The 271,664-nt window shown below is 38.9% G+C and overlaps 3 protein-coding genes and 1 long non-coding RNA gene across 11 annotated transcripts; 2 read left to right on the top strand and 2 right to left on the bottom strand.

Moving 5' to 3' along the window:
* Positions 1-56,868: 56,868 nt before the first annotated feature.
* LOC122829805 lies at positions 56,869-58,918 on the top strand. Its single transcript, XR_006370432.1, has 3 exons — positions 56,869-56,915; positions 57,064-57,167; positions 58,163-58,918. It is a non-coding gene; the product is annotated as an uncharacterized LOC122829805 (long non-coding RNA).
* Positions 58,919-89,357: 30,439 nt separating this feature from the next.
* Positions 89,358-144,887, bottom strand: mtnr1aa (melatonin receptor 1A a). Its single transcript, XM_044115069.1, has 2 exons — positions 144,320-144,887; positions 89,358-91,556 (listed from the first exon to the last, which is right to left on the bottom strand). The coding sequence occupies exons 1-2, from the start codon at positions 144,501-144,503 to the stop codon at positions 90,688-90,690; spliced, it is 1,053 nt and encodes a 350-aa protein (XP_043971004.1). The 5' UTR covers positions 144,504-144,887; the 3' UTR covers positions 89,358-90,687.
* On the top strand, positions 135,928-142,921 carry LOC122830036. 2 transcript variants are annotated; one of them, XM_044115066.1, is made up of 7 exons: positions 135,928-136,093; positions 137,241-137,341; positions 139,488-139,719; positions 139,952-140,835; positions 140,988-141,048; positions 141,601-141,754; positions 142,158-142,921. In XM_044115066.1, the coding sequence occupies exons 3-7, from the start codon at positions 139,527-139,529 to the stop codon at positions 142,288-142,290; spliced, it is 1,425 nt and encodes a 474-aa protein (XP_043971001.1). In that variant the 5' UTR covers positions 135,928-136,093; positions 137,241-137,341; positions 139,488-139,526; the 3' UTR covers positions 142,291-142,921. The 2 variants fall into 2 exon arrangements, with proteins under 2 accessions (XP_043971001.1, XP_043971002.1); XM_044115067.1 differs by lacking the exons at positions 135,928-136,093; positions 137,241-137,341 and having other exon boundaries at positions 138,524-139,719.
* A 12,806-nt stretch (positions 144,888-157,693) lies between the features above and the next one.
* Positions 157,694-253,419, bottom strand: fat1a (FAT atypical cadherin 1a). 7 transcript variants are annotated; one of them, XM_044112914.1, is made up of 30 exons: positions 253,310-253,419; positions 244,846-248,135; positions 227,219-227,533; positions 214,375-214,436; positions 207,660-207,989; positions 206,683-206,899; positions 205,186-205,254; positions 204,650-204,789; positions 195,200-195,475; positions 194,736-194,946; positions 189,753-193,826; positions 188,755-188,951; positions 188,497-188,650; positions 185,417-185,650; positions 179,372-179,758; positions 178,928-179,142; positions 175,991-176,128; positions 175,656-175,799; positions 173,619-173,816; positions 171,917-172,510; positions 170,342-170,564; positions 170,129-170,260; positions 168,655-168,812; positions 167,574-168,042; positions 167,146-167,299; positions 166,496-166,606; positions 165,763-166,406; positions 164,722-164,859; positions 161,854-161,889; positions 157,694-160,461 (listed from the first exon to the last, which is right to left on the bottom strand). In XM_044112914.1, the coding sequence occupies exons 2-30, from the start codon at positions 248,108-248,110 to the stop codon at positions 159,791-159,793; spliced, it is 13,956 nt and encodes a 4,651-aa protein (XP_043968849.1). In that variant the 5' UTR covers positions 248,111-248,135; positions 253,310-253,419; the 3' UTR covers positions 157,694-159,790. The 7 variants fall into 7 exon arrangements, with proteins under 7 accessions (XP_043968849.1, XP_043968848.1, XP_043968850.1 ...); XM_044112913.1 differs by lacking the exon at positions 253,310-253,419 and adding an exon at positions 250,233-250,386; XM_044112919.1 differs by lacking the exons at positions 157,694-160,461; positions 253,310-253,419 and adding exons at positions 164,416-164,478; positions 250,233-250,387 and having other exon boundaries at positions 161,853-161,889.
* Between the last annotated feature and the right edge of the window lie 18,245 nt (positions 253,420-271,664).

Below are 271,664 nucleotides of genomic sequence, written 5' to 3'. Positions count from 1 at the left end.
AAGTTTGCATGTGTTCATGTGTGACTCTGTTTCCCTGGACCAGTGACCTGTCCAGCTTGGACCCCACCTCCCACAGAGTGACTTCTGATGCTGGGTAATACACAGCATGATCACCAAATCAAAAAAGGTGCCAAGATTTTCTTAAGGAATTGCTTAAATAAAAGATTTCACAGTTTATAAAAGTAAGACAAAACAAAGACAAACCATGATCATGAGGCAAAATAAAAATTACAATTTCTGCCCAAACCTTGACTATTAAAAGGAACAGAGGCCAAAGTTTCTTTTAATGAGGTTACTTTAACAGATTGATGAAGCCATTGTAGCTAGATCTCACATGTAAACAGGACTTTTTTATGTTCCATAACTTAACTGCTATAACTTAGTTGGACTTCGTAGGAGTAGAATTAAGTTTTTCCTCTACAATATTAATATTATATTGTGATTTTATGCCACTATAAAATGCTGCATCTGAAAGTGGAGCAACCCTTTGAACTGAGATCCTTTCACAGAGCTTAAGATAATGTCACTGATTCAGAGTTTAAATGAACTAAAGAGGGAATTTGAGCCTTTATTTTGTTAAAACAACCACCAGATGGCATTAGTGGGTTCAAAGGAGGAAACAGTTACTATGTGGAAAGGTTTTGGGTTTTACTGTAGACACAATTGTGTGTAAAACTGTGAGAATTGTGGAAGAACCCAAATAGAAAAAGAGCTGTGTTTATGCTTCAAGAAGTAAAACTTACACATCTTAATCATTGCTAGACACAGGATTGTTTTTTTAAGAGTCAAAACAATAACCTTCTAAAACATTTAAAACTTTGTGAAGGTTTTAAAATATCTCTTATTTAAAATTGATTTCCTAATCAATATTTAAGTGGAAAGAGTGTGTCCATCCCCTTACCTATACTTTTCAATAATCCTTTCTCTGACTTGCTCAGAGTGTTTTTTAGTCTTCATACTGTCATGGAAACCAGGAATACTGGATCTTCCAGACTCAGGTGTCTTAATTCTACCATCACTTGAGACACACTAATCTCCTTTCTGCTCATTGTGCAACTACTGACACCATCTGACTGGACCTCTATTGAATCAGGTCAGTAACATTAAACTTTAAATTTATATACAGTCACTTATTTTATGTTAGATGTTTTTATTTAAATGTTCTTTTTTGTTTGCCATAAGGCCAGGAATTGTTGATCCTGATAAAATAAATAATAAGGTAAATCATCCAAGGAGAGTTAGGGAATACGTTTTATTGCCGCGGTACGTTTCTTTTTTTCTTTGAAAAAATGCCCAGCCAATCATGAGCATGCCAAGCTTTTTTTCTAATTTCCTACAGTTTTAAGTCATCCTCTATTCTGTGTTGGTCTATAGCTCTTAAATTACTGTAAGACCCATTGAGGTTTGTAGTGGTAATGTGACAAAATGTGGAAAAGCTCAGGAGTTTATGAATATGTTTGAAAGATACACCGCTAATCTGACTCTCCTCAGAAAGGTGATGACACTTAAACCTGAACCAGACAATTACTGTAGTGAGAATTTCTAACTTTGTTATCTAGTGTTTCATGGTCAGTTCTTGAACTACGTTCTAGGTAAAAAGGGACACACATGTCAGCTCTGAGCTGTCATCAAGACAGAGTTCACTAAGACGCCAAGGCTCCTGAAAACTGTCATCATGAGAGGCTTTTGGTGAACTTTAACTCTCAAACAAGTCCATGTTTGGCCTCCAGCTATCAACACTGCATAGGACGTCCAAAAATGATTTCAACAAATCAGTTTCAATTCAAATCAATACACCTCAGTTTGTTTATACTGTGACAATTCATAGCAAATGTCGTTTCAAGGCCCTTTGACAGACAAACTGATCATAATCAGACATATACCATCAAATCAGGGAAACTTTTTGAAGCAACATTGAGGTTTATCATGAGAAACTGAATCACAATGAGGTCAGACGGCCCTACTGTGAGGAAGTGTAATCATAGCATGACACACTTACAAATGACCCCATTCATTATGTCACAGGATGATTTAAAGGGCGTGTCTGGAAGGGTCATTGCCTAACACTGAAATGACTTGACTGATGATGGATTGTGGGATATTTTCCAATGCTATTATTTGAATTATTGAACACATTTCTAATCAATGACCAGAGAGAAGGGAGGTGCTTCATCTCTGAATTAAGCAGAAAGAGCTCATTCCTCTGAGGCTCTCTAAAAAAAGCTTCATATCTCTTTAGTGAATGGTGCGAGTCAGTTTTAAATTGTTTCTAAATGTTTATCCAGCTCCCAAACTTATTAAAGAGAAAAGTTATAAATCAAAGTTTGTAGTAGCAACATCAGATAAATAGGTTCATACAAGTATAACAAAAATGTACATACAAAAAACCATTCATTATAATAATTACAAGATTATAACATGAAAAATACTGTGAGGTTACTGGGATAGAAATACAGTACTCACAATCTGAGGGTTTTGTAGTTTATTTAAAAATGAACTTTAAAAATGAACAAAATACCAATGTGAGCATTAAAAGGCAGACTAAAATATTTACAATAAGTGAAAATAAAAAACTGTGTGACATCAGAGATTCAGCACACTAATTTTTATATCGTTAAAATATGTGTAATAAATGGTAAATAACAAGTATGACATAAAGTAACAAGACAAACATACCAGATGTCAAAAGTTATTACAGGCTGCTATGAAAGCAAGAACATCCTGACTGTTTACAATATTCCAAATTAAGATAATGAAACTGCAGATCTCCTCCCACTGGCTCTGTGGAGCTCAGAGAATAAACTTTAACAAACTGTTAGGTTATTATTCACTAAATGGGTTAGCAGCACAATGCATTAAAGATCTGCTGTTGTTGTATCAACATTCCAGAAATGTTGCTCATTTAAAATTAAATATTTCAGTTTAGCTTTATTTAAATATAGATATAAATAATTTGCATCAGTAATGGCTTAACCAATTTTTGTCCAAGAGTTTTTGGGCAATTTTCTGAGATGCTAATACTAAATATATTCTGACCTTAATTTGCTGCATTCATACCAATAAACCCCTTACATGTTGTGCCAAAAAATGCAAGTGAAGAATGAGAAAAGCAGGAAAAAACACATTTTCATGCATACTGCTGGACACATGACAACTCTGAAATAAGAATTAACAGCATGAAAATGAAGTAAATTTCAAGTGAGACACCAGTGTGGCCTCTGGAGCTCTTGAATTAAATAGAATGAAGCCTTTTTGAAAAGAAATATGGTGATTGATTTTCTCATTTTCTTTGAAATTGAAATTGAGCTTGCTCTATTAAAAGACATATAACTTTCTGCTCGAAGGACACAGCAAGGTCTTCTAATTTAGGAATTAGGAGGGATAACTTTCAGAAATGAGAATCATTTAACTCCTCTCTAACTTTTCAAATGTAGATAAACTGCAGATGAAACAGACGACCTGAGAGAGGCAGTAGAGTATCTCTAGCTGAACACAGCAGAGACAAGCTGCCTGGTTGCTGACTGCATGTTTCTAATGCATGTATATCGAAAACAGCAGAGGAGGAGAAAACAACAAAGACAGCAGAATGCCTCTTGCACGTTTTTTATTTCAACTTGCTCATACAGTGATAGGCATTTTTTTTTTTTGAGGTGTTTAGACTAAAACAAGCAAATGACAGACGGCACAAAAAACTTCCTCTAAAAAGTGGTAGAGAATTTACAATAGTTAAATTGTTGGCAGTGTAAAGTAAAGTCAGAACGATATCTTTTCTTGCCTCTTAAGAGCTGCAGCAGCAGACTGGTGACTGAAACATACGACGTAACTAAAAAAAAACTCAACTGAATTAGCAGCAAAAAAAACAAACAAAAAACAACTCAGTTTTTACTGAAAACTAATAACAAAAGTAGTGAATGAAGAAAGATCAAACATTTTTGCACTCCTGCAATGGAAGCGTGACCTGTCCAGTGTGACGGCGCCTTTCGCCTGTTGACCTCTGGAGATAGACACCAGCACCCATAATGACCCCACTGGATGAGTATGTAAGATGACAGATGGATGGATGGATGGATGGATTTTTGAACTCTTCCTGTTTTCATACATGCTAGAGGAGCACACCTAGTTACTGCAGGAGTTTAGGCTGCAGAAGCCCAAACCTCTTCACTTTAGCCTCTCATGTCAGATAAACTGCAGACTAGATGTGAGAGTGTTTGCATGACAGTGGGTGAAATGTCCAACCTCTCCTAGCATGACCGCCGAACACGGAGCCTGTTACCCTGTAAGGATTTAGTAGCTACCGTCAAAGGATGAGTGGGTGGGCTTTGCTCTGATCTCTCAATGTTCCAGCAGCAGCTCAGAATAAAAATTAAAAAAAGATGAGTGTAAATGGAAACAATGGATAAACTTTTGTAATAGTTGGAACATGTTTCAAGGGAATTTGGAGACATGGAACCTGAATGGGACATCCACATGATTTTCTAGATTTGGTCAAATCTTAAGAGTGATTTTGTGGGGGTGCTGCAATAGTTTGTGGTTTTTTCAGGGTGGTTTTTGTGGCAGCCAGTTTCTTCTCCAATGTCAGATGACACCAGGGCTTTTCCTTGACAATGATATTGTTTGTGGCGTTCTTGGACAGAATCTCAAGGTGGTAAGAGGAGCAAATCTGATATAACTTCAGTCTTACCATTTTGCAGATAATGTGGTTCCGTTGTTGTCTTCAGGCCGTAGAAAACATTTGATTGCTACCTTTGACAACAGGAGAGTTCTCTGCCTTAAGTAGAAGAACTTAAGGATTATTTTGTCTCACTCACGACTGATGGTTGGAGAAAAGTTTCTGTTTTTCTGCGTAAAAAGAAGAGTCAGCAGCTCGATAAAAACTTTATCGAGAAAACATTTTATGGAGTTGGATTGAACCAGTGAATTCATGTTGTATCTGTTATCTGATCCTCATATGCAGAATAGAACTGAAAAATAGCAGAATTGAGACCTTTACTTTTTCCCACGGCAGAAATAGTGCATTACTGTGACAGCAAAACGGTCTAATAAATATAGTAGGTTGTATACAAGAAACAGAGTCAAAGATGAAGACCAAAAGTTTCTTGTATTTTTTTTTCTAAACTCCATGCAAAAACCTTGTTTTATGATTCCTTAAGATCAATAAGGTACAGTACAAACTCAAGCCGCAGTTGCCTCAGGACACAAGTAGAAGGTGTAGCGAGGACGGTGCAGTATTTATATCTACATCTTGTAGACCTTGCTGGCCCGCAGAGCAGAGATTGCTGTTGAGGAGGATAGGATGTGACAGTATCCCTAGATCTGACCGAGCACCATGCTGGAGCTTCATGACACACTGCTATGTCTATTGGTTGCTTCTATTCACTCTCCCACACACGTGTGCAGGCACAAACACACACCACTGCTAAACACCGCTGCAGCACTCAGACTTAAACCACCCACTCTTTTCTAAGCCCTCTCTCCTCTCAGTCAGCCTCCATCCTATTTTCACATTAAATTAATGCCTTCACCCCTCAAGAAACCCAACTCAAAATCACGACTGTGCCGTCCAGCGAGGATCAAGGCAGGGAGACGAGGATGGAGAGAATACACCGAGGGAAGAGGGGGCAATGAGGTCGGTCGGGAAAAGATGGAGGAAGCCTGATAAAACTCTGGTTAGACTGCGCTAGCTGAAATTTGACTGAAGGAGAAATTAAAAATGCAAATCAACCAGGAGCAATATTTCCACAAAAACAGATCATAAACTAAAAGTTATAACAAACTCCATGCCGAGTTTCTCTCTGTTCCCATAGTAACCGGCGAGACTGCTAGCATCCAACTTTGAGGCCAACTGACTTGCATTGCTTAAGGCCCTATCGCGATGCACTCTTCACTTTCTTTGAAGTGCATGAAAACCTAATCTCACAGCCAAATTGTTTGAAATGTAGGTCATGGCTCCAATTTATTAGAGTCAGGTATTACTTAAAAATCCAACTGCAGCTCAATATATCAGTCGTTAGCTGCTTTTGTACTTTGACTCTGTAGTACTCCAAGGTTCATTTTTCATTAACCAAAAAGAGAGAGCAACAATTAGGTGAGAGCAGCTGTGAGGTCGTAAAGAAAGGCCGGCGTCAACTGAATATCTGCTTCATTGTTTTCTTCTGAAAGAGTGTCTACCTGATACAGCAGGAACATGTTGCTTAATCAGACACAGTTCCAATGGGCTATGGAATTATAGCCAGTGTTGTGCAGCAGTATATTTGCCTTGGCCTAAGGCAATTATTAATAAAATTAGTAGTTAGGAGTTAAAAATGAACAAGTATGCTTTTAGTGCATATTGGTTGTTTTTATTTCCTCACCTATGACCTTCAAAAGGTTTCAAATTCTGAAGGCTGCATTAAAAAAATCCAATCATGACAGGACAGGTTAAAGCAAAGAGCTCTCTAAAGATTTCTGTATCCTTATTCTTGCAGAACATACTAATGACACTAGTCCCAGGCATATTTTTAAACTTCTGAATGTTTTATTAAGTACCGCTGGGGTTGTAGAGTAGAAGTTAAAAGAATGTGATCAGCAAAATTTGTACACACACAAGAGTAAAAAGGAAAAAAATAACAAAAACAACAGAAAACTTTTTAAAGAGCCAAAGACTACTCAGTGGAAGATTCAGAAACAAAAACATGGAATTAGCTTTTTAATGAGAAGAGTAAGAACTCACAGCCATTCATGTCCACTGTACGAGACGTCATTGTTAAAGAAAATACAAAAATGTAAGAACATTTGGACAAGACAACATTGGAAGGATATAGTCCTGCAAGATGGCATCAAAATTAAACTGTTTGATGTAATTGCACAAATTCATCTCTCTGTAAAACAGACATGGCGCTGCAAAGGATCACAGAAACACAAAGCCAACAGGAACACTTAGAGATGGGAAAGGTACAGCCTCTCCCTCAGAAGGAAGGGGGATTGAAGAATTTTAATGAGATATTCTTGATAAGAATCTAAAGATGAAATAAAGGACAATCTTTCATTAAGTCTGTCACCCCAAAAATGGAGACGAGAAAAATCTGAATTAGTTTTAGAGAAAAAAAGATAGAATATGCAAGTAAATCACCTAACATAAATCCAATTAAAAATCTACAGGCAGAACTAAATATCACTTTACAGCACAATCCTGAGCCTGAACAATCCTGAACAATCCTGGATCAGGATTGTTCAGGGGGACTGCAGAAGGGTTGGTGCCTGTCTCCAGGAGCCAATAAGCACACTCTGGGTAGATTAGGGAAAGGTCACCAGTCTATCACAGTGCCAGCACACAGACATGCAAGACTGGCACCAATATACACTTGTACACCTAAAGACTTCTGAGGTAGAAAAAATATTTCGAATGAGGTCCCAGAGGCCTGTAGAGGGATAAAAATACATTTCTAAAATGCCAATTTAAAAAGAACAGATTTATGTGAAAAATCAGCTGTGGGCCAGTGCTTTAGATAAAGACTGCCAGCAACAAGATGGAAATAAATATTGGTTAGTGTTGGTCCAGTTTTATCGCACTGATACCAATATATTAAAAAAGTGCTGAAATATCATTACAACAAGGGTTAAATGTACTATCAGTGCATATAAATTAAAAACACTTGCCAGTTATATCATTGTGATTCGATGTAATGAATCAGTGATGTATCTATTTAGTGCATTAAGTAACTAAGTAGTTGAAGCAGCAGTTTAATCTTGTTTGAAGAGGCTCTTCAGACATTTTCCTTCCCAGCCGGCACCACCTGCCTGGATTCTTTGAAGCAAAAGTGCAGACAGGAACCAGCCAACTCACCTCTCCTTAATTAAAACAAATGCACAAAGTTTTTAAGACTTAACAGGGCAATCTAGCTTAGTCAAATAACCTAAAGTGTGTGTCTGGAAAATGTAATGTAGAGAAGAGAAAAGCCCTGGCTGGGACTTTCAGTGCTGACTGCATGGTGACAGCTAAATGTGGGAATTCTTAGAAGGAATTCTACTGTAAATTGCTCCATGAGTTTATGACGGGTCAATCTGAACAGATGTCGTTCTGCAACCTTTCAGCGTCACACCCATACTCCTATACGACTCAAAAAATAGCATTGCAATCCTTCAGTAGAACCAGCTCCCTCTTTTTCATAACTCCATCTAGATTCTTCCTCCAAAAGCAGCGGAGAAATCACTGAACTCTTTGCTGAAATTGCTCACAACTTTTTTCTCTTCTGAGTATTCAGCCTTAGTTGTTTACAGTTTGACTTACCCTGATTAGGTCACACATGGCTTTTGAGCCATTTACTATATAGAAAAACTGCAACACTCTGCAACACCGTGGAATTTATTGTAGCCTGTGGGAAATATCTATTATTAAAAGCTTTGGTGTACACAAAATGAAACCACAGTAAGTGGTTTTATCATGCTAGCGACACTTTAACTTGCATGTTTTGTCATTCCAGAATATCTTTCTGCATGCAAAGGGTTTCCTTAGACCGTCCACGCTTCAACGTTTTTGCCCCTGCACCATTAAAAAAACAAACAACTAAAAACATCTTTATACTCCTGTACTCTGAACTAGCAGCCAGTTCCTACAGTGCAATAGCCACTCTTTTCTTTAATGGCACACATTCCTTCATCATATCCCTCCAAACCTACACATAGTTTGATGCACAGAAAGGTAACCATTTCTTTACTTTCTTACAGAATGTTCCTTTAAACATTCTGAAGTTCTCACCACATCTCACCACAGGGATTCTTTGGTCAAAGAGCTGTCTTTCTTTCTTTGGCTTTCTTTGGCATCTGATGATTTCAATCTGGAGAGACTCACAAAGAGAAGAAAATAGCAGTTAAAAAGATTTAATGATACAATTCTTTGGCGCTCGGCCCCGGCAGAAGACCGTGAGCCGAGGATCGCCGTGAGCAGGCAGTCTGCTCGGCGAACTCGGGATAGTCTTCCCCCTGGGACCGAAACTGGTGGTGGAGCAGCCTGGAGAGGGAGACGACAGGGGATCCTGGAGGACTTCCCTCATGGTGGAGGTGGCAATGGGGAGGAGGTGGGTCGAAGCACGGCTGACGAGCAGGAAGTCCCCAGGGTAGCTTGAACTCTTGAAGGTGTCCTTGGATGACGATTGGCTGGAGCGGCGTGGAGCTCCATTCCGGATTGGCTGAGGCCAGGCGTGGTGATTAGATGATGTGGTGAAGCTGGTCGAGTCTCCCAGTTTGAATTTTCGCCTAGGCTCCATAACATGGTGAAGGAGTGGAGGGACACCTGATCAGCGCTCTAACTCTGTTTCTGATCATAAAATGTACATATGCACAGACAGCTGTCAAATACAAAAAATGCGTACTACAAATAAGTTTTCCGCCTTCACTTTGCCCCCTCTATCTCAGCACCCAATGATTCCCTGTACGTCCACTTTTTGCTCCACTGCTTCCCTTCCATTCGATACCCCTTTATGGGTGGTTTTCCGCTTTGTGACGTTGCCCACAGACTTTTCTGGCTCTTTTGTTTTACTTCCAAAAATTCATTAAATGTAGGTTTGCTAACAATGGAAGGCAACATGTCCTCCACTGTTGCCTTGTGTTTGTGTTGCATTCAGATCACATCACATTACTCCCAGGGCTCCACCTTGCTATGACAGCCTCACACACTTTGAGATATTACTCAACTGTGACGGAAAATTACACAAACCATGTTGAGCCATGCTGAGTAGATGCTACTGAGAAGGGTGAAATGTATCATGGTGCAAGCATGTTATTAGGTAGGTGGTCCTCCTGAGACCCAGCAATACATTTTTGTCCTCTGTGGAGCACATAGGTTTATTGTTCATAACTCTGAAACCATACATGCCACTGTGTTAAATCCTGTTGGTCCTTAGAGAGGACATCCTGGGCTCTCCAATGATATGACATGTGTGGGGGTGGGGCTTTTCTAAAATTTTCTTCCTGATTCTTCAAAATGGCTGCCATCCCTGTGAGCACATTTTATCGAAAAAAGAAAGGTAAGTATATTATTTTCTAATTATGAGCTTTGTGAGTTTAATACTCAGATTGCTTCTAGTAAATGAACATCTAAGGAATAGTTAAGTGAATTTTCAGAGCAGTTTAATTATTTGTTGGGATAAAACATAACCTGTTTATGTGTGTCCTCCATAGAGGACATCAGGATGCTTTTTATTTTTTAACCTGTTTTAATAGAAGTCAGTTCACTGACTGAGGCAGAGAAAATCCTAAACAGGATTACCGATGGAGACTCAGACATAGATTTGTCAGATGAGGAGGACCAAGAGGGACAGATTGACGGTGATTTTGAGGTCGGGAGTTCAGAGGACGAGGCATCAAGTGAGGAAGAGGAGAGTGAAGTTGAGGATGCAAGGGCCCATCGCCCACTTTGGACCAAAACTAACACATAGGCTTCTGAGACAAGAGTAGATAAGCTTAGACAGATAAGAGTATTTTTTGGATTAACTATCACTTTTAGATTTATTTATTTAATAATTATTTAAATTAATTATTTCACCAACTCCTGGTTACAGTATAAGGAAGACAGCCAAGATTTGGCACGACCTATGAAGAAAACTCTCCAATACCATGACTTCAAACTGCTCTTAGGTGAGGAACTGATTGCCCAGGGGCAGTCAGGCCAACACAATCCAATTGAATCTGATGCGTCGAATGATGAGGAGTACGTTCCATCACAGAAGAGAAGGATGCCCCAGCCAGATAAGGAAGTGAGAAAGTATGGAAATGTCCATTTGCCACAGATGATGGACAATCCTAATACTTCCAGGTGCAGAGCAGAAGGGTGCACTGGAAAAACCTACATAAAGTGCATCAAATGTGTAATGAAGGTTTTCATTACTTGTATAAAAACACTTAAAAGGGGTTGAATGATGAGACAAATACAAATTGAAGTATTTTATTGTTTGTGTTTTGTCCAGTGGCACCTCAGCTGGAACTAATGGTGTCCTGTTAAAATAAAACAAACAAATGGATGGGTTTTTTAACTGTCTGAAATACACTGAAATGTTTGTAGAAATGGCTTACCTCTGTCTCTTCCTCTGCAGGGTGTTCAGGCTAAAAGATTCCCCAGGGGCCTGAACACCTTATAAAGGTTCCGGAAGAGACCAAAAGCAGATGGAAGAGGGGGAGCGATGAAACTATGTATTTTAGAAGTGTAATGATTGGATTTATATTTATAGAAAGGTATTTTAGAAATGAAATGGCAGCTTAAAAATGAAGAGTGTTGTTATGATTATGTTGAAGATTTAGTTGTTTTGTCAAGATTGTCTGTATATAGGTATTTTGTCCTACCCTGTTTCTTGGTGGGGTTGTTAATGGGAGCAGCCAGGGACTATAAAAACCTGTATGTTGGCCACATTGCAGGTTAGTAGGTGTGGCTGCTGCTGAGACCCATGGCCATTGTAAGCAGGATTGTTTCTATGTTAAATGTTGGAAAATAAACACCTGGTTGGTCTGCACTATTTCTCTGCCTCAAGACTCCTCTGTAAACCAGCCGCTAAGGGCCATCCTAACAAAATGCAACATGTACCTCTGCATCTCAAAGAAGAAGAACTGCTTTATGGACTACCACAAACCAAAACAGAACTAACACACCTGATTAAACTACACTAATCAGCTTGCTTTTGATAAGTTGAATGAGGTGCCTGGAAATCTGAACCACTGGCTTAAATGATGTAGCCATTTGAAATTTACAGCACTAAAGATTGTCAGAGTTCAGAGGTAAATGTATGCCTCAAAATGTGTTCATATTTGACACAAGAGAGTCCCGATGTCCTCTCCAAATACTCTAAAAAATAAATAAAAACATGTTTTTAAATTTTCTCAATTGTAGTGATGTTTTTTCACTCCAGAGAGACATGTAGTGTAAAAAAAAAAAGAAATTCAAAAACTTTTTTTTCTCTGGGTCTAATATACCTAATTGTATAAAACAAAGTACACCATAATAATAAAACTCCCCATTTTCACTTACAGCTCCATTTTAGTCCATGTTTTTTTGTTTTTTTCTCTAATAACTAGAGTTTCTCAGAGAAAAATGTTGAGAAGAAGTTACCGTGTGCCACAACCTCAACTGAATACCTGCCAGTCAAACACACTATTACAGTCAGTCTATGTGCCAAAAAGACCAAGTACAAATGGCAAGGACAAGTGACCTTTGTCCTTCTTCACAAAGCCATTATGGAGATGAGAACCAGGCATGAAGGGTGAAAGAGGAGTGTTTTGAACTCCTTTCAGTGCCTGCACCTTATCATGATGTGCCTTTTTCACAGGAATGACTGACTTCTTCAGAAGACCCTTGGGAACCCCACTTGCCGCAACGAGTAGAAAAATGAGATGAACTGCATATCGAACAGATGGGCCAGCATCAAAAATGGCCCTGAATTACAATTTTGAGTGATTATCATTTTGAGGGCAGAGGAGTGTGTTAAGAGAAGCGTAGTAGTGTAATAATCTGCTGCCCATGACATACAAATGAGGGCCAAGGCTAATGCTTTACCAAGGTTAAACACTGAGGGAATAGCACATCCAGTTCCATATGGGCTGAAGACTCAAAACACACTAGAGGAAATCTCTGCTTGCCTTGTGGTCAACACATTCCTGTTTGAATCAACTTCATTCAGAAGAGTGGTGAAGTGGAAGGGTCTTCAAGACATACCTATATACCTACATACCTTCTATTTGAGCATTTTAGAGTATTTATTTCCAGAAAGAAGATAAGCCAATCACAATGTCTTGTGGTGAGTCACAATCGAGAGCCTTTAATCTTAAGGAAATTCTTTATCTCCTTCAGAACACCATAATGTATTGAAGGCTTAATTTTTACATGCATAATTTCTTCCAGAATATGTAGCGAACGCAAGCAATTAGGTAATCACTTGGTCACGTGATGCTTTTCGATGTAGGACTTTAAGTTTCGTTTTCATTCAGTTGGTGTGCAAGCGGTAATAGGAAAGACAAAGATCTGAAATACGGAAGAAATGGACTTCTAGCAACTCCTAACCTTCTGGTTGGAGAGGCATACGGTATGGACAATTGAGTGAAATATTCTTGTGTTTGTATATGTGTAATAAGTTTCATTTGAACAATTCATGTAAGGTAACATGACGGTTTTACTGATGTATATTTGTCACCGTGTATTTTATTGCAGTGTTCACGGTGGTCTTGGGCATTTATGCGACAGAAAATTTATTTAATAAAGCCTTTGAAACCATCAGTCGGAGCGTTGCACCTTCATCAACCAGTGAGAAAAGTTGGGAGCAGCTATAGAATAGGTAATCTCTGTGAACCCAGCTGACCTGAACGATCCTTTTCTACTATAAGTAGTGAAAATGCATGTGAAAATGTCTCGACCAGTGAAAACGTCCTCCAAAGAAATTTGTTCCTGTCTAAAATTTTGTCATAATTTAGTATTTCAAATTATCCCCCGACCCCCTACCCAAAAACAAACAAACAAACAAAAAAAAAACAATCTCTTATTCAACAAAAGGTCCTTGAGTAAATTAACACACACTTCTCCAATGGAGATTTAAGGTATTTGTCAAGACGTGAGGAGAAAAGCAGCAGACCCAGTATCTGCTGAGTTCATAATATGCACTATTTCTCAGTGCAACGCTGGCAAAAACTTTAATAGAGGAGCTATGTGTTGTGACTTCAGGAGGACGGAGTTTCAGAAAGAGCGGGAGTTTCTTAAAGAGACAGAGAGCCAATTTCAGGGGGTTAAATAACAAAGTCAAAATTATTTTAGGTCAATGTCAAATTTATTTGTATAGGACATTTAAAACAATAGCCACTGAGCAAATCATGCCAAAAGGTAATCTAAGATTACTGGACTTCTGTGGGCTGACTTCAGACCAGTAGGTGGCAACAATGAGTCTTTAAGTTGGTTGGGAGACAGCAGCTGCCACCCAACTCAACAAACTATTTGGAAAGAAGAAGTAGAAGTAGCAGATTATAGAAGTAGAACAGCACTTGTGTGAATATGGATAATAATAATAATAATAATAATAATAATAATAATAATAATAATAATAATAATAATAATAATGTGCTTGAAAAGGTTAAAGGGGGGGAAAATGCCGCAAAAAATATGTACAGCAGCAAAGCCAGCAGCAGCACTACAGAACAAGTTTACATTAATATTATAAACATCCAAGAAACGAGTGAAGAGAGGAGTGTGGAGTGTAGCGTGTGGGTCAGGCAGATGTGCAGCCTAAGCATGGTAAGACCACCTGTGATGATGATGAGGAGAAAGATGAGCGTAAATCAATTACAAAGATTATAAAGTTATAAAGCAATTTTAAGTTTTCATGGAAGATATGATGTAACGTAATACAGTATAGTATTATAAAACATCAGTTGGATACATAAAATCCTATTTTAATCCCTTTCATCACTTGTTTATTCAGGTTCTGCTTAAGCACAGGGCAGAAGATGACACCCACTCCAGCTCAACCTAATATTATTTTATGCGCCAGTCAGATAGTTGCAGTCTGAGAGTTTTTTCTTAAAAAGTTTTTTTTTTTCTTGCTTGATAGATAGATGTCAATCTATCTGTACAGACAGAGACAGTTGTCTGTATCTTTTTCTTGGTCACCGTATCTGATCAAGTCATCATCATGGCGTCACCTCTTCACAATCTGTAGCAACCAGTAGATCAGCAGCTCAATTCGTGTGACATAAGTTTACCAGGTCCCTCCTGACCCGTCCCCTCCTCAGTGAAATTAAAGCTGCAGTATGTAACTTTAATTAACAAATAGTTCACATTTGTTGAAAGATTATCTGACAATAATTTAATTCCTCTGCCTTCTCCCAGTGCTCTCTAAAAACAACCAATCAGAGGCATGAGGTGGGGTTTAGCGCTGTCAATCACAATCCTTAGCCATCACTTGTAGGTCAGGGAGGAGGTCGAGGAGATTCATCTTTCGCAGAGTACCTGTCTCATAACAAACTGCCATGACAAGAAAGCAAGACAGTTGCATGCCTTTAAAATTGTGCCGCTTTTTATGGGTCAAATAGACTCGAGATTTTAATTAAATTCTTTGTCATGGGGCCCATGACAAAAATGTCTCTCATCACAAAGTGGGACATCCAGAAGCTTTGGCTGGACGGACAGTCTGTTGAACGAGCCTTCTGTAGTCACCATGACTGATATATGCAGTCATCAGTTCAATGTCAAATATTGGCATGAGTGTCAAAACCAAGTATGAAGGTTCTTTGACGTACTGTTCTTTCACAAGGGTCGATGTGAAAGAACAGTGCGTCTTGTGTATGATGAACTTGTGTTAATTTCAGAGTTAATACAAAAAGCTGCTTTCAAATTACCAAATTTATTTAGCAATCGTTCTCTATAGAATGTACTATAAGTCATGACCAAGTTCCAAGTGTTTTATAGAAGCCCAGGACTGTTTTTGTTGACTTCTCACACCTCCCTGTGTTGTTCTGCCCTTACAGCAATGAGAAGAACTTCTGTTCTGTCACCTTGCCTGTGCTGGTCTGGGATGGACTTTTGAAAGCCTTTTTAGAGCAAAGATGATCTGAGGTTAAGTTTGATATGCTTCGGAAAACAGAGGTCGGGTCATATTGTTTCCTCCACCACTTTTCCCAGTAGGCTAAAAGAGCTGGGGAATGCAATTATCTTATAAATGTCACACATGCCACTGGGATTTATAATACACACAGCAAGCCGTAGCTGGAGAGAGCACTGATTTTTTTTTTAAGGAAGTAATAAGGAGGGAGGATTAGTGCATGACGTTGAGTCTGATGGGCTTTTAGCGATTGAGAGAGGAGAACTCTTATCCTTGGACTCAGCTGTCATTAATTCCTCTCTCCTTTTGCAGTCATGATATGTGTGATAATTCCATGTTAATTTGCAGATTAATTTATTTCTCTTGGAGCCACAGGGGAATTAAAAAGTAAGGATCATTTTCATTCATAAATATTCTTAGATCTGTTTAAGAAAAGTCATTAAACAAAATCACTTATGATTGTTTTGAGATCGCTTTTATAGTTAAGAAAAAAAAATTATTTTCTTTTATGTTGTTTTTGTACTGGCTTCTTCCTCTGAGTGCTTCTTTCAGACAAGTTGCAGGATTTGGTTCACTGTAAATGAAAGTGCTCTTACTATTTTCAGCCAGTATCTTCAGGTCCTTTGCATTTGTTCAGCAGTTGATGCACATATTTTGCACCAAAAAAAACCATCCATTTTTGGGAAGAAGAAGTTGTGTGCTCACTGTGGTTGAATTTTCCCCTTCTATATTTGAAATGAATGACATCAGACTTATTTAGTGCTTTTCAAAACACTCAAATGCTTTACAATCTCCTCAAAATATTTTTGCAGATTTATAATTATCTGCTTTTTTGATATCAGTTTGTTTTACATCCACAGATGTTCCTCCAGTCAAACTATTGTGAATCCTGTCAATATTCTGACTTTTGAAAATAAGAATTTGCATTGTCCAAATAACTCAGCAGGCCTAAAATCTCTGCAGGTTTTTGAAAATGCTCAATAAGGTTTGGCAGGTTTTTGTGGGAAAACCATCACATGATTGCCGGCCAACAAATATAACAAAATATTATTTTTAAAATTAAAGTTTTATTTTTTTATTTAAAGTCAGTTCTTTGGGAGTTTCACCCTTTTGTGCAACAACTGTTTTGAAAAGTGGTGTTTTGTTTCGTTTGTTCCCCATCTTTAGCACACAATCTACACCTTATTATTCTTCTGGACTCGTAACATGATCATCACTTCCAAAGGTTATTGTGTTTAAAGGTTGTCGATCTCTCTGCTGCATTTACTGCAAAGTTTTGTCCTATGGCTTCATGTCGATGTGATGTGGCATCGTAAACATGCAGACCTTACATCAGAAACACACACAGAGCATTTGATAAAATAATCTCCTTTTTCAGTAGATTGCTTTGAAAGAAAATTTGATAGAACTTTTACATAAAGATTGCAGCACCCTTATGTTCAATGATGAGAGTGAGTGAGCAGCTTTTTGACACAAGTGCTAAAATGATAGAAGCTTTACAGACTTTCACCTAGAAGCGAGGGAGCAGCGTACCAACACATGACCTTCGTCGACGCAGGCATTTCTGTGACGCTGCTCGACTGAGTTGAGCTCTACGGAAAAACAGCCATCAGAGTGATGAGGAAGTGTCATTCTGGCATTATAATATCCTATCCTCTCATATTCTTAGCCGCCACCTTTTTCTATCAGCTGACGTTTCCCATTACCGTTTGACAAAGTGCTGAAACATCCGTTTGATCCGTTTGATGCTGCGCTTGAATTTCACGCGATCAATGGATGCTAATGGGGTTCAGTTTTCTCATATTTCACTCCTAAAATGTACGGCGATGAAACCGTTGATGCACAGACATAAAAACCCTGGGATTTATTCACATCTGATGTATGTAACCAAAGGGTTGATACTTGATCCCAGCACACAGAGTCTGCTTAATCTACTTGACCAAATTACAACTGAGACCTGATCACCCTCTCGAGATTTGGTTGGACACCTTTTCTTGTGTACAGTTATGAGTGCTGTAGCAAGATGAAAGTATTTAGAATCTTTTTTGAATTCATAAACTGTAAAGGACAAAGTATGTTAACTATGTTTCTTTACTCAGTGGGTAACTTTGGAAGTAGAGTTGACAACAATATTTATTTCCAAAATACTTTATTAATTCTACTGCCTGGAAAACAATTTTCTTTTTTCCCCTCTTTCCAGGCCCTTTGATATTTCAGCCATGTTTGGTTCTGGAATGAGTTCATTGTGATGCCCTGCAGCAAATCGTTTACCGTCAGAGTGTAGATCTGGATTCTAACACGCTGAGGCAATTTATCCTCCAGGATAAAAGTTTTTCATCATTTCCACTGGAAGCAAATTAGGACAAACTAAATAAATCACATTGCTTTCCTTCTTGGAATAACTTTTATTCATGTTGCTATAGCTTTCCACTGAGTAAAGCAGCTCCAGAAAACTTTTGTTCCTGATGATTTCAGGGTTACTAATAAAACAGCTTTTTTTTTTTTTTTAGATCTAACTCAGTTGCACTTTCCCTGGATCAGAGTGCACTACTTCTGTAGTGATATTATGATATATTGTTGTCCGCAGTGTATAGTATATTACACTTACTTTTGTTTTTTATACATTTATAATACATTTTTATTTTTGTGTGACCCTACATGCCTCAATGTGACTGTGAGACAATAAAGGATGTTTCTATTCTTTTCTCTGGATCGTTATTCATTATCAATCTTAAAACAATTAAAATCATAAAAATGTAAACAATTTTAAACACATAACTTTAATGTATATGTACCTACCCCTGGTATTGCTATCCACTCTGACAGGTTCCTTGCATGCAGCAGATTATGATTATGATTATGACTATGAGAAGGTGAGCAGCTTTCTACAAATGTCTAAAATAAATTGTCTTTTTCAGATCATACTTGGGATATTTGTGTTTTCTTGATAGTGACATCAGACTATTAAACTTTATGACACTGATATTTACTGTTATTTTATAGAAATAAAATATAAGGAGATAATTGACCAACAGTCAGGGCCAGCTTGTTAATGCCTCATGGTTGCAATTAAGTTATTTTTTATGTAAATAGGTTCAGAAAAAAAAGTGCAACTTTGTATTTCCTGATCCGCGTTTGGACTTTTTCCGAACAGAACTTCCTTTAAATGAGCTCCATCTCCTCTGAATAAGTTTCGACTTATCTGGCAAAAAAAATAATAATACAAATAAAAAACACCAGGAGCTTTGCAGCGTGCTGTGAGCTCAGAATCTGCTATTCATTTAGGAGACGCAGAAAATCAGTGAAGGAGGGCAGAATGGGCTTTCTACTGATAAGTATGACAGATGGAAAAGCCAAATTCATTGAACTATGAGATTTATGAATATTTCATCAGCAACACCTAAGAAAGGATTTGTTTTTATATGACTTCAGGCACCGATGTCTAAAGTCAGTCCCAAACAGCTGGCATGCTGCTAGTTTTAGTTCTTTTATTGGTTCAACAGATCGGAATGAGTTGAAGGTTTGTTAGCAGACTTCTTCAGAATGTTTAAAACATGCTGAACGTTTTTACTATGCATGTAGTTGAACAAAGCATCGGTTAACTTTTAAAGGTATTTTAACTCGGGGAACAGTATGATCACTATTTATTTTGTGGTTTTAAAATGCAAACTTTTTCAACCGTTGTGCAGGATTCACAATTACACCAAATATGTTTTTGTTTTTTCACACATCGAGCTGATTTAATTCTGACCCTTTCACATTTCTCTGACTCTGATATGAACCAAACCAACATCTTGTGACACACAGATGGCATCCAGTCATCAAAATATGATTATTATTTGTTCATGTTGTTATTTTAGAAACTTTTTAATCAATTAAAATTTTTAAGGTAAACTTTTCTTTTCATTGATAAGAAGAATTACCTATACAAGCTTTGAATGTGGAGCAACTTTAGCCTGAAGATAGTGATATTTTATTTGTTTTGAACTTTAGAAGGACTCTCAGATCAGTGCAGCTGTGTTTTTTGTTTGAATGCTCGGTCTCCTCAAACCCCCGGTGGGTCGTGGCAGATGGCCATTCATGCTGGGCCAGGTCCTGGTTCTGCCCGGCCCGTTCTGAAATAACCAACCAGGCTCACACACACCATCAGGAAGTCAATCTCCACTGACTCATTTCTCCTTTGAACTTCCTATTTCTTATTTGTAAAGTTGATTTTTTATTATTTGCATTCGTATGATCCATTGATGCATGAGTTCAGATTTTTTTTATGTTGGTTTTCTGATCTTTAGGATCTTGGCTTTTCAGTTAATTCCTTGTGTTGTCTCTCAGTTATTTCTTGTGTTCTCTTGCTGTTTTTTTGTTTTTGTTTTTTGATAAATAATATGTAATATGTACTTTTCTATTAATACATATTGATGAAGAAAAAAGAACATCTGACTTTTATCTCAGACTCTGACTAATATTCAAATTTTGACTTATTACAATATATTCTAAAATTTCAGACTTCATTGATTCCGTTGCTCCCATTAAGGTGAAGGTCGTGTCATAAGTGGGTCGAGAAATCAGCTGTTTGGACCCGAGTCAGTTCAGATGGATTTTCCACTCTCCATATCAAATTCAAAACTTTCATCATTTGTAGCTTTAAACTGAACCAGGTCTTGTAGAGTTTTATACTAAGTCTCCTTAATATCAGAACTTTTATTTCAAATTGTTCTGCAAAACAATGCTAGACATGAAACATATCCAGATCGTGACTTGTTTTTTAACAGACAGCCTTTAGGGAAAATAATGTCAAACTTGACGGAGTGTAAAAATGAAGATCTAATTTTAACACTCCAAATGTTTTTTCCCCCTTACTTTCCGGAAACCTGGATTGCTCTGGTAACTGTAGTGACGGTAATGGCTTCAAATAGCTCACAGAGCCAGACCCAGGTCATCAAAGTCACTTGTCACCATCATTTTAACACTCGTCCGTTCTACACGTGAGCCAGCAGCTTTGCAACACTCTGACTCCTGAACTGTTTCAAGTCTTTACCCAGGAGGCAGCTCTTTTATTCTGTCACATTGCATTATAAATTAATCCTCAGCTGTCTGACCCACAATTTTCTTCAAGCTGTTTCAGTGTGCACACTCATTTTTGACTGCTGTCATTTTACATGAGTGGCCATTATTAGCCCATATGGACTGTTCATGGATAAAGAAACTGGGAATCTGAGAATATATATATGTGTTTTGTTTATGGGTTCTCTCTCCGTCTGCAGAGCATTCATTAGGATTAGTGCAAGCATGAAACATTTGATACACTCTACTGTTGCCATGTCTTTACCAGAAACACCTTATCTGAGTTCAACAGGAATTCTGCTATCTGCCTTGCAACCTTTAACTCAAAGGTACTTGCTGTTTATTTCCTTATAATCTGACTTTATAGACAATAGGATTCTTTTAAAGGGGATGTGGGAGTTAAGATGTGTTTTATCAACTGCAGGCACATAAGGCCGTTTCATAGCATAGTCAAATAGCTACAGTATACGTCAACTTCAGTTGGTATGAAAATGTTGTATATATCAACAACAGGCCAAGAGAAATCTCCGTTCATGTAAGTTTGGGACACCTTGATTATTCGGTCTGCTTAAAAAAACAAAATCATCCAGCTGCAGCTGATCCAGGATGCTGCTTCTGGCATTCTGACTAAAACCAGGACGATAGAGCACATCACCCAGTTCTACAGTCCTTCTACTGAGAAAACAGACTTTAAAATACTGTTTAAAATACACACAGAATCAGCATTCAGCTTCTATGAACCACAAATCTGGAACAAACTTCTGGAAAACTGCAAAACAGCAGAAACACTGAGTGCCTTTAAACCTAGACTTAAAAACTCGCCTGCTCAGATTTGCCTTTGACTAGTAGAACATCAAACATTGATCAACATATTTGATGTGTATTTGCTTGATGATTTTGAGGATGGCATTTTACAAAATGTTTTGTTTATTGCTTCTTTACCTTTGCCTGACTCTCTTGGAAAGCTCTGGAAAACAATTTTTCCTTCAAATAGTTTCTTACAACTCTTATAGTTCTGACTTCATTTCAAGCACCTTAATAATAATAATAATAATAATAATAATAATAATAATAATAATAATAATAATAATAATAATAATAATAATATAAACATATGCTTTTATGGTAAGTTTTATTTCATTCTGAAAACCATATTTCTTCATCGCCATATTTGGACCGTTGTTTAAGCATATGTCAGTTTAGATGCAAAGACTTGAACACTGCTGTTTAATGTAGATGATCACTGAAGCAGGACATACAAGGGATTTTCCTGACGTCTTCATCAGTTTTGATTCAAAGACGTTTAGTGCTGCTTCACTAACAAATAACCATCTACAGGTAAAATGTGGCTCTGATAGGTTACTTTTTATTTATTTTTGTCCCTCTGAGCAGCTGCCTGGCTGCTCTGAGCGCCGCGCTGCAACAGAAGGAGGAGAGGTGGACAGAAGGGGGAGTGCAAGCGACACGTGAACATCATCCCGCTGTCTCTGTTCCCGCCTTCCTCCACAAGTCTTGATGCCATTTCAAGGTTATGTCTAAACACAGGTGTCTGCCAAACCCGAGATTGAGGCACAATCGAACAGACCACTGGAGGCGGAGGAGGGGAGCGGAGAGAGGAGCGTGCAGGAGATTCCTTTCTGGTTACTTTTGTGTTGCTTCAATATTTTACTGTGTGTTATATATTTTTATTTTAAATATGTTATGTCACAAGGTGTTTTGGGGGAGGATTTGGTAACTTGGTACTTTCAGGTTGTGAGGTATCCCATGCGAAACAGGCATCACTGATCATGAATAACGGACATAAATGCATACATTTAAACTCACTGTGTAATCTTTGAATTCATCTTTTTTTTTACTGATATACTGAAATTTATACATTTTTCAAATCCAACTGAATGACATGTATAATAAACCAATTAAATGCAACACTGTTATAATTCTGGATGATTGCGGGTGCAAATAACTTGTATGACACTTGTTTTATATTTCAGTTTTTTTTCTAATATTTTTTAAAGGTAAGTTCATACTGGAAGATTTCATGTTAAAGATAATGGAGAAGAAAATCATCAGATTTTATTCCCTGCAAAGTTAAAAATAAATTGGTTAAATTCACATTTTGTCCATTGATTTGGATTCCCACATTAAGAAACACCTGCACCTCAAGTTTGAAGAGGCTTCTCGGGGACGCCCCCTGTTGAAATTCTTAAAATAATTCATATGCACATATTCTTTGAAGTAGAACAATGTCACTTCCCTCAGGAGGCCTGATTTAGCATGAAAACACTGGCAAAGGAAGAGGTTCCCACGCCTCAGCCTCTCACTGCTAATCCTCATCAGATGGCTGGAGGTAGCAGGAGTGTATTATTTTAGTGTGTTTAGGTGAGAATGTGTGAACAAGAGGAATTTGGTCCTCAGGAACCCAACCTAGATTCTTATTACTCAACCGAGTGAGGAGGAGACTTTATTGATGTCTCTTCATTAAATTTAATCTCGAGCTTTTACAGAGCTTAAGTGTAAATAAATAAAGGCCTCTTCTTCAAAGGTGCGCGGAAGATAAAAAAAATGCTGCATGCAGTTGTTAGGCCTCCATTCTTGCTAAAGCGGACTGATGGACCTGCATCTCCCAGGTTTCATTACTGGACAAGTCTTCTGCTAAAGTTACTGAGGTGATAAAGGTATCTGACATCCTCGGCCCGTCGTCAGGGGACACCGACCCAAATATGAGGCACAGATTCACGAGGTGTTTTATTTTTCTTCTTGACCTGCTGGGCGGGAAGGAAGACGCTTAAAACTGCTTATGCACTGATTTGACTTCACTGCATCTGTAAAATAGATTTTCACAAACATCTTTATCTGAGACGCCGTAGACATATAAGTATATTATTACACTGAGAATAAAACTCGTTAGTCTGCTGTGAGCAGTTCTGTACATTCAGGACTGAAGGTTGTCTAGGCTCTCAGGGGTTTATAAAAAAAAAAAAAAAAAAAAACACAGAAAGAAAGAAAATAAAATCTAAATCCTCCCTGTATTTCAGCCTGGCTGATGGAGCATGACTGAGGCGCTGAGGACTGTCCCTAAACAGGCATGCAGTTGTTTCTCACGTGAACCTTGATTTTCCAAGCACATAGAAGGGGTTGGTAAAGAGATATAGATCTGGGAAAACTGTTATAGATTTTTGTAACTGTGCACCAGTCCATTAATGTGCTGGGCCACATGGATTTGTCACAATAAACCTACACCACAACTCGGACCTGTTAATTGGGTGCACACAGATGAAACCTGTATTGATTTTTTTAAAGTCATTTAGGAATTGTTGGGGAAACAAGTGTAGTCTCTCTGTGTCTCGCCTTTTAGCCGACTGAAATATCGCAGCCCAGTGAGGAAAATTTCCAAAGTGTGGATGTCCTCCTGCCTTTCATGCTGGATTCCTTCTTACTCTGGAGGATTTTAGACTTGTAAGGATTTTTTTTTTTTCCCTGAAACCATATCTGCCTTATCAAAACTGAACATACTGATGCCTAATTCACCTTAGCCACAGTGAAATAGTTGTCGGTTCTTTCTCACCTTTCAACATTTTCTGCTCAGTCCCTCAGACATCGCTCTTATTTCCAGAGTCCTCTGTTTAACAGTGGGATTAGTCTTCCTTTGTGCTTCCACTCTGCTATGCTGAACTTTTATCCTTCTGTACCTAATTACCCTTAACCCTTTGGCTCCCCTGGGCTGCTTACTGTCAATTTATACTGTGGGCTGGAGGTACATGGTATTTATGTAAATTAGTCAAGTCACTAATTTAAGAATTTAAGTTAATGTCATTGTCCTTACTGATGAATGTAGGGTTAGAGATAGGCCTGTAACTTTGCAGATTGTTCTGCTTTGATAATTGCTGTTTTTAAAGCAAAAAACATCATAAGAGCAACGAGTTTACCTTTTGAATCAGATCAGACATCTTGACAAACAAAAGGTTTTCAAAGAAGCTGTTTGCAGTGGGAGGAGCTTCATGTTAGTAACGATCACATTTATTATAACTGCAGTCTCCGTTTGTGTGTCTCTGAAGAATCTAGATCACATAGTTTTCAAGTTTCCTAAAGGATGCCTACACTTTTAAATCCAGGATGTTCAATAACAGTCAGGGTTTGAAAGCATGAAAGAATAAACTGTCATTATGGCGTTTTCATGTAAGATAAAATGTTATGTAACATGATTAACAGGAGATAATTACAAAAGTTACACGCAGACATGATGGAAAGAATAACCATACAGTAGTAAGATACAATGGGCAAAGAAACAGAGAAACAGAAGGGGAGGGAAGAGCGTGGCAGCAAGTGAAAAGCCTAAAGTGTGGCTACACCTCAAAGAAGCTCTTAAGATGTCTTACAATGCCATCCAGAACATAATTTTTAGTGTCCTTTCGTGTTGCCTTTATTCATCAGCGAATAGAAAAAAAATTAGGAGGAGAGAGAAGAGCAAGACATCCTGAGACCAGGAATAAAACCGAGGACAACCTCATTGAGGACTGCAGCCTCTGAACCTGAGGCTCCACCAACCGAACCTCCCAATCAGTCAACCGAGTTTATTTGTATGGCACATTTAAGCAATAAGGCAGTTCAAAGTCTTTTTTTAGGCAGACCCGTGAAGAAACACTGAAACAGTATTTTTAGTACATCTCATAATGCAGCATTAACTGGTAAAAGATTGAATTTTAAAGGTTCTGATTGGCCGGATTTTCAAATAAGACTGATAATCATCGGATTCTTGCCATTGGCCATTTTCTCATTCTATCTCCAATTGATGCCACAGAAGACTCTGGCCATTTTCAATCATTTTGTTTTATTTATTTTTTAGTGGTATTTCTATTTAATCCATCTGAACCATCGTCTTTCCATTCTTTAGCGATTCCTTTAAATGTGCATTTTATTTTTCATATATGAAATTAAATGGAGCTGTTGTAACAGAAATAATATCCCTTCCAATAAAGCATTCCATCTCTACTAACTTAAAGCCACCAACTCGGGTGACCGCCGTGTCAAAATTGTATGTGTGTGTGTGTGTGTGTGTGTAAGGAAGTGCTTGCATCACAGAGCATGCTGCTCTAACTAATGACTGTCATTCAGCTGCTTCACCAACAGAGCTCTGCTGTTTGCAAGCACATACAGCTGAGCTGCCTCTGCTTAGTCTGTTTGAATTACCAAATATGAACAGCTGCGGTTTAATGAGGACAACCTTTTCTTCACACAAGTTAGGCACAGTGACTGTGAGAAAAAAACCAGAAAGACAACTCGTGGTTCTCTCTGTCTGTTCTCTACTTCCTGCCAAAAGCACCAGCCCAATTTCGTGCAAATGCAAGCTGTCAAACAGCTTCCCACTCAAGTCTACTAAGGTGAATTTTGAACAAATTTCTTCACAAAGCTTTGTGAAAACATCACAACTTTCAAAAATCCTCAAATATTTATTTGCTTCAACCAGTTTTGATAACTCTTTTTCTGACAAGGTTTTTTCTCTTTGCTGTGCTTTCATATGAATCTGATAATAAAAAACATCAGTTTTAAAGGTTCAGGGAATGTAACTATAGGGTAAAGTAAAGTAAAGTAAAGTACAGCAAAACTACTTCAGCAAAGTAAGGCTTTCTATCAATGGCTGCCAAGGCAGTTGGTTGATTTAACTCTCAATTTTCTTTGGCTTAACATTGATTTTTTTATTTTCTCCAGCGCCTTCGTTCAATTCCTGCATCTTGTTTACCTTTGAAAAGTTATTTCAACAAAAAGCAGAAGCTCAAACAAAGAACAGCTTTAGGATAATGCCCCTAAGCTCCTCTTTCTGCTTTTATCACTTAGAAACAAGCTGAGAAAGGAAGAGTGAGAAACAGGAAGAAAGTAGAAACTGGGACAAAGACTGAAGAGGGAGAAGATCAAGACAGACACGCCACCTTGAAGAAACAAAAGTCTTGCCACAACCAGGCTTGGATGTTTTTTGAGTTTATCTTCTGCCAGTACCGACACGACAGCAGGGAGACGGGGAAAGCCTCTTCCAGATGTGACCCACTGATCGAGCTTTAAGGCAAGTCACTGGGCGGAGCTCAGACCACCAGCCTGGACAGAACAGGAGAACAAGACGAGGGAGAAGAAGGTCTGCCAGTGACAGGGACTGAAGTACTGGGGACGACATGACAACAGCTCCGACTTGTATTTAGGTGGAAACTACACAGACGAGTCGGAAGCCCTGATGGCTGCAGAGAAGGAAAATAAATGTGCATTCTACGTTTTTTTTTTTTTTTACAAGCAGGACTCACATTGACATTTACAAGATGTAACAATAAAGACAAACACATGAAACAGAGCTCTACTGTATGGAACTGAGAACATGTGGTTCTCGGTTTGCCTGCCAGTCGAATAGTAAATCTTTGTTCAACCTGTTTCAGTTACAACCAAAGCTTTCTAGTTGTGGCAGGGATTTGCATTTTTAAGCTCATTTGTCAAATATCTAATATTCCTCAAATGCTTGGATCTGATGTGGCGTCCCAGCTTTTATATTTCTTTGTGTTTACATTTGGGCTGGTATCACTTCACACTTTCCAGTTGCGTCCAGAAAATGCAAACGTGTTTGGTTCACTGAAACTGAATCATTGGGGAAGGCCAAAACCACATTTGGCCAAAAAGAATACAAAAGCCCTTAATTATATATACATTTAAAAAGGGACATACTGAAGTTAACGTTCTGCTCAACAATCCCAGAGACTTTTAGGGAAACAATATGTGGACAGGCGAAACTAAATTAGAACTTTTTAGAACGTCTGCATTCCGAGAGTTCAATTTAACACAAAAAGGAACAAAAAAGGGACAGGGATGGTTGTGTTTGCGTAATGGTGAGGGACCTTTTGGCTGTTTCAGGAACTGCAAGACTAGCTGTTATACAAGCAACACATTACAAAAAATATTATCAGTTCTTAACTGTTAAACCAAGAACGTTTGGGTTATTCAGAAAAAACAGATAACCCAAGCACCGCAGCATGTTTATGCCTGAATAGTAAAACAAACAAAAGAAAAAGGCAAAGCAAATTAAAGGCTCTAGGGTGGCCTATTCCAAGTCCACATTTATCTTTGACTGAGATTACTTATTCACAGTTTTAAAACTTGATGGCAATTATTGTCCCAAAGGTTGCCACAACCAGTTGACTTCAGTGAGCAACTACTATCCTCCTAAACAAAATCTTCACCTTTAACCTCTGTTTTGTATTTGCCCAGGTGATTATTGTCTGGCATTACAATTTGATTGATCTGAAACACTGAAAAAGAAAAAAAAAATTATGAAGCCATAAGGATGCAAGTGCTTCTTTACAACACTGTATCTCAACATTAAAAAAAACCAAAACAAAAAAAAAAAACTGAAGGTTATTGTTTTACAGACTCTCTTCAGCCACCTACAGAAACACATGAGAGTTTACGCTGACTCTTTGATGTCAGAAAACAGTGATATTTCACATGTTCCTTTCTATTCAAAAAGGCATATGTAGGATTCGTCAAATTCTATCTAAATATAAAAGAGCAAGATGGTATTGTGTGAACACACGTCTCTGACCGAATGGAAAACCTTGGCATTGACTTCAAAGTCCCACACAGAAGAGCAAAAAAATAAATAAAAAAATAACAAAGCCAAGTTTCTATCTGTTCCGCTTTTTGCATTGGCCCCTTATTTTTGCCACACACACACACACACACACAATCATTAAACAGGGAGTCCCGTCAGAAGTAGATCCATACCAAGTCCTCTGCCAGAGCCCTGGCATCATGAGATATGTTGTATATTTATTCAAATGCATTAGCAATTTAATAGGCTGAACTAAACATGAAAAAAGAGAAAATCATTAATTTGTTTGACTATGTCCAGTTTTATTTCAGAGAATAAACCGCAAAAAAAAAAAAAAAAGACAGAGAGAAAAGATTGCTTTGAGAAACTAGAGACCTGAATGCTTTAGGTCAGTTACTTGGAGAAGTCTTACATTGAACGCCCAAACACTTTGGCACATGAGATGCAGTTGCATGTTTTCACTGAAACACAGAGTAAAATTAAAAAAATAAAAAATAAAAACTTTAACTTGAGGACACGAGCACAAACATTCAGAAATTAATTTTAACAGAATTAGTGGTTCCATTTGCTCAGGAGCACCTGTAAAAGATGAGATATTATTATATTTTATGCTACGTTTAAGAGAGTGTCTAAGAATATTTAATAAGTAATGACTTATGACAAATGGTGAAGCTAGTTGGCTCCACCCTCCAGGCCTAGGTACCAGCCACACCTATCAGAAGTGGTCAGCTATCGGGTCCAGCATCCGGGCTGTCAGTCCACAGGATGTTTTCAGAAAAGTCTTGGGGATCATCAAGATGATGAGCCTTAATGTTCTTTTTGCTCAGCAGTAGTTTTAGTTCCTTTCTCATGGTGGATACATGACCTCTGACCTTAACTTAGAGAAGTGAGGCCTCCAGTTCTTTGGATGTTGCTTTTGGGTGTAATTTCTTGGCTGAGTTGTTGCTGTGCTCTTGAGGTAATTTTGATCAACCAGCCTCTTCCTCGTTTGACTCGCACCGTCTGTACCACGTGTGTCTCTACCATCAGCTCTGCTCCCTGCCTCTGGGATAAACCGCCACTGGATTTCTGTACCACTGCATCCCTGCAATTTCTAGCTTTACTTAGCCACCATCAACTATGCTTATTTTCCATTGAAATATGTTCAGTGAGTACATTTTTCCAATGTGTCAGACTGATGGTGGTCCTTGTTTCCAAAATAAAAAATGCATTGTCTTTTTGGCAATGGTTAAAGATATGAGTAATTGTTTAGGATTTGGGACATCATTAATAAATGTTGTGGTGTTTCCTAATAAACAAAGGCATGGTGATGATGGGATGAAGTATGTGGGGTATTTTCTGAACAATTCCTATTTGAATCCGACACATTATAGGCATTTTCTGAGTGGTGGAGTGAACTTGGTAGAACATTTTATATTGAATAAGCTGAATTTTTAAATTACACAAAAACACAAAAAATTTTCATCCAAAGCTATTACTGCCAGGTACCACACCTACCATGAACAGCGTAGTAGCCGATTGCAGCCTTGATGATCAAAAAGCAAGGTCTCCATCTCTGCCCGCAGGAAAGAGGGAGGCAGAAGAAACTGGGTTAGAAAAGCAAGTTGTTTTCTCCGATGCAGCATGTCCACAACTGAGACCGAAGGAACATCAATCTCATCTTTATATCAGCTTCCGTCACATCGTAGAGTTTCCGTCTGAAACTCCTCCTCTTCCTTCAGGAAGAAGAAGAGGGTTATTGCAGTGCATTGTGGGATTAGTAGTCCTTACATGACCGATTGAATTACAATCCAGTTTTTAGTAGTCCAGTACCTTGTGAAGTAGATTCTATAATCATCTTTTTCCCATAAACTTTGTGAATTATTTGATTGGTATTAAGTGATCACAAAAATAATGGATCCATGTTCACTTCTCAATGACAGTAGAGGCTGACACTCATGTAAGACTGATACTGACCCAGCTAGAGGTGCAGTTTAGTGCCCCAGGTTTATCACCCTGTGTACGGCTGTCCTGCGTTTGAAAGCAGCTAGCATGCTCTTGTTGTAGCCCATGTCACCTTGATTCTCAGTGGTTTGCTGACTCATAACATCTACGACTTTGGGACGGACAAATGGCCATTACGACTGTCATCGCATGAAGTGCATCATGAACAATGGATTGAGGTGAGGATTCAGGGGCAATGATAAGAATGAATGTCACACACCACTGTCTAAGACAGAAAGGATGAGCTGCTGTCATGTGAGACGCCTCTGAGTCAAGCTGACATAATACTAAACCTCATGGGCTGAGACTTAAGCTGAGACATTAATTCTACCACATGTTTATTTTTTAATAACTTAGTAATGTTATCCACCGTGGCTTAAAAGTGGCACATAAGACACAGTATAAGCAAAGCATGGCTTAGTACCTGGACCAAGGACACTGAGGATTGTCAACAGACACCTGAGATGTGGGGAAAAATGACGTCTCATCATCATTTTGTAACAAAAACACAGACAAACTGGTCAGTCCCTAATTGAACCTAACTGCACCAACCAAGGTGCTGATATTAATTGGTGGTGGTATTGGATTAAGCTTTTTAATAAGTTTCAACAAATTAATTGCATTTTTTTTTGTATTTCAGGCTTGAATTGCTCCACTGATAGGCTAACTCCTTTTAGCACAACTTGAACACAACAGCAGTCTTTTCCCACTATATGTTATAATGTCATTCCCTCATCAAAATCATACCTGGAGAGTTGTCTTGATTCTTTTTTATACGTGTTTAAGAAACTCTTGTATCTCCTGTGGCGACCATTCAGTGGAAATGGGAATGACTGATTTTATGTAAAGTGTCATTGAATGTGCTATAGAAGTCTAATTTCATTTCATTACCAAAATAAAACCGAAGGGATTCGGGTCTTTATGTGTTTAGTTTCTGTGTTCTGTGGAGTTTCTGTGTTGTCCCGTCTACCCTTGATTACACCTGTTCCTTGTTTCCCAATTGTCTCCCTGTGTATTTAAACCCTCCTGTGTTCCTTGTTCTTTGTCGGGTCCTCATCTAGCTGGTCACTGGTGTTTCATCCTGTTGTATCTGGATCTGCCAACTGGTTTTTGGACATCATTGATCATCTCAGCTTACCTTGGGTCTTACCATATGTATCCTCATCTCACCAGTCACTTCAACAACTTTTAACCTGGAAACAAGCAGATGGCATAAATATTACAAACCTGGTTTGAACCACTTATTTCCATATGTGGAAGCTCTGATTGGAGGAAGAGATTTTGGGAACAACGGATCCCAAAACAGATCCTTTGTTCCCAAACATAGGAACAAAAAGACTTGACTGTACAGCCTGTACTGGTCAGTATGTTAGATGAACCTACTGTCCAGTACATGTGGCTTTTTATATCAGGAAACCATTACTTTAAAATCCTTTTTTTCTGGCCAAAGATTCCATTTAGGACAAGCCTTCAAAACAAGCATGTTTTCCACTTTTGTCAGACATTCAATCTCAGATCTGTTGTAACCTTTTGAAAACATTTTTGCTTTTCCATCAATCCCTAGTTGTTGTAAAACAGCAAATCTAAACATTGTGTTTTGATGTTGATAAAGAAAAGTGCTCCCTTAATAAACTGAAATAATGTATGTAATAATATTTTTCTTCTGCTGCTCTGTCAGCAAAAGATGGGTTGATGTGAGTGGCCTTGAAATTGTAGGAAAAGCTATTTTGATTTTGGAACCGGAGCAACACAGTTTTGATTGGCATCCTTCAATAAAAACAGGGACAACTGAAACTGCTTTTGAGAGACAGATGCTGATTTCATATGTCACGATAAAGGTCTTGTTAGGTCTTCTGATCCCCACACAAGCTGAAATGTCTCTTCTTGCCCTTTTTCTGTTTCTTATCTCCTTTTTTTTGTGTTTTCCCCCCCAACAGCTCGCATTAGCGTCTGTGTGTTATTTTCCATCTCTGTTCAGGATGTGTCTAACTGATAATGTCATGGCCAGTGAACTGTGTTGTGAAGGTGACAGCCTCGCACTGTCAACACATTGCAATAATTGGCAGCTGTCAGTGTAAACATCCATCCCACCTGGGTTAAACATCGTACAACTGTGTGTATTTTTTAGCTCTGTGGTTTTGTTCCTACATTTTTTATGTGTCTTGCTTTCAGGACCAGGGAAACAATGTGATGTGATGAAACATGAAAGAAACTGGTAACTCTTTCCAAAGTACAGAGCCGTATTTGTAAGCAGAGCAGATTCAGTTTTAAAGAAATGTTAGGTATTTAATTTATTAAAACGGATTTTCTTTATATGAGTCAAGTACCCTGTAGCAGCAGTTAAAAATGTTTAAAGTAAGTAGCTTTCAGTAAAAAAAAAATCTGTTTTTTTTTACATATTTAAGTATGTCACTATTTCATGTCAATTTATGAGACAGATAATCTGTGAAAAGATCAATCTGATCCACCTTCTCCCAGTGCTACTATTGCCACCTGAAGAAATGGAAAAACAACCAATAAGAGCCAGGAGGAGGGTCTTAGTACTGTCAATCAAATTCATGTACTTGCTGCTAAATGTGGTAATAGTGGAGAAACAACTTATCATTCCAGGAAGGGTGTGCATGTGTGTGCATGGTTGTGTGTCCATGCACACACCGAGGGAGAATTTAGAGACCAATTAACCTAACAGTCATGTTTTTGGACTGTGGAAGGAAGTTGGGATACCCAGAGAGAACCCAGCATGCACAAGGAGAACATGCAAACCCAGGTCCTTCTTGCTGCAAGGCAACAGCTCTACCAACTGCGCCACTGTGCAGGGCTGGTTCAGAGATGGAGCTCTGAATCAGCTCCATTCAGAATTAAAGTACATCTAACGTTGTACTTTAATGCCCCTGAAAATTCAGGGTTCACAGATGACTCAACTACAAAGGGTCACAAAACAGCAGGAGATCACAACCTTATTGGAAAATGGAACAAAAGTTGGAAACTTCTAAAAATATATCTTTCTGACAAGATAAGCAAGACGAAAGTTCACATACTCCCAGTTGTACATGTTGATAGTCGATGCTGGAGGATGGCCTTATTACAAAGTAATGTAAATGAACTGTCTTTATAGCTTTATATGCTACAGTTGAAGAGAAAAATGTGTGCAGGGCTTTTTTCATACAAGATATTATTCTAACAGCTGGTATAATCTGCATAATCGTTGCAGCTGTTCCACTAAATAGGAACAAACATCTTTTTCAGTCTGGGTAAGCTGCTAGTGAGGATAAAGTGTTGAATTCATTTCTAGTTTTCATCCAGGTGTGAAACAAAATTTTAAAAGTTGGAAATAAAATAGGAAATTTCAAAGACTTCAAATTCATGTTCAGAAATGTATGTTTACAGACACTCAGCTGGAATAATATTCACTCTACATTCTCACTTTGTTGATAGTTCTGTTTTGTTTTTTTCCTTTAGGGCAGAATTACAGAATCTGACCCTTGGTCAAACCATTACAACTCTGAGCAACTTCCTGCTTTTAAATATTATTTACTGGAGTTATATAACTATGTTTCAATGGAGTGGACTTCAAGTAGATTATATTAAATTACTTTGAATTATTGGTTGTCTAAGTGGGTGCAATACACCCCAGAGACAAACTGAAATGGGAAAGTAAAAAACATGAAAAAGACAAAATCATCAGATGAGTACAAGCAGTTTAACCTGTTATTTAAGACATTGTCTCCACTGAAAGATTCTATAATTTGTGTATGTTTTTGCTTTCTGTTTTCCCATAACATGGTCATGATACTATATAAAATGGACGCCAAACAAGAATAGAGATCTTATGATTTGAATGCCATTTTGGACCCTCAAATCAAGGCTGCTGTGTGATATTTGCTTTAGTAAGTTTGAAATGACTTCCATCTACAAAGAGAGAACACAATACTAAGACCCAGCATCAATAAGTCTGTAGTGACTCAGCTCAGTAGGAAACCCACACCTATATATTACCGATACAGTTACTTTGTTTTTTTTGTTTTTTAAAAAAGATGTGTTTATAAGTGCACTAAATAGTTTCGTTTTAATTAACATTTGGCCAAAGGATGCTTTAACAAAGTATGGTAGTTTATAATACTGGCACTGCTGGCTTTTCCAAAAGATTTTATGGATGTGAAATAAATAGAATTTTTTTAAATGAAGAGTTTATTAAAAATCATGTCTTAAACTGAGTCAAACTGGGATCTAAGAATCCATTCAAAACTTTAAACATTTTAAATTATTTTGACAGCAGCAGATTTCAGGTTGAACATTTCCCATGGTGTTCAGTGATGACTCTTTGCCTTATTAATAATTACCGTAGATTTTTTTTAACATTATGTTGCAGTTTGTTAATTAGCATTTTTTTCTGCATGTTTCTTATTACTGTTGATAAAGTATTTTAACCAGTTCTCTTTTAAAGGAGCGCTGCCCTACAGCGCTAATAGAGTAAGAATCCGTGCTGTGCATGCACACTTCATGAGCAAACTGATTTTTATGGAAACTGAAATGGAGAATATTCAAATTTTAAATAGTTTTCTCATTTCTTCAAAGATTCTTTCAGTCATTTCATGGCCCGGACATCTCCCTAAAAGCTGATGAGCAGACAACTCAATTTCCTGAAATGGAGCAATTCGACTGTCTGGATGCTTTAAGGTAATGGGACTTCGATGCTGATCTAAATAGGACTTGGACACGCAGGCATTTAGATTAATTCAGATCAGTTGGACCGGCTGGACATGTGATATTGCCACAGTTCATCTTGTCTTTAAATAACACCGTGTTACATTAGCTGGTGACAATCATCTGAAATACATATTCTACTGGTGCATGCAATATCCTAACGTGGAAAATGAGTTCTGTCTTTCATTAATTCCTTCAGTAAGATATAATTACTTACATTAGATGAGTTGCCTCCATAGTAACAACTTTCAATCTAGCCAGTCTAGATTTCAATTAAAATAAAACTGCAAGTATGAACTGTGAGATATGATATTATGATAGTCTGACTGTGTTATAGCTGCTGCCTCTTATAGCTGCCGGTGCAAAATGGAAATGCAATTTAATGTCATACGTAGTTAACCCGTTAGGTTCAATTCGATTTATTTATTTATTTATTTATTAATATACAACACACTTTCTCATAAAAAAGGACATTTTGAAAACTCAACTAAAAACTCCTAAGTGTGAAGATGTGTTGCATTTCCCAGTTTCTGATTCGTGACTTTGAAGCGATTAGTTACTTTTTCAATTAAATTATAAAGTAAGCTTATTGGATGTTTTAAAGTGTGCACATATTCTACAGTTAACTGGGCGGGGGGGAGGATCTAGTTCTCCCTCAACAGTCCCTGTGGACTGTGGATAACAACAACAAAGTGTGGCAGCCTCTCCTGAAAAAAGACGGCAAGGAGAGAGCAGCTTATGGAAAGTAATTGAGAGTCTGCTGGGTCAGTTAGGAGCACAGTTGTGTTGTTTTGCTGACACGGGTCCTCATTAGAACACGTTGCTGATTAAAAACAAACCCATCTTGTCGTCTTCCTTATTCCACCTCCTCCCTGTGTTTCTCTTTTTCTCGGTCTGTCCGTCCCCGTGTTGCCGGTTCAACATCAAAGGGATCAATTTACATATTGAGAGAGGGGCGTACTGAGAGCCAAACTTGTTTAGCTAGCCAGTGTTCTGGTGTCGTTCTAATGCATCCTGACAGATGAAAGGGAAGCTGCTCCACTAACCCAACATACAGCCTGCTTTTTCTGAGCTAGCACAAATAGACGTAAACATTCTCACATCTATCTATCTATCTATCTGGTTCTAAAGTTCTTCCACTGGCTCCCTGTAGCTCGGAGAACAGACTATAAAATTGTTTATTCTAACGGCTTAGCACCACAATACTTTAAAGATTTGCTGTTGTTTATCTACCTACCAGAACCTTTCAGGTCTCCTGGTTCTGGTTCTGCTCTGCATCCCCAGAACCAAACAAGGAGAAGCAGCATTCAGCTTTTATGAACCACAAATCTGGAACAAACTTCCAGAAAACTGCAAAACAGCCGAAACATTGAGTGTCTTTACGTCAAGGCTAAAGAGTTGCGTTTGATTAGTAAATGGGACACTAGCTTCTTTTCGTTTACAAATCAATATCTCACTAATGTTGAAAAAACACTAAAATTACCTTTTGTTTCAAATAAATAACATAAAAATAACGTTACTGCGACTTCAAATCCTGTATTTTTGTTAGTGTTGGTTCCAAGTTTGAGATTTTAATATCATGCATCCTTTCTGCTTAAACCAAACAAAATAAGCTGCCTGAGGTTTTTGCTAGCTACTCTCCCACTTCACTCACCAACAGTCCAGTTTGTGCTTTGTTGCGACTTGCTTAGAGACGCATTAACTGTGGATCAGCCTCTATCCCCCATTCTGTGTTTTCACATGTACGACAAAGACGTAGTGGGCCCAGCCTGAGAGATGATGGGACATTCATGATTATTGTTTTTCATGATTCTGGTGTTCTGATCAGAGACAGGCTCGGCTCCAACGGATCAGGATGTTTAGCGGACCAAGCAGCAGCTTCCCAAACAGAGAATAGGATTCATTTTGAGAGCATTCCACAGTGGATCGAGCAGAACCTGGTTCCTGTGTTATGTGTATTCAAGTATGTTTACAGGACTGCTTTAAGTCAATACATTTACTAAGATTGTGACTTCGGCTTCATTCCAGTGGAAAGACTCATACGATTGTGTCAAACCAAGCCTTTTGGGTTTGCTTTCACATTTCTCTGACGTTGTGTAAGTTGTTTTGGGTTTTTTTTATGCTAAGAGTGCAAAGAAGCATAAATGACCACTGTCTTCAAGTTATGTTTTTTTGTGTGTTTATTTTCATACTTGTTTACTGGGGTTTACAGTCAAATCTGCAGCAGCACCATGACTCCTGTCAGGGTGAGAGAGAAAATGTCAGAGTGATTTCAGTGACTAGGAAAGGTTTCATCTGCATTTGTTTGACAGTAATAGTTAAAATCATACAAAGTAACTGACTGAAGTCTGTGTGAGATGATTGGTGTTAGAATTAGTATGTGTGGCACAATATTTGTGTAATATGTATCTAATAACAAAGAAGCATATCACAAAAGACATATAAAGACTAAAAACAGACAGAACATGTCTCATCTTCTGCTGTTTTTAAGAGTTGACTTTACTTATTTGACCATCTTCACTACATGCCCTACTTTACTGAGCATTGAGCCACAAGCTCAAGAAATTGAAGGATGAAAGGAAGAGATATGGATGTGTGCGGTGAGATGTACAGGAGACTTAGAAAAAAGTGCTTTAACAACAACATTTTTAATGAAAAGGTTTGACCATTTTTCTCATGCTTGGTTTTGTTACATTACTTGGTAATGATCATCTAATTCTTTTATCTTATTTTTTTTCCAAGAAGGGGAAATGTTAATAAGCAAACGGATCTACAAAGTCTCGTTGAGGCAGAAGCAATTTTCATTTTTTTTCCCTTGTAATCAGGTGTGCAAACGGATCTACAAAGTCTCGTTGAGGCAGAAGCAATTTTCATTTTTTTCCCCTTGTAATCAGGTGTGAATAATGAAAATGACCCTCAAAGATCATATTTCTGAAATATGCTCATTAGCCGACACAACAGAAAACATTTGACAAGTTAGACAGGCAGAATGAATCAACTTTAAAAAGAAAAGGAAACTTTATCTGTAAAGAGGAGTGAAAAGAAACCCTCAAATAAAACAATATTTACAAAAGTACGTTGACTGTCTGGAATACCACAGAACCCACTGACCCCCACAAAGGAGTTCAAAAATCCTGAAACTCCATTTTTTGTGATCCTACACTGAAACCTTTACATAAATGTTCTCAAATTAAAGGTTGGATATTTTTCTCTCTAAACAACAATGCCACAGAACGTTTCACTCTCAACAATCCAAGTAGATAGCATTCTTTGGTTAACATTAAAAAGCATACATCCAAAGTTTTAAATGTTCTTTTTGAAGGCAGTCCATTGAATTTTTGAATTGGAACAGTCTTATAGGACTCTACAGAAGAGTCTATAAGGCTCTTCCAGTTTTATAGGACTCTTCCAAAAGGGAAAAACAAGAGAACAATCCCATTAAATCAGGAAGACTTGTGCTGAACTTCAAAATTCAAGTAATTGCTGCCAGAAAAAAGACATTTAAACATTTAAATGTGTAAGATCTACAACATGACCATTATTAGAAGTCATTACAAACCCAAACACTGGGTTGTAATCATTTATTGAATAATGCTCCCAACATCATTTTTGACAAAGGGAAACCTCTGCATTTTGCCATAATCTGTGCAAAATGGAAGGTTGTCCAGCTGGTCAGGGGATTGCAGAAAGCCACATTAGATTTTCAGAAAACAGCAACTACATCTGCATCCAAAGACATGGGGAAGTCTCTTTATTCCCAACATGATCTCACAAATTGGAATACCACAACATTCTTGCTAATGCACTTGACTCCAGATCAGGGATGTGATCCAGAGCCACCCACTCAAACACAGAGGCAGTGACCCACCAGATTCATCTACTACCACTGATCATGAAATGAAAGAGTTGTGCTTAAATCCTGAACATGGACTTTATTGTTCCTGCTCCAGTACAAAGTTCTTAAAATTGTAAAACTCCAGTCTCTTTTTTTAGTGTCATGTGCAGTGAATAAATGAATAGATGAAGCTGGGCACACACAAACTCACTGCATCAACTTCACTGTGGTGCTGCTACTGGTCAAAGATGAATAACTGGGTTCTTATCATTCCAGTTCTGGGAGATTACAGACATGATATCCCTGACCTCCTGTTGGACTTTTAATGAGAAACACATTTTAATAGTTGAGGCAGGCTGGTGGAGACTCTGGCTGGACGGTATATGGGTGTAATGCGTTGGGGTGGTATAGATATGACCTCCATTGCTATATCCATTTGTAACCCTGCCTGCAACAGAGTCCAATTTCCATTCTGCAAATCCCCTCATTTGCTGACTATATCTATTACAATCTCAGGCTTTATTGACAAATTATCAGCTTTTAGTTTCTTTCCCATTTTGCTAAGATAACAAGCAATTATCGATTTTTTTCATTCATTTCCTTGACCCACTTTTACTTTATTTGGCTGAACTCTTATGAATATCAGTTTTCTAAATCTTATCCTTCACCAGGATCCTTGCTGGTGTATAGAATCACAGTATGTGTATTATTAAAAAAGGTCCATAATATGACAGAAACAAATTAAAATGATCTCTGAATAGAAAATGTAGTCTGTGATACTGTACATCAGTTACAGTGCTGTCACAAGTAATGTCTCAAATGCTCCTGAGTGCTGAGCAGCTTGACTCACTTTCACCGCAGTTTGTCTTTTGAGTCAGCAAAGCAAAAATATGTTATTGTTTATTAGTCTTTATCATCTTCTGTACTTTAGAGATCCTCACTCTTTTAAAAGTTTGATAACTCTTGGTCTCCTTAAGCAAGGTTTGTTGTTTGGGACCTTACCTTTTTTTAATTCATTCATATCTTAAATGTCTTCAATAGAGGCAGAGTGGAGCCAAAGTCTGCACCACGTCTGCTTGAGTGTCTTATTTCCACTACTGTGACATAAACAGAACTATTTGCTTTCTTAGCTTAGAAGCTAAAGATTTCCAGCACATTGTGGCATTGTGATATAAAGAGACAATACAAATCTGTGTTATGGTTTAATTGTCAATTACAAATAGCTGAGATTTTGGAATAGAATGGCCATCTGGCTGTACATGTCAGTGTTATCAATGCGATGGACTGGTGACTGGTCTCACCAGTCAATGAGTTGTGGGATGTGATCGATGCTCGCTCTGCTGCCCCTGAAAAATTTTAATTGGGTGAGAAATACTGTGCTCAACTCCTTAGCTTGACTTTACCAAGTCTGAGAATTTATTCCTTTAGTCCCAAAAAAAGTTCATGGACTTATTATTATAACTACAAACAGTGATATATTTAGTCAATTTAAATTCTTGCACATCATATTTTTTGAGGTCATAGCAATTTATCTAAGTCAACTTCTCCTGTTTAATAGACACGCTACATCAAACAACTAGGGCGCGTTCAGAATGAAATCTCACTTCCTGACCAACACAAGAAGATCAGCTCCTCTGTCTAGAAATTATGAACGTCCTTCGCAGTATATCTTTTCTTTATCTCATTGTCTGAGTGTAATGAGTTTGAGAAAAAATTAAAAAAAAACCAGGACTGTGAAAACTGATTGTGTTGTGCAACAAATGGGGTCAGCATCGAAAATTGCTATTGTCGCTTTTATCTAAGAGTGGATTAACTCTGTCCTGTTGTGTTTGGCTAATTCTCATGCAAATTAGTACATTTCTGGTCTGAGATATCAGTGTTGGCTGTATGCAGCAATGACACAGAGGAAGTTAAATGAATACAATATGAACATAACCTTCTAAATGGAAAATTATAAAGGTCATTTGACAGATTTTTTTTTTCATCAGTAATCCATGGTTTTGGGGATGTAAATAAATAAATCACCGTATTTTGCTGATTGTATTTTCTGCACACAGCACACTTCACAAGTAAACCAAGAAAGGTCATTTGACTTTCTTTTAATCTTTATGTTTCCCACTGTGAGACCACAACTGTGCTGAGTCAGGCAGATCTAAGGAATGAGACACATCCTGTTGTTTTGACTGATTTACCATTTTCCTTTGGTACTTTGGGTGATATTGCAAACAGTTTAGAACAGAAATATCCATTCCACTGACACAGCAATTCTTACCGTTACATTATTAAATCAGTGACTTTTACAAAATCTGTTTTGTGAGAAGTTTCCACCCCTTTTGGCTCAGACGGAGCACAAACAGAGAAAGAAAATAAAACATGCAGGATCCTGGCCCTCGAGGACCAACTTTGGACGCCAGTGTACTACAGTGAATATTCATCTTAGAGTTACACAGAGGTGAGTAGAGTACTCTTAAAACTATACGTTAGACAGAAACAAGGCAGGAGCTAAAGAATATAAGAAAATTCAGTTTGTGGCTTAGCTGTGGTTGTCCTGGCAACCGCCTATCAAGATGCTTGTCCGTTATAAATTGTGACATCATGTAAGAACTCTGTATTAGCATATGGTCTTTGAATGGCTGTTCACACATGTATTATTGTGGATTTCGGTCAACAAGCTGGGTAAATCATGGATACTTGTCTGTTGTTGAACAAAGATGGACCAAACTGAACCATGGCTTTTATAAGGTGTTACTGGTAACATATACATGAAGACTGTCTCAGTCGTGGCAGAGGCTTTGTAACAACATTTCAGAAGTTATCACCACCACAACATTTGAATAAGACAGCGAAATAAACAAAATCTGTAACTTTGATGGTAAATGCTACAGGAGAAGAAAACAGAGCTTGCCACTGGGGGCACTGTGGAGCAGCCGCAAACTTTCTCCAGAGTTCACTTACAAAATACAGAAGGATTATTTTGAAGCAGAAGCAGAGTGGCAGGACATGAAAATGATTGGACATCATGAAGACAACATGTGTTCAGACAGCAGTAGTAGCTTTGCATCCATCTTTGTATTGCTCCAAATTCAACCACCAACATGCAGAACTAAGAAAACAAATTTATTGAATTTCAATAATTTTCTTGAATGCATTTGATTGACAAATACTGTATATTCTTTGAACTGCATGCCCCCAGATGTTGCAATTATGATGACGCTGTTCAGAATAAATACAAATATTTAACCATTATTTTTGTATGTTTCTAACCATTTGTACTTAAAAGTGAAGGTTCTTAACATAGTTTCTGATAAATGGAAATATGCTCCCTACAGAGCTAACATTTCCCAAGTTTTTATTCCATTGTCTATTAAACAATGGAATAGGACACTGGCCATCTTTTTGAACTAAACTTTACTTTTAGTTGTAGAAAAATTACCAACCATGCAGTTTTTGTAAATGCATGGTTATAAAAATGACCAGGTAGTCACAGTAGTCACAACAGAAATAACACCAAGCATGCCAAAGTATTAAAAAATACTCTTTAAATTAAATTAAATTTTCCTTCCAAGCAAAATGTAAAGACTGTCCATTGTTTATAATATTGTTTCAATTATCTGAGCTGCTTCTATTATCCTTTTGAGACAGATTCTGTGGAACAGGATTTGAAACAATATTAACCAATTCTTAACAAAGAGCAAATGGAAACAGTGACATTTGTGTTTAAATTAGATGATTACTTTCTGGCCGTGTGGCAGAATAAATTTAGCAGCCAACTGTGTATTGCTGCGCTTGTATTCATGTGACACATGACTGCAACGGAGCGGATAGAGCGCACGCAAAGGGAGAGGAGAGGAGGGGGAGACAGGATTAGAGGCTGAGGAAAATAATTCTAAAACGTGCATGGGAAACACCTCTATTTTTAGCACATGTCCTCGGAGAGTGAAGCAACAGTAGAAGCTGAATGACTCTGGGTGAGGAGAGTGGGCGGAGGGCTGGGGGGGGAGGTAAATAAATAAATAAAACCTGTCATTATTTTTAGCTTTTCTGCATTCATACATTCATGAATCTGTTTAAATGTTGTTGTATCTTGCCTTCAGCAAATCCCATCCTTGCTTTTGTGGCTGCTTGTCATAATTGAGTATGTCACGGAAAACGCTGTGGTGTGGTAAACCTCTATCAGTTGTGGCAGGTTAAGGATTCACGTGTTGGAGCAAAAAAGAAAGAAAGTGTGTTTGGGTTTAGGCGATGTGTGTCTGTGTGCGGGCATGCGTGTGTGAGAGAGAGTTCCACACATCTATGAGAGTGATAGAGTTGGTGTGTTGCTTAGTGGTGAAACATCCTGAAATGGCTTGCCTTGAGGGGTTTGTCAAAGTATGAAGCAAAACGTGACTGTGTAGTCAGTGTTTCACAAATGAATGGAAGGAAGCACGGGAGACATTCACAGGGCAAGACGGCAGCAGACTTTGAATGAAAGGACAGGTGAAAGAAGAATGAGCGACTAAAATGAGTGATTCGTGATGCGAACGAAGAAAAAGCGAGGAAGAAAATCCTCAATTAGATGGTCTAGGGAAGATAGAGGTTGCACGAGAGTAGGTGGAAGCACTGAACTGTGGAGGCTAAGTCTGTCACGTGCGGAGCTTTTTGATTTGTCTGTTTCTGTGGCACCACTGAAGCTAAAAATAGAGTGAATATAAATAGAAACTGCTCTTGTTTTCTCTTTTTTCCCTGTCCAAGACAAAATGATCCCAATGTCTTGGATCATATATATTTATATCAAAATAAGTGATTTTAAAACTTGTTTACTTCAGCCTACCAACATCTGAAATTCTGTATGTTTGTGGCAAAATAAAGATGGATAATATTGTTTTTTGAAACATATGTGATACTCGTCATCAGGGAATTTTTCCATTGTTATCTATGCTGGTGATTGCACTTAGCATATTTTAAGCCTTGTGTTAATTAAGTGGATCGTAGGCATGAATGTCATTAACACTTTGAACAACTGTCCACAACCTACTGCGTCACTGATTTAAGAAACTCAGTGCAGAGCTGAACTGCATTTGTCAGGATTTGCATTTGTTAACCCTCCTGTTATGTTTGCTTCTGAGGTACAGCAATAATGTTCATGGGTCAGTTTGACTCAGGGAGTGTTTACTCATGCAATAGTGTCAGAAACCAAAAAATTCCTCCAAAACATTTTTGTATTTGATTATTAACTCCAATACTAACCATTTTAATCAATATTTGTGCAATGATATTTTATTATTTCTCAAAAATTAGGGATCAGTGACGACAACCTACTCATTTAACCATTTGGACATAAAAAATGGAATTTACATTTCTTTATGTCCAGTGAAAAAATCCTTGACACAAAAAACAATTTCCTTGAAATTGATCTTTGATAAAATTTTTATATTACATTAATTTGTCCTGTAATACATTTTCTTGTCCTGTGTTTTTGTGTCCCCAGTGTTTTATGATAGTCATCATAAAATGAGAAACTCTGAAGGAAGTCATGAATAAAATATGATGAATGGCTCGTTCTTCTGGTGTGGGCAGGACTTAATTGCAGTTGATTGGATTGCCTGCCTGAAGAAATAAAAAAAATAAAATTAAAAAAAAGACACTTGATGAGTTTGTAGTTGCACCGTCATTAATCTGCATTCTATCCTGGAGCAACAGGCCGGTTTTATGTGTGATGTTTTTCGTCAATGTGAACTCCTGAAGACTTCAGTGTTGATGTTGGTTATGTAGTCGTCCTTCCACGTATTTTTCAGGGACAATTTACCAGATGCTTCTGAGAAGTAAACCATCTGGCATGTCAAGGTAAGTTTTTCTTCCTCAGTTCCAAGTGACTCGTTTGTCTTTGCTTACCAAAATTACGAACGTTTTTTATTTGGCCAGTGGTGTATCCAAAAGTTTCTAAAGGCATCCAAAAACTTAGAAAACAAGATTTTAGCTCTTGTTACTTTGTCACTGGAATCAAATCATTACTTCTAGAATTTAACATGATGGATAGTTCTTATTTAAATGGAAGGTTTTAGTGCCCTTGTATTAGAAAATTTGGATCACCTCCATCTTGAGTTTGATATTTGAACCTTGTTTATTTTAAATGATCGCCATACAGTGAAATAAAAAGCGTGGTGCAATGACTCTTAGTCCAAAGCTCCAGAGTCGGCTTTAATCTTGAGATGTTTAACCCACTGACATATATAGATCAGCTTTAAAATGAGTGTCCAATATTGACCTGGACACTTCACAAGATGCTGTTTGCAGTGCAAAATCCACAGGTCAAGATGGTGGCTGCAATAAAGGCAGAAACTTGCTGTCAGTTTGGGAAGCTGCAAGTGAGGAACTTGCTGTGGGGATGAGGCTGCTCCACGCTTCCATGAGAAAAGTCTTTACATTAGAATTTTGGGAGAATTGGTGAGAATCAGAAAGCAGAATTCAAGCGAATAATAAGCAGGATTTGATAAAAAAAATCTTGACAATCATCCTCATAAACTTTATTTATAAAGCGCTTTAACATCAGCCACAGCTCAAAGTGCTGAACCTGTTGCTGGGAGGTAATGGGGAGCTGAAGCTGTTGTGATCTGTGTTTTTATTTTGAGTTTCTGTGTCTCTGAGTCTCAGTGTTGCCCTGTCTACCCCCTGATTATTCCCAGGTGTGTCTTGTTTCCGAGATTACCCTCGGTGTATTTAACCCCACCTGTGTTCTTTGTTCCTCGTTGGGTCCTGGTTGTATGTAGCGTCTGTTCTGTCTTGCAGTTTGTTCCTTCTCCAGTGTTCCCCCAGTTGCCACCGGCGTTGACCCTGGCTTCTGCTCAGCCATGCTGTGGACTATTTTTCATTGTTTGGACTGTTTATTGGACTATTTTCATCACTAAAATCATAATTTTTTCTCACACCTACCTGGGTCTACAGCCTCTGCCTCACCACCTCACGCACATTTCATGACAGAAGCTTGCTGATTTTGGTTGTTGTGTCCACATTCCATCTTCAAGGTGCTCCACCCTGTGTGAAACACTAGACTAATGGATAAGATAACGAAAGCATTAAAAATAAAAATGCAATTAGACAGATAATCTCAATAACAATAAAAAAAAGTTGGAATTGATATCAATAAAGCAGACTACTGAACTGGTGGAAAGAGTAATAGTTGTTGGGGCATTTCATACCTACAGCCTGTCATGCTTCCCTCGTGTTCCTGGTGATAAGTTCTATTTCATCCCTACCGACCGCCAGAGGGCGGTGCTGAAAGCACTGAATGTTCCCTTCGCGCATGCACTGTTTGAGTAATAATAACAGAGTCACACCTGTGACATATCAGATGATCAATCAGAGGCTATATAGTATGACATCATCCGAGGCTCTGTTCCTCTTTTCTTCTCGCATGCGGTTCGCTTTGTATGGCTTCGGCCTTTTGTATTTCTGGATCTTTTCACCATCGTTGTTGGCCGGAGTAGTGGTGTATCGCCCTCCTAGGACTGCGACGGATTCGCAGCTTCCTTACATCACCTTCCTACAGCTGCTGGTCAAACTAACATCGGTTACTCTGGCCATCTATGGCCCAGGGTCCTCCTATATGCCTTTCCGCCCCTTTCCTGATTGGCCGACTCCTCAGAGTTTTTGAGGAGGGCCACAGGATGTTGCTGGTAGCTCTGTATTGCCCGGCACGGCCATAGTTCCCACTTCTATAGAATCTGTGTCACAGGATCTCGTGGTGTCTTCTGGCCAGGAGGGATTTACTGTCTCAGATAGGGCATCCCGATCCTCAATGCCTCTGGCTGTGAATGTGGCCACTGGTAGGCTTGAACAGCGTCTGACTGGGTATTCAAGTCCGGTCAGACACACTATGTTGAGGGCCAGGACATTCTCCACTCGTCAGCAATATGAAAACAGATGGCGTCTGTTTTCCCAGTGGTGTTCTGCCCGTAATGACGATCCGGTCACCTGTTCAGCATCCACTATTTTGGAGTTTCTTCAGTCTCTTCTTGATAAGGGCCGCTCTCCTTCGACTCTTAAGGTATATGTAGTGGCTATATCATCTAGTCATGCTAACATTGATGGCTGTACAGTGGGGAACCATAATCTGGTTTCTCTTTTTTTTGGCATGGTGCTCGTAGACTGCACCTGCCAATGGTTCCGCGAGCACCAGGTTGGGACCTGTCCTTGGCCCTCAGTGCTCTATGCCACCCTCCATTTGACCCTTTGATTCAGATGGTTCAAATGGTTGTCATGCAAGACTGCTTTTTTGTTGGCTCTTGTCTCAGCTAAGAGGGTCAGTGAACTACATGTTCTTTCTGTCAGCCCATCATGTCTCAGATGGAGTTCAGATGGCTCTGGTGTTACCTTGAGGCCAAATCCAGCATTTGTTCCTAAAGTTTTTCTCATTCTCATTGTAACCAACCATTGAGATTGACGCATTTTCAGCCTACATCAAGGGAAGTTGGTGATCGTTCTGAGTTCCTGTGCCCAGTGAGGGCACTGGAGGCATATATTGCAACCACTGCTATTATAAGACGCTCAGACCAGCTGTTGTGTTATGGGGACCCTAGATTAGGTTATCCTCTGTCCAAACAGCGTCTGTCCCATTGGATTATGGGTGTCGTCAGCCATGCCTACACTGCAGGGTGCCGCCCCCAGCCAGTCGGCGTGAAGGCACCCTCTACCAGGAGCGTTTCCACTTCCTGGTCAGCCTTAAGAGGAGTTCCACTGGAAGCTATATGCTTCTGCATCATGGGCTTCTCTGACCACGTTCACTAGATTTTACAATGTGAATGTGGCCTCCTCTCATCCTCTGGACGAGGTTCTTTTACAAAGGGCCTCTGGGCCTTCTCAGTGAGGTTTGTGCTCAGGATTCCTTGTGACATTGCTGGCATTAGTCATTCAGTGCTTTCAGCAGAGATTCTCTGTCAGAATCCTTGCATTTCGCGAGAAGATTCTGTAGGAACAGAGCCTCGGATGACGTCATGCTATATAGCCTCTGATTGATCATCCGATATGTCTCAGGTGTGACTCTGTTGATATTATTACTCGAACATGCATGCGCAAAGGGAACATTCAGTGCTTTCAGCACCGCCCTCTGGCAGTCATCCGGGATTCATAGAACCATAGTTACATACGTAACTTTTGTTTTATTTTGCTAAATGTTTACTCAATAATCCTCCCAAGCTCCTTCTTGTATTTTGGTCCAGTTCAAGTTTTCTAGTCATGCTCAACACTTTGCACCGGAACAGCTTTTACCCAGTCACACTCAAAACAGTGCAAACATTCATGCACAGAGATTAAGAGGCAAATTTGGAGTAAGTGAACTGCCCAGGTCAACATCAACAGGTGGCAGGAAAGAAGCTCCAGTGGAAATCAATCTACTATCCCCTTGTAGCCACTAGTGCTTAGTCATAACATCTTCAGTTCAGAGTATTTTTGTAGCCACTTGTTTCTGTCAGCAGCTTCCTTCATTTGCCTCAGTTTTTGTCTCTTCCCAGCTGCTGTGCTTCAACATGATCACGCTGCTCAATATTTATGCCTCTGTTTGGTCACTCATCGTTAGATTCCCCTGCTCTTCTGCTTCTTGTTTCCTAGTTCTGTTTCCCTCTATGTTGCTCTCTACCTTGCAAGTTTGTGCTATCTAATTAACTCTTCAAAATGACCCTGCCTTCTGCCTGCGCCTGGTTCATAACACATCACAAATACAGGCTTTGTATTTAATTAAAGATTAGATATAAAAGGAGTTTCCATTTAGGTAAAATACCAAACTACTTTGTCCTGATTTAGAAATTTTTCCTATCATACAGAATTTAGGGAAAAATGTAATTGTATGAATTGCATTATCTTATGACCCTTCTCAGATGCCTGAAGGTTGTACAGCAAAACGACTTCCCGTCATAAATAAGGAGTAATATAAAGACATTTGGTGCAAAGGTTGCAAAAAGCCATTTGCAGAGTCTTTATTGTTTTCTTTGTAAAGTTATACATTGTTTAAAATACCTTCTAGAGCTGAGTTCTCTGCCACTCTACAAAAACTAGAGTAAATCTCCACCCACACACAAACCTGACTTGTTTGTATACAGAAGGGTAACACTTTTTTGTTCTGCTCTTTGTGCTTCCTAGCTGCTGTTACCTCTCCTAGTATGGATGTTTGCCCTTATTGTACAGTATGTTAATTCTTTATTCTATTTTTATATTTAGTATTGTATCTTGAGTGTGAGTCTGTTTGCTGTGATTGCGTGTTGTTTTGCTGCTGTAGTACAGAACTGTCGCCACTGTAGTGCAATAAAATATATTTCTATTCTATGTTTGACTCTTAAGTTAATTGAATGGATACAGCACTACACTCTTTTTTTTTACCCCCATACTGTATGAGGAGTCACAGGACCACAGCTTGAAGCAAATAAGATGTTTGTTTTGAAAAAGAGTGTGTCCCCCCCACCGCTGAAAAAACTTTAATGCCCCTATAATTTGTTTCTGCAGTTCTGGTATGCAAAGCACTGCCACAGCAGGGACTCAGTGGGCTTTGAAAGCTTGCATCCAGAACACCCCGTCAGGCTCAGACGGGGTGTTTGTGGTGGTTTACTCAGCAAGAGCAAGACATCTAGTCTATCCTGGTTGTCCCCCAACGGTGTTCCAACCATAAACGATGGCAGCTAGTGATCTGGCGGCGTTCCCATGTCCCGCCAGGCAGCGTCCAGGAAACCAAAGTCTTTATGTTCCCATGTTGAGTATGGTTGCAAAGCTGAAACTTGATAGGAATTGATGGAAGACCACCACCAGGAGTGAAGCCTGCAACGTAATTTGACACAATACGCAAAACCTCACCTGGCCCAGACATGGAAAAGATTTGCACACTGAGTGGATCGATGTGTGTTTAGCCTTTGCCGAGAGGTCTGGGTAACCCACTGACCCTCGCTTGTGAAGGGGATTGGGGATTGCAATTATTTCCCATGAACAGTGATGGGACGCAACCGTACTTAAGTTTTTATGTATCCTACTATAATAATAACTGGCAGTACTTTCTACTTGGCTACATTTCTATAAAGCATTGCATTACACGTTGCATCCAAGTCGCATTGCGCTTTTTTGATTTGTTCGTTAGTTTGAAAGTAATCAATGGCAAGAGACGAATTGGTCCACTAAACCACTGCCAGAGTGGGAAAGTAGTGTTAGACCCTCCCCCAAGAAGAGCAAGGTGAGTACGGATCACCTGCAGAATCACCAAGCAGCCAAAATGGAGTCTACGAAGGGTAGTCACCTGCTCCACCCATGGCCTTATTTAAAAGTTCTAAGCGTTCAAATAACTCTGAGAAGATTCCGGTCCCACTTTTGGTTCCCCTGAAAGCGTAAACTTCTAGCTTTCAGAAATTCAGTTGAATCTGGAAAAAAACAAAACATTGAGGTAAGTTAAGTTGATAAACGATACCTGACTTTCTGGGTATGAAATTGATTTATGTTAGTGAAGTTTTATGTAATCTTGCAATAAGTAAACACAAGTTGTTATAAGCTAGAGGGAACTGACCTGACCAGTAACACTGATTACTGCCATTTGGGGCACAGACCACCTCGTCTCCTCACATGAATCTCCCAGGTAACGTTAAACTCCACACCATGGTTATTGAATTAATCTCCATCTCATATTAACATTTGCAATCATATTCAATAAATTAGAATATGGGTTCCAATGAGGCTGATTTGTCAGATTTTGAAAACGACTTAGGCAGCATATCATCAGAGGCAGCAGCTGAGTTTGATGAAAAAGCATGAAAAAGGGTAAAGACACAAAAACAATCCAAAACGCTTTCAAACTCAAGAAAGCACAAGGGACTGAGAGGAGTAGATGTGAGGATCTGGTAAGTTGTGGTGAGACTGAGGAGCAAGTTTTCTTATGTTATTCCCAATATATAAATGTCACATTTATGGATTTATGGATTTCTGAACTATATGTATGACTTTTAATAAATGCATCAGAAAAGTCAGCAGACAAGAATTTAGCAATGACATATCCTGAATAGGTTTTGTATGTCTGTTAAGTGTAAAACTGCAATTAATGTCTCCCCATTTTTCATTTTCATCTTTGTGAAAGGCTCCCCAATCCCAGTGTGTATGCATCGATTTGTAGTGAAAAAAAATAAAATAAAATCTCCATGCTGGTGAATGTCTTGGACAGACTGAAAATCAGACACAAAGCTCCTTCCTCCTGCTGTGGAACAGAAGCAATCATCTCCCCAAAGACGGCACGCCTGTGGATATGAGAACCGGATATATGGACGTATGAATTTGGGAGCTCTGGCATCATAAGAAAAATAACTTCGATGAATTTTGTTTTAAGCTTTGCGAAGCCCATGCATGATTGTGTGTGAATATTTTATCCATTCTAGGAATCCGTTGCGATGTCGCCATATCTTCCCTGGAATCGAAGTGCATGTGACCTTAAGAGCATTAGTCCAGAGCAGAAAGCAAAGCTTTTACTGCATCTGCATCTGAAGAAGAGGTCTGCAGGAATGTTACCTGTTCCAATGCAGTTCCCTCTTTCTGAGCAACGAGCAGGGCTGTCAGTGTGTCCTGGTCTATGACCTGCCCTTTCATGTGGTTTTATCTCAGGGGCATTTGATGTTGTAAACTGGGTTATGCAATGTCACAGCCCCACCATCTTTCACTGTCAGGGCAGCCACTACCTTTCAGCAACACTAAAAGGATGGATCTGTTGTTCAGTGCTGGTCTGTCATTCCACCCTGGGCTTGCCTCGAGCCTGTTTCATTTAAAATGGTTTAGGTGGACTGTACTGTACATATGTGTGTGTCTTTTTTTTTTTTTTTTCTTCAGTTTACCGTGCCAGACACACAAGCAATTTTCACTGTCTGATAGGGTGCAGTGAGCCGTTTCTGCCTTGATTCTGGGGTTTATTGGTGGTAATAATTTAGAACCTGGCTGTTAGGATGATACAAGCTTCTTGTCATTTTGAGATTATGATGAAGGTTCTATTGCAGACAGTGTGTTCTCTCGCTATATGCAGTCAAATGTGGAACACAGTACACGTGTATTACTCATAACTCATTTCAGCATTCCTGAAAAAAAACAAAAAAAAAACATGTATAGTTGTGTGTATGTTTATTGAAGAAGGGAAGAATCCTTTAAAATTTGCTCCCTGTAGGACACCCAACGTTAATTTTATGACAACCATTTTAATGTTTGTTTTTTCTTTAGTTTTTAATGAGGCACAGGGGATTTTTAAATTGCAGCTGACTAGTTTTCAGTGAAGCATCTTCACAGGCCTGTAGGTGTAACGAACGGACAAAATGAGCCACTGCTGGCAGAGACATTCTCTGAAGCAGAAAAGATGAGATTCATGCTGCCAAAAAGACCGAAGGACTTTGTCCAATATTTGCAGTGTGTTTCAGGTGTTTGTAGAGTTAAACACGGCTGTGAATGCAAAAACAGAAAATGGGAAAATCACCAAAGTGTCTGCAGCACCGGTCTCCAAAAAAAAAAAAAAAAAAAAAAAAATCCTAATTGAAAATAACTCTTCTGGAAAATAAATTAACATACTTCTAAGAATTATTTGGATTATTTTTTTTAACTACTAAAAACATACTTGGATTGATGCTTTGATTGTTTCATGCATATTTGAGAAATTCTTGAATATTCCCTGGAAACCATTCAGGGAAGCCTAAGGACTTGCTTTCCAAAGCGCCACCTTTTTCCACAAAGCTACAGTTGTGGAAAACTGCAGCTCTTTGCTCCTTCAGACGAGAGGCAGCAGTCATTCACACCTGGTGGAATGACGACATACATCATATGAGCCACTGATATACGAACTCAGTCCGACGCTGATAAAGAGTCATTCACTGAGGCTGTGAGCAGTAAAACATTGTTGTGATGACGTGCTGAAGGTGGAGTGTCAAAAATGTCATGACCTGCGGAGCAGGTGGTGAGGATGGATGTGACTTGGACCCAGGTAATGGTGCAAAAATAAATAGTTTAATGCTGCACACAAAACTTTCACAAAGTCCAGGCAGCACAGGTGAGCAAGGAACTGAGACACTGGTAGCACTGCCAATGAACATAACAGCAAAGACTTAAACAATACATATGACAAGAACCCAACAGGGAAGAAGGGGATGTTGTAGTGATGTTACGTGATGAGCCGAGGCTTCGAGGCGTGTGTCGAGTAATGGAGGGGGCGTTTCCGTGAAGCGCGTATCGAGGCTTGCTTCATTTAGGGGAGGAGCCGAAAACGATGACGTCCGAAGCCTCGCTGCCCGGCTGTACCACGTGACTGCTTCGGGAAATGGCTCAGATTTTGTCGCGCGGTTTGACAGCTTTATAAACCCCACAGGCTCCATTCAAAATGTGGGTTGTTGTAGGCGAGTTGCGGTCAGTTGAGAGAGTGGATAGAGTTTTGATAGTTTGGATAGCAGAGTTTGGATAATGGTTATTTAGTTTGAGACAGTTAGTTTGGTGTTTGGAGAGTTTAGGAGAGAGATAGATAGATAAGAGATTTAGGAGCACAAAGACAGGATAGGAGTAGGATGGAGCCAGCGAGAGGTAAGGTGAACTGAACATTTGCAGATGCATTAGGTTTGCTTATGAGGAACTGTATTTTTCACTGTTTCTTATTTTCTGTAAAGGTGAGGTGTTTATTGTGCACCAAGGAGTTGGGGTACCTCATCCATGCTAAGACACTACCGTGCCTTGCATGAGAATAGGGAGAAACTGGAGCTTCACCCAGCCAAGGTATTTCATTACTATACTATATACTATACTATAATCATCGGTCACTGTACCCCAATCTGTACAAACTTGCACTTATTTATTTATGCACCCGCATTATCTGTGCCATGTGAGCGTGTCTTTTCTCAAAAGAGAAATCGTTTGAAACCTAAAACTGTGGAGAAATTGTTGTTTCTTAATAAAAATGAATGAAATCATCCAAGTTACACAAGCATTAGCCTATTCACTACCCCCTCCCTAGTTCCACAAGCACTTTCACTGTCCTCTGCCTGATTAAGCTCATGCCATTTTTCTAGAGTCACAGAAAAACATTATTACACAACATGCCATATCACATGACACTATTTTGGGAATAATTACACACAGAGAATACATTCAAACAATATTTTATTGTTCAAACAATATTTTATTGTACACATATGTGAAGTCATTCCCAAGACCCATAATAGAAAAAAATTCAATGCATCACATGTGTTAAGATACAGCGGGCTGTGATTGTACACCTGGCCAGTAGGTGGTGTCGTGTGCACATGAAGCCTCAAGAAATGAACCCTTTCTCGAACCAATTGGCTCAAGTGGTTCAATGCCTCATGAGGCTTCATCTCACCATCACTAGGATGTTGTGACACAGGTGGGGTTAAATACACACAAGGGAATAATCAGAGAAATGAGAGACAGCTGGAGACAATCAAGGGGAAGATGAGACGACCAGAAACTAAATTAACAAGAAAACAACAGAAACTTAAGTCCTTACAAGAAAGAGTAGGAGCTTAAAGACACAGAGGACAATTTCAAAGCATCAAACAACAAAGTCAAAGTCAATCAAAGCTATTTTTGATATAGGGAATATTTTTATGAGAACTCCTGATAATATAGTTTCACGGTTGGGTTCTGAAATGGAACCATGTGCTTGGAAAATATTTCCACATCAATGCTTCCTTCATCTGCTAAGTTAGTGACTGATAGTATGTGTCCTTTTTAGGACCAATTTGAATAATGTTTGAATAAGAGTAAGTGAACAGAGGGAACGTTTGCTTAATAAAACATATGCATTTCCCCTGTCCTCTTCTTAAAGGTCTTTTTTCTTTTTTTGACTAATAGAACTGGAAGGAAAGGAGCTCACAAAACCTTACATTTTTTATGTTCAGGTCAAGTCAATCCCAAACATGAAACCCAAACTGCTCACTTCACTCACCACATCTGACATCTTTTTTATTGAGGCAGGTTTCTTCCCCTCCATGGTCACCCTGCACCACCGATAGCACTATGTGAATACACCCATTCACATTGTTTTCAGACGTCTCTGCTCATTGCATGTTTAGTATATTTGTATCCCATGACTTAGGAGAAAATGGGTCACTTTGGGTTGAAATTCTCTTATTTTGAATTGATTGTCCATTTAATTGTTTCACAAAATAACAGTATTTTAAAAGTGAATGCAGATATCCTGAAACACTTTAAGCCTGGTGGTATTTATGCCTTCCTCTCAAGATCATCTGGAGACAGTCTGCATTAGACAGTGGATTAGCCTGCTGAGCCTCCATGATCGATCCTTCTGGAAGCAACATCCATCTTCCACGGAGAAATTTACACAGACAGGACAATGATGATGTCATCATCACATTAGTTTGCAAACACCTAAATGCTTAATTTAATTCAACACTCATTTCACCTTAAAAGTACAATATCCTCTAGAACATGTAGGTTTGTTTTTTTTTCTCTTCTTATTGCAGAATGAAACACTGAAATACAGAAAAGAAGTCCCTAATAGCTGACAGTGTAATCTGTTCTAATTTCTGGAGTGTCAACCAGTCATGTGTGATCCCTGGGTCTCATCAATGGATTTACAGCGGTGTGAAGAAGTGTTCACGCCACTCCCTGAGATGGTCAACTGAAAAGCAAACCCAGAAAAAATCTGGAACTAGAAGAACAATAATTCCTGTTTGCACCGCTAAACGCCTTAGGATCCCCCAAAATAAATTGAAGGATGTCGGCCGGGAGATGGATAAGATTTCCCTCCTGTGACCCAATCTTAGATAAGCAGAAAACAATTGATGGATGGATGAATGGATGGATGGTTTTATAAAATTACAAAATGGTTTGCAATTTTGTTGCCTCTTCAAAAAAATAGGAACCTAACACAATGTGGGATTTTTAGAATAAACCTGAATCACTTTATAAATGTACAAAAGCATTCAGTTATTTTGACAGTGGTTGCATGCGGGGGACATTGCTATCACTGTAAGTGAGTGTATTTTGATGATTTTTCTCTGTCCTTCAGAGAAGATCTTTGCAGGTTGCCTCTCTGTTGGGCTGCACATGGCCAGTTGGAAAAACAAAAGAGATTCAAATGTCCAGCTTCAACTGGACAGCAGCATTTATTACCCTGTGATTTGTGTCAGTGGTAGTTTGTGCTTTTAAGAAGAAATGAGCTATTTTATCTTATTCTTTTTTTTTTTGCAATTATGAAATGTCATTTTCTCTCTTTATTTTTTGCAGTAAAATAAAGAGTTTGTTTTTATTAACCTTTTACCACCAAACCAGATTTAATCTTCAAGCGGGAAAAACAGTTGTTCTCATTTATTCCAATGTATTAATGCTGCTAACGATATATTTACTACTCCATCGGTCATAAAATAAGTAGAAGGTTTGATTAAAAGCAAAACATGAATTTTATTGCAAGGGATTTCTGATTCCTATCATAAAGAATCATTGTCAAAGTTCACAGATGCAAACAGAAATGACCTTTTATAGACAGTCATTAATCCAGCTGCACTGAAGGAGCTCCTAAATAGGCTCTCTGTTATTTTATTGGGCTGCTCTGAGGAGGTTAGTGTGTACTTTGTTGAGCAGCTGGTGCAAAATTCTTTACACAACCTCCTCAAGGGGTTTAGTGGAAGTCATCCAAACAAAGCCGACAGTTTTTTAGTGGATATAGATTCTAAAAAATAGCCTAATGTTCAGAAACACAGTCACGTGTCGACCAAACACTAAATAACTAAAGCAGTACAATCAGAAGATGTTTTTGTGGAAGTTGGCACTGGAAAAAGCTCTTGTAAGACTTCTCTTCCTATAATCTGATGGGTTTCCTAGAAACTTTTTAAATCTAATTGAATATTTAAATGAGCTTACTGTACGATTTGACAACTAAAACCAACTGAAATATATCCATCCATTTTCCTACACCCTCGTCCCTAGTGGGGTCGGGAAGGCTGCTATATGTATGACTGAAATGAACTTTTTTTCGTAAAGTGCCTTTAAATTAGAAATGTCACCTAAAGGCGACAATATAATTAAGTTTATTATGCTGGTGTTCCATAAATAAACTTAATTGAACTGAATTACAATCTGTCACTGTCAGGATTCTGAGGTGTTTGTGTTTCCCTTTTGAGTGTTAAATCTCTTCCAGAGAAGATCTTTGTTGGCGACCGGTGGTGAAACTTGCACAGCTGATCTCATCAGTGTGCTGGGGATTTAAAAGGTACAGAACTTTCACTCTGCAGGATAATAACATTTTCTGATAATCTCTAGGCCTCTTTGCGATTCTACTTTTGCTTCCTAGTGATTTCTAGTGAGAGTTTATGTTGTCTTCTACTACTAAAGGCATCTTCTGTGTCCTGTTCTCCCAGGTTTTGCTCTGTTTGAGGAACAGATAACTCCTCAGTTGTTCTCTGCAGCTCCCATGTCCTCAGCCTCTCGCATACCTGCAACAAGGTCTTCACCACCAGACCCAGTATATCACTTCTTAGCACAATCAAGATTATTACAATCAACCTACAAGAATATAAAACAACTCACCTCTTCAACTCCAGACATAAAGCATTTAGGAAACCAGTAATTCTAGTTGAGGTAACAAGCAACAAGGCAGCTCAAAGTGCTTTATATGAATTAGAAGAAAATGCAAACAAAACAACAAAGACAAAAGGGTAAAATTATAAAATTACGCATTGGTTCCCCATTGGTTAAAGACTAAGTAGTCTTTAATAAGACTAAGTAGTCTTTAATAAGACTAAGTAGTCCGTAATTAATAAACTAGCAGAGGTTTCTCCAGATTCATGTTCTGATAAAACTAGATGTTGGTTCTCAGTGTTTGATTCTATAGATTTAATCTTCATTAAATCTATAGAATTTAATGATTCTATAAACTAGATGGTACTTTCTAAGTTTACTCTAGATTTGTAATCTAACAGGAGTTTTTCTGGGTCTTGCTCCAATAGTAAAAGGTTTAGTGCTAAATGTTGAGTAGTTTCTCTAGATAAACTAATAGAGAAACTCCTATTAGTTTATCTATAGGTTCATTCAACTAATTGAGTTGAATCCCTCAATCTATTAATTATGATACTGTGATCAACTACAGGAGCAGAGCAGTTCAATAAAACTAAAACTGACATGTGCCATCAGCATGTCTCTGAAGTCTTTTTGTGGACCCTGGGATATGATTTATAAAAACTAATTTTTATGTGGCACCTACAGGAAATCTCATACTGTAGGTAAGACCCTCTGTAGAGCAATTAGCCTAATTGCTCTGTCGAAAGCATTGTGCTAATTAATGCCACAAGTTTCGACAAACTGGAAATACATTCTCATGTTGGAGCTTTCAAAGTGTTGAGAAATATCTGGGTAAAAGCAACAAAAACAAAATGTATAACTGTGAATGCAAATTAATTTCTGAAAGAAATGACAAGTGGCATGTTATCTAGTTTACCTGGTGTGTTGGTTTGATTCCAGTTCACATAAGAAGATATGCAATCCACACGGCAGAACAGAGACAGCTGAGCATCAGCAGGAAGTGCTTCGCAAACGCAAGCTGTGCATACAGAACCGCTGAAACAAGCCATAGCTGAACATTGTTCTTGTCTCTACACGCTACCTTTGGCAGCAGGATCTGGACTTTGTGTCTGAGCAAAAAACAAAACAGAAACAAGATCCAAGGTTGAGGAAAGTACACTGGACTCTGTTTACTACTAGACCGAGTTCACCAGCTGATCCTGTGTAATCAAGTGGCTTTCCGGGGACAATTGTCCCCAGAAGATGAAGGGCAAGTGTTTCTCTTACAGTTTGTTTTATATATTTGTTAAAACTGTCACCATGTAGTAACAGTTTGTTATGAGACAGTTAATCTGTGGAAAGGTCGGTCTACTCAACCTCCTGAGCCACTGCAGCTGTCTGGCGGAGGACACCTGCCAACCAACAACAACCAATCAGAGCCAGGGGAGGGTCTTAGCCCCGTCAGTCAATCTCATGTACTGGCCAATAAATGTGCTGATGGTGGAGAAACAACTTACCTCTACAGGAAAACCATTTATACACCATCATCAGTGACTATGCTAACTAGCATGAACATCTATGACAAGATCAACTGAAGGTAAAAGGTTGCAGCAGCGACCAGGTGGGTGAAGGGGACGAGCAGCGCCACACGAGATTGTGAAGCACTAAGATCCGCCTTCGGGTTCTGATTAGCTGTTTCTAGTTAGCACTGATAGAGGAGAGAGGAGGGGGGTTTTTTGTTTTTTTTATGTCATATTACACAATCAATATTCAGTGACACTTTCAACAAGTGTTTGTTCTTGCATGTGAAAATGTTGATTTGGATGCAATTAATAGGTAGATAAATAAAATAATTGTAATGTTGCAAAACAGACAAAACAAGAATCTTCAGAATTTTTTAAAAATTAATTCCAGGGATTGTAATTAAATGTTGGGGTCATAGAGTAAATTTATTTATTTATTTATTTTAAGGAGCTATTTGCTTTAATCCTGTTGAGGATCTTACAATTTCTTCTGGCAGCAGCTCTTGTGAAGAAGTTATAATTTTATTTTGTTTTTTTATTTAAATCCAGAGATTATGAAAAATCCAGTAAAAATATTTGAACATTAATATTTGCTTTCCAATTTAAAATTTTTTTTTTGTTAAGACTTTTGTGTTGAAGACATGAATCAAAATTTTCTCTTTCAGAATGGTTATAACTGCTCTTTATTCTTTGTGTTCCAGGCGTTAATTTTTTCCCCACGTGCCTAAAATGCATCAAATTTGTATATTCTGTTGACTTTTTGAATGTATTTGTAAAAAGAAATGTCTGAATTTATTTATTTTAATAAGTCTATCTACAAATAACAATTTGTTCTAAGGTTTGTATTTTGGGATTATAGTAATTTTCAAAGTACTTGAAAATTTTGCCACCTAAATCTGTTTCAAAAATGATCCATTGGTCAACTTAAGAAATGCCTCCTTATGAATTTCAAACGTTTTGTCACGATGCCCTATTATTTTAAATCTTTTTTTATCATGATTCATGTTTTCAAAGACATTGCGCCACTGAGATGCATATTTGGAACAAAATTTTTCAGAGAACCACAAATGTAGATTCCTGGAGCGTGTCAGTATTAGCTCAGATTAATCCTCCTTTTATGTTCGTTTCTGAGGTACAACAATAATGTTCATTCTCAGAAATTAAGGATCAATGCCAACAACCTATTCATTTACTCATTTGGACATAAAAAATAAAATTTACATTTTTTATGTCCACTGAAAAAACCTACACACACAAAAAACAATTTCCTGGAATTTGAAGGTTGGTCATTTTTTTTATATTACACTTTTTTTATTTTTATTTTTTTTTATTTGTGATCTTTATAATTGAATTTGAGACACACATACTGTTCAGGGTCAAATTGACCCACTGATTAAGATCAAGATAAATGATTCATGCAGAGAGTATTTAAGTTTTCCTCCACTTCTGCTGAGTGTCACTCAGTGTGGGTGGAGTTTATCCACGGGAACAGAAAAGATTCCTGTCAAAAGTTCTCGGTGCTCAGCAGGCTTTTTGCTTTGATCAGTCATTTCAGAGAGAAAGTCCATGCTGTTAGTTCACACATAAGGTCTAGTTTGACAGGTCATTCATCCCAAACACCACTTCCATGTATTCCATCATCTATCTGTCCTATCTTGACTGTGCCTGATGACCCATTATACCTTTTCAAATTATAAATGAACTCCAGAAGGGAAACCTTTGTCCAGGATTTTACTAAAGTGTTTGTCCTTCAGCCGTTTAGAGATTTATTGCTTTGGCTTCTCCGAGACACACTGACACACAAACCACAGGAGTAAACTGAAAGAAAAAATAGTAAGACAATATAAGACTTAACACCTCGACACGTTCTTGACCGTCAAACTCGCCAAGAGCAACGCTACGACATATGCGGACGTGTTGCAAAACTGTTTCATTACAACAATGGAGACACCCTGACACACAGTGCTTTGAGACGTTGACAGGAAAACACAAACCAGTCCAGCAGTGTGAAGGATAAAACACTTCTGCTGACCAGACAGCTGATGCAGGCAGAACTGCAAGTGTTTAATTCAGTTCAGCTGGAATTGAGAAAAGACGGAATGATGTTTCTGATTTTGGATTGGAATCACCTCATCAATAGAGATGCATCAAAGATCTCCAAAGCCATTTGTTAAAGTCACAACACACATATCTCATGGTTAAGCATTCTGCTCACCAGCAGCACAGGGAAAAAAATGAATTAAATCTCTGTGATAACTTTCTCTTAGAGAAGCAAATGAAGAAAGTACTTCTGTTGACAATGAATTAATGTCACACAATTTGTTGAATGGTTGGGCTTGCAATGGCTAATGTTTACTCTCCGTTTTGATATGACTCATAGTCAGCTGGGCTCAAAACACATTTCTGATCTGTTCCAATTAATTTTATGCAGACGGAGCGCACAGAAGAATGTGTTCTCCAGATTTAATGAGTTGTGTTTTAACTATGCCCTGTTCGCCTGTCTCCCAGACAGATATCCAATCTCAGAGCACAATGGGAAGACAGGAAGTGAACGTAGCCAACAGTCCCTTTTTCACTGTGAACACAATTGTTAAGGTTAATAATTCTTAAGAGGCAGCCGCAAGAGCCCGCAGAGGCTCCAATATATCCAAAATGTTGCAGCTAGGGTTCTGATTAGCACATTACTGGCTTCCTGTCGCCACCAGGAGTGAGCATAAGATTTTTACATCACTGCATCTACGGCGATGCCCCGCCACCCGGCCTCCTCAAAGAACTCCTTAAGGCACAAAACACAACACTGTCCCACTGCTCCACAACCTAAACCTACACTATACCAGAAACCTTTACATGTAGATTATTCACCTGTAGATAGATACATGTGTTTTAAGAGAAACATTTGCTTTTTCTATAAAATGATGACCAAAGAACTGGCCATTATTGTAGTTGCTGAGTGCAATGATGATAGCAATGTGGTTTTCTGTCCAGGGTTTTCACAGATGATGTATAGATTGATCCAACTATCCAAAGTTGTCATGATAACAACTAAAAGTAATATCATGAAGGTGACACTTGCCAAGCTATAAGAGACACTGTAATGCCATGACATTCCTTTTCTTCTGTCCAGCCTTGTTCTTATAGCATTTTGGAGTGCAGCGTTGCGTTGTGTCATCCCTGCAGATGACTGTGTCACCTTTCAAACTGTGCAGTGCTGAGTCAGGTGTTTGTCTAACACCAGGGCTGCCAATGTTAGAGAAGGCACACACCCATGAAGGAACACAGGGGGATAAAGCATACACTCAACAAATGGAACATGGAGGAAAAAGTTAATTTCCCCCCCGGTCTCCCTTCTTCCCGCCATCATCCACCCATCAAATTACTCACTGACGGGTACAATGTGTCTCCAGCTGAGGAACGAGCTTAAGCAGACGTCTGTGATCATTGCAAAAGATTTATGCCCGCATTATGTACACCATTCCTTAGTGGAATACATTAGCGAGTGAGCAGAGGAATAAAGATGACTGGATTTAGGGTTCTGTTTGGGATCGGATTAGAGGCTAAACCCCGCAGTGACTGACAGCATAATAAGCTCCAAAGATTTTCAATACTGTACTAACTCTATCTGTAAGTCACTGCCATTGGCGCCTATGTCTGTTTTCAGGATATTGTTTAACAAGCTGCTCTTTTCCATGCCAATTATATTTTTAAATGCTAATATAGGTTTTTTTTTCTCCCCATTTTCAAAGTTATCCGCCATCATTTCTCGCCCTCTGTCAGTCTGATCACTGCTGTCAAGAGAACCCTTGATCATCCCGCTTCCCCATCCTGGAGGTTTTAGTTTAACAGTAACAATAAATAAAGTTACCTTTAAAATTAATCACACAAGTGACATCCAGGCCCAACAGTAGACTCAAACATCAATAAAATAAATCTGGTTGTGTGTGTGTGGTTTTTGTCTCCTGCAAACTTCTTTTTTCTATCTAATCATAAGAAATCATAGTCAGACAGAGAGAGTCATGAAACAGGAAGAGCAGGTTTCCTGAAAAAAAGAGGATCTTTTTTAAAACATACAAGTTTTAAAGAATGAAGTCTAAACATTTTGAGTAATTGGATAAGATTCAAAGTAAAATACTTATATTACTATTGGTTTACTTGTAAGAATACTTGCATTTACATTTGTGGGGATACTTACAAGTAAAATAAGTAATTGTGACTATGGTATCAAATAATTAGAATCACGGATTATTCTTGGTTTCTTTTCAGAAAACATCTGTAATAACTCAGATTAAGATTATAATAAGAGTAACTAATAAGTTATGGTTATCATAAAATTATGAATGAATGCCAAATCAGAGAAGCTAACAAAGTTATAAATGAAATTTTGACATTGAGCTTGAAATGGTGTAAAATGTGTAACAGCAATTAAAGATCATTGATATGTTGGAGGTAGATGGTCGGCGAAAGGTTGGGGGGGAACCGACAGGAGAGCAGAGATGATCAACGCCTTATTTGGAAGAAGATTGTTGGACAACTTGAACTTTTCAGAGAAAAGATTGTGCAGGCAATGGATGTAAGAGGAACTTTGAGCAACCCTGAGACATTAGCAGAGACATCAGGACATAATGTCTCTAAGACAGTGATGGACATGAGATCATCTGTCCAAGCAGACAGCCAATGAAACAGGGACAGCAACAGTGGTAGCCAATGCAAACACACCAAAAGGGTGGATAAACCCTCTAAAAGGTGGATGCAAAAGAGGAACCTTTGGTTGGATCCTCCAGGCAGCTTCGAGTCAAGATCAAGATGAACAAGAAACTCTGCAGCTGAAGAAGAAGAACCGGGGCCACAGAGCTGGTCAGCCCCACAACATATGGCTTGAAACCACACTTCTCTTATCAGCTGGGTTCAGACCCAAAAGATAAGAACAAAGACAAAGAAGAAGAACTGGTGCCTTCCTTCCATGAAGTCAGCGCGTCTACATCTCAACGGACCAGAAAGATTGTGAGACAAAATGAAGGGAGCTTCAGACCTGAGACCTGCTGCTCTAACTCTTGAGAACTCTTCCTGTCAGCACCCAAGTCCTGTGTGACCTCACCATCCACACAGAGACGAAAGATCGTCAGACCTACAGAGATCCCTGCCTTCATCGATCAACATCCTCCTCCTGCTGCAACACCTTCATCATCAGGCCAGTTCTGGGGTTCGAAACACCAAACTCCATCCGTCTCTCTTAAAGTTTCCCTTTTTAGTTTTTAGATGAAGTCTCAGCATTAGGGAAAGATAGACTAGATGATTGATTTTACTTATTTATTTCTGATGCAGAATTAAGCTGTACTGGCCCTTGCAAAAATGCCTTACTAATAAAATATTTAGCACAAAGAAAATCTAAAAGATGTTGTGGACATTCAATTGATGAGTCACCTTAAAGTTCTTTGATGGTTGTAAAATAGCTCTGATGTTTGATTCTGGAGAGGAAAAGGTGGGAAATGTTTTATTGGTTTCTGGTAGCCCATATTTAAAACATCATCCTTGGGACTCGCCGAGTCACTAAAACCAACCTGGTTCAGTAACAAGAGCAAGTTGTGATAAAGAGAACGAGCGACCGTTAACAGGTGAGCTCTGTGAAACTGGTTGACTGCAGGCTGCTCAGTCTGGCTGATTCACAGGGGGAAGAAGGTTGGGACTCCTGGGTGGAGGCCGTCAGGAACCAAGGGGATCTTTTCTCGTGACCAGCTTTAAACAGAGTTTACTTCAGTTCTGGACAGGGTAAATCCCAGCAGATTTAGGAAACTCATTTCACCCGGAGAGCTGGTAGCACATCTCCCCTCTCTGAAGAGGAAGTAGAGAGTAGAGCGAGAAGGCGGAGGGGGGTGTTGCGCAACAAAGACAGTGCCCTTTGGCTTTCAATTCTTTGGGGGTTTGATGGTTGCTGTGATGACTGAACGATTGACAGCCTGAGCTGGTTTTCCCACAACAGTCATGACATTACTGCTCACTTGATTTAATTTCACATCATATCATATCTTATCAAAGTAGTCTGAATGAAACGCATTAGAGACTATGAGGGGTTTGGAAAAATGTATTGTGCAAAAGAAAATCCTTGATTCTTTCTGGTTTACTTATTTATATTCCTCATAACACTCAGACCACTAAATAAATAAATATTGGTTCAAAGGAACCTTGTTGTTATTGTAATGTTGCAGAGAAATATTTTTTCACTGCATATTTTAAAAGTCACTAAATGGCTAGAAAGTATATGGACCAATCTAAGTTTGATATGTCAATTGTTATTCTGTTCCTCTTCTGCCATCATTCAGAACTTCTTATTTTTACATCTCATAATGTAACTACAACATTGTTACTATTTTTTAGCTATATTTCTGTTAAAATTATTCTAATTAATTCTAATTCTAAATCTCTGCATTATTTAATATCTGTGTATTATCAGCAGCATCAATATATATTGCAATAAGTGGTATAATCTAATAAGAACTTTGGTTTCTGTGCTAATTTCTTCTCTTCACTTGTACTTTGAACTCTTTTTGTTAGATTAGTGTTTCTTTCAGTTCACTGTTTATTTTAATGTCAGGTTTTTTTTCGGGTCATCTATAGTTTCTCTGTCTCAGCTCACCGGTATAATTCCCTCTGCCTGCTCCCTTCCCCAGCTGCTTCAACTTACCTTTGATTAGTTCCTCTGGGGGCTTTGTCACTCTCTTCTCTCCATCAGTGTATTTAAGCCTCTGGCTTCTGGTTCTCCACTGTTTCCTCCATCTGCTTTACACGACTCTGTTGTTCTCAGTTTATTTCTGTTGTTCCTCTTCATTGTTTGGCTGTTTTGTTCTTCCATTATTTATCTATCAGTTTCCCTGAGTCCCATAACCTCTGTTTAATCATCCAGAAGGTGATTTGTCCATCTACTTTACCAACTTGTACTCTTTTTGTTGTTGTTTTTTGTTCCAGGGAGTCTGGAGTTACATCCAGCACAGAGCCAACTTTCTTTATCAGTTTGTTCCAACTTTCTTTATCAGTTTGTTCAGTTTATATCCAGTGTGGGTCTGATGGTGCTTTTTCAGCAGGTAAATGCTGACAAAAACAACACTGCAGAGATGCACAAAGAAGATATGGGACATAATGGTGTAAACAATGGAGGATTCATGCTTTCTCACTATATATAAAGTCTGCTCATCCCCTTCTTGGAATGAGCATCGGTGTTACATTTCCACTCCACTCTGTTGTCCAGGTCAACAGCGAGATGTCTGTAGTCATTGAACAAATCCGCATCGAAATGATGTTTGGCGTTCTTCTAATCTTCTCTAAACCCACGGTCATCTTCATTGTTTTGACCGAACTCAGAATGAGGGAATTGTTCACACAATAACAAGCTGTCGGCTTTTTGTCCTCCTCATCCAAACACCTGAGGGTCATATGAGTTTCACTGAAACTCTGAGTTCAAAGCGATGGGAAGCAGTAAATAATGCAGTGTTTATACATTGCCTGATATTATGAACATCTTTGCACATGTACTTTTACAGCTCAGCTAATGACTCGGTGAAGGTCAATGACACTCTCAGTGACACTCCAACATCCCATAATCCTGTTGGTTTGATTGTAAGTTCAAATGGTGGGAGCAGGATAGTCTCTCAACCTACTGGTACAGCATACAATGTACTTGTGGTACATTTTAGAAAGTATCCTACTGTACAAAAACATTATTTGATATCATGGTATGTTATGCAGGCGCTCGCTCTGCACAGATAAATGTTCATTCAGATTAGCATCCCTTTGGTTTGGAGTGACTGACCTGCGGAGGAACCTGCTCTTTTCTTCTGAGTAATCCATACATTCCCTTCCACTTTTTCAAAGTCCAGTAACAGAAATAAGTCGAGAAAGAAAATGCCAGATATCCCAACCTCCACTAACACCTCAAAGCGTCTCTGTGCCAGAAGGGATACTGTCTATTCAATGAGTTCTGGATCTTTACTGATTTCTCCTCTCATCCCTAAAAATCCTCCAATGGAAGGTGTATACAGAGTCCTGGTCGTAGGCCCAACTGGCTTCCTTTGACTCCTTGTGTTGTAGAGAGGCAGTTTTGAGTTCCTCACTCAGTAAATGTCACATTAAAATATTCACATTTCAAGCAAATATAATGGAGGCCTTCTACCTTCGGAAACTCTAAGACTTGAGCTTTCTCAAGTTGTTGAGAATCCTCACACACTGTAGATTAAACTTTGCCAGGTAGAGTCAGGTAGGTGGAAATGACCTTGTCCTTTAACTAAGGAAGACAAACCAAAAACTGAATTTGCAAATCCAAAGCTAAGTCCTAGTCCTTCATGCAAGGTGTGTACAACAGGCATACAAGGCTGCACTTAGGTACTTGAGAAAGTTAATGTCAATCTCTGCTGCAGTTGAAATACCTAAAAAATCTAAGGCCAGTGACAGATCAGTCCCTTCTGAACTACAACCTCTACTTTTGTTGCAGAAGCCCCACCACTTGGGCTAAGAAAACCTTAAAAGTACTTCCTTTGATTGTCGACTGTAGTGGAAAATCAAAGAGGTAAAAAGCAACTTTTTTTTTTTTCCAGAAACAAAATCTCAAGAAGGGCTGACCTACATAGATACAGCGATAAAATGCAGTTTGATCCTTTCCTTGCAGAAAGAAAAAATCTTAGGATCAAACCAGGAGGGCAAGCAATCAATAAAACATTGGCAGAGATCAGAAGCCAACAACAGGCTAAAAGGTCACGAGCAGGAAGCAAAGATGGCTGGCACAACAAAAGCTGAAAATGGATAGCCAAGACCAACGCGCAATCTGGTGAGAACTGAGGGAGATAATGAGATGAGAAGGAAGCCAGGAGTGGGCCGGGTCAGGAAGATCAGATGATCATATTGGCTGGGGAGCTGGACGGGCAGGAGAACCTGGCACTGCAAAATTCAGGTTAGAATATGGACAGAATGTGTATCTGCATGGAAACAAGTTAGATGTGAAAAGTATCAATCATGTGGTCCTGAGTTGTACATTTTTCAGAAATCGCATGCTTATAAAGAACTATAAAATATGTGGACAGAAGGCAACTGAGTCTCTCTCTGTCAGTATGAGATGAAATAAAGGAGATATAAGGATGAGACAGAAATGTTGACTTTTTCTCAAATATATATTGCAAGAAAACAAATATCATTCCAATCAGCAGATATCTGGTCATTAGCTTTAGTTTCTTTGCATTCTTGCTTTCTGTCTCTCTTTTATCTTTGTGGCTTCACACATGACTATACTGTCCTAAAAATAGCATTCCTCCAAATCATCTCACGCAGGGTGGGAATAAGGAGAGTTAAACCTAAATAACCAAGCCTGTGCCTGACAGGCAAAAGGCCAGTATTTCACCTCTAAGCCTGATGCTAATCAAGGTGACAATATTTACAAAAAAAAAAAAAAATCCACCCAGATACTTACAGCAGCTCTGTCATCTCTGACATTTCCCATTTTCCATCTTGTTATCTGCTGCCTTTTGTTGACATTCCCAAAGCCTCACGTGCCGAGCCAGAAACAGTGGAGGGAGGCTCTAAATATAGCATCAGCACACAGCTGAGCGTGCCCAATATGAGTGAGCACGTTTTTAATATATCCTCATTAAATATGCATGAGATTAAGTGCTCTAGACGCTGCTGATTTGTTGAATGACAGGGATTGTTTTGAAATTTATCCGTTCTGTGGATTCATACCCAAAATGTATTGTTCATCCCAGACAATAGCAACTTCCTGAATGACACATGAGCTATTGGAGCAGATAAACACAATATGTTAGCTGCAGCAATATTTTTGTCTTATAAATAATACTGTACATCCTCTGCTTGGATCCATTTTTTCTTTCCTTTATTGAAATAGTAGAAAACAATCCCTCCAGTTATAGCATGTTTGAAAATCAAATGGATTACATAAGACTTGTGAAAATGTAAACTTCCATCTCTGCAACAATTTAACATCGCATTCTCTCATTTTTTATTTACCAAGATCCTGAGATGCATAGTTACCCGTGCATAATGTCTCGGTGCAAACCTGTTTGTTGTAAAGTTTGGTGGTGGATGTTGGGTGAATGGGATGCTCAGCTGTTTTCCCCTCATTTAAGCTCTAATGATCTGTGCAGGTGCCATGAATTCAAATATGGGTCAACAGTTCTGACCGCACAAACCGGCCACCATATGCCACAGTTTTCTGCTGACAGACCTGACTGGAAATTATGCATGGATTTCATGGAGAGCGTCTATTGGTTTATTGTTTTTCCGAGAAGGATTCTCCAGGAAAGGTCTTATCTGTAAAAAAATAAATAAGTAAGTAAATAAAAAAATAAATAGTCACAGCTGCCATAAGTCAGCTAAAACCTATTTTTTCTGAATTAGGTCCCGTGACATTATCTGTAATCTGAGGGGACAGGTGTTGCCATGACAACAGCTTGCCCTGAGCTGAGCTGGGGAGGTTTCCAAACAAATGGCTGCAGGAGGAAAATACATACAGTGCAAAGCATTCACAGCACTTCCCTTTTTCCACATGGGTTACATTACGACTTCTTTTGAATTCTATTAAATTAATCTGTTTTCTCAGAATTCCACACATAACTGTCCAATTATGATGAATTGTTTGTGAGTTTTGCAATTTAGAAAAAATAAAGGGCATCCTGGAATGCAGTCTTGGACAGCTTAGGATTCATGTATGGGCTATACAGAACCTGTTCATCAGAATTTTTCATCAAAATCATTTACAGATGTTGATATTTGACCTGCTCAGTTCTGCTGCCTGTTAAAGTTAGCCTTTAAATAGGTTAACTTTACCTTTAGTAATTCATATGATTACACTATATGAAGATAATCGTGTAATTATCTTCATATTATTATTTTTTTTCAGTTTAATTCCAACAAATGACATATGAATACTTTCATGCACTGTAAATAAAGTGTATATTGTAAAAGGTTGAGTATCAGAGTTAAAAATATGGAGCACACACAAGTTGTTGGCATCCATTTCTCCACACAGTCAGAAACTTAAAAATATTTAAGCAGGTGGACAAAGAGAATTTAAGGTCTTCACCATGTACTGTACAAGAGGTTCAAAGAGCCCAGATACATCTCTGTGTGCCAAAGACGAGGCTGAAAAAACCCCGACTGAACGGCCTTATCGAGCCCTCAGGCAGCACTGTGTTTAAAAGCAGATCTAATTATAAGGTAGAAATCCTTGCGTGGGTTCAGGAATGCTCTGAGAACCAATGTCGGTAAATACAGTTTGATACTGTATTCACAAATAGAGATTAAGACGGTACCGTGCGAAGAACAAACATGTCATTGCAATTTCCAGTTTCCATTTACTGTGCAAGTGGTACAGAAGATGAAAGGAAAAAAAACACCATCTCCTGCTGCATGCTGTTCTTCTAAAAGCACTGTCTTTACAAAACATTTACATGTACAGCATTCTGGCTGCCCTAGATAAAATATGAAATGTTTTCCAACAAAAGATGATAAAGAGAAACACGACAACCAGTAGATCTGTTGGTGATGCATCCAGGCATCTCAGAAATTACTCCTTATTCTAAACAGGTTCAAGAGCATCATGTAAACATCATGGAGTGGTGCGTTCAGTGACTCACAAAATCAGGACTTCAGTTATATTTCTCTACAGCAACAGCAATTAAAAACAATAAAACACTGAAACACAGAACTCAGTTATTTTTTGCTCTTGGAACATTTTTGTGAGATGTCCTTGGAATAAGAGATCTGAAAGCTGATTCAGTTTGCTCCATTGTTGTCTGACTGCTGCACATTTTACTCCAGAACAGCTTAGAGAAAACAGAACTTGACACACCACATGACAACTAATTGCTTTAGACTGTGGGCTGTAGATTTAAAAATGTAGGCTTCTCCTTTATGGTGTGACTTAAGATAGCTTGGTCAATTTCTCATTTTTCTCTATCATAGAAGAAATCAATGGTGGCAAGGTAGAACTCGTATAACCATCCTTTGGATAGGACACTAACGGTGTTTTAAAGGTAGTATCCTAAATGCTTCAGTACAATTTAGGCCCAAATTTGCAACATTTGTTACATTTTCAGCTGGTGCGGTTTGCTTCCACACTGCATGGTGTCAAATGATCCAAACTAATTGAAAGACCTGTTCACCCTGTTGCCTGTGGTGGCGCTACACCAAGAACTTCCAAAGCAGACGCTGAGCTCAACTTCAAACTTCACAAAATGTAAACAAAAATGAAGTAGCATCAGATTATAGTGGCAGTAGGATTCCTCTTTTGTCTCTGATAAAAGACCATGAGCCATTTATTCCCTGTGGTCCTAGACTCACACGCTTGTTTTGGTTGTATTTACCCAGAATGCCCTGGACTGTAGTCCACTCACAGCTTGTGGAGTCGTCTCTGGTTCACACATGCATTCGAACCACACCAGAGTTTGCTTTACTTTAATCAAACTGAGACCGCAGTTTGCTTTTTTTTGGGTCTGCATTATAGTTTGACTGTGCATTCACACCTCCGCAAACAAAACAGACTTTCTAGACAAACAAACTAGAGTTTGATAAAAGCAGACTGGATGGTGTGAATGCACCCTAAAGACCTTGGTCCATACATATTTTTTTTGGACTGATTTTGAAAGCAATGCCATAATCTGTGCTGAGTTTGCTGTTATAGTGCCACACAGTGACACACCAGGCCAGCTAACCATATATGTGCCCACAATAATTAATATCTTGATATAATCAACAGGTTACCAGAAAAAGAAATTAAAGATGATTAGATTATTGTTCACAGTGTAAAAAAATGCCATGATTATTTTTGAAACAAATTATTTTACTCTAGAGTAATCTTTTATTTTTTCCTCAGTGACAACACTGATTTGTGTCAACAGCAAATTGATAGGCAAATGGAAGCACACAGACACACTGAGATGAGTAATTATAATAAGATGGAATAATTGCAGCACTCAATCAAAGGCCCACGCGCCCATAAAAGATGTTAACATTTATGCCAAGTGTTGTCTTGTGACACTTTTAAATTAGAAATTTCTAAAAAGGTGGGCTGAATCATATTTTTATGAACTTGTGAGAAACAAATAATCTTGCCACAATATTGGAAATTGTATCAAGTATCTAAAACAGAATTTGAAGTCTCCCGTTTATCTATCCAACATATTCTGGATCATAGAAGAGAAAACAAACTGAAAGGTGCCAAGGATCTTCCTGCCTTAGTGGAGACGCCAATATCCTTTAACTCAAAGCGATGACCTATTCTAGGCTCTTTACCTTCAGTTGATCAAAGGGTTAACAAAGTCCCTTTCAGCGAGACAGTTGTGTGAATCGCAACTATTGCTTTTGCCAGATAGACAAGTTTTTCTATTATAGATATTGTTTATCTCACTTCCAGCTCCAGCCTGGATAGTCATTAAAAATTTACATCGCCAAATCTGTTGTGAAGTTATTTTTGGGAGACCAAAGCCTATAAAAAGCTTCTGCTCCCCAGGTAACACAGGATGCCAGGCTAATTTAAGTGTCTAAAACAAGCTCTCACACGTGCTTACCATGGAGGCACATTACAGCATGGAGGCAAGGCTTTTTCTGTGGATGGATAGTTTCAATTCTCGCAGCGCTGTCTCATCCAGAAACTGTTCAAATTAGCATCTCTGCCCACGGGGCTTTAGCAGGGGAACAACAGTCAACTGCGTGTAACGTGGGAGCCAGTAACTGGCTGACAAAGCCCAGAGGGCCTCAGCAGCCATCGCTGCCTTTGGTGAGAGATTTTAGCTAACGAGTAAGAGACACAGCGCGGGGCTGCCAGTTCCATTGCACCAAACAGAGGACTGGAGCAGGACAGTCTGCTAAACAGTTCTGCAGGGTTGCAGTAGTAATTAAAACAAACAGAGCCAGCTGAGTCAATCGCTTAATGTGAGGAAAAGCTCACCTAAACCGTCCATCAGGCATCCAGACCCGCACATTCACTCCCGGCCATTTGAGAGACGGTTAATTCAGCAGAAAAACGAGTTCGCTTTAGTCTATTTAGGATCCACATTTAGGTGCAGCAACACCACCGCTCCTCTTATGGAGGGACTCACATCACATGATTTAATTCACTAAAACGGGTTTTAGAAATTAAATAGAAACAACAAAAAGAATGCATTTTTAACACTAAAGTGTGATATATCCACACTTTAGTGTAGCTATAACACACTAAAGTGGATTTTTCAAAGTAACTATGCCATAGGCTTACTATTGCTTACTAATCATTGCAGGAAATCTGGGTGTTGGGTTTCCATCTTAAATGTTAAATGTTGTAATCGGATTACTGAAAAAGTAACTTCTTTAGTTACTTTCAGCAGCTGCTAACATTTGTGAAAATTACATTAATCTTTGCCAAAACTTAACTAATTGCAAGTTATTTTATAATGGTAACATCAACAATGTGTCTCCACTTATATTGGTGAACTGAAAGGGAGATTGCTTAATGGTTACAACACTACAGAAAAAAACGTCAGTAATTTCTGCGTGTTTTTGCGTGTTCCAGTATTGTCTGGAAAACTATAAATAGCATTTTATAGTCTTCCTCCCTCCCAGTGTCCAGGTTCTGTGTTACGGCCCTTGTTGTTTTTTAATGGTCGTTTTCTTACAGCCATAGAAGACAGAACTACACAAAACCAGAAGACATCTGATTTGTGTTTTTTCTAATTGTCTTCTAAAATGTAGAAGACAGTTAACACGTTAAAAGTGTTGTTATTCAGACATGAGCGTTCTAACTGTTCGTTTGTATATATTTGTCTGTCCTCTTTGTGGCCCTTCTATACTAAAAAGGTCCTGGTTCAGGATGATATATCAATTTATTATTTTTTTTAAAGATTTTTGTTGGCTCTAGTGGTCTTTATTTGAAAGTAGTTTGACAGGAAACAGGGTAATCAGAGAGGGGGAAGACATGCGGCAAATGTTGCCAGGCTGGGAATCGAACCTGCGACCTGCAACCACCACCACGAGGACTAAGGCCTCAACACGTGGGTCGTGCCCTGCCCCTGCGCCACCACAGCACCCCATAACAATTTGTTTTGGGATAAAATCTATTCTTACTTTTTCTAAGATTTTATTTGGTGATAGAAAAATCATTCTATTTTTATCTATTTATGTATTTGTTTGTATGCTTTTATTATTCTATTATTTATCATGTAAGAAGAGTGAAGATAACACCGTGACACAGAAGGTAATCTTTGTGAGGCTGTAGAAGACAGCTACACAAAACCAAAAGACATCTGATTTGTGATTTTTCTTCATTATTTTCTACAGATTAAATAATTACAGAACAAACCATGGCTTGTTGTTTGTCACTCCTCGAGTTTCTTGTGATCCTGTAACCAGGTCTGTTTCACTATCGTTAAATATTACATTAGTCGGCATTAAATTCCAGAGTTGCACACCAAGAAAGACAATAGTTTTTTTTTTTTCAGTTCCTCTGAAGTATGTATAATAAAGCCTAGGCATAAATTCAAGCTGGAAGACTCTTTAGCCTCATCCGCATCATCCAATCAGTGTGTCCCGCTCATCATCGACAACCTATCAATGCTGGACTAAGCCACCTCACAATAGTGTCAACCCACCTCCACTTCTTCTCCACCTCCAATCTTCAGGCTCGCATCCTTCACCGACCTCCACCACCAGTGTCGGGTCCCGGGAGGGATGACATTCCTAATCAGCATCGGGAAAGCTCATCCGGGCTTTTGCATATCACAGCTCGATGTCCTCAGCCGGGGCCCGAGCGCCAAAGAGCTTTAATTCATGCATGCCAATAAACTTTTCTAATAGCTTTCTTTCTCCGTCTGAGTCTCTCCAGATTGAATTTCCAATATGTATAGAACAATACACTTTGGAATAAAATCAGTGCTCCTGGTTTCCCCCAGTGTACTACCAGCCCGACGGGCCGTCAGGCTTATTAACAAGACTTGGAAACACAGCAAATTCTAAAAATGGTGTAGATGTAAACTCTGGGTGTGTTTTCTTTACCATTTGTTAAAAATTACATTTAGTTGCATGGCGTTTGATCTTTATTCAGTGGGATTATGTTTACATTTTTAAAAACGGCTTTTGCAAAATGCAAATGTTATTGAAAATGCAATAACATTTATTTTCACATTTTACTTTTAAACCCAGAGTGCCTGGACCACCCACCCCTCCCTTTCCCCACTCTTTACTACCCATTTCTATTTTAGGATCCGTTCAGCTAGCCTTTCCATTCAGAAGCTTGTTACTTTGAGCTGGTGGGAACCGGGCACATGTGTCTCTGTTTGTTTCCCATGTATTTTCAGATGGGTTAATGTGTGCTGACATCACATAAATGTCCGCTCATCCAACTGAGAATATGCCAACCATGCAGGAAGCAAGCCAACTGAACACACACACACCTACACACACACACACCACTCTGTACTCACCTCCCATCTGTGTTGATCTTTTTTTTTTTCACTACACTTTAATCGTGATTCAGACACAGCTAGGTCTACTTGGTTACTCTAAGAGTAGCAGAGTTGTCAAATAACGAATGGATTAAAGCTGTCAAAATAATATAGCTCCAGAGAATATCTGTGTGAATTCTGATAAGATTAGTTGGCACATGATATGTAGAAAAAAAATAAACAAAGAGATAAGAAAGAATCTGAGTTAGTATGAAGTGAGATGAGGAGGTTGCTAAAAGGTTATGCATGAGTCTAAAATGTACACTTTGCTCAGCCCCTTCAATTATTCTGACTTTTAGATGTAAGAGATATTGTTAGTAGTTATTATAGGATTGATAGAGTGACAAAACATTTTTGAGGATCACAGCTCTCTCACTGATTGGAGAATGAAACTCAGAAAATAATGCAGAGAGCAACAAATCCAAGCCACTTGTATGCTTGTTTTTTCAGTCGCGCCGCAGCAACTGACTGATAACAAGTCTAGAGTCAATCAGAATTCAACAGCAAAAAAATACGCCAACATTTTCCCACAAAGAACAGAACATTCAGTACAATCCAGTTTTGTGTTTCCAGGTTTGATGTTTATTTTGCAGTTATTAATAAGTGATCCTATGAATGTAACGCAGGTTGATTAGCTACATTAAACACCTGCTCTACTGATCTGTCAGAGAGTGGTTGTGTGTGTCGCCGTCTTTTTTTAACTGAACCGAAGCACACTCAGTTCCCCAGCACATCTACATGTTAAGGTTATCAGAGACATTCTAACAGAACTGAGCTACTTTCCTCTCCCTCTCTGTTTTTATTTTAATGAAAACCTTTTCCTGACCTTGGAATTGTGATATCCTTGGACCTTGTTATTTAGTTGTCGTAGTTTTAACAATTAGTAGCAAAGCACTGCTGTCAGGAGTCTGGGTTCTTTGGTTGAGTTTTGTTTATTTCTGTATTTCCTTGTTCTTTTTTGGTTAGATCAGCCCAGTTCTTGTTTTTCTATAATTCAGCTCCTCATGGTGTTTATAGTTATGTTTATTTCTTAGTTAGTTTTTTTTTTTTTGTTACTCTAGTTTCATTAGGTTTCATTTCATTAGGTATACTTATTTTTTAGTGTTTGTGTTTTTGTGTTATCTCCCTCGGCCCCTTCTCTCTCTCTAACCTCAGTCTGGCTCCTGCTCACTCCACTCACACCTGCAATCACTTAACTCATCAACCCAGGTCTTTATTTCCAACACTCAACCTCCCAGTACTTAAGCAGCTCATGATGAGTTATTGCTCTACAGTTCTTGTCAACTCCAGTCTCTTCCTTATGATGTCCTCGTGTCTCCTGCTTAACCTTTTTTTGGATTACTTTGGAGTTTCTATAGATTTTTGTATTTTGTATTTTTGCAAGTTGGCTTCTTTTTTTCACTAAATTTCCACATTTTCACTACGTCTCTTGCCTCCTGCATTTGGGTCCAAACATGTCATGACAACCGCATCCCTTTTTCTTTCAGTCATACATTTAAGATTTAGCGTGTTATGTTCACTACTTAACTAAAACTAATGGCAGTCTTTTCCGCAAGCAGCTTTTTGTCACAAGGGATTAATTTACCAATCGGAAGTGAAAATGTCAACAATGATTTGTGCAGAAAGACCCCAGGCCGGGATTCAAACCCAGGACCTTCTAGCCGCAAGGCAATAGTGTCACTGTGCAGACACTTATCTTTACAAGTAATGGAAACATAAACCAATTTGGAATTAGATGTTATAATTAAGGTGAATGATTGTCAGAAGTCTGTCCTGAGTGTCCTTCACTTATCAGGCTGAAGGAGAACTTGGAAATTAAAATGTTAATATGGTGGAGATGAAAGTAGAAAAGTGATTATTGCTTTTTTATGCTTAGAGTTTGTTTCATGTTCAGGTCTAATCAGAGAATTAAAAATACATTTCACTTGTCATATGATTATTAAAGGCATTTAGCCTTTTCAGTTTCACATGGAGCTGCTGCACTTCTAGCCTTTATGTTTAGGGACTTTTCAGCTGCAGTTACAAATACACTGACTATTTCTAAGAAGACTAGTTTTATTTAAAGTCACACGGATTAGAGCACTAGATTAAAAATAGCAAGTAAACCTCATTTAAAATAACTACTGTGAGAATTAGAGAACACTTTAAGGGCAGGGTCAAAATGACTGCACTGATTTTTGTCATGTGACCGAGGGGAGTCCCCTCATGTCAACCAAGAGAGAAACGGCTCTTTGAACATGACCAACAATCTGATTACTGTTGGAAAAGTCACTGCTAATATTTGAAATAGTTCATCCAGAAAACATTGCATCACTGCATTTTTAACAATGTTATTGCAGATTTAGCGGCTTCATCTGCCAAAAGAAGCGCTGAGTGTGTCATGTGGACCTGAACTCTTAAGCCATTGTTTCTTGGTGGACTGTTGTCAAGTGATTTATTTTGGTCTATCTTGCCTGATTGGGTTTGCAAATTGCTTAACTTGTAGATCCAAATGTCATGTGTTCCTCTGGGAGATGGAATGGATACAGTACATACACAGGTACAGCTGCTCTAAATAGCCTACACACTCTTGTTACAATGCAATGTTTTGTGAAAAGAAAAGAAAAACTCAACATTAATATAAATGATTTCAAAACCTTTTCCACATTTGTGGGAATCTCCTGCACTAAACCTAATAAATCTGTTCCAGCTTCATTGAAGCTCCATTTGATTCAATCACAGCACTGAGCTTCCTATGGGATGAGTCTGTCAGCTTCCCACCCCAACAGCTGGCAGAAATTGTTTACCTACAAATTTCCTTTAAGTCTACTCAGTTGTGTGGACAGCTCTTGGTGAATCCTCAGATTTAGTTCAGGATTCTGACTAAATCCATTTTCTGCATACCCTTGTTGCTTTACTTTCACTGTTGGGCTTTGTTTAATAAAACCCTGAGTTAAAAATCAATATCCTCATGTATTTTGTCAAATACTGGTTGGCCTTCAGAATCCATTTATCTGTGAGTACAAGAGTGTATTTTTGCATGCAAAACAACCTTCCCTCAAACTGCTAAAGCTCTAATAGTCTCTGTTGCGAGGTTCAGACGCTAGAGTTTTTGGTCCTATTAGGTGAAAATTTTCACCTACCAGATTCATCTTTTTTTTTTTTCTTTTATCAACAAAAGAATGGAGGGCTCACTCAGATTTAAGTTTAACACTAATGGAAAAAGATGACAAATGTTGACAACTAAAAGTCAAAATAAATTCAGGAAAAACTTTTAAAACCACCAGTGTTTGCAGTATCTAATAATTACTGGTTTGCTGTCTCCATCAGATGTTTGGGATATAATTATGCTCCGGCAACGAGTCACACAGTCAACAATATATTGTGTCATGAGGAGTGCAGTGTGATGAGGGAAAGTACAGATTTTAAAATGCACCGTGTAAAATGTAAGACCACAAAAATTCATTTTGTCATCAAGGTATTCTACAGAGAGAAATATAAGATTTTTAAGGTGCATTACATATTAATATGTGGACGTCTGTAAATGTTTCAAGAAGAGACATGCTTAGTCATAGCGAATCCATTTTCCTCCAGCAAGCTAAGTAAGAACTAATAATAGCTTCTCACCATGTCCGACAGCCGTCTTGCTCCCTCATTAGGAGGAAGTTTATCTGCCTGGACCTTCGCTGAAAGGCCCCCGAATGGAACGGAGAGCCGACCGCGTCCGTTAGCAGGGGCTTCCTGTGAGCTTGTCCGTCTTTCTGGATTCCCTCTCTTTCTTTGTCTCAAAGCCTATCCATCATCTCTTTCCCCATTTTATCCCAGAGCTGAGGAAGAGTTGTTAATTAGCACAGTCATTAAAAGTAAAAAAAAAAAAAAAAGAAAAGCCCAACAAGCCATAGTTGAGGCTCCGACTAATTTCACATTCAGACACCATCATCTGTCTGTCGAAAGGATGGATTGGATGGTCTGAATGTGTCACTGAAGGCCTAAAAATAACTATCCACTTATTTTCATTATATGGTCCTCTTCTTTAATTTTCTCTGATCTGTCAATACAGAAGCCAAGCATGTCTCTATTCACAAAGGTGAGAGCAGTTTCCTTATTGCTCTCTAATGTACACCACCTTCATAGCCCCAGAACCTTTTTTTTTTCTTCTTTTTTTACATTCTGTAAAGGTACCAACAAACTTTGCTATATCTTCTTGGTGTTTGTATGGCACAGACTGGTGGTGCTCAACTCCAGGCCTCCAGGTTCGATGTCATTCCAGTTCTAGATGTGTCTCCGCTTCACCACATCTGAGTCAAAGAAGAATTTAGCAGTCAACATGACAGCTAAATGACCACAGGCGTGTTGGACCAGGGACACTTCTAGCAGACCTTTAGGCCTGGAAGACCTCTGTCATAAACCAGCACAAAGTGGTGCATAACAGCGAGAAGAAAAATAGAAAGTGATTGCAGTGGTTTTCAGTTGTCTATCATTTTGACACCAGCAATTAAAATCCAGAGCAACTAATTATCAGAACTAGTCAGGTTGCTTCCAGGATTTGTCTTAAAGGGCCGGTGTTGCATGAAATCGACTTTTCTAAGCTTCACATCATGTTATCATGTTTTTCCTCATCAAAACATACTTGCAGTGTTGCCTTGACTCTTTAATGCATGTTTGAGAAATCCTTTAATCCCCATGACAACCATTCAGCTATCCAAAACACCTGGTGGAACTCAGCGCCACCTTCAAGGACACAGTTCCTCCACAGAGCTGCAACTTCCAAGTTTCTGAGCTTCCGCCTCAGGTCCTATAGACTAGCCAGCAGCAATTAGCAAACCCCTGGTGGAACTGTGCATCGACTGAGCTCATTGTATGAGCTACTTCTCAGTGCAACCCTGGCAAAAATCCTGTTAAAGGATTAAGAGGAGGGATGTTGTGATGACTTCCTGGAGGTGAAATGTTGGAAAGGATTTTCTTAAAGCAACAGAAACCCTATTTCAAGGTGTATAATTTATGAAGTCAAATTTTTAATTTGTCAAGTCATATTTGATATACACATTTTTTTTAACAACTGGAGGTAAAATGGTTGCTTGATTGTGTTATAAATTGATGTTATGTGGCTGGAAAACCCATAATGCTGCCCCTTTACGAGAATGTGCTTTTTCTCATATTATTTTCAGCCAGTTCTTTCTGGCTTTGTCTCCTTCTTATGCAGCTTGTAGTGTTCCTGTGACATTTCTTGATTTGTGTTTGGGGCACAGGTTTTGTAATGTCCTCCTGAGGACAATAGTTTCCTTTCTTTGGCTGGTAGGTCATCAGCGATGTGTTTTGGGTAAACAGAAATCTAAGAGTGAATGGTCCTGTTCTCTGTAGTCAACAGCTGAAGGGAAACTCGGATATTATACAAGTACAACAAATATAATAAAATGAAATTGTGTTGTTCTTGTTGGGATAACACAATTGAAATGTCTCATTTATTGATATGGAGATGTGACACCACATGTCACACCCATTAGTACTCAAGCAGTAAGGTCCCTTATTCTAAGAAATCAGAGTCAACTGTTGGGTCAGCAAAGTCAGTCTATCAGATAACAGTATCCAGTGATTTCATTACGGTGTCAGCTTTTAACTGAGATATACACCACAGCATCAGGACGTTAGCTAAATCCTGATGACTTAGTGACATGGAGGTAGTAAAAAAAGAACAAATTCTCAGGAAGCTCTTCTATCATAACAATGTTACATCTGTTTGGTATAAAGACATTTGAGCAGTGGTGCTGCTTTAACGGTCAGCATTCACAGCAACTCGGCCAAGCATGTGGGGTCATGAGTGACCAAACAGTGCTGCCATCAAGCTTTTTCTTCTTTTTCTTTTCAGTCCAAATCTAAGTTTAAAACTAATTAATTAAGGAAGCTTCTAAAGACAATTTGGTACACAAGATTTTATTCTGAGGTTGTGGGGAAGAAAAAGGGACTGGCATACAAATGCATAGCACACTTACAGTATTACAAAATACAACATATATATGAAGACAAAGGGTTTCCCACCAAGCTTTATATTGCAGTGGAAGTGTCCCAATAGATAAAAACACTGAGCCAAAATAAATCAAAATTTCCTCTTCATCATTGTAAAGTTTCACTTTTTGGGTTGGAAAGCTGAAAATATGCAAATCAGAGGTTTAAAACAAACCTTTCCCCCAAAATAAAATCTCAGCTAATATCACTCATCCTGCTGTTCTGTGTGTGTACAGTATTTGTTTTAGCTTTTATATGTATCAGTAAACCTGCCAGTGGATTATCCTTGACCTGATTGATCAGAACCACTGGATGATCTGAGTCACTGATGTCCACAGCGGTGAGACGGCGTCCGCTCCAAACACCCGGCAGAGAAAAATACTCCTGGATTCACCCGACCGGTAAAAACCCACCCAGACAGTGAGGCCCGCTTCAAACCAGCTCTATCTGATCTGCCACCAAACAAAAGTGAAAAAGAGCAGTGCTTTTTTTTTTTTTTTTTTTACCGTTAACATTAACAAAGAGCTGAATTCTGAATATGTTTTATGTTGAGTGATGATATTACAATGTAACACCCTGTATCTCCACAGTAGGAGCATGTGTTATGTGGATTATGTAACACTAAGGTCTGCATAAGATTCGCTGCGTCTGCTGAATGTACAATTTTTGACATCAGAAGAGCCTTCGGAATGCGACCAGCTCTGTTTGCTCCTGATGATCTAATCGGCCTGCAAACGGGCTTAAAGAACTGCAATGCATAAAGAACCGCGCTGCTTCTAACAAGATTCTAACACGACAAAAGAACCTTGTTTTTTTTTTTTTCTTTATTATTACAGCAGCAGGTTTCTGAACTTCCAGGCATCTACAGATTTAAACCCCTACATCAAAACTGTCCATAGCCTTAGCCTACACACACACACACACACATGCCCACCCGCACACAGAGACTTATGGGTGACCCAAATACCCTAATGTACCTGGAATATGAGTGCACTTCAATGTAAACAATGCAGTGAGCAACTAAAGATGAAGTCACTTTTACACATATTATTCTTGTCGTAGGAGCAGAGCTGGCCCTGTAACAATGGTTTCCCTTGATTTTAATAACTACTTTAACCTGAAAGAAAAACAAAACAAAAAAAATCTGCTCTCTCTCCTCTGTTCACTAAACATTGTTAATTTTTTGGAGCGGTAAACAGCTGGTAATTTTACAGCTGCTTGCCACTGATGGCAGAGGGAAGGAAGGGGTAAAAATAAAAAGCCCTCATTTTGTCAAAGAAACGGAGCAGCAGTTGGCTTTTCTTCTGTTCTTGTGCTCTAATCACAATGGATGCTGAATACAGTTAATTGCACTAAGAGTTACAACAGAGTTAATTTAAAAGTGAAAGCTTACCATTGTAATCCATAATTATGGCTGGGGGTGAGGGGGTTTTCTAAATGTATATATGAACCTTACTTACTCCACTCTGCTGGATTAGAGAGCTGCTGTTTAATTGGTGATATCATTTCCAGATTGTCTGCACACCTTGTTCATGTTTATGGACAAAAGTCACAGATAGACCAGACAGTCAGGCCAAAAATAAAAATCAACAAAATATATAAGTGTGCTAGAATGCTTCCAATAGAAATGCAGTAATCTATTGTGTATTGATGTCCACAGCGATGAGACGGCGTCCGCTCCAAACACCCGGCAGAGAAACATACTCCTGGATTCACCCGACCGGTAAAAACCCACCCGGACAGCGAGGCCCGCTTCAAACCAGCTCTATCTGATCTGCCACAAAACAAAAGTGAAAAAGAGCAGTGCTTTTTTTATTTTCCCGTTAACATTAACAAAGAGCTGAATTCTGAATATCTCCAGTCTCCTGACTTGTACGTTTTATGTTGCGTGATGACGACCTAAAGATATTACAATGTAACACCCTGTATCTCCACAGTTAACAAATGGTTAACCAGTTGTTAGCCATAACAACTGGTTAACAACCATAACCAGTTGCTATGGTTTTATAACAACTGAAGTTACCATAGTTACTTGATAGTGCCATTTGTATGGCACAGTGTGTCTGGAAAACACCATAATTCTTCCCCTTTAAAATATTTTTGCTGTAAATTTGCCAAAGTTCTAATTTAAAAATTCAACTTATATTAGATGATATTCTACACCTCTATATAAACCTTCAACTACATCCTCAAGCACTTTTTCATGAGTTCATCCGGCCCAGTAGAAGTTGCACGGATTAAACCAGGGTGTCCAAACTTTTTGGCACGAGGTTCAAAAACATCAAGTTGAAAGAACTCAGAGGGCCACAAAATTTTAATGGCACAAACATTTTTCATTTTTTTAACCTGCTAAATAAATAAACTAGACACAATATATTTATGTAACAAGAAAAGCAATCGGATTTCTATAAATTGCAACTTTAAAACAAAAATTGGTTTGCCAGGTTAAAAAAAAAAACACATACAACAAACCGTACAGTAAGTAAAAGCCTGGATGAAGACTTTGTGTGTCAACTGCATAAACTGTTGTCAAGGGCTGTTCAGAATTGTTCCGAGGGCCGGAAATGGCTCCCGGGCCGCACTTTGGACACTACTGGATTAAACCATTTAGATTTCTAGGGCAGAAAAACGGTCTGGCAAAACTGATCTTTGGATTAGTTTATTTGACATTAGTTTTAACCTTATTGCAAACATCTGGACTTTTAGCTTCTAAGTGCTCTTTCAGACTTCACTTTTTTATCTGCCTCTCAGCACTCTGAAGAGCACCGTATCATTTTTGTGTGGTCAGTCAGAAACCAGAGCTGACATGTCCTTCTGGGAAATGTGTTAAAAGGTATGTGTAAGCTCAGAAAGAAAAAAAAAAAAAAAAAAAGTGACAGAAAACGAGTAAAAGCGGCAGGAAAAAAAGAGTGCAGGAATTTGTTCCTTCTACTAATCCAAGGTAAGGAACTCTTCTAATGTGGCTCATTGACACGCAGCTCAACATTTCTACAAGAAAATGCCCAAGTCAGAAAGCACTTAGGAATTTGTCGAGTAAAGTGTAAAAAGATAGCTGCCATTTTTCCCATGTGTCACACTCGTCTGTTCTGTCGTTACAACAGGAGAACCCCAAGGCTGCTAATGGTCTCTGTCTCTTTCAGGACATACCATTACCATGTCAGTTTATGTAACTCGACTGCTGGTGAGATCATTATAATCTCTTCTGTGCCATGCAGTTCCCAGACAGCCGAGTGCAGTGTTGTTGCAGCTCTAGGGAACATTCGAAGCCCGGGTGATTCACCTGCGGATTAATTCTCTGGAAGAGAAAAGTGGGAACATAAAGCGACACTGTCCTCTATCATTGTCAGTTCCTGTCATTTTTTTCAGCGATACATAAAGCAAACAAGAACAGATAATGTACATCAAGTAATAAATACTTAATAAAAAAAAAAAAGAATAGTATAAATTTTACTACATTCAGTTTGTACCTGAAATATTTTACATTCATCAACATTTGGTGTACAAATAAAACATTAAAAATGTTCCAAGGAGTAATAGGAAAACTGTCAGGCTACAAACATCAATTTCAATGTGCAGCTGAAACCAGAGGTGTACGCAGGACCGTACCTTCAGCTGGGATTAGTGGCTGGATGCAACAACAGGAACCTGAATCTTTGGACCCTGAGCTCCTGGTAATAAGCTTTTATCCTCCATGTCGTCTTTATGTATGATGGTGTAAGAGAGATTCCTTTCTCCTGATGCAGCAGTGTTGCAAACAGGCCAGGTTCTATTCCGTTCTTTGTTACAATGCACCTATGACATCACAGAGTTTCCATCCTGAAACTCCTCCTCTTCCTGCTGCTGGAACTAGAGTGGGTTAAGTTAATACATATTTTGAGTTCACCAAGCGTTACATCATCCAGTTTTCTGCAGTTTCAGTCCCCAATGGCTGGAGGCAAAACATTGCAAACGTCTAGTTTGAGCTGTATGGATGCCACACTGCTGACATCACGGCTCTTGTCAAAAGGTTGGGGAAATGTTTTGCCTCTCTTCGTGCCCATGGCCTCAGTTCAACTTCCAGTGTTGATGAAGCTCTTTGCTGGTTGTCAGTTAGTAGTGAACTCCTCAGGAGAAGAAACTCCTGGGTCTTTTTATCAGTTATGAATGTGCTGCAGCCGTTTACAACGCAAATTAAGCTTCTCAGCTTCATGTGTTTGATGATCTGGAAAACTGCTCCATGAGGGGCAATATTCCTTGCATCCATTTTATTGGATGTGAAGTCAATTTGATGCAAAGGAATAAATGTTTTTGTTTGGAGGAATGCTTCACAAAGACCATTTGAGGAACATTTTCTCTTCCTTTGCGACAATCAGTCTCCTGATAAAAGCATTAACCCCGTCTTAAGTACGCTAAGACCATGTTAGCCCATGAACATGACAATGATGATTTTGCACCAACGCAAAAATATAGATTTTTCTTTGATATAAAATACAAAAAAAGCTTTTTACAATTATTGCAATAAAAAACAAAACAAAACAAAAAAAAACAAAAACATCTGATCTCTCTGCACCGTAGGCTTCAGCTCAACAGGAATTGTCACAGTAAACACTCAAGAGGCAGAACTTTCAAAGCACAACATTTTCCATTTGTACTTCTAAAAACTCTTATTTCATTATGCCCCACATTAATTTTGGTCGGTTACTTTACACTGCAGAACGTCCCTGCTGAAAGCTTCCAGCAGAATGTTGTCAAATTTAGGGGCAACACACAACCTCATGTTTACACTCTGCACTGAAATTATTATATAAACCACATCCAACTGTACCAATGTTAAGTCTTCCAGGAAAATCTGAGAAGGTGCAAATAATTCAAGAATAACACTGGAAAAACAGTTGGACCTCTGGTTACCATGGCGATAACCACCAGCTCTGAGGCCCCATTCATTAGCAAAGTTCCCTAAATAGTGACGTAATTCTAAAGGGCATGAACTGTAAAATACAACCGAGTTTAAATTCAATTTAGCTTACAGTATTTATTTCAATTAAATCCAAATCAGTTTAGGAGTTAAAATAGTTAGAGTTTTACATGAAAGAACAACCCACAGATAGCATCGAGTGGACAATCGCTTGCATTGTGTCATCGCAGCAATCTCTCAAACTGAGCACGCATGTGGTAAGAGTGGAGAGGAAAAACTCACCTTTAACAGGAAGAAACCTGCTGCAGAACCAGAACGAGACTCAATCTGCCACGACCAGCTGGAGGTTTGAGAAGACGGAGCAGAGAAAGAGAACAAAAACTCAAGGTTTCTATGTTAAAGAAAAATAAAAAGGTTAAAAGCAGTAGTAGCTCCTTTAGTGGCTTCATCGATGAGAGAAACAGATCACCAGGTGAGGCTCTAGACCAGGTCTTCAAATCTACAGAGTGAAAGAGCACATTCAGTTAGTAGCAGCAAAGGCTCAGCCAAGAGCTTTGACTAGGACAGAGATGAGGTTAAACACTGAGACGGTGTGTGATCCCCAACAGGAAGATATCAGAGCTAAACAAATCATCAAACCACATCTAGCTTCGACAGAGAGTAAAAGAACATAAAGTTAAAACCAAATATGTTATTAAATAATGTGACGTAACCAATAAGAGAATGTAGAAAAGTGGAGAAAATTATTCTTAAGTTCTCCAGCAGCTTTAAATGTGCTTTACAAACATATTTGAATTTGACAATGACTAGTTTTTCAGTATCACTCCTGGACAGGACCTTTCAAATTTTGGCAATATTCCAGAGGTAAAAGAAGGAAATCATAGATGGTATTTAAATAGTTTGTCCCGCTCAAATACTGACACTAAAACATGACTTGTAAGAGGCGTCAAATCTTAATACCGTATGAATCTTTAAGGAACGTCTTTCACTTCTCCCACAGACCACACACTCCAGAAGTTCTTTTTATTTGCACTCACTCCTAATCAGTGTACTCTCGATTCTTCTGAAAACAATTGCATGCTTTTATGTTTTGAAAAATTGTTTTCATAGACACTTTATTTTGATCAGTTTTGATGAAAAACAAACCAGCCGATCTTGTCGAAATATTGTGGTTCCAAAAGGACGTGCTGATGGATGAAACCCAAACTTGTTGGCCTGACCCAAAGGTTTAGAAACGGCGCCTGGTACTACAGGATTTTGAAGCAACAACATTTTTTATTTTCATTTGGTTGAGATAAATTCTGTAGAATAAGGGACACATTGACTCATATTTTCAGAAAATGTTTTTAGACTCCATTTGAAGAAGGGATCATTCTAGGAGCTGCAGAATCGCATGTTTTGTGAATCATATTTGACCACGGATTCATCAGTTTATTTTTCTTTAATCTTTTTCTTAAAAGTATTAAATGAATCATGAATGAACTCTAAATCAGTGGCTATAAAACATCTGCCTTTCTCCCTTTCATTTGTTGTACTTCCTGGGCTATAAAAAGTCTTTGGCCCCAGATTACAGTATGACAACGTTTGGGGGCAGATTAAATCCCTGGCATTTTTACATTTGCTCATCACCAACCTCCTCTGTTTCCCTATCAAACACAGCTCTTGGGATTAAATGGTTGGGGGTTGGGGTGAGGCGGGCGGGTGGGAGTCCACAGGGAGCTCTTTCAGCTCCTGCTTAGAGGATGACGGTCAGAGGCGTTACGTAAACCGAGTGGATTTCCAATGCATTGTTGAGCTGTTCTCTCCCCTGTGTTGCCTGGCGCCTTTCTGTGTGTTACAACAACCAGCGTTGCCTACGCAAAAAAAAAAAAAAAATGTCACACACATCAGAGCCCTAATGTACAGTAAGCCTATAGAGCTGGTGCCTCCTGTGCACTGGAGAGTCCTTCACTATGTGAAGGATACTAGTGCCCACCAACACTTTACATAAACTGACCCTGAACGGGTGTGTGTTTCTACTGAGAGAACTGCATGGCTTTACGGCAACACATAAAGTAACAGACAGTGAGGAGGTTCATAACATCAAATCATTTACCTTAATGGATCATTTGACCATTGTAGATGAAATCACATTGCCTGGAAACATTGCTCAAATATAAAATAAGTTTAAGTCAAGCATTCTTGTGTTGATTGTTTATAGAAATAGCAAAACTGAGGACTAACGTTGTAATTTGACAAGAGGTGCATGTGGCAAAAGGCTGAAGCGATTGATCGGATTGAGTGTGGTGAATAAATAATTGAAGTAAATAACTAATTTAGGAACTGATCAGTAACTGGAGCATACACACTCAAATAATTATGCCAAATAAATAAATACACATTTCAATTCATAATAGGAAAACCTTTGTATGTAATGTTTTACCCAGAACTCCTCAAGCAGTGTAGTGTTGAAATGAAATTCACCTGATTCAAAACGTAAGACATTGTATAAAGCACCTTTTACTATCCAGTTATCAATCAGCTAATTCCTGCACTGTGTTTGGATGGATGTTAGTTAAGCAGAAAAAAGTTCAACTTTTCACATGTTGATATTAGAAGTATTAAAAGCAAAGATGCATCTTTTGCTACAAATGATCAAGAGTTCAGAGGAATCCTGTTATTGCTTTTAGTACGTTAAAAATGTTGGCTTAATACAGGGTCAAGAGATTTAATGAAAAATCTGATGAATGTGCAATTTATTTTATCCAATTAAAGGTCAGAAAAATTGCTAGAATAATTGATTACTAAAAGAATCATTAATTGCAGCCCTACAAGATAAAAGTCACACATTAATCTGTGTAAAAGGTCATTCTGGGATGAAGGTCCTCGGATCCTCTGCAGCCAGATGACTGTCCTCTGAAAGGCAGCATGAACCAGTTCACTGATTAATTGATAATAAACACAAGTGTTCATCAGCAAATATTAGGTTACTTTGTTAGGCTGTAAAAATGTTAATGGGAAAGGAAAGTGCTACTTGAAAGGATGTGTCCACTTATTGCAACTGCAACTTTATCAGACAAATGGCAAAAACACAAAGCAAACATGTCAGGTCATCAGTAGACGGTGGCAAAATTACAAGAAATGTTTTTAGTGAACAACTCTGTCCTGTTTCTTGTGAGATGTTTCCTGAAACATCGTAGCAGTTTAAGTTGATCACAAAAACAAAAAACAACAACAAAAAAAAAAACAAAAACAGAATGCCTTCTTGGAAGACTAAAGCGACCACAGAGTTCAGCAAATCAATCAATCAAAGATCAATATTCGATTTTATTTTGCATATGAACACGTTTTTATATCCATGCATACAGTATAATGACTTCACAGGATGGAGAGAAAGTTCCCTCTTACTAATTGTAATATTCCACCTAAAGAATAAGGACAATATTGTACGGCATAATAAGATAGCAGCGACTCATACAGCCGGTACCCAAGTAGTGTTACAGTGTCACAAATATTGTTGTTAAACTTGCTAACTCCATTATTATATGTTCAACAAAAAGCAAAAAGATGTTGGCCTTAATTATTACTTTTTGATGACCCCTTGTTTTTTATATGTATATAGTTTATTTATGAGACAAATCCTTCATACCACTGGCAGAGACTTCCGTTTATTTTCACACTAAAATTTGCTTCTGATGGACAATAGGGCAAAAATCTCTCAAATCCCAGTTTGAAGAATAGGATTATCCATCTCTGTTCATATTTTATTGGAATATTTGCTGTAATCATTTTGACTATTTTAAAATTAATGATTGGTTCCGAGTCCCTGAGGACTCCCTGAACTTTAGCTCCCTCCACCGAGTCTCAGTCCAGATCCAGTTGGGACTCTGACTGGGTCACTTCAACAAATCAGTGATTTCAGAGGAAAGATGGTAGTAAAATAAAAGGGTTACCTTACGCCTAAATCCACACTGGATATGAATCTTTTGGGATTTTATCCTCATTTGTTGGTACCCAAGTGGACATGTACATCATTTTAGTATTTCAGTTCCGTAATCTCAGACTTGAGCGACTAGAAATCCTCAACCTTTGAATGTGGGTACATTCAGTGTGGAAAAAAGAAAAAAAACCTTGTGGAGGGGTTGATTCCTGTTCTGCCAATAAAGCCTTTTTTTATATAAACTATGAAGAAAAAAAATTACATATATATAATCATTCTAATGTTATATTGTTTTGTTTTTTTAAATATGCCTGTTCTTGCTGGTTAAATAAAAATGACTTCCTTTATCTAAATCTGCCAGTGGTATGTATAATTTTGAGATTCACAAAAATAATTGAATTCTATATTATTATCATCAATGCAAATATAAAACCAAAGCAGACATTACTCATTTACTTTACTACATGTACTGCAGAGTCAAACAAAGTGCTTGATACAAAGACAAAGAATATAGAATCATCTGTTTTTACTGTGATTGTTCCGAGGTCAGATAGCACCGTACAGTGTGAACGTCTTAGAAGCCCAGAAGACAGAAGCTGTTTTATGTTTATATTTGGTGTTTTGTTTTTTAAGTCAGTCAGCCTTAAAAAATAGAGAAACTCTCAATTCCAGCATAAAAAATCCAGTCTGTGAGTTCAAGATCAGACAGAGTCCACCTTGACCTGGTTATTGTTGGTCATGAGTGGCGACGGTTTACTTTTGAGTCTCTCCGCTGCGTCGTTGGAGCTGTCCTGGAAGAAGATGCGAGCTGTACACACCGACACCACAATGCGTTTGTACTCCCGCCGGAAGTTCTGGTTCAGCACACCGTATACGATGGCGTTAAGGCAGCTGTTGAAGTAAGCCATGAAGTAGCTGGCCACAAATAACCATTCAGGGATGAGGGGAACGACCACCTCCGGTTTGATTGCTACAGCCAGGCCGATGAAGTTGAGCGGTGCCCAGCAAACGGCAAAGAGCACAAACACCACAAACATCGTGACGAAGTTCCGGATGTCATTCGGCGTCAGTTTGGGCCGATTGTCTGGCTTGACCCGTCGCCGTACCTGTATAACCAATATCCAAATGCGCAGGTAGCAGTAGGTGACAATCATGATGGGTAGAATGAAGTGGAAAAACACCACTGCGATCGTGTACACCGAGCTGGCTGACTGCTTGAAGGTGCAGGAGTAAACCCGCTGGTCGTAGTGGAGCGAACCCACAAACAGGTTGGGCACAATGGCCACCACAGTCAGCGCCCATATTAGGACCACGTAGCACACGGAGTTTTTGTCACTGTAAAGTTTGTCGTATTTGAGGCTGTGACAGATGTAGCAGTATCTGTTGATGGCGATGCCGGTGATGTTGAAGATGGAGCCAATGACGCTGACACCCATGAGGAAGCCGCTGATCTGGCAGTGGATGTTGCCCAGGTTCCAGCCATTGTGGAAAATGGAGGTGAGGACCAGAGGGTATGGGTAGATGGCCACCACGAGGTCCGCCACAGCCAGGCTAACCACAAAGATGTTTCCTACAAGTGAAACGAAAGGTGATTAGTCACCCACAGACACACACACAAAAAGCTTTAAATTCTACAAAATGTTTGTCTTTCTGCGCTCTTCGTAAACTGTCTGACCAAGGTTAAGATATTTCAATCTCGTTTTATTTTTGAATTTCCTTCCTACTTCTGCCAAAGTATGAACTTGTTGAGGGATAGAAAGAAGTAACAGCTTATTTTCTAAAGATGAACTGATAAATCAGTCAGACAATAAATTGGCCATAATTTCCTTAACTCTGGGTCATCGGACCATGCTGAAATGTGAAGCTGATCTTCACATTTAAGACATTATATAATTAATGTCTGCTTAAATAAATAATGTCTGCTTTATTTATTTACATCACTTAAATAAATAAATAACCGACTCGCATGTTTATTTGCAAACCAATCAAACATTTTAAAACCGATTAAGAGACATTAATATACAGTAGAAATCTTCTTAGCATTCTCTGAAAATGTCTGCATTAGCAACACTTACTGAGCTAATAGGAAAACATCAACTCCACTTTGATTTTGATATTTCAAAGCTGCTTTACAAATGGCTATTTCCTTCACTCAGCACTTTTTAAGGTTTTATTTCAATAAAAGAAAATTCAAACAAAATAGCACAGAAGTAAATATGGATCCTGAATTAAATAAAGCTTATTATAAACTGGGTCATTCAAGTTCAAGCCTAGCAATCAGTTCATTCACTCAAGAGACATTCATCTGGGCTTGTTTCTAAAAGCTGCATGAGTCAGAAGGAGCAGACTTGATGTAGCTGACTTCTGAGCACAAGAAGGAAGAACATTGTAAAAGAATTACAAATGAAAGCATCCCCATTTGTTATTTGCAGAGTTAACATCGGCAATCACCTTTTGATGTTGGTCAATACAGAAAAAGGAGGGTTGCCTGTTGCTAAATAATGCACACCCATACTTGTCAGCAAACGCTGCACTGTGTGCATGCGAGGCCGAGACGATCCACAGACGTTCCTTTTGTTCTCTGTTGTTTTTCCTGAAACGAGGAACCGACTGCCTTTGCTTTTTGGCAGAGGACACTTCATTACAAAGATGACAGCGAGCACACACCTCTTTTAAAAACAAACGATAATTAAAAGTTAATATTTGGTCATGGAGAGGCATGTCATGACATGCTGACAGTATCTCTCCATCTAGCTAAACAGCATTGTCACATCTTTTTCCTGTCTGACAGTGGAAGATCTTTAGCATATCATCATGAGGCGTAATGCCACGCCTGGATTCAATCATTCAAATGTGAAAAACCCCACAGCCATAGATCATAATGACTTAATGCACGTCAGATGGAAAGAGTTTTTCCTGCAATTGAACTGCTGCCTGAGAAAATGTTTCGTTTTTGGGTTGATTTATGTATCAGAAACGCTCCTTGTCTCGCAGGCTGCATGTGCCACTATCAACTGAGCTTAAATATCAAACCACAGATCAGCTGCATAGCCTGTCATTTTCAAAAATACATAACATTAATTGTTTTTGTTTTTTTTTATAGGTGTCATTCAGATGACCTCTACTGAGAGTTTGGAGCAGCTGCTGTTGTAACAAGCTTATGTTGAAGCTCAACAGAATATATTTATATTTGTGTATATAGTCTACACGTGTTTATATGCTGTCATGCATCTATTTTAGTGAAGTAAAAATTGGTGAATAGTTCACTAAAGATACCTGCAGAGTCCCATTTAGCATATTTTCTTTTTCCTGTACAACATGGTGAATAATTGTAGTTTTTTAAAAAGAAGTTTAGCAGTTTCTCTAAACTTTGGAGGGTCTTTGAAAATCCCATAAAATCCCATTTAAATGTCTGATTTGTAAAAAAAAAAAAAAAACTAACATAAAGTGGAATGTTTTGTATTTATTTAAGTTACAGGTGATGTCAGTTAAGTAAAACTATGGTTACCGGAGAATACAGGGAATAGCTCAAAACAATCCTTTGCAACTGAAGCCTTAACGTTACTCATCACCTCACAAAACATAAACCAACAGTTTGACCAAATACCTGGGAAATAAATTAGAAATCCACCATGCTGTTATTAATATCTACAGCAGTCCCAATATTGAAAAAAAAAATTCTAGATTGGTGACAATGTGCCCTATCTATAAGGGCAGATCTATTCAATTTAATTCTACGCTTTGTGTTCTGAGTGATGTCATGCTTTCTTATTTATTTTTTACATTATATTTAGAATTCCTAATTGCACCTTCCGAACCATTTGAAAGAAGGTTTGTTGCAGTTTATTTTTTACATGTTTTTTCAGCCTGTTGTAAATAATTTATTATTTATTTTTCGTTGGCTGTTCTACTCCTAATTGCACTGACTGAACAAATTAAAGTTGTTTTGCTTTTATATGTTGGATTTAGCTTGTGATGCTATTGGTGTATTTAAATGTGTGTTTAAAAAAGAGACAAATGCTTTAAAACAATTCAGTTCTGTTTTTCAATCGATATCGGACGATACTAAACCTCAGATACTGACGCCGATACCGATATCAATATCGGTATCAGTACTGGAAGTGAAAAAAGTGGATCAGTACATCCGTAGATTAGACATGACTTTGCAGATGGTTAAAGGATTTGAAGTTGTACAATCACAGAATAAAAACAAATTTCTCCAGTGAAAACTGAAGCGACACACAGAAGGCCATGTTTAAGGTGCACCCTGCCCCTCCCGTGCCCGTTTGTCTCTGTGGAAGCGCTGATACAGAAGGTTTTACACTGTGTTGACCTTGTCAAGGTGAAACGCCTTTGGGATTGTTGGACTCTCTCACTCTCAGACTCTCTCTGTCACTGTGGTCAGTTCTGTGATTGACGCATCATTCTGAGTTTTCATTTGGCTTGAGGATAGATACGGCCCGGTGCTGTGTCCCTTTTCCATTTCTGCAATCCTGCACTTTTATCCAATTCCAGTTAGGATTTAGGTACAAGTGAAGCTCATCTGAGCCTTTGTGCCTTTCGCAATGAATTTTGACACGGCCCGGTAAGCCTAAAAGATATACAGTCCATTTAGGTCAGCTAGATTTTCCCCCTACCCCATTTTATATCATTACATCTACAATAATAACATATGCCATGATTTCCTCATGGCATATGTACACAGTTCAGAATCATCTTATAAACAGAAAGATAATAAAATATGAGCAAGTTAATTTTCAATCTTTTTCAGCTAATTTTGGCAAACTTTTTAACAGACTTTTGAAAAAAAAAATAAAAGGACCAGGCCTTTAAGGTCACAAAAGGTCAGTCATCTTGCTCTTCTCATAACTGCTGCAGTAAAGTGAACAGGCTGCAATCAGATACAGAATTCAGCTGGTGTTTAGTTAGGTTATCATTCAAAAAGATTGTTTTCTTCTCACCTGTTATTTGTTCATTTGATCATTTCTGCCCTCAGTTAAGGCCTGACTCTATCTCAGGTTTCTCAAGATAAAGATCCATATTTAATAAAAATTAGAATGAATACCTATTTCTGGTTAATAAAATGATCTAATCATCCATCTGTTAAAAAACGTCACAACGCCTTTGAACCTCGACAGTAATGAAGGCTCTTGTTTCTTTTAAAACGCTTTCCTCTGCAGGAAAGTCGGCATCAGTATCGGACTCTCGTTTCACTTTGAGAGCCGTCCAGATTTTTCTCCCCAAGCAGTGGAAATTTTCAAACCTCTGACAAGTTTCAGAGGTTTCAGCCACACTGACGACTGTCCTTCAAAATGCGTTGCCTCGGTTTCCTCAGATAACTGACTGAGTTGTTACCCACAGTTCAGCTCGCTGTCAAAGTTGCAGGATTAATCCTAATTTTGACCAAATTCTCACTTGCACAAAAATGGAAATAGTCACAAATAATAATAATAAATAATTTTCATTTAGATTATTGTTATGCCTCCAGCTTAAAAACAATAGAATTCTCATTTTTAAGCAGACCTAATTACTTAAAGCCAGATACAAGAAATAATAGAAAAACCCACAAAAACACAGTCATAAATTGCATTTGCCTAATCTCAACCAGTTCAATATTGGCTTGGAGTTTTAAAGATCAGATTTGTGTGTTAGAAATAGATCAGAGCTCAGAGCTGTGAAGGTCCAAGATGTTAACATCTATATTTATTGGATGTACACAAATAAACAATGTAATATACTATTCATTTAATTTGAAGGGAAATCAAATGACCGTATTTAAAAGGACCTGTAACTTTTGGATGAACTCTGGTAATCATCTTTCTTTTACAAATGAGCTTAGAAAAAAACAAAATCAATAATTTTCTAAACTGGATCAGGAAGCATGAATATTCTAATAGTCTCTGTTTGAAGTATATTTTAATCATGCCACAGTGGCTGTGTGTGTTTGGTTGAACGATCTGGTAGTGAAACCAGTTTCCCTGTCCAGCTCCATACAGTTATCTCAGCTCATCACCTCATCCGATCTCACAGTAACCACTTTGTGTTTGTGGTGGCTCAAAAGATGTGCTTAAAAATGATGAAGAATGTTTTGCACCAAAAGATTTCTCCCAAATTTGTGCTCACCAAAGGAGCTCAGCAGATGTGCAGTTCCACCAAATGTTTAGTGGATGGTTTCATAAAGCATATCTAAAGTATATGAATGAAATGCAGCTGGGCAAGCTGAAATACCGCTATGCATCTTGGCATACTGTCATTTGAAAAGCAACCAATAGTCTGGTACATGTTGTGTAGCTTAATCTCATATTCAGTTGTTTAAATTCAACAAAAGGTGTGTCTACTGTCTTCAACACGTCACCTGGGATTCTGACATCTCTACAAGTGCTGCAGGTCGTCAACAGGTGGAGCTGGTTTGAATAAGTTTGCCTTGAATCAGTGACATTCAACCAAATAATAATGATAACTACTTGTAAAGCGCTTTCAAACAAAGCCCTGAACACTTACAAGGAAATAAAAGGCAAAATACAGATTAAAAACAGATAAAACACCAAGAAGGCAATGAAACAAGAAAGTAGAGTTTCAGATGTATAGGACTGAAATACGGCAATCCACTGAATCAACAGTCTAGTGATGCTATGACTCAAGTTCAAACATCAAGACCATGTGAGGGGTGTTGGTGTGCAGGAAACCGTAAGAGAAATGCCTCCCGTCATGAACAAAAAACCAGAACCCTCCTTATAATGTGTAAACAATGCATCTGAGAGCATGACTGGGCCTCATTATGTGATGTCACATTACAATGGCACCATGTTTAGTGAGAAAATGTGTGTTATTCTGGGGATTTCTGAAATAAATCTCTATATTTTCATGTCAAGGTGAAATCTGTTAATATCAATATTACAAAGAGTGGCGACCAATGCACAGCACTACAGTATCAGTACACTAAGCTGTGGGTTATAATATACGTTTATATTCAACATGACCACAAAGATCTGTTGTTGTTGTTGTTGTTTACATCCCCAGAACCAGATCCAGGCATGGAGAAGTGACATTCAGCTTCTGCTCTAATCTGGAAAACTGGAATAGTTCTGAAACAGAGTTCCTGCACAAAACACATTTGTTCAGAGTTGCCCTTAACTATTTTCCATCTGATGCAGTCTGCTGTGTTTTCTTAGATATACAAGATTTTACTCATTTGAATTATAAACTGAACTTGATGCATTGTTTTATAAATAGGATCAGTTGAATGGATGTACTTGTCTGTAAGATTGGATTGAAGTTACTTTTTTTTTTTTAAATGTCTTGACAAGACACATTGTTAAAGGCTGCTACATAAATAAAACTGACGTGAATGAAACTCAAACAACGGCCAAAGGGCTGGAAAAACTTGAGAGCAAAGCTTTAAAAACAAAAAATGAAAACAAATGAAACTCTAAGTATGTTTCTTCAGAAAGCCAGAGGAGATTAACTGGCACGGGAGAACCTTGTTTCTGTATCTTCTTCTGAAACTAGTTAGGAGGCTGGCTGCAGAATGTTGTATCAGCTGTAGATTATACAGCAGAGACTGGCTGACAGAGACGCAATAATCCATCCCTGAGGTGATTAAGACAGAGATACTTATCAGTAATTTAAGGGGTTTCTTATCAGTGTTTCATGAAGCCAAGCAGGTGGGATGCCAAGTTCCAGATGGACTTTCTCTCTCAGTAAAAAGTGTCTGGCCGGGGCCTGATGTGACCCCCTCAGGGGACAGGGGAAGGTTGCGAGTTTGACTGAGATTGTAGACCTGTCAAAAGGTAACACAGCTGTCCTAAGGCAAGTTAAAACCTCATTTGTAGCGCAAGAATGAAAGCTTGTTCATCCGCATATTGTCTCTGATTTCTGTGCTCTAAGCAGATCATTAGGGAGAAAAGTTAGGACAGGGTAGGCTGGGACGGAGCGGCGGGTCTGTTTTTTGGTCTTCTGATGTCAGTTCTGTGGAGGAGAGTTCACCAAGTGTTGCATCATTAAACCACTACTGGAGAACAACTGGGTGTAGACAACCACAACACTGGTGAAATGATCCCAGTGACAACGTATTGTTGCAACATTAGATGTGCTTATAAAAAATATCAGCAGGTTCAGACGTATGATAAATACTAGCAGAAAGGTGTAACTCACTAATTCCAGCATTGCCTTATCGACTCACATCAAACAAGTGTAAAATAATGGATTTCCATCTTCTAACAAGAAAATAAAGAACACTAGAAATGAGAAGTAATTCAGTACTTATTTTGCAGTTTCAGGTTTACTTCAGTATTTAAAATTCAGAGATCACTTCACTGATGCATGTTCATTCCAACAATTATTGATTTCTCATCTTTTCCTGAGTTCAAACATTAGTTTTGTTGTTTCTAAATAAATATGAACTTGTTTTCTGGTCTGAAAGGACTGCATCTTTTTGGTTATTTTGACCATTTATCATGTTCTGTAAATAAATAAAAGTTTTTTGCTTGGGACGTCTGAGTAGTTTATCGAATAAAAGAACAACTTTTTTATTTTACTCAAACATTTACCTATGAAGAATAAAATCAGAGAAACTGATCATTTTAAGTGGTCTCTTAATTTCTATAGGAGCTATATATATATATATATATATATATATATATATATATATATATATATATATATATATATATAATATATATATATCATCATAGATCTGTAATTGTTAGTGAAATAAAAGAAAAATCCACACCCTGTTTTGTCTCAGAGGGTTTGTGTTGGTCTGGTATGTTCTTGTAAATTTATAAGTTTCTGAAACAGAGAACATGATCCCAGGAATCAGAACTCTGTGACTCTGTGAGATCCCCAGTCTGATGGAAGTAATGAGTTGAGCAGCGGGAGCCATGCTAGCTAACAGGAAAGTATTAAATAAAGATGAGTCCCCTAGGAATGGGAGGAAATACAGTTTGTAATTATTTGTGTGTGTGTGTGCGTGTGTGTGTTGGTGTGTAGGCGTGTGCTATGGAAGTTTATGAGCTCTGAACATCTACCACGTCACGGGTTAGAGGAGGTCTGTGATGGTTCCTGGTTGTCTTCCAGAGAAACACACAATATGATAACAGCTTCACCACTACATTGCTGAAACTTACAAATAAAATGTAAATATAACTACTGAGAGAGGAAACCAATAAAAAAGCCTGAGCAAGATGAAGCCTTATTAAAGAGGCAGTGATTACATTCTCAAATCACTACTGGTTTTGCTGGTGTTGTGTTTATGAATACAAACTGTGACAGCAGTGGATGGACAGCACAACTAATCTCCTCACATGTCGCACTGAAGCTATTTCAAGAGAGTGGAATGAACACAAAAGCTCACAGAGTACATAAGACATAATCTGTCAATATCCATCTTCTTTACTAGATAAAACATTGTTTTTAGCCCTTCCTGGTAGAGAAAAATCCTCCCTTCATTTGGAAACAGGAAGAAAAGGTTTTATAAACTGGCCCTTGGTGCCTTCTGTCCTCTAGAGCTAAACGGCAGCAGTAGAGCAACAGAAAGCTGCTCTACACATCCAGCCTGGTTTTTGAACAGCTGTCAAAGGAAGCTAGCAGCTTGCTAGCTATTTTGCCTTTGCAAACATATCTGTACTCCTTGAACGTTTTTACATTTAGTCATGTTACAACCGTAAGCTCAAATGTATTTATTACAATATTATAAAGGTGACTCGAAGCAGCACATAGCAGTCAAAATGAGAAAAAAAAATGATATGTCAATTTCAAAACATCAACAAAAGATATTTTGAATATAGATCTGAAAAGTGTGGCCAGGATTGGCATCCAACCTCTCTGACTCAATACTTTGTAGAATGACTTTTCACTATTGTTGCATTTGCAGGTCTATTTTTGGGTAGGTCTATACATGACAGATTTTATTTTGCTCATTCATCTGGGCCATTGTAACACCTCAACATGCTCTAATCTAAATCTGCTTTTAACTAAAACTATCAGTTGTACTTCTAATAGGTCTAGTGTTATGGTTCTGTTGGAAGATGAACCGCAATTTCAATCTTAAGTCTTCAGCCTCTGTGTTTTGCTCTACCCAACTTCTAATTAATCACAAGTCTAAGTCTAAATAAATAACAATTATAGAACAAACAGTCATTAACAAATGGCCATGACAGTGTAACTTTCCTTTTTGTTTCCATGTTCAATTCAAGGTTTTTCCCCACCCTCCTCTGGTATTGTGCAATTATTTTATCAGACTGAGAATGTTTCCTCATTGGCAGGAGATTCCTTAGAGATATTCAGAACTGACACACAATGTCCTTTGTCCAGCTAAGTTCTAAGCAGGGGGGGGCATTTTTATTCCATGACAAAGAAAAACGCTTCCACAACTGCAATTCCAAAGCTCACTGTTTTGCTTTATTCATAGACACAAATAAACTCCCTTTTTCCTACTCGATAATATTAGAACGCCCTTTCCGTTTTGGCCCTGGGTTGTGACTTAATAAACACCGTCTCACATCCACTGACGTTTACCACCAATCTGCCCAACTATCCTAAAACCTAAAACCTTTCACAGAGGCATGCCAATCTCCAAAAATCCAGGACTTTTATTTATTTAATTTTTTTCACATTGCGGCTATGGCAATTTTGAGGATCATGTGTTGTGAAAATACCTGTCCGCCACATTTACTTTGTAGCGTTCGGGGAGCAGAGATGACAAAAGACCACGGGTGGTGTCACACTGGATGTCAGCCAGGCCCTCACAGCTGGTGGCGTGACACAGCCTGACAGGTCCAGTCACTTCTTTCTGATAAAACCCCCCAGACAACTTGTCCAATGTCATGTTGTCAATCTGATTACACAGTCTTTATATGTCTTGCACTGGCATCAGCATTTGATATGAAAATGAACCCATTTTTCAGAGCGAGTGTGAAAACGTGTTATTTTTGCAACTCTAATCTCCTGGTTCAACACCCGGATGCCGTTGTAAGATTTACGTTTGCCAGACTGTGAGATTTGTCACAGTCATTTTATTCAACATATGCTCCTTTAGTGCAGGATACTGTACTTGTTTTACCCCAGGAGTCGTAGCTCCTGGTGCTTCTAGGATTTACAGTTCTCCAGCTGTAGCGCCTTGCTACACCATCACACTTTATTTGTAGGACTTTAACACAAAGTAGCTGATTGTGCTACATCTTTCTGCCATCTGTGGTTCGGAACAGAAGATGGAAAGTAGGCCAGCAGAAAACCCCATCTGGAACTGTTTTGCTAAGTTCCCCTCAAAACAAGGTGTTAAAAACAAGTGATGTTTCTGGCGCTGTGCGGCGACAACGCTGATTATCCCAGACTTGTTCCGTTCTGATTCACAAGGTTCCAGTTTTATTTGAATTATTTAATAGTACTTCCATTAGAGTGCTCCAGATATGCTGTAAATTTGTCTTGCATGTTAAAGGGAAAAAACTTTAACATGCAAAGTCCTCCATAAAACATGCCCTCAAATATCTCTAGAGCTTAAAGCAATATGCACTCTCCCATATATTGGGAAAGTATATATACCAATATATTCTGTGGCCTCTCCCACACGTCCATCCACTCCTCCCAGTCCCCACCTCCTCCACGAAGTTGTTGACTGGAGGGGCATCTAAGGACAAAAGGAAAGGGGTGCCCTGGGCAGTTGCCCATATCAGAAACCACAACAGCTTTCCACCATGGCTCCAAGATCTTTCAGGCGGATTGTTCCTCCTCTCTGGAATGCACGCCCTCTGGCTCTTTGTAGCGTTTCCTCACTAACCACATTCAAGACTCGTCTTAAAACCTATCCAACATGATCCCTACATCCCAGCTCCCTCAGCACTTCCACCACATTCCATGTGTATTATTTAAACCAGGAGTTTATCAATTTCTTAAATCCTAAATGTGTATCTTAATAACGATGTTGTTTTCATGCATAGCTGGTGATACAACAATTATGTAGTAGAGGCAGAATTTTGCATAAACAACATGAGTGCGTTGATCCAGTGGTTCCTTCTTCGTACAGTTTTGGTGCTTTAGTACCAACTGGGAACTTGTCGTCAATAGTCAGCCTACTTGACTATTGTTTGTGACCATGTATAGCCAACTTGAACCTGAACCTGTCAATGAAAACATTCTGCAGTCCCGTGTTTCTTTTGTTGATGTTATGGTCAACATAAAACTTAATATTCTAGTACCAACAAACTCATTCCCAAAGAATCAGTTTGTTTACACCAGTATGTGAGGTTCTTACCTCACATACTGGGATAATACCTTCCCAGTATTTTAAGTACAGTCTGTACAATAAGTAGACACGGCCTGGTTGGAAACAGAAACTGTGAGGATCTTAGATTTTTGTGAATCATGACAGAAACAGGCAAGTTTCAAGAAAAATGCCAAAATATCTTCATGAATCCTGGGTACTACTGACACTGAATACTACATCAGGACAACCTTAATAACTATTTGTTCACTGAAGTCAAAATAAGAAATAAAACAGGGGATGGTTTAAAACTTTTGCACTCTGGTAGACGAGTACAACTGACAACAATCAAAAAAGTTACTTAGGGAACACTTCCTAACAAATGCAATGCAACTGGACAGAATATTAACAAAGAAAGCATATGTGCACAGAACAATGCAGTTTATCTCAAGCACTGTCATAAGACTTCCAAGTATTCCTCTGCTGGTATTTCCCTTGTTTCTTCTTTTTCACTGAATAAAGGATGTCTGAGGATGTTTTACGTAGGGGTAGAGAATGGATAGACGCCAGCCTATGACAGTGTGTGGGTGTGAAGACTACAACATGGGACAAGGTTGCATAGAGTTATGTGTCTTTTTTGATTTCACCCTTCATTTATTCCATTGCAGGCAGGCTAAGGCAATGGTTTTGTCATTTTTGTGTGTCAAGGACCAAGCTAGTGTTTAATACAGGCTTCTAGTATCTAAACACCATAACAACCTTTTAATTTTAATAGAGACTGAACAATATGATATATTGACAATATGTTACAAGGTACAGATTCACAGACTTGCTAGTAAATAGTTCATTACTGTAGTAAGCACCAACGTGGCCAAGTTGGATCAACCTTGGCTGCAGTCCTTTAACCAGCAGTTCAAATGATGCAGTTAAAGAAGTTTCTGCACATGATTCAGCCAGAATGATTAATATCAAATTTATCCTGAGCCTTTGTCTCAGTGATTTTTTTTGTTTTGTTTTATGACCTCAGCAATGTTGATATGTTGTTTTATTTACTTATTGTAAATAAGAATTTGTTTGTAATAACTCACTCACTTAAATAAAGGCTAATGGAAATAAAATGCTTAAAACTGAAATTCAGACTTCATTGTTAAAAGTGGAGCAAACAAAAAAAATGATTACAGTTGTATGTATGAATAAAATGACTATAAATTATTCTATGTTAAATTACATGTGTGCAATGGGCATGCTTAGGCCTGTCACAGTAAACAATAAATCAATTAATTGCACGATGAAGTAAAAGAAACTCAATAATTTTCATTTGCTCGATTTATCATTTTTCTCTTTCTACCAAAAACTGAATGATAAAAGTCTTCAGTCTGGTGTTTTGGTCTCTATCCCTTTTTTTGAAAGATAATTTTGTTTACAGAGACTTTGCTCTTTATTTTATTTGTTGTTTCTGTTGTTTATCTATTTTGGATATTCCAAATGTCTTCCAGTTCCAGTGTTTAAATGTTAATTAGTATTTAAAAATTTATTGACCTTTAAGAATGTGTTCTTGCATTTTTATGCCATTATTACTATTTTGTTACTTGAAAATGTTCTCAAAACAACAATATTATCATTTATCGCAATAAGTTCTGGGACAATTTATCGTCCAGTATAATATCTTATTGTGACAGGCCGAGGCATGCCTATGTTTCTTCATTGGCAGTTACCACTCCACACCACAGGGTGTTTCACTGGTCTTTTAGATTTTGGCCTTTAGGTGTTCAGGTATCTTCTTATTGCTCAGCACCCTGAGCACCCTTTGTTCACTTATTTTGTAGTTACAACTTACATTGCCCCTCTGCCTCCCCCCCACACACACACACACTTTGTTTTCATTAAACCCAAAATTGGATAAATACAACCCTATGCAAACAAAGTTTATGCGTTTATACGGACACTGTCCCCCAATGTCTTCGACCATTTCAGTCCTTTCTACATTCCTTTTGCACCTCTAAAAACTATTTTGTGCCTATATCATATAGCTTATCAGTTTATTTCTCCATAATAACGTATTCATGACTAGTTATGTAAACGAATCATTATGAAAATGTTTATATCTCGCATGTAATTGAATGTTATTGCCTATACTTTTCTGAAGCATTTATATTCTGCTCTGACTCCATTTATTTTAGTTTTGATCAATTTGAATATCAAGATTATGACCACTAATTAAACCAAAACAACTCAATTGTTTATTGGACTTAGGAACAGATTACAATAAATAACTTTAAATCAGATGTTAGATAATCCATTAGAAACGTCCGTTTACCTTTTATGACTTGATGAATGGTTGGTACAAAATGACCAAAATATAAAATAATAATAAAAAGGAATATGTAAAAATACTGAAGAGCTAAACTGACCAGTACCAATTTAGTAAAATTAATTTTAGTGCCTTTATATAAAGTTTATATAATTCACATCATAAGGCACTTTATAGAAAAGTCTTTTCAATCCAATCACAAATACATTCCAATGAATCTTACTTATCAAACAGTAAATCAAGTTTGGTTTATTTGAATTTGTAAATATAAAGAAACTTAGCAGGTTGCATCAAGTCACTGACTTCACTTCACTTCATAAAACCTGATACGTTTTGGACACAATGTGAGTTTTGAAATATCAGACAAAGTTTCTCAAGCAGGAACGACATAATGACTGTGAGAGTAGTTGACCCCCAATCAGCAGTTGTTAAAAGTCGTCACGGCAACAACCTGTCTGTAGTCTTGCTACACACTAAATTATAAATCACATTTATGTCAAAAATAAAGTTTTATTTTTTCGATTTTTACCTTAAGAACTTTTTGAAAACGAAATACAACTGCAATCAGCTGAAGTGCTTGCAGAATGACCTTCGCACAAAGAAACCCCAATCATTGAAACAACGTCAAGCAATTTGTCTCTTTCCTTTGTGCGAGCGTCTTAACACAATGAGGGAAAAATTTACCTTGTAAAATGTGACATTTTAAGTGTTCTCTACCCCCCACCAGGCTCCCATAAGAAAACCTTAGATTTCTGTCCCCCATGCTTTCCATCATGTATTCCACAGGTGATACAACATTCGCTGAGTAGCTCTCTGGAAGGCAGGCTGATGGGCTGACCCAGATACAGGGCAGCTGAGTTGAAGTTCAGTGAGGACAAACAGGTTTTGCTTTAAATGCATCACAAACACAACAACTGTTTTTCTGCCTCCTAAAAAAACTCAGTCGCTTAAAGAACTCCAAATCTCAATTGTGAGTTAACTTTTAAAAAAAAGAAGAAAGATCTACGTTTTTTTTAGATCTACTCCAGAGTAAAATTTAATGTTGCAGCTTCATATCTAAAATTTGCTGTTTGCTGTTTGCTGTATTAAGTTGTAGCCCACTAAAGTGAAACTAACAAAGGAATATGATCCACAAACAAAATGGACTCATCACTTCATTTCAAGTGATGATTTATGAGACAGCATAAGTCACGTCTATGCAAGAGTATGTAGATGCGGCTCTGCATACAGAGAGCTACTGAGCAGAACAAAATCATTTCTGTCTGCTGAGGGTCACATGAAGAATACTGAAAACATTTGATTCTTTGCTAAATTTGCCAGCAGGTTAGAGGGTCAATGACATGGAGCCCCCGGGTTTTAAACAACAACACGACACCTTCTGATGAGTGAAATGATAGACTGAAGTCTGACGTTCTCACAGGAGGTTTGGGCTTATGGGACATGACATCTCCTGCCAGGATCGCTCAAAATGAGGCTGCTTCCGAAAGAAAACAACGATAAAACTCTGACAAGTAGGAAAAATAACCTTGCTTATAAATAGTCGAAGATACATATCAGCATACAAAGACTTTCGTTCACTAAACTTTAGCCTCAATGCCCTCGGGTGCAGGAAGAAGTGCTCCATAATAATCAAACTTCATGGCTCCTGAAAACAAACCGTGTATGCAAAACAGTGGCCAGAGAAAACAGCAGACACAACGTCGGAAAATTAAATTGGAGCTGAGATATTGTGCAAACGGTATTTTTTCATTTGAAAGTGTTGAAGTAATTACACTTTAGGTAAAAGGATAAGCCACAGAAATAAACATTTTTGTCAGGGGAGAAGCTGCTGATCTTTGACCCTTTTACCTGAAAGAAAATTACTTTAACACTTTTATTATGAGAACGTTCCTAAAATTTCCTACTTAAATACACAATGTCATAATTTCAGTTAAATCTGCATCTTTTAAACCAAATGTCCTCTATTTCCTGCAATTACAATGGATTCCATTCTACTTCAGTGGGCTGTAATGTATTTTCTTTAAGATGACCTGGAAATGAACTAGTGCACTTAATGTCCTGAAGTTGAACATTGAAATGCTCATAACTAGGTTTAGGGTTAGAGGTTCTGTGGTCATATGGTGGCAGGTCACCAACTACAACTAACTGGATAAAACTGATTATTTTGAAACAAAGCGATCAGGTGCTGATCATGTCAATTTAAAGTTTTACACCAGGCTAGCTTTTGTGTTTTGCTTCTAAATTCTGAAGCACCTTAAACAAACCATTTCCCCTCCTTTGTGCTTTGTGTTGGCTCCCTGTCCATTCTGTGGTTCACACTTAGACTGATATTAAATCACTTTCATTATTTATCAAATTAACTAAACGACCAAATGACCATAAACCACTGAGTGAAGAATATATAACCCCCACTTCACACAGACAAACAGGCTCCTGTAGGCATTTAATACCCAGTCACACACACACACACGCACACACATCCACACGCCCACATACAAAAAGCAACCAATTACGTGGTGGCTGGATTCCCATTTGCAATTACAAAGCAGCTTGATCCTGTCAGAAGATTGGATTGATCCCATTTATGCCATTTAGGTCCCTTGAAAGTAAGTATTTAATGAGGAGTTACTGCTGCTCATTATGAAATGAGCACACTCAACACACTTCAAGGTTACTGGGGTTATCATTGTTAAAGTACAACTAAGAACTCAGCTTCAAAATTTCAAAAATATTTAAGGGTGTGGAAGATTTGAAAATTGGAGCGGCTCTAACTCTGTGATGATCACTCTGGTTCCTGCACACGGGTTTGGAAATGCACCTCAGTTTACTGCAGACATGAAAACGAACCTTGCCAAGGTGGGCAAGTTTGCAAGAGTAAAGAGGTAAAAAGTATAAATATTTATGCCTGAAGTTGAAGGTGTCCCTTTTTATTATTAATATTCTCTGCCACATTTGTGGAAAGCATTTCATACACGTAGGAACTGAGTTTATCATGCTTCACAGCTGATGTGAGGTGTGTGTACGTGAATGTATACATGCAGTTTGCTCTACTTTTTGAAGAAAGCTGCAGCAAGACTTCAGGGTTCAGCTTATTTCATGTGACTCATTTGTGGCCTCGTTTTAGAAAATCTGTAAATTATTTTATTTTTATTTGTTTATTTTTTGACACAAATAATGAAGAAATACCTGTTCTAGCAGCTTGCATTTTTGTTCTGATAACATAATTCACTGAGGTTAGAGAGGAAATATCTACTTTCTGAAGCTCCACGGTTGTCAAAGTGTTGTCCCAAAGCACCGGAGATCTACCAGAAATTTCCACATAAACTCTTTACAGGATAAAAATCAAAGCTAATTAACAAACAAACAGAAGTCATTAGAACAAGCGCCGGTGGCAACCCTTTTACCTCTGTCAGAATGTGAATGTGGGAACAATACCGATGGCGGTTTATACCCTGCTTATTTATTTACTTCATTTTTTATTTGTTTATTTCATTCATTTACAGTTTAAAATGAACCTGTCACATGTTGACATACACAAAAGTGAAGAATGAAGAATGAAGAAATGGTTTGAAGAAAAAAAATCTTGTACACTCTACCACTTTTCTCAAAACTCAGTTAAATTTCATCAGTGAAACTTCAATTTAATTAAATGAACACTATTAAACCTTTTGTTTTAGAACTCCTATGTTTCCTGGATAGATCATCTTTGAAGCCAGAGTGCTTACTCTGATTTTCAGTGCAGCCAATAAGCAATCACACATCATATGTATGTGTATAGGTATGTACATGTTGAATGAATTTGTAATTCAGAAAACAGTACACACTTCTATGTAAGGCAGTAGATCGTTAGTCTGTCAGACACTGCAGATCCACTTTATATTATTTAGTGTACTTCTAGGGCTTTAAGTGAATTGTTAAAACTGTAACTATTGTAAAAATGTTGGTGTTACTGTAGAAAGCAGTTCCACCATCACACTGATTGGTGGCAGTAGAGGCACACAGAATGTGTTTTTGCAGAGCGACCCTTACAAAAAAAATCCCATGAAAATCCCATGTGGGTCACATTTTCCACATGTGGTCAAGTATTTTGTCCATGTGTTCAATGTTCCTTGCATCTTTTGATCACATAACTCTCACATGTACACCACATTTTTTTGAATGATGTGTGAAAGATGTGATTTGTGGGGCGTGATGTGGTGGCGCAGGGGGTTAGCACGCCCCACGTTTGGAGGCCTTAGTCCTTGACGCAGACGCCATGGGTTCCACTCCCGGTCCCGATGACCTTTGCCGCATGTCCTCCCCCCTCTCCTCACCCTCCTTCCTGTCTGCCTACTGTCGCAAAAATACGAGACACTAGTGCCGCAAAAACTCTTCGGAGAAAAAAATGGAAAAAACAAATAAAAAATGTGAATCATATGTGAAAGCACGTGTATATGTGTGATTTTGTGAAAGTCACATGTGATTTTCCTGGGATTTTTTTGTAAGGGAAGAGAAGTGGGAGAAAAACAGACATGAGCAGGTAGAGAAGTTGATGTATGTCAACACCAAGCCTGTAAGACTGCTGCAAGTTTTCCCTTTTTGGAGGTCAAATGGATCGACTTGTTTGCTCCAACACCATTTCTCCAACACCATGCCGTTCTCGGGTCGGTGTAACATTTATTTTAAGAGATCGGTCTACAAACACACAAAGCGCTTTAAATGATCCAGCCACTTTGGAAAACAAATAGAGAGGCAGATTCCGATTGTTTTATACGTTTAACATTTATAGGTTTTAAAGATTTGATGTTACAAAACATACAGCGCCCTACTTTTCCTTTTTCAAAAATTCAACTCCTCCAAACAACCGTAGCCACAAGAAATAGAACGTCGCTCATTCTTTTCTTTTTTGTCCTCTTGAATAACCGCAGCAGTAAAACTAGTCCAAGTACTTTTGTATTAAACTGCTTGTCAATTTGGTGCTACTTGGACTCTGTAGTATTTACTGAGGTTGTTCATGTTCCAAAAAGGTTGAGATCTAAAATTAAAGCCTGGAAGATGTGAGTAGATTTTGTTATCTTGCTGCTGAAGAGAATAAAATGCAGAAAGCAAGACGGGAAACAGCTTCAGCTGAGGGAATTAAGAAGTTATGTAACTGTCCTAGCCTAACAATCATCTGTATGTTGTTGGAGGTTTTTGCAGTTCCAGTGGGAAACTGAGGTCAGAACGCCATTTCAACAGCTTTATGATGATTATTAAGAATCTGCAGTAGTTATTTCTACTGCACAGTTGACCCCCATTGACCTGTAGAATCATATCATAAACTCTAAAAAGTGTAAAAATATTTTCCAAAGCCATATGTTCGGCCCTCTCCAATGTCTTCTTTTAGATGATATGGTGCACTTTATGCGAATGATGACTTTGAACATATGAAATACATTTCTTTTCATAAAAGCTTATTAAACAATTTTTTTCCCAAATAATCCGAGTTTATGAGATGGACAGTTTTTTACTTCACATTTACTGAGTTTCCTTCTTTAAAACCTGATTTTGTGTCAACTTTTCTTTCTTCTTGTTTCGACTGTGGTTGTTTTATCAAATATTTCATATAAGATTATGACTCCACTGGCTAAAGGATTAAACTCTTTTGAACAGGGTCTAAATAGCTGCCGTTCTGAGAACGTTTTGGACTCTGAAAGGAAACACACACACACACACACATGCACGCCCACACACAGAAAATAAGCATCATCTTTTTAAAAAGTATCTCATTCTTTAAAAACGTAGATAATTTAGTAGAAATGACCTGATCAGGATTTTCTCTTTTCTTACCGATAGGAATCATTTAGGAAAAGTCAAAGCAAATTAATTAGTATTTTAAGATTTGCATATGTATTGTTACCATAACAAAATAACTGACTGCCTAATAATGTTGGAAACCTTTGAGCAGATGTTGTTTCTAAGACAGGGCCACTGATAGAGGTGGGCAGGCTGATCAAAAATATCAACTATATGGATACCAAGTCATTATTGGAATCAGATCATATCTAGCATGGTAAGATTCAGATTCCCTTTTGAAAATGTATGTTATTTTTGTATTGTGGCTTCTCATTTTTATCTCAGGATAGATTTTGTCTCGATTTCCTCTCAATATTTTTAGTTAATTTTGAAAAATTCACTTTAGCTGTTGCTTCTGTTTGTCATGTAAATATGTTATTAAAGTATTTTTTTAGCTATTTAAATTTCATCCTGAGTTTTAAAACAATAATTCAAAAGAATTTTTTTTTATTATTATTTTTAGGTGTCAGATATATAAACAGACACAAAGAAACAAATTCCAATGATACAGCTGGGGCTTCAAAAGCTGATTCCTGTTCATCTATCTGCTCCAGTGTCGCACAACTTTCATCATCTGCACCAGTCCATGTGGGCGTGTCGTGTCCATGTGCAGCTGGCAGGTTTGTCATTGGACAGCCAGTCTGTATGTGCTGAACGCAAAACCACATTGATAAAAATCACATTCAGAAGTGATGCCAAATATTCAAGAGAGAAAACTGAGCACCACAACGAGCAGAGCAGAGAGAACAAAAGTTGTGCCTGTTTTTATGAAAGACTGTTTAAGGACTTTTACTGGCAGGTTGATATGTATTAATTAGACTCAGCAAACATCTTTAAGGTTCTGTTGGGACGTCACTTAAATGTTCTGCTTTTTGAAAGAATACTTTAATATTTTATTTCCTACTTTATTATTTAATTACATTTTTTTGTTATTTATTTTTTTATTATTTTTATATATTTATGTATTACTTATTTTAACATTTAAAGCTACAAGTCAAAATTACACTACTCACAAATATGTCAGCAGTTACAGAAAGCATCTACAATACACCAGAAAAAGAAAAGAGAAATGTTTTAAATGTTTCAAATTGCCAAAAAATGTTTTTCTATGAGCAAAGCAATACTAGACAAGATGTGAAGTTTTCACCTGATGAAGGTTACCATAACTCACAAACTGAGTCACAGCTCTTAGTTTACAGCACAGATAAAATGAAACTCATCGTGATCATATTTGATGAACCAGAGATGATCTCCTTCTTTCTCCGTGGTTCCACTGGTGTCACGACAAGCCAAAAGAAAACTGACAACCAAAAGCAAAAATCCTCTTGACTTGGTGAACAGTTAAACTGGTTTGTAAAGTCACTTTGAAGTCGTCTCTCTGGAATCGATCTACCTCCAACCAAGTTGAGAAGCAAACTGAGAATTCTTGTCTTCTTGTATCTCTTTGAAGATTTATGACATCATTGATGAGAACAAAGAGGTTCTCTAACATGATGATGTCAAACAACCTGTCAGGTTCTTGTTTGTTTTAGTTTCTATGGAAACACAAGGAGTTATGTAAGGGGTAAGATTACTGTCAATTAAAAATGCATGTGTAGACATCTAAATTAGTAAGTCAATAAATGTGTATAAATTTAAGTTTTAAGTATTTGTCCTGTTTTCCATCTCATACATAAATGCAAAAATCTTAAATTTGACCTATGAGAATACTTGTGAACTAATAAATTAATAAAAGTAATTTTGTACAGAGAGTAAGTATTTTTCCAAAAGTTAGACACACATCAGTCACATTTAGAAATTGGTTCTAAGCCATCTGCTTGATCTATTTTGAACTGTGGGTGAGCAGGATCCACACACACACACACACACACACATAAGGAGCCTTTACATTGTTCCATTCCGGTTGTAAAATTGTCATCTCATTGTTTTAAATTTAAAATTGTTCTATAAATGTAAAAATGAAAAAAGGAAAAATAAAAATATTTCAAATATGAAATACTGAGGAGTGTAACATCGTAGAAAGTGTCATATAAAAGTTTTACTTTAAGGATTAACTTAAAGTTGGAATTTCTAAGTTTTGCATCAAAAATAATCAGACAACTTTCCATACATCTTTATAGGTGGGAAGGATGTGAAGGAATCCTTACAATATATTCAATCTATTCTTTATTTTTACTTGTTTTACAATATTTCCTCGAAAAGCAGAACCTCTACTTGTTTTAAACTAAAAATTTAAAACAATTCAGTTGTATGAGCTATTCAAACAGCTGCTTTTTTACTATGCAAAATATGCCTAAACTATTTCACATCCATGTAATTTGACAAGAAAGGGAATTGCCTTTAATCTTAGAGATCCCTTGTATGCTTTTGGTTATTTTGACATTTTCCACAACAGTTTTACGGAGTAAATTCTTGTGACTAAAACTTCTCCCTTCTGGTCAAAAGTCCCAGGTTGATTATTTTGTAAGCACACACATATATGCACGAGGCCACAGGTTAATTCATTAGTCATTAATTCTTCCCTTGACCCTTAACTGCACAGGAGGGAGTAACTGGTGAACTGGCCCACTTTGCAAATATGTCCTTAGCTTTACACTCAAATTGATTTAGACAGTGGCAGTTGCACACTTAGTAAAGCACACACAAGCCATAACAAACCCACCTGAGTGGAGACATCAGTAACTTAGCACCTTCACATGATGATTCAGGTAAAATTGTCGTGTTTGACTGACAGGTATGAATGACATATTGTCTGACCAAGTTGCACTTTATTTCTTTCCAAGTACAGCGTTAAATGACACCATCTGCTGCTGCCGCGTTGGAGATCTACTTTACAAAGGAGGAGCAGAGCAGGTTCTGAGATACACAGCAATGCCAAGCATTTTCAGAACAAAGTCACAAACTCAACTTTTACATTCCAAAAATTATATCCACCTAATCAAGGGCCCAGAGGAGTTGATTATAAGCATTTGTACTTTCTCACTATTCACTAAATATAAATGCAAGTAATTTTCTAAAACATAGAACTGTTCCTCACTCACTGTGACTGCGGAGATATTTGATCTATTATTTTCAAAATAATAGCAACCAGCTAGGGAGCATGACCAAAGCTAATGAGTCATCCAGCAGACAAAAGACAGAGCAGGATGATGAGGTAGGCTATGACTTTATCACCCAATCAGTTCTGTACAGTTCCAGTGATAGTACCTGTGAGAGCAACATTTGACCCTAATGACAACAGTCAAGTGTCACTGCCAAGCAGTGACATGCAGTCAGTGGAGGCAAGTCAAGCAATGCCTCACCCATCATCTTGTCAACTGAAATAGGTACTAACAAGGAGAAAATTTCGTTTTTCAATTGACTGCTCTGTAACTGTGTTTTCTGTATGATTTAAAGATTTTCATGGTCAAAATAGCTAAATGTTCGCATTGTCTGTTCAAGTACATGGAAGAAAGGCGAAGTGCGAGATTAATGAGCTGAATCTCATTTGTTTTGTTCATGTTCAAGACAAGATTGTTCCCAACTCTCTGTACGCAGCTTCTGAATTATCTCTGCAGAATAATGTGAGTATTTCTGTAGGGGACAGAAGTTGAACTTGTACTGGAAGTCTAAAGTGTACAGAATAATAAGGAATGGTGAGAGTACAGTAGCCTGTGGTGCTCCTGTGTTGCTGGACCACCTGGTTGGACATAAACTATGGTCTGTTTGTGACTGTCGTAGACTTCTCCCTCTCATGATTGTTGAGGCCTCCACATGTGTCTTCTGGAGTTTCTCAGAGGATGAGTTTGTTTGGTACCAGAACCAGGCTGGATGTCTTCCACATCAACAGAACCTTCTCTAGGGTCAGGCTAAGTTTGAAGAGATGTTGCAGAATCCCACAGAGCTGCTCTGGGGTTGACACCATCTGGACCTGCAGCCTTGTTCCGGTTCAGTCTGTCCAGCTGCCTCTTCACCTGACTTCTAAAGATAGACATGGGGGAGACAGAGGGAGCAGCAGAATCTCCTGATTTGGTTGAAGACCAACTTCAACCCAATCAGGGAAAACAGGGAAGAGTCCATGACTGAGGTGGAAGATGGTCTAACAAAATAGAATGCGAAACAGAATCGCTAATACCGCATTAGAATAATTCAGTGAGATCACTGAACCTGACTGCCTTTATCTGCAACAATCTGAAAAACAACCACAAAAAAGCAAAAATCTAATCTCATCTAGTGTTTCAAATGAGAAATTATTGACTTATTGCAAAGTAAAGCTGTCAAAACAACAGCTCTTTTATTCATCCACAGATCTGAAAATGAGTTGTTACAGTGTAATATTTCTCACAAAAAGGTGCATTATTTCTCCATCATGCTGCATGCCACGTGGATGTGTCCTGCAAATATTAGAGAAAATGAGGCTCTCGCTGCTCAGAACAGCATGGACAGGAACATGAACCGCCTAATTCTCTATTGCTTTTGGACAACTCCCAAAGAACGCTGGAGCAAACCCAAATGCTGAGTGGTTATGTCTGAGAGTGTGACAAAACACACTCATTCAGATAATAATCACAGGGAGCATGTTAATGGGTTATTAAAAAAATGCATACTGTGCTGAGGAAGCCGAGCTCTTCCTCATTAGAGAGATGCAGTGGATTCTGCTAATTACTTCACAAACTTGACAGACACACGAAAACAGAAAAAAAAAGGAAAAATAATCCCCCTCTTTGGGATTATCCTACACCTTCGCCACGGTAACTGCTCTGTCAAAACACAACGGTTCCCAAACTGTTGCTCTCCTAAAGACCTCCAGAAAAACAAACCTTAGTGTTGTGTCCAATCTGTAGCCGTACACAACCTTCAGACCAAGAAATAACATAGTGGAAATACTTTGCTTTAATCTTAATATATAAATTGAGGAATATTTACCACTTTAAAAACAAAGTTTTAAGATTTTTATCAGTCAGAAAATTTTGGTCATTTTTAAATAGCTAAATTTATTTTGACAGAAATGGGAATTTTACATATTTTGTTTCTTCCAGTATATTCAAGTCTAAGTAAAGTTTTAAATTTGGGATTTAAAGTTAAAATATACTTGAAAATGATCCACTAAAACAATAATTATTATTATTTTAGATGTTTCAAGACCTTCCTCTATTCATAAATGTATTTATAATTTGTTATTTCTCAGCTAATTTCAGTTGTCAGGGACAGGTAACTTTTCTGTAGAGCAAGATATTCCCCAGTTAAATGTAAGAGACGTCTGTTTAACAGCTAAAGATTGGTGTGAACAGAATCATCAACAGGTCAAAGTTCACAAAGGCAGCAAATCTACAACAAAATAGCTGAAAGAGAAGAGAATCGCAGGTGTAGTCAAAGTCCTCAGTCTGCTGCAAATAGTGTTTCTTAAGAAGAGGGACAAAGCAGGTCCTATGGATTGAGCACAAAGTTTTAATAAAATGTAAACTTAGTTTTTTCTTACGTTTTATTCCTAAGTTGCTCGTCACAACCATGATGTGTCAACACCAATACTGACAATTTACTAAATGTTGATGACATTTTGTGAACTAAATGCTTCATTTTGGTATACTGTAAAGATTTCATGGACCTGAAGAATTAAAATATGGCCTCCTTCAGAATAACATCATTTAAATTAAGGTAGTTTGGCATTCAGAGTTTTTAACTGACAGTCTGACTCTTTCAGTGATAGTGTTGCCAAATCTCACTTAAATGTGCAGTTAATTTCATTTCAATGTATTTTACATAAATGGCATTACTTCACATGTATCAAGTATTTCTTTTTACTCACGAGTTTGTCACCACCTTCAGTTCTGTGTCAACTCCATCAGAATGACTTTAGGTTGTTTTCTGTCTTAAATAATATTTCTTTTATTTCATGAAAAGCATTTGTCTGAAAAATTGAGTAAAAAATATCACTAGTCAATAGTCATTAAAAAATAGTTCTATATTTATTTTTTTCAGATGGTGATGACAAAGTTCTGGGTCAGGTCCATTAAAAATGTAATAAAAAAAAAAAAAAAACATTGCAACTGGGACCCCGCACCTTAGCATCTTTACATTTCCAAAACATTATTTGTCATATTTGTATACATAAGCTTGAGAATTTTTTATTTTTTTTAAATCACTACACCTAAAGGAGATCCGTCCAGAAACAAATGGAGTTAATGTGTTAACTTGAGTTCAAGAGCAGGTCCATGCCCAAACCACACTTCTAATCTTCCAGGCAGCCAACTCACACTCTGTTCATCCACTCATCTCAGTCTGTCACAGTTCGTCAACCCCACCCTCCCTCACCCTTTAACTCTTACATTTCATCCGTCTTCATTCATAACAATGTTTTGCTTCTTTATACTGCAGGTTTCATCCCTCATCCCTTCATTCTCATCCCTTCATCCCTGCATCCCTTCATCAATAAATCTTTGAACCTATATCTTTGCTGTAGGTCTGAATCCAGCCAAAATGGAGTAAACAAATGAACTTATATAGAAACTACTTCAAGTTATTACTACAAGGAAATTCAAAAGCATTTGAATCATGAGGTGTATTTACTTTTATTGTCGTGCTTTGGTTTCATATTTATTAAATAATAAATGGTGGGATTAGCTTCATATTTTTAAATTAGAGTTAAAACAAAGGATAATTTTACCACATGGTAAAGACCAGGCAATTTCTTCATCAAACATAAAACAATAGAGCATGTTCTTTCATATTTTTACTTCATGCAGCTAAATAAAATCTTTAATACTTCAACAGGTTTAAATTTCCAACGAGTCTTGATGGAGCTCGACCTTTCTTTAAATAGCACCACTTCTGATCCAAATGTAGTCAACAGTACCAACCTAAAAACTGCTTTCCAATTTTAGAAGTGCCTTAGTATGAACTTCATGCATAATTTGTACGGAGAGCGTGGCCCCATCTGACCCCTGGAACGTAATGCTCCCCCTGCCCCCATGTCTTTACTGTGCACTTTGTGAAATAGTTCTTTTTTAATGGTGCACTCATCTGGAGTGCGTGTATATGCGAGTTAGTGTAGTATGATAAACTGCAGCGCTGACCCGAGAGAGTGGCCTGATAAGGCTGTGTGAGGCCGTGTTCACAAGGCTGCATCAAATGGCATTCATGTGTCTGCCATAATAATCATCATTACATCCTGTTACAGTGAATCACTGCGCTGCCTCATGCAGACTGCTGAGGCTTTCTGATTGAGCTGTTTGCCTTTCAGTCCACTGACTCAACTCTGGACATTTTTTTAAACCCTATTAATGACAAAAAAAAACCAAAAACTTAAATAGTGATTCCCTTTTGTTGCTTTTTTGGTGTATTTTGCGAGGTTAAACAAAGTATTTGATTCTATTTTTTTAACCGTATTTCTTCTTCTTTTTTTTGTTTTTTTTTTTACATTTCGTCCTTACTGTTGCATTTTAACAGTCATGAGGTCTGACACATTCACAGCTGGAAGCTGCTGAGTCCAACCTTCGTCTCTACTGTAGACCAGCAGTGGTGGACCAAGCGCTTCCTCCAAGGTCACCTTGGAAGCAGAAGGATGCGTTTCTTTTGGGTTCCTCTCTTTTCACTTGCCATCATCTCTGTCCTCCAAATCCCTGCATGTGTGTAACTATCAAATAGTTAAAACTGCGCTGCAGGCACTTTACAATATGTATGTTATGCACAGTTCCCCTTGAATAAGCAAAAGGCTTTACTTGATCTCACAGCCCTAATGGTCCACACGGACATCATCTGAAGCTATCTCCAGGCACAAAGAAGGTTTCACTTAATAATATAATGAATGATTAAAAATAGCACAGGGAAACGTGAGGGGGCGGGCCACAAATGGAGTTTGTTTGTGACGGGATTTGAATTGCGAATGGAAGCAACACGATCTCATGAACAGAGCATCTCAATAAATACTATTAAAATTGAGTGTCAGGTCAGTTCAGTTTATTTGTATACTGTATAATTACTGTACTTGTATAACAGATGTTGTCTGAAGGCACTTCACAAAAAGATCACAAACGTCAATTTAATCTGAACAGGTAGATTGAGTCGATTTACATTTGTTCCAATGTATTCCAGTTACTAAACAAGGCAGTCATTATTCAAAGTAGCGTAAAAAAGTTTCTGTCTGAGGAAACCTAGCAGATTGTAATAAACATTGAAATTAACAATTTGAAATGAAGCCCCGTAAGATGAGTTTCATTATTTTAATTGACTTTCAGAAATACATTGACAACATTTGATAAAAATAATATATTTTTTGAAATGCACCTGTAGCACTAACACTCTTTTTTTTTTTTATTCTGGCCTCAAGACAAATCACTCTTTGATCTGTGAGCATGTGAAATGAGAAACAGGGGGTCTCGGCAATGCTAAACACCTGCTCTTGTTAGATTTGACCACATCAAGCGGGGCTCACTCTTTCACACTAATAAAGAACCTTGTTTCTCTCTGCCCACCAGGCCATTCTTTAATCTGGAATCCACAGGGTTTGTTACAAAAAACGTCTTCTTGCCTGACTTGCTTGATGCAAAATGCTATTGGCAGAATTCCTCCACAGGTATGTAGCCTGACAACCTAAAATCCTCAGAGAACAGTGGGGGTGTTAAATCAAAGTGATACAAACAGACAGGGTGTTGTGGAATATGAAGCCTGGAAGGTCAGATTTAAGTGAGAAGAGAGAAAAAAATAAAAATAAAACATCAGGCATCGATTGTACCAGGATGGGTAAAGCTTGAGAAGAAATGGAATTAAAACGGTGGGGAACTAATAAGTAAGACTTGGTTAATACTGTGTACTTACATAATATAAAAAATATAATGTTAGACACTGTGGTTTTTTATTTAACAGAACAAAAAAATAGCCAATGAAAATGATAGGCAACAATGACATAATCCAGGAAATAAAAAGCTGAAAGTCTAAGACTTCTCTGGGGAAGTAGGGAGAAATGTTGATCTTTTGAAATTAACATTTAAAGGTCTTATCAGGTACTGACATCTTTTGGACTTGTGAGACTTTGCTTCTATAAAACGTGTTTTTAATTGCAACTCTTCTTTAACGTTAACAGATCCTGCTGCATTGTTACTGTAATAGTGCAGTTGTTGAACGGAAAATATACATCTGTGTGTCCAGTTTGCCTTAAAATAAATGGTTGCTATGGAGACGTGGTGACCCAGACTCAGTGGAGACTTTGGAGGATTTATTTTGCCTCACAATTGCATCGGAAGAGTAATTAAAAACAATAAAGTGATATTGTGCAGCCAGGCGCATTATCGATCCCTGGTGATTCAAACACTTTAAATATTGCTCCCACTGTAAATATTAGCAATTTAAGGGTAGCGGCTATTTCTGTGAAGCCATTAGGGCTAAGGGAGGTCAAAACACATGGAAGCCATGTTCTTTTGTCAACCCCACTTGAATGGTAACTTACAACTTACAAATTTTGGAATGGACTTTCAGTGCCCTAAGTGACCGATAGGAAGACCAAAACAATAAATTTACTAATATTCTAATAAACTAGAATATTAATGAAAAGTCAATTTATTTCAGGAACTTCATCACTAATGAATTAATTACACAGAAGTTTGAAAGCCTTGATTTCTATTTATTAAGATGATTTTTCATTTACAGTCAATGAAAACACAACCTTTAAACGTTCAATACGACGTCAGACCAATAAAAAAAAATCTGAAATGTGGGCTTACTGAAAAATATGCTTAATACTTGCTCAAAGGTTCTGAACCTTCCAAAACGAGACTATTCATGTTCAAGAAACAATTTATTGAACATGAAAATTAACAGATAAGGTCACCGCATTGAGGAGAAAAAATCTGAAAACTAGAGTAATCATAACTGACATCAAACAACATCAATCAATTTTTTAATAATTTCTTCTACATGCAAATCACATGGTTAGACCCTTTGGTCAGAGGAGCAATTTTTCCAGAAACGTTCAGGCATGGCAACCGGAAAAACTACAGAAACTGACTGACTTAGACACCAGCTTCCACCCTGAGCCGATACAAGCCTTGGTTATATCTGTTGTTTTGTAATGATCACGGAACCTACTGTCATGTGCAAAGAAGACCAGCGATGAAAAGGAGGACACAACAGAGATTAGGAGCTCTAAAACATAAAAAGGGCTTATTGGGGCCATTCTTTGTTATTTTATAAGAGTTTTATAACAATCTGAGCAAAGACAATCACAAGTATTTTACTCTGCATGATTCCTCAGGATATTACGTGTAGCTGTCATAGTCACTCAGTATTGGCCAGACGGAGCAACATTGTGCCCCTAAATTTTCTCCTAGTAGCCAATATGGTTCGTATTGAAGCACCACTAACAATACAGTAAATAAGAGGAAAGGATTGGTTTCATTTCATTTTTATTCAAAATAAAAAGATAAATATTAATGCTTTGATTCCATCCCAACTCTGTGATGTAATATAACACGTTATATTATTATGAAGAAATGCAATGATGCTTTCTTGTGAGTGAATGACATAGGCATATCATGAAACAGAAAAAAATAATTCAGAAGGACATCGATCACCAGTACAGTGTGTGAAAAATCTGCCAGTAATCGATGTGCCTGTCAGCTTTTCTGTAACTGAAGGGTAAATTGAAAAACAGATTTTCTAGATTATGTGTGATGACAAATAATAACTTTTGGGAAAGGGGTCCATATAGCTGCTCATTAGAGGAAAATTGTGAACCCACTTACACACAGATGACGCAAATACTGGTGTTATTTCTAAAATAGTGATGACAAACCAATGAGTAAATCTCATACTTTAAATAACAAAATCAAAAATGGATAACAGTTCCCCCCTCTCCTTCTCACTTCCCACAAAAGACCCCCTGGCGGGGAAAAAAGAAATAAAATTGATTTGATTCAACAATGCAGTTTCTTAACCCACTCTGGGTCCAGAGAACAAGTTTCACAAAAGAAACTCAGGACCCCTGAGTTTAATCCTGGACTAAACTTCCTTAGTGATAAATGACGTCAGAATTTTAACCATTTTACAATCTTATTATTATTGTAACTATTTAGTGAAGAACTGTACAAATTGACATAATTCCTCAGTGTTCCTCAGGTTCCACAAAAGTGTCCATGTCTCCTGCAAAGACAAAGACCAAATAGAGGAAGCGGGCTAGCTGAAGAGAAATATCAGCATTGTTGTCCAAATGCATTTCTTCATAAAACATGACAATAAACTTCTCTTCTTGCAAGGACAAAATGCACAACCTTCCACTTTCTCCCACTGGCAGAGAAAAGACACTTATTGCCATGTCCACGAATTTGAATCCAAAAGATATATTAGTTACTGTTTTGTGCATCCAGTAGCTATCTATACTTCACAGCTGAAGAAATAAAACCTTGATTCTAGTTTCATTCAGAATCCTGCAGAAGGAACCTTGAAATTACAGGTTCCCCAAGATTCCACAACATCACACTTTAAATCAAAACACACCTATTTAGAGTTGTCTTTAATTACTAGTAAGGGCAACACTGATCAACATTTTTTTATGTGTATTTGCTTGATGATTTTGATGATGGAATTTGACTAACTTATAAGTATGCTTGTTTCATAATGGGTGTCTGTGTGATAATTTTACGCTATAAAGCACTTTCAACTGTTGCTGCAATGTGCTGTAAAGAAGAACTTGACTTCACCAAGCTCTTATGGCATAACTGACAATACTGCAAGTCATTGGCTGGACAGCTAATTGTCTCCTGCTTCCAGAGTCATACAGAACCAGCTGAATGCCTAAACTCGGCTCGTCCATCGGAACTTTGTTCACAACAGGTTGTGTTCTGGACGGAAATAACAGCTGAGGATTATAAATTTGGATTTTTATTGCTTTAATTGACACTTAGAGCCCATTCCAAATAAAAGAGTGATGATGCTAAGGCCACCAAACATTCAGACTGTTCAGACTGTATCCCAATGGGTTCTTTAATCACTGGCAGAACGGTGAGTTGTGCTTGTCTCTTTTATGGGTAATTTTCTTCCCATTTTTGGCCACAAAGTAGAAAAACAGAGTCCTAAAATCATTCTAAAATATCCTGCTTTCTTAAAGATAATACTAGTTAAATAGTGTCAAGTGAACTGCTGACGCTCGTAAACAATTTATCTTGTCATTTACGGTGCTTTGAATTGAAAAAAAAAATAATTATTTAAACAGCAAAACATTATATTCTTTATAAATAGTTGCAGAAATGAACTCTTGTTAAGGTTATTGATTTGTAATTCACTCAAAAATTAATAATACATAAATTTCTCAAAATAAAGTTCTGTCTTTTGCATTGTGAAATGGTATTTGGAATACATACCGAGTATGGCAATTACTCCAACTGATCTTATTTAACTAACAGCTAATTTGCTCATCAGTGAAACTCTCCAATACAGTCAAAACACACCTATTTACTGTATTGTACTGTATTCTACTGTACTGTATTCACTGGACTTTAAATAAATCTAATTTCTCAATATTCATAATCCATACTGGACTGATTTCACTACACCGTTTTATTGGCTCTATTTCTACACTTTTAAGTCTAACCGTTAGTTGTCTTAGTTTCATTAAACTTTTATCTTTTTCTTACCAGCATAACTAGTTTGATGATTAGAGTACAAAGAAGTACTCTCATTCAGATGTGATTTTATTAACAAAGTAATTCAACCTTTACCTCTTTGTATTTATTTTATGTATAATATTTTGCTGTTCAATAACAGAGACAGATCTATTTGACTATTATAACTGGGTGGTGCCCCGACTTGGTAATGTTGATATAAATCACTAGTTTTATCAGTAATTGCCCAAAGCAATTATTACAGTTACTGTATTCATAGCCAAGTCTGAACTCCTACTGGCTCCAACATAAAGAAACATCTATATATAATTAGTGATTGTTGGTTAGATTTTTCTTTTAAAACTAACAAGAATCCTAAAACATGAACCATGTTCCCACGATATTTGCTTCCAGAGTACTAGACTTGTCACACACTCATGCACGCACCCCCACATGCAGATACGCACACACACAGGCACCCACACACACGTCAGGTACTTCTCCTGTATGTTTATCTTTTAGAAACACAACCATCTGCCTTCACCTCATAACAACAACAAGCAGAGTAGGCCTGTCGGGATAAACAATATATCAATTAATCGCACGATAAATTAAAACTACCGACCTCATTTTAATTAACGGCTTTATCCTCTCTTCCGGCCTTTTTCTCTTTCTGTTGATGACACTGAATGAAAAAAGGCTCAACTCTGCTGCTCTCCACTGACCTTCCCTTCCTCATTTATTTAATTTAATGTCCGGCGCACACGACACAATCTTAGAGCTGTCAGCCGATTGTCGACCCATTTTCAAAACCTGAGTCGACAAAAATCCTAGGTATAATGGTTCAATTGGGTTCGATCGGGTTCGATCAAGTTCGATCAGGTTCCATCGTGCCATGTGGCGTCCAACAATTGGCACAACATAATGGCTACAGGTCCAGTTAACTCATTTTAAAACCAGGCATTAATCAATGCTTTACTACAATCTACCTGCTATGCATGTGGTTCTAGTGTCAGTGTAACGTCCTGACTGAATGAAAATCATTAGAACTTATTTATGTCACGTTAACAAAGAACAGCTGAAAAGTTACCAGGTTCATCAACTGTGTAGCAATTTCGCTCCAACTCCTCCTCTTGTCATTTCTATAGTCTTTGCCCGAAATGTTGAATAAACGTTAATGTTGTTTCCACATATCATCTCCAGCGCCAAATAAAATATGTGCAGGGTTATCACATCTTAAGTTGATGTGATCAGATGTTTAAGAGTTAATCCTTTGTAAGGCCAAGAAAGGCTCCTGACAGCAAATCAAGAAGATCTACAAGGTGTGATTATCGAAATATTTGAAATATTTTTATTTTTAATTTTTTCAACATTTGTAGATCAATTTTAAATTTAAAACAATGAGATGACAATTTTACAACCGGAATGGAACAATGTAAAGGCTCATTATGTGTGTGTGTGTGTGCGTGTGTGCGTGCGTGTGTGTGTGTGTGTGGATCCTGCTCACCCACAGTTCAAAATAGATCAAGCAGATGGCTTAGAACCAATTTCTAAATGTGACTGATGTGTGTCTAACTTTAGGAAAAATACTTACTCTCTGTAAAAAATTACTTTTATTAATTTATTAGTTCACAAGTATTCTCATAGGTCAAATTTAAGATTTTTGCATTTATGTACGAGATGGAAAACAGGACAAATACTTAAAACTTAAATTTAAACACATTTATTAACTTACTAATTTAGATGTCTACACATGCATTTTTAATGGACAGTAATCTCATGCCTTACATAACTCCTTGTGTTTCCATAGAAACTAACAAATAAGAACCTGACACAGGTTGTTTGACATCATCATGTTAATGAGAACCTCTTTGTTCTCATCAATGTTGTCATAAATCTTCAAAGAGATACAAGAAGACAAGAATTCTCAGTTTGCTTCTCAACTTGGTTGGAGGTAGATCGATTCCAGAGAGACGACTTCAAAGTGACTTTACAAACCAGTTTAACTGTTCACCAAGTCAAGAGGATTTTTGCCTTTGATGGGACCTTGGATTTCTTGTTACAAAGGGAGTTGAAAAGTTGTTAGGATATAGAATAAGAGACGTTTTAGTAGAGAGCTCTGAGGACGAGAGATCAAAATACTTTGCTTTTGACATTGAACCCTGGAGACCAAAAGGACATGGAAGATTCCTCTAAGGATGAGAAAGTTACCATCAAAACCACAACTATGGATTTGACAGTAAAGGATTCAGAAGATTTTGTTGCTTTTGAAAGTGTCAATGTTCCTCATGACCAAATGGGCCTGGATGTGTTTGCTTGCTCACAGGTTACAACCACAGCTAACTCTTCACCCCACGGATATTACAAAATTTACCAGTCTTCCCAAAAACATAATGAACCTGGTTGTGAAACCAAACTGTGACAGCAAGGAAATTGTGACAAATTTTGAAGAAATCTCTGAGGATTCATCATGAGAAAAATCCTCTTCAGCAGAAGAAAAGAAATTCAAAATGACACAGATTATTTTGACAGCATGGATGCGAATCTTGAGCCAACCATGTACTTTTGTAAATTTTCCAATTCATTCTTCAACTGTTGGATGAATGCCACAGCACAAAGCATTATGAACTTGAATATTACCTGAAGGTTTGTGGCTCAGTATCTGGACTTTTTACAGAGATGCCATTTTTTACAAGGTTTTTCAGGAAGATATTTTCCCCCAGATGAAGTCTTTGAAGTCCAGAATGAAATAATTGAAACACCAAGTCAAACACCAAGTCTGTACACCAAGTCAAGAGGATTTTTGCTTTTGGTTGTCACAGTTTTCTTTTGGCTTGTCGTGACACCAGTGGAGCCACGGAGAAAGAAGGAGATCATCTCTGGTTCATCTAATATGATCACTATGAGTTTCATTTTATCTGTGCTGTAAACTAAGAGCTGTGACTCAGTTTGTGAGTTATGGTAACCTTCATCAGGTGAAAACTTCACATCTTGTCTAGTATTGCTTTGCTCATAGAAAAACATTTTTTGGCAATTTGAAACATTTAAAACATTTCTCTTTTCTTTTTCTGGTGTATTGTAGATGCTTTCTGTAACTGCTGACATTTGTGAGTAGTGTAAATTTGACTTGTAGCTTTAAATGTTAAAATAAGTAATACATAAATATATATAAAAAAAAATAAAAATAAAATAAAATTAATTAAATAATAAAGTAGGAAATAAAGTATTAAAGTATTCTTTCAAAAAGCTGAACATTTAAGTGACTTCCCAACAGAACCTTAAAGATGTTTGCTGAGTCTAATTAATACATATCAACCTGCCAGTAAAAGTCCTTAAACAGTCTTTCATAAAAACAGGCACAACTTTTGTTCTCTCTGCTCTGCTCGTTGTGGTGCTCAGTTTTCTCTCTTGAATATTTGGCATCACTTCTGAATGTGATTTTTATCAATGTGGTTTTTGCTCAGCACATACAGACTGGCTGTCCAATGACAAACCTGCCAGCTGCACATGGACACGACACGCCCACATGGACTGGTGCAGATGATGAAAGTTGTGCGACACTGGAGCAGATAGATGAACAGGAATCAGCTTTTGAAGCCCCAGCTGTATCATTGGCATTTGTTTCTTTGTGTCTGTTTATATATCTGACACCTAAAAATATTTTTTTTTAAAACTGATCCTTCCCTTCCTCATTTCCTTAGTTTAATGTCCAGCGCACACGACACAATCTTAGAGCTGTCAGCCGATTGTCGGCCCATTTTCAAAACCTGAGTCGACAAAAATCCTAGGTATAATGGTTCAATTGGGTTCGATCGGGTTCGATCAGGTTCGATCGGGTTCCATCGTGCCATGTGGCGTCCAACATTGGGCACAACATAATGGCTACAGGTCCAGTTAACTCATTTTAAAACCAGGCATTAATCAATGCTTTACTACAATCTACCTGCTATGCATGTGGTTCTAGTGTCAGTGTAACGCCCTGACTGAATGAAAATCATTAGAACTTATTTATGTCACGTTAACAAAGAACAGCTGAAAAGTTACCGGGTTCATCAACTGTGTAGCAATTTCACTCCAACTCCTCCTCTTGTCATTTCTATAGTCTTTGCCCAAAATGTTGAATAAACGTTAATGTTGTTTCCACATATCATCTCCAGCGCCAAATAAAATATGTGCAGGGTTATCATATCTTAAGTTGCTGTGATCAGATGTTTAAGAGTTAATCCTTTGTAAGGCCAAGAAAGGCTCCTGACAGCAAATCAAGAAGATCTACCAGGTGTGATTATCGAAACAGTATAAAGGCTCAGACATGTTTTAGGGCACAGCGAGAAAGCGCTTATGCTGTCCATAAATTACCAGCTGAGGAGGAGCCTTTGGGTAGGCCACTAGCGCTCTGTTTGACCATGTCCAGGCTGCAGCTCAGACGTTAGCTGAGGAGTTAAGTGCCCTGAGAAAAGAAAAGAGATCCTTATCGTGTTACACTCATTGTCCATTTATTCAACTCGGACAAGCTATTAATTAAATCCAAAGTCATGACCCCCAGCCACTATGGTTCCCTAATTACTGACTGTTTTTCTCCCAATGAATCTTTTCATTGCTTTTCACGTAACGTTAAGCTGCTCGTCCACACTGTGCCAGTCTGATGTTTATCATGGTCATCACGGCTGTGACCCGCTGAGCAGCTATGACTCCTGCACCTTCACATATCTCTCATACAGAACTGTAAACATAAGACACTGAGACAAATATGAACAGAGAATAAGGTTTGTATAACCTTTACACAGGCTTCCTGAGTTATCAGAATTAAAATTTCCCCATCAGCTGCAAGAAATGTGAGACAGTATAATTCATATATAATCATAACATATTGGAAAAGAGAAAACACTTAGCTCCGTTTAGCTATATGCTTCCAATATTAATCATCCCTCTTGAACCTTTCCATTATTTTCCAACTTCACAACTAGAAATTTCAGTGTGTTCACTGGCCGACACAACAGGATGTAATAGAGAAGAAGAAAATTGATGCCCTTAGTAAAATTTTATGCAAGCAATTGCCTTCAAACGTTGCCTTGTTAAAAATATGGACCACTTAATTTAATGATAGTATATGTCCCCCTTTAAAGGCCTCAGAGGGCTGGGAGTGACATCAGTGAACAAGCAGCATCATACAGCATCAGCTTTAACCCTTCAGCGTACGAACTAGAGTCAACGACAGCCAAATTTGCAGTATCGTAATTCCGTCACACTTGGTGCTATCTGAAAAATTCAAACAGTTTCTGAAAGGCACATTGAACTTTCCAGCCAATATCAGGTTGTATAGGTAACTTCACATCTGCCGTAGCAGGGAGTGAAATTAATCTGAGGGGCTCTCTGGACATTGAAAGTTCCAGTTGTTATGGATAAATGGGAAAATATATTTACTCAAAGGACCTTTAAAGAACTGCATAGGATGAAAATAAGAAAAAAATATCCAATCAGACATTTTAAAATCAAGTGAGAAAGAGTTAAGTTTCTCACTTCATTGAAGCTTCATGGAAGCACCTAAATCCAAGGCTATCATGGAAAATTAAATAGGGATGGAGTCGAGACAAAGACCAAGACCAAGACCAAGACCAAGACCAAGACCAAGGTCAAGGCCAAGGATGAATATTTAGAAATTCCACAAATATTGTAGGACATTACTTTTTGTACACCCCAAAATGCAAAATTACTGGAAGAACAGTTTTTACTGAATGAACACAGCAAACAATCACTTGAATTGAGTCGTTGACTTTATAGCAACCTCTCATCCTGACCATGTAAAGAAGAATAACACTCTTTACAGATTCAATGCTTAAAGTCAGGAAGCATAAACACAAATACATGGCATGCTTTCCACATTTTTATTTGTAAAATAACATGAAAAACAAGCATCATGTTTCTTTTACTTTACAATGTATTACAAAGGGTTTCTCCGTCATAAAAAAATGTCAATGTCATGTTAGAGTTTGTAGGGTGGAAATACTTTGCAAAGTACTGTACATACATACTCTGTTTCACTCTTCCAGGTCCTTTTCCACAAACCACTTGAACTCTGCCTATGCTGAAAGTGCTTCATGTATAATGCAGAAACTTTGCAGATCTCCTCCATGCATATATTTTTAAACTGGAAGCTATACGATTTTCAACACATTTTCACATTTCAAAATAAAATAACATTTATATGCTGAACATGCTCTATGCATAACCACCAAAATAGTCACGATTGTCTGGTTACTGACGTCAAGACAAAGAACTCACAGAAGAAGACTAGTGCACACACCCTGGGCATTGCTTAACCAACATCTTAAAAGTCATTGATAAGAATCAATGTTGACTCTAATAGTACTTTTATTATACTAATACTGTTAATCATGCTATCATATAGCCAATGCAAACGTCGCATCAACTGTCAAGCACAAGGCAGGCACAAATTCAATATTTGAAATCTTTCACAAGTGACCTCCTGCACATCAGACATCCATGAAAATGCTAATAATCACAGACGTTCTACGGAAGCAATGGTGGCGAAATGGATTCAAACGTATGTCGACCATCTTTTGTTTCGTCTTCTTGAAGTTTCAGTTTGCAAAAAACAATGTACTAAGTAGGTAATCTGGTTGATGAACTGGTAGGGGGGAAAAAAGACCTTTTTTTATTTGTTGCATCATATAAAGGTCTCTGGTTCTAGGCCATCATTGGGCACTCATAGGGACTGTCCCTCAGTTTTAGTGAAACTGAAGCTTTGGGCTGTTCTGCAGGGCTTGCAAAGAGCCGTCGCTGTCATCAAAAGCAGCAACACATTATCCAGCCAACTGACAACCGATACGGCATCATGCAGTCCAGCTTTCCCAAGCTGTCACCTTTTTAGAACTTTAAAATAGCCACACTTTGACCTTCTGGGTTTTGTACTTTTAATTTATGTGAGGGGGAGAATGTTACGGTTTACAATGAACAACAGATTGCCATTCAAACAGGAAGTGCTGAAGCTAGCCTCAGTAACAATATGATGATGGAAAGTGAGCCATTTCCTGAATGGCTCAAGTTGACAAATGCTTAAAAACAGTAGAGGTAAATAAAATCCCCCACCTTATTGAAGCTTAAGGTGTTTGCCATGAAGCTTAATTGCCAGCAACAATTAGCAAACACCGGATGAAACTGTGCATCTACTGACTCATTATACAAGCTACTTCTCAGTGCAACGCTGGTAAAATGGTTGAAAAAGGGTTAACAGAGGACCCATGTTATGATGACTTTCTGAAGGCGGAGTTTCAGAAAGAGCACAAGTTTTTAAAGAGACAGAAGCCCAATTTCAAAGTGTGGTAAACCAATTTGCATTTTTGTCACATTTTGTGACGTGAGCAGTGGATCAAATCACAGGCAGGAGTATGAAAGTTGCATAATAATTTAATAGAAGTCCAAACAGGGGGTCCAGAAACAGGACAGGACAGGACAGGCGATGACACAGGAGACGACGCAAACATCCAGCATGGAAACAGTGACACAAGTAGCCAATGCACCTGTGTGTAGCAAACAAGGAAATGACAAACAGCTGGAACCAATAACAGGGAGAGGATGACACAAGATGGCTAAGTAATCAAATTACAAAAAAGAAAACTCAAAACAACCCAGGATCATGACATTTTTATAATAACTGAAGGTAAAATTGATACTTGATTGTGCTATAAAATGGCAGTACATGCCTGGAAAACATGTAATACTGCCCCTTTAAAAATAAAATAATATCAAAGGATTATTCAAAATACATATGGCGAGTAGGGTCACCTTCTATGGTGGCCAAGTGGATAAGTAATGTGACGTACAGTATACTTGCAGAGAGGAGCAGGAAAGATGTACTTGAACACTTTTTATAATCAATTTGTGAGCATTTTGGATCAATTCAGAATTCCCAGGACTAGGAACTGGAATTCTCTACATCAATTTGTTTTCTCTGCACATTTAAGCACATGGTTCTTCTACAATGTATTTAATTCCCTAACTAGGTGGGCACTGAAAAAAATTTGTTGTCCTGGATTTTATTGAGGAGTATCAGACTACAGATGGCTAATTACACTTCACTTTTTAGATCTGTCTTTGTAAAACTGTGTCTAAAAATCATGTATCATTTTCCTTCCAAGTCACAATTGTGATCTCTGATCTCTCACATAAAATCCCAATTAAATGTACAAACATTCGTGGTTATCATGGGGCCAAATATGAAAAAATATAAGTAAACAAGTTTGAAAGGACGAATCAAATCCAAGATCCATTTCGAGTCTTACAGTGAGAGACGATTCCAACCCTGGCGAGGCTCAGACCAAAGGCTCACACTTTCTCACAGCATAAGGATCCTAAATTAAACAGGAAGCTGTGAAATCAACATCTGCTCTATAACATACGTGGATTTGTTTTCTTTTCTCTTTATTAAGCTCCATGAGGCTGAGCCAATTTCTGCTCACAACACAACTGAAGCGCATTCACAAAGCTTAAACATTCCTTTTAATTAGTGACATACGCAGATACGTCCTATTGCTACAGTAACGCCGCAAAATATTAATTGCCAATAATTAGAAAACCGAGACTAAAAGGTGAAGTATTATTGTAGTGGCGCATAGCCAAATCACGCAGCACCAAAGCAAAATAAACACAGCATCTTATTTCAAAACAGACAGTGCAGTATGGAACTTCTGGTTTATTTTTTTTGCAGAGGCAGAGCTTTGGGCACAGAGGTATCAGGTCTGTGAGGCTTTTCTCCACCTGTCACTACAGATTTCAAATGCTACATTAGATGAGTCACTGTTTGAACTGTCCCGTACTGCTCCATTTGAGTAACAGCATCACGATCAAGAAACATTTTTTATGAACCACAGCAGTTTTGCTGCCTTATGAAGCACATATCCAGTCATAAAGAGCAGGTCGAGTTGATCCAATCAAATCTGAACCAAACATCAGAGGGGAGAATAAAAGAGAAGCACGACCACCATGTGACGTGTCACTGCTCAGTTTGGCTACCTCAAAAACATTTGAACCACTGGAATATTCAAAAAATGCTCAAACGATAAAGAAAGAGACATCTAGAGAATGATGTCCTGGTGAAGCAACTTCTGTGTTGGTGCTGAAGACTGGCTAGACTGGTTTAAGGTGTTGGAGAGAACACCGATAAGAGAGAATACGTAGAATACCTGGTAAGCTGATTGCTGGAGGTGATTACTTTGCCTTTTTAGAAAAAAAAAAAAAAAAACTTTATTGTTCTCTATTACTTCAGAGGCTAAGAAACCAAATAGGCAGACAGACACATTCTCAGGGCTGGCAGTCTTCTCAAGAAGACTGATGGATAACCATGCTTCTGAAAGCAAAACAAACTATTTAATAAAGTACAAAAGTTAAAGATGTAGTTTTTCTTCAGACACCTATTGTAGCACTTGAAGGAGGTGGAGGAGCTTTATTTAGTTACAGATTATTTGTCACATGACACACTGTTACAACATGGTGGCTATTTTAATAAACATGTAAAACAAAAACTTTTTTCAAATAAAAAAGTTACATGCAGCAGCTTTAAGAGTGGAGATATAACTTAACCACTGGTGTCTCTTATTGTTTTCCTCCATTGTGTATTTTTCTACTGAGGAGCAAACAGCCACACACACTAATGACAATCTAGACCACAGGTGTCAAACTCCAGTCCTCAAGGACCAGTGTCCTCTAACTTTTAGATGTGCCTCTGCTGCTCCACACCTGAAAAGACTAATTAGCTCATTAGCAGGACTCTGGTGAAATGATCTATACAAGACGGAGGTAATTAAGCCATTTCATTCCAGTGTTTTGTACCTGTGACAAATCTAAAAACTGCAGGACACTGGCCCTTGAGGACTGGAGTTTGACACCCCTGATCTAGACAGACCTGCTAACTTAAAGGTCATGGTTTTGAACTGTGGGGGGAAGCTGGAGAACCCGGGAAGAACCCATGCTGTAACAAGGAGAACATCCAAGCTCCAGACTAGAACTTTAACTCAAGACTTTCTAGCTGCAAGGCAACAATGCTACCAACGGCTCCATGCAGTAATGTTTACTTTTTGTCCCATGTGAATTCTGATATTCATGTAGCCAACATTGCTTCTGATGTTCTGAATCTCTTGCTTCCTTGGCTAGACACTTGACATCACAGCTGTCACTAACTCCTGTTTCATTCCTTTACTCCAGCGGAGGACATGCAAGCAAATGTGTTTTTAAAAAAATATAATTCCATTATAAAGAAACTACTGACAACCACGCTGAGTGAGGCAGCTTGTTCTATGCTGAAAAAAAGTCTGCCCTGCTTCACTGTCCACTGAGATACCAGATGATGACACCTATCATTCAAAAAGCGTTGAGTCTTGTGGGATGGAAGGAAAAAGCCCAGCAAGGTGGCAAGTCAGCACTCACACCCAGCTGTCAGATTTGGTTTTCTCAGATCATCCAAACTCTGCTGCTCCGATATCAGCAAAGGACGAGGCTGTGTTGGCCTGATTCACGTCAGCTCCAGCACAAAAACAAAACCTCCCACATCACAAGCAGAAACGGTACATTTAAGATTATTTATTGGCAGTGAATTGAAGCCACAATGACAATCGTGCTCACTCGTGCAGCTGAGAGTAATCACCATGTGTTGCTGGCTCCCTGCTCACTCTATCATGGGCCGTTTCATGTGCCGACAGAGGATTTGGCCATGCATAGACGGCAGCACTGCTGCTGCTGCTGCTGCTGCTGCTGCTGCTGCTGCTGCTGCTGCTGCTGCTGCTGCTGCTGCTGCTGCTGCTGCTGCTGCAAGCGTCTTATGATGCCTGCCAGGTTTGTACGTTTCATTACTTGCTGTTTAATTTATCCCCTTCTACTCAACTGCCCTGCAGTTTCTAAAAACATTTAGCACATGCCAAGAAAATATATGCCTACTTGTTTAGCCATAACAGAGACTCGCCAAGGGGAAATTAAATTTCTCTTGGTTGTAAAATGAAACGGCTGAAATACAGTCCAGAGATTTTTTTTTTTTTTTTTTTTTTTGCTGTGGAGTCAAACATTTGGTCAAACAAGCATCAGATTCCTGCGAGCGGTGATGAGTTTATGTCAATCGATACTTCTGCCAATCCACATACAATTTGCCAGCTGCTGTTTGAGCTCAAAATCAGAACAGATTCAAGTTAGGCATGCACATCTTTAGAGCTCTGAAGGGAGAGGAGCGACAGTGAACCAAAAGCATGATCTTGAGCAACTGTCTGGACTTTACCCAACCCTTGTCAATATTCATGGATGCTATTTGCAGAATGCTACAAAGCGTCATTTCTTTTTTTAATATCCTTAAATATTGGACCCACACTCAGGATAACAAGTAAAAATTGTTTGTTTAATGAACTGGAAAGTTTATTCAAAGTAGACACTGAAGTCTTGGAATAACTCAGACTAACTTACATGCTTGATTAAATTCCTGGTGCTAGATTATGACCTCCTTACATGTAATTAACCATAATGAAGGGAACTTTTTTTTAAGATGCAGTTTCTTAAAGTTACCCATTCTCTTGTGTTATGCCTTTGTTCCAAAAATTACCATGCATTACACAGACATGTTTTCACTCACTTTCCATAACAAAACTACATCTAGATGCAAGCAAAAGAAACAGAGAACAACCATCATCTCCTTTTAGGACTTCACTAGTGACTGATCACCACACAGTAAAGGAACAGTGCATATCAATGTTCAAATTGATATGTTCAACACTCAGTATTCAGACATTGCCAGGTTCTGTTCATTTTTCTATTGTCAGTACTATGAACAGCCACCTTTTGCTAATAGATTTGAAGAGAAATAGGCCCAGAGTACCACTGATGCTCTACCGCACGTAGCAACGGAATTCATTTATCCAGAGACGTTCTTCTCCATTTCCACATCTAGTCCATACAACTGTATGTGAGATCGTTCCTAACCAATTAATTTAGGTAGAAATTGACAACTGGACAATAAGTGATTAGCAGTAGATCAGCATCGATAGGTAATATGGAATATTCAATATTGTCACCTTCCTAAAATAATGGCCCAAGTCATTTGTTTTTTTTTTTGTTTTTTTTTTTGTCAAAAGCAAAAAAATCACCACCTCTTTCTTTCATGGTGGAGAACCCAGAGAGAACCCAGCATGCACAGGGAGAACATGCAGAAAGACCACAGGCCGGGAATCGAACCCAAGACCTTCTTGCTGAAAGGCAACAGTGCTACCAACCATTAAACCACCACTATTTTAGGAAGGTGATGATATTCAATATACAGAATATTCTCCGATCCAGAATCACACAGCATTCTGGGAGATGGAAGCAGAGGAAAGGCTTTAGTCCCTCAACCTCTCATGGGCAGCTAACCAAGGTGGGCGGCATCAGCTAACTAACTAACGCATTCATTGGTTACCTAGCAACAACTTGCTGAGTAATGTAGTGTTTAGGATTGCCACTGTGCCTCATAACTTCTTAAGAAAAACAGCTTGAAGAGAAAGCTAGATTAAACAGGAAACGGCATGTCACCAGTTTGGCAGTATTTCAAATATTAAAAATAAAACAATAATCAATAATTAGCGATATAGACAGATATGAACCACTTATATCGTTTTACGTTTTTCACCCATATCATCCAGCCCTACCAGCAAGTATTCTGTCTGTTATACATAAATCAGCACACATATACCTTATGTGTTTCTTGCCTTAGTCATTTTGAATATAGACAAAAGGAAATGAGTCTGAGTTACAGCATGTCTAAGTCTCGAATTACTGATAAGAATTTATTAAAAAACTTGATCATCCATAAATACATTTTTTTTAAAACTGCAGGTTCATTTCTTTAACAAATGTATTTATTTCTTAATACGGGGCTTTTAAGAACGAATAAATGTAGGCTACTTAAATTATAGGTTGCATGTTTCCCATTGCCACACTGTAAAAAAAAACTGTAAAAAAACGGTAAAATGTACAGTAGAAATTTGAAGGAATTTTCCGTTTTTACATTTTACAGGTATTTTTCCCGTATTTTCAATTTGGCGCATTGCATCATGGGAACAAGAACCTGCACGAAGCGCAAAATCTTGTTCTGTAGCCATTCAAAGCTCTCTCTCCGACACTGAATGTGTATCCTGGACCCAGGTTGGACTTAGAAGTTGGAGTAATCGGTTTTTGGCACCTCTGGGGTAATGTAAAGTAAATCAATTAACATTTTTTAAATTAAAAAAACAAAACATAGTATTAGTATAGATAATATTTCAGACTGGCGAACCGCTATCTTCTGAAATAACGGCTAAATAACGGTGACCGCTTTTCTCTTTTTTTTCCCACACTCCAAGTACGGCGCCCATTTTTGCATTTATCTCTTGAGGAACTTGCTAGCTTGATTTTTTCGACCATCTTAATAAGAATGTGTCTCACATAGCCCCCCAAATTATTGATATATATGACAGTCGTCGTCTGCTGTGAGTTTTCTTGATTTAGCCTTTGGTGTTATGCGTTTTTTTTCTTTTCAATATGCTTGTGCTTATTCTTAAATGTCAGGCTGTAGTTATTTTAATTGTTAAGCACAATTTGATAACCTGGGTGTGAGACGCAGGTGTTTTTTTGTTTTTTTTTTACTTTGACAGGATAGTTTTTACGTCCAGACTCCAGCTTTGTTCTCTTCCGGTTCGTTTTTTGTTTGAACATTATCTTTTTCAGCCAGTGATAAATTTGTTTTGAAGTCAGTCAGGATATGGACAATTAATTTACATATTTCTGAAAGAAAAAAAGGGAATGAGCATTAGGAGGCCCAAAAACTGATATACATAAAGCAATTTGGTTTGCATTTAATTAGAAATTTTGACTGATAAGCCTTTTTGTAACCTCATACTTTTTGGTTACCTAAAGCCCACCTTACAAATTACTTTCTTGCAGTCATACCTTACTGCAACAAAGCCAAGACATTATGTATGTGTGTAATATTTGCACATTTACATGCATCTCCTCATCCACATACTTGAAGCATTGCAGATCTCACAGACATGTCCATAATGTATTTTTCTCCTGCGGTCATAAAAAATGTGGAAGAAGGTTTTCTTCATATCGTTGCTTTGCTGTTCACATGTCAAGAACACATTCAGACTTAAAGACCAGTCAAACCCAAAATCGAACTCTATCTGTACAGTTAAAATGCTCGTTCAATTTTTGTACAACAGAATATGCGGATGTCAAAGGGATAATTTCTCATCTAAGTGGCCACATAGAAGAAGGTTTAACAATAACTTGCCCTTTTGATGGGTGCTCCAAAATGTTTCATGTGAAACCATCCTTTTCATCTCACATCTCCAGGTATCATAGGGGATGGAATGAAAGTCAAATATCAGCTGTGCATTTATGTGACGTTGCAGAACAGCATCTTGAGGAAACGGTTTCAGAACAGTCAAGCTCAGGTGAGGCACCATGTAGTTCAGAAAATGTAGGAGATGCTAATGTTGACCAGGCTTTGAAAGTAAATGAAAGTAATGATGCACAATGTACCTACACAAAAAATCTGGCCATATTTTACTTGGGCTTGCAAGCAAAGTATTTAGTTCCAGCCTCCACTGTGACAGAGATAGCAACTGAAATGAAAACTCTTCAAGATATTCAGCATGAATGTACAATGTCTACACTGTCTAGAGAACTAGAACAGTATTCTGTGACAACAGAGACATTAAGAAGTGTTAGTAAGAAAGCTTATGAACAGGGACCTGTATATGACGCTTTAAAAGCAAATGGTCCTTTAAGTACACATCATCGAAGGCTTCAGTTCTACAAGACACACTTCAACTATGTTAAGCCTGTTGAAGTCACACTTGGGCACAATGATGTTGGACAGAAGAGGCACTATCATTACATTCCGTTAAAGGAAAGTGTTGAAGCAATGCTAAAAGATGCAGGTGTAGCTGCACAGATTTTGAACCCTGAACATGTTGAGTCTGATGTACTTTGTGATTTCACTGATGGGTATGTCCTTAAGTCTAATCCTCTGTTTGCCTCAGTCCCAAATTCTTTAAAGATTATGTTATTCCAAGATGCATTTGAGGTGGCTAACCCTCTTGGATCTGCCAAGCAGAAACACAAGGTTTTGGGTGTCTACTTCACTTTGGGAAATTTCCTTCCATATCAACGTTCAAAAGTACCTCAGATCCAGCTGGTACTGCTCTGTCAGGAGAAAGACAGTAAATATTTTGGAGTCAATAAAGTTTTTAGTAAGCTTGTATCAGACTTGTGTGAGCTAGAGGAAAATGGAATTCAGTTTGAGGGCAACGTTTACAGAGGCACTGTTGCATGCATAATGGGAGATAACTTGGGCTCACACATGATTGGTGGGTTTACAGAAAATTTCAGTGTCTCCGAGTATTTCTGTAGATACTGTCTCATTACTAAAGATGCATTTAGAGATGATCCACTCACTGTCGAGTCACTTAGAAATCCTGCTAATTACAATGAGTGTGTGGAGTTTCTGGAGAGCCAGCCTGGACTGAGCATGCACCAGGGAGTTAAAAGCAACAGTGTTTTCAACAAGCTGTCCTTTTTCCATGTGTGCCATCTTGGACTACCCCCTTGTTTGGCACATGATTTGTTTGAGGGTGTGGTTGATTATGACTTGGCGCTGTGTTTGCAGTTTTTAATAAAGTTCAAAAAGTGGTTCAGTTATAAGTCTATAAATGACAGAATAAAAACATTCCCTGGTGAAAGCACTAACAAGCCAAATGCTGTTCCCACCCATGGGAAAAAGCTTGGAGGCCATGCAGCTCAAAACAGGTGGCTTTTGAGGTTCCTGCCAGTTGTACTCCATGACAGAATTAAAGATTCTGACAATCCTGTGTGGCAAATGGTACTACACCTGAGGGAGCTAGTGGAATTAGTCTGTGCGCCTAGCCTTTCTAAAGCTCAGATTGCCTATATGAAAATACTGATCGAGGAATATGTAGAAGAGAGGCAAGAGTTATTTACACATGTACCTCTTCGACCAAAACATCACTATTTGCTTCACTATGCAGATTTGAGTTTGCAGTTTGGTCCACTGATACACACATGGACCATGCACTTTGAAAGTAAGCATAGCTACTTCAAACGTTGTATTAGGTCAACTAAAAATTTCAAAAATGTGACAAAGTCTCTAGCTGAAAGGCATCAGTTACTTCAAGCTTATCAGTGCCATGGCAGCTTTTTTACTCCCCAGGTGCAATTTTCTGAGTCAATCACTTTTTGTCCAGAACTGTATGATGGTCACATCAGAGCACAGATGAATACCTTTGGACTAAATGCTTTGAACTCAGTTGTCACAGAAAAAGTAGAAGTCTGTGGAACAACCTATGGGAATGGCATGTTTGTCTTACAAGCTTATGCAAAAAATCAACTACAGTTGGGACAAATTGCATCTATTGTTGTTAAAAGTGAAACTGATGTTTTGCTTTTGCTCAGAGAAAAATCTGCAAAATGGGTGCCTGAGCTTGGAGTCTATGAAATGGAAAAAAAAAATTTGGGCAATCTGGCCTGCATACACCTTAAGACACTCAGTGATTCCTTTCCTATTTGTTTTTACAACAGAGGTGTCAGGTTACTCCACCCACTTAAGCATATGCCAAAATGGAGCATGTGAAAGAGAGTATTCAGAAAGCTTTGCCATCACTCAGGAGTGATCTGGTTGAGTCAGTTATCTCTACACTTGAGATGATTGGTGTAAGCTGTGTTGAAGACCTTGGTTTCGTCAGGACAGAGGATCTTGAGGGAATTCTAAAACCTATCCAGTGCAGAAGACTGATCCAAGCTTTCAGCACTGGTAAGTTAGTCTACTTTCAAATAAAAACTGTATAATTTTCTCATAATGAGTATGTTTATTCATGTCTGTATAATCTTTACACACACACATATATATATATATAAAAAAAAAAAAATAATATATATATATATATATATATATATATATATCATTTAGGTTTAATCTTGTGTTCATATAAATATAATTAACATGTTTTTTGTTTGTTTGTTTTTGTTCTATTGATTCTATTTAGAATTGCAAGCTGATTCTGCCCCCACTACTGAACCTTTGCAGCTGAATAGCCACCAGCTGCAACTATCACCTGTGACTTCCGGTTCCTGTGAGGCATATCCTGTGCCATGGCACAAAATGCCACCCCAACTTATGATTGCTGTTGAAGAAAAGAAAAGACCAAAACCTAAAGACAGAAGGGAACTTGTTCGCATCATCATTGATGATGTTCTTGGGAAGGACCAAAAAAGGCCTGGAAGAGCTAAGTTGAGGAACATTGCACAGCAGATCATAGAGCAATATCCCTGCTCTTTCCAAGACAGAGAGGTCAATGGATTAAAAGTTGTTGGAACAGGATATGATTCTCTGTTTATACAGCTTGAAAACAGAGTTGAAAATGTTATGAGACCATTGAGCTTTGGTTCAACAAAGAGACAATGCGAAGATGAAATGGCATCACAGAAAAAGTCTTTGACTTCAAATCGCTATGGTTGTGTGCAGTGGCAGCCAACTGCTGAGAATGTGACAAACCTAAATTTCACACAGGAACAACTGAAAACTGCCTTCCAAACAAATCAATTTCCAGAGTCTGATGTTCGAAGAATGATGGCTGAAACCTATAGCATCCAGCGAGCAGCAATCAACAGAGGAAACTCCATCAGCAAGTTATTAGAAGACTGGCCTTTTCTCTTTGAAGCAATCCACCTGTTTGATCACACAACCACCCTTCTTGGCTTCCCAGTACAAACCAGACTGGCAGAGGAATTGTCAAAGAAAGAAAAGACAATAAAGGACTTCCTTGGGTCCAGAGGGGTGGATATTCCAGGAAGTGATGCTGTCCATGTGATTAGTGGAATCGCAAAATTCTTCAAGGAGAAACCAGCCCAACTATTTTGTCAAAATGAGGTAAATTTACACTGTAAACATTTCGTTTTGTCCAAAAATATTAATTATTTTTTGTAAACATTAGCTGTTTAGTTCCGTCCATTATTAGAAGATTTACATGCTTTGGTGTTTACATTTCTCTATTTTGTGTATATTTTCTTTTCTCTCCTTAGCTGCTGCATCCAGAGAGTCCTGATCTTGACCTGCCAAGCACCCCATGCATCTTTATAATGGGTGTGTAATTATTATTATTTTGCTTTCCTCAGTCTGTTAAACTTTTGATTCAAAATTCTATATGTACTATGTTTTCTAGAATAACCTTCAAATAATGTTAAAGTTTGCTAATATACATTTTGATGCAATATCATACACATTGTTGGAACTGAATACCAGTGGTCCCCAAAGTCGGTCCTGGAGGCCCGACATCCTGCATGTTTTATTCTCTCCCTGGTGGTAGTAACAACCTTTCAGCAAGTTAATGTTCCTCTTAGGCCTCTAATGAGCCATCATTTGATCCACGTGCATTAAACCAGGGAGAACTAAAACATGCAGGATGCCGGCCCTTGAGGACCGACTTTGGACACCCATGGATTATACAGTATTTTGAATAAATGTAAGGACAGAGAAAAATATGTTGACAGGTACGTGAAAAAAAAAGTCATATGAAAATTAATATAATAAAACATTTTCTATATAATTACTGCGCGTATTTAGAACATATTATGGACATGTTCTGGTCACCTGTGGTGGATCTTAAACTCTTGTATTAATGATTTGTTTCTTTAGGTGAACAGCTTTTTAAAGTTGCTGTTGACCAAATGATTGTGAATGACCACATCAAGTCATCCATCGCTGCCCTAAGCTACGCCTTCTCCATGTTTTATGTCTTGAACATAAAATATCCAAAAGACATGTCCCTGACACTGGAATTTATACAAAGGTTGGTATATTTTTGTTGATATTTTGAATTATTTGGTCTGAGCAATAATAATTGATTAATTCTGTGCTTTTGAAACACAGTTCAGAAGCATTGTCTTATTTTCATTGTTTAATTTTCAGTCAATCTTTTTTGCCCCTTTTTTTACAATTTTATCAGTTTCAAGTAACTTCAGTGATTGTTACGGGTTTGCCTTCATTAAAAGAAGTGTACCAACAATTTTGTTGTTTCAGTGATTGTTCATTCAAATCAGTCATAGTTGAAGATTGTCAAGGAGTTATTTGCAACTGTTGAGACAGTCCAGTTGCATGACTGCAACTGGACTGGTGATCAGCTGCAATAATGTAATTTGGACACATCTGTCTGTATGTTAAACTCAAGTATCCATTCCCTTTTTTTTTTTTAGAGTCTTTCTGGGCTTAAACCCCAAACGAGGGTCAAAGGCTGAAATGAAGGGGAAGAAGCATCATCACATTCCACCCCGACTGCTCAAGTTTGTAAATGAACTGTATGACTTTGACAGTCCATGGAAAATTTGATTCTTGTAAAAGGTGATGCTTCATAATGTTCTCTGTTATGTTGACAGCAGTTCAGAAAATAGTAGTTGGATGTTGGTCCTTGTTTACACCTGTGATTTTAATCTTGTAATGCAAATTGCAAGATTAAAATTTTATTTGTTTAATGTTAGTGTTGGATTGTGTTAATTAAATTAAACTTAACAAAATTATTAAATTGACTTCAAAGTCTGGACTCAAGAATGAACTTTACATTGACCTTAACTTTAAAAATATGTTTGACTGAATATATAATTGAGAATGCAGTTTGTAATTATATTGTAATGATGTGTTGATATGGTATTGAAAAACCATGAACTGCAAAATAAAATTTGCAAATGGATTGTTTATGGTTTCATTGTTAACCCATCTGCATGAGCTATTTTAACACTAAATTTCATGGTCTAAATGTCCTTTTGAATAAGAAGTTGAGTTTTGCTTAAATTTATGTTTATTTAAAATGTAGTGCTTTATATTTATTACTTAGTCAATGTCTAACACAGACTTGAATGGTTTGAATGTCAAAAATACAAGTTTTTAAGTAACAGAAATGCTTGTGAATATACTACAGATTTACTGGAAAAATACGGAAAATTTTAATTATGGATTAACAGAAGTGCTGGTAAATTTAACATAAAAAATGCTGTTAAATTACGGAAAACTGGCAGAAAATTACCAGTACATTTTCCTGTTTTTTTACGGAATGTTTTAATACATATTGTAAAAAAACGGAAAATTTCAATTCATTATTTACAGAAGTGTTTGTGAATATACAGGACATGTACTGTAAAAATACGGAAAATTTTAATTATGGATTAACAGAAGTGCTGGTAAATTTAACATAAAAAATGCTGTTAAATTACGGAAAACTTATGACCAGAATTTCCGTAAAAAAACAGAAAATGTACTGGCAGAAAATTACCAGGACATTTTCCTGTTTTTTTACGGAATTTTTTTTTACTGTGCAGCGGTGATGAGCGCGCGGCTGCCAGTCAGAGTGAGCAGACCAGAGTACGACAGGAGCCTCTTGGGTTTTCTCAACAGCGCTCTGTCTTCTGACTGTTAAATGTCTTACCGCCTCCACTACCCCAGTCCAACCAGGAAGGCTCACAAAGCGCGCACAATCCAATTCACATCCCGTGTCACCATGGTACTCACAGTGATATGGTGTATTTAAATGCACAATAAATAGATAGAAGAAGAAAAAAAAAAACATAAAAGATAATGTTTTTTTTCTCACTTTATCAGATTAAAGAAATAAGCCTGGGGGCGTTTGGTGCAGCGCGAGGCTTTCCCAGCGGTTTCAGACTGTCAAGAATCGTAATTAATTAATAAATAAATTAATTAATTAATAAATTAATAAATAAATAAATCCTTTCGAGGCCGTTACCTGTCCGAAACTTTGTGGAGGTCGCTGAAATGTTATCAGCCTCAAACGGACTTCGAAGCGAGCTGATGAAAATTTCATTTCTACTAGATGTAAACTGTGGAGTAAAATGTGGATTAAACAGGATTAAACGCTGTGCGATTCTGGATCGGTGTTCATTGTTAATTTTGTAATAATAGTATACAAAAATAACAATGATATAATAATGATAAAATAATAATGATATATATATATATATATATACATATATGGAAAACATAACAAGCTGCTAAATAAATATAACATACAATTAATACAATTAAATTAAATAAATACGTGGAGATTACGAAGTAAACAATGTCGACTGCATGTCACGAGCTGAAGTTTGTTTTCACCAAACTGACGCCAACATTTCTATCACTTCCAGCGCCTGCGTAATAAACTTGGTTTCTAATTGATAAACGTGGTCTGCTGGAGTGGACTCGCGCCACGACCATCGCTTTGAAATGCTGACGCTTGTTTTGTTTGTGTCGCAGCTGAGTAATCACGCGGCGCGAGACGCTCATGGGCGCCACGAGCGCTCAACATACCTTCACTTTTTTTTTTTCCCCCTCTCCTCTTATTGATTCCCACACTTGCTGAGCTCACCTGCGTTCCTGAGCTTCTTGTTTCGATACACGGAGAAGATGACCAGCAGGTTCCCCAGGATGTCGACCACGATGGTGAAGATGAGAAAGCAGCCCAAAGTTGTGGTGACCCACGGCGGGCGGCTCAACGCGGCGTCACTGGGGTCCTGAGCGGAGCTGTTCAGGTGAGACCCATTTATGACCATTGTAATAAACAGCTGCAAAACTTTTTTCCCCCAACTGGACCAAATTCACATCTCCCGTGACTACTCCGCGAGTCCTACACAGTGGACACCGGTGGTTTGATACAATAACCTCCCACGGGTGTCATGTTCATCTTCTCCACGAGCGCCTCTTTTTCCGCTCTCTCTCCTCTTTCCCCCCACCCCATGTGAAGGCTTTACCCAGCTGCCGAGGATCAGCTCTGGTATGGCTCTCCCTTCTCTCTGCTCCCTCGGAGTCACTCCTGCGCCCGCGCGCCATTCACTCTGTCGGTACGCATGTGTGACATGGAGCCGCCACTTCAAACCTTCCCAGCATGTGATCAAACAATCCAAAGTGGAGCGACTCCACACGGAGAGGGAAGAAATACCGCCGCCTGGTGGCTGCGATGTGGAAAAGCAGCCCGTGTCCTACTTCCTTTCATTTCTCCGCGTGCGGGTTCATTCATGGCTCTGTGGTTTCACGCTCGCATTTTTTTTCCCTCTCCCTCTCTCTTGCCACAATCCCATTCATTATTACTTTTAAAGAATCATTCATGTCCGATCTCTTCCTGCAAAATAAAATAATGAAAAAATAAAATAAATAATAACAAATGCCTTTCGATTTTTATTTTTGCGTATTATTCTTAAATATTTTAAATGTAGGCTATCTCCGAATATAATCAAATTTTTATTTCACCAACGTAAAATTATAAAAATGAATGCAACCTCACAGTTACAGATGTTTTGCCACTTGGGAAACTCGGACATTAGATAGACGGTTTATTTCTGTGAATTTTGATTATGGTGTACAGCTAATGAAACCCAGGGATGTTTAACAAAGAAATGTTACATTGTGGCCTACACAATCATGTTCACAGACTGCTGTCTGCACAATCATCCAGAGTACAATCAATGATCCTCCACAGGCAGCAAATCCCCAAAAAGTCATTTCTGTCAAAGCTGGCTTTTTATTGGCTGTTGGAAAATTAAGTAAAAAGGGAAAATGGGCAGACAACTAAGTAGAAAAAGGGCATTTTAAGAAATGTTTCTCAGACATTTGCTGCAACTGTTACATTCTTCGGTTAATCAACACCTGAATCAGTCAACAAGAGGCAAACGACTGGTATGTTGTTCAACATTCCCCTTTCAGATGAAAATGTTCTTTTCATTTCATTCATAAACCCAAGGTCCCAGAGTGTAGATGTTGAGTGTAGAGAGGCACAGAGGTCCAGTGTGACTGAGATGATTTAGACCAGTGGTGCCCACAGTGGGTCCTGGAGGGCCGGCATTCTGCACGTTTTAGTTCTCTCCCTGGTGGTAGTGACCTTTTCAGCATGTCAATATTCTTCTTAGACCTTCTAAGGAGCCATCATTGGATCCAGGTGCGTTAAACCAGGGAGAGAACTAAAACATGCAGGATGCCGGACCTGGAGGACCCACTTTGGGGACCACTGATTTAGGGAGTCGTGTTGTCTGCTGGTGTCGGTCCCGTCTCCTTCATCAAGATCACTTCCTGCTTCCTGCTGCTGATGGGCTCTATGGAGAAGCCAGTTTCATTTTCCAAGCAGGGCATGTCACCTGCTCACGCTGCCAAAAGTTCCACTTGGCTGCTTTAGTGACCGTAGCAACACTGTGCTTGATTAGCCAGTAAACTGGCCTGACCTGGAGCCCACAGAGACAGCATGGAGGAGACACCTGGGCTGCAACCTGGACTATCTAAACACCTCAGCCACGTCACACTGTTCTTCAAGACATTTTTTTTTTTTTTGTATTAAAATAAGTTTTTATTTTGTCTTATTTAATATTTAAATAAAAGAAAAATAGTTGTAAGCCATTCACATCACAAATAACAGAAAGACTTCAGATGTGTCACTTTGAGCGCCATGAATTTATGTAATATTAATTTTATTTTTGATTGAAGTGAAATAATGTGATATTCCAGTCTAACAAGCAACTTCTACACCATTTTTTAATCTCTTAATCTGAGCAAATCCTAAACCAGTGCTTCATTCATTATTGTAGATGAAAGGGCAAGACAAAAATATAGCATATTTATGAAAACTACAAACTGTTATTATTCCTCCTTACAGGATAATAACACAACTGAACGTGTTTAAAAGCAAAACTCCAGACATTAATGTTTATTTTATTTCGATTGATGCAGGTTCATCTCTAATGGACACGAGTCTCACTCTTCAAGAGGAAAATGCTTAAAGCACGCTAATAATATCTGCTCTATAAATCAAATAAACAATATTTTTTCATTATTTGAAGACTTCAAGACATTTCTATTATATACCTGTCTAAATGGAGACATTCATACATAGTTATTGTTTCAGTGATGATTTAGCTGTCAAAAAAAATAAAGTCAAATAAAAATCTGGGCAGTGTTACTGTCAATCATATTAATAAGTGGCACAAATTTTAATTAGCTGGCAAATTTTTGTTAACAGAGTTTATATCTTTATTCTTAAACCTCTTCCCAAGCTGTGGGTCATGTCTGAACCGTTACTGGTTTGGAAGCAGATCTGGCTTTCCAGGGTTTGTCAACAGTTGTCCTCCCCTGATTAGCCATCTTGTTTTAAAATTGAAAAAAAAAAAAAAAAGCTATTTGCTTTTTTGTTTTGTATTCTATGTTACAATGTGTTGCAAATGCAAATACTGCATGCAACCCGTCAACCAGAACTGCACTACGTCAATAAAGGGACTGGAGTCTTTGTGGAGCTCCTCACTAATCAACGTTCTTCTTTCAGACATCTTCATAAAAAAATAAAAAAAATAAATAAACATTGTAATTTTGGGAACAGCCCAATAATTGGGACCAAATCCCAGGAACATCCCAGAACTGTAAGGCAGAAAGAATCATTTCTTCTCATTCTGAACTCTTATATTATTATTATTAGCAGCATTATTCAGAAACAGGTCATTATTCTAACATATATGTAAATTGGAAAATGGACCATTTTGTTGCTAAGTCATATTGCAGTGTAACATTTTTAAATGAACACATTCTTTCAATCTTCAGGTTTCCTTGCAGCCTAATGAAAATCCCTGCTTTGTACGAAAACCAGCAGAAAGGCACTGCTTTGAATAATTACGCTGCAGGAATTATTTTAAGTTACGCAACATAATGATTACGTCGTGCAATAGTGCCTGAGATAGAATATGGTGAAAACCTAATATTTGTATGTCAGTTTGCTGATTTTACAAAAAAAAAAAAAAAGTCAAAGTATCAGCAGGAAAAGTGGGACGTTCTGAGCTTCTTTATTGGTACAACGTTTATTCTAAATGAGCTGCAGTTCAGGGATACACTTTATTAATTTAATACTCCATTTTGTTAGAAGGTAATAAAGTACGAGCATTTAAATAAACAATAAGATGTTACTAGATGGAATTAGATTTCTAGTCATTTCTCTGTGCGATTCTCTGGTTGCCAGGAGCCCCAAATATAGATGTAAATATACTGCAGGTCTTTTCATGATTTTCTTCAACTATTTCTCCAGATTGCATTGATCATACAGCAAACAAAAACATATTTAAGGAAAATATGCTTGGTGCATACGTTTAAGTGAATTGCTGGTTTTCACTGCTCCTTTGAGTTAAAACTTTTGTGAAACTGGTTTCAGGTTTAACGTGTTTATGTGGTCCAGCAGTGTCCAGCTGAATCTGAACACCATCACCACTTTTCTTTTTCTTCTGTTCTTTTAGCTGAACTCTGCAGAAACTTGAACATATCTGACCCTCTGAACTAGAACTTTGTCATCAATATTAATTAATTATTAGCTTAAAACAAGCTCCCATATCTTGGTTAAAAGTTACTTACAACTTATTTGTAAGTAAGTAACTTACTTTCAGGTGCACTAAGATATATGCACTAGAAACTAGACCAAAAATACTTGGTTAGATTTTGTGTTTTTGCAGTGTTCCAGAAGGATAATGATCGCTGACACAAATCGAAAAAGATTTTGAAATAAAAAGTTTAATGAAATTTGAAGCTTCTAGAACGGTATGGCCATTTAACATTTGTTGAAAAACTTAAAAGTTTTCTCTCTTCCATAAATGAGTAAATTATAATAAAACAATTAAAATTTCTCCTACCAGTTCTGCCAAGAATTTGGAATTTTATACCAACAAAAGACGTGTTTGATGAGTCATCAATAAAGTGCTTTAAAAAAAAATACTGTGCAAAACTAAAACTAAAAGGAAAGAAAATAACAATAATGAAACAATATGAAAAGAACAATGTTGATGTAATTAGCTATGAAGTCATAAATAAATAGTTTGAGTGTCTTGTTACGGATATTTAATCTGAATCCGTATGTATAATCTTTACCCTGTTTGAATTAAAGAACAGTCAACACAAATATCTCTTAAAAACCAATGTGACAATCTTTCCAATCCAGTCAAAGCTCTAGCATGTTATGTTTCAGTGGTTGTCATACTAAGAAAAATGAAAAAAAAATAAAGGCTTTCTACAAGAATAATGTTGCATAATAATAAAGTGAGAATAAAGTCCTAATATTGTGACTTCATTTTCATAAAACTATTTTATTCTTGTGTCATTTCAGCTTCATTCTGGTATGAATTTAATCTCATGTCTCATCCTGTAATATTTTGACTATTTTTGTGATTTTATGACTATATTCTCATAAAATATAGTCAAATAAAAAATAGATCTTTATTTTCTTAGCATGGTCGTGGTCTGCACATCGATGTATTTGTAAATGTGACTGTATTCATGTGGCTGTGAGTGTTCAGCGTGTCTGGAACAGCTCTATAGAAATTGAGCCAGTTTAAAACTCGACATTCCATTTTTCCTGCTCCACTGTAGCCATTTCCTACAGAGGATAAAAATGAGAAATAATATCTGATGCAAGTTTTCTCTTTCTGTTTTGTTTTTGCAAGATGACTCATCATATTCTGTTCTCTATCCATGTCTACCAACGGGGTTTTTTTTTCCTCGCCGTTTTTCCATCTGGAAGCCCGTATGGCTCCAACCAGATAAACCAGAGATGTCTTTTTATTTAAATAAATAAATAAATAAATAAAAAGTTATTTTATTTCACAATAATCTGACAGGAAGGTGGCAGAGAGAAGGGAGGAGAGGAATGTGTATGTGACTTATCTATAACATATTGATAAGTCTTTGAAGAATTCTGAATTAATATGAGTTACAGCAACATTTCATTTGTTTTTGGGATCAATAAATGACTTTAAAAAAATTGAATTAAATTTGAAGTGCTGTATCCGCAGAGCGCTGCCCTGGATGCAGAACGGGGACGTCTTTACCCAGCCGCCTTTACGTTTATGGAAAACCTGCAGCTTCACGATGCAGCAACATCAATATGAGCATCAATAGGATGAGCTGCACATATTTATGCATCCAGCACCATAACCTCAGTGATCAATCATATTGATCTTTTTATTGGATTGGTCACACAGGTGAGGCTGAACATACAAGCACCTCACAGGCTGCACTCCAGGCTCTTAACTCAACCCCCCCGCCTGCGACAAAATCCTGTGACTTTTGACCTTATTCATACTTCTAATGTCAAAACTAATTGAGCCTTTCCCATGAGAAGGAGAGCTTAGAGGAAAAAGAGGACAGAGAGGAGCAGGAGGACATACTTTTACTCTTCCAATCCCGAGGATGGAATATTTTTAGATTAAAGATCAGCAGAGGAGCAAGAAGGCGTCTGACTTGCTTTAGTAGCTCTTGGAAATTTATTATTTATTTATTATTATTAGTTAACGTTTCTTTTCATTGCGTTGCAGATGACGTCCAGATTTATATGCCCCTTAAACTACAAAATGGTAAAAATGAATCTCTTCAGCTGTTGATAAATTGTTTAGCTGAAGTCAAATCTTGGATGGAGCAAAACTTTCTTCACCTCAATCAAAGTAAAACTCAAGTTATATTATTTGGTCAAAGTCTTCATCCATCCAGATTCAATTCTTGGTTCTTTAGCTCAGTTTTGTCAGACCTCTGCTAGGAATCTTGGTTTTACTTTTGATAGTTGTTTAAAGCTAGATAAACAAGTCAGCTCTGTCGTTAAATCAAGATTTGATCACCCGTGGATTTTAGCAAAAGTTAAATCTTATTTTTGTTTTAAATCTTATTTTTGCCTTCATTACATCTCGTTTGGATTATTTCAATTCATTATTCAGAGGCCTGGATAAATCACAGATGCAGCGACTTCAAATGATCCAGAACTCAGTAGCTCGGCTTCTTACAGGAACCAGGAAGCGTGACCATATAAGGCCCATACTGGCCTCTTTACATTGGCTGCCTGTTTTTTATCGAATAGATTTTAAGATTCTCTTATTAACACTTTGACATAGTGTTTTGATACTCTGTTTTTTATCAATTTGTGTTGTTGTTGTTCTTGCACTTTGGTGCAGTTTTACTCCTGTTTTTAAAAGTGCTATATAAATAAATTTGACATTGACATTGGAACAAAAATATTGGACAGAAGAATAGCTGTCAACAAATGTCTTAAGAAAAACACCAGCTGCTGACTGCGGGTTTTGAAACCAAGACAGAAATGGAACTATAAAGTCAATTCACATGAAATAATTTGTTTCTAAAACTCGAGTTTTGAACAGAAAGTTTGACTTTTTCCCGTTGGACCATAAAGGCTGTTTGCGTTTCAAAGAGTAGGAGCTTCTAAGAGACAGCTCCGGCTATAATGCAAATCAAATTTCCTTTAAGCTACGTTTGATATATAGGCTATATATAGCGTTGTCATAACAACTGAAAGTATCATAGTTAGTGAAAATCCTCCGTGAAGCTGTGAGCTCAGGGTGCTGGAGTGCGTTGGATTGTGTTTTGTTTCGTCTCCCTCAGTCTTCAGAGACCCACTGCTGGTCCAGTCGAGCTTACGTTTGATAAAAAGGGCGGAGATGAGAACGCTGCGGCACAGACTGCCTCCGCTGTCTGCGCCCTCCACCTGCCTTCAGAGGAACGTCACAAATAGGAAGATGGAAACTGTTACATTCCTGGATTCGGTGCTACAGATCTCTTCTGAAATTTTAAGGGACTTTGCAGAGAAAAGTGAACAAAGGGGGAGTATTGGTTTTAATCTTCATAAAAGTTCAACCTTCTTTTCATTTCCTCGGCCAAATTAAGAAAATAAAGTGAAATGTCAGAGGAAGGTGGGCTGACGGTGATTTTATCATCTAAAACCAATAAAGAGACGGCTTACCAGCTGCGGTGAGTTTTGTTTGTGAATGTTGGGAAGGGGAGGGAGGTTAGCTGAGAAGTGGAGGGTGCACCCACACGCGCACACACACGCGCGCGCGCACACACACGCAAATCCTCATTTGAGCGAGCTGTCAGCAAAATGAAGGAGAGGAGACAGAAGTAATGTAATGAGTGCGGTCTCAACATGTCTCTGCCGCTCCACTGGTCATCGCTGCGTCCCACAGAGAAACAAGAGTGTTTGCTTTTATCTACCACTCCACCTACTTCGGCCGGTCGCCATGACAACAGCAGAGCTCCACCCAGGAAAAAAAAAAAGATGTGTACGCTGAAAGAAAGAGGATTATTGGGGTCAGTGGTCTCTGCATGTGCCTCTGTCCCTGTCACGCACATTCACACACCGAGCTTTCCCACAGCGTCAGGCCGCATACCGACGGACTTTAAACCCAGTGCTGGACCTGAATGGACACGGTCATCTGTGGTTCCTGGAACTGGTCCAGTTCAGTTTCACTCTGCAGAAACTATTTTTTGCCAGACATGGATTCCATGTCTGGCATAAACGCCAACATTCATAGACAGTTAAAAAAATAAATCAATAAAATAAAAACTTCTCAAAGCACAATTCTTCCTGATGAAATTGTTCCTCCAGTTTCTATCAGAAACTACTTCAAGGTCCAAATACTCTGATTTCAAATGGGAAGGTCGCTGCACAGCACCGTGAACACGTCTTAGATCCCTGCTGGTGGTGGCAGCATCATGCAATAGGGATGATTTTCTCCAAACGGGATGCAGCTAATTATAGGTTATTGATTAATTGCCATTATGAATTAATTACAGCTGATGTTCGTGCCCTTCACTGACTTGGCCTTCAGGGGAAAGTGGAAATAATAAAGTTGTTTAACCCAAACCAGGTGGACCATTTTGCTCCAGTGAGGAACGTTTTGCCCGACATCCTAAAGATGTGGCAAAATAGAAAGTAGTGGCAGCATTATGTCATGGGAATGTTTTGTTTTCCTTTCTTTTTTTTTCCCAGTAGAGCTGGATGTAAATAAAGAGAAGTAAATGTATCAGAGACACCCAGAGACTAAAAGTTGAGAGAAACATTTTCCTTTTGGCAGATAAACTCTATATTGTTTACTTCAACGTGTACAGATTAGGGAAGTGCTTTCTCCTAAACAATATTTCATCACTTAAAAGCTCAGAATAAAATCATTAAAATCATAATTCTCCTAGTATTTGGTCATTTGCGTGGAAGCTGCAGTCGAACACTGAATATAAACCGATTGTTCTTCTGATACAATGAAAAAAGAGTCGGGTTCTTTCGGACTTCCCAGGCTAGCAGCAGGGATTATCTGGTGGCTGTTTCACCTTCCTGTGGAATTTGCTGCCGGCTGCAGAGTTCCAAAACATCAGGAACATCATCTGGATAGATCACACACGTCTGACAGGGTTTTCCACAGAATCTCTCATGAATGACTGGGTGGATTTTTCAAGAGGTGGATTGAGGAGTTAGTTTACCCCCCGATCCCACTGACTGCACATTCTCTGTAAAGTGTAGAACGTAAATAACTGAACAGCCTCTAGTTAGTCACTGCTTGTCAGGGCCAACAGAGTGCAAAGTTGAAAATTCTCATCTGATTATTTATGATTAATTTCCTCTGACAACTATTTTGCAGGAAATTCAAACCTTGCTCATTTCAATCTGTAGAGACTCACACAGTGGAAAAACCAGCAGGTAGAAAGTTTAATTGACCCGAAGTTCTTTGGCGCTCGGACAGAGGCAGAAGATGTACGTGCTGAGAATCGCCGTGAGTTTGGATGATCGGCTCGGGGCGAAGCTCAGGGTGGTCAGACACTGGTGAGGGAGTCTGGAAGATGCCCGGGAGGTTGATGGGTGGAGATGGAGAGGAGGTGGGTTGAAGCGCAGCTGAAGCAGGTGGATCAGTGGTTGTTTGGCCTTTTGAAGGAGCTCTTGCACAGTGATTGCCTGGAGCAGAGCGACAATCTGGTGCTGGTTGGCTGAGGCGGCGGCGTGGTAACTGATGATGCCAGTAGGCTGAAGAGAGTCTCACAGCTTGAATCTATGCCTATAGGCTACATTTCAGTTCGTATCAGACACATTGATGCTAGATGTGTAACTATAGAGACAGCTTTATGTAAAACCCTGGTCTATAGTGATAGGACACATTAGGAGGTTCAATTGCTTATCAAAAACAGAAAATCAGCCAATCACATGTCAGCAACTCAACTTATCTGGTGGTAAAGACAACCTGCTGCGAATCAGACTTAGCATTGGTGATTTTAGAGTAGGACACTTGCAACTGATTTTAGTATTTCAGAAACTGCTCTCCTACTCAGAATTTCGCACAGAACCAGTTCACAGAGAATAATCAAAAATAGAGAAAATATCTGGTGAGAGGCAGGAAAAAAAATCATGTTAGAGGTCAAAGAAGATATAGAGAAAGGCCATATTAGCTCGAATAACCGCATGTTACAACTAACATAGATAACCATCTCTGTACACAGCATGTCAAGCTTCGAAGCTGATGGGCTGATAGTCAGAAGAAATCACTGGCTGCCACTCCAGTCAGCTAACAGGAGACTGAACTATACAAATCTCAGTAAATTTCAGCAAAAAAAAAAAAAAAAACTTTCTCTGGTACAATGAGTTTATTATCTGCAACATCCAGATGTTACAGCGAATATTTGGTGTATTTAGCAAGAAAATATTGATCCATCCTGTCTTATCAGTCCAGGTTGGTATTATGGTTTAGGGGATATTTTCTCACCACTCTGTAATCTCCTTGGTAGCAAACAAGCAATGGCTAAGAAGGTCAGTCTACCTGAGTGTTGCTGACCGTGTCCATCCTTCATGACTGGCTCCTTCCAATAGGAACATGCACTACGTCACTGAGCTTGGATCAAGCCAAACTGTTTATGTTTCCTTAAACATAAACAGTTTGATGATTACTGTGACTCTGCAGTCACCAGATTGTCATCCTATAGATGAATGTTCTAGAATGGGACTTTTGCAGGATGGATGTGTGGCTGAATAATCAGCAGGCTTTGTATGAATCTATCATGTTAATATAGATAAATATCTCTGGAAAAATATTAATAAAGCCTTGTTGAGCCTCAACCTCACAAAGAGGTGAGGGAGTTCTGAAGGCAAAATGGGCTCCAGCCCAGGACCAGAAAGGTGTAGCTAACAGGCTAACAGGGTAGCCAGTGAGTGTATTTACCTTGATATGAGCCTTCATTTCAGTGGAGTCCTCTTCTTTTCTGCAGTGACTTGTGAAATCTGATGTTGATTAAAAGGCCAAAGTTCAAACCTCAGCACAGGAAAGCTGGCTTAACCTCATCTGTTCAATGGACGCTGCTCCACAGCTGACCCACGGCTGACCCACGGCTGACCCACGGCTGACCCACAGCTGACCCACGGCTGACCCATGGCTCCAGGCGCAGCTTCTTTAAAGGCCGCATGATCAGAATGTGCACATATGACAAAAAGTCATTTAATCTATTATTAATGTCTAGTTTTGTTTGAACATGTGGAAGAGGAAGCTCAGTGTCATCACTCTTCCTCAGACATGTGAGGAGAAAACTAATTTCTATACAAAGTTTCAACATAACTGATAAAACTGTTTTGTTTCTAAATTATCATAATTAACCCAACTAGAGGTGAAATACTTGTATTAACCTCATCTGGGATGCTTCACTCTCCTGCGCCATTCCTAAAGCATCAAAAAACCGGCCATATACTGCCATCTTGTGGTTGGTAGAGAGCACTACAAAGTCCCATGTTTTTGAGTGAACATTAAGGAGAGCAGCTGAAGCTGAACGCCTCCTGCTTCCCTCAGAGCCGCTTTCATGGTTTCACGTTGTGAATAATGAATTAATATACTCGATTATTTCAGTGACAGAGAAACACCTGCTGCTGTTCACAGAGTTAATTGAATCGATCACGCATGAGATTAAAGCTGCTCATGAATAATGAGCAGCTAGCCGGCACGGGATGGATCCGTCTCCTCAGTGAGGAAGAGTTTCACTTGAGGAAGAAAAATGTTGAGCATCTTAAGATGCTCGATCCTGAGGGAAAGCTTTCTGCCACACAACTCGAGCTGTAGGAAGCTGGGATGAAGTTTTTGAAATGTTCACCGTTTGTTTTGGAGTTTTGTCTACATCAGGTGTCCACCGTGTGGCCTGTAGTTGTATTTGTGGCCCTCGGAATGATTTTGTGCGACACTGGAATTTGGTTTGCCAACTCAAACTCTTGATGCAGATACACACAGAAAGACATTAAGGGGCAATTTTCACCGATGCGAGATCTTTCAGAAACAGTGCGGACAAATTAAAATCTTTAAAAAAACCTTTTTTGGTTTCTTTTTTCTTAATTTTGCCTCTTTAACATCACCGTCCGTCTCTCACTCCTCACTGTGGAGGTGTCTGATGAAAGATGAAACATTTCCCCAAGAATGGAACGGAAAGATCCCAGAAACTGGTTCTGATCTGTTGAAAACTGACAAACATGACATTTTTCATTGAAACGAGAAATAAACACTGTAAATATTGTTATGCTCTAAAATAGCTGCACAAATCAAAATTGAACATGTCTTACTTTACCGTAACAGAAGCTGATATTTTGTTTTTTATTCTTATTTTATTTAACTGGGTCTACATTTTTAGATCAATGATTTATTTAATTTTATTCAGTAAAAGCAACCGATGAGCTGTAAATAAAGACTTGGTGATATTTTCCAATCCAAAGCAGAAGTTCTTCATGACAGGCTCTCAGCTCTCTGGTAGAAATAGTTTCTGTCCCAACAGAGTGGCTGTGATCCATCCTGCTGTGTAAAAGCTGCTGTCCTGCCCTGCAGAGAATTCCTGTGAGGAATCTGTACTCTTTGTTTGACTTCAGTAACAACAGCAGAGCGTTGTGCTTGAGTCTTCCTTTTCTCACGCTGTGACTCATTAAAGGGAGTCATCTTCTTACCTCTGGAGGCTCTTCAGAGGGGGAAACACAGCTCCTGTCGATCAGGACTCCACGGTGCAACAGAGCCAACAGAAAACACACGGCGCATTGTCGGCTGTAACTCTGGACCGAGCCTGGAGGTATCAGGGTCCTGTCATTTTAATCAGGCCCATGTCAGACAGCCTGGGCTGCAGGCAGAGTTTCTGAGCTGCATATCTACCCAACATGTTCACTCTGACTGAAGAGCTTTTTTTCTCTCATCCGCTTTGGTTCTGGGGGGATTTTCCGTTAATGTCGAAGAAACACAATTTCACAACTGTGGTGTTTCCAGAAACACAATTAGAATCACGCATTCATGTGAAATACCAGAACAAAATGGTTTCCTTTAGTGGAGTGGAAAGAAAATGATTTATGATTCACAATATTATTTTTACAAACTTTATCTGAAACCTTTAACTTCAGGTAACAGAACTGATAGACTGGACTACATTTTGTTTCCTTAAAACCCAAAGAGAAACTAACTTCCTTAATGTTCATTTCGAAATGAGAATTTTCTCCTAACTTTCAAATATTAGATTGTAGAATTAGTGCTGGTGTCACTTTGCTAAGTCATTTTAAAAATTGGTGTGTAAATAATAATAAATGTAGTATTTTATGATGTGCATCTAATTAGACTGAAATAAATATATATTCCTTGTTAAGAAGAATCCCTTTGCTTCTTTAAGTTTAGAATAAAAATAGTTTCTTGGAGTTTGGTGGTGGCATTTATCTACAACAATATCATTTAAAGTAAAAATGAAGTCTGCTCCATCTGTCATCTACTGCAGATCGGATTTGAACTTCTTTTAACCTTCTGACAAATAAAAACAGAAATCTGAACTACCACTTTAAAATAAAGTCAATAAATCTATTTTGAACAAAAACCCTGCAGCAGACTTATTACAGTGGAATTACTACACAAACACATCAAAAAGCCAGTTATGAAAACATCCCAACAATAAAAAGCACACCAGAGAATCATTGGCATTTTTTAGGAATAATTTATTGCCAGTAGGAAAGCGTGAGCTTGTGGCAGTACTCAATAAAAACCTTAACAAGACCATAGCGTTGCTCAGACACACAGACACATGAAAAACGCCCCCGGTGCCCATGAATAACTCTGCACTATAAATATATCGGGTCCCATTATCTCGGTGGAAAAATAAACAAGTTTCAGAATCAAAATGTACAAACAGAAGAAAAAAAAAATAACAAGATTATGCAGTCGTTCACTGAAGACCCATTTCTGCAAAGAGCATTTAGAGACGATAAACTTTTTTACGAGTACACTGTGATCAGAAAAGCCTCGCTTCTCCTTTTTTTTTTTGTGAATGAAAGCACAGAATGGCTGATTTCACACCATTTAATCACTTTTTTTCATTGAAAATAAAAGCATAGAATATCTACAAAACCTAGTAAATCTTGAAATCAAAACTGTACACATAGATTTACACTGAAAATGAGGATTCGTATAAAAACATCTCGCTTGTCTTTTTTTTTTTTTCTTATTGAAACAAAAATATTGTCACGATTTTTATTTTCTCGGATGATTTTCTGTTCTACACTGAAATGTTGATCCTTCAGAAAACTCACCTTTTTAGCACGATAAAGGTTAAACTTAAACGAGACATATTATGCTCCATTTCAGCTTTTTCTTTCTTTTTTACCCCCTATAGTTCCACTTTGCTCCATTCTAATTTTTTACACAATTTACAAAAACATCCAGTCTTTTTCCATACATTAACATTGAGATTTGCTCTTAGCTTCATGTATTTAGGTTTTGTTTTAGTGATTTAATCAGTTAAATCTGTTCTGTAAATGAGCTCCAGCTAAAAAAGACAACATCCCTGGAAATGTAAAAGAATAAACTGCAACAACATGGACTGTAACTGACAGCGCAGCAAGATGAAACTTCCACTCTAAATCCTGCAGGTTCTCTTCAGAAATGCCCAAATTTCGCAGGTGTTTGTGAGGTAAACCGAAGAGCCACCTGCTCTCTGTGACACCAGAGGTTCTCCAGGCAGTGACGCTCCCCGGTGTGCCAGAGCCTCTCAGTAGATTTAGTGCATAGAAGGTCATAACATCATAAATGTGTCTCCGGGCCAGTTAGATGTTCATGGATGCGCCGGAGCTGCTAACAGATTCAGACTGAACTGATTTTGCTCACATTGACTGTTTTCATTCTTTTCTTTTAATTATTTAAACTTTGATTTACATGAAAGTCCAAGCTGTGGGATTCTATTTCTAGAACAGGAAAGAAAAGCATAATAGGTCTCCTTTAAAGTGTTGGTGATGTCATCTTAAAGGGGCAACAAAACGGCTCCTTTTCCCTCTGGATGTTTTCTCTGGCCTCTCATTCCTCCTTCTGCTCATTTGTGCCTCTGTTTCGTACCAAACGGTTGTCATTTCGGCCCTTTCAGTCCGGCCAACATTCACAGGGTTCTAAATGAAGAGACGTGTGTGACATGGCGACCTGCTGTGAACTGTGTGTGTAGGTTTGATGTAGGACAACCTCAGGTAAATGATGAACCGTAACATTTCAATCAATTTTTGGAAGTGGCTGAGAATGAGCTAGCAACTTCAATTCAATTCAAAAATACTTTATTGATCCCAAAGAGAAATTAAATAATAAAAGCTTTGTCTCTTTGGCCCATCCTCAGCTTCGTACCAATCAAAAGCAAACGGCTTCGTACCGACGCTCAAACCACCAGCTTTGTTAGAAAGACGACATCCTAGAATCACTGATCACAAGGAAATCATTTTAAGCAATCTCTTGTTATTTACTGAAATCAAATAATCATTTCATTGTCACAGACTATCAGTAGCTTATGGAGAGGAACTTTGAATCATTTGTTGTCAAAGTGGGCTCAAAGCGTTCTAAGAAACGACCAAATCCAGAAAGATACAAAACGACGAAGCAGTGAAAGAGCAGAGCCTCCCAGAATCCCCCAGCCGCCCCTTCCAACTACGGTCAGCTCTCTGGTGTGTGTGCTGCTCTCTGGTGTCCACATACTGTGAATTATTAGTGTCGGTGGTATGTGTAGCTGTGGGTTCAGGCACTTTTGTTTGGATCCAGTGTCAGACTTCAGTGTGCTGTTGGGAGTTCAGCATCGGGATGGTCAGCTGTTCAAAGTGGCCTTCCTCGCCGCTCTCGTAGTCGCTCATCATGGCCTCCGACTCCTCGCAGCACGCCGACATGTCTGAGCAGGAGGCTGTGGAGGCGTACAGAGACATGGACATGTCGTCCAGAGCGATAGAGTCAAAGTCCCGGCCGCAGCCTAAGGCGTACTCCCCTCTGTAGCCACCATTGCCCACGGTGGAGGCCGGGGTGATGGTAGCGGAAGCGGAGGATGCGCCCTGGCCCTCGGCGTCGCAGCCACCGCCGCTTGGGTAGGAGTGATGCGGCAGGTACTGGTTGAGGCTGTAGAGCTGGGGCCGGGCCGGGCGGCGGCGGCCGGAGCTTCCCGAGCCGGGCTTCTCCAGCTCTCTGTTCAGGGAGCGCAGCGTGTCGCAGCGGTCGCCGTACTCCGGCAGAGGCGGCGGCGGGAGGTCGTCGTTTACGGGGAAGTCCTCCGGCGGTGGAGGGAAGTCGCTCTCGATGTCAAAGCCGCCGGGGTAGTAGTCGGTGTCCATGGCGCTCGGATCGTTGTACTGAGGCGCGGGAGACTCCACCACCTCGTAATGCGGAAACTCCTGGATTCCAGGAAGCTGAATACTTGGCATCCAATCAGATGTGTCCCAGTGATATCCTGTCGGATAAAGAGAGGCAGCAGCACAAACACAGAGATTAGGCCTCTGCAGTGGAGACGTCAGACATGTTCATGTTAAAAATCAAAGTCATGCTGGAGCTGCTGCTGGGTGAAGATAGAGAGGTTCTACATCCTGCAGACATTTGTCACATTCTGCCATGTTCAGGTTATAAAAAGCTGGTTTTAGTAGAACATGGAGCTTCTGGGTCACACCGGTTATTAACGTGTTACAGAGGATGTTGTTTAGACAAATCGATAGCATCACATTTAAGAACTGACAGGTTTTAAGTCAGTTCAGTGTCGTTTTTCTGTATCAGCCGACATTAAACCTCAGATAACTGTATCAGAATTGGTTGTAAAGAAGTTGATTGGTGCATCACTCATAAATAGCAATCTTTTTTTTAAATTTTACAAACAAATGAGTTTAGATTCAATTAATTTACAGCTATTTATCTGTTCATTCATGAGATTAGAGTCTGTCTGGATTTCTTTTATGAGTGCAAATGAATGTCTAACAGTTAGAAGTTAGACAGACAAACAGTGGGTTTTATAAAACAGTGACTCTACAGTAAACAAACATAAAAAAACAACGTATTTAGCTGCTTAAATCCACTGTCAATGCTAATGTTCTCTTAAAGGTTCAATTAGAGCATGTGAAAACATTTCTACTATGACTGCATTATATGAGGAAAACAATCATGTCATGCATATATTATGCATATATTATGCATAACAGCATAATATATTCATCTTTATTGATTGATGAATATCTGTTTGTTTGTTTTTTATAAAGTAAATGTTAAAATTAGAATACAGAATTTATAACAGAAGCTGTTTTATGAATTGCAAACGTCAATATTACAATCCTGACTGGGAGTCGATATGTTGTGATTAGACTTTTTATTTTTTTGTTTGTCAACATGACTACAGCATTTCAAACTTTTACTATCTATTCCAAAATTGGAATCTTAAAACAAAAATATGACAATACGTGCTGCAATAAAACCATAGTAGATTAAAGTCACACTTTGGAATGATATGATAAACTAAGATTATTGCTTCTGCTAGATTATCTGTTTAACGCAGATCTGTTTGTCTTGCTTTAACATATTAATCCCTTTATGCTAACAGTAGGATATGAAAATGTAAGATTTTGGATATATATAAAAAAATGAAAACAGACACAAACACAAGTGGGAATACATCCGGTTAGGCACTGAGTAATCAACAGGTCACAGCCTCACACCATGCGAGGTAGCGCTTTAGAAGATGTCACCTTCACCTCACAGCCAAACCCTTCTCACTTCAGATTTGAGAGTTAGTGGTAAAGCGTTTCAGGATGGGATCAGGAGCAACAGAGACCACCAGACAAACAAACGTGTAAAAAGTCACCTCTCGGGTTCTTGAGATCATGAGCCAAAAAAGACTCTTAATGCGAGGCAGGAGAGGGAGAGAGAGAAACAACAGGTCACGTTAAAACCTCAACAATATGCTGAGAACAACAACCAAACAGAGGGGGGGACGGGATGAGACGCAAATAAAACAAATGCATAGCAGCTTTGTCATTTTCTTACACATTATGGGGTGTGATATTCCTTTTGTAATTTCTACACACAGTTTTGGTCAGAATATTTTATGTACAGCCATCACTGCCATAAATATCTGATTCATTTTGGGCTCAGAACGATTCACCTAAATGATTCGTCAAGTAGTTCATTTCTAATGCACAGCAATTTAAAAAAAAAAAAAAAAAAAGAATTGGGAGAACAACTTTCAATTTGTTGATTTTCATTGATGCAGCTTATAAGTTATGGGCTCAAATATATACATACAGCCTCCTAATATCATGATGAGTCAGAGAAACCACACAGTTTTAGAAACACCAGTCTGATTCTGCTGAGTATTTGAACCGCCGTGCTTTTATCAGCACGAGATGATCCATCGATCCATCCCCCCACCCACCCACTCATCCACCCATCCAGTAATGATGTACATAAAAGGTTTTATAAGTTAACATAAGTTTTCCTTTGATAATTTAGACAAACTTTGACCATCCTGCTAAGAACCCTGATCAGTTAACCAACAACCTTGTGGATGGCTAAAAAATGTGTGTGGTTGATGTACAAGTTGCTAAGCAACCATTAACCATTAATACATCCATAAAAAATATCATGTTTTGAATTTGAGTCTGTATGTATAGATTTGACGCCGTACGGATTAGAAAAAAACCCAAAAAACTTTTAAAATTCCCTTTTCTTCCAATGGCTGTGTTTGAAAAGCTACTGAAGAATTTAAATGAATCACCAAATTCCACACATTGCCATCACATTCCTGCCCAAAACGATCTCAATCCAAACATGAGGAGGTCAGAGTTTGACGAGGGCTGCTTGTGTAAGACAATGACAGAGTGTCAACCTGCACTGGACACCAAAACACAGAGGGACAACAGCACCGGTGGACACAAGCCAGAAGAGTACCTTCTCCTTCCACAGTGTCAACAACAGAATTGACAAGGTGGATTACTGTCACAATGGAGGCTTGTGAGAGGCAGAGGGGGTTGGGGGGAGAGTGGATCAAAGAGACCTGACATTAGTAAAAATGAAAGCCTTGTAAATTTATCAAAAAAGCAAAAAAAAAAAACAAGCAAACACAGATGGAATGTGTTTGGAGTGATGGCAGCACACACCGCGGTCCTGGTCGCTCTTCACACACTTTTAGTCTTTGGAGCGTCAGCACTGAGTCTGAGGGGGTTATGGCTGGGGATGAGACCGTGTCAGAGGGGAACACTGTAGCGATGGTGATGAGAGGGTTTGAAGGGGGGACGGGGGTCAGGGTCTGTTTGTGCAACATAACACACAACTACTATGTACTGAGAACCAGAGGGAGCCACTCACAGTACAGATGGAAGAATCAGGGAAATTCCCCAGAGATCTGAACATAAATTGTTTTTTCTGTCAGATTTGGATATGTTCTGATTTTTGAAGGGGTGGATGATCGATATGATGATGGACTGACCTTCATCATCTACAGGTGCATCTCAGCAAATAAAATACCATTTACCAATTTATTCAGTCATTTCACTGGAAAAACTGAAACTTGTGTTAAGTAAATCAAAGAAATATATAGTTCTAGCTTTTTACTTTGTTCTGCTAGTTGTGATGATGGCTGTGTTTCCATTACCAACCTGTGCAAAACTGTCAAAAAAACTACATTTCAAAATCCTCTGAAGACTACAACTATTCCTGCACTACATTTTATCCTTCCACTAAACTTTCCTTTCATATGTTTGCCAACTTCTGTTGGAAAAAGCTTTTGGGTCTTTGTCACTGCTGAATCACTGTCAAGTCAGCCATTTTCCCATTGAGTGTGTAGGACAAAATAATAATCAATTCTGTTTAAGAATCTGCATTTTTTTAAATGTTTTCTGAAATATTGAAATTGTACCAGAAAATTAAGTTGTGGGTTTTACTTGTTGTCAGCAAAGAAAATCCAAAGTACATGCTAAAAATATACCACTATCTGATAAATATAAATAAGTTTGACAATTTGAATTGTATTATTTAAAAATAAATACTAGTAGATGGTATTCTGATTGACTGATATGAACCTGTAGGTGAAAACGAGAAAAATTAAATGAAAAGATGGGAGAACGTAAGAGAAATAAGAGTACCCTGGTAAAATACTCTTCGATGTTAAACATCCATTTGTCTCTAAATTCACCAAAAAAGAAGAACAGAAAGAAACAGAAAAAGACAAAATAAAGGATATGTAGGAAAAAGGTCAAATAAAAGGAAGAGATGAGCGACTTTGAAACAACCGTCTTCTTTCTGAAATAACGTCACAAAGTGAGAACAAAGAACCGAGTCCTAAATGGTTTCTAGGTTTTCCAATCAGTAATCTCAGACGAGGGACTTGTGATTCTTCCGTCTGTACGGACAGTGACTGAGGACTTACAGGCCGGACCCCCTGCTTAAAACCTGGTTCTGGATCTGTGGACCGATTTGATCCAAATGGGAGCTGAAGCCCCGCAGCGAAAAGAAACAGAAAAAAAAAAAAAAGTCATGTGACCCCACAGCCACTACTGGGTCATTTATTCAGCACATGCAAAAGATAAAATAAATAAATAAATAAGATCCTAAGTGTTAGCTGTAAATTTACCAGGCATCACACAAAACAGGAATAAACTGGTTGCAGAACGCCTGAATGTTAAAAATGTAGAGAGCTGTCAGGTTAGCGGGTCCTGAACTGACGGCGGCGTACCGTTGTCGTCACATGACTCTGACTGGAAGGAGCTGAGTGAGTGGACCTCAGACATGCTGCCTCTGGTGTTGTACAGCTGACAGGCGCTCTCCTCCACTGGCTTCTTGGTCAGGCAGGGATCCAAGTCCACTACTTTAGCTGCAGAGAAGCAAATCAACCAAGCATTGGGATACACAAAGCATGTTTTTACACAATCGGATAAATATAATAAACACTCAGTTCAGGTTGGGCATCACCGCTTTCCTCTAAGGCTGTCAAACGATGAATACTTTTAATCTGATGAACAACAGGGTTGCTGTGAATTAATCCTGATTAAATACTTGCTAACATAAATAAACTTAGATAATACGTTTATTTATTAACTAAGTTTGCAAACTTAGTTAATAAAGTTTATATTAACTAAGTTATAGTTAGTTAATATAAACTTAGTTAATACATTTATTTATTTATAGGAGGTTTATTAGGGCTGTCAGAGGTTTTCTCATAACTTTGACACTATGTTTTTGTGATTGTTCATAGCAGTTTAGTGTTGCTTAAGTCGTGAATAGCTGAATGTAAAAAAAATATTTTGCTACATTGTTTTATCTACACAGTAAAATAATTTAGAGTTTCTTCCTGTGTTCTGAGCGCTGTCAATCAAAATATCAAATATCATTCCCCCTCTTCCTATCCAGCAGCTAAAAGAATCTGTTGTGAATGGTAGGCTAGTTACGATTGCCATTTTAATTTCATCGGCACAATTAGCAGTGCATGCACATGAATGATTGGCAGCGCTAAGCCCCTCCTCCTGGCTCTGATTGGCTGTTTCCAACTGGGAGCTGCACATTTCTTCATTTTCTTCATCAAGCTAGCTGAAGGAGGAGATGGAGGAGATTGGTCTTTTGACAAATAACATGCTGTCAAAACATACTGACAGCTTTAACAAATACATAAAAAAAATATATTTTTGATTAAAGTAACAATGTGTTCATTTTGACAGCCCTACTTTCCCCACATTATAATAAGTTAGATTTAACAGCAGCCAGAGGGAAGCGGACTTACCGTCGTAGTCATAGTCCCAGTTGGGTTTCTGTATGGAGTCGCTGTCTGACACAGAGTTGGATGGAGGAGGCGGGGGCAGGTTGGGCGCCACACTGCACACCGCCACGGTTTTCCGGTGTCCGTGAACAGAATCCGGGTTGAAAGTGGTGAACTCCGGGTGCTCCGGGATGGTGGAGCCTTCGAACGAGTTCCTGTCCAAGTTGTTCCGCGAGTCGCTGGGAATGCTGGGAGTGTAGGAGATGGGGCGCACGGGGACCTGAGGGGGGATGTCAGAGTAGATGTTCTTGTTGAGCTTGGAGTCGAAGTACGGCCTCTGGAGGAAGGAGTGAGGCACGCCTGAGCCGCCGGGGTGCTTGTCGGCGCCGCCCGTCTTCGACTTGCTGCGGCACGCTCTCTTGCGGATGATGATGAAGAGGAGGACCAGGATGAAGATGCTGAACACGAAGACCACGATGCCGATCACCTCCTCCAGGCCGATGTTCCAGGGGGTGGAGACAAACTGATTCTGCACCTCCTCCGGGAGATCACACTTCTGCCCGCGGAAACCCAGAGAGCAGTTGCACTTAAAGGAGCCGTACGTGTTCTGGCACTGGCCCCCGTTGGAACAGGGGTTCTTGATGCACTCATCGACGTCGCTCAGGCACCTTGGACAGAACGGAGAGGGACTCAGTGAGGTTCTGATGCAAAGCGTCGATCTGATCCAGATGGAGAATTTGAGTCCAAACAGACATACCTGTCTCCCTGGAAACCAGCTACACACTCGCACACCGGACCATCCAGGCTGTCGATACACGTCCCGCTGTTTTTACAGGGGTTGTCTCTGCAGTACGGCCCCAACTGGCACCTGAGGAAAATGAGGATGGACAGGAGCTTCACTTCTGAGATGTGTTGACAGAAATCATTTTGTAATTACATTTCTGAAGAACGGATTATTGTGCTTTGTTGATGATTTTCTAACATTACAACTGGAGAAACCCAGACTGAGCAGGATCTTGTGATTACTGAACCAGAATAACCAACAAGTAGAAATTTTGGGGTGATCATTATAACGTCTAAAATATGTATGTGTCTATCATTTATTTCACAAAATGGTACATATTTTAAATTACATTTTTAATGTTATATTTTTGGAAAGCCTTACTCAAAAAAAAAAAAAATAAAAATCTCAAAGCAAAACATTTTCAAATTCATTTTTGCATCCAGTGGTTGTTTTTCAAAAGTTACTGGAGTAGTACAATCAAATTAATCACTAGGATCCTCAAATTAACACATTTCTTCCCCCAAATAATTTAATCTAAACATGAGAGGAACAGTTTTTGTACATTAGAAATCACACATGGCAGCTGGGCTGATTTATTAGCAACACATTTCTATCATCATTACCTCTGTCCAGAGTACTGGCCTCGGCACTGGCAGTAGAAGTCGTCGGCGCGGGGAACGCAGGTGCCGCCGTACAGGCAGGGGTTGGAGGTGCAGGGGCTTATTGCAAGCTCACACTGGGAGCCCATGAAGGAGGAAGGACACTTGCAGAAGTATCCTGTGGAGTTCAGGCAGAAGAAAGCTAATGAGGACGAGGCAGTGAGCATAATATTCTTGCAATCAGAATTCTGATGAGGAATGGGATTTTTTTCCTTTAATTATGCAGGTGTTTTGCGTAAATCTGAACAAATTTAGCATATTTCAAAAAAAAAAAAAAAAACTTGCAGATGAGACTGCCTTGATGTATTTCTTGTGTATATAATTTATGATTCTTCTGGTTTAGGGTCGATGTGAATCGGTGCTAATGATCAAAGGAGCAGAGAAAGACTCACCTCCATTGACCAAAGAGACGCAGCTCCCTCCGTTGGTGCAGGGGTTGCTGGAGCAACTCTCCTCAGGTGCGAGGGCGCATCCTGGGGCCACGTCCACCATGTCCTCCAGCACGGCCTGCGCCCGCCGCGCCCTGCTGTTCAGCGGCAGCTCCAGGCCGTTCAGCGCCATGGCCTCCATGCAGCCGCGCAGCCCGTTGGCGACGGGCAGGCTGCGGCCCAGACGCTGTGAGGAGTGCTGGCGGACGTGTCCGCCGAAGTAAATGTTGTTGTCGAGGTTGAGCGTGCGCAGGGTTCCCGGAGCCGTGCCCGAGGCGGCGTGCACCTGATCCAGCACCAGCTTGGCGTAATTACCGTCCACCTCCAGGGAGACGGAGTGCCACTCCCCGTCGTTAACCTGGGCGCTGTGGACCGACACCAGGCCGGGTCCGCTGCCACAGTCAAATTTGTACTGCAGGCGTCCGTTTACGATCTGTTCCAAGAGACGAAACGCTGCTGAGTTCCAGAGTCAGAAGAAAGTCTGAATGTGCAGGAAAGGTCAGCAGGCAAGTCATGTAACCTGACCTCAGCTCGCAAAACTGTTGTTCCCAGTTTTGAGAAAAACACAAATTTTCATACAGCCGAAAAACTGTCTAATCCTACAGTCTACATCAATAAAGCTTCATTTAGACACTAAAGAAAGCTTTATTCTTTCATAAACATTGACTTTTGTACAAACATCTAAAATATGAAAACAGTTGGTGTTAAAATCCTTAGATGGCAGCCTGAAACTTGAACGCCTCTTTGTCTGGTATGCAGAGCGCTCCTCCAGACAGACTGAAAAGGAATGTGTGTAAAACTCCTGTCTGCTTCCCTTCAGTACTAAAATAGCTTGCGTTAGTTTTTTTTCCTACCAGCTAGCCACATTCCCATAGTCAGGCGTGTGAATGGAGCTTTTAAATGCCCTGTTGAACCCTTCAGCCCTTGTACACAGACAGAATGGGCTCAGAGAAAGGGAGAGGTCTGTTTCCTTATGCAGCTCTTTAAATTTGGAGGACAAAGGTTCAAATCCGAAGATGCGATTACATAATGAGTTTGAACACACCTCAAGGATGCTGTAGTCTGTCCCTTTCGCGTACATGACAGTGGCGTGGCTGGAGAAGGTCCGGAGCCTCAGAGACAACTTCATCAGCTCCTTGTTGTCGTTCTCCATCAGACGGTACTTCACATAACCATTTCCATTGAAGGTCAGTGAGTGGCCATCTGAGACAAAAAAATAACATTCACTGAGAACAGCAAGAGCAGCAAAGCACTACAAAACCAACACATGCAGCTCGGGAGACAAGATAAAATGACCTGACCAACAGCTATCAAAAAGAAACGTCTTATTGAGTTTTGAACAGAAAAAATGTCAGAAAGCCAAATAGCCTCGTACATTAGCATCAATGGATCTTACCAAGCTCCGCCCACAACTGACCTAGAAAATTCCATGTGGCCACAAGTCTCACAAACAAAACGCCATGTTTACATAGAAACGTTGTTTCTATGTAAACATGGCGTCTTCCACTTCGACCGTTTCTCTACAGTGTATTTCTGACTCCATTAGAGCATCATTTCTATCGGATTTTCACAATACATCAGCTCCTACAATGGACAGAGGAACTAAGAAGTTCATATCATCTTTTTTTGATGATATCAAGGTGTTTGAGCCACAGCGATGCCTCCAACATTGTGCATGTCACCCAAAGTGCTTTCGCTCAATGAGGAAAATGGCAGATCCACACACCCTCTACATCAATATAGCTATGGACAAGATCACTGATGCCTGTTGTTCTTGCAAGGCTGGGTAAGTCGGGCATTCATCGTTTTGTAGGCTACTTATGAAATCAGTGGGTGATTCCTGTGGTTTGTTGGCAAATGGCTAGCCTGATACACTGTACTTGGTGCTAGAGTGGCTAACACGAGTAACAGTTTAGTCCAAAGCCTTTTCTGCTAAAATAAAATCTTTAGTGTATGTCAGATTCGAAACATTGCATATTGATCTATTTAGCTAACGTAAGACTGTGTAGCAGACAGGCTTCAAGGTGTAGAAGTTGTACCAGTACAGCTATTATGCTGTACTTAGCTAATGGGAAGCGTGTGTTTGCGAGATGGCCACGCACGTGGTAGCCACGCTACCAGGTAGAATGGGCACCAATGAGAAGCAGCCCTTGTGGTAAGGTCCATAGTAACCATGGAGCTGATAGTTTACTTTAGCACTGTTAGCATCTAACATTTAGCTTATCTTGACATTCTTACAGTGTTGACGACATGTTTATATTTTGTCTCTCAGCATCTACTGAGTACCTAAAATGAAAACAATTACAAACAACATCTGTTGTTTATCATGTGAATTGTGTGATGCAAAAAAATAAAATGAAATTTCCATTGCATGTGTACAATAAGCTAATTTATATTTGTAAACACTATTTGCACAGTTATCAGGTCAGTTAATGCACTGAAACTTTACAGTGGTTTTAGCTCCGGAAACGGTGGTTCATGTAGAAAAGGTTTTAATATAAAAAAAGAAAAGTTCCTACCGGAACATTTGCCCTTCTTGGCCTCCGGACACACACAGCTGTAGACGGTGTCTCTGGGGTCAGCCACGCAGTCCATCCCCTCTGGACAGGGGCCGTTCTCACACAGGTTGTTCAGGACAGGACACTTTCCGCCTAAATGCCACGACACATCGCTGTTATCAACAGGAGAGTTAATGGAATCACCCAATGTGTGTGTTTATGTGATTGAAGTACCGTCACACTGGCACGTGGCCGTCCTCACGTGCCGCGGCGTGACAAAGCTGAGGCGGGCGGTGCTGTATGTGGACATGGCGGTTTTATCCAGGGAGATGACCTCGTCACAGAAGTGCAGCGGGCAATCCAGACCCGCACACAGCTTCTGAACCACACGCACGATGCGGACCCCGATCATGTCCTCGATCATAGCCGCAGAGGAGTTAAGCTTGCGGAAGACGACCTGATGAAAATTCAGCAGGAAATGACTCAGTCAGAGGGATTAGTGTGACCGGCGTGTCCAAAGTCAGTCCTCAATGGCCAGTGATCTGCATGTTTCACTTCTCTCCCTGGCTCACCACACATGATTCAAATGATGGTTCATTGGCAGACCTCTGCAAAAGGCTTTACATACTGAGGTTGTAGTTGGAGCATTTGAATCAGCCGTATTGGAGGAGAGACGCATTGAAAACTGTCAGGACACCAGCCCTCCAGGAGCAGATTTGGTTCATCCTGCTCGTTAACAGAAAATTCTCTCTTGTGGTCGTTTTTTGAACAGATTTAGCAAACATCATCAGATTGAAGTTGCTAAAGAGTCGGGGTGCACCGATTACTGATTATGGTTGATCACAAACATTTAAAAAGCCTGATCTACTGATTCTGATTTAGTTCAATACCAATTTTTTCTTTTACTGCGAAGTTGCTAAATATAGCGACTATAATTAACCAATTGAGCAGTGCACCCTACTGAAAGGGGCAGTATTATGTATTGTCCAGGCACATAGTGCCATTTTATAACACAATCAAGTAACTATGTTACCTTCAGTTGTTATAAAAATTCTATGACTATGAAATATGACAAAAAAGAAATTTGTCTTCATAATTTAGTACCTTGAAATTGGGCCTTTATTTACAAAATAAGTCTCTTTCTGAAACTCTGGATTCAGGAAGTCATCACAACATGTCTCCTCTATCAACCCTTTAGTGTTTTTACCAGAGTTTCACAGAGAAGTACCATAAGATACCAACTTTATTTATGAAGCACTTTATACACCGACAGGACCAAAGTGCTATACACATTCATAAATACAATGCAATTAAAAAATAGAAAAGTAACTCATATTATGAACTCAGCAGATGCTCAGTTCCACTGGGTGTTTGCTAATTGCTGCTGACTAGTCTGAAGGAGCTGAGAGGGGGAGTTATGAGGAAACTCATAACTCCCCCTCTCATAACTCCTGAGCAGTTTCTAAGCTCAGGAGATTAGAAACTGCAGCTCCAAGGAGGAGCTGTGCCTTAAAGGTGGATCTTGATCCCACCAAGAGTTTTGCACAGCTGAATGGTTTCCATGAGAGATTGAAGAATTTCTCAGACATGATTGAAAGAATCAAAGTAACACTCCAGGTATGTTTTTGATGAGGAAATAACATTATACGCTCAAAAAAGTTGATTTTACATAATAGTAAAAAAAAAAAACAGGTTGCCTAAAAATAATAATTTAGACCGGTGATTTTAAAATGATGCAAAGTTAATAAAACCTCATGAGTGAAATATAAAATACACCCTTTTGAAACTTCCTATTCTGGCTGGTCTTACCTCTTGGGACTGGTAGGGGCTCCCAGATCTCTCCAGAGTCAGCAAGACGTCCAGATCCCCTTGCTCCGGCTGAAGGCTCACCAACTGGACCTCGCTCCTGCGGACCCCAGCGATGTTCCTGAGCGCCCGCTGGAAATTCCTCCAGTAGTCCCCGATGAACTCCTCTGGGGCGATGCTTCCGAAGCGCACCGCGATGGAGTTGTCCAAGGCCTGACGAGTCGCTTGGCGAATGTGTACATTGACGTCTGCCGGCGTTGTGAAGCGTCCATCGGTCACCGTCACGTTCAGGGGGTACTGGCCCACATCGAGCGGCCGCAGGGCGATGATTTTGCCGTCCGAAGCTGACACCGAAAACAAGGCTCCGCTCTCGTCTGCTGGCATGGAAGCGGGAGCAGCGAGGCTGTAGGTGAGGGTGTCGTAGATGTCCTGGTCAGTGGCGTGGATCTTTCCCAACACGCCCCCGGGGTACTCATCGCCAGCAACAGAGACGAAAATGTCCAGCGGGAGTACGGCGGGGGGATAAACACTCTCTTCGATGATTCGCACGCTGACGAAGGCGGTGGAGGACAGCTGGGGCTTGCCACTGTCGGACACCTGCACAGGAGAGGAGGACGGTGAGGCGTTACCTGCCTTCCAACACCAGAGGGCAATCAAACTCTTCCACTGCTGCCTCAGTCCCTCGGCTAACAGCATCCACACGTTGCAAAGGCACCAGATACAGAGAGCCAACAAAACATTAACGAGATCAAACATCTTAACAACCACACTTTCACGGGATTTAGCTGTTGGTTCTGCAGGAAAACAACCAACAGCAATGACTCAAATCAGAGCTTGAGTCTTGTGTGCACAACGACATCACACTTTTCATGTCCCATCTGCCCACACATTTCTCCTCTGTTCCCTTCCACCGAGGGAACACGTGACAGAGCCAAATCAAAGCTGCTCTCTGTCCTATTTAGTCCTCTATAAGGTGCTTTGAAGCAGCTGTGGACTTTCATAGACTTTTAAAATACTTGTGTTAGTTTATAAATCACTCAACATCTAACCACCACAACGCATTAAAGATCTGCTGTTGTATCAACCTTCCAGACCTCTCAGGTCTTCTGGTTCTAGTTTTGATGATGCAGAATTCAGCTTCTATGCACCACAAATCTGGAACAAACTTCCAGAAAACTGCAAAACAGCCGAAAGGCTGAGTTCCTTTAAATCAAGACTACAAATCCACCTATTTAGCATTCCTTAGGAGTCATAATTAATAAAACATTAACCAACACATTAGGAGTGTAATGATGATTTTAACAATAACTCGTGACAAACTGCAATATTGGTTATTGGCTTTCACAATGTGTTTTTGATGTTTTTATGTTTTAATGTAAGTTATGTAAAGCACTTTAAACTGCCATGTTGCTGAAATGTTCTACAAAAAGAATCTTGATCAATTGATTGATTTCTACTTCTATTCAAATCAATTCACATTAAATTTGATTTTACTTCTGTTCAACTCCTCCGGTAAAGTTACTCTCGGTGCAGCAAGCTCTCAGTAAAATACTTCAGGGGGTTTTAGGTGAGTAAGCAGACTGCTTGGAGAAGCGATGGAAGGCAGGAGGGAAAAGAATGTGGATAAACAGAAATCTGCTGAAGCTCGAAAGTTTAAGTCGATGCAAACCGCCGACCCTCGTCTCACCTTGGCTCTGCGACTCACCTGCGCTTGAAGTAAGTAGTGGTCTTTAGTTTTCCTGCTCAGCACCCCCATGGTCACCAACATTCCCTGCTGGTTGATGTGGAAAACTCCGCCCTCGTTCCCCTCCACGATGCTGAAGGTGAATGGTGGGCCGTTGTGTGAAGCGTCTCGATCGCTCACGGCTAGCTGAAGAATGCTTGTGCCTTTTGGTCGATTCTCCTGAGAGTCACAAGAGGTGTGATGAGACGACGTGCTTTGCTTGAAGACATTGACTTCTGAAATGCATCGATGCTGCTTTGTGGACTAAAGGAGCGTTGCTGAGCTGGACAAAAGGCAATCTGAAACTGATCCCACCTCCACGGAATATAGGTGCATCTCAGTCAATTGCAATGATAATGGAAATCAAGACTAGATCAATAAAACCTCTGTGTTCTTTTAAAAATAGTTTGTGAATAATGGAAATGACAGAACTTAGCTTGAAGAATCCGGCTTCTGGAAGGTTTTGTTTTAATCCTGACCTTTTCTGACTTTTTATAGTTTTTCCAACTGAACAAAAGAAGAGCTACCTCCATGATTCTTTATGTTTCTAAAGTTTCCGTTGGCTCTGATTCACCAGACAGTAAAAGTTAAAAGAACAGCATGAGTTTGAAAAGAAAGTGTTCTCCTGTTCACATATGACATCTATTGGATCTTTTGCAACCCATGACATTCATTCTGCAGAGCTAAAAAAGAAAAAGCTATCAATCTTCCTGTGGGTATGTACAATATGTGTAGCTCTGGATTTTCCCCCTCATAGTTGATTTCAGAGAATTTACTGCAATGCTTTGATCAAATCCCAATGGACCATAAAACGGAGGCAGTGAAGAGGTGAAGCAACGTTCTGCAGCAAGCTGGCATGTGTTCTGTCCACTGATTACATAAATAAATTAGTTGCAAATTCAATCCAGTATAAAGTAAATATCATACAATTCTTTGGAAACCCTGACAGTCATAAATCGTCTAATTTATATTAAATTAGCTGATATGTGGCAACCATATTCCTGTGTTCTAATGGTTTAGCTTTGTTTTATAAAGTGTTGTAAGAGAGCATTTGTTCTGAAGTGGCATTACTGAATTTGTTTTTGTATGTTTTTTGTTTGTTTTTTTCCATTTTTTCTCCGAAGAGTTTTTGTGGTGCTAGTGGCTTGTATTTTTGCAACAGTAGGCAAACAGGAAGGAGGGCGAGGAGAGGGGGAAGACATGCGGTCATCGGGACAGGGAGTCGAACCTGCGACGTCCGCGTCGAGGAGCACGCCCACAGCACACCCCACTTTTGTATGTTTTCTAAAGATGAATGTAGCTGTATGTGTAACTTACATAACTTACATAACACATTTTTGGAGGAAATTCTGGGATAGGCTTTTAGTATGTTCTAGTCGTTTTCATGATGCATGTTTGGCCAAAGGCTGCATGGATTTATGGATGTAGGATTGACATGTAGGAGCTTTGGATGTTCACTTTCATAATTGTAGATATAGTTATCAGTTGATAGCATGCTCCACTAGTTTAGCGTTTTCATCCTTCTCACAAAGGTCTAAACTTGCTGAGTTCATTCATCAGTTAACTTTAGTGCATCAGTCACTTTACTATCCTTCCTAAATGCTGAGGGAAGAAAGCATTCTCTCTTCTACTGAGCTTCCGCCAATCTATTGATGCAGCTCCCTTTAATGTTTTTTTATCCTCCCCCCTTCCTCTAATAAGCCATCCCCTCTCATCTTTCCACCTTGTAGATTTCTCTCTCCTTCACTCCCTCCATCCCTGATCTGTGTTCCTGCGCTTTAAGATTCAACCTCTGTCTTTCAATCCCCCTGCTTCTCCCTTTTTCCTACCTTTGTTCTTCCTCCATCCTCCTCCTCCTTGATATTCTGCTCGCAAAGCCTTCCGTTATCTCTTTCTCCTAATCTCTCTCCGTGTCCGCTGCGATCCTTCCTGCAGCCCCTCATCTGTTTCTCCCTCTCCATCTATCTTTTTCACTTTAATCAGCAAGCTGCACTGACCCCCCCTTCAATCCCTTCTCACCTGGATGATGAGGCTGTAGTTGGCCTGGGAGAAAAGGGGTGGGTTGTCATTGACGTCTGAGATGTCAATGTTGATTATGGCGCTACTGGAGAGAGGGGGCACCCCGTTGTCCACGGCGACCACCTTCAGAGTATACCCAGACATCTGGGAGAAACACAGAGCAGGAGTTACTGTACATGAACAAAAGTGCTCTTCTAAGCAATAATGCAAATCACTAAACAAGCCTCCCTATTAAGTCGGCATGAGTCTGATTGGATTTTGCATTCACTACAATTAGCTCCTCAATGGATTACATTGCATGAGAACAGCCAGGAAGTATCGGCTGCTCTACTTACTCTCTCTCTGTCCAGCTGGCGAGCGACTTTAAGCTCCCCCCGCAGCGGCTCCATGGTGAACGGGCTACCTTGGTTGCCATCCACAATGGAGTAGCGGATGTGATTGTGGGACGGTCCATCAGAATCCTCGGCCACCACCTTTCAGTCAAAGAGAATTCCACATAGAATCAGTTAACGACATATACATGCACAAATAACGCTGCTAAAAAATTAAGAAATCTGCAACAGAAAATTTCCATTTCTTAGCAGACTGTTTTATTTACCATGGTACTTTAAAGCTGCAGTTTGTAACTTTTATAGAGAATATGATTTTTATAGATTTTTTTAATCTGTCATTATGTTCTGACAGCATAATATAAAACAGATAATCTGTGAAACGATCAATCTCCTCCTCACTGAGCTACTGTTGCCTTCTGTAGAAATGCACCACTTCCAGTCAAAAACAACCAGTCAGAGCCAGGAGGCGGGCCTTAGTGCTGTCAATTATACTCATGTACTCGCTGCTAAATGAGCTAATGGCAGAGAAAAAATTCACAGCTACAGCAGTACCATTAATCCAGGGGTGGGCACTCCTGGTCCTGGAGGGCCAGTTTCCTGCAACTTTTTGATGTATCTCTACTTCAACACACCTGAGTCAAATAATGAGGTCATTAGCAGGACTCTGGAGAACCTGACTGTTCTTGGGAGGTGATTCAGCTGTTGGATTCAGGTGTGTTGGACCAGGGAGACATCTAAGAGTTGCAGGACACCGGCCCTCCAGGACCAGGAGGGCCCACCCATGGATTAATCCAACGTGATCGGTCGGCATGCTAACTAGCCTTAGCATTCATGATTGGTTCTGCTATCAAGAAGAAGCTGGAGCTTAGCAGAGAGAAAAGGGGATGAGCAGCACCACTTAAAGGGTGACTGACAGTGCTAAGAACCTCCTCCTGCCTCCTGGTTGTTTCTTGAGTTTTTTTGCAGTTTTTTTTCTCATATCACACTTTGACAAATGTGCAAATAAATATTTTTTGTAATGAGGGGAAAATATTTGTTCTCTGATGTAAAAAATCTGCGACAGACTGGCGACCTGAAACGTTTGCTGGAGACAGGAACCAGCATCCCTCTTGACCCCAGTTGGGACAAAATGGATGGATGGATGAAGTAAAAAATGTAGAGTTTTAAAATAACAGAACCTTATTTCATTATTAAAGTACTTTGAGACGACATTTGTCTCAAACTGATGTTAGCATCAGTAGTAGTTAGTAGTAGTAGAATCAGTATTAACTTGTTAATACGGTTTACTCATGGCCGTAAAATACCAAAAATATGTTTTCTTTTGTTTTCATTTGAGTTGTACAAGATAAATGCCGCATCATATCATATGTGGAAAATGTTGCAAAATTATTTATCAAACTGTCTATCCAGCTGCCATGATTTTTCCTTGCATCAAAAATCATGGCATTTTAACAGGGCTATATTTTTGAGAGCCAATGCAAAATTTATTTAGCTAAGCAGATTTACACACTTACACACCCACACACACAACAAATCCTACAGCACTGAAAATCTCAAATGTCAAATACAAAAAAAAAGAAGATCCCTGGGGAAATTAGCACACAGAGGATTTATAGGTATGAGACAATGGCATGCATTAAAATCTAATTTTCTGATGGCTCATTTATATTCAGGTACCTTATATGTACAGATAAAGGGCTGGGAGTGGGGATCATTTTCAAACAGAGGGAAGACAGAAATCAATAGGGAGTTAAAATGAGACGGACTAAAGGTTACAAATACCTCGAGTTGAATAGGAGGCCTAATGAGTCACATGCGTTAAGATTCTCCGGCTTTACTATGTGTGTCAGATATCGAATCAGAACGTGGCGTTGCAGTGAGCATGAAGAGCAGTGGTCCTAATTTAGCTGCTACACCAGATGGTGGTTTGCCACAGGTGCAGATATGTGATAGTGCATTCAGCGAATAATGGACGGAGAGGAGACAGGCCGTGAGTGAGGAAATGAAGCACAGAGGGAGAAGGTGAATGAACTGACACATCTGGCTGGAGGGAAATCAGGAGTGATGAAAAATGTCAAACTCTTCATATGGTTTTGGAGTGATTATGGGTAACCAGCAAGAAAACAAAAAACAAAAAACAAAAACGTAATCTGCTCTGTACAAGCTAAGCATATCTCAGAGAGAACATGTATCCTTACTAGTGCTGTCAGCCGATTAAGGAATTTAATCAATTAATCACACTCTGCTGCTGTGATTAATCACAATTAGTCACTATGCCTAACTTTATTAGCATGATATGTAAATATAGGAAACTTACTCTACTCCACACACATAGAAGCATAGCAAACTTGTTCAGGGCACAATTGACAGATAAGGTTATATATTATTTGCTAGTTCTTGAGTGCACCACCCCTTTCTGATGCAGCCCTGAGCAAATGCCAATATTGAAAACTTTATGCATATTTTTTTTTTTAAAAGAGTTTGCATGCTTGGTTTCATTGTCTCAAGCCAAGCATGTCTGAAGATTCTCAGCTTTTCAAGTTTTTATATGAGGGTTAAAATGATGTCATGTTGCTTTAAACATGAATTTGTTAAAGTTGCTTTTCTGTTCATTTTCTATGGAATTACTCGAATGAGGCGACAGTTGATTGTCATCATCCAGCAGAGTGAACGGCCTAATTCAAGCATGGAAACTTCAAGCACATACATGCAGATGTGGACACGAGGGCTAGAGACGACTTTTGTTGCTGCCAGTTGTCGCAGAAAACTTTCACCTCCACGTGTGTCGAGTGCATAACGTGCTGCTGTTAATTAGTCAACCCCCTTTCAAGGAGAAGCTTTTAGGTCTAAATAGGTAGTTTCACTCATCTACATTATATAATATCAGAGTGTTAAAGTCTTCAGATTAATTGCATTAATCTTGACACCGCTAGGCCTTACTGTTAATATGGCTTTCCCGAGCTCGGCGTCCTCGCTGATGACTGTAGTGTAGACGTCCTGGCTGAAGATGGGCTTGTTGTCATTGACATCGGTAAGGTTGATGTTCACAGTAGCAATGTCGCTGAGCGGAGGGGAGCCTCCATCTGTGGCCTCCACGGTGATATAGTATTCATGAGATGCCTCATAGTCCAAAGCTTCGATCACAAACACATCGCCTGCAAGGCAAGAGGAAGTGGAACTAAAATAACAAAATAAAAGTCTACAAATCAAGATTTTTTTAAAATACATGGCTGGAAATCCCTACAATCAAAATAACATTTGGAAAGTTATCTGGATCTTAAAAACAACAACAACAGTGAATTTAAGTAAATTTCACTTGATGAAACCCAAACCCAAGCGGAAAACTTCAGATTACATAAAAGTAAAACCAGCTTGGTCACATACCAGCGCGGGGGTCCACACTGAACCTGCCATGTTCATTCCCGCTGATGATGCTGTAGGAAATCTCCCCGTTAGCATCGGCGTCGCGGCTAGCCGCCTGCACTCGGACCACCTGAGTGCCCACCGCCACATCCTCGGACAGGTTGGCCGTGTACTCCCGGTGCTCGAACACCGGCGGGTTGTCGTTGATGTCCAGCACCGAGACCACCACCTCGCACAGTGAGGAGTGACGTGGAGAGCCCCGGTCGCTGGCACGGGCCTTCAGCTCGTACACCGACTGCACTTCGCGGTCCAGTGGGCGCTCCAGGGTGATCACGCCGCTTTGCTCGTCAATGGAGAAGAAACCATCAGCAGAGTCGGCCAGGGAGTAGACGATGTCACCGTTATGACCTAGAATGACCAAAAAAAAACCAGAATTGTCCATAACACTTCATCAATCACTCTTTTAATTCATCAAATGACAAAGTTCAATTTACAATTAGTTTGAGAGTCTGGTTGTTTAATTATAACTGCCCCTGGTGTAGCAATGATCATTTAACCCAGGTAACTGGCACATCAGTTCCTCTTAGGGTGCATTAAATTCTTAGACTTGGAGACGATTTTATGATTCGTCACACTATAAATACAGACATAAATGTACAATTATTGTGATTTACATATATTTAAAAAAATAAAAACGGTAAAGTGTGGCAAGCAGAACCACAATTTTCTGCAATTGCAGCTGTAATTTCCAGTCTTTTGCCTCTATATGCCTGGTAAAATTCAGCCCCTTGTTCTACATTTTGCCTTGTGTGCAGGGTCTGAACGCTCGGCTGATGGGAAGAGATTCAACAAATGTGGACTCCGTTGAAAGTTTTACACGATTGGATCAATTGCTGTCACTCTGATGTGACATATGTGATGTGCCAGCTTGGCGGTGAAGGAAGCTACGCTATGATGCTTACTGAAACTTGCACGCATTGTTGACAACCATCCTTCACCAAACAGAGAGAAGAACCCAGTCCAACGATACCTTGGCAAACAAATTAATGTCCTAAGAATTCGTCTTGATCCAACTTTTACTGCTCAATGTTTAGAAGCGTGGCCAACACGAACCGAATGTCTTCATTCACTTCCTCTGCTGCCATTACCAAACTACAACTACAGACAGAATACAATTCCAAAAGTTGTGTAATCGTTCACAACTCCTTCTGTTTGCTGATTGGCCCAGTTGAGAATCATCCTCAGTTAGATTAGTTAAAGATTATCTGTGAGTTTTTTTTTAGTTATTGCATGTATTTTCTGCTGTACATTTTTTTTGGGGGGGATTGTTTCTTTACCTTGACAGAATGCTGGTCTGTCACATCAAATCCTATATAAAATACATTCCACCATGTGGTTGTAAAATGCAAAAATGTGCAACGTTCAAACAGTACAAATACTTTGCTGTAAATGATCCATGGTTCACTGTGAGCGCTGGTGCTAACCGCCTGATCTGCCACGTTCTCATAACTCATGTCCTCCCACAAGTGTGATGTACCCGGAAACGAGACAGAGACTGATCACGATAATAATCATAATGCTTTCCTGCAGGTGGTCCCCATTTGGAATCCGCTATTATAGTCCCATTTATCAGGTGAGTGCCCTCCATCCTGTCTAGATCTCATTATCACACTGGAGAGATGACCGTAGGGAACCCCGTTTATAAAGATCCTCATCACTTTCATCCGGTCGGAACGTTTAGAAGACGATTGCTTGATGATACTTAGGAGAATTGTTTAGAGTTATATCTGCCTATATTGTCTTATATGGTTACTTGTAATGACACTCGTCTTGGTCCCTTGGCAGAAATGCTGAAAATTAAACTGAGCTGGAAACATTTGGTTAATTAAGCTGTTACTTTATACGCAGGAAATCATTAAATACACTTCAGTTTTAATAAATTAAGAATAAAATAGTTTATTATATGAAATCTTATTGATGTCAAGCTGGGTTTGTTCTCTAAGAGTGTTTTAACACCAGACAGTTCAGTAGACTTGGTTCGATTCGGTACCAAAATTACAACATTTGTTCCATTTTCAGTCGGTATGGTACTCTTTCACACTGTACTGTGAAATGAACCAAACATATTGAGCAAGCTGTTCCCCCCTTCACCTGTGGAGGCACTGCACCAAGAAGTACCGAGGGAAACGACACAAAAACCTCTGAAGAAGACATAAGGTCAGATTTGAGCGATTTTAGGATTTTTTTTTCTGTCTGGTAAAAGACCATGAGCTATTTTTCTCACAGCACCAGACACACATGTTTATTTCGATTGTATTTACCCAGAATGCCCAGTGTTATGGTTCTTTCCCTGCTCTTAAAGCGGTCTCTGCATAGCATAACATTTTGGGAGATGTAGGCAGAGAAAAAGCTATAGCTGTTCATATAGCTGAGCTAAACAAACTGAGTGGGATTAACTAACTCACTCTTCGGTTACCTAGCAACAATTTGTTGAGTAACTTGCCATGCAGCAGTTAGTTTCAGGTTTTGCCGCTGTGCCTCATACCTTCTTAACAAACCCCCCCCCCAAAAAAAACAAAAAAAACACGGATTGGAGGGAAAACAGTGGATAAAAGAGGAGAGATATTTAAAACAAAGAAAACAAATCTATAATCAATGATATTGCTTGTCATAAAACTCATATTATGATACGGTTTTCAGCCAGTCCAGCCCCAACCACAGCGATTCATTCATTTTAGGCAGGGCCAGGTCTTTGAAAACATCTTAAAGTTTGACTGAAGTGAGCTTCAGACGGTCTCTGACACAGCAACAAAGAGGGATGAAGCACAAAACGTTCAAATTGCTCCAAAACTGTGAAATTTTAGAAGCGGAATTGAGCAAAATAAGACTGCAGAGGAGTGCCGGGGGCCAAGAGATACACTCAAACCCAGGTGGTGAGATAAAGGACAAAGCAGAATCAGACGGGGAATTTAGAAGTTTATCACGGATCAAGGGCACCAGTCTGCCTCTGTGTCTCTGTCTGGTTCATAATCATTCTGCACTGATAAGTGCTGCCTCTCAGAGATTGTAACGGGAGGCTGAACTGGGGGAGCAAACTATGTGGGCGAGGAACCGACATCATAGAGAGATCACAGAGGCTGTGGCACACAGCGAGCTGTGCCAAGAATGAATCCACTCTAAAATATGCAGAAAGTATGAAGGATAATGCAATATTTTCCTCTGAGGAGGAGGGTTACATTAGATTTAAAATTTTGATGCTTGGCTGGAAAGACAACTGATTGAAGGCTGTGGTAACTGGGTCAAACCTACTGATTTTGTGTGGCTCTCTGAAAGTGGATCTGAGCCAAATATGCAATGCTTCATGCTTGCAGCTAAATGAACACTGCAGACAAAAACAAAAAAACAAAAAAACACAAAACCATTCCTTTAAATATACAAACAACTACGAGCTGCTGAAATCCATCTACGCCTGGACCAAGTAACTAATAATTACTGCTACTGGCTAACCGTGGGGGTGCATGTCGCTCTCGCCGTCCTTTCAAAAACTGCTCTCGTCCTTGATACGTAAAATCCAAAACACATTTCTGCAAGCCAAGCCTGTGCAACGAGAAGTCTTAATGCCAGCTTTGTGTACACCATTTATCATTTGTCTCTAAGGGGCCCCATTTGAGGCGTGTTATTCACTCTGTCAGCAGCGCCGCTTCCCCCAAAAAACGGGGGGAAAGAAAATAGAACGAGGCAGACAGAGTTGATTCTCTGTCAGTCAACAATCTGAAACGGTCCTTGGAGCTCGGGTGTCCTGCTTCAGTAAACTCCGAAAGCAATCTGGAATGGCAGGTCCACAAGTCTCAGAGAAAGAAAATCTCAAAGTAATTCCAACGGCTGTTAAATTGGAAGGTTTTAAGCTCTCGGAGCCATCCATGTGTGAGCCTCTTAGTGATTGGCAATGTTTGCTGAAAGGAGGAGACGGTCGAGATAAATATGTGGCCCCCATGGTGATGCGCTAGGTAAATGGAAAATTGCAATCCTCCCTTTTGAGAATTTAGCCTGAAGAGAGAGAAATTTCATTAGAGTGTAATGGAGCTTTTAATTTCAGGGGTTGATCATTCATAAAATTTCACATTTGTTATCCTTTCCCCCATGCCATTTAGACTAATGCAGCTCTATAGCACAAAAAAACAAAAAACAATAATAGGAGCCCAGTGAGTCAGCAGAGAGCCCAAATGAACGCGTAAACGCCTTAACGGTACAGAATGATTTTCAGAGTACATTCACCTCAGGTTAGTGTTTCTTTGTGAACTGTATTAATACACAAGCTGGCTGCTAATTTGCCACATTTGTGACTTTATTTCCTGCCAGTTAACTTTTATGACCACAGCAGAAAACAAAGTCAGTGGACACAGGTTTATCTGGCAATTTCAGGCTCCAACAATTAGCTTGGAGCCATACTGAACTGTGGACTTTATGACAGATGCACCAGGTTTTCTAAATACAACTTTAAGGCCAGTCATTGTGAAGCAGCAGGACTTGTTTGTTTTGAACTTGGACTCGGTTTCTGTTTTCATTTTTTTCCTTTAAAATTCCATTTTATTATTTTTTATACTTGGTTTAGACCATTATGTATCAGTGTATTTACCCTGCAGAATGTTATGGAACATAAAATGCTCAGACCTAATCTATATTAGAACTATTTTTTGTTGCAGTTAATTCTCTCTTATGAAATATGACAGCTTATTACTGAATACAAAATTAGGGATGCGCTTTTTCCACCTTTTTCCCTTTCGATACAATACAGATATTTGAGGTTTAGTATCGGCTGATACCGATTCGATACAGAAATACAGTGCTGAGTTGACTTCCTCTTTTTTAGACACAAATGTAAATGTAATGATGTTTTGGTCCTAGGAGGAGGTGTTTTTTGGTAGTGTTGAAATTAGCAAAATTTTCAAAACTGCAATGGAAACACTTTTTTGCATCACACGAGTCAAATGACCAACAACCAAACGTTACTACTGGCGCAAACTACGAAGAAAACTACAGGAAGAAGATGAAGGAGAATGTTGCAACAAGTTTTTCAATGACTTGTCATGTGAACAATCTTATTCATGTGTGATTTTAACTGCAGTTCTTATTTAATGGAAACAGAAAAAAAATTATCTTTTTTGATATTAGAAGAATATTGACAGAGTTTTGCTTTATTTGCCACTGTGCAGTGGTTGATGTAGTTTATTTATGCATAACAGCTTTATTCTGATATTTGAGTTTCTAATTTCCAAGTTGGAAATACTAACAGCAAATTCTGACAGAGTTTCAGGTAGGAAAGCTGTAAGTTGCCTTCAATGAAAACTTTTTTTTGCCCACACCTGGAAAATACTCCAGCTAAATTCTATAAATTTCCAGACTGTATGGGAACACTTTAAGTCATCTAGTTATTAGCTTTAGGTATTGATTGTGAATCATTTCTCGACTCATGCCAGTTAGCCAGTTTTTTCCCTTTTTTTTCAGGGTTGGTTAAGGCTGAAGTCCTCTTAAATCTTTTAAAAATGTGAGCTGCAGGTGCTGATCCTGGTCTCCTTCATGGATCAGTGGAGATGGAAGAAGAAAATAGGGTCCTCTTAACCGTGACAAGTTTTCATTCCTAAGAACCTTTTCACATGGTTTTCAGTTTAAAACGAGTCAGCCGTGAAAATGGGGAAAAAAAAAAAACAACAGACAACTGACAATTTTCAACTGATTCATAAAACTAAAGTATATCGTCTCATTTCTGCATTCTAATCTGTTGACCAGTGGCATCAATCTGAGAAAATGAGAAGGCTTGTTTTGTCTTCTGGGAAACCATGGCCATAATCACCATGCGTTGCATCATAAATTTGACCTGTTGCGTGAGAATGTAAACCTCTATGCTATAGCAGGAAAGTAGATTCTAAAGTCAGGCCTAACTAGCCAAACTGTGCATTTACAATCACATCTTAAAAAGGGAAGCAATGCAGAGGAGCCTAAACTCACTGCCAGCGGAACATGATGGATTCAGTTTCTATTTGAAGCACAAAGAGGAATAAAGCTGACCTGTATCGACGTCATTCGCCAGCAGTCTTCCAACCAGTGTGCCGGTCTCCGTGTTTTCGAACACCGTGATGGAGTAAGACTCGGATGAGAACTGCGGCGGGTTGTCGTTGACGTCCTCCACGGTGATGCGGATTTCGGCTTCACAGAATCGCCCTCCTCCGTCCACTGCTCTCATTCTGAACCTGTGCTCATCTTGCTCCTCTCTGTCAAGTGGCTGCAAGGTCTTCAACTCTCCTAGAGGTTAGAAATGCACACATGCAGGTCAGATTTGAGTTTGAAACCAGGGATGGGCATTTATTGTATCGTTTATGATTTATCGTGATAAATTTCTAGTGATGATGAGGATTAATTTAATTTTAGTCAACATACTAGGGATAACCCTCATCCTATTAGTAGTCTTTACATGCTACTTACTCTATATGCTAGCGACAACCCTCATGCTAAAGTTAACCTTTAGCTAAATTTGGATGTATTAGCCACATTTAGCATACTAAGTGGAGTAGGTCAATTTAAGTCGACATATGCTACTGACAGAATTTAAGCTAACCTTAGCATTTAGCTAATTTTAGTTTATACACTAATGTATACTGAGTCGAGTAAGTCACTGGTAGTCAACATGCTAGTAATTCCCCACATGCTACTGGTTACATTTAAGCTAACTATAGCATTACTGCTAATTTTCAGCATCAGATCACCTGATTAGGGTCTGACTCAAGCACACTTTGGCAGTTTTCTTCAGAAATATTTTTGCTAGGGCTGCACAGTGGCGCAGTTGGTAGAGCTGTTGCCTTGCAACAAGGAGGTCCTGGGTTCGATTCCCGGCCCGGGGTCTTTCTGCATGGAGTTTGCATGTTCTCCCTGTGCATGGTGGGTTCTCTCCGGGTTCTCCGGCTTCCTCCCACAGTCCAAAAACATGACTGTCAGGTTAATTGGTCTCTCTAAATTCTCCTTAGGTGTGAGTGTGTGTGTGAATGGTTGTTTGTCTTGTATGTCTCTGTGTTGCCCTGCGACAGACTGGCGACCTGTCCAGGGTGACCCCGGCTCTCGCCCGGAACGTTAGCTGGGATAGGCACCAGCAACCCTCCCGACCCCAATAGGGACAAGGGTGTATAGACAATGGATGGATGGATGGATATTTTTGCTACAATTTTCTCCACGGTTTGTTTTACTTTGAGTACATTTGAAACCATGATTAAATGCATTTGCAGTGCGCAGTTTAGTGAGGCAAACTTAATTTTTATGTGACTGGTGTCCTAAAGAAGCGTAGTACAAATGAGAATGTTTTTCTAGAGCAGTAATTGTGTTTATGGGGCTGTGATTGCTGTGCCATGCAGTCACAGGCACATACTTACCTGAAAAGAGAGACATATTATAATTATTATAATAACAATAGCATCACAAAATATTGTGATAAAACTATCAATTAATATCGCCCACCCCTATTTGAAACTAATACACAAGTGAAATATTGAGCTTTATAGTTGGACTTTTTATCCACTCCACAGCAGGTGAAGACAAAGCTTTCAAAAACTAATGGCTTTCAGGAGATAAGAGAGCAAAATGAATAAGTCATTGAAGTGCAGGAGGTGGTAGAGAAAGGCAGGGCAGGAAGGGGAGGGGGGTAAAAATCTGAGTTGGCAGCAGAGAGCAGTCTGGAAGTGTCTTGGGAAGCAGAGCAGCCAGCTTTACCACAAGCAGGGTGGAAAACTCCAGAGCCTCTTAGCGATCATAATCAGCAATTCTCCTACTTGTCTGAATTGTGAAAAAAAAGAAAAAGAAATCCTTCTCCACAGCAGCAGCATTGAGTCCTGCCAGAAGACAGCTGGATGGCGTTTTCCTCTCATTCTGTCTGTGCGACAGCAGATGTGAGGAAAAGCTGCTCATATCTACTTGCTTAGTTCGTTATGCTTCCCCTTGCCTTTACTCTGCACAGAATCTAAAATCACAGGTTGCTTTTGATTAACTGCTATTTTTTTAGGGGTTTTCTTATTTGTTCAGTTTGCTTTTCCACCCTAACCAGCCAGATGGAACGTCTAATTTATTGTGGTTCCCAGAGGAAATAATTTGCAAAAAGTAAGGCAGACATTAATTCAATGTAAGTGTGCTACGCCTCTGTTTTTCTGCCGCCAAAAGCCTCAAAGAAGCACAGCAGGGAAATGTTCTGGGCCCTTTTTAGAAATGTATAAATAAAAAGTAAATAAAAACCGGGTAAAACTTCCCAAACTCTTCTGGGGCTGACACTATCAGAGACGCACACTCACAAAAACAAAAGACTTTCCAAAAGAATGACAATTCTCACATGGAGCACCAACCTGCTGAGCTGCTTAAGGCTGTAAAATGACAAACTTTAACACGGGTGTCTGAAAAACCGCTCCCTGACAACCCACAAACCTCCACAAGAGGGAGAAAATCCCAAGAAAAACCCAAAATTAATTGTACATAAACAACTGTAAACTAGAAGGATGTTTTTTCTTTTTTGCAATTAAAAAATGAAAGTGTGTGTTTGTGTTCAGCCAACTTTAGTCTAACACCACTAAGCTGAATGCAGTGCAACCAGTTATCTTTATAAATCACCTAATCCCTCAGTGGAATCCACCTGAAAGTAATTTCATCTCAGGGGAAACTGTTCTCTGATGGTCTCAACAATCTGACACAGGGATAGAGGTTCATACTAACTCACTGGATGTGAGTTTATGATGATGATCGCAAACACACATAGAGCTACAGTGGAATTAAAAGTTTTATTAAATGCATAATGGTGTCTTAGAGTCCAAAAGAGAATCTGTAGCAAGAATTCACAGATGCTCCGTCCGATCTGTCTGAGTCTCAGTTATTCTGTAAATAACAATAAGCAAAGCTTTGTTCTTTACCGCAGAGGTAGTAAAGGCAGAAAAAGGTGGTTGTGTTTGAAAACTATGTACACTTTCACTTTACATTACAATGATGTGCTCTGCTGTGTTGGTACCACTGCCTCAAAATCAGTAACATTTCTTAGTTGTAATGTGACAAACTGTAAAGAAGAGATGCATTCATTCTTTTTCTTCTTCTTCTTTGGTATTTGTCACTGCATGGATACACACCTGTGTCTGAGTCAATGATGAAATATTCCGATCCAGCTCCCTGGAGCTCATAAGAGATTTGGGCGTTTGAGCGGATGTCAGCGTCTGTGGCAGAGACCTGCAGGATAAGCCTGCCAGCCGGGGAGTCCTCTGGGACGCTCTCGCTATAGATGGACTGGAGGACACAAAGAGGAAGAGACATGGAATATTAAAGCGGGAAAGAAGCTCACGCCGACAGCAGAAAGTAACAAGCAACAACAAAGGGAAATCACTTTTTACCTTCTCACACACTGGGTTGTTATCATTGGCATCCAACACCTTGACTTCTACGACGGCTTTAGCGGTGAAGATGCCGTCACTGGCAGTGATGTTTAGGAGATAATTGTCTGTCACTTCTCTGTCCAACGGCTTCCTGACAGAGACCTTCCACTCATTTTGCAGATGCTCAATGGCAAATTGGCCGAGTGGGTCCCCTCCTGTTATATGATATGACACATATCTCAGTGAAGCATGACCAACAACGTAGAAAGAAACTCACTTCTGAAGGAAATATTTCTAAACTAAACACATAAAACCTAGAAACAGTTTGTTTTTTTGGCTTTTACTAGGTATAGCCCCAGTAATAGTAAGAAAAACTGTAGTTTTAGCTTCTGCAATAGTGCTAAGACTGTTTCCATTGTATGGATGAGATATTAAGCAAATTTTTGTTACGTGAACGATAGGCAATTCTAAGTGTTTTTAGAGCAAGTCTTACGTAATTAGCAGGTCAGTATCTTCCACCTGCTCTATAGAATATTATTGTGCACATCTGAACTATAAAGGATTTAATGTTTGCAAAGAGGCTTGTAGAACCTGGCAATAAGGCACCTTCCACCCATAATGGAACCTCATTAGGAGTGGGTAAGACCACTGGCAATAGATGTTGACTTAGTCACATCCAAGATGTTCTCTAACCTTCCCTTTTTAAAGAGTGTATAAGAGAAATCAGTTTCGGTATCATATCAGATTAATATATCACTCTTTTGTTGCCTGTAAAATCAGGTATTATTTAGCTTGGGACTTGTTTCCATTGGCAAATAAATGAATATCAAATTGGAATTTGAATCAATTGTTTTAAGTGTGACAATATTACTATAAAAAATCTAATTTCTTTTTACACTTCTTTACCACTGGTGACAATGGTTGTGGATTGCACCATGACTTTTACACCATCATTATTTGAAATAATGTTTCATTCGAGAAACACTGTTACACTAAGGGGGAAGAAAAAAACCCACCTGTGATGAAGTAGTTCACTTGTTTGTTCATGTCTTCTGAATCCTCATCAGTGGTGCTGAGGATGGCGATCACCCCACTGGGCGGGGGGTCGTCCTCGCTTACTGTTCCTTTATAGATTTCTGCGGTGAATCGAGGCGGATTGTCGTTCACGTCGGCCACAGTCACTTCTACACTGGTGCTGGTAACGTGCTGAACTGCGTCGCCTTGGTCAGTGGCGAGAACAGAGATGACGTATTTTTCTGTTTTTTCACGGTCGAGCTCCTTTAAGGTGGTCACCCATCCTGTCTCACTGCTAACAGCGAACAGCTCAAAAATCTCCTGTGAGGTCTGTGTGGAGTCCAGGCTGTAGACGACATGACCGTTGGTTCCGGAGTCGAGGTCGGTGGCTTTGACTTGAATAACTTGCGTCCCACTTGGAAGGTTTTCAACAGTGATAGCCTCATAAGGGTCAGCCTCAAAGATTGGTTTGTTGTCGTTGACATCTTTCACTTGGATATTTACATTTACTGAAGCAACTATTTCATAAGTTTCATGCTTAGTTTGAGCGAGCAGAGTTAGTTGGTACCACTTGGCCGTCTCATGGTCCAATCTTTTCTCAAGCTTCAAGGCTCCAGTATCTCTGTCAACAACAAACACTTCATCCTCATTGCTCTCTGGAGTGCTGCCTCTCAAGAGGTTGTAAACAACTGGCTGTTTGCTCTCTGCCTGAATTATATCTATTTCTGTTCCAATTGGAAGATCCTCAGAAACAGTATGTCGATAATACGGTTCTGCAAACTTGGGAAGTGGCGTCTCTGGTGAGACAATCCTGATGTAAACCTGGACAACTGAATGTCTGGGTGGATTCCCAGTGTCCTTTGCCTTTACAAAGAATGCATAGAGCTCATCTTCAAGTCCAATCAGGCTTTCTTTGGTAACAATGACCCCAGAGGTTTTGTGGATTTCAAAGTTCTCCCCCACATTTCCAACGTCTGCTTCTATGGAGTACTCTATGTCAGCGTTACTTCCCTCGTCTGTGTCTGAAGCAGCAATTTTGAGCACAGTTGTTCCTCTTGGGGCATCTGATGCAATGGTGGCTTTGTACTCAGCTGCTCTGAACTGTGGAGAGTTGTCATTTGCATCTGTGACAATTACATTGACGACACAAAAGCCTACTTTTCCACCGCCGTCTTTCGCTATCAGAGATATGGGAATTACCTTCTCAACTGGGTTTTCACGATCAAGACTTTGAAGGGTGAAAATCTCTCCTTTTCCATTGATAGAAAACTTGTCTTTAGCTAATTCGTTGACAATGTGGTATGTGATCTGGCCGTAGATCCCTTCATCGTCATCTGTTGCTTCTGCCTCTGCTACTAGGGTGCCAACAGGTGAGTTCTCAATTACCTCTACCATATACTCAGTCTGGGAAAAGGTGGGGTTGTGGAAGTTGGCCCCAATAACTGTCACCATAACAACAGCTGAATTTCTAAATACACCATCTGACACTGCTACGGTAAGATTGTAAAAAGGCTGCATGTGTGGCTGGCGATGGTTTGAAATGACGATGGCACCGGTCTGCTTGTTGATAGCAAAGTTCTGCTCTTCATTTCCAGCTATAATCGAGAAAACTAACTTTTTTACATCTGAGCTGTCAGCATCGGAAGCTTGGACCTGGCTGACGAAGTGCCCGCGTGGGGCTAATTCACTGATGGTGGTTTGGTAAGCGTGTTGCGTGAAAACAGGAGCGTTGTCATTCAGGTCTGTAACGTCTACCGTCACAGTGATGTCACTTGTCAGAGCTGGGACGCCGCCGTCTACGGCCCGGACTCTCAACTTGTATTGCTGAACCTCTTCATGATCAAGAACTTGACTTGTGGAGATTATTCCAGACTCACGGTCAATAGTAAAATAGTCTGAGCTTCTCCCTCTCTCCTCAACCAGCTGATAAAATACTTCCTTGTTGTTGCCGGTGTCAGAATCTCTGGCAACCACCTGCAACACTGATGTGCCAATAACAGCAGCCTCGGAAATATTGGCATAGTAGGAATTTGACAGGAACACTGGGGGATTATCATTTACATCTTCCAGAATGATATCAACGAACACCTCAGAGTGAGCTCCGGTCAGAGAGTCTGTGGCCCTTATGTTTAGCTTATAAGCAGGATGTGTCTCAAAATCTAAAGGCTGAATTACGTGAATGACTCCAGTGTTAAAGTCAATCGAGAACTGTTTGAGAGGGTCTCCTTCAGTAATGGTGTACACGATGCGAGGCCCCTCTGAGTCATTGGCTTGCACATGGAGCACAGGGGAGTGCAGCTGAATGTTTTCAGGGATTTCAATGCTGTAAAAAGGCCTCTCAAACACAGGCATTGCTTTGTTCACCACTGTTACAGGCACTTCAACTTCAGCTGAAAGAGGAGGTTTCCCATTATCCCTCGCCACAACAACCAGAACAAACTTTGTGTCGAGTGAGTCTTTCTCAAACTTTGTTTTGAGCAGAATTTCACCAGATGGGTGGATTTCAAAGTGATCCTCAGGTTCTTTTAGAGAGTAATGGATGCCTGCATTTGGGCCTATATCTTTGTCCACTGCTGTGACTTGTCTAATGATATGACCTTTCTCAGCGTCAAATTGCACCAGGGCATGATAGGGCAGGTTGACAAACATCGGCTTGTTGTCATTTACATCTTCCACGGTAACAGTAACTAAGATATGAGCAGTTTCCTCTGATTTCTTCTCTTCGGTGACCTCAACGATGATGTCATAGGAGTCCTGAGCTTCTCGATCAAAAGGAATTCCGGTGGTTGAGACGACTCCTGAGGTGCTGCTGACTTTAAACCTGTTGTCCGGGTTTAATATTCTATAAAACAAAGGTTCATTCACTTGGTTCCCAACAGCAGTGATAACTGCAAGCGTTTTCTTCTCAGAGGAGTTCTCTTGAATGTAGGCTTGGTATGACTCCTGAGTGAACTTCCTCTTGTTCTCCTTGTTTTCCTTTACAGTGACCTTCACTGTAGCTGCGCTGGCAAATCTACCATCAGAAACTCTAACCTTTAACTCGTATCTGCTCCTGAGCTGTGTGACGTTCTGGATGGAGATGATGCCCGTGACCGGATCAATTTTAAACTTATCGCCTATGTTTCCCTCGGAGATGGAGAAAAGCAGTTTGGAGTTAGGCCCAGAGTCTAGGTCTGTGGCATTCACTTGAACTACCTCTACTCCTTTGTAGGTCGGTATGATGACGGCTGCCTCATACAGTTCTTGGCTGAAAATGGGTGGACAATCATTAACGTCAATTACTTCGATGGTCACATTGGCCGCCGTTTCTGCAAACAGGCGAGGCATTCCCAGATCATGAACCTGAACTGTGAAGCGGAAAATGTTTCTCTGTTCGTAATCCAAAGCTGCTGTGCTCCTGATGGCTCCGGTGCTTGAGTCAATGGCAAAATAGTTATGAGCAAAGGGCTCAACGATTTGATAAATTAGTCTGGCATTCTGGTCACAGTCTGCATCAGAGGCATGGATGACAAAAGGGGTGTTTTCATGAGTCAGCACAACACTGTTGATGGAGGCCAATTCACTGATTACTCCCTTGAATTCCCTCTGACTGAAGACCGGAGCATTGTCGTTTTCATCCTTCAGATGAACCAGAAGGGTGGCGTTAGTGCCAAGTCCGGCCATGTTGGTACCCTGGATGATGAGCTTGTATTCAGACATGGTCTCGTAATCTAAAGGCTGCTGTGTTACGATCACTCCTGAGTTTGGATTGATGTCAAACACATTGTGGACGTTGCCTCCTTTAATCTGGTAGAAAACGGAAGACTGGCTGATGGCTGTGACCATGCTCACAAAGCTTCCTGGAGGGGCTAACTCGCTGACCTCGGCAGAAAACTCCTTTTCAGTGAATCTGGGGGCTGCGTTGTCAGAGACTGTAACAGCGATGTTAACGGTGGCAGTGGAGAATAATGGTGGCGCTCCATTATCAGAGGCTTTTACGACCAGTTCAAATGCTGATTTGCTGCTGCAATCAAGCTCTTTGGCCACTGTGATTGTTCCAAGAACAGGATCAATAGCAAAAGAGTTCCCAACGTTTCCTGCAAGAGTAAGAAGAAATGAAACACTCAGCATGTTGTACCAGAAATTCAGATAACTGTCAGACCTAATTGTTTCAGATCATCAAACAAATATTAATATCTACAAAGATGAAATTGAAAAAAGACGAAAAAATACGTTTGAAACAGTGATTTCTGTTTCAAACACTCTGTTGCACTGGAGTCCGAAAGCCTTAGAAATGGCTTTGTAAAGTTTTAAAAACTGATGGGTCTCAATGATTTTATTTCTTATCTGTTCTTGAATTTCTTAAGATCAGACCATGAGGCATTTCTTTTTGAGATCTAAATAACGTTCCATTTGAGTCATTTGTGGATTAAGGTCTGGGAGCAAATCCATCCCTGTTGTGGTGAGTGAAATTTGACAAAACTTTTTGGTTGATCACCATTAATTCAGCAACAAGAGACAATTACTTTTTACACACAGCTAGCTTTGCTTGAATAGTAATTTTTCTTTCATTCTAAAATACTGATTTAAACAATTTTTGTACTGTTTAAAATCAGGATTCACATAGTGAAATATTTAACTGTGACAAAAATGCAGCAGCATTGAGTCTCTAAGGGGGCGAATAGTTGTCACAATAACTAAAACCATCTCAGCTATCTCAAACATACATGTCTGCAAACAAAAGACAAACAGCAGCATGCTTCTTGAAGCTTAATGTAGGAGAAACACACACTCTGGAGAGTCTTTGTCCAAAAACTTTCCTGCTCTGTTCACAGTGTTTCATTCATGATCACGGTCCAGAAGGCTCCACGACTGATGACTCATGCATGTTTAATGAGCTGATTTCATTTGCTTTGTTTTTACAAAGGAAGCTTTCTACTATCCAACATCAAATAAAAGAAAAACTTGGAGAAAGTGTGGCTTGTTAGGATGCCGTGGCAACAAACCGGAGTCGATGCTGTAGATGACTTCTGCGTTATAGCCCTTGTCTTTGTCGAGAGCAGTGACCTGCAGCACAGCTGAGCCGATGGCAGCTGATTCAAACACCCGACCAGAGAAAGGCGTCCCTATAAACCAAGGTGCATTGTCATTGGTGTCATCCACGTCAACAATGACACGGACGAGATTCCTTTTGACTGGAATGTCCTGATCCCGAACCTGAAAATAGATGTATATTTTTTTTTAAATCATAATAAAAAGGAAAAAGAATGGAAGAAAAATAGAAAAGTATGAGATTATCTGGGTGGAAACAGCAAACTAGGCACAAACATACAATGATTTTTTACTTTTAATTTTTTTAATTTTTGGCATAGTAATACAGCCTCAAAATAATTCAGACCAACCAGATGTAACAAGAATATTTTCCTCTCAAAGAAAAAGTGCTCTTGCTAGTGTTCCAACTGACTCCTACCATCACAGTGAGGATGTGGCGATGCATGGTCTCATGGTCCAGCCGCTCTGTGGTAAACAGGGTGCCTGTTCCCGGGTCCAGCCGGAACTTGCGCAGGCTGAAAGGATCGGTGCTGCTCAGGAGCGTGTAGGTCAGTTTGTTTTTCTCATCTCTGTCCACGGCGCTGATCTGCAGGACCTCGGTGCCCGCTGGCTCGTCTTCAGGGACGTTCACAACGTACACCTGCTGGGTGAACTGTGGCCGGTGGTTGTTGGTGTCGATGACCCGGATGAGGACCTGAAAGAATAAAGCCATTGCTTTATAAATGAGATGGTCCGTAAAAAAATCTGAGTTGACAGATAAATAGCTTGTACTTGTACTTGTATAGTGTTTTATCAAGTCCAGAGTACCCCAAAGAGCTTCACACTACAGTCAGTCAGTCAGTCATCCTTTCACACACACACTCACAAGCTGAGTGATTATGATCTTATGTTCACACTTAAACATAAGAGCTAAAGTTTCTGCTACATTTATTAATGAAAGGGCACGGTATGGTCGTGGTAACTGAAATGAAGCAAGCATTTGCACATGCACGAGGCTTGAAAGCATTTTTATAGACCTTGATATTTTTCACAGTTATATAGTTTTCACAAACTGTCAAATCAAAATTTAGGGTGTGACACGCATTTGTATTAACCCCTCTTCATTCTTGAAAACATATCTGTGGTGGAAAATAAACATAGCACAGATATGTTTGTTTGGTGGTCACATCAAGACCACCATGAAACATTGTGGTGATAGCATCAAGCTGTGGGATACTGTTATTATTGTAGCAAGAAAGGGGAAGATGGACAGAAACCCTGAGATACTTAGACTCCTCCACTTGGGGCAGTATATCTTCTCTGAACTGGAGAAGGAACTCTACCCTTTGCGATACAAGACCAGTTCCTCGGATTTGGAGGCACTGATCCTCATCCCGGCTGATTCCCACTGGAGCAACCCGCTCCAGTGAAAACTGTAGATCATAACCTGATGAAGCCAGTAGGACCACATAATCTGCAAAAAGCAGAGACTTGACTCTGAGATCACCAAAGAAGATCCTTTCAACACCTTGACTGCACCCAGAACTTCTGTTCACAAAGGTTATGAACAGTGACCATTGTAACTTTGACGGAGTCCAACCCTCAGTTCGACTTACACACCATATTGTGGACCAAGCTCTGGCACAGATCATACACAGATACAACAGCCCATATCAAAGGGTCTGGTACCCCATCTCACACATGACTCCCCAAGTGAAATACTTTCTCCAAGTCTGCAAAGCACATGTAGACTGGTTGGAAGAACTCCATTTTTCCACGGCCAGGACAAAAACCACACTGTCCATTGGACCCTCCTCCTCAAAACCGCGGAATAGACCTTACCGGTGTGGGGAGAGTGATTCCCCTGTAGTTGGACCACACCCTGCAGACACCTTTTTTAAATAGGGAAGCCAACACCCCAGTATGCCAATCCAGGGGGCACTACCCCTGATGTGAGCATAATGCTGCGAAGCAACACCAACCAACCAACCAACCAACACCACCCCACCACATCCAGAGTTATAAGAAACCCAGGTTGAATAACAGTTTATGGAAGTTTATTTGTAGTTGTTCTATTTCTTCATTTCTCAAATTTCTACACAGTCACTTTATTCTTTCTTTCCTCACTTAAATACTTTCTAACTTTTTTTTTATTATAATGGCCCAGATATCTGCATTGATACCTGAGACAGAAAAGCTTTTAGTGAACACCACTTGATGCTAAACAACAAAATCAATGCATCAATAAAATGTCTTAATGAGTTGCAAGCTTTGTGCAGAAGCGTTTATTTGAGAAAATAATTTATGAATCAGACTAAAGAACTGAGGTTCAGTGAAAAGGAAACTAATAGTTGCACAAAAAGATTTATTTCATTTTGTTGTGATGACTATAGGAGTCAAAACATGCTTATATATCTTTGTTAAGGAGAAAATGATGAAACAGCATAGACACAGAATCTTGTGAAAACATAGGACACCATACAACAGCCTGAAAGTTTTCTAACACATTTAGGTATATCCAATTTTAATATCAATTATGAACAAAAAAATTTAGGCTTTAAACACCGGAACACCTCAAATGTCTCAAAACTTAATGTGAGCGGTGGGCCAGATATTTCACATATGGATGTCAAAGACTGGTAGATTACACACCAACAGATTTTAATCTCAACGAGACATCTATGAAGTTCAACAAAAGGGTCAGTCTTATTATGTCAGAGTAGGTGGTCCTAACGTTTTAATCTAGCTCAGAAACAAATGATTATCGACAATTTTATTGTTAGTGTGTATAACAAGAGTGATTTTTGTTATTTAAGTTAAATAAAACCACATTCTATTCAAATAGAAATTGAGGTTATGTGAACTTTTCTTCATAAAAAAGTTTTTTCACAACTGTATTAACTAGCCTTTTTTGTGTTGAAAAGTGCATTATTGTTCGAGCAATTAATCTTTTTGTCATTGTAAAGTAAAAATCTTATGCCTCCAAACTGTAAAATTCCTCTGAGAGCATGTTTTATCAACACCAGCCACTCGTCTACTGGACTTCCGACAGAGGATTACAGAGAGCTGCCGGAATGCCATCTTTGCTTCCCAGAGCAGCGAGGGGCTTCCACCCTTGCCAAACATGGGGAACAAAGGGATCAGCCGAGATTAGACACCTGCATACCAGACACCAGGGGGTGATGCCATGTAGGAAAACCGTTGAAGCCGAGCTGCAAGGTGCCGGCTCGGTGGAAGCGAGGGTGTCCAGGACACAAAAGCCTTGAACAGGTGGTCGCTCACTAGCTAACCAGGGTTTGTCAGATCTCTGGTCTAAACAATTGGCCGCTTGGTTTGTGGCGTTAAGAGTGTTAGTTAGTCATTGTGTGCTGATACACAAGACAAATATAGCCTCAACCTGACAAGACTGATAACATTTACAATCTGCTGTGTGGTGTGATGTTGGCATTGCTACTGAGGCCCACAGATGTCATCTTGCAGGGGGAGCGCCGGGATGCATGTTGTCTGTCAGAGCCGCGTACTGACGGCGCTCCACGGCTCCTCTGTTGTGAGCAACCCCATATCACACAGCTAATCGGAACGTGAAAAGTTCAAACAAGTGCATTTATTCTGAAGCAATGTTAACTCTGAGGAAGCACACAGTGTGACAATCTGGTCTCACTCCAAGCTCGCCTTCTGATGTTGGGCCAAGTGATGCATAGCGCCAGATCCCCGTTGTTTCCAAATCCACCTTTTCTACACATGGAGCATACACCCAACCCCCCGCTCACACCAAAACAAGCACATCAATTCTGCACTTTTACATGTGCCTTCACACAAAAGAGGCTATACAACAGTTCTCAATGTGGCCAGCAACAGATAACGCCTGTTTTTTAAAGCTAAAGAAGGGTGGAAAGAACTGATAGTGCTGCAAAGAAGCTGAAAGGAGACCTGGTCACCTCCATCTACAGTGCATCTATCTACAGTGCATTATCAAGTCTCACAAAAAGCCTATTTACCCCACATCAAACATATACACACACAAACTCGCATTTCTCCTTTGCAAGAAAGACTGAAGCAACATTTCAAAGGCACTTTGTCCCAATGCATCACGAAGCTGTATGATGCAGCCTGACTGCACTGGTGTGAAGAAAAGATCTGTAGTATTTGTGAAAGAATCTGCAGGTGTGTAAAAAGTTCATCACGTAAGAAAATGATTTCTTCCTACAGATCCACAGATCCCACTTGTCTCCACCAAGTGTTTCTACTTCATGTTTTTATCCACAGTATCTAACTGGAGCAGCTTTGTTTGTTTTCTCCGTGTCTGAGCTAAATGGTGGTGAGAACTACAGATGCCCCGTGAGTATTACCTGCCACCCACCACGTGTGTTTCCTGGGTGTGACATTAGTGTGATGTCACATACCTCAAGTCTAATGACATGTTGTGACAAAAAGGAACTGCAGACTGTCTCAGTTTTAGTGGCTTGAGAGACAGCATCTGTGGAACAACATTTTGACATTTATGAATGAATAACATTTTGACATTTCATGTTTTTAGTGAAGTACAACATGAACTCATGAAGAAAAGTGAGACTTACAAACTGAAGCCTGGTTTAGATAATATAATGTAGGTTATTACAATTAGCTTGGTTGGAAAGGTGGGAGTGCTGATCCTAATCGGTCCTGATATTGGAGAAAGTTCTCAATCGGTTGTTGGTGATAATGTGCTCTATACATATGTCATTCAGTTTAATTCTATGCTTTGTGCTCTGAGTGAGGTTATGCTTTATTATTTATTTTATTTCACATTTAAAACTCTGACTTGCACTTTCTGAACTATTTGAAAAAAAGCTTTGTAGCAGTTTATCTTTACATGAATTTTTGTCAGTTTCAGTTTCTTCATTATTTATTTTTCCATTGGCTGTCTTACTACTAGTTGCCCTGTCTGAACAAATTAATGTTTTACATGTTTGACCAAGCTTGTGAAGCTATTGGTGAATTTAAGTGTACTGTTCTGATGCAGAGTTTCAAACACATTTGTAATTCGGTACACTTATGTCCGTGTTTAAAAAAGAAACATCTCAAGTCAATTCAGCATGTTTTCTGTATCAGATCAGCATCAACTCATATGAAACCTCAGATATCTGTATCGGAAGTGAAAAAAGTGAGTCAGTGTAGATCAGCTGATCCCTACAAATTACTGCTCACAAAGAACAATTTTCCTGACTTCTTCCTCCGGATACATCCACATATAAATCTTCACTTTATGAAGTCAAATTTAAGCTACCCCCATGTTGGTCTCGAGTGGACTTTGTGTTATGCGTTGATGCCATCATGTAACAGTAACATCATCAGTTTGCTGCAGGTTTCAGTTATATTCTTGGCTGCCTTGCTTTCTCTGTTGCAATGCCAAGCATTACTGAAAAATAACAGAATATAAGAAAAATATGCTCTCTAAAATCAACACTAAGGCATTAGCTGTAGATGGGAATGAAGTGCAAATGAGCACTGAGGAACAATAATCACCTTTGATGCTCACGGCAGCAAAATATGTAATTATAGCAACCCTTCAAGTGAGATATATAGAAAGGCTTTGTAATGTGGGCTAAGATAACAAGAGAAACAGGAGACCAGGAACAGATTGTGAGCAGAACAGCTTGAGGTACTTCTCAACAGCCAAGGGAGGATGTTGTATAGCTTGAGAAGTGGGAGGGTAGTTGGAGGGGAGGGGAGGCTGGGCCGCATGCCGAGGCTGCCTTGTTGGCGCAGCTCCTAGCCATGAGGTGCCCGAGCTGGAATGTGGCTCCCCTCGTCTTCATCAGCTGATTCTTTAGAGACGCCTTCATAGAAATACGATGGCCGACAGAGAAGTACACAGAATCGTGTCCAACTGCTTCCAGTAGACTTCCCACAGGCCAGAATTCACTCCACTGTTATTACTGACGGATCCCTGGAGCCTTAGATCTGATATCTTCTACATCTTTTAGAACAGTTTGCTACTATAATTTGAAATTATTTCCGAATACTACAAGGGAAGAAATTTAAAACGGAGCCTTATAAAGCATGAAACTTCCTTTGTGCGATATCCAGAACAGGGCATGAGGGAGCGTTCATTGTCCTCATTGTGCAGGAAGAACAAGCCCCCTGCCAGGTGGTAGGTTCCGGCCAAAGCCAGGCCACTGGCACAGAGCGATCAACAATGTTCCCAAAACAAGATTACCACTGCCCACAACCCACCGAGGTCTGGCACTCCTGTTTGCTCTTGAAGCTGATCATCGGTCTTTCACATCTGGCCTATAAATGCAGAGCAGCCTGAAGAGGCTCAGAGGGAGCACAGCAGAAAGAAACACAAAGAGGACTAGAGAGCAAAAGAGAACAAAAAGAGAGGAAACATTCCTAAGAGAGAGAAAATAGGCCAGCCTGTCTGACAGCACATTCTCCTCATGACTTTGATTTGAGGAATAGATAAGTCTAACTTTCAGCTTCACGAGGTACAATGTGTATGACAGTCTAGATCTGAATTGCAGGGGGGAAAATCTGTGTCTGTCAAAGCAAATCGCATACTGCACCCAAACAGAGTAAGTCCAGAGTTAACAAACCGATTATTGTTTGATTTGTTTACTGTCCTTTCAATTGCACCATATTGTCCAATAAAAGACATAAACAACATGACACAATCTTCATTGTAATGTGACCCGTCAATTAATCTGCCATTTCATCATGTTGTAGCAGGTCAGTAACTTACAGTTGTGGATTGACAACGTGAAAGAATCTCTATTGTGTTATATGTGAACCTTTCAGTGTGTCAATTTCCTTCACCATTTGCTTTTCGGCAATTACTTCAAGAATTATTTTATCCATATCTTTAGGTCTGGTCTGTGTTTAAAACATCCAATAATAAGAAATAGCCTGATTATTGGAACCCTCATTGGTGACTGGGCTGTCCCAGTCTACAGTTTAGTGGAAGTTGAAAAAATAAGTTTTTTCCAGATAGGTGGACGAGTCATATTTAACATCTACCAGATCATGCTAACAAAATGCTTTCTTCAGTGTAGTAGTTGTTATTGAGTGAAAAAGAGTATCAGTAGCTGCGTTTCCACTGACCATATAATAATGCAATTTGAGATTTCAAAAATAGATGCACTTTATGGAACCATGGCAATTTTGAGAAGCCTCTCCTTTTTTGATAAAAAGCTTTTCTGTTAGAATGAGGTGATTTTTGGCCATATCGAAATGAGATTAGTTTGCCAAATTCTAATAAAAGCATATTTTTGGCATCACACAAGTCACATGATCTACAACAGGACGTAGTTGTAGGATGATGGCGTGGCATGTTTTCAATGTTATCGTGTGAACAATTAAATTCACATGTGAATTTAATTGCGTTTCTTATTAACGGAAACACCACAATAACGAAATTGATTTTTTGTTTCTGATAACACCACAGCAACTAACTTTTTCCTGTTTTGACATAGGAAAAACTGTTAATTTCCAAGATTCTTGCAGAAAATAATGATTATCTGGTTTGTGAACTGGCACGTTACTGACCTGGTCTGGTTTATATTTGTTGTGTCAATTGCAGCAACTTATTTAGCAATAAATGGTGTGTGTAGAGCAGAAATTCAGTATGTCCTCTCCCAAACAGCTGACCCACAGTAATCTGGGTTTATATTGTCATACACATGAGCATTCATCAGCAGAGGAACGGATCAGTTACCGCTCTGACAATACACATGTTTAAACCTGAGTTGTGAGGGAAAAGCTGCCTGTTGCTGTCAGTTACTTCATATGTTCTGCAACATCTGGTTCGAAGACACGATTTAGACCAAACCAATATATTTTATTTGCCAATTTTGTGTCATAAAGAAGAAATTTGACTTTGGTCCTCCTTTGTTCTCCAAAAACCCATTTCAAATAAAAAAATACAAACAAATATTTTTCTTATTTTCATTTAAAGGGAAATACAAATAAGAGGATTTTTTTCAATCAACCTTGCTTTGAATTCAAGTCAGTTCAGTAGTGTTTAGTTGAAATTAGCTGAAACCAGTTCAAACTGTCATTTCAGTTCAGTTCAACTCAATTTAATTCAACTCAATTGGTTCAATTTATTCTTATTAATTTCAAATCCAAACTAAAGATATGTCCTATCTCAATTCATTAAAGTTCAACACAGTTCAGTTAATTCCAATAAGTTTCAGATACATTCAGTTTGACTCAATTCAGTTCATTTAAATTCAGCTCACTCAATCTAACTGATTACATTTTTTAATTCATTTAAATAGATTTATTTCAGCTCAGTTAAACTCAATCTGGTTTAAATAAATTCAGTTAATTTAGCTGATTCTACTGAGTACAGTTCATTTAAATTTCAATTTAAATCCTTTGGAGAATGATTAACAATAAAATGCTTCTTTTTTTTTAAGTTGGTCAACAAACGAGCCAGTCTGATAAGATTTGAATCTCTACAACTCTTCAATCTCTTTCTTGTTAAAGGCATCATGCAGCAGGACACTGTATGAGTTAAACATGATGAGACCACCAAACAGACTGAGGAGGCATTGCCATCTGCACTGAGCTTTAAACGTGAATAATCTCACTTAAAATGTCACAGCGTAAAGTGTTGCTAAGGGGCTTTTAAACAACTTTCTGTTGCGAGAGCTTCTGACAAAGTACGCAACAGAGAGAAAACATCTCATCTGAGCAAACAGGAACTGTGTCGCCGTTTTTAAGGGTTTGCTCCGAAGGACATGCTGCTTTGGCGGACGAGCTCCAAAATGCCAGCAAAGACGCGCTTCGTCCAAGGCTCAGTGGAGCACAACAGCCAGATGATGAAAGGCTGTATTCATTCGGACTGACAACAAATACATTATTTTCCAGCAATAGTCCACTGAAGCCCCACTTTTGAGGGACAAAGGAGGAAAGATTTTGAATGTCACCGTCCCGCACGGCCCAAACCACCACGTAAAAAACACGGAAAATCTCATGGACAAGGCATGACCATCGGAACAAAAACTGAAGGCGGCTTGCACACTTAAAAGCTTTTATTGTGGCACCTGTGCTGTCAGCCGGGGTGCAAGGCAAGCTATTCCACATTTAGCTATTTGTCTATTCAGAAAAGGCAGCTTCAGAGAAGACGAGGGGAATCTCACTGATTCAAGGAGAAGCTCAGCAAGTGATGAGGAGCTCAAAAATGGACACTGGAAACACAAAAATAGGGATGCATGATATTGGATTTCTGGTCAATATCCGATATACCGACATACTAAAACTCATTTGATAGATAGCCAATACCAATACCAATATTTTTTTTCTACATTTACTTACTGAAACTATACAGCTTTCTCTACCGTGGAATTAAAATACTGGATTATCTTTGTCAGTTTAGCCTGCTACCAAATGCAAATGCTTAAAGGAAACTGAAAATGATGCAACATTTTCAACTTGCATTATGTTTACATACATAAACAACACCTTTTATATCTGTGAGTTATTTTGATGGAATGGCTGATGGCCAATATAAATTTTACAGCTCGATACTGATACCATGGTGACAATATAGTGCATCCCTAAGAAAAAGTTTTGGTTAGGTGGCCGCAGCGTTACAACTCTGCACCAGAAATGACTAAGAAGGAGACCGATGCTGGAGAAAACTCCCAAATGAAGTATTCTTGAAGAATGTTCTCTCATTCTTTAAGAATAAAAGAACAGATTTAAGCCTAAAAACGCATTTTTTCTTTTACCTTTTCACGAGTTCAAAGCAGTGATAGCATCATAATATCATTATCACCCAACAGGTCATTCGATCTACTAATAACCCGACTCTCAACTCCCACCATTCCTCACATGAGGAAAACAGAACCATGACAACTGCCTCATCAGCCTCCAACTGTTTCATTAGTGTTTCAATTACCTGAGTGCTGACAGTTCGTGTCCCATCTGTGGCTTCCACTGTCAGGTTGTAATTTGATTTCTGCTCTGCGTCCAGGGGCCGTGCAACAATCAAGGTTCCACTGGCCTTGCCCACGTCAAAGCGGCTGTCGTAATTACCACCTGCGATTTTTTTTTTTTTTCCATGCAAACAACGACAAAAAAAGAAAATGAAAAGATTAGGATCAATTCCTGATGTAGCTGTATCTATTTTCACAAGGTTAGAGAAACTAAGAGAGCAGAACAAAAAAAAAAAATCAACATTTAACACACACACAAACAAATGCTGATGTTACTAATTAGCAATATTGACTTGCTTTTATTCATTTATTTAAGCTAAGTATCAATAACGTGGTCAAACTAATATGTTTGTAGCAACACCATACAAATTAAACGTTAGCAGATAAAACTGAAAACATTGACCGCATGCCAACCACAACCGACAGGTAGCACCAGAGACAGACAACGTCACATGATCTCTTAATACAGCACAGCCTATTAGGAGATCCCAGCAGATACCTTCTGCTGTACAGTTGTGGTCACAAGCCATCTGAAGGATGTAAAACATCTCAGAATCCTCACTGCCGTCTTGCAACAATCCAACCAAACAGAACATTCCAGAGAAAGAGGGAAAGCAATGAAAGAGCACAAAGAGGAGAAGAGAAAAAGGAGACGTGTCAGTCAGACATTGATTAGAAGGAAAACGGGCAGAGGGAGAGGGAGAGGAGCCGGCATTTCTGTTTGAAGGAAGGAATTTTGAAATCTTTTCATGTGTACAGTGGATGTTGAGAGTTAAAAAGCGACACTTAGGAGGAGAAGAATTATGTTTGGACACTCAAAAACACAGCTATGTTCTAAAGTGTACTTAAGCAGAAAAAAGAAGAGGAAAGTAAATTAATTAAGTTCGTAAAGGGAATGGCAAATTCAATTGAGTCACACTATCAAGGACAAAAACAGTGACTGAGGGAAATTTTGCAGCTTCAGAGTGGTTATGTAACAATATGTGTACCTTTTAATTTGTTTGATTCCGGACTAATAGCTCAGACAGCAAAATGAAGGTGGTGTTGATCAAGACAATAACAGATACATATTCCCTATTTGTGTCATAAATTTGAAGTTGAACCTGATTTATCTATTATTGTGAAGTGAAGTTTAAGGTTGTGCTCCCTGAGGAGGCCCTGTCTGATATTCTTAAATGCTGCTGATCAAGCATTTATTTTGTCCTCTAAAGTCAGAACTTTCTGACTTCCACCACCCAATCCCAGAGTTACTTCTCTGGGATTGGGTGGTGGAGGTAAAAGGCGTGCATTATAAATTCTGGTTTGGCTCTTAGGTCCTCTACCATTTGAACGTCCCTGCTAAACCTCCCAGTGAGTTATCCAGTTATCCTGAATCACCTTAAACTGCTACTTTCAATACGGATGTTTGGGTTCCAAAACTGAAAAATCCCAACTCAAGTCATAATTCTGAATTGGAGGCCCCCTATCCAAAATCAAACATGGCTGCTACATGCATAATGGTCAAATGTGAACTTTTTACTCTCTTTATGTTTGAGATGCTTATCTTAGTATTTAGCTGCTATGAACCTGCAGCAGTTAGCAATTCAGCAATAAGCAACAAGCTCATCTCAGGGAGTCAGTTTCATTTTACTCAGTGTACCTCACAAAAATCTACAAAATGCTTTTATGGAACTGTCCTCATCAAAGTAATTAAAATGTATTATTGGGTATAATAAGATTGAAAAAATATTAAGTAGCAATGTTAGCTTTTGCTAAGTTAGCTGTCGGTTCCATTCTACTCAGTCTACCTCACTGAAATCTACGCGATCTTATCACAAAGTACCAAGCTGAGCCTCTTACGATCTGCACTGTTTTGAAGCTACAAGCTAAACATTAAACACTCAAGCAGCAGAAGAAATCCATTCACTATATTAGTCCTACAGTGTTGTCTAACTACAAGCCAGCATTTATTCAGCATGCATAAACTAAGCAATAATGCATAAACAGAATGCGCTACCTGTGATCTCGAACCACACTGGAACATCAGAGGACTCTGTGGCAACAACGCCCACCATGTGTGCCACCGGGTCGCTTTCCATGACCGAAAAGGTGAAGGGAAACTCCTCGAACCGCAGGGGAGCTGCATCAGCTGGCACCTCCGGTTTGGGAATCCACTCGATGTGCAGGCGACAAGTAGAGGATTTCTGAGGCCGCCCGTTGTCGACCGCTTTAATCTGAGAAAAGAGGTAAGGATAAGAAAGTCTGTGTTAGGATTTAACTTGGAAATGAGCTTCTGAACACACCTTATCTTACCTTAAAGTTAAATCGAACAGATTCTGGGACAATTTATCATCCAGCAAAATTTGTTTTGGTGACGGGCCTACCATCAAATGTTTCAGAACTCTAACACAATAGCTGACCTTTTGCGTATTAAATCTTCTGTGTAGTTTTCTCTTGAAAGTGAACTGAAGTTTAGTAAGTAACATTTTCTTGCAGCAGAATATGTTTTTTAGAAAGGGCACGACAACTTTACAAAAAGATAATCATTACTAGCAACATGTGATGAAGGAACTTAGAATAAAAGATAAAGCAGAGTTAATTTTCACACACATAACATAATTATTTCCAAGTGATCTTTGGAAACAAAGATCTTTGTATTGTGGTGACACGGTGAAGAGACATTTGACAGTTGAAGTGTAATATCGCATCAACACGTGAGAAAAGAAGCTCATGATGAGACAAACAAGGAATAAAATCTGCCTTCTGTTTCCTCTACACTTGTATTCTGCATGTGGACTAATTAACACTGCATTTCCACCAGAATAAGGTGGGGTAAAGAAAAACAAAAATGAAAGAAAAGCTATGCAGCTGGAGAAGAAAAACAGGATAAGAAAACAGTAAAATAATAAACAAACATTTGCTGTCATTTTTTACAGCTTAATGAACGACTCATGTCGGAATCGGGATCATAAGCCTTTTTGGGTAAACACTCACCGTGAGGATGTCGTATTCTCCGGCAGAGGAGAACTTCTTGGATGACACCAAGCCGGTCTTGGGTTCAATAAAAAACTTGCCATGTTCATCTCCTTCCTCAATGCTGTAGGAAATTTCGGCATTGGGCCCGACGTCCCGATCAGATGCAATCACCCGATACACAGGGTCTCTCTTTGTGGCTCGCTCTCTCTCGGGTCTCTCGCGCTCTGGCAGTCGGATCTTGTAGATCTTCTCCAGGAACAGCGGCCTGTTGTCGTTGTCGTCCAGGACCTGGACGATGACGCGGACGGTGGTGGATTTGGGAGGAACGCCGTGGTCTGTGATGGTTATCTGAGGAGACACAACGAAGATTTTTAAAGATTTTTGAAATATTATCTTATTCAGCCAACTTTATACCACACCCCATCTCTGGCATTCTCAACGTCTCTTTTCTGTCTTCTAGAGTCATAACCTGGGAGTGGACTTTGAAAATAATCAGATTTTTTTTTTTTTTTTATGGTCACAGTATATAGCCAATCAGAAACCTCTGAATGTGTTGTAAAACTGTATCAGCTCCAAAAACTATATATATATATATATATATATATATATATATATATATATATAAAAATAAAAATAAAAAGTCCCAGGAGCAAAAAAAAAAAAACAACAACAAACTTTTCTTTATGAATAACGTATGCAATATAAAATAAGTTAAATTAATAAAGAAATAAGTATCCATCTGAATAATAACTAAATATGCAAAATATGTGTATTTAGTGATCAAACAAAGATCTTATTCCTTTGTTGTCCAAAAAAACAATTAATTGATTTGTAATAAATTTATCACAGTTAATCAGGGAAAATAGAAAATTTACTAGGATTTTATTTTCATACATTTTGGACAATCAAAAGTAGGCTGTGTTACAGTAACATTGATAAAACAAAAGATTAGCCCAGAATTATTCTTACCCCATGAAGATGTAGAAGTAGTCTGTTAAATTTAGTCTGACTAAAAATCAATATTAATGTTTTTTGTTTTTTTTTTATGTTTTGGAGTCACCCAACCAGAGACCTGATTTGACAGAGAGTCTGAGAAGGAGACTAAAGATTAGGGTGATGACTAAGAGGCATTCCAACCTCAGTGACCTGGAGCTCATCACAAAGGATAAATCTTTATAATAGCAACAAAAAAATATGCAAAAAGAGGGGGTGAAAACTGAGGTTTCCATTGATTATTGAATAAACATCTCAATAATTTTCCCCTTGCTAGTTTTTAATAAAAGTTTTTTTTTTTTTTTGTTTGTTTTTTTTAAAGCTAAAACTGATCATTCTTTTTGCTATCAGTTAAGGTAAACTTTTTGGTTTACTAAAAATTATTTTAAGCCCAAATCTACCAAAGGTATGAAACTTGTTCGTATTCATAATTGCAGCACCAGCTGCTCTCATCTCTGCTGAGTCAAAAGTAAATAAAGTGACTTATTGTTGCTCATTCTCTGAAGTGCTCTGGGTAAAAGACAATGTGAAACTGATTTTAAAAAATCCTTTATAGAGCCTTGATTGAAGTCATATGTTGATAGTTGCTCTGTAAGGCTTTTTTTTTATTTTTTTTTTTTGGAACAATGATTCACCACGTCATCATGACTTTTGTCAGATGAGCTTACAATCCCTGAAGCTCACTGAAAAGAAAAGCAGCCACAGGCTGACCTAAACAAACAAAACTAAATCCCACAGCAAAATGGGATCAGGGATTACTGGGCGCTGGAAGAAGTGCCACCATTTCCAGCTATGAGCTGAGAAAAAAAAAATACAATTTAAGTGAAGGAACAAATGTCACAGGCATTTAAAACCATCTGCTAAGTACTTTACTAAAACAGTCAGCACTCCGCAGCCACACACACCATTTGCTGCCATACTTTCAATTACTAAAGTAATGTGTTTCTGCTTTTCTCGCAGTGTCTGCAGCTGTCCATGCTGCTCACATGAGCGGAGTCAATTAAACTGGCTGACAAGAAACTTGAACGAGAATGTCTCTCTGAGGGATGATGCAGGGCGTTTGTGCTTTCCCTGCACAGTGTCACGGAAAATGTCGTGATAAACGTACTATAAACAAATTTGTTTTCCAGCTCTCTGGATGCCTGATATAAAAAAATATATATAAAAGGAACCATTAAGAATGCTGCAGCTGTTTTGCTCTTCCCGTAGATTTGCTAGTTATTTTTAAGCATAAGCGCGTTAAACAAGCTAATACACAAAAAAAGCCAGAGTGCCTGTTTGGAAATTATTTAATGGTGATTTCGGGTTGTTAACCAATAAACAGGGTTTTATATGTGCTGATGTTATCAGAGCACATTGCAAGCTTTAAGCTTTATGAGCCCGCCGCACTACACCTTCTCTGAAGTCCATGCAGCACACATCCCAGACCCTACCGTCGTTTCTGAGGTGTTTCTAATTATGATGGATGTTTTAATGTGGAAGAAGACTTTTCTGGAAACAACTGTTTGTTAAGAAAGAATAACTCACAAAGTCAAAATTATTATATGTTTATATGTTCACTCAGATAATTTCAAGCCTTTATTTTTGTTCATAATGAGAATTTTTCAACTTATGGCTAATGAAAACGTTTAAAAATAGAATATTCAGGCTAGTTAGAATGACAGCGCAGCTCAATGTGCTAATGGTAGAGAAACGTTTAAGCAACAACCTGCCCTGGGGTCTTTCTGCATGGAGTTTGCATGTTCTCCCTGTGCATGCGTGGGTTCTCTCTGGGAACTCCGGCTTCCTCTCACAGTCCAAAAACATGACCGTCAGGTTAATTGGTCTCTCTAAATTCTCCCTAGGTGTGAGTGAGTATGTGCCTGATTGCATGTCCTGTCTGTCTTTGCGACAAACTGATGACCTGTCCAGGGTGACCCCGCCTCTCGCCCATATATATATATATGTGCGGTGGGCAGGACTAAATATTAGCTAAATCGGCCAGAGTGCATGTTGGCAAAAGCTCTAGGCAACAGATGTGAACGGCCCATTTACCTCTGCTTTAACATCACAATAGTTCCCTGCAGTCCCAGGCCTGAGTAATCGGCATGTCCTGGCATGTCCCACTTTTGCTGTTTACCAAGCCCCCCCAACCCCCTATCACTCGCCCCCCAACCCCCTTCCTGTGGATGAAGGTCTCTGATCCTGCCGCTTGAGCCTAGACCCGGAACAACAAGAGCAGCTTTGCTTCTTTCTGAAATTCCCCCACTGCTTTTAGCTCTCTCTCCCTCACACACAGACACACAACAGCTACCAACCCCCATATTCCTCATCATAAAAGCTGAAGGCCTGCTGTGTTCCCTCCACCTCGTCTTGGCATTTAGTGGAAACAATGCCGACACTGCCCCCACCCTAATTGCTTTGCATGTTCCACATGGCTCCACATGTTCAGTTTCTTCTCCTGCAACAAGTCGCTGTAGAAGTAGAACTCCTCAGCAACACTTTACACTGACTTTCTTCTGCCAGAGACCAGCAAAAAAAGCAACAAAAAAAAAAAAAAAAAACGACTACATGTTACGTTGCTATTTCTTAAATAGCAACATAAAGAGCTTCTTGTTGAATTTTAAATAATGCGAGATGAACGGGAACAAATTGCCTTAGTTGCTATGGTTTCAATGAAATGTCAAAGCTGATATCGCTCATTTTCTTGAAACTATCCCACTCTCAGTGATCAACAAAGCCACTTAAATGGAATGTGGTATAAAACTTTTAAAAATGCTTTTATGCACAAAAACTAAATTTCTCATTAAAATTCTGTGATGCAGTAATTTATAATAATTCGTAAAGTACATTTAAGACTAACCTCAATTCCAACAAAATGCTCACAAGAAAAGTATAATTATAAGTAGCCAATAAAAGAAAATCAGTAAGTAAGTAAAGCACAGTTCAAATACTAATTAAAAGCAAACCAGAAGCAGCGAACACGAGGAAAAATCCTTCTGCGGGGAGTAGTTCACAGTCCCAGACAGATCTAAAGGCCCAGTCTGCTTTGGTTTTTAGCATGAACACTGAAACATGTAAAATTATCCAAAGTTTATATTGGATCCTAAAATAACACAAATGTTATTAGGCCCACTTTGACTAAGAACCCAGGAGATTTTTTTTTTTTTCCAGAACTAGTTTTCCTGGGCCGTCTGCACTGGGCAGAAGCTCCTCCTTGTGCAGGACTCTCTCAGAAACAAAATGTGAAAGTGTATCATAATCACATCAAAGTTAGGCCAGCATGCAATCTGCACACATTTTTCACAAATAAAACTTGGGGTGTGTACCAAAGAGGCATAAGAGCACAGATGCAGCAGCAGCAGTGTCTTGTTTCCTATAAATCTGCTGAGGACCCACAGTAGTTGTGGTTCTTTTATTTCTGCCACAGAAAATAAACGGCTTTAAAACCCAACATTAAATCTCTAGTTATCACTCTAAATTAAGAATTTATTTGTTCTATACCACATACAGCTGAAAACAGATGGTGATATCTTTTACAGCTCCACATATCAGAACATATTAACTTTAGGACATTTTGAACTTTGAAATGCTTAATATCCTCCTTACACAAACCTCCATTTAAAAGTTCAGAGTAAATGGTTAAGTAGGGCATGTTTCTGTGGTAAAATCCTGAAACTAGGAGAAGGTTCATATGTGGAAACACACCTACTGAAGGGAAACTTGGATTATTTTTGCTTCAGTAAGATGACATGAGGCTGGAATTTGCAGGCTTTTCTAGCAACAAAGTAAAAACAGTTCCAGGACAACATTACAGTTACCAATAACCCAACAAACACGGATGAGACCAAGTTGTGAAACATATCCTCAAAGTCCTGTTGTGGCGAGTAAGTCGTCACCTTAGAAAGCAACATTGACAGAAATGATTCTGTCTAAAGAACTAAAAGCAGATCACTGCTGTTTTGAATGGCAAAATAATACAGTGATAGTCAGCAACGCTGTAAAACTCCCCTTTTTAATGGGAAATTCATCTCTATCCAATGCGTCTATAATACAGTTTTGTATAAACTAGACAGATACAGCTTGAGCAGGGAAACACATTTTTGTTTTCTGAATACTCATCAGAACATTGGTATCCTTGTGGTGTCAACTGCAAGAATAAGAGTTTAGTCCTAAATCACAGCTCTGTGGCATCCCTCATCTATAGCTGCATTTCCATTAACCAAAACTGAAATTATGAAAACAAACCAGCTTAATGTAAACACACCAATTAAAAAAAAAAGTCAAATGACCAACAACCGGATGTTACTACTGACAGAAACAACAAAGAAGACAACAGGAAGTAGTAGGATGATGATGGTTTGTTTGTTTTGTTCTTTTTAGGACAATGGCTCCACCAGAGCTCTGACAGCATCACGGTTAATAAAAAGTTATGTGTAAATCCAACGTGTTGAATCCATAGGTCTCCTGTAAAATGGCTGACTACAGTGTTTCCAAAACACTCCATACATAGTCACTCCCAAGTAGGTGGGGCTTGTTGCGCCAATGCCTAAATAAGATCCTGACGTCTCCTTAGATGATGAGCACTACTGTTACATACTGAACTACTTAATTTGATGTTGTTTCTTATTTATGGAAATATTGCAACTGCAAAATAGTCCATATTGGTCATCAGAATAATATAGACAAAGATTTGCGCACATTAGTAATGAAAAGGCAGCTTATGAAGGGGCTGAGAAATAACAGTAAATAGATTTCAAAATTTAAAAACCAGAGCAGAAATCTAATCACAAGCAAATTATGGATACTGCTTAACATTGGAATCAAATGTCTCTGGAAACATTCAAAAAGATTCAAAAACAACTGAAGTTGGTCTTGGACGACACCACTACCTTTTATACTGAGAACTTTACTCACATGGAAGATGCAGCAATCTACACTCCTGAGCAGAGTAGATATGGTATTATGATGTTATCCACAACATTACAAATAAACTATTTTTCTCTACTCTTCCCTGTATACATCCATATATTCATTTTCAGTCCTGTAGTTTAGCTGGTGTAGTGAAGAAGGAGCAGAGCAAAATAAGAGCTACACCTCTGACAGCAGCAGACTCTAAATGTAACAAAGAAATCATGGCTTTGCCAACATGCTTTCATCAATAATTAAAAGGCGATCAATCTGGTCTCTGTCATCCATAGAAATACAATTAAAAGAGTGATTACAAACATTGGCTCTGTGGTGTGAAAGAGGAAGGGAGGCATTGAGGGAGGGCAGAAATGTGCTCAATTAAATACCACAAGTTTAGACATTGGCCTGGTAGGTTTACAGTAGTTTCCTGTCTCAGCCTGCTCCATCCTTCATGAGACGGAACATTGGGAAAGAACAAAGGAACAGTCACCAGCCTCTCCCACACACCTCTGTCTCCATCTCTCTCTCTCTCTCTGCCCCGACTGGAAATCGGTAGGAGAAATGACTCCTGAAAGACCGTTCTTGCATATCTATGAAGACTTCTCGGTTGGGAACATGTGGCATTCGGTCAAAGTTGGCCTGGAAAGGCCAAACCTCACAGATGGAAAATCCCCAGCTCCCCAGTTCAATTTTGTGTTTTCTTTTCTCTCCCTTTTTCTAAGTAGCTGAATATGTTAACCTTTCCATTTTTCCCTTATTATGATGATTGTACATTAATTAATTTCAAACCAAGTTATTCTCATAGTAATAAGATCGAGAGGAAAATATCAGTCAAAGTAAAATTTTGTACCTCAAGTATGTGCTCGTCTTGTTGCTCCCTGTCAAGTTTCCTCGACGTGGTGGAAACCAAACCTGTTGGAGACAATTAACAACAAAGGAAATACATTAAAAGATATGAATATAAAACAAATCAGTGATGCAAATAATAAAAGGAAATGACTAACTTTCTATTATTAAGTGAGGTGAGTATGCCTGTTGTGATAACAAATTTTGCTGGACAATAAATTGTCCCAGAACTTACAGCCATAAATGACAACATTGTTGTTTTGAGATAATTTTCAAGCAATACAATAGTACTAACAGCATAAAAATGCATTCTCAAATTCTCAAAAATCAATAAACTTTAAATTCAAATGAACATTTAAACAGTGGAACTAGATGACATTTGGAATATCCAAAATAAATCAAGAAAACAATAGAAAAAACTAATAAAATTAATTATGAAGCCTCCGTAAACAAAATTATCTTTTTAAAAAAAAGGGATAATTGAGACCAAAACACCAGACTGAAGATTGTTATCATTCAGTTTTTGGTAAAGAGAGAGAGGAAAAAAAGAGAAAAATTATAAATCAAGCAAATGAAAATCATTGAGTTTCTTTTACTTTATCATGCAATTAATTGATTAACTGTTTATTGTGACAGAGCATAAAGAAGCCCAGTGACAGACAACCGGAACTTGCCAGAATTTGGCCCAGATTGACTTGAATGAAGTGAGAATGTTCATTAGTTTTTCATAATAACATTTCTGACAATGTTGCAAATGTCTGCATTTCTGCAGTTTAAAGTCCACTGATGAAAACATGTTGCAACTGTTTGTTGCAACCCTGTGAAATACAACTGCATCACCACAAAGCATGCAAATATGGAAGTAGTTTTGATAATGCTTCTCTTGTAAAATTTTCGTGCTTGAAGTGCAGACAGCCATTCCTGGCAGAGTCGTTTTTTGCAGTATGTTTTGTAAAACAATGCCACTAAGTAAGAAATCATTGTCATTTTCATTAATTGTTTCTTCCTAGTCAGGAAGGAACAACAGCTGACAAACACTGCGATGGTAGAAAGTGATGGCAACAGCATCTGACTGGAAAAAAAAAAAAGAGGTGAAAACAACTTTAACAATGCTACAGCTCACCGTAGGGTGAACTAATCCGAACCCCGCTGGTTACCTCATCAGTTTGAGTGACATGTCTGAGTTGGGGGGAGCACTTTGCCTGTGGTCTTCTCCGTTGCTAGACAGCCCCCACTCCCTATACTGAGACATGTGTGAAATATCACAAAGATCTGCAAATAGTACCCATACAACGGCGCAGGCCTGACACCCTACTTTTAGTTTCTCCACAAGCTGAATAAATAGATGGCTCGGTCAGACATCAGACACCACAGAAAGTTCAGAAAAGCTTCTGCTGTTAGTTTGGATGCTGTAATGGACTTCTTTCATTTGATTTAAAAAATAGCTGACTGATGTCATGTGACATCAAGCCTAGAGAGAAGCTTAATAGTGAAAGTACAAACTGGAGTCTTGAGTTTCTTGTTAATGTAATTTTGCACCAAAGACACAAACAAGGCATGAGCAGAAAGAGCGGGGGGTGGAAGGGTATTGCTCCATTCTCCATTATAGGCAGCGTTCAGCACTCACTCCCACTGTAATTGCAACTTTGTAGAGACTGAGTGTAGAGTAGGCATGCCAAGTCCAACCGCACCGGAGTTTTATGCCTGCCACAGTGCATTTGATTAGCATAAAGCAAAGGATTTCGGAAACCCAAGCCCATCAGTGGCACATATGCCTGCAACAAGAATAGCTGGCCACAACTTATAGGTCCACAGAAATAACCATGCCTTGCACCGAGATTGAGGGATATGAGAGAGGCTCTTTTTTCCCCCCCTTTATATAATCCTCTCGGTCTTGGGCTTTATTTAATCTTCAGAGTGAGCTGCTAAGATGTAAGTCCCCGCATATTTACTCAGAAAAATTTTATTCTTGAAGGTGCAACCTCTGTATATTTTTTGCTCTACTTTCCAATACCACTGGCCTAATTTACATTTTGCAAAAGCTGCGACTTACATTACAAATTTAAATTTAAAAAAATGTACATAAAGAGAAATAGAAAATTTCTTTCTCTCTCAGCGCACAGTTGGGGAAACAAGATGTTCCAGCAGTGACATCACAAATCATGTAGAGTAAATGTGTGGTTCACGCTGAGATTATTCTTTGCCATGTTGCACGGTGTCTCGAGAATTATCATCAAAACAAATAGTTCTGGTGTGCCGCATCAAAACAGGCCACACTGACCAATTATTCATGTGCTCCAGCAAGACCGGAGATGATGGATGATCGTGTTTTCTGCCTCCCCTGTGCGCTGCGTCAGGCAACTCTTCACTTAACATGAACTCTGCAGTGGAATACAGATGGCATTTTTCACACCAAATCTGATATATTATTTATCTGCTGCTTAATCAGCATTAACGTGGGCGCCGTTAAAGCTACAAATATTATAATAACAAACATAAACAATAATCCGCACGTCAATCCTTTACGTGAAAGAAAATTTGAACGAAGCTGGCGAAATACACAAATGCCGAGCGTTTACTGCATAAACTCAAGCTTGTGATTGGAGTAGTTTACACTTCAAATGTGTTGACAGGTTGTATATTCCTTCTGGTTACAGCCGCTTGTATGGATGAGAAGGTGTTTGAAATAAGATCTTGTTAGAGAGCAGAGAACAAAGAGCTGGATATGAAGAAGAATTTATGCCTTCTCAAATTGCAGCTATGTTTCCATTAAATTACGCAAACTTAAATTACACAGAAAAAATTTGCTCAATGGAAACGCCAATATCAACAAATCTGTTTTCAATCAAAGGTTTTTGCGCTAGAAATGAGGTGGGTTTTATCAAATTAGATGCATTTTGCAAAAGGGCAATGGAAAAAACTTTTTGTCACATCACAAAGGTTATATGATCAACAGCCAGATGTTACTACTGGTGAAAACCATGAAGAAGACGACAGGAAGTAGTCGGAAGATGATGGTTTGTTTTTGTTTTTTTGGGCAATGTTCAGCTGGCTCCACCAGAGCTCTCACAGCATCACAAAGTTCATAAAAAGCTGCGTGTCATTCCAACATTTTGAATCCAAAACTCTTCTGTAATATCTCCCACTATAATTTCCCCAAAACGCTGCATACAGACTCACTCCCAAGTAGCTTGTTGCTTCAACATCTGAATAAAACACGGACTGATCGATGAACGCTGGCGCCATGGATAATTTATGAATATGTATTATGTAATTGTTCACATCCGTCATTGCCATGAGTATTGATTTTATTAATGTTAATTTCTTTATGAAGAATCCAAAGTATTAAGTAACATTAGACCTAATAGAAAAATATAAATTATTTTTATATTACCCAAAACAACTTAAAATGACTGGGATGAGTTCTTCACAGAGTGGAAGCTTTTCAGGATCTTAACCAAACCATCAGACATTTTACTCCTTATAGATAGAATCGTTGAAGTTTAATAAAGTACTCCACATCAGTCAGGACTGATGTGATGTTAACTGTTGAGTTTATTCAACCAGTTGAAAAGTTTGACCTCTCACAAAGGCAGAGCTTGAGCCATGAGATTTTCTGTAATTGAAACAAATCAAGATGCAACCCAGATTCTGTCAGACTGAGACTTTGGTAAAGTTTAAGTTATTATTGTCATCCTAAAATGAGAGACTATTTCACAATTTGTGCATGAATGATTTATGAAACTTTTACTTGATTTTTGAAGAAAAGAAAAGACTATTAGTTTTCCCCAAATTCTTATTTTAATCTGTTTGACCTTGGCATGGTGTGCTGGGTGTATCATTAAGCTGCTAAACACAAGCACTTAGGCAGTTTTTGTAACATTTTGGAGCCAAATTCCTTTGGGTAAATTCATCTGCTGGTAGTTACACTGTGCCGTGCTGTTCTCCGAGTTTGGTGAGGGACACTTGCAGTATAATCAACAACTTCACAAAAAAAACCAGCTGAAATGCTGAGCCGGAGAACTAGCCCACTCGATGCTACGCCTTTATTGAGGCGTAGCATTCATTGAGCCCAACGCAAGCAACTTTAACTGAAACCAGCTTAGTATGACCATCACTGAATTTGATGAATTTGAATACATATGCATATATATTTATTTATTTATTATTGTGAAGGTTGAATTCTGTTGAAGGTGTCCTGAGGTTTCTGTCAAGCCAATCCTAAACCCACAACAAAGGAACAAAGTGAAGCCAAAATAAATTGGACTGAAATACTCCATTTTACTGAAAATTAAAGAAAAATAAAACAACACAATAAGTTCTTGAACTCCGTAATAGACTACAGAAGAGTTTCCTTTTGCTCAGGACATATGGGGATATGTTGTAAGAAAACAAAGAGCTGTCTGTCGACTCACAAACAAAACAAAACAAAACAACAACAACAAAAAAATTCAAACAGAACAGAAATGTTTCTGTGCAGCAGTGGGTTATTTTCCAGCCTTTCATGTTCCCCACAATGGAAAGTCAGTTACAGCCGAGTCAAAAATGAAATCCTGATTTTGTGGCTGCTGTAAACCAAGCCCGTGTTTTGGCTTGATATACTCGTGTTGGCTGTTGGTGCATTTTTGTTTGATATTCTCCCAGCTGGCTCCTTTATGTACCACTGTAGGATCTGTAATATTCAACTACTGATATTGCTTTCAGGAAATTATTCACAGCTAAACTCTCCAAAAAGTTATTAATCCAGCAAGGCCAGACAGTCACCAGAGAAGGACTCAAGAATCTGTTGGCAACTGTTGCTCTAGTCAATAAAGGTGCATACCTTTCTGTCACTACCTAAACGTTAAAGTACCGTGAAATAACTGGTTTTAGAGCCAGGGCTGACCAAAGAAGAACACACACATACACACACATAGAGACTTGGGCTGACAGTAATTACAGCCATGCTGGTTTGAGACGGGGAGTAAAACAACAGTGAAGGAACAGTGGCACTCTCCACCATGTCCTCCAGAGCTACCGCGAGTGTTCAGCTGGAGACCTGAGGGGGATCTGGGCATCCTGGAGGCCATTGGTGTGCTTTGTCTTGGCACACTGTCACTGTGATTAGCAACATTAAGAGTTGCACACATTTCCATGTGGTGCAAAAATCAGTCAGTGGTAGACTAATACAAAGCCAAACCGTTGTGGTAGAAGTAGGAGCCGCTTTCTTCCTTTCTTTGTTTCTTTTTTTCTTCTTTTTTATTAAATGCAGCCAACCGGGAAATGCTGAATGTTCACTTTTATTGTGCAATGCTTGGCTGCTAAACTAATCCCCGCTTCAGAAACATTGATTACTACTAATAAGCAGGTCTGCATAAGCTACAGTAGATACCTTTATAAACACATTAAGGTAATAAGAAAATGAACAGTGTCAAAAGAGACTGTTTACAGTGGGACTGAACTTTACCTGCATCCATTTTTTAGTATGTAACTCCTATTAAAAATATGTTTCTTACGTATTTGTTAAAACCGTCACTGTTGCCTTGCAGCAAGAAGGTCCTGGGTTTGACTCCCAGGGCGGGGCCTTTCTGCATGGACTTTGTATGCTCTCCCTGCGCATGCGTGTGCTCTCTCCGGGTACTCCGGCTTGTGACTCTCAGGTTTATTGATGAGGTGTGAGTGTGTGTGCGTGCCTGGGTGTTTGTCCAGTCTGTCTCTGTACTGCCCTGTGATGGAATGGTGACCTTTCCAGGGTGACCCTGCCTCTCGTCCGCTGACCACTGGAGATAGGCACCAGCACCCCTCATGACCCCACTAGGGATAAGTGAGTTAGATAATGGACGGATGTCACCATGTTATGACAGTGTAGTTAGTGTAAGACAGATAATCTGTGAAAAAAGTGGAGCTCCTCTGCCTTCTCTAAGTACTAACCAGAAACAATCAATCAGAGCCAGCAGGATGGTCTTAGTGTTGCCAATAATGCCCATGTACGACCCACTCTCACACTCTAAGTCATATGTGATATATTCAACATTTTTATAAAAAGTGAAAGTAACTTATACTTGATTGTGCTATAAGATGGCACTATGTGGAAAACCTAAAATACTGGGAAAATTACTAATAACTTGGGTACCATGTGGCTCAGTGGTAAAACTGTGCAGCACACAGAGGCTTAAGTCATGGCCTTACCCTTTCTCCTGCTGAGCAACAGATGAATAAAGGCCACTAGCAGCAAACAAATGTCTCCAGAGAGCAGTGAAAAGCGGTTGCTGTCAAATTAGCGGAAACACCAGGAAGTTGTTGGAAGTATGCCTTTCCTATCTCCCTTCCCCTGACAGTGGCCACTGCTTTGTTAAACCACAGATAAGACCGCAATGTGGGTGTATTCTCCTTCACAAGCTTGTAGAAGGAAACCCAAAAGGGCTACCCTGAGTCAAGCAGTTTAAGGTCAGTGGTATCAAATAATAATGAAATGTATTCTGTAATAAAAATTGTGTTTTAAAAAAACCACCTCTCCCATTATTCTGGCACTTAGCAAATATGTATATAAAAAAAGATGGTAATCGCAATTGGCCTAAAATGGGAATGCTTATTCTGATTTCACATCAGACAGTGTGAAAAAAATGCCTTTAATATAGTGTATGTTAGCTTGTTGTTTTGATTGGAGTTAAAGGAGCCATTTAAAGGTAAGATGCTGAGATATCTGATCAGATACGAGTTCTTATCAGCTGAGCCTGACAGTCTGACGACAGCAATAAGCCTTCAGTCTAAAGTGAGGTTTTCATCGGCACCAACCATAAATCTCACGTGTCTGCATGTCATAGATTAATGATAATCTATTAGAAAAAGTCAATTAGTCAGTTCTGGGGCTATTAGGGTAGATAAAGATAGTCCAAATGCTTTATGTATAGGTTGTATAGCAATAACAGGAAGTAGCATAATGATCATGAGCATTTAGTGGAGTAGGAAACAAATCATAAAAATCTTTGCTGCAGCTTTAACTCCTCTGATCAGGTATAGTAAGCTTCCTGCTGTGTGGGCATGCATGTGTGTGTGTGTGTGTGTGTGTGTGTGGATGTTGATTCCGACTGCCTGTTCTGCACTGGCACTCCTTCTTAACACAGATGTGTGCACTGGCATAACACCTTAGGTCAAAGTCTGTTGCAGAGCACAGGCATTTCAGAGGAGGCAGGAAATGATTCAGCGGGTAATGAACACTGCTCACTCTCCCACAGAAGAAAGGTGAAAAACCTGCCTGAACAACCCCAGAAAGCTCGGAATGCTGACATATCAGCCTGAAGAGAAAATAAAAGTCGACGAAAGGCGGGCCGGCCATCTGAAAGTATTTTTTTGTGTTTTGTTCTACTTTCACCCCCAAAGTGTTAAATCTTCCTTTGAATCTTCATCCATTCAACCACTAGCACTGAGAAACAAATCAGTTTATTTTTCTAAGATCCCACTGAGACAAATAAACTGACAACATACCCGTTTCAGTTCTCCTTAGCAGGGTTAGAACAGTTTTGGATTTTTCATTATAGTTTTGAGTTTTATTTAGTAATTACAGTAGTAATTTTCATTTTGTCACACTTTGGTTAATTTTTAGGTGCAGAATTCAGAAAGTAACATATTGGAATTATGTTTACTTCCGAACAGACGATACCATTTTCAAAAAAAGGATTAAAATGACTTAAACCAAAGTTTTTTTTCCAACTTTTGCTGCTGCCGTTTTGTAGACTGACACGAAGTGAAGTAATTTGCGAGTGGCTGACTTAAACCACCTGTGTCAATTTCACATCAGTAAAAAAAAATTGATTCATAAACACAAAAATGACAGATATTATATCTATAATCCCGGTATGTTTTAGGTGGTTCTATAAACGCACAATATAGTTCCGGTTAGCCACAGTTTTACCCCATTAATCACTCTTTTTATTTATTGGATTTCACAGAAATGCTTTCTTAATTGTGTGAGTTTAGTAACTGTAAGAACATTGGTCCTGAGGCGTCCAATCAAAGTTGAAGAGCTTAAAACAACTGTTGGAGGGGATAAGATGTGAGCAGATGAATCAGCACTGATTCAAAAGCACTCTTTTCAAAAGTGAGACTGGCACAATATTCAGATTCAACTATCTGGAACTGATACAGAAAAGCTAATTCATGCAGCTGACAGGGATCATTTTCTCTCTGTGCAGCTCAGGTTTTCTTCCCCTTTGGGACTCTTTTAGGAGCGAGGTTACATCAAGATGTTTTGTTTTGCATTTTCCAACGATGGCGGCGGCAAAAATGTGAAACGAAATACATGAAAAATGGTCGACGAGCTGGGCTTGCACTTACACGACAAAATAGATTTAGGGAGCTTGGCAAAAAGAATTACTTTTATCCAAGGCTTTAGTGAATCTGTAAGGGAAAATAAAATAATAAAAAAAAAGGTTGACCAGCACCACCCAAGGCGTGAAGTGCTTGTGCTGTATATATGTGAGGGCAGAGCCGGCAGCAGCAGACCATGGCCCATGATAGATCTATTTAGCTTGGAACACAGGTCTATGAAGTTTCAGAAGCCGCACAAAAACACAGCCCTGTATGTCTTTTCCTTTTTCCCTCCCCTTTGTAGATGTGCCAGGACACTGCCTGTGCCTTCAATGCAAATTTAGAAGGTATAATTACAGAGATGCATGTAGTAAATTTAAATCTTTTCCAAAAGAAAAAAAAAAAAACGAGTAATATGCGGCGAGATTGCTGCATGGACTTTAAGATGTGGGGAGGTGTTGGGACTATTTTTGCGTTGGTTAATACCGCAGATTTAAATTCATTTTTAAAAATGATTGTAATCATTCCCTGTTTTGTGGGAGAAGTAAACCCACACCGTGCCTTGCAAAAGCATTCATACCCCCATTTTTTGGGGGGGATTGTCTGTAAAGACAAATAATTGTGAAGTGGAGGGACAAGATGTGTGGTTTGCAACATGCTTTTTACAAGTAGCTGAAAATTGTCATGTGCATCTGAACTCAGATGAACATGACAGCTTGCTTGAGTCATTGCTTTGGAGAGTCACCTGTCAACAAAACTGCAGCTGTCACTACCAGCTTTAGACGCAGCCATATTTACCAGATTTAAGTTCAGTCACAGTGGATGACGAGTGTCCTACCACAGGAGACGGAACGGAATGGAACAGAACAGAACGGAATGGAACAGAACAGAACCGCAGAGTACTTCATTTGTCCCTGAGTGGAGAAATTCAGTAAATGCGGCGTGGATGTAAATAGTTTTGGGAGAAAAAACAATTATTCATTATTTTCCAAAAAAAATGAATGTTATAGTGAATGGCAGAAAATCTCTAAAAGTGAATTGATTCTTGTAACATGACTAAATGTGAAAAAGCTCTGTCTCTCAATTCCTATTGTAAAGTAAATCTTACACTTGTTACTGTCTTTTTTAGTTTCCCAACACTTTGCTCCATGCAGCAGACTCGCAAAAAAAAAAAAAAGAAAAGAAAGAAAAGAACTAAATCTCAGAGAGAGAGCAGTGATTCGGTGAGGCTTCCTCTCTGTGAAGCACCGTTAGTCAAACTCACTGTGAGCGTCGCCGGTATCCCGCTGATAAAAGTTTAAACATGCTTTGACATGCATGAATAGGTGTTATCCTTCTACTTCTATGTTATGTTTTCCTTTTTCCTTTGTTCAGTGAGCTCCTCTGACAGTCATAAAATATTTAGTAGATTTAAAATTTTCACTGTAAAGAGATTTTGCCTACGGTGGAAGTGAGCAGGGACTTCATTACATAATCTGAAATTTATATGTGGGGTAGGAACCTTCATCTGATTGCTGAATAAGTGATGGTTTATGAAAATCTGTTAGCACTAACAAAGAAAGCCTGTTTCAGGGGAAATCCAAACACAATGTCATATCTGTGGATAGATGGGAGACAATAATTGTTCATGCCATAATCTCATTTTATCCTGGGTTGATTCTCAATATAAACAGAAAAGCCTAAATACATTTCTCAAAAGCTTTGAAACTGTTTTTTAGCAGATATATTCATTTGTTATTACTTTTATCAGCATGCCGAAGCTGAGCTTTGTTATGCATGCAGACAGAACATGAACCATATGTGCAAACTGGAAAGTCCTCACGACTTTATTCTTTATCTTTTTTTTCTCTCCCTGCTTGTCATGGAGAGTCCAGAATCTCTGCAACTCTGCTTTGGGAGGTAACTTAAATAATGAATCCTTATTTGGTCTGAAAATTCCCATCGCCACTTCCAACCAAAATAACTCCAGTTTGTTGATGTGACTACCTTGAGAAACAAGACCACACACATCAGCAAGGACGAACTGGAGCAACTGCTGCTCTGCAACCCCCCCGCTCCTCCACACACACCCCTCCTGCTTTCAGCTTCCTGATCAGCTCTATTCAACCAAGTGGGCTGCAGCACACAGCTCGTAATTTTGTTAACCTTTCTCTGTGCAGCCTCTTTGTCCTCCTGTCCACTTTAGATTTAACCCCAGTGGAAGCTTTGGATTAGCTTTTAGAGCGTCTCTCTTAAAAGAGAATCTGAAAAGAATCCGTGATTTTCTGACCTTCTAAACTGCCAAGCCATTTTTGCTTATATAACAAACACCACTATAGTTATGAAGGCTGCTGTTCATACTTTGTAGCCACATACAGTTGTATCTTTGAGTGGATGTGAAAGAAGCACAGATTTTGTGGTCAAACTTTTTTTGGGGGTTTTTTTTTTAATGCATCACCACTTCTGATTCGGTGAAGAGTTCCTCGTGACGTCTCCTTCCTAAGAAGTCCTTGCTACTGAGGAAATGTATCTTTTGGTCTTCCAAATTTGTTAAGTTTCTGCTACGTTTTCTAATTTTGAGTAAAGTTCTGTTTGTTTTTAACAAATTTCTGAATCCATGGACTCCATACTTGGAGATAGGCACCAACACCCCTGGCAACTCCAATACGATAAGCGTGTATGATAATGGATGGATGGATAATCAATATAAAAATGTGAGCAGCTTTTTACACTTTTGATGATTTATCTTTGGTTTGTAACTCCTTAGCCCTCGCCCTCGAAATCACCAAAAACGCCTGAAAAGGTATACCCAAATTAAGTCAGCTGCTGTTCTTGAACAATTTGGAGTACATGCAAAAGCTTGGTCTCTTTAGAGATGACAAGCTAAATTTTAAATTTTTGCAGTCAAAAATACATTAACTGTAAGGAGTTTGTAACCATTACGTTTGTAACACAAAAGAATTTGAAATATTTTGCTTCAGCCAGATTTAGTTTAGTTATTCACTTTTGTTTTATTGAATCAGTAGCATTAGCTCGTTTATGCAATGTAAAAAAAACACTTGTAAAATACTATTTTTTTTACAGCATTGTAAACTTGATTTTTGTCTGTTGGTTCTATAACTTAAATTTAATTGTTAATAATTCTGATGAATCTGTTTTCTTTTCATAAATAATCTGAGAAAACATAGAAGTCTTCTTTTCAGCCCAACGTTTAGATCAATACAAAGGTAAATCGTTCTTCAGGTGGGGTTTTGAGACATTATGACACTTAATATATCATATCAATACTACTGTAGGTTAGGCAGGAAAGACTAATGTTTTCTAAACAAGCCAGTAGTCTTAATAAATTGCATATCTTCTCCGTAGCTTTAAAACCACGTGGATTTATCAGAGAAGTTTGTTTTTACATGAAGCTTCATTTTCCATCTATCAAGAGCTCTTTTTCCTGCTCTACCACAAAACACAAGCTGCCTGATCTGCTTTAAAAGAACTCACTGAAATATTAATCGTGACATCACTTCCACAGAACCATGTGAGAACACACTTTAGAGTGTCAGAGCGAAAAAAAACCCCAAAGGCTCTGCCCACTCTTGTGGGTAAAAATACGCTGCTCAGACGGCGCAAAGTTTTAAAAGCAAACAACCAACAGCTTGACTGACACCTGTCGCCTGGAGTTGTGATCTATGTCACACACAGTAAAGAGCTCATTATGTCCGCTGCATTCAAGGCCTTTAAAGATGCCGAAGAGCTATTTCAGGTTCATTTTATCTGTGGACATCTCAAGTGATGAAACTTGAGATGTCCACAGTATCATCTGACACAGAAATAAGGAGAACTGACATTTGTAGTTTAAGATAGTGTAGTTATTAATAAATGAAACCACATGTACATGGATTCTTGGATATGTCTGCTTTTCACATCTTTACCCCAGACTCTATAAAACCATGGCTAAGTCTGAAAGCTGACAGTGAGACCATGGTGCTGTCTCACCACCAATATGCAGACTTATTGTCACTAGGCTGGCTACCAGCATGCATGCACTAGTCACCCACGACTCTAGGTTTATCATGAAAAATGGTTGTCATACAATATCTGTGAACACATTGTATAACACGGAGCTGAAGTTGGTACAGCTCCGTATTTCGGCAGATAGCTAACAATCGATGCTAGTCACCAGCCTCTCCAAAACTAATGCAACTAAGCACTTTTCTTCTCATTTGCAAACCCAGGCCACTTAGTAAGTGGTGCTGGCCTGTTATTAATCAGATCAATAGCTGGCTTTGGCACAGATATAGTCTGTTGTGACAAGGACGTAGCCAATGCTAACACCAGCTTAACCAATGTTAGCACGATCTTATCCAGGCTAGCAGAGAAAGAAGGTAATCCTCTGGGTGACTAGCTTAGGTATGCTTGTCACTAGACTACACTCTCCAAAACTAACACAAGTGAATAGTCTCATTTTTCTGCTCCAGCCAGTAACTTTTAAACAGCTCAGTAGCTAGCTGAAGAATGGAGGTAGCGTCCTGCGGCAAGGGACAGCGACCACTAATGAACAATAGTCTTAATTATGCCAAAATTCTTACCAGTTTTGGTGTTGATGGCAAAGAAGCCCTGTGGATTCCCACTGGTGATCCTGTAGCCGAGTCTGTCACTGGCCTTCGAATCAGGATCAGCTGCGTTAATCTGGATGATCGACACGTCTTTCGGGGAGTTCTCCATGACAGAAGGGTAGTAGACAGGTTCAGAGGTCTGTGGTGCGTTGTCGTTGACGTCCTGCACTTCAATGTAAACCTCAACAAAAGCTGAGAGGGGCACCACACCACGATCCATCGCATAGACTGTTAGCCAGTAGTGTGGTGTCGTCTCATGATCCAGCAGTTCTTGTGTTCGAATGACACCTAGGGCATAAAGACAAACAAAGAATGACTAATCTTTAGAGTTTGCATCATATCTGTATCATGCATCTCTATTGCTTATTTTCAGCAATACACAAAACTGAAAAAAAAGGTGATTCTTCAAATGAAAAATTTATTCATCAACGCACCCTTTCCTGCAACATATCAAGGTGGCACATTAACAACTACCAGTCATTGCTCTCCTGTTTACATTTCCCTGCCATGAAGGGTCTCCAACCTTCAGCTGAGCAAACAAAAGAGCTTTCAAACACACATAGGAGTGGTATGGGATGACAATGGCTGAATGCACTGCTGAATGAGCAGCTCCTCCGACATGAAAGAAACGTATGTGACACAGAACTGGACAGTTATGGGCTTGACGGATGCCACACATTACTGATGGTATAGCTGCCACTGACTCTCAATCGATGGAGAGAGATGTCTGAATGTGACCAGGACCATTAAAGTGCATTGTTGATCTTTCTTTTGGAAAAGCTAAAAGCAAACTTCACGTCAGTGAATTTGCTTTTACTTTTTTACTTTTTATCCCTGTCCAACTCCACTTGGGGAAGCACTCATCGGGTGCTCAGCAGGCACATGCTAGCATGGGGACGGATAAGTGTGAGTAGGTGTGGAAAAGACAGAGGACATTTCTCAGAATTTGCTTCTAACATTGACAATATGAAACTGGAGTGATAATATATATATTTATGCATATATATATATATATATATTAAAGTGAGTTGGGTCTGAGTGACCATAAACCCCTGTAGAGGTTAAACTGATAAACAGTTATTTTCCCTTCTTGGGAAATGCAGCATCTCATGCAAAGCTCTTAAATTACTGAAAAACTATCACTCTTATTACAACAGTTTATTACCCAGATAACATTGCACTTGAAGGTCTCCAATTTTTTTCAACGAACACAAAGTACAGTCATGAAGGCATAATAAAATTTCTATTATATCTGCAAGACAATGGAAGCTCTGTCAGTGCTCCTTTAAAGGCCTTTGTTAGTCAAAGCACTTGAATAACCTCCATAAATTGCATAAGAAATTTATGGTTGTGTTTGAGTGAGCTGTTATCTGAGGCTAATAAAATGAATCCTGCTATGGGAGAGTATTATTAGCAGATATGTGTTTTTCAATTTCAGTTGCTGCCTTGTGTCCATTAGGACCTTTCCAGTCACTGGTGGCTTAGATAAGGAGCCTCTAGAAGACCATAAAAACACATTTCCGATAGCTTACAAAGAGTATCTCAATTGTGCTTCAGCCTTTGTTTGCTCACTTCAACTTACGGAAATGAAATGTGATGCACACAAACTTTAAGCCGTGGGTAATGGATATTTTTAAAGAGATATACTCCACATGACATCTCACAAAATGCTGAAAGTTATCTCATGAGGGGAATAAAGCTCATTTATTTTACACCACTGCTTCAATTTATCTTTCTTGCGTTTAGTCCTGGGATCCTATCTCATCATCAGTCATCATTACAGTTCTCTCAACAAAGGGATTCGAGACAAAAATGTAGCCAGGCAAAAAGAGTCAGCTCAAAAAAAAAAAAAAAGAACTGCCATAATGTTAAGAGCACCTTGGCAAAGATAGAAAGCACCAGGACAACCAGCATGCAAATGAGAGGACTCTGTACACAAAGTTTTCTTAAAGCTCTGGTGTCGCTCATGGATTCCTTCAACACTTTTCATGAGCTTTTAAACTCAATCTAAATCTAATTTAAAAAAGCATAACTTTTGTAATGAAATAAACATCACAAAAAAAAAGATCTAAAAGGCAGGAAGACTACTATAGTCTAGAAGATTATAGTGTAGTATAGTTTAGTAATTGTATGGCATGTGACTCATATCTCAACACTGCAACCTCGTATTTGGATCTACACCCTTCATAAGAAAAGCAAAGACTTGTGAGAGGTAAGCTGCTGACACGTTGGTTCTTACATTATTTTCTATTTACAAATCTATATTTTTTTGTTTGTTTTTTACCCATACTTACTGACACTTAGCTAAAGGATTGATGGTCTAAACAGTTAATGAGTGTCTGACTTATGGCTGACACAGTCATCATGTTTTCCCTAGAAAAAGCTGACCTGAGCTTCACAGAAAACAGTGATTCCTTTGTAGCTTCTGACATTTTTGTTTTCTCCATCCTCCTCTTAGTGACAATGAAAATGGGTGACATTGAGTCTTGTTTCCACCATAGCAACTTCCACACTAGAAAGTATTATTGTCTGCTGGTAAACTGTCAAGATCAAGCTGAAGATCAGTTGGCAGCAAATTCTCTTGTGCTGTTCAACAGCACAGACAGAGCAACTGCATAGGGTATGATGACAATTAGGAATGTAGGCTAGAACTAGCTGTCAAAGAATTTTTTTTGATGGGTCCAAAACATCTATTGAATCCTGGCTAAGCCACTCAAGGCTAATAGTGTGACCGTGATTAAACAGTATTTGAAGTGAGACAGAACATTAAATAGAGTCCAACATAAAAGTGAAAATATCAGTTTATATGTTTATAAAAGACATAAATAGAAAAAAAATCTACCAGGTGAAGATGTGAATTTGGATTGGTGAGAACAATTAGCTTGTAAGCTCAGTGATTTAAGTGACAGACATTGCTGTTGTGAGATACTGCTACTTTTACAACAGATCAGTTTTTGCTTACAAAATGTCAAAATACAAATGATCACTTAATCCTGAACTTCCAACAATTAGAAGGAGACTTTTGTCATTTGATTGCAATTTTTTTTTTTAGGAAACCTAAGATTTTTTTCTTGTTCACACGTTATTTAATGGAGTAAAAAATGATGAAGGAAAAAGCACATATGGAAATCTATCCGCAACTCCTTCTGGGTGGAACAGTCCTTGACAAAGAGGATGAAAGATGAATCTGAAGAATTTAGTTGTCACACCCTTCCCATATACTAACCTACCCAGTAAGGCATGAACAAAACCTGCCCTAAGGCCACAAGGAAAAAGAAACAGGCCACGCAAAAGCCTCTGCCAAGACTGCCTTCCGCTTTTTTTCCCTTCTCTTTTCTTTTCCCTCTGGCTTTGTTCTTCAAAGCTACTTGAGCGCAGCGGCGGTGCCGTTGAGACCTCAGACAGCCAGCAGATTTTTCAACTATCAGGACCAGCAGGTATTTTACGACTGTGTGTACACAGTCTGCAGTTTATTCAATAAAAACTCAACAGTCTATTATTTTAATGCACTGCTATTTGTTTTGAATAAAGCACTTTCCTTTTGATGCTTATTGAATGTCAGGAGATGCACAGTAAAGAAAAATTGAAAATTTAGTACATGCTCAATCCAATATTAAAACGGAGTGAGTTCCTCACCTGCAAGACATAAGTGGACATGTAGCTCGCCGCTCACTGAGGAGCTTACGACGGTAAACGAACTTCCTTTGAGCCACGTCGGCTCATTTTGCTCACCTCTACCCCACATTCCTGTGCCCTCTCAGGCCTCCAGCTCACATGCTTGCATAAACTTTCTCAGTATCGCGCCACCCCCCGACCCCCTTCCCAAAGCCTTGGCAAAATGTTTCAAATTCCTCTACCTCGTTGTTGAGCCTAGTGTAATAGAAGGACTCCTAAACTTAGCTTCTTATTACCCTGCCGCTTGGTTTTCACATCACACCCCACGTTCCCAGATATCTGTGAGTCATATCTGAGTTTTAAGGATTTGAAACCAGCAAATACCTAACATGGGCGAAAAATTTAAGGATCAGAAGAATGTTCCAAGATACTTCTGTGATGTTGCGTATGAAAAATGTAATCTAAAGCAATGACTTTATCCTTAAGGGAAAGCTTTTTTAATGTGATTATTTTAGGACTTGTTTTCTCCTTTGATGTTCATCACAATATATTTTGCTTACATTTAAGAAATTATTGTGATAAATAATGATATTGTCATTTTGAGATCATTTTCAACTAATAATAATAACAATGCCATATTAAAGCAAGTACACCCTGTCAAAAATTTCTAAATGACATTTAACACTGGAATAGAAAAACATTTTAAATTTCCAAATTAAAACAAATACAAAACGACTGAAACAGCAATAATTAAAATCTATTTTGAAGTCTCAGATACCAAAATTGCATTTTAAATAATAATAATCATTCAGCTTTGACAGAGAAAACAGGGGGAAAGTGTCAGGTAGTGCAAACTAACTGCTTCATAATGGGTGTCAAATGTTTTCAGCATTTCTCAAATCCCTGCTTTTTTAAAATTCAATTAAAGCAGAGCATCTCTGTAATGACTGGTATCCAAATGGAAATTATCATGCAATTCGACTTATTGCTCATTGGGACAGGCTTACTCCGAATCACAACATAATTTCAATTAAAGCTGCATGACATATTTAATCACAACCGTCAGTGCAATATCAATGTGTGAATAATCAAAGAGTTGCTTGTAAGAGGTATTAGGCCAGCTACTATATTTCAGATCCTGTTCAATAAAATCCTGCCTGCCAATAAAATTTTTGGTCACTTGGATGGATTCACTTTTTAACCACGTCTGATTTAAACGTTAGCATCTCAGGGAGAATATTGCCATCATGCATCATTCAATAGTAGGTTTAACAAATTGTGCTTTCCTAATATCATTCCACCCTAAACTGTGATGCGCTTGGGGTGAAAGGTCAGGTCCAAGGTGGGAAGGATGACATCAAAGGTTTGTCCTGAATAGATTACCACTAAAATGTTAACTTGGTGAATTGTCCGATCTAGAATTATTTTTGAAACATGATCATCCTTTCTGTATCAACTAAATGTTGAATCAAAAGAACATTTGTATATTAAAACAATGGTTTCCATGTGTACATCACCTTAGTTGTACTGAGGCCAAAAGTCCCCCCTGACTGGGATTTTCTCTAAATCCTGTTTCATAATGTAGATTTTAAATTTCTCCAGGCCCAAGTTAGAGCGGATATGCCGTCAATTCCTTTCTATATCCTCCTACACATTTCTGCTTTTCTTGCTTTTTTCAGATACATTTGAACACAACACAACCAAAATCTGAAAAACTATAAAGGGGGATACAAGCTTTCGAGGCTCATCTGACATCATGTTAAAGTAAATGTGCCTCTTTGTCAATTCACAAATGGCCTGTGTTTAAGTGGTTTACTTTCACTTAACCACACAATCAGGTCCAATTCTACGACTGCAGAATCAAATAATCATGTAACCAGATCCTGTCTGATAATATCAAGGAGACTATGAGATCTTAAAAAACAATCATGTCCTGATTTACAGTGATTCAGTGACAAAGGAGAAAAAGTCATTGACATCCAGACATCTGGAAAGAGTTACGGAAACTCCAGCAGCTGTTTCCATTACAAATGCATGCAAAATGTTGTCAATATCTCGTCAATGTAAAATAAAAAAAATAAAAAAACACACACAATTGTGTTTTTATTAGATAAGAAATGCAATTAAAATCACGTGAGTTAAAAGATAAGCGAGTCGTCATCCTCCAAAATTTCCTGTGGTCTTCTTCTTCATGGTTTGTGCCAGTGGCGACGTCTTGTTGTTGATCATGTGACTCATGCGATACGAAAAATAAAACTACTTTAACATGGCCAAAAAAAAACACCAAATTTTGACACCAAAACTTTTTAGCAAAAAATTTATTTTCTTGAAATTGGCGTTTCCATTAAGCAAATTTATTCTTTATTTATTCTAAATATCAAATTGGGTGAATATATGGTCAATGGAAACACAGACGTGGCATAGTGTATGCCAGATATTAGTGAGGGAGCAAATGCTTCAAGTAACTTGCAAAAGATACAAATAAACAACGACTTTCTGTTAAGGAAGACCAACTTTAACAAATTTAGCACATCTGACTCCATCAAATTACATCTTTTTACAGTAGATATGACTGCAGACCATTTTTAGTGAAGATGTAATTCTATTCTAAGGGGAGGTTTTTAGACTTGCTTGTAAGCCTTTTTGCATTTCATCCTCCATCCAGAACAAACCCTCTAAGTCATCCCTCCTCTCTTCCTGAAGGGGCTGAGCTGATGAAACTTTCATGCCAAGTAGCCGATGAGCCATGGGATTCTCTCTAAATTAAGCCTGCTTATTCCCTCCCACTTCTGTTCAGTGGCAGATTCAGTCAACAGGTTAACAATCATTAATTTGTTTTTTGACTTTATACTGAAGCTACACAAATTAGATCAAATGCTCCACTAGCAAACCTGAACTGCTGGACATTACTCCACCATAAGCAGCCTTTATGTGAGTAACATGACTGGCATGAGTTGGTCTGATCCATTTGCAGGGCACAGAAAGGTCAGAATATTGGGATTGGTCAAAGACGTAATCTGACAGATGATGGAGACGTATAAAACTGTCTCTCAAATCTCTCTCTACATACCAGACAAAGTACTACAGCTTTTAGAGTCAGTGAGCCATTTCTACTTCATGCATGACCAGGCGCTGTTCAATGTGACAAAAACCAGCTGTCAGCAGCTAGCTTATAGCAATGTTGGGTATTTTTTTTAAGGAAAGTATTCAGTGTGGCGAGTCTTATTGGGTTCATAAACCAGTTGGGGCCAGTACAGGTTTCTTATATGAACAGTCATGGAAATTCTGAAATATATAATCCCATGAGAGCATGATAATCATTAGTTTGTAGACTTAAGTAAGCCAAGATTAAAAAAAGAAAAGAATTGATAGACATCTGCAATAAAATGACTGAATGGATTTTCCATATTAAAGAATGTCTTTAATTCCACTTGAGATAGCGTTTGAGATTTAGTTGAAGACACAAAGCTTCCATTGTTAACCCTGGTAAGTGTGCTTTGAAAAGAAAAAAGCCTGAGTAACAGAAAATCACTGCCGTATTTTATAGCGGCTTTAACTGTACGCCTCGGAGCCCTGGAAACTGCCTGCCTGCATGCAAAAAAATCACAAAGTCTTAAGTTTTTTTGTCTACCTTCTGATGCAAATATCTTAGCATATTTGAAATAAGACAAAACTAACTTACAAGTAACTATTAGGAGCTTGTTTTTAAGTGAATAATTGCTTAATATTGATTTTAAAAAAGTACTAAATCCACTGGCAGATTATTTCACTTATAGGAAAAATGTCTTGTTATAGTGGAATAATCTGGCAGTGGAGCTTTTTCTTTTTTTATAAATATTAAGAAATGATTTACTAAACCAAACTCTTATACTGTGCTTAAAAGTTACTTGTCAGTTTTGTCTAATTTCTAGTGCACCAAGATATTTACACTAAAAACTAAACCAAAAATACTTTAGAAGATTTTGTCTTTTTGCAATGCGTCCCTCTGGTAACTAGAACATCTCAGTTATGTTATTTTCTGAGGATTTTTTTCACTCCCAGCACTGATGTCTCTAACTGCACAGAGCAGTCTTTATTGATTTGTTTCTCTATAAATACTCGTCTATTATCATTGCATTAAATGAAATGTAACATTTCCACCAACACCATACAATTATGTAGTTTCTCAGAAGAATAATTTATTATGTCCAAACCATCGACCAATTTGCGCACAAAACACAGAGAATCCCCAAAGCACAAAAAACACCAGTATTATGAAACTTTTTATAACCGAGACATGTTTGATGTCTGCAGGTTGCCGCCAACGACACAGCAATGACAGGACTCAATCATTTCAACACAGCCCCGAAATTGTAATAACAGAGACAAAAGTTTTTAAATTGGTATTTTGCTTTCTCTGTATATTTAACAAATGTAGAGCCTGTTATTTAGTTAATTTTAGAGATGGTGTTTCAATTATTGTTTCTGTCTTTTGGAAGAAAGCTAAATATGTTAATCAAACATGTCAAATTTGCAGATGAACCTATTGACTATAGATTGGACAATCCAACCATGTTTACTAATTATTCGCCCACTGTAATATTTATTTATTCATTTATATCTAACTTAGACAAGCCTTACATCACTGATTTCAATAAATGATTACTCTTAAAATGAAGCAGCTGGGTGGAAAGAGGAAAAGTTGAGTCCGCCTTCAAAAGCTGAGATCAACCACACAGTATTATTATTACTGCTAGTAAAGATGACTAAAAAGCTTTGGAATAATTGAACATTTTTTTATTGCAGAACAAAAAATAAAATGCGGATGCATTTGGTCTCATTGATTGACATTTTCTGGCTGATTACAGATCTTTAAAAAGCCTGAAATGCCAACTCCCGATTTTGGGCGATGCCAACATTTTTTTGTCTGAAAGGTCAATAAACATAACAGCAAAGCTGCTAAGAGCATGTCATTCAGCTCACACAGATACGGGTTTATCTATTCTCAGCTGCTTGTTTAAACTTGCCCGTCTTGAGATTATTAAAAAGAAACTACAGCAGTGAAGAAGGCTGTGCACGTTTTTAATAATTTTTATGTTTAAGAAGATGTTCTTTTAAATCTATAATTATTTAGCGTATTCATGCAGTTCAGTGATGAATGTCAGCATGGCAGTAAATTAACACATAATGAGGTACATCCTGTGCTGCAGGCAGCACCATGTTTCTTTAAAAAGATTTAATGGACTGAAAGTCCAACATACTTCTAACAGGAGAAAGTGTGTTATTCATTTAGCAACCTAGAATCAACTTTGTTCCACTGCACATTCCTGGTCCCATCTCCACGGTAACAGCAGTCGAACAATGACTCTTTGGAATCATGTGCCACTTTGCAGCCCAACATTTATCTTGGATAAATGGAAGATGAGGGACAGAGAGTGACAGTTCAGTATTTTAAACACCGAGTTGATGCACGGGAAGCAGCTTATGTTTTCTGAGGAAAGAAGTACGTTGTAATTTTATGTTGAAACGGACGAGAAATTCCTCATTACCTGTCAAACTGTTTTCGTTTACTCTCACAAAGAAAGCTTTCGCGGCGCAGGCTGCGAAGAGCTTCAAGTGAAAGGCCAATGCATATTTTATCCAGGAAGAAAGGGCAGTGCATGCAATATACAGCTAGCATCTGCTTCTCATGTACAATGAGCGTTCTCTGCTCTGGTCACTCTGTACACTCAATGATTTCACTTCGAGCCAGGACACAACAGCTTTGATTACATTTGATGCTGTGGTGATGAGAGTAAGTTCTCATCACCACAGCATCTGTTTGCCCTTTTTCTGCGTGAGAATGGTGCAGCGAAGGAAAAGCAACAGCTACAAAGCAGAACCCAGGGCGTCACTGAACATTTTAAACACCATCTCGAACCAAAACATCACTAGCGAAATCTGAGTGCAGAGCTTAAGGTGAAGGATTAAGAGTTGACAAGTTAATCCTGATTTTCTTGAAATGTGTTTATGTTGTTTGCAGACTTTGCAGCTGCATCTGCTTCACAATTACTCCATATGCAACTTGGCCCTTTATTTATTTATTTGGGACTTACTCATAGCTATGTGACCTTTTAATTAATTGGAGCCCAGCTCCTCAGAAAGCAAAAACTCTCTTTCATGTTCCACAGATGGAAAAAAGAAGAGGTCTTCTCCTTATGTTGCACCTCTTTAGCCTCTTCAATGCACTCTGTCCTTTATGTGGGTTTCATTCTTCATGCTTACATCAGCTTGTCTTACTGCACTCAGAGCTAAATGTTCTAAATTTAAAAGCAGCTATAAGACAAAAATCATTTACTAAATGACTAGAGGTAAACGTACAAGTGAACAGACGATTACTCACTGGAATTAAAAATTATCAGTGGATTGTTGACTGATTTAAGGTGCGTCAAGATGAATCAGTCATACTTTGAGGAGTGGGGGCTTGTCCGGGTTCATCAAGATAAGCATTCTTTTATTGCTAGCTGTATGGAACCATCCTGTTTTCAATGAGACACCATATCAGAGCAGAATTTAATCCAACTCCATGTAGTACAAAGGTACACAACAGTGACCCGCCCCCACCTGTTGCTGTGCACTGCCTCCCAGAAATCTGAAAGAAAGCTACGGGGAAAAAAAAAATTTGATTTTTGGACACATTTCTGTACATGAACCATCAACTGTTGTTGATGTTCTGAAGTCTAGAGCACACTTTACAGGTGCATTAAGTCATTATAAAACAAAACAAACAAAAAAACACATTTTTTCCATATCTGTTAAAACTGTCACCACGTCCTGACAGTATGAGATAGTTTGTGAAAAAAAAGAAAATTAGTTCCTCTGCTTCCTCCTACTGCCATCTGCAGAAATACTCCAGTCTGTCAGAAACAACCAATCAGTCAGGAGGAGGGTCTTAGCGCTATCAATAACTTTATGTATGTGCTACTCACACACTCTCCCCCTTGCTCTTTGCTATGCTACAGCTATTTCATTACATTTGAGTCTGCCGTGAATGCTCCAGCTACTTAGCATGGCCACTGATAGCAGCAGATAAACAGTTTTCTTGTAATGTTTGGTTGTTCCGCTATTAGCACAATGAGCAGCACATTGGCATCACCAAGACCCTCCTCCTGCCTCTGATTGACCATTTTTTCTGATCTACAGATAGCAGCAGCACAACAGGGGGAAGGCAGAGGAGTTCCTTTTTTCCACAGATTATCGGTTTCATGTTGTACTGCCAGGACACAGTGACAGTTTTAGCAAATATACAAAAAACATTTTTTACATAAGTTACATTCTGCAGCTTTACATACAAGAAATGATTTGTTGGGTCACAGAGCAATGACAGGATGAAAAACGAGACTCTAGTTCTTCTTCGCCTCAGTTATCTCCCTCAACCACTGCAGCAGCCGACACTTTGTTAGTCAATCACTGTTAGTCAGTTGTTAAAAGTAGTTACTTTTTACAACCGATGCAAAAGTGTATGTTAATTTTAAGAAACTAACTGGGCTGTTTATGAGGTCAACCTAATACTATTCTTTTTGCTTCCCGCTTTTGGGAATTTTATTAACACTTCAAATGTTTGCAGCTTATTTTCAACAGACATGTTTTTGAGGCCGTTACATGCAAAGATAGCTTTTCCAAGATTACACCTGACCTACATATAGCATGTAGTGCTCCAGTGGCTTAGCTGAGCATCGCATGGTGAGGGCAAAGCCATAAAAATCTTTATTAGGAGGACTGGGTTTAATATAAAAACTTGACTTTTTTTCAAATGAAGGAATGTTGTTTCTCTCTTTTTGATCAATTCAAGTCAAACTGCAAAAACCTGAAATAAAAAACTGTAAATGTATAAAGTAGAGGTAAGAGAGAATAAAGGTTTTGGGATGTCTCATTATTCTGTTCAGTTTGATGCATCCTGCCTTTGAGATTCCTGCAAACACTAAGGTTGACTGCGGCAAGATCCTTATATTTAGCTCTGCTGCAACCGCACTCATCTGTAAACCACGAGATTAGTAGTTCATTTGCCGCCGTCGGCCCTTCAGACAGCAAATTGGTTGTTTTCACGTGAAGTCTGACAAAATAGCTTTAAGAGACACAAAAGGAGGAGGAAAAATAAGAGCTCATTTGGAAGCAAACTCTTCAGGACTCCACTGCAGTAGATCGATACCGAAACTTAAAATTTGAAGTTGTGGAATTGTGATTTATAAATTTAAATCTAAAAGAACATTACTTATTCCTTGGAGGATGGGGCTTGTGTCACAGCTACAAATCTATAAACAAGAGAGACATAAAAAGTTGGAAACCAAAATTATATTTAAACATTGTACTTTTACATATTCATATAGAAGTTATTGCACAAAAACAGTACTTCCTGCACTATTAGGCTGCACTAACTGTCTATTACAAGTCAATTTTCAATAAAGTTCCATCAGAATAAAAATCTTGTGTTTTTAATATTTAATCTTTTAGTGCATCAAAACTCTGAATACCAACAATTTTCCGTCTTAAATTTATCAACCAATAGAAAGTGTTGAACAGTAAAAAAATTTAAATGTAGCCACCCAATGGTCAGATGCAAAAATATTGATCATCTACAAATTTTTCCCTTCCTACACATTGCTATTTAGCGTTTTTAGGTAACCCACAATACAAACTAAGGTAAGTACATCATCAGAGAATGTAATTGAACCATTTTCTATTGATTTGCTTTGATCAACAACTAGAAGGTCAAATATTTTTTACTTGTAAAATAACACTCTCCTTTTTGATAGATAAGGGTATCAGAAAATAGTATGTGCTTTTATCAATATCAAATGGAGGTTGGTAACAAGTACTCTGCCATATAAACATGAATAATATTGTAATTCTTTCACTTTTGGCTGAATTCAAACACTTCCATCTGTCAAATAACATGCGACAAATTGTTACACCTCAAATAAGTTTTCAAATGTTCGCAATTAGAATTAGCCGGTTAAACCTAAGAAAACTAAATATCAGTATCAACCAAGCAGAGCTCGCTCTCAATGCGAGACCGAACTTTACTGTCCAGTTCAATTTAAGAATTAAACCAACTGATATTGTTTGTTGATGAAACTTTTACATGATTGTTGTTTAAACACTTAGAAAGCGTGCCATAGATTGAAGATTGCTTGAAGCAAACATATCAATAGAAGCCTTGGAAGGTAAATGTGTTGTACAGCAGGGGAGGAAGCCATGATGAGACTGTTTAAATTAAAATGGCAATAATCCAGTAACCACAGAGCTTTTAATAACAGAGAGAATGTCTGGGAAAACAGTTGCTATCGGCTCCCCGGGCGGACTGATGGCAAGAAACCGGCAGAAGATGACGACAGCATGGAGGGTTTGCTTTAGGCATGTCAATGTCAATTAACATGAATTGTCCTAAAGACAACTTCAGATAGATAGATAGATAGATAGATACTTGGGATTTACCCTCAGGAAAATTGTAGTTTAGTCTCCCACACAGCACCAATACATCAAATACTTAAACTTTTTTCTTTTTTTTTTACATTAACATTTTTTGTTATTTAAACATTTATTTTATTCAACATTTACAATGTTGAATCATAACCATTTGTCAAGACTTTATAGTTGCTTTTTTTTTAGGTATTATTAATAATGTCTTCTAATAACACATAACTATGTTATGTGTCTTGAATTTCCTGTCAACTTTAAACATTTTTAACTCAAAAACATGACAGGCTGTTGGATGACTGCCATAGCACCCCTACTACCCCCCATCAGGTTTTCTGGGGGGAAACCCTCTGCATGTGCTTATGATTACACAAATCTATGCAAAAAAATAGATGGCGATGTGCGTCTTTCACCGCTGCATGCTGGGAAACACATTTCATAGCTGGATGGTGTTTGGTTTTGGGCAGATTCCCTCAAAATATTTTTATTAGTTTCTTTTTTTTAACCAATGTTGGACTTTCTGGTTAAAATTCACAACATGCAGGTGCAGCACCCAGTATATTCCAAACACATAAGGCTCCTTTAACAAACCTCACCTTTCATCTAGTTAAGTCTTGGGAGGGGCATCGCCACCTCGGCTGCACTTAGTTGTCTGCTGACCTCAGAAATACATCATAATAACAGGACCCAGCCCAAGACAAGCCTACTATTGCACCTTTTGATAATCACTTAATAAAGGCCTCTGAAATTAAGTAGATGATAACAGCTAGGGGCTTAGAATTTGTGTCTCGCTGCAGATTTGATGTTATATGTGGCCTTTCAGTCTTGTGAAATTGCCTGATCTGACTTCAAGGATCAAGGATAACAAAGTAAATTATGTAACATTTATAATTTCAGAGTTCCATAACTCCTGACTTTATTCTGAGAAGTTCATTGTGTGTCACATAAAATCAGACAAATGTGCTGATTTTGGCCACAGTTCAAGGAAATCTTCCAAAATTCTGCCAGCGTTGCTTCTCTTTCTTTCTAAGCAGTCTGATTTTCATGTGCAACAGACAACAGAATGCAGCTGTAGAAAATTGCTATTGTCCTTCATCTCCTTTGATGTCTTCACTTCCTGCTGTCTCGCTTGTCAAATAACATTTCTAAAGAGACATAAAGCAGAGGCTAACCAGACGGGCTGCATGTTTGCAATCTGTGATGTCACACCATATGTGCAACAGGTTTCAAATGTTGATTGGATGGTGATGGTTTCATCAAACCCAACGGTAGTTAAAATTTAATGTTGCTTCCAAAGCAGAATAAGGGTGACATTTGCAGTTTTTGTGTAGCATGTTCTGAACATTTGAAGGACCAATTTCCTAGCAGTTTTAATTTGGCTGTAATTAAAATGATAAACGGAAAGTGTTTTTGTAATAGTGTGCAAACAGCAAAATTAACTAAAAGGGGAAATTACAGGTAACTGATTTCTCTGTGTTCATATAAATTTAGTTGTGCTGCATATTAAAGAACGGACAAACTGAATAATATTGTGTTGGTTAATAAGCTAAATCAAAATTACCATTAGAATTACTTATCCTGCATCTAGTAAAAAGACAATTGTACACCTCACCAATCAGAGATTTTGTGCTTATTTTACACTTTCTGGTTAAATTGAAAGTGGACAGAAGTTAGCTAACTTTAGAGGAATTTGCAGAAAAATTCTGTGAAGACAAACATTTTCAAATCCACTTAAAACAACTGACAGCAATATACCAGTTTCTTATTTGTTCAGTGACAACTTACGCACTGAAGAGTGTTGTATATTTACTAGCATCATCTTCATTGAATTTCTGTGAGAATTTTGAGCAAACTTTTAAAATCCTGCAAATCTGAAAAAAATGTGTTAGGCATGGCTCCATCTAAAACAATGCAGTGAATACATCTATTCACTGTATTGAATAGATACAAATATTCACTGTAGATCAGCATTGCTGCTCAGGTTCATCCTGTAGCTGTTGGGTTGCCAGTCTCAGGCACTTTGTTGTTTATCCACCTTACCTGTAAGGTTACCACCTCCATTAAATATGGTGAATCATTTTCATTTACTAACTAAAATAAGCAAAGTTTAGACAGATGCCATACAGAATCACTGCATACAATGATAAACGGAAATTGTTTTTAACTCTGAATTTATTCCTAAGAAATTCAGAATCAGCTAAAATATGGTCAGACCCCAAAGACAATCAGAGATTAGAACTTGGTTGAAAAAAGTCTAAATCTCTGATTTTGATATAATGTCAACTGAATAACCACAAAGTGGACTTTAATGAACATTATTGGGGCACAAAAAAAGTTACAGAAGCATTGGTTAATTTATCTGTGTTTTGTAGAGAAGCACCATGATATGGGCTGATGACCAGAACTAAAAAAAAACCAATATGCTTTGTTTCCAGCTTGAGAACCGACCATAGCTAACCTTAACCACGTCATGGTAATTTCCAAAGTTAAAATATTTTCAGTATTAAGAAGATATGTACTCAACTACTTAAATTGCAAACATTTTATTGTTTTCTACCATATTTGAAGACCTTTCTTGAGTTTGTTCAAACTGTCTTGAGACAGATTTTGGTAGATAACAGAAGGGGTAAAACCGAATACTACATTTCTTAGTTTAAAGCTTCTTAGCATTCATCCTAGGCCAGCCTCAGATGTGCTGGAATTCAAGCTAGCCACCTTGTTTTTAGGGAATCATCAGAAACTATCACTAATAGCTAACCTTCATTATCATTAAATGATTCACAACACCAATTTAAGTTGATTTAATCATGACAGTAAAACTCAGTTTAAAAACGACAACCACTGGTGTAGAGTTTGTTGAAGACTCATCTTCATTTAAAAATTAACAACTACAGTGATGAGAAAGACTAGAAGAAATTAACCTCAATTTTGTTGTTTTGTTTCTTACAGAAAAAAATTGACTCTGCTGAGATCAGTATTGGCAGGTCAAAAATCAGACTTTGGTAATGAATCTTTACATAGTGCCTCTCTGCTTTCTTTAGGACTTTACATTTATCAGACATGAAACAAGTCAATAGAATTTATATTTATATGACAAACACAAGTCAGAAGTACATTATGGCAATTTTGAAAACACTATGTCCCGAAATAAAATGGCACAACACAAAAATACTTTTTCTGATAATTGTCCCTCCAAATGTTCTCGCACTCCAAGCTGTTCAGATGTTGGAAATGGCACTCAGTGATAAAAAAAGAGAGACCATACAGAAATCTTTTCTGTAACTCATTACCACATATGCCACAGTTTCTAATTTTGAACAGAAAGATTTTGTGATGAGTGCACAGAAATCCATTTCTATGCACACAAGTATCCAATATCAAGTCCAAGGTTTATATACTCCAGCATCCATCTTCATAAAACAAGATTGTGTTGCATTTTAGATATCTCAGAACAATCACAGAAACAATCACAAACAACCTGGAGTACTCAACCCATGTTGAATTTACCAGCTAGGTTTTTCCCACAGAGTTTCCCTGATGAGACTTCCTGTCAACTTGTTGAATTATTCACATGCATCTCAATTGACCCGTAGGTATAAACAGGTAAAGCAGCCAACTGATAAATTGCTTTTTCCTGGCTTCCTTGTTGAGATGAACCAGCATGCACTTGCAAGTGCCAAGCCAATATATTATACATAAAGTTTCACTGCCTCATTCAGATATTAAATATGTATAGCAGAAAGAGAGCTTTAATTAAAAATAGAGAAAGTCACTTTAAGATAGCTAAGAGTGAAAGAAGAAAAAACAAAATAAGGGCAGCTAAAGAGGTCCTCCATCTCCAACTCAGGTGATCAGGGGTCTTATTAGCATTCCAGGCTGAATATTTGGACATAATTTGAGTCAGCTGTTGAAATCATTAAAGACAGCAGCGCATGTATTAACATTAATTTAGCTATATCCATAAAATAATTCTTGCAGTCAATACTGTGAGAAGGAATAGAGTGTAGTTTGAGCTGATTTACGTAGTCAAAACAAACTGGAAAACTTAAATCAAAATTATTTTGTGAAGCATCTGTATCATAAAAGGTTGGTTGGGGGGGAAAAAAAGCAAGCAAAATCACTCCAAATCTTTTTACAACCAAGGTAACTACACGGGAATGCACACAAAGGTCTGAGAAACAGCTGCTCCATCTGTTCCTGCCATCAGTTCTTTCACAAAAAGGAAAAAATGACTGGAATAAGAAACTAGCCTGTAAAAGGAATCTCTTTTAGACCAAAGTTTCACACAGGAAAATATGTCAAAGTCAACTATCCAAACTTTCTTGAATGATGTACCAATCATTTGGCAACAGATGCCAGATTTCCTCTAATTGGTTAATTGACAGTTGATGAAATACAGACAAATCTGATGTTTTGTGCTATTCATGAAATGCAACAAAACCAAAAGTACCACTATTTTCTGCCGATAAATGAATCAACCAACACGATTTAACTATTGACTTTTCCTAGATTAATAAATAGATGTAGGTGTATATAACACAAACACTCACCAGTTTCTTCATCAATGGAAAAAAATCCTAAGCCAGATCCATCTCTTATGGAGTACCGAATCTCTCCGTCTCGTCCTGAGTCTTCGTCTTCAGCTGAAACCGTCATTACAGAAGTCCCAATGACGGCATCCTCTTTTATAAATCCCTTTTCCACAAATGACCGAAAGAAAGGCCTGTAGAGGTTCTCATTCACGTCTACCACCTCCACCTCAATGAAACAGGTTGAGGACAGAGATATTGGCTTTCCTTTGTCTTTAGCCTTGGCTGTCAGGTTATACACCTGTTTGGTCTCATAGTCCAAATTTTGGACAATCCGTAGAGCTCCACTGAGTTTGTCCACTTCAAAGTGTCCATCTCCATTATCAATCAGGCTATACCGTACTTGACTGGAAGCGCCAACGTCAGGGTCATGCGCTTCCAGCCACATAATTACAGTACCGATAGGAAGGTCTTCCCTCACTTTAACACGGTAATTAGGAGGAACAAATTTGGGAGGGTTATCGTTCACATCTTCCAGGGTAATTTTAAGAGGAACTGTGGACACCAACTGAGGCTCACTCACTGCCTGGTCTCGTGCTGCAATCTTCAAAACATAAAACGGATAGCGCTCCCGATCCAGTGGCTTCGTCACAGTCACCACTCCAGTTATCTCATTGATGGCAAAATGATCTGTCCCCCCTAAAATGGAGTACTTGACAATTCCATTGTCCGCCTGATCCTTATCTGTTGAGTCCACCTGGATAATTTCAGTCCCAGCCGGTGTGCTCTCGCTTATTTCAATAGAGTAAGAATCTTTCAAAAATTGAGGGCTATTATCGTTGGCGTCCAGGATCTTCACGTCCAACAGGCGTGAAGAAGATTTTTGCGGTATCCCGAGATCGTAAACAGTAATGTTGAGGGTATAGTGGTCTGTCATTTCACGGTCAAGTGGAGAGTAAACCAACAGCCAACCGGTTTCCATGTCAACAATAAAACGACTTTCTGTGTCTCCCCCTGAAATGACGTACACTAATTTTCCATTGAAACCACTGTCTGGGTCTGTTGCACTTAAATGAATGACACGAGCTCCAACAGGAAGGTCCTCTCTAATTTCAACAAAACTCGGGAAAGACTCATCAAACAGAGGGGAGTACCGGTTGACTGAATAAATGTCCATATAGTTATCCTCTGGCTCAGTCTGGCTGTGGATTTTGCTTCCCTGGAGCAGCTTCTCGGCCAGCATGGTGGCAACACCCGTTTCAACACATCTCACCTGGACAGGCTTGCGTGCTGTGATGACAGTTATGTTCATGGTCATTGGCCGAGTCTCATGCTCGCCATCAGTCGCAACAATCTGTAAACTATGAAATGACACTTTAGCTGCCTCTCCCTCACTAAGTGTGCGCTTCAGCGACAGAAGGCCTGAGTTTGGGTTCATTTCAAATAAATCAAGATCATTCCCGGCTTTAATGAAGTACCGCACAAGCTGCAGTTCATCTGCATCTATGGCAGAAGCTGTTGTAATCTGCTCTCCCACCCCATGATCCCTTGGCACAGTGACCTCGCAGTCAATGTTTTCAAACAAAGGCTTATTGTCATTCAGGTTATTTAAAGTTATGGTAACCGATGCCTCCACTTCTCTTCTGAAAGGGGATCCCCAGTCAGATGCCCTGACTTTCAGATTATAAATTCTGGGCATGAGCTCATAATCCAGGACCTCTGAAGTGCTGATGACACCGGAAAAGTAGTCAATGACAAATGGCTGGGGACTCAGGTTGGTAATGCTGTAGGTCACATAGCCATTCTCCTCTTTGTCTAGATCGGTGGCTTTCACTGCTACCACACTGGTCCCACTAGGTACGTTCTCATCAACACTGGCCTTGTAGGATGTTTGCTGGAACTCCGGTGCATTGTTATTCACATCAATCACATCAACAATCACTTTCGTGGCTGCTTTCTTGTCACTTGTGATCACCTCTATCTCATACTGTGCCAAAATATCAGCATTGATTGGTCCTGCTGTGCTGATTAAGCCAGTATCTGCATTGATGCTGAATCTGTTCTTGTCAGAACTGTGTTTAAAGGCATAATTCTGATGAGGATATCGTGGCACAGCTGTCACCATTATTACAGGTGTGTGAAGAGGGGCAAATTCACTCAGATTGACTCTGTAGACAGCCTTTTCAAATACCGGAGGACCTTTTTGGAACTCTGCAGAGGTGATGTGTACCAGTTTAGCAGATGAAAACTGAGGCGGGGTGCCTTTGTCCTTTGCCTGTAAGGTGAGGTTATATCCGAATGGCTGGCTGTCCCAGTCCACTTCCTTCACAGCTTTTATCTTGTACTCTTTGCTCCCAGGGCTGCTTCTTACAGCCTTAAACTGCTGCAGTGGGTCGCCGGCGACAACGCTCAGCGACGAGATCTCTCCGTTTGCTCCCAGGTCTTTGTCCTCCACCGTTACAACAGCATACGTCGGGTCGTGATCTGCATCAGAGGGCGACAAGGTTACCGCGGTGATCACAGGCGCATGCTCGTTTGCCTGCTCCACCCGCACGGTAAGCTTGGCCATGCTGCTGAAGCCGCTGCTGCCGTACAGCTTCATGCCCCTGTCCACGGCCAGGATCTCCAGCTCGTACAGCTTTGTCTCGGAGTAGTCCAGTTTGCCAGTGAGCGTCACCACTCCGCTCGTCGGATGAACAGCAAACATGTCCGTCCACTCTCTGAAGCTGTAGTAGTACTCTCCGTTCGTACCGATGTCTGCATCAGTCGCCATGACTTTGGCCACGCTTGAGCGTATGGCCATGTTCTCTGGTAGAGAAATGCTGTAGGATGTCGGTGAGAAGAGAGGCCTCAGGTCATTGGTGTCCAGTACCTGCACTTTCACTCTCGTGCGACACTCCAAATTGGTGTTCCTCTCTGAAGCTTTGACAGTAAGCATATAGTGATCTTTAACCTCCCGATTGAGAATGGCAGTGCTGCCTCCTTTGGTCCTTATTCTTAAAAAACTGAAATCTCCCAACAAATAGTCCTCCGCTTTGAACAAGTTCTCATTGTCCCCAGAGATTATTTTGTACCGTATCTCCCACGCTGGGTCCGTGACAAAGATCCCCATCTTGGTGTGACTTTCCAGGTAGGTCTTAGCAGCAGAGTTCTCATATATGGTGGCGTTGTAAACAGAGTGGGTGAATAGCATGGAGGCAGCCCTCGCAAACCTTTGGCTTCCTGCACAGCCAGGGAAGAGCTGCAGGAGCAGAACGAGCAGTGCCACTGAGAACTTCCCCATCATCGTACCGGGATCTTCACAGAGCCACCTGGATGAGAGCAACATCAGAAAGAAAAAAACAAAACGTTAATGTCAACAGACAGAAGACATCAGCTGGGATTACAATTAAGGACAACAATTGCAAGAAACCAGACCGCCTTTAATGACTTAACAAATGTGGGCCAGGCTGGTGAGTGGCTTGATGTGTTCCATGTGGAAATAGGATGAAGCAGAGCAGCCAATCGGATGACAGATCTGAGCTGGCAGTGCGCCTATTATGAGCACATTGCCAAGATAGCAACCATACACCCTTCTCAATGTTAAATTGAACTCAAATGTGTAAATCATAGCCAAAATAAATAAAAAGGGGTAAAATATTTTTCACAGATTTTACATTCTGGAATTAAAATAAGGCAGAGCACACCATTTATAGTCACTCCTGACTTTTAAAGATACAGGTTGTGTGCATTTTCTTTTACTCTGATAAAATGTAGACTGATCAAATAAAATGTAGTAAAGAGTAGATTTCCACTGCAGGATTTTAAAAATGTTCTATTTTTAAGAAGCACTATGAAAATACTTGTATAGTGTTGTGCATACATGGGTTGATGACATCACAAGAGGTATCAACTTTAAGCTTGATCAGTTGGTATTCATAAACATTATGGAGGATGAGCAGTTTCTTTAAACATTTTAATGCAGATTGTGAAGCACTAAAGTTGCATTTGAGTTACAAGCGGTTTCTCCATGATGGATGCAGCGGTGAAGCAAAGCACAACATTAGATGGAAAATTCATAAAGGATTATGAACAGATTTCTACTAATCAGTTTTTGCATACATTTGCCATTCGTATGATTACAGATAATATAATCTGGCATATCCATTCCGCCCTGCTCCACTTTAAAAACCCCTTTCATGTGTTTGACTGTTGCATAATTTGGTGAAAATCCATGCAAAGTTGCCACATAGCTCAAGGGTGTTACTGTACATAAACAATCAAATGCAACATAAAGATACATTTGACTCAAAACATGCGAGTTAAAAAAAAAAAAAGCAAAGCCACTCCAATAAGGTCCCTAATGCCTTCTGTGATGTCACTGGAATTATGCATAAAAGCTTGACTTTCAAAAAGAAATATTTTACAATACATCTTTCATTTACAACAAAATAGCAAAGCGAATATAGAAAATGTTCATGTTCTGCAGGTGATAATCTAACTCTAAAGTGATTTTGAGTTTACAGAAAGGTAGCCGTAAAACTACAATATAATAAATGCAGGCAAAAAATATTGAAGAAAAATAAACAGAGTCGCTCTGTACAGCATGAAGGGGTTAAAGAAAAATCAGCGCCGAGGCGGCTGGGAAACTGTTGGGAGCCGCTTTCCAGTCTCCCTCCTGGCTGTGTGGGAGTCCATACAAAGACAAATAAAAAGCAAGACGTTGCCATGTCTGCGCCGGAATGCTTCTCATAAAAACCCTACATTATTGACTTTTGGCGTGTCACAAATTACCCTCGTACGGTTTAGTTATTAAGGCTTTTAGCGGGGTTAATAAGTGACGCGGTATGAGAGCAAACGCACCTTAAATCTGAAAATACTCCCTGCAGGTATGAAAAGAACCATCTTGAGGAAGCGCACTGTGAAATTTTCAAATCAAGCACAGAACTTCGTTTCTATTTCCAGCCCCCCCAAAAAAGTACGTAATACGAAGCATTTGCTTGAATGCATCTGGCAACGAACTTAAGCTGCTTTTGCAAAGAAATAAAAGTTAACAGTTGAAGATAATAAGTTAGGTGCCTGGAAAGTCTTTCATTTCTAACCCCATCCCCCAACTCTCCCCATTCACTCCTTGGAACGATGGCAGCCGAGCGCTGGGCAGAGATTTGCTTTTTTTAAATAAAAAAAAGCCACAGCACAGGAGAAAACAGCGCATAAACCTTCCTCAGAGTGAGCAATACGTGCGTTTGTAATCTCGAAGTTGGAATTACATAGTTTGTTTTGTTCAAAGCAAACTTCTGTGGAGAAGGCACGCAGCAGCGGTTGGTTTTCACAGCCCGAAGCTCACAATAGCGTCAACTTTTCTCCACCTTAAAAAGATGCGAAAGCGGCCAATTAAGGGAAGCCCCTTAGGATAGGAAACAACGTACCTCTCTTATTATTAATAATCTCGAAGATTCGGAGGTTTGGCATGAAGTTTCTGTAGTCCAAATCTCCGCATGGTAATACGTGGACTTCTCTCCTCTCCGTTACTCCTTCTGCCACCAGTCGGCAGGCTCTGTTTTTCCACGCTCACTAACTCGCTCCCCACCACGCTCCTTTCTCTCCTCCACTTGAAAAAATATCTCTCCGCGTTGCGCACGTCCGGATCTACTTACCAGGCTGGCATCGGCGGCAGCAGCAAGGCGCTCCGCCGGCCCCGCGCGCCTGGCTGTTCCTGCTCGGTTTTACCGGGAATATTTTTGTCAATTGCTAAACCTGTCTGATCGGATGCCTTCTAATAATACAAACGTGTAACAACTGATACAAAATATGTATCAATTACTGCATATTTGTAGTACATTTAAATGTGTATTTATTATGAGCTATTTTGAATAATACTTGGAGAAGCTGTTGTTTTCGAACTTTAAAAAAAGCCCATTTGTGATAATTGAATTAGTTAGGCTAACCAACTGACAACCAACCCTTTCTATGTCATCATAGACTTGATACTATTCAGCTATAAAGGCAATGACCATCAGTCAAAGATTGGAATTGGCCAATTTTTCCTTGTTTGGCTCCGAAAAAGTAGATTTTTTTTCTTTTATATTCACTAAATGCCTTAAAAGTTTAATCTCTCACCATTATCTGTTATATTATGGCTAAAATGCTTTTTGAAGTTATTGAAAGTCAGATTAATGTTTGATGTATAAATAGGGATAATCTTGAATATCATTGAATTTCCACTAGAAATTAACATCCCTAATAAAGAACCCCATTTCACTCTACATTGTTTGGGTGACCTTGCTTTGCTGCTAAAACAAAAGATAATTCCTCTGTAACCTCAATTCAGCCTACTTTGTGCATGTCTTCCAGGCATTGAGAACATAATCTATTTTAATTACATTTCCTTTTAGCTTAATTTGATAAAAAGCCAAAGTTTATAAAGAAAGCACAGCCAGTCTTCCCAAATGAGGATTACCAGGTAGGTCATATGTTGTACATGTTTGAGATTAAAGGTTTATTGATTCAACTCAGCTTTTTTGTATATTGCCAAATTAAAACAAATATTTTGTATAATCTACTTTATTCCAAAGTATTTTCAATTCATTCCTCTCAGAAAAGGTAAAGGTAATCATATTTTACATATTGTGTGTGTTTTTTAATAATGTTTAACTATTTGCCTGTTAGCTGGAGATGGGCACCAGCACCTCCCGACCCCTCTAAGAGACAAGGGTGTACAGAAAATGGATGGATGGATGGATATTTGCCTGTTGTTGGTGCTTTAGCAAAAATAATCTATCTATCTATCTATCTATCTATCTATCTATCTATCTATCTATCTATCTATCTATCTATCTATCTATCTATCTATCTATCTATCTATCTATCTATCTATCTATCTATCTATCTATCTATCTATCTATCTATCTATCTATCTATCTATCTATCTATCTATCTATCTATCTATCTATCTATCTATCTATCTATCTATCAGTGACGTGCGGTCAGGGGAGGCAGGTGAGGCAGTGCCTCACCAGCCAGAAATAAAATATATAATCATAAAGTAATTTAAATTGTTATATTCATCCGGTGGTTTGTACTAAAAAATATTTATTTTTCATGTAGCTTCACCAATTTCGATTTTTATTTGTTCAAAATCGCTGAATTTTCTTATTTTCCCATTCAAATGCTTGGAAGCGATGCCGGTGAGGCAGCAGCGAGCTCTGCCTCACCTTGGATTGCGCAACTCCTGGCTCTGCGCTGGCTGCTAAGCGGAGAGAGCATGTTGCTGTACGGCGTCAATAAAATGGTTTAAACACATTTAATATGTGAACTTATTTCCAATAATTTAGCTTATGTATATAATGTACAGTGCTTTTTGTCACCAACTGTGTTTGTGTAACGTGTTTCGTGTAATGAGCGATTATAAACGGCAGAGAACAGGTTCGAGGTGAGGCAGGCAGTTCTCTTGCTTCATGGCAGGGGGCGCTCACGAGTAAGTGACAGCGAGCTAGGCTAAACGATTCGGGAAGCAAGTCAAGTGCAGCGATAGATTATAATAGAGATAGTGATTTTTTTATTTTTTTTTAAGGAAATGTGTGTTTTGTGAGCTACAGTTTGTATGTGTAAGGATGCAGAAGTGAAACATAACCTGTAAACTGCTGTCAATCTATGCATCTATTTGCAAATCTGATTCTGATGACGTCAGTGCCTCACCAGCTATGAACCTCACCGCACGTCACTGCTATCTATCTATCTATCTATCTATCTATCTATCTATCTATCTATCTATCTATCTATCTATCTATCTATCTATCTATCTATCTATCTATCTATCTATCTATCTATCTATCTATCTATCTATCTATCTATCTATCTATCTATCTATCTATCTATCATATCCAGATCTAATTACATACATTGCAATTTGATCCTATTGATAAAACAATACAGAGAAATTCCGTTGCCCCATGATTCCAATTGCTAAAAAGTTGCCTATCTACGGAAGCCCAGCTGTATGATGTGTTGGACTTTTTGTGTATTTATTTCTTATTTTTTTATTTTTCTAATATCCAGTGGTCAGGCTGGAAACGCGTCCTGCAGTGATGCCGCGCCGTTATCGCAGCATGGAGACGCACTCAGCCCTCTCTCGGGTCAGTCACCCGGACTTTTCTGGATCTCGCTCTTCTGGCCGGAGCTGCGGATGGCGCTGTGTCACTGCTCTGGTCCGGACCGCGGAGATCCAGCAGATCCCCCCCCCCCCCCCCCCCCTTGAAGGAAAAGCCTGTGCTGCTCGCGGCTTGCATGACAACCTGTCAACACCCGCTGGTGATGAAAGTGTTCGGTGTGCGCGCGTGCCATGCGTCTACAAGTGTACGTGTCCGCGTGCGCGTTTCTGGGCGAGCGGACCAAAGCATTGTTAAAGATGCTGCTGAGTCGAAAGTTTTAAAAAAGTATAGTAAAAAAAAAAAACAAGCAAAAAAATCATTGAGAAAAGATCACAGCAGGATGCATTTTTACCCACCTCTAAAGTTTACCTCCCATAAATCCCGGCTGTCTCACATGACGGAGTCCTCCTGTTCAGCAGGAAGCTCCGTTCCTCCTCAGTCCTTCAGATTCGACCCGCTCACACTGATCCTGCATAGTGCTGCTGTACAGTAGATGTGGTTCACTCCGCGTCTCTCCAGCAGAATGGCACAGGTGGGGTGGCATGCTGTTGCTACCTTCAGGTGATTTCGGAAATATCGCGATCCGTCCAGGCGCTCAGAGGCAGACGAGAAAAGTAAAGATTGCGGTATGGCTGCTCTCCCTTCAGCAGGACGCAGGACTGAGAGAAGATAGCAGCATCGGTGTTATCAGGGTGGATGTTCTAGCGCTGGTTTCTGCTTATCTGATCATTTCCTGCTGATAGTTTAGAACCTAATAGGAGTCATTAAAATTTGTTGCTGCGCAGATTCTGCTGAAGCTTGTAAAAGCCTTCATGCATGTGTAGTTTCTTGTAAAAAATAATTTATGCCAGATAACAACAGCATTTTTTTTGTCGATGTTTTCTATGTTTATATGAAATTTCATGTGAAAGACCAACACAAAGTAGAGCACATGCCACACTTTTCAGAATTTCAGATACCACAACAAAAATCTGAATTTTGTGAAAAAAATATATATATATTTAATTTTTTTCAGACCACTTGATATAAATTTAACTTCACTTAAAATTACTAAATGTCTAAAACTTCTCAACTTCACTTAAACATACCAATTTCTTTAAATGGGTTCTTGTCCTCTCTCATTCTCTCTCTCTCTCTCTTTTTCCACTTCCATTTCTTGTCTGATTTAGCTGTTACATAAAAAAAACACTACAAAAATTGCTTTAAAAGAACACTCAGTTGATTCAGCTCCATTACATAGTCAGATTTAATAAAATATTTCACATGGTTGTTAAAAGTTTCATTTATGTTCTGTGGACTTTATGTTCATAAATTTTAGTTTACTACTAATCTCTAAGCATGCAAAATCAAAAAGACTTCTGCTCCTCCTGCACTAAAATAGAGGAGATTCTGATCTGACCCTTCCTCTCCTTAACAGATGAATTTGAACAAATGAATAAAAGTGTCATGAAGATAGAACCTGACCAGACATGGTCATGGTTCATCTAGATCTAGATTTCTCACATGGACCAAAATCATCAAGACAAAAGTACAAATTGACCAAATGCTATAAGTATTTTAAGAGCTAGCACTAAAAAAGAATAAAATTTCATCCATTTTTTTTTATCTGCTCAAGAATAAATTCAGAATGCAATATTTTAATAAAGCAAAGTAGAAAAGCAATGTGTAGAACAATGTTGAGCCGCATTAGAAGGAAAATATATTCAATTTCCAAATTCCTTAAGGCTCATTTGGAAAACAGTACACACAAAACGTGTCTATTTTCAGCTCAAGAACAGAATTTGGGTCACTCTGTCTGAAAACACCTGCTGTGTTTGGTCAAGCTTAATAAATTAATCAAATGCAGATGTGGGTGCATTAAAGTTTGTTTAGAGTAAAAATCCCTGGATGCATGTGGTCGGATTCACCATGTAATTAAAGAAAATCCTAAAAGGCTGGATAAATATTTTGTGTTGTGCCTAACTTGTTTCTTTTCTCTCATAATTTTGTCCTAAAAAAAATAAATGCCATCTCTGCCAACCACCTTTGCTTGTGGATCAAAATAGTTTCATTTTCAAATTTCAATCAGGGGCCATGGAAAATCATTTCAGGGGCTGCAAAAGGCCCATGGAGCACACTTTGGGAACCCCTGACCTAGATCTGATCAGAGTCTACAAAGAAACATAGAATAGAATAATTTTACCTTCAGTGGAGGAGTTTTAGTCTGATAACAGCAACCTAACAAATGGAAGCACAGGCACTAAAAATAAACATAACAATAAAAATGGAAGTAAAAACTGAATGAATCTGGCACAACACCAAAGACAATCACATCCTGTTTTTTTTTTTTTTGTCAGTCTATCAATCTGTGTGTTGAAATTAGCTGCCTCAATCACTGCACTGGGATCCGGCGATAAAGGAAATGGATGAACCATAATTGTTTTATCATTGCAAGTTCACCTTTTAACAGACGTGCTGTTGTGACCCCCATCTAGAGTTTAGTGGTGAACTTTGCTGAAGCGTACTCCATGTGGCCAACAGCTAAACCTGACACCATGCTGGGAGAGAGCTTCCAAAAAAATGCCAGAGCAAAGAGAAGGGCAGCTGAGCCAGAGCAAGTGTGTGAGAATTCATACCTAACGTCCGTTCGGCACTGGCTCATTAAAGTCACATATGCCCACAGGCTGAGTAAACGAAGGAGACCTATGGGCTTGCTGGGCAGATTTGTGTAACAGAGGGAAGGAGGGAAGATGAAAACCAGCCTTTTGTGTCTGAGAGTGAGTGTGCAATATTTCAGCTGTCTTCTTTAAATGATGCTCTGTTTGTTCTCTCTCTGAGTTTTGTCCTGTACGCTATCTGAGGCTGCAATTTTCTTTCATGGGCTGCTCTCTGATCTGCCTGTAAAGCTTTAATTGAATTCAGGTCAGGTGATGCCCTGGGCAGCTTCCACTGCTTTGATCTCTCAAAGTATTTGCAGTCCTGGCTAGCGTGGGTCAGCTCCTTCTGCCTTATGGACCTTATGTAGTGGTATAGAGGGGGAACTCTAGCCCCTGAACAACAGATGAAATCCACCACACAGTGGGAATTTAATATAATCTGAAATCACTAAGGATAGGAGAGGGAATTGTACCTTTCCAAAGATGCAGTCTAACCTGTTTGCAGACCTAAGCAGAGAGGGTATTAAAGCCAAACGACTGCAGATGTGCAGAGTACACAAACACCTTCCTTGTTCTAGCTTCAAGCAAGTTGTTCACATGACTCAAGTTTACAAAAAATAAAAAAGGCAAAACAAAAAACAAATATATATATATATATATATATATATATATATATATATATATATATATATATATATATATATATATATATATATATATATATATATATATATATATATATATATATATATATATATATATATATATATATATATATATATATATATATATATATATATTTTTTTTTTCAACCAGAAGAAAACCATTTTTAAGTAAGACTTTTCAAACTGAGAATCTGTTAATTCATAAATATATAGTGAAAACAAAGCAATTATATTTCTTGTCTGGGGTTTATTAATGACCACATTTAGGATGTTAGGAGATAAAACAGGAATGCAGCGCCTGTCACAATTTTTGACACCCAAGGAGCAGGAAGATAATAAATCTCCAGACTCCAAGATAGCAATGCCTCTTCACTGGCTTGGGACCAGTCGCTATGGTAACAAGGTCCTGAAGGTGTTGGCAGTCCTTACGCTCTGCTGTATTGGTTTTAGCTCAAATGTATGCCACAGTTTCAGAATACTGGGTTTGCAGTTGAGTCGACACTTCGTCATCTTGACAGAAAAATGTTAGTTCCCTACAAAGAACCAAAACAAGCAGAAGTATCACTGTCGTGTTTTCCCAGGATGCCCCCGCGACCCACTGCAGGTGGTGGGAGACAGAAGGACTCTGACTGAAATAACATCACAGTCGGACATCGTCTCTTCATGCATGAAGCTGTTGGTGAACTGCAGAGCTCCTTCAGTGACAGACTGCTGCATCCTGAGTGAACAAAGCAGTGTTACCTCAGATCCTTCCTCCCAGCAGTAGCTGTCAGACTTTAGAGCCATCACTGCTCCCAACAAACTCAATAAGTGTTTACATTTCTGTTGGCACTTTCACAATCATTTTGAAGTTTTTGCTGTTATTGTACATCTGCTTTTTCTGCACTGCATTGATATGCTACTGTACTGCAATATTTGTTATTTGGTTTCACAACTGGGGACTATATTCAAATTCAAAAATACTTTATTGATCCCAAAGCAAAATTAAGTGTTGCTGTAACTCATATCAATTCAGATTCTTCACGTAGTTACTGTAGATAGTGATGCCTCTCTTGTAGCAGTCTGTATTACAGTGAATCTGAAGAAGACTCTGACTGAAGACAGTCTCATGAAGAGGATGGTCAATGTCCTCCATCATTTTATGTTTTTATGTTTGATGTTTTTATGACATAAAGCAGTTTGAACAGCCTTGTTGAAGAAACTTGAAGAAACTCTGTTGTCGTTTTGATGTTCAATACACATGCACATTATGTGTGTTAAAAATGTCATCCTACAAAGTTGCATCCCAGTGTGGGATAATAAAGAACATTCATATTATCTTCTATAGCAATCCTGTTATTTAAAGGATGAACATCAGCGCCAGGCATGTTGCATTCTGGGTACATTTACTGTCAGCTGGCTGAATCCTCTGCAGCTTCGCCTCAATAAGAAGTCACTCCCATCCTCTCAACATTTCTAAGAATTGTTCTTATCTGTAATGAAAACAAAAAAAACTTTGCATCCTACAACTTTGAACCAGAATAAGTAAAATAGTGGCAGCAAGCCCGAATCCATTTAATAAGTTTGATTTAACAATTTAGAAGAGAGATTTATCTGGACAATTCTTCCCTGGATTTTTCAAATGACTAGTAAATGAAATTGTCATCTGTTACTTTATTGACTAGGAATTTGAAATCTCAACACCAGCCTTTTGGTTGCATATGAGACTTTTTGTTTTAGTTCAATACTTCAATATGTAAAGCACATTTTGTTCTCCGCATTAAACTGGATTTTGTTCATTGTGCTTGACTGTTAAAATCAGATACTCCAAATGTAGAACATTCCCTTCTGCTTTTGTTTCAAACTTACTCTGACAGGAAATTCATCCCTAAGATTGATGGGTTGGGGGCAAAGCCATTTATGAAATTCTATTAAACCCACAATTCTTTTTAAATCTCCTTTAGAAACAACTTGATTGTGATAGCCAAAGACAGAGAACATGCAATGTTAGCTCAAGTGGACTTGAATACCAATGAATAATATTTTTTTTTTCTTTTAGGCATAAAAGTCTGAGTGAAAGGAGCACATTTGAATGTGAGTCGGATAATACTAACCAGTATCCTGGGCAAGTTAGTTTGGACAGAGAGGTGTGGTCAGTAACAGTGTGAATTGAGATGAACAGTCTAAGTGGGAATAATGAGTCAGTCTCAAGACCTACTGCAGAGAGAATGAGGTTGAGGTTTTGATGTTTTGTTATGGAGTGGAGATGGAACAAGCTGATTGTAAACTGTCTTAATTTGTTCACCTGACTTGATACCAGGGTGACTTATTGAGCCGGGAGTTTGGCAGTGCAGCCTGATGTGAAGGAATAAGTTACTAAGCTGATCTGAAATCCTTCTGATTGAATTCGGGAGACAAAAGAGGACAGAATTGTTTTCATCCTCATTCTGCTGATGGGAATGATACGGTAACTCACTTAACCCCTTTTTTCTTCAGGTTACATGTTCTGTTTCATATTTCAGTTTCTAATGTACACATCAAATTCTGTGCAACGTTTGTGTCATTTCAGGCTCCTCTGTATGGAAAAATAAAAAATACAAAAGTTGCTCTAAAGACACAGGGGTCTCTTAAACCTTAAATGAATATTAACAGAGGAGTTTTAAACAAGACAAATGCAGAAATGGATTTAGATTAAAAAGGCGGCATTCTGTGCTTGAGGTGATTTTGTAAAATGTCATCATTTACAGGAGTGAGGACTGCAGAACGATCTCAGCATTACTGAGCAGGAAATCCAATTTCAGGTGGCCTTTTTATTTGAATATACCCTCCCGACACTGGAATAAAAGCCCTGCTAATCTATCAGTTAGATGATCCTCTCTTTGCTCACAAAGGAGCACGTTACGTTTGTGCGAAGGACTTTGAAACGTTACCATAGTTTTGTAGAATCCTCATGGGGAAGTAGAGCTACAGTCAAACTCTTTCATAACAGCATGTGAGGGATTAGTCCTAACGTAACTCCTTCATGCCTTTGTGTTGTCTTCGGAAGACTTGTTTTTTTTTTGCATTTGTGGGAAATCACCTTCCTAATTCCAATTTTCTTCACAATGACTTTAAGTGAGCTGCTCTTACATTTTACAGCTGACCATTTTACTGGGAGCCCCGATGTAATAGGAAGCACTATTCTACTGCAGTCCATCTGTATTAACTCTCTCGATGAACCTTGAACTTAAAATGCCCTTTATAAAGCAGATTAATTATCAGGGAAACACCTCCGTTCTCTTGGTCCCAGTTGTTTCACAGGATGAAGATTTGAACTCAGCAGTGGATAATTTGGTGTAATCCATCCATTTTGTAACTATATCTGTCTGAGTCTAAGCAAACAATATTATGAATATGAACAGAAATGCATCAAATATATAGGGTCGTCTGGTAAACATGTGCGCAGTGTACAGGGTTAAAAGTAAACCAGTAGCTGGGTTTCCATTACAAATTTTTGTTTATATTCTGCTAATGTCGAAGAAACCCAATTTCACACTTGTGGCGTATACATTAAATAAGAAATTCACATGTGAATAAGCTAGTTCATGTGATAATTCATTAAAAATCATGGTCAAGACAGACATAAACAGTTACAAGAAATAAAATCATAATTCAACCGTTGTACTTACACTCATCACCTATCATTCATCAGAGACGTTGGCATTTTATTCAGACTTTGGAGAGCACTGGAGGAGCCAGCTGCACATTGTCTGGTAAAAACCAAAACAAACCATCATCCTCCTACTACTTCTTGTTTTTGTTCACGTGACTCATCTGATACTCAAAACGTGTCTCCATTGAAGATTTGTGATATATTTCTCTTTCAAGACATAACATTAATTCATCCTAGTGCAAAAAATGCATCAAAAAATGAGACTGTCGTGCTTCCATTAAACAGATTTATTTTGGATATTTCAATTTGCACAATTTTATGGTTTATGGAAATGCTGTTGTCTCTTTGACCCCACGATGCCAGTCTTTGCTGTAGTTCTCCAACAAAGAGTTTTTTATTATTTTATTTTTTTACCTCTGTTAGCGTCCTGCTCAGAGGGCGTGGTAGCAGCACAGTACAATTTAGTTGCATTGAAATGTCCAGATCAGACAAACACTGTCCTCTCCTTAGCCTGTGACTAATGTCTTAAGCTCTGTGTTTCCTGCAACTTGAAAGTGGAGGGAGCTTAGGGAGAGATGTAAGTGATTAGTATTGTGCCTTCAGCACCAAAGCACCTAGGTATCTGTTTTCCCACCATCATATCAGCACAGATCGAATCTGAATCCTGAGGCAGAGCTTAACTGTAAGCGAGATGGGAATAACTGAGCCTCCATCCCTTTGTGACGCGTCCGCATGTACATAAACTGACCCTGCAACAGGAGGCGGCTGCTGCTGCGGCTCTCTGGGGAACCAGACCTTTGCAATACTGCACATTTCACAAAAGCCAGCACTCTTTATATTCAGCTTTAGCCTTTTACATAATAGAGCTGCTGCTAGTTGAATTGAAGAAATTTAAATGAAATCATAAAAAACTATTGACATTCTCTTTCCCACCCTGAAGCGAAAGACAAACTGCTGTGCTCTGAAAATAGTTTTTCATCCCCTGAGATGCCTCAAGCAAAGCAAGAGATTAGCTTACTGAAACCCCTTCCTGTAATTACCTAAAAGATGACACAAAAATACACTGAGTTATATCTGGAGCAACCTGTTTGGAGAGTTAACACTTCTGCATTATTTACTGGAGCTGCTGTCTTGAGAGAGCGCGGGAGTGCAAAGTAGAACCACGAAGAGTTGTTCTGAGTCCTCGGGGAAATTAATAAGCTCTTTTTCCTCCTTTAAACTTTACATTTGACTTGGATTGCGTTGCAATTAGCTACAATAGCTCATAGTCCAAATAAGGTTGCGCTCCCATGAGACGGACTCAGATGGATCACGGTTGTAATTCACCGCTTTGTTTGCTTTATGGTTCTAAATAAAAAAAAAAAAAAAAGGAAACCAAAGTCCATGTTGCTCTCAGGTAAAAAGGAGTGGGTCAGTTTTTTTTTGTCTTTCTTATCCCTCTCACGTCAGTATGACAGAGAATGAGGCAGAGATGGATGGTGGCGTTATCTTAAACTTGAAAAACTGCAATCAAGCACATCACTAAATATTCCCTTCTGACAGTTTCTTTCAATTCTCATCACCCTTCAGTTCTCCGTCTGGAATTTCTCCCATTGAGTGGGATTTCAATGGATACATTTTAATCGGGCCTATCAGCGAACAGAAGTTGCGAACAGTGACGCTGACTTTCTGTGATGTTTTAGAATTGTAATCTGCCTTTAACAGGGTCATGGTTTGGTATCGGAGGAAAAGAATGAAGCCATTCAGTCATGTCGCTTCCAAATATTAAGGTAGTAAAGCTGGAGCTGAAAGAATGTTTAAGCCATTTTATTGTAGGCAAAGATGTTGTGACCCTACAACTTAAAATCAGATCCAGTCGTTTAAAACCTGAACAGAGTTCACGCTGTGACAGCCTGGCTCAGCGTCATGGACCCAGTTGGCCACCGCAGGTCTCAGCTCCCAGCTCCCACAACGTGTCAAGCGATCTGCCGGCGCCGCCTCTGAGTCCGGATCTCGGCTGGGCCTGGATCTCCGGGTCGTCTGCGCCTGGTTCTTGCGTCGGCCATGATCTCATGAGTGGAACGGCGCTCCTTATATACAATCCAGGTGGCCACGTAATCAGAAGCATCTCCCACAGTTGAGGAACTTAACTGACAAACAATTTACCGGCCACACAGAACAACGCAGGGGCCGTCACAACGCCTCCAGCAAGTCACCGTTTCCTCAACACTGAGGGTCCAGATCGTCTGGACGAAGCAACACGTAGAACAAGGGGGCAGGTCGCTGGTCCAACACAGATTCTGTATTCAGCAAACTGTCAGGAGACAATTTTCTGGAAACATAATCACATAAAATAAAAAATTTAAATGCTTACATTTAAATTCTCTTTTGTTTTGCTTCTTAAACTGTCCTGATTAATATCTACTAAAACTGTTTTTTTAAAGATTCTGCTTTAGGTTGAAATTAATTTTGCTTTGGTTTTGGTATTTGATTCCAGGCATATTACTTTCTGTGTTACCATCAACATGAAACCAGGCAAGTATAGCTGTCAATAATACATGAACCCAGCCATTCAATTAAAAAAAAGAAAAAGAAAAAAAAAGGCAAACTGTTATTTGGTTTGTTCATTGAGCTGGGATAAGGTGCAGCAGCTTTTTCAGCCCCCCAGGAAACCTTCCCTCTGTTCCTCAGTCTGAACTGTTCTGTGCTCATTCACTGACTGGAGCAGATGGCCTGGGAAGATAATGGCCCGTCTTTGAGGAGTACTAAACCTACCGTGACTGCTTACATATGCAGAGCAGCCTGTCTGAGCAGCGTGGAGCAGAGAACTAGACTGACGTAGAATAAATTGTCAGGTTTGTTCTGTTGTCTGCCGGGCAAATATTATTTTTGCGCACATGCAGGGGAGCACGTCAACATACAGTTTTCTGATTAAATAATCTCAGATGCGGTTACCCCAACGAAGAGGACAGCTCTTTGATGTGATGCAGCAAAAAAATAAAAAAATAAATAAGTAAAAGGCATATTGCAGGATAAATCAACAATTGAACACAACATTTCCTGATATTTTAGATGTATTATATCCCACCAGTCGTTTTCTTCCTTGCTAAATCCTAATCCCACAGAAGTTGTGTCGGGATTACACACAAAAGGCACATTTTGGACATGGATTTTCACGGCCGGATTAGTAAAGTCTTGTAATAAGAGGCCGGCGTTTTGCAGGGAAACCTCCGTCTCCATTTTTTTCCCCCGCCGCACTGGATGCAGTAATGCTGAGCTCCACTTCATGTTAACACTCATTATCTCCCCTCGCTGGGACAGCGGATGATTTCTCATTACTGTTGATGCCGGGAATTTGTATGTATCGGCAAGAAACAGATGTCTACGTCAGGGACACGCTGCTTCACACACGACAGTTTCACATGTCAACAAGCTATTCCCAAACAACACGGAGCAAAATGCTGTGTCCGCTGGCAGCGTGGTGCTTTCAGGCTGTGATACAGAGGCCTGGGACTGCTTCAAACCCTGAGTGTGCTGCTTGGTTTTATCGTCACACTGCCCAGATTTCACTCTAACTGGTGCCCAGGAAAATAAACCGCAGCTACAAATAAAACCATTAAGTGTGGACTGTTTTCAAATGCACTGCAAAAACACAAAGTTTTCTTGCCAAGTAATGTCTGTCCAGTTACTTGACCGAGTGAGCGAATATATTTGTACACTTGAAATAAAACAAAGCTAATTTTCAAGTAACTTTTCAGCAAATAATAACGGCTGGTAATTCGCTGGCAAAAAAAAAAAAAAAAAAAAAAAGACTTACCACCTCTTTTTTCCCCCAAAAAGATGTTTTAGGCAAAAAAAATAATAAAAACTCACTTTAGGCAAAAAACGTCTTGGTCATAATTGATATAAGAGCTCGTTTAAAGTTAATAACTCCTTAATATTGATGAAAAGGTATTTGGTCCATTGGCAGATTGTTTCACTGATTACAAGACATTTTTCCCAGTGAGAGAGACAACATTTACTTTTAGAAAGTACTCACTGAGCTTACCAAACATGGAGAACCAATATCCAGTTTTAACAGAACGGGAATCCAGAGAAACCCCTACTAGTTTATTCTTATTAAACATGGGGAACCAATATTTAGTTTTATACTTTTACCTTTTTGTTTTTCTTTTGGTTTTGTTGTTTTGTTTGTATTTCCTCCTAATTCATGTAAAGCACGTTGAATGGCCTTGTTGCTGAAAATGTGTTATATAAATAAAATGACCTTACCAATGGAGCTGGTATCTTTTAATTAACATTAAGGAATTATTGACTTGGAACAAGCTCCTATCTTGCCAAACAGTTACTTGTAAGTTAGTTTTGTCTTACAAACATATTTGCACTAGAAACTAGATCTAAAATACTTTGTAAGATTTAGTGTTTTTGTGGAGTTGGCTTTATGTTACTTTGTGTTTATTTTACATTTATCTAGCATGAACAGCAGTAGCATTCCTGAGATTATTGTGTAGCTTTTATATGTAACACATATTAGTAATTTTACTTTAAGCACATGGGTGGGGGGAAGACCCAGAATTCCAATAATCTCAACAAAGTAACTTTTATTTTTCTCAAATGTCCCATGTTAAGCCTGGCAGGTTGGAATTTGGTCTGTCAAGGAAAATCCCATCTTCCAGTGTGAATTAAAAGTGCTGGTCATGCTCCTGGGTGTTTAACCTTTTTTATTGCTTTTACAAATCAATCATAATCAACAAAATTTGGCTTATGCAAAAAAAAAAAAAAAAAAAAAAAAAAAAAATTCAAAAGCCCCCTTTAATGTCAAAGTAAAAACTTTTTTTTTTTTTTTTTTACATTTCAATGACAGTTGAGCTTTACCTGGGTGTTTCAGGTCGTCGTGTTGCTGTAAAATAAGAAGCCATAGTTCTCTTACAAATGGATTTTCCAAAATTGTTCTGCATTCATTTCAGCTCTCAGAGCTGCTGAAAGGTTTTCCAACTGTCTGATGCTGCCACAGCCAGAATTCACCATGGTAATGGTGTGTTTGTGAGGCTGTTGGCTAAAAAGCTAAATTCTGGTTTCATCAGACAGAAGAACTTTCTTCTGCTTGACCAGACATTCTCCCATGTACCTTTTGGCAAATTCTGATCAAGCTTTGACATGAGTTTTCTTCAACAGTAGCTCCCTAATTGCCACTCTCCCATAATGCTTTGACAGCAAAGAACCTGGTCAGCAGTAGTTGGTCACCCAGTGTGTGAGGACGGCCTGATCCAGGCACCGTATTTCTTTCACTTCTTGATGACGGATTTAGCTGAACTCCAGGGAATGTTCGAAGCATGAAAACATGTAATTTCAGCCTAGATACACCGGAAAATTGCAACGAAATGATTTTCAAACGCTTGTCATACGTGCCAGTCCATTTAACGCAACTATTACCGGTAATAACTTTAGAGAAATCCAAATGAACTCCTTAGACATGGTTGGAAAACACTCCAGTAGTTGAATTAAAACAACATTGTAAGACAGAATATGAGTTACCACAAATGCTTGGTGATCATTGCTGCTGCCCAGGATGGCGTACGGTCTTATTAGGTTTTTGGGAGGAATCACTTTTTGACAATTTGATTATTTTTTTCATAAATGAAATCATCAGTTGAAAGCGGCTTTTGGGATTTACTCAGATTATCTTTGTTTATATTACCATTTATTTTATAACCTGAGAACAGGAAAGAATGTACACATTTTCATAGTCCACGACCATATTGTTAATTCAGCCTTGGTAATTTTCTTCAAACTTGGCAGCATGTGTAATTCACTTTCAGTTTTTTTTTTGTTTTTTTTTCCAGGATGTTGAACGATTTCCTTCAAATCCACTCGACTGTAAAAATACAGCATATAATCACAGTTAAAGCTTTCCCCTTTTGGAAGCAATCTCCCTCCTGCGTGCCGAGGAACTGTGACTGATAACCGGAGCACATTGTGGAAGAGAGGCAGTCTGTAACCACCTGACTGTAGGGACATTATAATGATAAGCTTATTGAAGAGGTAAAGTCACGACTTTTCTATCCCTGCTTTAATAACACTGGTTTATAAGCTCCCTCTTTTGCCCGGGCATTTTGATCAGAGCTGAAGTAATATGTTCTTCTTTTTTTGTTGTTTTCTACATTAGCATTCTTCTAGAAGTACAGTTTCATGGTTGCCATAAAATATGTGTTATTATGGTGTATTATGTGCATAAAACTGACAGGACATCAGTTCTGTTTCCCCTCACTGACTTGCAGGTGGAACATTTTGCTTTGTTGGCAAATAATCTGCCCTCAGGACATGTAGAGACAGGCAGGCCCGAGCAGCATTATTATATCCCAGCATGTTCCTTTTTGGTGGAATGCTGGTCTGCTTCACAATGGAAACATTTCATATGTGGCAAGCTAACTTGTTATTAGACAAAGAGTTTAATTGGTATGCACTTTGCACGCTTACATTTTCTCCGCTAAGCTCCGAACGGGGAAGCAGTGCCATGAGAGAGATGCAAATCAGCGGAGCAGCAGGCGGAGAGTGACATTCATCAATGTTTCATGACCTCCATCTATTTCAGAGGCAAACTGGCAAATTCAGAGCGGAGAAACATTAGCAAGAACCACAGGCATGCATAAAGCCAGGCCGGAGTGCCGAGGATCGTAGTAATTGCCTGAATTAGGTTTTTTTTCTTTAACATTTAGAAGGATAAAAACAGTTTGATTAAATAAATCATTCAGGAGGTTTTTGTCCATGTGGAAGCCAGAATGCTCAACTCTCCTTGCTCCATTAGACACCATGAGGTGAAGTCTATTTGTGTCCAGGGCTCAGGGGTTGTTGTGTTCCAAATTATTATGCAAGTGATATTTTCTCAGATTTTCCTAAATGGTCAATGCAAATGATGGTCAGTATAATTTTCAAGTCATGAACTATTCCAGTCCAAATCAAATTTTACTGAACAAAGCTCCCTATGAGAACAGTATATTTTTCAAAAATAAAAAAAACTCAAAATACACTGTTCCAAATTATGCACAGCAGATTTTCTAAACATTTTATGGATTATAAAGAACTGCAAACGGTCATTCTTTGAATGTGCAGCATTAAGTGATCACATGTACTAAAATCAAAAGCTATTTCAATTAAAAACATTTTAAAAGACTGAGTTACATGTTAACATAGAACCTTCTTTGATATCACAGAACAATTCTTGATCCATTGAACTTGTGAGTTTGTGGAAAGTTTCTGCTTGAATTTCCAAGCAGGATGTCAGAAAACCTTCCCAGAGCTTCTGGTTTGATATGAACTGCATTCCACCCTCAGATCTGCTGCTTGAGGAAACTCCAAAGGTTCTCAATACGGTTGAGGTCAGAGGTCAGAGGAGGATGATGACCACACCATGAGTTTCTCTCCTTTTATGCCCATAGCAGCCAATGAAACAGTGGTATTCCTTGCAGCATGAGATGGTGAATTGTGATGCATGAAGATGATTTTGCTACTGAAGGTACGGCTCTTCTTTTTGAACCATGTGTCATGTTCCGTGTTTTTCTGTGTTTATTTCAAGTTTCCTGTGTTTTCTGAGTCTCTGTGTTGTCCTGTCTCCCCTTGATTGTTTCTCAGGTGTGTCTCGTTTCCTTGATTACCGTCTGTGTATTTAACCCCAACTGTGTTCTTTGTTCCTCGTCAGGTCCTCGTCGCGTCATTCTGATGTGCCTGTTCATTTTCCACAATATTATTCTGTTTGCTGCCGACGTGAGCCCTGGCTTCTGCTCAGCCATGCCGCCAGAAATCTTGTGGACTGTTTGGAGCATTATTTACTATTAAAATACCATCTCTTTATCTTACCTGGGTCTCTAGTGTCTGCCTCGCCACCTACATCCACCGCACATCAGATACCATGAAAGAAAGTGATCAGTCAGAAAGTCCATATATTTGCTGAGGTCATTTTCAGACCTTCATGGACTCTGAAGGGACGACCAATGATTCTCTCCTCATGATTTCAGCCCAAAGCATGACTCCACCACCTCCTTGCTGACATCACAGCCGTGTTGGGTCATGGTGGTCATCCATCACCAATAGACTACTGCGTCCATCTGGACCATCCAGGGTTGCACAGCAGTCATCAGTGAACAAGTCTGTTTGAAAATTAATCTTCATGTACAGCTGGACCCACTGAGACAATTTCTGCTTGTGATCTCTGGTTAGGGGCCCAATAGTAGCTTCATGCACTACAAACCTCTGGAGGATCCTCCACCTTGAGGCTCCAGAGGCTCCAGCAGCTTCAAATAACTGTTTGCTGCTTTGTAAGAGCATTTTAACAGCTGCTCTCTTAATCCCACGAATTTGTCTAACAGAAACTTTCCTCATTACGTCTTTATCTGTACAAACCCATCTTTGTTCTGAATCAGCCACAAATCTCTTCACAGCACGATGACGCTTCAGTTTTTGTTAAATATCTAATGTTTTCATACCTTGTCATACGGCACTACACTATCTGATGATTTTTGTCAGCAGAGAGATTCTTTCTCTTTCCCATATTGCTTGAAACCTGTGGCCTGATTAATAATGTGGAACATCCTTCTTAAGTAGATTTCCTTTATTTGAGCTCACCAGACAAACTAATCAACCAGCTTTCTGAAATTAATTATAGTAATTCAAAGAGCCCTGACACACATATAATAATATATAATATAATAATCTATACCTTTAATAGCACAACAAAAAAAAAAATCTTTATGACACTTAAATCCAATTTGCATAATAATTTGAAACAGGGTGTATTAGTTTTCACCCTTAAAGTCAGATTTTGGTCAGATCAAGCTATTTGGGTAACCTCCAAATGACACCCATAAAGTATGGATATTCATCCATTCATCCATTGGCTTCCATTATCTGAGATCAGACCACAACAAAAACCCTGATGTCCCCCTGCTGAATGAAAGTCTCCAGCTAATTCTGGAGGATTTTGAGATGTTCTAAGAACACAAAGACAAAAGTATGAAGTAATATAAATACAATATATGTCAACAACATACATTGTCAACAATTTGGAAATCAGCCACAGACATTACATTTTGTCAACAGGAAGTAGTATGAGGAGAAGGTATCCAATGGTAGATGCCTGGTTACATCACCAAACTATCTAAGAAACCCAGGATCTTTGCTTATCGGATATTGATTGTTTTGGTAAAAGATCCAGATAGAGGAACAAGACATTCCTCTCATCAAGAAAACTTCCTTGCTCATTCTGAGGCATTAGAAGGTGATTTCAGAACAGCAAGGATATACAGTCCTTCAAGCAACTTCTCCTTCTGTCCAAAACGCCAATACCTTGGTGGCATTCTGATCAGGTACCCAAAATTGCCTCTGTAATCTAATTTAAGCATGGAGGAACAGAGGCTCTGCTTTGACCTCCTCCCCAAAGACAGAGCTCCTCACCTTGCTCCTCTAGCTGACCAGACACACACAAGAGGAAGCACATTTAAGCAGCTTGTATCCAATATTTAGCTCCTCCCGTCTTGATCTGTAAGCTTTGCTTTTTCCCCCCTCACCTGTTTCTTTATCATGAAGGAAGGGAGAGGTGCCTGCAATAATGCTTCGAGGATGTCTCCAGCTGGCACTCACTGAGTGGGTCTGTAATCAGAACTGTGACTATAATAATAATACTAATAATAATAATAATAATGGAGGAAGTGGGTTGCAGTCTAAGAGAGAAATTCAAATGATTGACTTTTTTTTCTTACAATGCAATCAGCTTTATTGGAAGTGGATGGAAAACAGCGCACTGATGTACGATTTCCTAATAATAATAATAATAATGTGTAATTGACTTTAGGCTTCTCTCAGTTAACACTGCTCATAAGGGGTCAGGTTGCTTGTGCAGCCATTTAAGAACAGGAGCTGTATTTCTATATGTCTGTCTCCTGTCACTTCTAGTTTCAGCTCATCCAGAAGATACACAGACAACGAATGAATCAATCAATCAATCAATCTGCTGTAAAATTTCATATCAGACATCGGCCAATCCATCAAAAATAATTCACCGATATAAAAGCCATTGTTTTTATGTGACAACCCAGTGACAATCATGAGGTACTCTTAAGTATTAATTCATGATTGCATTAATTTGTTGATGTGAACAGGTTAAGTTTAGTTTTATGAAGATTTACAAATTTGCACTTTTTGAGTGTTGTTACTGTCTAAATTTGAATAAATAAATTTGACATTAAGCAAAAATAATGCAGTATTTTAATTCCACAATAGAGAAGCCATAATGTTTCAGTTGGTAGGTAGAGGAAAAAAAATATCAGCATTGGTATTGGTTCCCTAATGATTAGTTCATTAGTTACATCACCTACATCTCCATACACACATGTCCCGTCAGCCTGCCTCCTCCTTCATTCTGCTCCCACTAGCAAGCAAGAAACTTTAGGAAAGTTCAGTTTGGCCCCAATAATAAAAAAAAAATGCCTTTTTCCACTGTACACCTGAAGACTGCAATCCCCTTCTACTTTCACACTGAGCTGCAAACCCAAGTTGGAACCCAAGTTGTTGCAGTTTGCGACTTAGACTTGAGTGATCCAGATTCTCAGGAAACAGATCCAGATGTGAGAACAAGTCATGCATTTTTGATGCTCATGTTGCTCCATAGTTCAGAAAGTTGACCTGATTGACCAAAACCAGTGTGACTTTTGGATTCAGCTCATCAAAACAGTTGGTACACTGCATGAATAAATATTTCTGCAGAGCTGAAGGACAAAGTTTGCAGAAATATTTGTGCCATCCCTTGTTCAGTGAACCAGGTTGAAAACCGTATTTCTTTACAGATTTTTATTTTTATTTTTTTGTTAAAACTTAATTTTTAAGTAACTAACCTCCCCACAATAATGACTGAATCCTCAGTAAAATGAACATTGCTATAGTATTTTCCTTCCTGTAATGCTCAAGTCACATTCATCCCTTTCTAACTTACCTCTTTCTCAGAACTGTGATTAGCTATTTAGCAGAAATTAGACTGGCTCTAATTTACTAATGCCCACACTCACCCGAATACACACCCCTTCACACAGAACTCAACTGCTGACTTGGCACACACACACACACACCAAGCCAATGTGAAGCCATACTGTACTCATACATCACACAGCACAATGTACAAAATTTGAATAAACCTCCAGTGCAAGAAGAATAACAAGTCAGTACAGTCAAATGCCATCATCTTCTGACTCGCAAAACTCAAAAGTTCACTGGCATTTTTATTATTTTCCTTTTTTCCTTTTTGCTTATCTAATAACAATCACCTCTCAAGTGTATGACCTTTCTGAGAACAGGGATCAATACAGCGTGCCATAAAGCTGCAAGCTACCCACTGTTTACCTTAGCGTATCTTTCACCCGTTTAAAAAGGTCAGCAGACTCGGTTATTCTGATAGGCAGAGAACCCGGCCCTTTCCTTTTCGGATTGATCTGAAGCTTACTGCAAAATAGAGTCGGCCCTCAACGACTATACGTCTTCTCTCTGCGCTGCTTTGAATGTGTGACAGTGCTGGTGAGTATCAATGTATATAAAGGAGTTTATTAGAGCGCTCCTTGCTTTGGTACAGTTCATGTGTTGTAGCTCTCTTCAAAGCTTTGAGTCAAAAAGGTGTTTTATCACCAGGCAGGTTCAGCGTTGCTTTGAAGGTCTAACGAATGCTTCTCTCAGACCGGCCCTGGTTTGTTTTGTGTGCAAAACATTGCAGAAGCTGTGGTTGTCGGGGGTGGGAGGGGGGTAGTGCCAACAGCGGCAGCGA

Source organism: Gambusia affinis, linkage group LG04 (genome assembly GCF_019740435.1).
Source record: "Gambusia affinis linkage group LG04, SWU_Gaff_1.0, whole genome shotgun sequence".
Lineage (NCBI taxonomy): Eukaryota > Metazoa > Chordata > Actinopteri > Cyprinodontiformes > Poeciliidae > Gambusia > Gambusia affinis.
This window is presented reverse-complemented; position numbering and strand designations above follow the sequence as displayed.

Coding starts and splice junctions, on each gene's coding strand:
- LOC122830036 (XM_044115066.1), top strand. CDS start 139,527: ATGGAGCATGTGAAAGAGAGTATTCAGAAAGCTTTGCCATCACTCAGG. Junction 140,836..140,987: donor AACTATTTTGTCAAAATGAG/GTAAATTTACAC, acceptor TTCTCTCCTTAG/CTGCTGCATCCAGAGAGTCC. Junction 141,755..142,157: donor ACACTGGAATTTATACAAAG/GTTGGTATATTT, acceptor TTTTTTTTTTAG/AGTCTTTCTGGGCTTAAACC.
- mtnr1aa (XM_044115069.1), bottom strand. CDS start 144,503: ATGGTCATAAATGGGTCTCACCTGAACAGCTCCGCTCAGGACCCCAGT. Junction 91,557..144,319: donor CAAGAAGCTCAGGAACGCAG/GTGAGCTCAGCA, acceptor TTTCACTTGTAG/GAAACATCTTTGTGGTTAGC.
- fat1a (XM_044112914.1), bottom strand. CDS start 248,110: ATGATGGGGAAGTTCTCAGTGGCACTGCTCGTTCTGCTCCTGCAGCTC. Junction 204,790..205,185: donor CCACAACTGTACAGCAGAAG/GTATCTGCTGGG, acceptor AAAAAATCGCAG/GTGGTAATTACGACAGCCGC. Junction 188,952..189,752: donor AGTGAACTACTTCATCACAG/GTGGGTTTTTTT, acceptor ATCATATAACAG/GAGGGGACCCACTCGGCCAA.